Here is a 288,358-nt window from a genome sequence, read left to right on the forward strand (position 1 = left end):
TCCAGTGAAGACTGAGGGTCTTGCATGCTGCAACTAAGACTTGAAACAGCAAAATAAGTAAATAAATATTAAAAAAAAAAAAAAAACAGTTTCTCTTGATATCCCTCTTCTAGTTACTACCCCATTTCTCTGCTCCTTCTTATGGCAAAACATGTGGAAATAAACTGTGTTGTATTTGTTTTTAACATTTATTGTTTTTAACATTTATAGTCTCCAAATGCCTTTCTTCTCATTCTCTTTTGAAGAGACTCCAATAGGATTTTTTTTTTTTTTCCACCTTACACCATTTAAACTGCTCAAGTCAAGGCCTCCGTAGAGTTAAATCCAAAGGTCAGTCATTTTCACTTGACCTCCCTTCATTTGACAGAGTGATCTCTTTCTCCTTGAAGCATTGGATTCCCTTTGCTTCCAGGATTTCTCATTCTCTTCAGCCCTTATCAAGATTGGCTGCTGCTTCTCAGCCTCCAGTCTCCTTGGCTAATTTCTTATCATTACCCTAATGTCTAAACACTGAAGTACCTCGCTCTTGGAACTGTTGATCTTCCACACTCTCCTTCAGTGGTCTTATCCAGTGTTATGGTATTAAATACCACCTACAGGAACTTGCCTGGTAGCCCAGTGGTTAAGAACCCGCTTTGCAATGCAGGGGACACAGATTTGATCCCTAGTCAGGGAATTAAGGTCCCACATGCTATGGAGCGACTAAGCCCGCACTGCAACAAAAGATCCCGTGGGACGCTACTAAGATCTAATGCCGCCAAGTAAATACATATTTGAGCTTCCCTGGTGGCTCAGCTGGTAAAGAATCTGCCTGCAATGCAGGAGAGGTTCGATCCCTGGGGTGCGAAGATCCCCTGGAGAAGGGAATGGCTACCCACTCCAGTATTCTTGCCTGGAGAATCCCATGGACAGAGGAGCCTCGTGGGCCACAGTCCATGGGGTTGCAAAGAATCGGACATAACTGCCTGGAGAATCCCATGGACAGAGGAGCCTGGTGGGCCACAGTCCATGGGGTTGCAAAGAATCGGACACAACTGAGTGACGAATAGGACAGGGACCACCTATATACTAATAACTCTGTAGCCAGGGACTCTCACTCGAATCCCATGCTCATACATTCTACTGCCTGTCAACACCTCCAGTTTGAATCCTGAAAGTGCCTCACATTTAATATGTCTTCAGTGGAACTCCTGTTCCCCGAGACCTGTTGCTTCCACAGTTTTCTGCATCTCAGTTAATGACAACTCCAGGCTTCCAATCACCCTGCTCAAAAATCTCAGTTATCCTTGATACTTTCCCTCACTTCCCTCCCACCCCGCCCCAAATCCACTGCCTTGAAAATATTCCCAGCATCTGACCTCGTTTAACCAGGTCCACTGCTATCATCTTGGTCTAAACCATTAGTATCTCTAATCTGGATTATTACACTAATCTCTTACCTCATCTCCTGCTTTCTCCCTTTGATCTACATTTTAAAATGTCAACTAGAGCATGTCACCAACCTGCTCAAGCACTCCAGTAGCTTCTCAACTCAGAGTAAAATCAGAATCAGTAGCCTACGAGACATTTTACAGTCTTTGACCTCATCTGCTCTCCCCTGGCTCACTCACACACGCACTGCTCTTTTCTTTCCCTTTCACCCAGATATTCAGAGAGTTCATTGTCTTGTCTGCTGTGGCTCACATGTCCCCTTCTCAGTGATAACCCTGCATAAACTTGCAGCACCCTTCTTGCCAGCAATCCCCGTTCCCCTTTACATGTACTGTGCTATTTTTCTTCGCAGCACACATAATCACCTGGACTGTGGCGTGGTTTTTTGTTTAAACACTTATTTATTTGGTTGTGCTGGGTCTTGGTTGTGCCGGGTCTTCGTTGCGGCACGTGGAACCTTCTAACTGTGGCGTGTGAACTCCCAGCTGCAGCATGCGTGACCCAGTCCCCTGACCAGGGTTCAACCCAGACCCTTTGCACTGGGGGCTCAGAGTCTTAGGCACTGGACCACCACCAAGTCCCGCAACATAGTTTAATAATGCAGCTGTTTGTTGTTTCTCTCCCTCACCCCAACTGGAATGTAATGTCCTATAGAGCAGGAACTTCTTCTATATTATGCACTGTTATATATACCTGAATATAAAATAGGCATACGTACATTCAGTCCAGTTCAGTTGCTCAGTCATCTCCGACTCTTTGCGACCCCATGGATTGCAGCATGCCAGGCCTCCCTGTCCATCACCAACTCCCGGAGTAGGCACTCAGTAAATATTTTTGTTGAATGAATGAATGAATGAATCCCTAACACCTTCGATTCTTAGCGGGGACCCTTACTTTTCCTTCATGGAACCATTCCTTTGCAGTTGATTTGTGCCAACTTTACCTCCTCAGCTTCAGACCTAACACATTCCTAGGATGTACCTATTCCCAGCCCCCATTCAGGTCACATAATTGATGTAGGGATGGGCCCAGAGCACAAGCTTTTCCAGTGACGCTCAAATTCAAGACTTCTTGGAAACTACTGGGGAAAAGATGTTCTTTTCTAATGAGGTTGATTGCCTCATAGGACATAAGCTCAGAGTTATTAGAGATCATCTTGCCACTGCGAGAGGTGACCCTGTCTTGAGAATGAAGTCAGAACCCAGGAAAACAAATAACACCAACAGGGAAATACTGATTCCTGGTGACTTCATTTGAAAACCTGGATCCAACTGTGCCTGAGCCAATTGGAATTGGATTCCCACCACTTACAACTAAAAACTTACAACTCAAACTCCACTCCCAGTGTCCAGCTCTGATATGATATGACCTCTTGATATTTTTTCTTGATATTCTTATAGCTTTTACATACCAGTTTTTCCTTATTAGTAAAAGTCATATCTAGAATATCTAGTCCCACTAATTGCTACCTCTGTCTTCTAAGGAATGAAATTATCATGGAGATAAGCAAAGAATTTTTCAAATTCTCTGCTTTTAATAAAATGGAACCTTGGAATAGTTTCAGGTCCTCCTCTATTGCTAGTCTCTGTGCCAGTGTGATAGCTAGAACTCAAAAAGCAGGTTCTAGAACATTTATCTGGTTAGATGGCATGCAGCATACTCCTATAAAAATACTGTTTTCAGTTTCCGCTTTTCATACTGAACAAAATTAATTTCATTATCTCTAGCCTTGGGTTTCTTGATCTCCTAGGTGAACTTTATTTATTAAGTCAGGAGATATTTCTTAAAATCCAGACTCCATACCAGGTACTTTTCTAGGTCCTAGAATGTAAAAATAAATTTTTATGCCTAACATTATCTTGTACACATGGTAGGTATTCAGCAAACATTTGTTAAGTTAGTAAATAAGTGGATGCATTCATGTGTAGACCTTCTTGAGTATTCATTGCATCTTTTTCCTTTGAACAAGGTTTGCCGTTCTGTTGATATATGTTAATTCACTCTAACAAGTCTTGGCAGGGATGATAATAACTTAACATTTATGAAGTAGAATACATATAATGTTTTATTTGTTGATATATTATCATTATTCTAGTTGGTAATCTTCAAGTGGATAGGAACAAAAACTGATTGAAGTTAACTGACATAAAAGGGTGAACAATAAAATTGTTATTGTATATAACAATAAAAGTGTTGTCATGTCAATTCAAGAATACCCATAAGGAATTGCTATAATAGGAAGCGCCAGGGAGGAGTCCTGGATTTAAGACATTTCTGAGGACATCAACAGCAGGAATTCATGAACTCGACTCACTGGTGTTCCACGTGACTGCTTCCTTCACTTGTACTCTGGTCGGCTGGCCACTCTTGGTTTAAGCAGCCCATGGCCAGAGTCACAGAAGCATGACATTAAGAGGCAATTGGCACACAACTGTGGGGAAAACCACAGGCAGTGGTGAAGACCAGGGTTAATTTAAGCCTTATTTAAAGGGGAGTATCAATCATTGCCATGTGGGCCTATGGATCTATTGTTACCACATATCTGATTTTTCACAAGAAGTTGGAAATCCTGGGTAAAACTTCTTAAGTTCTGAAGGATGGCAATGAAGGGAAGGAAGGAAGGAAAGAGGAAAGAAGGAAGGGAGGGAAGAAGGACGAGAGAGAAATAGAGAAAGAAACAGTACTACATGGGCAAACACTGCTCAGGCTTGTGTGAAAAAAATGAGTTAACGTATCAGGCCTGACTGCTTTTTCTTAGAAAGGCCTCCTACCTACATAGCTGACCCTTGGCTGGCATCTAGGAACTTGAATTTTGCTCCCAGCTTTCCCAGAACCGGTAATGATGACTCACTGGGCTAAACTGTTTTTGCAAACAATATGGCTTGTGCCCAGCACCTGCCTTCCTTCTGGGAGTATGGGATTTTCGTATGTGCCTGGCAAAGCCTGCCCACATGACTAGCCGCCGGTAAAACCTTGGGCGCTAAATCTCGGAGAATCTTCTTGGCTGGCAGCATTTCTCATGTGTTGTCACCATTTACTGCTGGGGCAGTTGAGCATGTCCTGTGTGACTCCGTGGAGAGGACCCTTCAAAACTTGCTGATCTGGCTTTGTATCCTTTGCCGTGAGAAGTCATAGCCATGAGTATGACTATATGCTGAATCATTGAACTTGGGGGTAGTCTCGGAGACTCCCGATACAAAGTTAAACGAAACATCTCTAAGCCAAATCCAGCCCACAGGGCTTAGTTTTCAACTTCTAATCTAGGAATTACCATTGGCAGTAGAGCAATGACCCCAAAACAGAGCATTTTTGCATGGCTTATCTCATTTAATCTTCACAACACTACACAATAAACTTTTTATGACCCCAATTAATGCATGAGGAAACTGAGACTCGAGAGCCTGCACAAAGTCACTTAAACTGTAGGTGGAAGAGGCAGGACTAAAGCACAGCTAAATCCCATTTTATTTCCATACTGCCTCTATGAAATTACGTTTTCCCCCTCAGGTTAAAATTTCAAGATTATTTTGTTTATTTCCCATTTCCTACTTGTAGCATTAACATCTCAGAGCTGAAAGTATTCTTATTCCTCCTCTTCTTTATCATATCTGCTTCTCTCTTACCCCATGCCAACCTTCTCTTCCTGTCCGCATTGAATAATGCTTTCTGAGCCGAGAGGGAAGGAAGATGAAAATGGGCAAGGAAAGGGAGGGCTAACCTGGCAGCTTGGCCAGATTTTGCTGGCCTGTCAGTAGTCCCAATAACAGGGTCTGAAGTGGTGTGGGGAATGCAGGGTTAACCCGTGCTGGGGTCCACATCAAAGAATGGATGTTACTATTGTTACCACCTTTCTGACTATTGGAGAAGGAAATGGCAACCCACTCCAGTATTCTTGCCTAGAGAATCCCATGGACAGAGGAGCCTGGTAGGCTATAGGCCATGGGGTCGTAAAGAGTTGGACACGACTGAGCAACTTCACTTTAACTTTCACTTTCTGACTATGGCGGTATTTGTCAGAGGGGCAGCGGGAGTTTTTCCAGAGGGATCTATAGTTGTTCCAGGGGTTCGAAGCAGAATCTCATTCACATCTGAGGAGCAGTGGCATAGTTTGGGTATCAAGATAAGAGGGGAGAAATGTATAGGCAGATTGTTAAGGTAATAGCTGGGGTCCGTGACTGAGTTATATTCTTAGGAAAAATTGTTATAAAAGTCAGGAAGCCAGGAAGAAGCCCTCTCCTAAGATCTGAACTCATAGAGTCAAAGTTAAGAAGGGGAACTGCAACTCAATGGTTGAGCAAGTACTCCAGAGTTCTCCTTTGGTCCCCTGAATATCTAGCTTAAAACAGCAAGACTAATTCCAGCTCCTTTCTCTAAGTGGCATTGTGGGTGAGGCTAGAATTGTGTTCATAGAGCCACACACCTGTGTGTGGGCAGAACTGAACATGGTAGGGACTGCACAATTCTTATCTGAGGAATAAATCCAGATAAGTTTGTCTGGGTTTGTAATACTTACATACCTCTCTGGAAAGACTCAGCGACGTACATATAAGCTCTAATGATACCCAGAGAGATGCCATTTCAATGAACTCCCGAGGCTACGCACTTGTAGAGTTCCATTACTAGTATACATGGTTATTCCCTTACCAAACGGCACTATGGGTATTTTGGCACTCGTCTCTGAGTTAGGAGTATCCGGCCTGTGAGCACCCTGTCCGATTGTGTATCCACTAATACTTGCTGATATTACACGTGCCTCATGGTGACTGCGGAGAAGGCAATGGCACCCCACTCCGGTGTTCTTGCCTGGAGAATCCCAGGGACGGGGGAGCCTGGTGGGCTGCCGTCTATGGGGTCGCACAGAGTCGGACACGACTGGAGCGACTTAGCGGCGGCAGCAGCAGCACGGTGGCTGTGCAGTCCCAGTGACTGACATCTATGGAGCATTTACTCTGTCGTCTGCATGGTTATGTTTACACGATCAACTCGTCTCTGCTCACAACAATGCTATGGAGTAGGCATCACTTTTTCAAAAGTAATTTTATTTATTTTGGCTATGCTGGGTCTTTGCTTCAGCAAGCGGTCTTCTCACTGTGGTGGCTTCTCTTGTGGAGCAAAGACGCTAGGAAGTGAGAGCTTCGGTGGCTGAGGCTCCGCAGCTCTAGAGCACAGGCTCAGGAGTTGTGGGGCATGCGCTCAGTTGCTCTGCAGCATGTGGGATCTTCCCAAACCAGGGATGGAACCCACATCTCCCGCGCTGGCAGGCAGATTCTTTACCACTGTGCCACCAGGGAAGCTGATACCACTTTTATATCCACTTTACAGGGAGGAAACCAACTTTTAGTTGTACCTGGAAATGTTCTTCGCTTCAACCAATGAACAGTTTAGAGTTAAGACGTTTTCAAATATAAACCACCAGTCACACTGTCTCCCCACACATTCACCCAAAGCCTGCCTTTATCCTGAGTATCGATTTCCACCCTTTGTTTCAGTTGGCATCCAAGCTACTCTGCTGCCACCTGTTGACCAGAGCAGAGAACTGCCTGACTCAGAATCATTTCTCCTTCTGGGAGTGGTTCTGGGAGTCAGTGAAAGTCTGTCTTACATTCCACTTATTCCTAGTTTTAAAATGCCCATTTTATTCCATACAACACTTAATGCATATCATTTACATCTAAAGAAGAGATGGTCATGAGATTGATCCATGTAAGTAAAATACTTACTCTAAGAAGTGTAGTCCATACATCGTAAAATTTCAGTAGTTCCATATACTGAATGGGTTTCTTTGCTGTAGAGAATCCAAGTGGAATGAGCAATGGAGATGTGTAACAAGTTTTCTTGAAGGAAAAAAAGATGACACTGTATCCATTTAGCTTTCTGTCCCCTCTGCACTTCACATTCTTCTCCTGCATTGTCTGAGGTCCATAGTGTTAGATTGTCTCTAAGCTGTTGTGTGATGAGGGTGTTTTTGTCTGAGTCTTCATTCAGTACGTCAGATTCCATCATGGCTTCACCAAAAGTGGTTTCAGCCAGTATGCAGGCGAACTCTGGGTTACTCAGGATTTCACAGTAAACTACAGAAGAGCTAAGAGCCAGCCCAAGGTCGATTGAGTGAGTAGGTTGCATTTCTGCTTTATTGACTATGCCAAAGCCTTTGACTGTGTGGATCACAATAAACTGTGGAAAATTCTGAAAGAGATGGGAATACCAGACCACCTGATCTGCCTCTTGAGAAATTTGTACGCAGGTCAGGAAGCAACAGTTAGAACTGGACGTGGAACAACAGACCAGTTCCAAGTAGGAAAAGGCATACGTCAAGGCTGTATATTGTCACACTGCTTATTTAACTTATATGCAGAGTACATCATGAGAAACGCTGGACTGGAAGAAACACAAGCTGGAATCAAGATTGCCGGGAGAAATATCAATAACCTCAGATATGCAGATGACACCACGCTTATGGCAGAAAGTGAAGAGGAACTAAAAAGCCTCTTGATGAAAGTGAAAGTAGAGAGTGAAAAAGTTGGCTTAAAGCTCAACATTCAGAAAACAAAGATCATGGCATCCGGTCCCATCACTTCATGGGAAATAGATGGGGAAACAGTGGAAACAGTGTCAGACTTTCTTTTTGTGGGCTCCAAAATCACTGCAGATGGTGACTGCAGCCATGAAATTAAAAGATGCTTACTCCTTGGAAGGAAAGTTATGACAAACCTAGATAGCATGTTCAAAAGCAGAGACATTACTTTGCCAACAAAGGTTCATCTAGTCAAGGCTATGGTTTTTCCTGTGGTCATGTATGGATGTGAGAGTTGGACTGTGAAAAAGGCTGAGCGCCGAAGAATTGATGCTTTTGAACTGTGGTGTTGGAGAAGACTCTTGAGAGTCCCTTGGACTGCAAGGATATCCAACCAGTCCATTCTGTAGGAGATCAGCCCTGGGATTTCTTTGGAGGGAATGATGCTAAAGCTGAAACTCCAGTACTTTGGCCACCTCATGCGAAGAGTTGACTCATTGGAAAAGACTCTGATGCTGGGAGGGACTGGGGGCAGGAGGAGAAGGGGACAACAAAGGATGGGATGACTGGATGGCATCACTGACTCGATGGACGTGAGTGTGAGTGAACTCTGGGAGTTGGTGATGGACAGGGAGGCCTGGTGTGCTGCAGTTCATGGGGTTGCAAAGAGTCGGACACGACTGAGCGACTGATCTGATCTGATCTGATCTGATTCCATGTTCATATCTAATGCCTTCTGGGAAGCCCCTTGGGAATCGTCTATAGTTTGTTTTTGATAATCACCTTATGGAAGTAGTCTCCATTTTCAGATGAAAGATCACTCTCTGGATTAGCCGCATTGGCTATGGCATTAGTTATCCAACAATCTCAGGGTGGTGGTATAGGTGGTTCTCAGTTCAGACTCTGCTTTTCCCCAGTAGTTCTTAATCAGCTGCAATTCTTGTCAGAAGGATTTGTTTTTTGCTCACAGCTCAATATAACTCTCCAGGTAGACCTGTGTCCCCGAGGGTGTCCTTGTACCCCCCTTTCCCAGAGTAGGTTGTGTTCTCATTGGATAGCTCCAGTGGGTTTTCATCTTGGTTTTCAGCCAGAGCTGTGGTTTTGTCAGAATCACCGAAGTTTCAGCTAGCTGTCAGAGGTCTCACAAGAAACAAGTTAAACCTATTTCCATCCACTGTTCAGCCACAGAAAGAGAATAGTATCTGGGCAGTTGCTCACACCAGTTGCCAAAGGGGTAACCCTGACAGGGCCGGAACTCTGGCCTCACTGTATTAGTAAGAATTATGTTACTGGGCCCTGCCAAAACATGCAAAACTCTCCGTCCAGCCACTAGACGGGAATTAACCATGATGTACATTAACTTTGAGGCTTCCGTGGTCCCAATTCCCTACTCCAGGCACTCGAGGGACACCAAGTGAGACAGGAAGGATGGCATAGCTGTCAGCTGCTCTGAGCTTGAGTCTTCAGCACTTTCCCTATACTATTCTCCAAGTAGTTTCTAAGAAGAAAAAAAAAGAAATGTCTCCTTTATTCAAGCGTTCCTCCTTCTATCCCATTATTTTCAGCAATGGCAGAGCTGAAGGTTACCTGGGGAATTGCTCACCGCATAATTTCATCAGTGTCCTCATCCCCAATTCTTTAATGGTGACCTTTGACATTTCCTCAGTCTGATTGATATACTGTGCTTTATAAAATCCGGAGAAGGCAATGGCACCCCACTCCAGTACTCTTGCCTGGAAAATCCCATGGACGGAGGAGCCTGGTAGGCTGCAGTCCATGGGGTCGCTAAGAGTCGGACACGACTGAGCGACTTCACTTTCACTTTTCACTTTCGTGCATTGGAGAAGGAAATTGCAACCCGCTCCAGTGTTCTTGCCTGGAGAATCGCAGGGATGGGGGAGCCTGGTGGGCTGCTGTCTCTGGGGTCAGACAGAGTCAGACACGACTGAAGCAACTTAGCAGCAGCAGCAGCTTTATAAAATCAGCTTTAAGGCTTATCTTCTAACCAGTATGCAGCCTCTAACCCATCCTAAATAGAATTTCTGGACATGCCATTACTTCCTGGAGACCTTTAGTAAGGAAATGACTCAAAGCAAGAGGTTTGCTCTCTTTCCTGAAACCCACCTCATCCTCTGAAGCTCTCATTTCTGTAAACTGGGTAAAATTAAGTGAGAGTGAAGTCGCTCCATCGTGTCCGACTCTTTGCGACCCCATAGACTGTGGCCTACCAGGTTCCTCCATCCATGGGATTCTCCGGGCAAGAATACTGGAGTGGATTGCCATTTCCTTCTCCAGGAGACCTTCCCAACCCAGGGATTGAACCCGGGTCTCCTGCATTGTAGGCAGACGCTTTACCATCTGAGCAACCAGGGAAGTCGGGTAGAATTAGAGGTGCCTCCATTTTATCTCCATAGGTTGCATGTTTGCAGGAACATCAGAACCCGGCTTCTCTGCTAATTGACTTCTAGTGAGGCTGTTTGTGGATAATGTTCTTCAGAGACTTGTGTATGAGGTTAGAGCCTTTCATAGCCACAGTGTAGTAGAGTTTCCTTCTCTAATTAGCTTCCTTCAGTTCCTTCAAGTGGGTATAGGAATGGGAAGGACACTGTTTAAAGTATGCTTTTTACTGTAACCTCTTTCACTCTTTAATTTTACAAATGAAGAAATTGAAGGCTGGAGGGGTAAAATGACCTGGTTAAATTCACACAGCCAGACCGCAAAGAGCAGAAGACTGAACCCATGGCTCCTGACCCACAGACTAATGCCTATTTTTCCTGTTTCATTGGGGAAAAAAAAAATTGCCACAGTTTTTTAAAACATTGTCTTTTCATTTAAAAATCCTTGCTCTTTCCACTCCATTATGAATTCAGTTAGTGGCCTCCCCTCAGAAGTGAATTACTATTTAAATCCATTTTTCTGTGGGAAAATGCATTTCTAAATCTACTCAATTTTCTTATTGTCTCAGTCTATTTAGGAGTTAAAATACCATAGGTGAGATGGCTTAAATAACAGACATTTATTTCTCACAGTTGTAGAGACTGGGAAGTTCAAGTTCAAGGTGCTTGTGGATTTGGTGTCTGGATAGGCCCCCCTTCCTGGTTTTCAGCTGGTTGGCTTCTTGCTGTGCCCTCATATGCAGAGGCTAGTAGCCTGCTCTCTGGCCCCTTCTTATAAGGACACTCATTCAGTCGTGAGAACCCCATTTTGTGACCTCATCTAACCTAATGACTTCCTAGAGGCCCATCTCCAGCTCCATCACTCTGAGGATCAGGGCTTCAACATATGGATTTTGTGCACATGCTCACGGGTGTGTTTCCCAGCTTGGGAGAGGGATACCAACCTGCATGCCCTACTTCGGGAACTTTGGAAAAATATGTTACCCAAAAATTCCATTTTCATGAGGACCCAAAGGTGTACAAAAATAAAGTTTGAAGATTTAACTATGGTATAAATTGATGTGACTATGGTACTGTAATAGGGAAGAATATGTTGTATTCTATTACAAGTTAATCACTAGAGAGATGTTGCCTATAAGCTTAAGTTATACATAATGGCCAATCTCTGGGAACTCTGCCTCCCAGGTAATGAGCATTAAGCTAAAATACCTTTGTTTAGCTCACAGGAAACATCTTTAACAGGCCCACTCGTGAATGACTGTAGGGAGGAAGAAATTAACACATCCCCTCTGGAGGCTGATGGGAACCAGGAAGTGTTTGACTTTACTTCCTCCCCTTTTAGTATAAAAGGAGTCTGAATTCTGATGCTGGCAAGATGGTTCTTTGGGGCATGAGCCCACCATCTTCTTGGTTAGCTGGGCTTTTGGAATGAAGTCGGTATTCCTTGCCCCAAGAACTCATATCTCAGTTATTGGCCTGTCCTGCAGTGAGCAGTATAGTTTAGACTCGGTGGGAACAGTACCCCGCCTGCTCCATGAGGAGCCCTGGACTGGTGTTGAGAACAAGCGCACTGGAGCCTCTGCCCTGTCTGCAGTGTTTTGCCTCATGCTCATTCCCTGTCTACTCTTCTATAAAAACGCTATACTGACTGAGGTTCCAGGCCAAGAAAGAGAATGCCTGGTTTGAACTTTGGCTTTCTCATCTACTAGCAATGTAGCCTTGAGAATCCAATAATTGGAAAACATTTTTTTAAAAGGAGAAAAAAAAAAAACCCCCAAGGGAATTGTCCAGAGACTTCATGCCTAAATGAGGGACTGGTTAAGAGAAGCTTCAATAAATGGGTACCTAACTGCTGATGGCATATAAATATATAGGAAGCTACAAGCTGTCATTTGGCCTTGGAATACTAATTTGACCTTGGAATACAAAATGAAACAGGTCAAAGGCTAACAGAGTCTTGCCAAGAGAACGCATTGGTCATAGCAAACATTGTCTTCCACCAACACAAGAGAAGACTCTACACATGGACATGACCAGATGGTCAGTACTGAAATCAGATTGATTATAATCTTTGCAGCCAAAGATGGAGAAGCTCTATACAGTCAGCAAAAACAAGACCAGGAGCTGCCTGTGGCTCATATCATGAACTCCTAATTGCCAAATTCAGACTTAAATTGAAGAAAGTAGGGAAAACCACTAGACCATTCAGGTATGATCTAAAGCAAATCACTTATGATTATACAGTGGGAGTGACAAATAGATTCAAGGGATTAAATCTGATAGATAGAGTGCCTGAAGAACTATGGATGGACGTTCGTGACACTGTACATGAGGCAGTGATCAAGACCATCCCCAAGAGAAAGAAATGCAAAAAACCAAAATGGCTGTCTGAGGAAGGCTTACAAATAGCTGAGAAAAGACAAGATGTGAAAGGCAAAGGAGAAAAGGAAAGATATATGCATTTGAACACAGAGTTCCAAAGAATAGCAAGAAGAGATAAGATAGACTTCCTCAGTGATCAATGCAAAGAAATAGAGGAAAACAATAGAATGAAAAAGACTAGAGATCTCTTCAAGAAAAAGAGATACCAAGAAAACATTTCATGCAAACATGAGCTCAATAAAGGACAGAAATGGTATGAACATAACAGAAGCAGAAGATATTAAGTAGAGGTGGCAAGAATACACAGAAGAGCTATAAAAAAGATCTTCAGGACCCAGATAATCACAATGGTGTGATCACTCACCTAGAGCCAGACATCCTGGAATGTGAAGTCAAGTGGGCCTTAGGAAGCATCACTACAAACTACATAGTGGAGGTGATGGAATTCCAGTTGAGCTATTTCAGATCCCAAAAGATGATGCTCTGAAAATGTTGCACTCAATGTGCCAGCAAATTTGGAAAACTCAGTAGTGGCCACAGGACTGAAAAAGGTCAGTTTGCAATCCCAAAGAAAGGCAATGCCAAAGAATGTTCAAACTACCACACAATTGCACTCATCTCACAAACTAGCAAAATAATGCTCAAAATTCTCCAAGCCAGGCTTCAACAATACATAAGCTGTGAACTTCCAGATGTTCCAGCTGGATTTAGAAAAGGCAGAGGAACCAGAGATAAATTGCCAACATCTGTTGGATCATTGAAAAACCAGGAGAGTTCCAGAAAAACATCTACTTCTGCTTTATTGACTATGCCAAAGCCTTTGACTGTGTGGATCACAACAAACTGTGAAAAATTCTTCACGAGATGAGAATACCAGACCACCTGACCTGCCTCCTGAGAAATCTGTATGCAGATCAAGAAGCAACAGTTAGAACTGGACATGGAACAGCAGACTGGTTCCAAATCAGGCAAGGAGTATGTCAAGGCTGTATACTGTCACCCTGCTTATTTAACTTATATGGAGAGTACGTCATGAGAAATGCCGGACCAGAAGAAGCACAAGCTGGACTCAAGATTGCTGGGAGAAATAATAACCTCAGATATGCAGATGACACCAACCTTATGGCAGAAAGCAAAGAAGAACTAAAGAGCCTCTTGATGAAAGTGAAAGAGGAGAGTGAAAAAGTTGGCTTAAAACTCAACATTCAGAAAACTAAGAAAATGGCATCCATTCGCATCACCTCATGGCAAATAGATGGGGAAACAGTGGAAGCAGAGACAGACTTTATTTTGGGGGGCTCCAAAATCACTGCAGATGGTGACTGCACCCATGAAATTAAAAGACGCTTGCTCCTTGGAAGAAAAGCTATGACAAACCTAGGCAGCATATTAAAAAGCAGAGACATTACTTTGCTGACAAAATTCCATCTAGTCAAAGCTATGGTTTTTCCAGTAGTCACGTATGGATGTGAAAGTTGGACTATAAAGAAAGCTGAGCATCGAAGAACCGATGTTTTTGAACTGTGGTGTTGGAGAAGACTCTTGAGAGTCCCTTGGACATCAAAGAGATCCAACCAGACCATCCTAAAGGAAATCAGCCCTGAATATTAACTGGAAGGACTGATGCTGAAGCTGAAACTCCAATATTTTGGCCACCTAATATGAAGAACTGACTCATTTGAAAAGACCCTGATACTGGGAAAGATTGAAGGCAGAAGGAGAAGGGGACAGCAGAGGATGAAATGGTTGGATGGCATCACCGACATGACGGACATGAGTTTGAGTAAGCTCTGGGAGTTGGTGATACACAGGGAGGCCTGGGATGCTGCAGTCCATGGGGTCACAAAGAGTCAGACACAACTGAGCAACTGAACTGAACTGAACTACAAGCTGTTATTAAATAAACTGCATTCAGAACCCAAAAGTTAATTTAGAAAAGCAATTAAGGAAAGAAATATCACTTCTTAGCAAATTGGGAAAAGTGAAGAGAGTGCTCTGTAAGGATTAGAAGCAAATGAAGAAATCAGAGCCTGTGAATCAGATTACCTTTGTGATATAATATATATCCCAATATTTCCCCATATGTATATAACATATGTAATATGTTACATATTACAGTGTTTTTATATATAGTATATATATTACATATTACAATGTTTATATGTATATTATATATAATATATATCAATGTTTTGTGCCTTAATTACCTGGCATAATGTGATTAGGTAGGTGAATCAGTATTGACCAAGAGCATAAAAAACAGAGATTATAAAACTCCTTTTTTTTTTTTTGCACAAACATGGCAAAAAACCCCACACATTTGAGAAATCCTAGGCATCTTTGCCTGGAGAATCCCAGGGACAGGGGAGCCTGGTGGGCTGCCGTCTATGGGGTTGCACAGAGTTGGACACGACTGAAGTGACTTAGCAGCAGCAGCAGCAGCAGGCATCTTTAGTTTAAGGGAGACCCTGGCCCAATTTCATCAAAGATGCAAGGTTGCAATTCACCAGCAACGTGTTAGTCTCCTTCCTCGCTTTTTGGTGCCCAGGCCTGTACAAACAACCTAGAACCAAGCAGATGTTTAAAACCCAGGAGACACCATTCAAGCACACCAGGTAAGATATTTGGATGTGCAACCAAAAGTGAGTTTGCTTTCCCCACAAACGGATTCTACAGAGTGTTTCCTGCTTCCCAAAGAGACCTCAAAAATCAAATTATTTTTTTCTTTAAGTAGCAGTCATGCTCGACCCCTAGGATCCTGATAAGAAGTAATTTTATACTCCAGGAATGAAAACACTCATCTTTTAATATTGTTTGGGAAATAAAGACCCACGGGATTCAAATATTTTTCCCAACATTAAAATAAACTGGATGTTAGTGATAAGAATGAGTTTGAAACTGGAAGTAGTTGAAGCCCTGACTAGTCCCAGATAATGAGACAGAAGCACTCACCTTTTTGTTTGAGTGAGAAAAGAGTCACAGATGTGCTGTTCATTTGTGCACAAAGGGAGGAAAAAGGACGTTCTAAAACTCTTCTCCTGGCTTGACAGAGAAACCTCATAAATATCTCATTGCCTTTTAAAAAGTAGAGATATCAGTTTTAAAATAATTACTAGGGAAGCAAATTATTAAGATAACCAATTAGAACTGCAGACTGTTGGAGGTTGCAGGGAAACTTTTCAGAGGACACAAAAGCAATCTTTCTGCAAGTCTGTCTGTCTTTAAAAGATTCCTTTGAAAAAGAATGCATTTGAATCAGTCCTAATGAGGTGGATGAAACTGGAGCCTATTATACATAGTGAAGTAAGCCAGAAAGAAAAACACCAATACAGTTTACTAATGCATATATATGGAATTTAGAAAGATGGTAACGATGACCTTATATGCAAGACAGCAAAAGAGACACAGATGTAAAGAAGTCTTTTGGAATCTGTGGGAGAAGGCAAGGGTGGGATGATTTGAGAGAATAGCATTGAAACATGTATATTATCATATGTGAAATAGATTGCCAGTCCAGGTTCAATGCATGAGACAGGGCGCTCAGGGCTGGTGCACTGGGATGATCCAGAAGGATGGGATGGGGAGGGAGGTGGGAGGGGGGTTCAGGATGGGGAACACATGTACATCCATCGCTGATTCATGTCAGTGTATGGCAAAACCACTACAGTATTGTAATTAGCCTCCAATTAAAATAAATTTTAAAAAGATTCCTTTGTATAAATATCTTGCAGAGACAGTTTTATAGTAGCAGAACACAACACAAGATTATATGTTTTTACAGGTATCTCCAAACTGAAAAGAAAGTAAGGCTGGTACTTTTGTGAACATCCTAGATTCAAGCCTTTATCAGAAATACCTTGGGAATTCTCTGGTGGCCCAGGAGTTAGAATGCCACATTTGCATTGCTGAGGGCACGGGTTCAATCCCAGTTTGGGAACTAAGATCCTGCATGCCCTCGTGGAGTGGCAGAGACCAAGCCAACACAAACAAAACCCTAACCCTGACCTTCATGTTACTGAAGTGCTTATCAATAACATGCGCCTAATTCTTTATAAGAGAAGAAAGAACATCTCTTTCTCTTTGCTTTTCTGAAAAATGTCAGGGGCAGTTTGAGAGAAAAAGGCAAAGCTAAAACGTACTTTCTCAAAGTCTGTTTGTTAGAATCTTTGGTGGCAGTTGATACAGACCCAGCTGAAACAGAGGAGGAAGAACGGAATGTGTTATGAGGAACGAGACTGTCTCACAGAACCCAAGGGCAACGACGTGGCAGGACCTTGACAGCTGACTGGAACCAGGTTCCCCAGCAGCAGGCGGAAAGCAGAAGAGGCTCTCCATCCTGGGTCTCCACTTCCCCTTCAAGTCTCCAATTTCATCTGTTCTGCAAACCATGGGGCAGAAGATATTCACCATCTATAACTCCCTCTCTAGAATTTAAGACAGTTGAAATCTTTGATCAACAAATATCTTTCAATCAACAAATATCTGTTAAGTTGTTGCTAGTGCGTGGTTCTCAGTAGACAGTAATAAAAAAAAAAAATAGACCAATTTGTTCCCCTTCTAGAACTAGATTCTCATGAGACAGATAGTCAATAAACAAGTAAATACAGAAAATTGTGTCTGGTGGTTGCAAGCAACATGATGAAAATAAAAGCAGTATAGAGGGAGAGAGTTATGGAGGTGCTAGTTTAAATAGAATTAATGGTCAAGGAAGCCTCTTTGAAAGGTGATATTTGGCAAAAACCTAAAAGAAAAAGAGAGAGTAAGCCATGCTAATACTTGGGAGATAATGGGTTTTGATGCTCTGAGTTTTGGTAGATTCCCAGTCTCCAAGAAGTTTCTTTTACAATTATTTTTTTTAATTTTTTTTATTTTATACTTTTTTTATTGCTTGAAATGAAACATTTTGTTCTGAGATAACCGTTGACATGTAGCTCTAAGAAATAATACAGGGATCCCATGTACCCAGTATCCCCAAATGGTAACATCCTATAGGATTATAGTATAATATTGCAACTAGGATATTGATATCACTACATCAAGATACAGAACATTTTCATCATCACAAGGACTTTTATAATGACAACTACTCCCCTTGCACCACCAGCTTCACCTTATCCCCTGGAAACCACTAATCTAGTCTTCCTTTCCATAATTTTTGTCTTTTTTGGTCTATTATATAAGTAGAATCATATTAGTACATATGTCTGTAACTTCTAGCATTTTGAAGAGTGGTGATAGTGAATATGCTTTAATTGCTTCTGATCTTAGGGGGAAGCAGTCAAACTTCCATCATTAACTGAATTGTTGGCTACAGACTTTTGGTATGTTTTCTTTATCAAGTTGAGGAAATTCCCCTCTATTCCTGTTTTTTTCCTATGTTTCACTCTTTAGTCCACAGGTCCCTTCAAATTGTCATTCCAAAAGTGCTCCCTCTCTTGGCTCTGTTTTGTTTTTTTTTTTTTAATTTTATTTTATTTTTAAACTTTACATAATTGTATTAGTTTTGCCAAACATCAAAATGAATCCGCCACAGGTATACATGTGTTCCCCATCCTGAACCCTCCTCCCTCCTCCCTCCCCATACCATCCCTCTGGGTCATCCCAGTGCACTAGCCCCAAGCATCCAGTATCGTGCATCGAACCTGGACTGGCATCTCATTTCATACATGATATTTCACATGTTTCAATGCCATTCTCCCAAATCTTCCCACCCTCTCCCTCTCCCATTAATTTTTATAGGACTATAGTTGCTTTACAATGTTCTGTTAGTTGTGCAGCAAAGTGATCAGTTATACATATACATTTGTATATATACAGGCTTCCCTAGGGGCTCAGATGGTAAAGAATCTGCCTGCAATGTGGGAAACCTGGGTTGGATCCCTGGGTTGGGAAGATCCCCTGGAGGCGGGCATGGCAACCCACTCCAGTATTCTTGCCTGGAGAATGCCTGGCAGGCTACAGTCCGTGGGGTCACAAAGAGCTGACTGAGAGACGAAGCGCAGCACATGTATACACGCATATGTATCTCCATATGTGCACCACGGAGCGCTGAGTGGAGCTCCCTGTGCTGTACGATAGTTTCTCACTAGTTACCTAGCAGGGTGTTTGTGTCAGTCCCAATCTCCCAATTAATCTTGCCCCACCTTCCCCCCTTGGTAAGCCTGAGTTTGTCTTCCACATCTGTGACTCTATTTCTGCTTTGCAAAACGTTCTAGGTCCACCCCTGTCTCTGCAAATGTCATATTTCACTCCTTTTAATGGCTAAGTAATATGCCATCACCGTGTTCACTATTCATTCCTCTGTAGACGGATATTTATGTTGCTTCCATGTCCTGGCTATTGTAAATCATGCTGCGATGAACGTCGGGGTGCATGTATCCTTTAGAATTACGATTTTCTCCAGATATATGCCCAAGAATGGGATTGCAGGATCATATGGTAGCTCTATTTTTAGTTTTTTAAGGTATTCCCAAGCTGTTCTCCATAGTGGCTACACCAATGTACATTCCCACCAACAGTGTAGGAGGGTTCCCTTTCTCCCAAACCCTCTCCAGCATTTTGTTTGTAGAACAACAAACTTCTTAAAGTGATCAAGTGAATCCTTCTACTGGACGATGCTAGTCCAGGCAGGGAATGCAGTGATTCCTGTGCCTCTAGCAGGCCCTAGATCTGCCCCATGATGAGTCTCTTGTTCATCTCTGGCCACAGAACACCAGCACCAATGCCAAGGGCCGCAGTTCTTCACAAGACTTTCGGGAGAATGTCTCAACTCTTTCAGCCAACCTCGGATGGCAATCCTAAGAGGAGCTGAGGTGAGGGGATGTCTAAGTGCATGCAGGGAACTTTCTTCTCATCCCCACACCTCCATCAGCTCCCAGATAAACCCTAAAGATAAATATACAATCTTAAGTCGTAGTACACTTGTATATAAGCAACTTCAAAATAAGTCCCCAAAGTGAATTCGTTTCTTCCACCCCTCCCCATGTAAACACATATACACACACAGAAGAGAACACTGCTCACAAGGCACCCAGTTGAAAGTTCTGGCACCAACACTGGCTGTGCTCATTGGTTACAGCTCATTTAGCTCTCTCTAGCTAGACTTCCCTCCTGAGTTTACGGCCCCATGTTGTTGCAAGCTGGGTTCCCCAGGAACTGACTCAAACTGAGGACATGTGCATGACATTTATTAAGGAGTGCCTGTGTATTAACACCCGTGGAAGGGAAGAGAAGGGGAAGTAAGGAAGCTGGAGTGGATGAAGGAGAAGTCAAATTGTGATTCAGCCTCAATGACAGCCTTGGTCAATGCCCCAGGGAGCTCTGGAGCTAGGATGACTCTCCATAGCTGCCCCGTGTGTGTGCAGACTAAGTCGCTTCAGTCGTGTCTGACTCTGTGTCAGCCTATAGACTACAGCCCACCAGGCTCCTCTGTCCATGGAATTCTCCAGGCAAGAATCCTGGAGTGGGTTGTCATGCCCCGTTCCAACGGATCTTCCTGACCCAGGGATCAAACCCGCGTCTCTTCTGTCTCCTGCATTGGCAGGCAGGTTCTTTACCACCAGCACCACCTAGGAAGCCGTAGCTGTCCAAGTCGGTTGGGCCAAAGTGGCAGGACTTTTGTGTTCTCGCATCAGTGGTTTTGAGGAAGCCCAGGCCACATAGAGAGGCCATGTGTACGTGTTCCAGGCAAAAGCCCCGCTAAGGTCCCCGCCAACAGCCCACATCCTCCCACACACACGTGGATGAGGAAGCCTCAGAATGACCCCAGCCACAGCTGTCTGACTTCAACCCCGCCGAGAGACTAGGGGGTTGAAGTCCCGTCAGCCCCAACACTGTAAGAGATAATAATTAGGTACAGACCACTGCTCCACGCTATGCAGCTGAGGCGGTGTGTTACACAGCTGCAGATAGCCAAAACATTGAAGAACCCTCCCCGCGGGGCTGAAGCAGGTCTATCTCAACCTCTTCTAGTCAGAAGCACTTAATATTCTTGTCTTCAGATCTAACCATCATATCAAAGTTCCTATCACAATTTCTTTCAAGAGATTTTACGTCCTTCAAATTAAGATCTTAAGATCTGCCTTTCATTTTCCTGAGGTAGACAAGCAGATAATTTTCCTGTAATGCGTGGCATGTGGATGGTGAGTCCAAGGACAGTGAAGCAACAGTTTATTTTCTGTGGAGATCACTTGCAGTACGCCCCAAACCAAGTAGCTGTATCCAGGGGGACATTGTAATTCATTATTGTGACTTTTACCTGCTCACATTTACTGGTCCATTCTGAGACTTTACTACAGTAAGTAAAAAAATAAATCACTTTAAAGGAAAAAAGTCAATAGCGAAAGAAAAAAATTTTAAGTTGACAGAAGCCATTGAAGGATTTAAAAAGGAGGATAACAAGTTCTCAGATTTACATATTTAAAACAATGCTGCTTCTGTTGTGTGGAGGATATAAGAAGGAAGATGAATTAGGAGGCTGTGGCAGTCATCTCCAGGAAAGATGATAGATGAGAATCAAGAGGATTTGATGCCAGAGGCTTCTGTGGTGGCTCAGACCGTAAAGAACCTGCCTGCAATGCAGGAGACCTGGGTTCGATCCATGAGTTGGGAAGATCCCCTGGAGAAGGGAATGGCAACTCACTGCAGTATTCTTGCCTGGAGAATCCCATGGCCAGAGGAACCTGTGGGGCTACAGTCCATGGGGTCTCAAAGAGTCAGACACAACTGAGCAACTAACACTTAGATGTGGAAGGTAACAAGAGTGAAATTATCAAGGATAATTTCTAGGTTTCTGGGATGAGCAGCTGGAAGAAAAGGCTGACAGAAAAGCAGAATTGGAAGAGAGGAAAAGATCAAAAAGTTCAGGGTTTTTCTAATGTTAATGAAATAATTTATCAGCAGTGCTGAGTCTCAGTTGTGGCATGCACAGTCTTTACTGGCCGCGTGTGAACTCAGCTGAGGCATGTGGGGTCTAGTTCCCTGACCACGGGTGGAACCCGGACCCCCTGCATTGGCAGCGTGGAGTCTTAGCCAGCGGCCCACCAGGGACCAATCGGAAGTCTCCCAAAAGTTCAGTTTAGCCATGTTCAAATTCACATACTTCCATGAATGAAAATGTCAGGAACAATTGGTTGGATAATACCCTCTGGAACCCCAGAGAGAGGTGTGGACTGGAAGGGGAAAAATAAGAGAACAATCCAAATTTCAAATGTGCTCCTGCATGTGTTGTTGCTTAATCAAATGTGCTCGTTATTTCCTTTAACATCTTCAAAAAGTATAGTTTGGCCTTGCAGAAATGCAAATATGCCTTTTTTGCAAAGTGGCTGCAAAATGTCTGCCATCTGGTGGACAGTCACGGAGAGAGCTATAAATTTACTTCAACCGAAGGAATAGAAACGTTTTTACTGACAAGTAGCACAAATCTTTTTAATGTCATTGTCTTACTAATAAACATTCACATCTTTATATTTCTCATTATGGAAAATTGGTTGCCATATTTAAACCTAAATCACATCAAAGTGTGAAGCACTGAAAAGATTTATAAAAGGAATGTTTAGTTTCATAAAGTATTAAAACCAACATTAAGAATAATTCTCCAAATTGGATATTCTAGGAACTACACCAGAAACGATGTAGTCTTTGGGCTCTTTGACAGAAAGTAAATTAATATTTGGGACTTTCCTGATTGCTCAGATGGTAAAGAATCTGCCTGCAATGCAAGAGACCCAGGTTTAATCCCTGGGGCATGAAGATCCCCTGGTGGAGGGAACGGCAACCCACTCCAGTATTCTTGTCTGGGATTCCCATGGACAGAGGATCCTGGTGGGCTCCAGTCCACGGGGTCGCAAAGAGTCAGACATGAATATTTATTTTTTCCCTCAGGTGACAGCCGTTGATTTCTGGAGCTGGCTTATCCAGGCTCTTGAGAGCTGACTGGGCACGCTGACTGGGCACATCTTTCCCCAACTGTATGTTCTGTGATTTCAGACTGGTAGCTTAAAATTGGCCGTGGTGGGAGTGTTTATACTAAAGAAGTCAACAAAGACTTCAAATCAGAATTTCCTCTTTGTTTTTGCTTTCAGAAAGCCAGTTTATAGGCACATCATGCGTGGATCACTTTTCTCTCTTGATTCCACCAATTTTTAACAAAAGCAATCCATGGAACATTTGTTTAAAAAAATTTTATTTTATTTAAACACACATTTCTAAATTTGGGTGTCCATGGAATCTTTTAGGAAATAATATTTGAATTTTATACTTTTAGTTGGAGGAGACCGGAGTGAATTTTTTAGGTTATTTATGACCAAAATGACATAAAAACAATGTATCTCAAATTTTTGCTGTCTCATTACCAATACTGGCAGTTGGATTTCCTGATGTGATGATTGTCAGCTAATTGGTACAATTAATCATTATATAGCTCCAAAATTGGGAGCAGAAATCGAAAAGTTCTTAGTACACATCAGTGGAGGAACATGTGCTTTGAGAATGTCCTGATCTATTTCTAGAGGGGTGGACTTGAGAGGGATAGTTCAGTTCAGTCGCTCAGTCGTGTCTGACTCTTTGCAACCGCATGGACTGCAGCACTCCAGGCCTCGCTGTCCATCACCAACTCCCAGAGTTTACTCAAACCCATGTCCATTGAGTCAGTGAGGCCATCCAACCATCTCATCCTCTGTCATCCCCTTCTTCTCCTGCCTTCAATCTTTCCCAGCATCAGGGTCTTTTCCAGTGAGTCAGCTCTTTCCATCAAGTGACCAAAATAATGGAGTTTCAGCTTCAGCATCAGTCCTTTCGATGAATATTCAAGGCTGATTTCCTTTAGGATAGACTGGTTGGATCTCCTTGCAGTCCAAGGGACTCTCAAGAGTCTTCTCCAACACCACAGTTCAAAAGCATCAGTTCTTTGGCACTCAGCTTTCTTTATAGTCCAACTCTCACATGACTACTGGAAAAACCATAGCTTTGATTAGACAGACCTTTGTTGGCTAAGTAATGTCTCTGCTTTTTAATATGCTGTCAAGGTTGGTCATAACTTTTCTTCCAAGGAACAAGCATCTTTTAATTGCATGGCTGCAGTCACCATCTGCAGTGATTTTGGAGCCCCAAAAAATAGTCTGTCATTGTTTCCACTGTTTCCCCATTTATTTGCCACGAAGTGATGGGACCAGATGCTATGATCTTAGTTATCTGATAGTCTTTTGTGTTTGTCTGATGACTAAGCAGCAGTCCCTCTGATGTTTCCTGAGGGCAGGGTGATCAGCTTACCTTTGTCTCTACATTGCCTTAAAGAAGCTTAAACCATAAGGGGGCTCATTTTTAAAAATAAATCTCTTCTTAACACATAAAGACAAGTCCTAGACAGAGAGTTATTGGATCAGGTACTTTATGTTCAGTTCTTCACCATGCCATATTCTAAAATAGGATTTTCAGATCTTATGGGTTCTATAAACTCGCAGATAAAAGAGAAGGCAGCTCTCTGCTTTCTGAAACAGAAATGACGAGGCCTGTTTCATGTCAGCGGAGGTTCGATAAGGCAGAGAAATTTCGCTCAGTGGGAGAAGTCACAGGTTCCTCCGTTAGTGTTCAATGGTAAGTGTCTGTACTTTGTAATTGGTGCAGGTGGATTGAGATGATGATTTGATCTCCAACTCAAAGGGCAAAGGAGACAGCAGTATTGGATATTAAGGGTGACAACTGGGAAAGTTTTACTAATGTAATATGGTCACAGCCAGGTAGATTTACCTTTCACTTCCTTGTGGATGTCAATCTTTGTATCTCCAACACCCAGCAAAAAAATCTCAAGTTATCTGTTTAGTTTTTACAAAGTTATAAAGGTAAAAATAAATGCAATCATGTTTTTAATGCCTGCAAGTTCCATGAGGTTAGAGGTCATATCTGTCTTGTAAATACTGTATCCTCAGTGTCTGGCATATGGTAGGGAATTCATAAATGTTTATTGAATGAACATTTCTAATATAGATATTAGGAATGATATTAAATACTGGATCTATTTAAATTTGTGTTGCAGGTATTCTGGCTTACCCAGAATGCCATTCTATTTTGGGTTCATTTGTTTTGTTCTTTAAAAATATTTATTTTTGCTTTCCTCCCCTTTTCACAAAATGAAGGAACCTGAAGTAAAGGCACATAAACATGTCTTAGGCAAAGTTATATTAGTTTTACTTGTCAATAGTTTCTTTCCTTCTTAAGAAACAAATGTTTCTTGAATAGTTTGTAGTTAAAATTTATCATCTTTCTGGTCAGCATCCTCTGTCATCTGAACTTTGAAGATCTAATTAACCCTATTTCCTTTCACTTTCTCAACATGCTGTTTGTTGGAGACCTATCTCCTTTGTGTGACATGGTTACGTCATGCTTTTGCTTTCTTCATGTCCCTTCTAACCACTTTTCGCTTACACAAAGAGGTCGGTTCTCGAAACCACACCTCATAGCTGAGACTTTCCATGAGACTTTCTTTGAAATTCTCTCAAATTCAGCACTGGAATAGATATTTTGGGGCTTCCTGTGGCTCAGCTGGTAAAGAATCTGCCTGCAATGTTGGAGACCTGGGTTCGATCCCTGGGTTACGAAGATCCCCTGGAGGAGGGCAAGGCAACCCACTTCAGTACTTTTACCTGGAGAATCCCACACACAGGGGAGCCTGGCAAACAAAGTCCTTGGGGTCACAAAGATCTGGACATAACTGAAACAACTTAGCATGCACACACACATGTGTCTTTGTAGTACAAAATGTCACCACTGAGCCCTGGGGACACAGGGATCAACAGTCAGTAGTGTCAGTCCAATGACATTACACAGACAGTGTCATGGCGCACTTCCCTGGCAGTCCTGTGGTTAGGACTCGGCACTTCCATACAGGGGCATGGGTTCAATCCTTGATCAGGGAACTAAGATCCCATAAGCTATTTGGCATGGCCAAAACCAACCAACAAACAAAAAGTGTCATGGGTCTTTGTTTATGCCAGACGCATGCTCAGTTTGGACTCCAGGCAGGAAAATCTTTCCTATCACAGCTCAATGGCCAGAGGAATACGTGATCAATTTCCACAGAGAGAGTGCAAACTCAGAATATTCAGGATGCAGAGACCAAGCTACAGAATCATCTAGTCAGGTTCAGTGAGTAAAGATTCTTATGTAGCAGTACAATAACAGTTTATTCCTTGGGATTTTCTTTTCAATATATAGGGTGAAAAAATGAGACGTGGAAATACTTTGCAGAAAGGGACCTACCTTCATTGAGTACTGACCAAGTGCCACAATTTTCAGTGTAACAGATGAAGCATAGGTGTGCCTTTCTCGGTTCTCTGCTCATCACACTCTGGGAGAAAATCCAACCATAATGTTAATTTCCAAGACTCATCATCCTCTATTTTTCCTATGTAGAGGAAGACCTGCATACATGAATGCTCTGATTTGCTATTAAGGTCATTCTCTATTATTTGTCTAAATTTAAAGTGGTTTCACATAATTCAAAAAGATACATGCACCCCAGTGTTCATTGCATCACTATTTACAATAGCCAATACATGGAAGCAACCTACATGTCCACTGACAGAGGAACAGATAAAAAGATGTGGCATATATAGAAAATGGAATGTTACTCGGTCATAAAAAATGAAATAATACGATTTGCAGCTACATGGATGGACCTATGGATTGTCATAATGATTGAAGTAAGTCAGACAGACAAATATCATATGAAGTTGTTTATATGTTCAGTTAAGTTCAGTTGCTTGGTCATGTCTGACTCTTTGCGACCCATGAATCGCAGCACTCCAGGCCTCCCGGTCCATCATCAACTCCTGGAGTTCACCCAAACCCATGTCCATTGAGTCAGTGATGCCATCCAACCATCTCATCCCCTGTCGTCCCCTTCTCCTCCTGCCCTCAATCTTTCCCAGCATCAGGGTCCTTTCCAATGAGTCAACTCTGCGCATCAGGTGGCCAAAATATTGGAGTTTCAGCTTTAGCATCAGTCCTTCCAATGAACACCCAGGACTGATCTCCTTTAGGATGAACTGGTTTGATCTTCTTGCAGTCCAAGGGACTCTCAAGAGTCTTCTCCAGCACCACAGTTCAAAAGCATCAATTCTTCGGCGCTCAGCTTTCTTTATAGTCCAACTTTCACATCCATACATGACCACTGGAAAAACCATAGCCTTGACTAGACGGACCTTTGTTGACAAAGTAATGTCTCTGCTTTTTAATATGCTGTCTAGGTTGGTCATAACTTTCCTTCCAAAGAGTAAGTGTCTTTTAATTTCATGGCTGCAATCATCATCTGCAGTGACTTTGGAGCCCAGAAAAATAAAGTCAGCTGCTGTTTCCACTGTTTCCCCATCTATTTCCCATGAAGTGATGGGACTGGATGCCATGATCTTAGTTTTCTGAATGTTGAGCTTTAAGCCAACTTTTTCACTCCCCTCTTTCACTTTTATCAAGAGGCTCTTTAGTTCTTCTTCACTTTCTGCCATAAGGGTGGTGTCATCTGCATATCTGAGGTTATTGATATTTCTCCTGGCAATCTCAATTCCAGCTTGTGCTTCCTCCAGCCCAGCATTTCGAATGATGTACTCTGCATATAAGTTAAAGAAGCAGGGCGACAATATACAGCCTTGACGTACTCCTTTTCCTATTTGGAACCAGTCTGTTGTTCCATGTTCAGTTCTAATTGTTGCTTCCTGATGGGCATACAGGTTTCTCAAGAGGCAGGTCAGGTGGTCTGGTATTTCCATCTCTTTCAGAATGTTCCACAGTTTATTGTGATCCACACAGTCAAAGGCTTTGGCATAGTCAATAAGGCAGAAATAGATGTTTTTCTGGAACTCTCTTACTTTTTCGATGATCCAGCAGATGTTGGTCATTTGATCTCTGGTTCCTCTGCCTTTTCTAAAACCATCTTGAATATCTGGAAGTTCACAGTTCACGTATTGCTGAAGCCTGGCTTAGAGAATTTTAAGCATTACTTTACTAGCGTGTGAGATGAGTGCAATTGTGTGGTAGTTTGAGCATTCTTTGGCATTGCCTTTCTTTGGGATTGGAATGAAAACTGACCTTTTCCAGTCCTCATATATATATATATATATATATATACATATGCTTATATGTGGAATCTTAAAAAAAGGTACAATTGAACTTATTTACAGAACAGAAATAGAGTCACAGATGTAAAAAACAAACTTATAGCAACTGGGGGGAAAGTGGGGGAATGGAAAAGTTGGGATATCAATACTGAATATGCATCTGTGCTATATTGCTTCAGCTGTGTCCAACTCTTTGTGACTCTATGGACTGTAGCCTGCCACGTTACTCTGTCCATGGGATTCTCCAGACAAGAATACTGAAGTGGGTTGCCATGCCGTCCTCCAGGGGACCTTCCCAACCCAGGGATCAAACCCATGTTCTCTTGAGTCTCCTGCACTGGCTGTCAGGTTCTTTACCACTAGAGCCACTGGGGAAGCCCGGCATACACACACTACTATGTATAAGATGGGCTTCCCCAGTGGCTCTAGTCGTGAAGAACTCACAGGCCAATGCAGGAGACTTAAAAGATACAAGTTTGATCCCTGAGTTGGAAAGATCCCCTGGAGGGGGGCATGGCAACCCACTCCAGTATTCTTGCCTGGAGAATCCCATGGACAGAGGAGCCTGGTGGACTACAGTCCATAGGGTCACAAAGAGTCAGACACGACTGAAGAGACTTAGCACACATGCATATATAAAATAATTAATAGGGACCTACTGTATGGCACAGGGAACTCTAGTCAATACTCTGAAATAACCCATATGGGAAAAGAATCTTAAAGCAAGTGGATATATATATATATATATATGTAACTGATTTACTTTGCTGCACACTTGAGACCAACACATTATAAATCAACTATATCCCAATAAAAATTTTTTTAAATAATAGTGGTTTCAGAGGAACTTACCTAGCTCTTTATCATTTTTTAATGACAGTATTTACCATAGCTACATTTTAAATTGTTATATCTGTTCTTATATTGTGGTTTTTTAAATTAAATTAATTTTGTTACTTAATAGCTGTCTCAGTCTTAAGTAAGGACAGGAATTATCATTGCAATGGGGAAAGTAGTTGCCCATTAAAGTAGTCAAAAGTAGTTGGAGCGGAAATTAGTTGCCATTGAAAGAGAGCCACTCAATGGAGAAAAAGCAGTCTCTTTGATAAATAGTGCTGGGAAAGTTGGATATTCACATATAAAATAGTGAAAATAGGCTCCTGTCTTACACCACTCACAGAAATTAACTCAAAATGAATTAATGACTTAAATGTAAGACCTGAACCATAGAACTCCTAGAAGAAAACAGAGGAAAAAAATTCCTTGACATGGGTTTTGGCAATGATTTTTTGATATGTCACCTAAGCAAAAATAAACAAGTTGGGCTACATAAAACTAAAAAACTTATTCAGAGCAAAAGAAATAATCAGCAAAGTAAAAAGACAACCATGGAATGGGAAAAAAATATTTGTGAACAGATATCTGATAAGGGGTTATTACCCAAAATATATGAAGAACTTACACAACTCAATAGCCAAAAAATTCCCCCAAAACAAAAAAACCTAAATGAAAAGACCCAAGTAATCCAGTTACAAGATGGGCAAAAGACTCGAATAGACATTTTTCAAGAAAAGATATATGAAAGGCCAACAGGTACATGAAAAGAGGCTCAACATCCCATCATTAGGGAAATGCAAATTAAAGCTACAGTGTGATATCACCTATGCCTGTTAAAGTAGCCTCATCCAAAGGATAAGAGGAAAAATTCTGGTGAGGATGTGGAGAAAGGGGAGCCCTTGGGTACTATTGGTGAGAATGTAAACCGTACAGCCACAGGGAAGACAATATAGAGGATCCTCAAAACTTAAAAATAGAACTACTATATGATCCAGCCAATCCACTTCAGGAATATATCCAAAGGAAGCAAAAATACTAACTTGAAGAGAGTATCTGCATCCCCATGTTCATAGCAGCATTATTTATAATAGCCAAGACATGGGAAAAACCTAAATGTCTGTCCACAAATGCATGGATAAAGAAATTCAGTATATACATAGAATAGAATATCATTCAGCCATAAAAATGAAGGAAGCCTGCCATCTATAACAACATGGATCCACCTTGAGGGCATTATTCTAAGTGAAATAACTCAGGCAGAGAGAGACAAATACTATATGATCTCACTCAAATGCAGAATCTTGAAAAACAAAACACTAAATTCGAAGAAAAAGAGATCAGATTTGTGGTTATCAGAAGTGGGAGGGTGTCAGGGAAGGCAGAATTGGAGGAAGATGGTCAAAAGATACAAATTTCTACAACCTAAATGTCCATCTACTGATGAATGGATAAAGAAGAGATGGTGTATATGTATACAGTGGAATACTTCTCAGCCACTAAAAGAATGAAATGATGCCATGTGCAGCAACATGGATGGACCTAGGGATTGTCATAAGTGAAGTAAGTCAGGCAAATACAGATACCATATGATGTTACTTATATGTGGAATCTAAAAAAAAACTGGTGACAAATTAACCTCATTTATAAAACAGAGACTCAGAGACATAGGAAAGGAACTTATGGTAACCAAAGGGGAAAGATGGAAGGGAAGGATAAATTAGGAATATAGAAGTAACATATCAGTTCAATTCAGTTCAGTCGCTCAGTCGAGTCCAATTCTTTGTGACCCCATGGACTGTAGCATGCCAGGCTTCCCTCTCCATCACCAGCTCCCTAAGTTTGCTCAAACTCATGTCCATCGAGTCAGTGACACCATCCAACCATCTTATCCTCTGTCATCCACTTCTCCTCCTGCCTTCAATCCTTCCCAGCATCAGGGTCTTTTCCAATGAGTCAGTTCTTCACATCAGGTAGCCAAAGTAATGGAATTTCAGCTTCAGCATCAGTCCTTCCAATGAATATTCAGGACTGATTTCCTTTAGGATTGATTGGTTGGATCTCCTTGCAGTCCATGGGACTCTCAAGAGTCTTCTCCAACACCACAGTTCAAAAGCATCAATTCTTCTGCACTCAGCTTTCTTTGTAGTCCAGTTCTCACATCGGTACACGACTACTGGAAAAACCATAGCTTTGACTAGATGGTCCTTTGTTTGCAAAGTAATGTCTCTGCTTTTTAATATGCTGTCTAGGTTGGTCATAACTTTCCTTCCAAGGAGCAAGCGTCTTAATTTCATGGGTGCAGTCACCATCTGCAGTGATTTTGAAGCCCCCCCCAAAAATAAAGTCTGTCACTGTTTCCATTGTTTCCCCATCTATTTGCCATGAAGTGATGGGACCAGATGCCATGATCTTAGTTTTTTTAATGTTGAGTTTTAAGCCAATTTTTTTCACTCTCCCCTTTCACTTTCATCAAGAGGCTCTTCAGTTCTTCTTCACTTTCTGCCGTAAGAGTGGTGTCTTCCACTTACAAGATAAATAAGTACTAGGGATGTAAGGTACAGCATCATAGCTATAGTTAACACTGCTGTGTGACGTATAGGAAAGTTGTTGAGAGTAAATTTTAAACGTTATTACAAGGAAAAATATTTTTTGTTTTTTTTTTCTTTTATCTGTATGAGATAATGGATTCTAGCTAAACATTACCATAATACGTATAATATATTGTACCACAATATATGTACCATTTGCTGTATACCTTAAACTTATTCAGTGATGTATGTCAATCATATCTCAATAAAGCTGGAAATAAAATAAAAAGGGAGAGCCCCCTGAGCAGGATATTTTCCTAAGACAGGTCTTGTGAGTGTGCGTGTGTGTTTGCACGCGCACACTCAGTCGTGTCTGATTCTGCGATCCTATGGACTGTAGCCTGCCAGACTCCTCTGTCCATGGGATTCTCCAGGCAAGGTTACTGGAGTGGGTTGCTTTGCCCTCCTCCAGAGGATCTTCCTGACCCAAGGATTCAACCCACGTCTCTTGTGTCTCCTGTATTGGCAGGCGGATTCTTTACCACAGATCTCCTAAGGTGGCGTTAAGGAATCTCTGGATACAATCATATCATAGCAACCAATGGTCCATGTTAAAAGGCACAATTCCCTTTTTATTCTGTGAAAAGGAAAATGGAGGAAAGGCACATAAAAACTTTAGCTATACAGAGGAGAAGAAACAAGGACTTGAAAACTGCACAGAACCTGGTTTCAAGTTCATTCCATCACTTCCTGTTTGAACTTGGAGAAGTTGTTTAATCTCTTTGTACCTTTTCTTATGAAAATCCAGATAGTAATGTCTAAGAGCTGTTGCAAGGATTAATTGACATTCGATTTAGCATAATAAATAACATTTGCAAATCATTTAATAAATATATATAATTTTATGAGCGATATCTTTGTGATATATGGACCACAGAAAAGCTATAGATTCCTGCTATATTTGTCTAATGAGAAACTACAGATAACTAAAGTACTGACTGCATTTTTCATTTTCCCCTTTACATTTATATTGCAAACAGACGATTACAAAGCCAGTCTAGCATAACCATAATCTTCTAATATTTGTCAGGTTCCAGTTCTTGTAAGTGCTATAAAATTAAGTTCCTCACAGGTAAAGAACTGAATTTATCATCTTGCCTGACACAAACCCTTTCTTTTTTTGACTTCCTGATTTCTTTGAAGAGCATCACCTTCTCCCATGCTTGAAATGCAAGTCATTTTTGAAAACCATTTCTCCCTCCCCACCACCTACTGAACTTACTTCCTCATTCTTCTCAAAATCCATCTCCACTCATCTCCATTTCTAGGGCCACCACCCTAGCTCAGGCCTCCAACCTGTTTTTCTTGTCTCAAGTCTCTTTTCTCCACTAAATTCATCTATAGCTGCCAAACAATCTTAGGCAAATAATGACTGATCCTGTTTCACCCATTACCTCTGCCTCTATTGAAACACCCCTGGTAGCTCGCCATTGCTTACCAGATGAACTCCAGGCATCCAATACCTTCACAAGATGGCCATATACTAACTTTCTGGCCTTGTCTTAATAACTCTACTTTCTGCATCCTCCTCCTTGCCTTTCCCCAAACAAGGAGGAGGGTTTTGTTTTTTTTTTTAACCTCCATAAATCTATTATTATTTCTTATACATACTTTGAGAAACCTAAACTTTCATTTCTTCAAATCATCTCTCCCTTTAAAGACAAAACCAAACGCCATCTCTCTAACAAATGAAATAGTAGGTTTGCAGAAAATTCATTTTAAAGTGAATGAACTTACTTGATTCATTGATTAAATAAATTAATCAATAAATGTATAAGTGAAATAAATGAATGAATAAAATTCTACCCTGAAGGGCTAGGTTGATTACTGGAACAAGATCAAAATAATTGAAATGGAAATCATTAGAATATTAGTGTGGGATTTGATTAGGTAGATAAAAACGGAGGCAAGAAATCTTTACTTTGGCAAGAAGAATGGAGGGTTAGAAATGGGGAACTGAGTTGGAACCAAGAACAGAATATGATGGGTCATACTTATTAGCAAGCAGAAAAGATCAATGAGAGAACAGTTAGGCCAGGATTGTTTATAACAGCACAGACTTGACTCAGAGGGGCAAAATTTGCAAAAAAATGAATTGCTACCACTTAGAATTTAGATTTGTTTTTGACTGGTGGCTCTCAAAACATGACCTGCAGACCCCATGGAGTCCCTAGGAGACTATGCAACGTCAAAACTATTTTCACAATAGTACTAAGACGTTATTTGCCCCCCTTACTATGTTGATATTTGTACCATGTTACAAAGGCAGTGCTGGCTAAAAGGCTTAGTGCCTTAACAGAAATCAAAGCAGCGATACCAAGCTGTTAGTAGTCACTGTGTTATTCATTGCTGTATACAGTCATCAGCCGCTCTGTATTCCCACAGATTCAATCAACCATGGACTGAAATTTTTAAAGGTTTTTCTTTTGAAAAGTTCCAAAAAGCAAAGCTTGAATTTGCTGCTCCAACAACCATTTACATAGTATTTACACTGTGTTAGATGTTATAAGTAATCCAGAGATGATTTAAAATATACAGGAAGATATTCCATCGGTTATATGCAAATACTATGCCATTTAATATAAGAGACTCGAGCACCCTCAAATTTTAGCAGCTGCAGGGCGTCCTGGAACCACCCCCACAGATACCAAGGAATGACTGTACTCACAGGAGAAAAAAAGAATTTAAGAATATGCTTGATAAAATAGTAAAAATTAACTTTGTTAAATCTGAATCCTTGATTGCATGTCTTTCAAAAGTTATGTGAGGCAGAATGCATAAAGCATTCCTGCTCCATACCAAAGAACAATGGTTGTCTCAAGGAAAAGGATTTATGTAATCAAGTTGTGAGCTGAACAAGCCACTTTTAATATGGAACATCATTTTTACTTGAAAGAATGAGACAGACAAACTATAGTATTCAGACGGGTATTTGGCAGACATTGTCTCAAAATTTAACAAAGTAAGTCTATAACTTCAATGAAAACAACTTTCAGCATTTTTTGTTATGAATAAAATTTGAGCTTTCAAGAAAAATTCAGAGTTTTGGAAAACTTATATCCATCCCTGTGAATCTCATTGTCCTGATGAGTGTTTATATCATTAATGAATGTGAGTTTTCGATATTTCAAAATGAAATGTGTCAACATTTGGAAGATATGCATAACTCAATGAACAACTATTTTCCAAACGACCAATGCATGACATTACAAAATAATGTAGGACTAAAAGATCCATTCAAAGTTCAAGACACACCATAATACACAAATATATATTAATGTTACAATATACAAACATTCATTCATACAATTTCAGATTCTACATTGCTGGTAACCTAGGCAACTATCACTGTTAAGGTTTTGGTGGTGTGAAAGCAAACAATTATATTCACAATTAGCTTTTTAAAAAGCTATTCAAATGCCTCTTCCTTTTTTGATTACATATGTGTGCGAGGCTCATTTATTGCAACCAAAACACCATTATCAGAACATACAGAATACAGAAGTGGATATATAAGAATTGAACTGTCTTCTACTAAGCCAGACATTAAAGAGATTTACAAGTATGTAAAACTTGTACTTCTTTTCTCACTAAATTATTTTGGAAAATACAGTTAATTTTCATGAAATATATGTTATTTATCTTAAAACATAATGGGCTTATTGTTAATTTTTAAAGGAATCAATAACCTTTTAAAAATCACTAGTTTTAATTTTTAATATGGCAAATATCCACAGACATCATCCATATAAACAAAAGTTCTTTGGAATTCTCCATACTTTTTAAAAGCGTAAATGGGCTTTGAGACTAAACACGTAAGAACTGCAGTCCTCAACAGCCCCACGCAGGCCAACCTTCTTCGGTCTACTGGGAAGCAGAATGAAAGTTTCTCCTCTACGAAAGTGGCTATATTTCCTCGATCCAGAAATTGTTCAAATCTATCTTGAGTTGAAGTAGCAGAAAATTTGAGAGTCAAAGTTAGGATTAATTAATTGCATCCTCTGGTTTATTGATGTCTGATCTAAACTTTAGCTTTATGTGGTTAGAATTCTGATGCCCCCATCCCAAGATAACCTCTAGAAGACAGACTAGAGCACGGGCTTAACAGCACTAGAATCCTCAGTCTAGTTGCGGTGTGTGGATTTGAGTGCTGAGGTCGTATGTTTGTTTTTCTTAACAATATCCTTTCCAGTTAACAAAACCATGAGTATAGTCATGACCATAGTCATAACCATGACTATGTTCACTATAGTTAGGTGATCAGGTGATCTAAACTCATAATCTATATCATTCACTAGATTAGGACTGGAGAGTGTAGGATGCAAGGAACTGGTGTGCTTATTTTGATTTAGAAGAGCAGAAACTGGTAAAATATGGGATAGATATAGAAAATGGAGAGGAACTGTAGTTTTAAGATCTTGGTGGTAGGGAAGGTGCCCAGGAAGAGATCAAATAATGTTTAGAAGATTTTAGAAATGAGAGCTCATAAATAGCCCCAAATTTAGTCTCCTGACTGTAAGAGTTTCCCTGACATAAGCTGGATTAGATTTTAGGGACTGCTTCAACTTGATGAATGAAAATCTGTGCATTGATTCAATGGTTTTTAGTTCCGTAAACGAGTTGTGCATGACTAAAGTATAGTGAGAGAGTTGAAGGACAAGGAAAATGGAAAACATAAATGGAAGAGACGGTTTGACATTAAAAAGTAGAGGGCTATATTACTGTTATAGGTAAATTCTGTAATGAAAAAGAAAAATGGTCTAATTATTTGTCTTGAGGGTAGACAATGGTCCTCTCAATCAGACAAGTTAACAAAGGAAAAGCAAATGACCTAAGAGGTAAAAAGATACTGACAAAACAGGATAGAAATGAAAAGGAGAGAGCAGAGACATTAATTTGCTAACAAAGGTCCGTCTAGTCAAGGCTATGGTTTTTCCAGTGGTCATGTATGGATGTGAGAGTTGGACTGTGAAGAAAGCTGAGCACTGAAGAATTGATGCTTTTGAACTGTGGTGTTGGAGAAGACTCTTGAGAGTCCCTTGGACTGCAAGGAGATCCAACCAGTCCATTCTGAAGGAGATCAGCCCTGGGATTTCTTTGGAAGGAAGGATGCTGAAGCTGAAACTCCAGTACTTTGGCCACCTCATATGAAGAGTTGACTCATTGGAAAAGACTCTGATGCTGGGAGGGATTGGGGGCAGGAGGAGAAGGGGATGACAGAGGATGAGATGGCTGCGTGGCATCACTGACTCAATGGACATGAGTCTGAGTGAATGTGAATTCCGGGAGTTGGTGACAGGGAGGCCTGGCGTGCTGCAATTCATGGGGTCACAAAGAGTCAGACATGACTGAGCAACTAAAGTGAATTGAACTGAACCTTTGATGAGAAACCAAATTAGGGCTGAATTGTAGCAAATTTCTAGGTGTTTAGATTCTTTAATGGTCATTAGCCTATTTGCTCTCAGATCTATCACTCCCAGCCCTTCCCCAGCTCTACTCTGAATCACAGGACACACCCAGGTTAAATGGTATTTCCCAGAATTCCTTAGCAATTGGTTTCTGATTAGGTTCAGCCAATGGAACACTGGAGGGGAGAAGGAGAAGAAAAGCATTTTATCACTAAGAAAAAGGTGCCATGAGCCATCATATGTGATACTTGGGGTGGCTTGGAAGGCTGCCAGTTTTGAGTAGACTCAGAAAAAGTGATAGTTCCTGAGTACAATTCCTCTTCTTCTGTGCACTTTAGAATGAAACTAAAGAAATCAGTTATCTGCTTCCAACAAGCCCAACATTCAATGCTGGGACAGATGTATTAATAATATTACTGACAGGCATTCTAGTTTATAAAGGGGAAAAAATGAAAGGCTAAAAAGAGTCCCTGGTCCATTGGAATTTTGAAATACAGCTAGGTGAATGTTGGGAGTTTCCTTGATTAGGTTCTTTGGCTTGAAAATAGTCTTTCATGGTTCTTGGCGGAACCCCCTGGGGTCTTGGTTCAGCCCTCGAAGTCATCCTCTCTTCTTCCTGGAAGGGAGCGTGTGTTCATGGATGAGGATGAGCAGATTCATCAGTCTACGTCCTGTCAGTAAAATTTAGAGGATCCGACAGCGTCCTTTTGTTTTTTATCTCCTTGTCCTTCTCATTCCAAGTTGGTGTGGAGTGCACTCTTTGAGACAGAAACCACACAATGCATAGACTGCTTCAGAATAACTCAGTCTCTACCTGTGGCTACTGCTGAGAGCCTAATGCTGAGGAACAGTACCTTTGAACTTCTTAGAGGCTCTTCGAGTGAGAGGATCTGTGTGCATGCTAAGCTGCTTCAGTTCAGTTCAGTCGCTCAGTCGTGTCCGACTCTTTGCGACCCCATGAATCGCAGCACGCCAGGCCTCCCTGTCCATCACCAACTCCCGGAGTTCACTCAGACTCACATCCAAGGAGTCAGTGATGCCATCCAGCCATCTCATCCCCTGTCGTCCCCTTCTCCTCCTGCCCCCAATCCCTCCCAGCATCAGAGTCTTTTCCAATGAGTCAACTCTTCACATGAGGTGGCCAAAGTACTGGAGTTTCAGCTTTAGCATCATTCCTTCCAAAGAAATCCCAGGGATGATCTCCTTCAGAATGGACTGGTTGGATCTCCTTGCAGTCCAAGGGACTCTCAAGAGTCTTCTCCAACACCACAGTTCAAAAGCATCAATTCTTTGGTGCTCAGCTTTCTTCACAGTCCAACTCTCACATCCATACATGACCGCTGGAAAAACCATAGCCTTGACTAGATGGACCTTTGTTGGTAAAGTAATGTCTCTGCTTTTCAATATGCTATCTAGGTTGGTCATAACTTTTCTTCCAAGGAGTAAGCGTCTTTTAATTTCATGGCTGCAGTCACCATCTGCAGTGATCTTGGAGCTCAAAAAAATAAAGTCTGACACCGTTTCCACTGTTTTCCCATCTATTTTCCATGAAGTGATGGGACCAGATGCCATGATCTTCGTTTTCTGAATGTTGAGCTTTAAGCCCACTTTTTCACTCTCCACTTTCACTTTCATCAAGAGGCTTTTTAGTTCCTCTTCACTTTCTGCCATAAGGGTGGTGTCATCTGCATATCTGAGGTGATTGATATTTCTCCCGGCAATCTTGATGCCAGCTTGTGCTTCTTCCAGCCCAGCGTTTCTTATGATGTACTCTCCATATAAGTTACTCTCCATATAAGTTAAATAAGCATGGTGACAATATACAGCCTTGACGTACTCCTTTTCCTATTTGGAACCAGTCTGTTGTTCCATGTCCAGTTCAAACTGTTGCTTCCTGACCTGCATATAAGTTTCTCAAAAGGCAGGTCAGGTGGTCTGGTATGCCCATCTCTTTCAGAATGTTCCACAGTTTATTGTGATCCACACAGTCAAAGGCTTTGGCATAGTCAGTAAAGCAGAAATAGATGTTTTTCTGGAACTCTCTTGCTTTTTCGATGATCCAGTGGATGTTGGCAATTTGGTCTCTGGTTCCTCTGCCTTTTCGAAAACCAGCTTGAACATCAGGAAGTTCATGGTTCACGTATTGCTGAAGCCTGGCTTGGAGAATTTTGAGCATTACTTTACTAGCATGTGAGATGAGTGCAATTGTGTGGTAGTTTGAGCATTCTTTGGCATTGCCTTTCTTTGGGATTGGAATGAAAACTGACCTTTTCCAGTCCTGTGGCCACTGCTGAGTTTTCCAAATGTGCTGGCATATTGAGTGCAGCACTTTCACAGCATCATCTTTTAGGATTTGAAATAGCTCAACTGGAATTCCATCACCTCCACTAGCTTTGTTCATAGCGATGCTTTCTAAGGCCCACTTGACTTCACATTCCAGGATGTCTGGCTCTAGGTGAGTGATCACACCATCGTGATTATCTTGGTCATGAAGATCTCTTTTTGTACAGTTCTTCTGTGTATTCTTGCCACCTCTTCTTAATATCTTCTGCTTCTGTTAGGTCCATACCATTTCTGTCCTTTATTGAGCCCATCTTTGCATGAAATGTTCTCTTGGTATCTCTAATTTTCTTGATGAGATCTCTAGTCTTTCCCATTCTGATGTTTTCCTCTATTTCTTTGCATTGATTGCTGAGGAAGGCTTTCTTATCTCTTCTTGCTATTCTTTGGAACTCTGCGTTCAGATGCTTATATCTTTCCTTTTCTCCTTTGCTTTTCCCTTCTCTTCTTTTCACAGCTATTTATAAGGCCTCCCCAGACAGCCATTTTGCTTTTTTGCATTTCTTTTCCATGGGGATGGTCTTGATCCCTGTCTCCTGTACAATGTCACGAACCTCCGTCCATAGTTCATCAGGCACTCTATCTATCAGATCTAGGCCCTTAAATCTATTTCTCACTTCCACTGTATAATCATAAGGGATTTGATTTAGGTCATACCTGAATGGTCTGGTGGTTTTCCCTACTTTCTTCAATTTAAGTCTGAATTTGGCAGTAAGGAGTTCATGATCTGAGCCACAGTCAGCTCCCAGTCTTGTTTTTGTTGACTGTATAGAGCTTCTCCATCTTTGGCTGCAAAGAATATAATCAATCTGATTTCGGTGTCATATTCAACTCTTTGTGGCCCTGTGGACTGTAGCCTGTCAGGCTCCTGTGTCCATGGAATTCTCCAGGCAAGAATACTGGAATGGGTTGCCATTACCTGCTCCAGGGGATATTCCCGACCCAGGGATCGAACCCACGTCTCTTGCATCTCCTGCATTGGCAGGTGGGTTCTTTACCAGTAGCGCCATCTGGGAAGAGAGGATCTGAGACACCCTTTGTGTCTTAAAATGGTCTTTGGTGTGACTGAAAACCAGTGACCTTTTGGTCTCTTTGAAGTTTTAACAAAAGGTTGCAGAGTTACTTCCTGGGTATCTTTCTCTAGAGCAGGATTTCCTGACAACGTTCAGAAGCCACTTCCTAGGATTAATATTTTTTAACCACCTGGGGTAGATGAAGATTTTCAGAATCATCAAGTCCTGATCCTTTTTTATTTAATAATATTTCTGCTACATTCTCTCTTTCTGACATTTTGCATTTTGCTGTATGCACCAAAAACAGTGTCGCGTCTAGGACTTTGCTTTGAAATCACCTTAACTATATATAACAAAATTCACCACTTACAAGTTTCGCTTTCAACATAACTGCAGGAGAAAGTCTCACTAAGTGTTCTGTCGCTACAGTGCAAGCGTTCTCCTTCCTCTGGTTTCCAATCCCAGGCTCCTCACTTGCCTCGGAGATCTTCACAGTACCCTCAGTGTCCCTATTTCTCCTGATAGTCACGGTGACCCCAGTCATGGTGATTAAATTTCTCTATCATGCTCTTCAACATCCTTCCGGTTTCCACTCATCACTTAGTTGCAAAACCACAGACACATTTTTAGGTGTTTGTTACATTAGCATCCCACTACTAGGTACTAAAATCTGTATTCGCTTTCTGTTTCTATGTAACGAACCCCATAAACTTATCAGTTTAAAACAACACATATCATCTCTTGTTTCTGTGGGTCAAGAGTTCAGGCACAGCTTGCTTGGAGTCTCCACTTTGGGGTCTCACGTTGAACATTTGATTAGGTTGTGTTTCCATGTGGAAGCCCAAGTGAAGAAGAACCCATTTCCACACTCTAGGTTGTTGGCAGAATTCATTTCCTTGCCGTTGCTGGACTGTGCGTTTCAGAGGTTTTGCTGGCTGTCAGCCGGAGGCTGTCAACCACTTACAGAGGCCACCTGGGTTCCTTGCCATGCGGTTCTCTCCATACGCAGTTCAAAACATAGCAACTTGTGTCTTCAAAGTGGCAGCAATGTGAGAAAGAGCAATTCTGCCCATGAGATCAATTCTTTCCTAATGTAACACAATAATGGGAGTGATGTATCCCATCGCATCTGTCACGTAATGTAATTGTGGGAGGAAGAAGGCAATGGCACCCCACTTCAGTACTCTTGCCTGGAAAATCCCATGGATGGAGGAGCCTGGTAGGCTGCAGTCCATGGGGTCGCTAAGAGTCAGACACGACTGAGCGACTTCACTTTCACTTTTTACTTTCATGCATTGGAGAAGGAAATGGCAACCCACTCTAGTGTTCTTGCCTGGAGAATCCCAGGGATGGGGGAGTCTGGTGGGCTGCCGTCTATGGGTCGTACAGAGTCGGACACGACTGAAGTGAAGTGACTTAATACCCTATAACCAAACAGGGAGATCAAACCAGTCAATCTTAAAGGAAATCAAACCTGAGTACTCTTTGGAAGAACTGTGCTGAAGCTGAAGTTCCAGTACTTTGGCCACTTGATGTGAAGAGCTGACTCATTGGAAAAGCCCTGATGCTGGGAAAGATTTAAGGCAGAAGGAGAAGAGGGTGAAAGGGGATGAGATGGCTGGGTGACATCACCAATTCAGTGGACATGAACTTGGGCAAACTCCAGGAGATGGTGAGGGACAGGGAAGCCTGGTTTGCTGCAGTCCATGGGGTCACAAATGAATTGGTCAGGACTTGGTGACTGAACAATGACAAAAATTGGCTGGAAGCAATTCACAGGCTCCACCTACATACAGGGATAGGAGCTTAAAGAAGGGCACTAATACCAGAAGGCAGGGATCAATAGACCTTAGGGTCTCTCTGCCACACTGGACAGTGCAAGCTGGAAACTAGTAGATAAATGCTGCCCTCCCCTTCACTCAGGCAGACAGTTCTACATGAATTCTAGAGTACTATTTGGAGATCTAGAAAACTGAACCCTGATTGCCTGCAGAAATGTCTCGATTGGTCATCTAGTTTTGAACTGGTTTTCCCTCCTTCCATGATTTAGTTTTCCAGTTTTTTCACTCTTATTCATTGAGGTCTCTGCCCAAAATCAACTACCTGCACATAAGTTATAGTCATAGACTCTAATTCTTGGAAGGAAGCCAGGTTAAGGAAGAAGGAATGAATAAACTTATATAGGTAAAAATAAATGAAATGAAGTTGCTCAGTCATATCCGACTCTGCGACCCCATGGACTGTAGCCTACCAGGCTCCTCTGTCCATGGGATTTTCCAGGCAACAGTACTGGAGTGAATTGCCATTTCCTTCTCCAGTGGATCTTTCCAACCCAGGGATCAAACCTGGGTCTCCCACATTGTAGACAGATGCTTTACCATCTGAGCCACCGGGTAGTACATTGCAAAATAGGAAGAACTGTAAGCAGGAGACACGTCCCTCCACCCCATATAATTTCTCCAGACTATCTTTAATAAAGCAATGCTAAGACTTCATGACACTGTTTCATGAAGTTGGCTTAAAGTTCAACATTCAGAAAACTAAAATCATGGCATCTGGTCCCATCACTTCATGGGAGATAGATGGGGAAACAGTGTCAGACTTTATTTTGGGGGGCTCCAAAATCACTGCAGACAGTGATCGCAGCCATGAAATTAAAAAGACACTCCTTGGAAGGAAAGTTATGACCAACCTAGACAGCATATTGAAAAGCAGAGACATTATTTTGCCAACAAAGGTCTGTCTAGTCAAGGCTATGGTTTTTTCAGTGGTCATGTAATGGATGTGAGAGTTGGACTGTGAAGAAAGCTGAGCTTGGAAGAATTGATGCTATTGAACTGTGGTGTTAGAGAAGACTCTTGAGACTCCCTTGGACTGCAAGGAGATCCAACCAGTCCCTCCTAAAGGAGATCAGTCCTGGGTGTTCATTGGAAGGACTGATGCTGAAGCTGAAACTCCAGTACTTTGGCCACCTCATGCAACGAATTGACTCATTGGAAAAGACTCTGATGCTGGGAGGGATTGGGGGCAGGAGGAGAAGGGGACAACAGAGGATGAGGTGGCTGAATGGCATCACCAACTCAATGGACATGAGTTTGAGTGAACTCCAGGAGTTGGTGATGGACAGTGAGGCCTGGTGTGCTGTGATTCATGGGGTTGCAAAGAGTCAGACACAACTGAGTGACTGAACTGAACTGAAGACTTCATGAAAGAAAGTATGGGACGGGCTTCCCTGGTGGCTCAGTGGTAAAGAATCCACCTGCCAATGCAGCAGACACAGGTTCAATCCCTGGTCCGAGATCCCACATACCTCAGAGCAACTAAGTCCATGCACCACGACTACACTGAGCCTGTGCTCTAGAGCCTGGGAGCCACAACTACGGAGCCCACATGCTGCCCTAGAGCCTGTCAGGCTCCCCAACCAGAGGAGCCCCTGCAATGACAAGCCTGCACACTGCAGCTAGAGGGGAGCCCCCACTCAGCAATGAAGATCCAGCACAGCCAAAAATAAATACATTTTTAAAATGGAAAAAAAAAAAAAGAAACCATGGAAGAGTTTTGTAAGATACTTCCTCCATAAAGCCAGAACTTACCCTGGGCTGGGCTAGCAAGTAGAACTATAGTTTCTGTTGTAGAGAGAGAGAGCTTTATCAAGTAAGCCTGGTAAAGTGTAATGGCTCAAGAAGAATGAGAGAAGTATTTAAAAATAGAGAAGAAAGCTATTAAAGAACATTTGTCACCAAAAAATAACTTATTTTCTTCAGTTATCTCTGTTTTCAGCGCCTGTCATCTGACACGACAACCATTCACTCTACTCCGGCCAAGTCATTTGTCAAATCAGTGATCGTCAGGTCCTATGTTTGGGGATAGAATAATGGTAACAGAAGGACACATGACACTCGGGGAAAGAGTTATGAGGAAGAAAAGCCAGTGCGGTGCTCATCCAAAGGACCTGAGTCAGAGTCATACGGACACCATGTGTAGCACAGTGAATTATCGTAATCTTCACATAAAACTTCTAAAATTGTTGCCTTAAGATTGCCCTGTCTGCATGGTCAGAGTTCTCATTTCCTTTTCCTAAAATGTGAGTTAGGACTCTGAAATGTCTAAAGGTAGGTGACTGTCTTTAGTTGGTTGAGTATATTGTATGAACAGGCCCGGTACTGAGCTAACTGCTGTGCATGCAATTTCACAACATCTTTTTGAGGACAGATGGTATTATTATGCCTTCCTCTAAATGTGGGGAAACTGTGAACGTCAGGATATTGAGTAATTTGCCCAAGGTCATAACAGCTAGTGAATGACAGAGCTGAGACCCAAGCTCATGTCTGCTTGCTCTGAAGTTAAGGGCCCTAGCCCCTGTATCACACTTCTCTCTAAGGGTTCAAACAGGAAGTCTCAAGTTTAAAAGAATTTAAGTGTTTACACATTTCCCTTCAGTCACTTAAACGATTGAGCCTAACATTTCTGTTTTCCTCGGAAACAATGCAGTCATTAGACTATAGTGACGGAAAACACATCAGTCCTTGAGGACAGGAGAAGGATGGGAGGGGCGGAAGGAAGGAGGAAGGAAAGAGGCGTGAAAACACTTTGGGGAGCAACAGATATGCCCTCTATCGTGATCAAGATGATGCTGTCATGGCTGTACACATAGGTCAAAACTTACCGAATTATACTTTAAATATATGTTGTTTACGACATGTCAGTTATACTTCAAATTGCAGATGAAGAAGTAAGAATCAAGAAATTAAAGTATCTTGTCTAAGATTAGCCAGAGAGACAGTAGCAGAGATAGAATAAAAACACAGCTTGTAAGATTCTGAAACAAGTGCTTTTTAATCCCTCTCAATTTGATGTTATTCCCATTTGGTTCCAAAAAGGATTTAAAGAGACATGAAATATGACATGAAAGAAAGAAGAGGATCATGCTTAAGAGAACTAAGGGTTAACTTATCTCAATTGAGCACTGGAAACCTGTGGTGAATTCATTAGATGAAAAGTTCAATGTATCTCTTTAGAAGTTTGTCATCATATGCAATTTACTGAGAAATACATATTTTTAGGAAATCTAAAATTTGTGTGACCAGCAGGGGGCAACTAAATTCTTCAGAAACAATATCTTGTACAGAGAACAAATTATAATTGTAGACTGTTAGCATCTCAGCAATGTAGAAGTGAATTTATTCTAAAGTGATAGTTAACACCTAGCCACACATTCTCACAACACTGAATTTGTGAAGATAATTAGAACATTCCCCTAAGAAGACAGACTATAAAACCACATTCTAAGGCCTATATGTGGCAGATTGTTTTGGCTGTTTTTTCAGTCTGGTAAGATTTTTGCAAAAATCTGTGTATTTTATAATAGAGGTGGTTTTTTTTTTTTAATTTCTTGTATTACAGAAAATATAGGAAATTCCCTGGTTGTCTAATGGTTAGGACTTGACATTTTCACTACCAGGGTCCAGGTTCAATCCCTAGTCAGGGAACTAAGATCCCAAAAGCCATGCAGCATGGCCAAAAAAAGAAAAAGAAAAGGTAACATATAAAAAAAGAAAATATAATAAATATTGACTTATTTCTGTATGTTATTCTAGGATTCTGCTTTTTTATCTGAAATCAAAATAGAGCTTGCATAGGATCTTGTTTTATATATATATATATATATATATATACAGAGAGAGAGATTTATTTTAAGGAATTGGTTCAAGCAATTGTGAAGACTCAGAGAGAAATTGCAGTTCAAATCTAAAAGTAGTCTACTGGCAGAATTCCTTGTCACTTGGAGGAGGTTGGTTTTTGCTCTATTAAGGCTCTCAACTGATCAAATGAGGCCCACCCACATTATGGAGGGAAATCTGCTTTCCTTAAAGCCCACCAGTTTAAATGTGAATCTCATTCAGAAATATCTTCACAGAAACATCCAGAGTTAAGTTTGATAAAATATCTGGGCACTGTGGCCCAGTCAAGTTGACATATAAAATTAACCATCACAGTTGTTCTATTTGTTTATACCTATAGGAATAGATCTATATGGTCAAATAATCTAAACCTTCTCCATATGGAACTGCAATGCCTGACACAAAGATAGCATTCAGTAAATGCATGCTGATTCGAATTGAACTGCATTTAAGTGAATTGAATGAAATATACTCCAGTGCTGGCTAGGTTCTGCCAGGCTTCCTGTGTGATATCGGGAGGTTATATAGGATAGAGTTTAGGCACAAGCTCTAGAATCAGAGTATCCTCTATTAATACCATCAATGCTATTAAACCTATTAATAATAGCTCTTAATGGGCTCTCCTTGTAGCTCAGTTGGTAAAGAAATCTGCCTGCAATGCAGGAGACCAGGGTTCGATTCCTGGGTCGGGAAGATCCCTTGGAGAAGGAAATGGAAACCCACTCCAGTATTCTTGCCTGGAGAATCCCACAGACAGAAGGGTTGCAAGACTACAACCCCAGACTACAGGCCATGGGGTTGCAAGAGTTGGACCCGACTTAGTGACTAAACCACCACCACCATTAATGGTATTCATTGCTAGTGTTAGTTAGTATTCCGTTCTCTTTCCCTCTGGGTACTCAGTGGATTGACTGTGTATCCTACAATTGGATGGGGCCATGTGACTCAGTCTGGCCAATGAAATATTGTGGAACTGATGTGTGTCTATTTTAGAATGAGGGCATGAAAGGCCTGTATGAAAGCCCCAGTCTTTCTTCCCCTACTGGGGCAATCACAGAAGGAGATTCATGTTAAGATGGTGATCCCACAAGGTTGAAAGAGCCTGAATTATTATGTCACCATGTGGAGAACAGTTGTCTGCAGCCAAAGCCAATTTTTTGGAACAAGAAATAAATCTGTGTTCAGTTAAACCACTGACTTGTTTTTCAACTGAAGTGTAACCTAGACTATTCTGTTCTGTCTCACAGATTTGTTTTGATGATTCAATTGGATATTTTATGGGAATCTCTTGATTGATAAGTAATTAGCACCCAAATGTTATGATTGTTATGTTGAGTGAATCACATTGTCTTTGAATAAAAAACATTGCTTGGCTGGTGATCATTATCACAATTCAAAACTCAGAACAGTCAGAGTACCAGGGAACTTGTGTTTAAAGTATTCTAACTCTTTAAACTTCCACTTAGAACATTGCTTAACACACAGTAGGAATTCACGAATAAAGAACAAATTCCTATTTTACTGATCCTCTGATAATTGCTATTGTTCTTTCCTGGGATCCTTTATTCCCTTATTGTCAGGCTGGTAAGATTTTATTTTCCAAGACCAAAGTTCTTATTAAACAGCCATTTTTGGATAGACTTGTCCTGTCAATAATGGGGATTAGGCAGTGATAGGTGCTTACATGTCTTAACTTTCTTCTGAATTCAGAACCAGTTGATAGGGAGCCAGAGAGAGGGAAAAACAAAACAAAACAAAAGAATACACCTTCTACTGATAAAGCTGCTTGGACAATATGAGTTCAGTGTACAGTCATGACCAAGATTTTCCATACTCCTCCTTAAGTCCAAATGGGAGATGACATACCAACGGAAATTTTCAGTTTGCAGGACAGATTAACAGGCAGAGTCACCACTTCACACTCAGTGTGGTCAACAGTGGAAAGAAGAAAGTGTAGGCCTCAGAAAGTGTTAATCACTCAGTCATGTCTGATTCTTTGAGATCCCATGTAGCCCACTAGGCTCCTCTGTCCATGAAATTCTCCAGGCAAGAATCCTGGAGTGTGTTACCAATTCCTTCTCAGGGGGTCCTCCTGACCCAGGGATCAAACCCAGGTCTCTGGCATTGCAGGCAGATTCTTTACCATCTGAGACACCAGACCTCCATCTAGAAAGTAAGCATGGGCTTGATTCACACGAGTTTGAGAATGAGAAGCTGATCCAAACATAATCTGTTGTGGAAAGGTAGATTTGAAAAATATGGCAAGAATGCAGTGGATTTTATTTTCATCTCCCCAAATCACTAATTAAATAAAATGCTCTTTCAACTTACATACAGAAGGTGGCAGAAATAAAAATGGAAGTTACTCTTCACTAAAGTTCAAAAAGAACCGTATTACTATTTTAAGAGCCAGGTAAGGGAGCACCTAAACAAATGAAACAAACATTAACAAATCTAAAGGGAGAAATAGAATTTCTGCCCAAAGGCAAACAAGAGACAAAGAAGTTGTTAATTAGTGATGACTGCTAAGGTGAAATGTCTGTGCTGGCCTGGTGCTAATGTCGCCCTTCTGAGCCACAGGTAAGAGGCACAGGCTGAGGAAATCCGCAGGCAAGGAGAGGCTCTGAAGAAATAACCAGCTGGGCTGGTGCCCTGGCAACCTCCCAAGCTGGAAAGCACAGACTTGTGTTGATGATTGTCCAAAAGCTGTATGTGGGCCCAATAGGAAATAGTGATTTTTTTTTTTAAATAAGCTTTTGTCATTATAAAGGTAGTACCTGCAAAGTAGAATGTTGGATCTATTGGGCTGTCTAAAAAGTTCCTTCATTTTTTTTAATTAAAAATAATGTAAATTTAAATTTTTATTTAAAAATAAAAGACACATTTGTCACTTTTACCAGGAACTTTATTGAACAGCATATTCACGGTTTTGTTTCACTGTGCTGTGCTGTGCCTAGTTGCTCAGTCATGTCTGACTCTTTGAGACCCCATGGATTGTAGCCCACCAGGCTCCTCTGTCCATGGGCACTCTCCAGGCATGAATACTGGAGTGGGTTGCCATCCCCTCCTCCAGGGGATCTTCCCAACCCAGGGATCAAACCCAGGTCTCCTGCATTGCAGACAGATTCTTTACCATCTGAGCCACCAGGGAAGCCCAAGAATACTGCAGTGGGTAGCCTATCCCTTCTCCAGGAGATCCTCCTAACCCAGGGATTGAGCTGGGGTCTTCTGCGTTGCAGGTGGATTCTTTACCAGTTGAGCTAACAGGGAAGCCCTTTGTCCCACTGCCTTCTGCCATTTTTCAGGCAACTTCAACTTTCATCTTCCCAAAACTGTTTATCTTTTCAAGCAAAGAACTGTTCCAGGTGCCTTTGACAATCTTCCAGGGAATTGAAATTTTTTCCATTAAGAGAATTTTATAAAGAAATAAATGGACATCTGAAGGTGCAATGTCTGGTGCACACAGCCAATGAATCAGAACTTCCCAGTCAAGCTATAACGGTTTTTGCCTGGTCATCAAAGAAACATGTCATCTTGAGCTATCCTGAAGGAAAATCATGCATTCCCTTTTGACTAATTCCAGATGCTTCCTGCTAAGTGCTGCTTTCTGTGGTTCTAATTGGGAGCAGTACTTGTTGGAAGTAATCATTTGATTTTCCAGAAGGAGCTTATAACAGAGCTCCAGTCCCACCATATATACAACATCCCCTTTTCCAGATGAAGACTGGACTTCAGTGTGCTTGGTGGTGGTTCATTTTGCTTGCCCCAGGATTGCTTCCATTCCACATTACTGTACAGTATTTACTCACTTTCATTGCTCATCACAATTTGTTTTGAAAACAGAACATTTTTGTTACATTTAAGTAGAGAATAGCACGCAGAAATAGTCAAGAAAGTTTTTTTCACTTGACCTATGTGGAACCCAAACATCAAAGTGATGAACACAATCAAACTAGTGCAAATGATTTTCAGCACTTGATTTGGATATTTTGAGCATGTCAGCTCTCTCTCATGTGGTGTAATGCTGATTGTTCTCAATTAATGTCTTGATTTGACAACTATTAACTTCAACTGGTCTACCTGACTATGGAGCATCATCCAGTGAGAAGACTCCAGCATGAAACTTTACTAACCACTTTTAAAAAATATTTTGTTTGCTTATTTATGGCTCTGCTGGGTCCTTTCTCTAGGTGCACCAAGTAGGGGCCACTCTCTAGTTGTGGTGTGCAGGCTTCTCTCTTGTGGAACACAGGCTCCAGGGCGCGCAGTCTTCAGTAGTTGTGGCTCCCGAGCTGCAGGACACAGCCTCAGTAACAGTGGCACACAGGCTCAATTGTTGTACAGCATGTGGGATCCTCCCAGATCAGGGATCGAACCCGCGTCTCCTGCATTAGTAGGCAGACTCTTTACCACCAAGCCATCACAGAAGCCCTGCAAATCACTTGTGAGACATTCAATCAGTCATAGTACCATCTGCATACCTCACACAAATCTTTTTTTGTGTTTTACCTTTCTTGAAATAATAAAGCATCAGTTCAGTTCAGTCACTCAGTCGTGTCTGACTCTTTACGACCCCATGAATCACAGCACGCCAGGCCTCCCTGTCCATCACCAACTCCCGGAGTTCACTCAAACTCATGTCCATCGAGTCGGTGATGCCATCCAGCCATCTTCTGCCGTCCCCTTGTTCTCCTGCCCCCAATCTCTCCCAGCATCAGGGTCTTTTCCAATGAGTCAATTCGTCACATGAGTTGGCCGAAGTATTGGAGTTTCAGCTTTAGCATCAGTTCTTCCAATGAACACCCAGGACTGATCTCCTTTAGGATGGACTGGTTGGATCTCCTTGCAGTCCAAGGGACTCCCAAGAGTCTTCTCCAACACCACAGTTCAAAAGCATCAATTCTTTGGCACTCAGCTTTCTTTATAGTCCAACTCTCACATCCATACACGCCCACAGGAAAAACCATAGCCTTGACTAGACGGACCTTTGTTGGCAAAGTAATGTCTCTGTTTTTCAATATGCTATCTAGGCTGGTCATAACTTTCCTTCCAAGGAGTAAGCATCTTTTAATTTCATGGCTGCAATCACCATCTACAGCGATTTTGGAGCCCCCAAAAATAAAGTCTGATACTGTTTCCACTGTTTCCCCATGCTGAAAATGTTGCTTTTTTTATTTCATCTTTCATATTAAAACGGCTACACAAAAAGTCATTGAGTTGGACGGCATCACCAATTCAATGGACATGAGTTTGAGCAAGCTCTGGGAGATAGTGAAAGACAGGGAAGCCTGGCATGCTGCAGTCCATGGGGTCACAAAGAGTTGGACACAACTGAGTGAAGAACAATGACAACACTTTTGTGTAGTTTTGTGCTTTTTAGCCACCAATTTTGATGTTTTTTAAAAAATGCCTGCTGATATGACAGCTGTCACAATACAAGCTAACAAAATTGTTTTGAATGAAGTTAAAAACGACTGAGTGCTACTAGAGCCATCTTATGGATAAAAACTAACAAAACTTCTGGCCAACCCAGGAAAATGAAAACAACCATATTCCCTACCCAGATGTTTACCACTGTTAACAGTTTATTGTATATCTTTATTTATCCCTATACATGCATAGACATATTATATAAATATGTATTTTTAATTGAAGTGGTTTTATCATACTTAATGTACAGTTTTGTAACTTAGCCACTTTTTTAAAATTAAAAATCTCCACCTTTCCAGATCAATACATTTTCATCTTATCTAAAACCCCAATTCAGTTTTGCTCATTAGTCCCCAAAATATCCTTACTTTGAAAATAGTAACTGAAAGCAAAGAATTATTATTTATTTTTCCTTTCCTATAGGAACCATATTTCAGGATAACCAAAGTGTTCCAAGTAATGAAGTTTACTGAGGAATGTCAGAATAAGGCAGAAATAATTAAATTAGAATTATTTTACAGTTATTGAAATTATTGGCTCACATGAGGGTTTTAAATGAGTGTTAAAGGATAAGCTTCATGTTTGAAGAGGAAATAGACATCTCTGTAGTATCAAAGTAATGTCATACAAATTGCTTCTTAGTCACAAGTTCATAAAGTAAGGATAAGCCTGCCATATCATTAATTCAGTTATCAGTTTAAGTGTCAATAATTGTCATCAAATATCATGAAAGATACTATATAAAAATATACTACATCATCTACAAGTATTCCAAAATGTAAACCTTGAACCCATCAAGTCTTTACATTTAATATCTTTTAGAGAAGGAGGTCAAAAAGTCAGTTTTACAACTATGAAAAATCATATTCTGGGTTGGTAAGCAAATGGGAAGGCAAAATTAAAAAAAATAAAGAGATGTATGCATTGTGCTTAGGGATACATTTTGTTTTACTATGACTCACTGTACTTAAGAAATGAGTTTGGCAAGAGGTGACTGGTTTAGAGTGTTGACTCCATGTATGGTAAGAGAGCTGGTGGGAAATCTTACTTGAACGGAGAACACAACTCTGAAATTGAGTCAATCACCTGGTTGCTGAAGAGATGTCTTTCATTATTACGTTACATGTGAGATCCTTATATTTGAAATGAGGATTGTCCAGATTCTGAAATAAACCTGCTGCCATGGCCTGAAGTTATGCTTATCTATGTATCATTTGTAATTCTTAGAATTAGGCCAGTTGATGCAAAAGTTTGGTATCAAAGGAAAGTTGGTGGAGTATTTAGTCTCTGTATTATTTTCCATCAATTGAGTTGAGTGAAAATACAGCTAGTAACATTGTATAGATTGTGGTATTTCCAAAAGATTGTAATGGTAAGAGTTTCTTTTTCTTGAGTTCTATGACTCCTATAACAACACTGTAAAATAGGCTTTTAAAATATCCACTTTACAGATGAGGAAAAGAGCTCTGGTGAGGTCACATAGCTTATAAATGACATGGTTAGGATTAGAATAGAGATCTGTCTGATTTTAGAGTTGGAGCTCAACTCCTTTACACTACACTACTTTGGTGAGTCAAATTTATATTAATAAACTTTGTAACATTGATTGAAGTGATTTTTGGGATTTTTTGGGACCTAATAGTCATACTAACTTAAAACAGTTTCTAAATTATCACTAGTAACCTAATGGGATTTCTATGCATGAAATAAAAGTACTTAGTTCTTGTCAAATATTAGCATTAAAGAAATAAAACATTAACAGAATACTTCTGATTTTCTTTTCAGATGTCAGTGCTATTCAAAGCAAAGCCTAAGCTCTTACTTGACATTTTGGGCTACTTTTTATGAATTTGACAGTTGTGCATTTGGAATCTGTTCAAATTCTATTTGTGGCTAAATCATGTGAGTGCCAAGGAGATCAGTACAACTGCTTGTTAGCATCTCTAGAGTAATCTTTATTTGTAGACTGTCTTATATAAATTTAAAGATGTTAACATGCTCAATCAGATCTATTTGCCACAGGTTATATAATGTTAGGCTTTTCACAGTAGTTTAACAGAGGTTTGGAGCAAATAATAGGTAGTGTGAGTTGCTTTTGATTTGAATACTTTTACTCAGAAAAATTATAGACATGATAAAGAGGAAACAATTATTATATTTTGTTAAGGGTAGAAAATAAGTAATAGTTGTAGAGTACATTCCCATTAGCCTCACCTATAGGTAGATAAAAGAAGCTTACATGTTTTTAAAGGTGTTTTTTTTTTTTTTTTTAAAGCAGGGGGCACAGTTATAGTTGAGAATATGTTTAATAAATGAGACATTTTGGGACTTCCCTGGTGGTCCAGTGGCTAAAACTCCATACTCCCAATGTAGGGGACCAGGTTTGATCCCTGGCTGGGTAAGTAGATCCCACATGCTAATTAGATCCCACATGCTAAGAGTAGATCCCACAACTAAAGATTTTACATGCTGCAACAAAGACCTCATGTGCTCCAGCTAAGACCAAGTACAGCCAAATAAATAAACAAAAAAGAAATGAGATATTTTAAAAATAGATTATCACACTTAAAACCATAATTCTTTAATATCATGTATCATCAAGTCATGACAGAGGATGAGATGGTTGGATGGCATCACCAACTCGATAGACATGAGTTTGAGCAAGCTCCAGGAGTTGCTGATGGACAGGGAAGCCTGGTGTGTGGCAGTCCATGGGGTCACAAAGAGTCAGATACGACTGAGTGACTGAACTGAACTGAAGTGAACATGAAGTCAGTATTAAAATTTCCCTGTTGTTTTTGTTTAGTCGCTAAGTCATGTCCAACTCTTTGTGACCCCATGGACTGTAGCCCGCCAGGCTCCTCTGTCCGTGGAACTTCCCAGGCAAGAATACTGGAGTGGGTTGCCATCTCCTCCTCCAGGGGAATCTTCCCTGGTCTCCTGCTTGGCAGGCAGATTCTTTACCACTGAGCCACCCGGGAATATCCCATTAATGTCTTCTTATGGAAGTGGTTTGTTTGACTCAGAGGTCCATACGTTGCATTTGGTTGGTGTGTCTGATGCATCTCTTTTAACCCGTGACAGTGCCTTTCTTTTCCTTGCCTTCATTTGTGAATAAAAGTCATTATCTCCCAGAATTTTCCCTGTTCTTAGATTAGATCCTTGTGTTTATATAGGGTACTATTTTTGTAACAATATAAGAAAGGAGGGCAGAGTTAGAATGCAAATGATGTCAGGTCCAAGACTATTGGCTGATAGCAAAAAACAGTGGGAAGTAATCAACAATGAAGGCCCGCTAGGGGTGCAGTCTTCAGCCATCTCTGGAAAGGAGCTGACATTCAAAGACAAAGTCTTAAATGGGGCTGTGTCAACTCCAGCTCATTTCTAAGCGGGGGTTACCGAGGCTTGTGGTTAAAGGAAATGACTGGGGGAATGGGACTGGGAGCCTCATTTAGCTGTGCATGTAAGAACACTAGACAAAAGTAAAGTTCCCAAAGGAGCTGACTGAAAACAAGTAGAGAGGAGTATCAAGAAGACCTAGAACAAAGGGATGATCCTGACAGGAATGCACCGGACAGATGTTACTGGAATATAGGATAGGTGCTTTTTTTCTCCATTTTGTCACCTCTGGGTTCCAGTGTTCTAGATGGGTAGGAGAGACACTACCTACCTAGAGAATCTGGTGGAAGTCATCTAGGTCAGTAGGATCTGTCCTTGTTGGGAGGGGTGGGTAGATGGCTGCTACCTGATAATGCTGGAATATGGCACCTTCATTCCAGCGGACAGCAGAAAGGACAGTTTTGAAACACTGTTAGTTTATAGGGTGAGGCGTCTTGCTCTCTTCTCATTCATTTCAGGAAAGAGGTGGAGTAATATAGATTCTTGATAGATATTTTTTTGAAAGAGAATGGGCCTCAGTTCTGGTAAAACTGATAACTTATTGAATCGAAGAATTAAAGTACTCTGGTTTAAACAAACTGAATTACTTGTAACCTCTCAGAAAGTTTGTAGATATGTACATACAAGCTGAACAAAGTTAACTGGAATAATCTATAGTAGTAATATGTAATCTTTTATATGTTAAAAGATACAAAGAAATAAAAGTCATTTCAGCATTCTGCAGTGAAATTACACTTTTATTAAGAAAGTATTATAGAAGAAAGTATATTTTGAATAATATCATGGGGGCTGAGGGAAAGAGAGTAAAGTTTTGGTGAAAAAAATGAAGTATAATTCCTGTACCATCTTTGCATTATAGCTGCCACAATTTTAGGACCTTAACGGATTGTGTGGCCTATGTTTCCCATCTTTACATTATTATACACTCTCCTAAAATTGGAATAAAAAATATATTTAAAACTTGTAATATGTAGTCGGGTAGTCATCAGAAAGAGATGGGTTCGTTTTTTAAAAATTTATTTGGCGCTTAGAGTGCCCTCTGAGCTGAATTAAAACTCAGGAGTCAACCCTAACACCTGAGCATAAATTTTTAACTATTTCCAGAGATGTATTAAAAGTCACATCATGCACCTAACTTTGAATAGGCAATGTGGGTGGAAAGAGTAGGCAGAGCTTTTCAACAAGATTTAATTGTCATTAACCTGTGAATATGTAATTACATAATTCATTATGATGAACTTTCATTTTTAGACTTCTGTGGTGGGAATCACTAATGCTTCAGTTATGTGAAAAACAGTAATAATTCTGTTTTTTATTATTCCAAATCATGATCTCCTAAATATATGCTAATTTCTTAGCCTGATTATTAGTGAATCATCTTCATTGGTACATTATGCAAATTTGAACTAAGAATGTCATTATGAAGAAAAACACTTAAAATGCAGCACCAGTACAGTTATTTAAAATGAGAATGCCAATAAAATATTAATATAATTTTGCCTATATGGGTGAGAAAAGAGCAAAAAATGGAAATGTTTAGTGATTTTGCTTTTTAAGGCATATTCTAGGTGGAAATAATAATACAAATGGGTGACATACTTGGTCCAATGAGGTCTATTGAATAGTAACTGTAAAGTGAGAATTTGATTGGACTTATCCTGCTGTTAGGCATATGGATGATTATTTTTCATTTAAAATATTAAAATAATTTTAACAGTTCTTACTGTTTTGCATAATCAATAGTTTTTATATTTATGCAAATATGTGCCACTTTCAAATGTCTTTCAGTCTCAACTCTCAGACCTCCCATTTGGGATCATTTCATTTTTGTCTGAAGAAAGATATTTCTTCTTTAGACTTTCTGTTGGTGGGAATCTATTATCAGCAAACTCTGCTCTTGCTTGCCTGAAAATGCCTTTATTCTTGTGGCATTCTTGAAAGATCTTTCCACTGGTTATTGAATTGTAGACTGACAGTCATGTTCTTTTAGCCCATGGAGGATATTATTCCACTGCCTTTTGGTCTCTATTGTTACTGATGAAAAGTCAGTTATCAGACACTTTTGAGGATAATCTGTATTTTTTTTCCTCTGCTACTTTTATGGCTTTCTTTTCTGTTTTTGGTGTTCTACAGTGTCACTATAATGTATCTAAACATGGATTTATTATTCTTTAAATCACTTGGGATTTGAGAGACTTTTTTAGGATGTGGGTTGGAGTCTTTCATCAGTTCTGGAAATTCTCATCCATTATCTTGCCAAATATTGCCTCTGCACAATTTTCTCTTTCCTATTCTTCTGGAGCTATAATTCAAATTAGTTTAGATTTTCTCATAATGTCTTCCATATCAATTAACATCTCTTTTATATTTTTCTGTTGCATTTGGGATAACTTCATCATCTCTGTCTCCTAGTTCCCTGATCATACTTCTGCTCTGTCAAATAGACTAGTAAACTTGCCCACTGACAATTAAACTTGTCAATTTTTTTCAAATATCTGCAGTCTTTTTTTATAGTTTCTTATTCTCTGTACATATTTTCAAGCTTGTTTTTATTTTTTATTCATGTTTTATATGTAGAGTACATCATGAGAAATGCTGGGCTGGATGAAGGACAAGCTGGAATCAAGACTGTCAGAAGAAATATCAGTAACCTCAGATATGTAGCTGATACTGCCCTTAAGGCAGAAAGCAAAGAGGAACTAAAGAGCCTCTTGATGAAGGTGAAAGAAGAGAATGAAAAAACTGGCTTAAAACTCAATATTCAAAAAACAAATCATGGCATCCAGTCCCATCACTTCATGGCAAACAGATGGGAAAACAATGGAAATAGGGAGAGACTATTTTTCTGGGCTCCAAAATCACTGAAGATGGTGACTGCAGCCATGAAATTAAAAGATGCTTGCTCCTTGGAACAAAAGCTATGACTAACCTAGACAGTGTATTGAAAAGCAGAGACATTACTTTTCCAACAAAGGTCCATCTAGTCAAAGCTATGGTTTTTCCCAGTGGTCATATATGGATCTGAGAGTTGGACCATAAAGAAAGCTGAGTGCAAAGAATTGATGCTTTTGAACTGTGGTGTTGGGAGAAGACTCTTGAGAGTCCCTTGGATTGCAAGGAGATCCAACCAATCAATCCTAAAGGAAATCGGTCCTGAATATTCACTGGAAAGACTGACGCTGAGGCTGAAACTCCAATACTTTGGTCACCTGATGCAAATAGCTGACTCACTGGAAAAGACCCCAACTCTGGGAAAGACTGAAAGCAGGAGGAGAAGGGGATGACAGAGAATGAGATGACTGGATGGCATCACCAATTCAATGGACATGAACTTGGGCAAGCTGCGGGAGATAGTGAAGGACAGGAAAGCATGGCGTGCTGCAGTCCATGGGGTTGCAGAGTCGGACACGACTGAGCTACTGGACAACAGCAACAATATACTTTATATATTTTATAGTCTGTGTTTGGTAATTTCAGTAGTTGAAGTTGTTTTAAATCTGTTTCTGTTTAAGACAGTAAATTTTCTGTGTAGACTTGGGGATGGGTGTATATGCTATTATGGGGGAAGTTTATTTCTAGTACATCTTTAAACTGAATAAATAATTCTTGGAACACTTCTCTCTCTGTATGTGTGTGCCCATAGGACAGGTCATGGCTTTTGTCTCTTATTAGATAAAGAAAATCTCATGTAAACTGGGCTTGGCAATGTCCAAATGGTAAAAGCATGCTTTAGGATCTGCTCACCTCTCTAAGTTTCTGCCTTCACTTAATTTCTTTGACCTACTAATTTCTTTATTGCCAGTTAATCAATGAGATACCTAGTCCATAATATTGCCAAAAACAAAGCCTATGCTTTATCTTAAAGTTTATTATCCAAACTTTTTTGGAGGGATATTTTCTTAAGATAAATAAGAGTAAGCAGAAATGCTTAAAATCAATATGCAAATATTTTGCAAGGAAATCTGTAGATTTTATAAGTAGACTTTCTTTTTAATATAAATTTTATTTGAATGTCTATCAGATATCTGGCTGACTGTTTTGTAGATCTCTATCATTTCATTTTATTAAACAGAAGTTTACATATTGTTCCAGAGTGCATTTAGTCTTTGAACCACTAACCTGTTGGTTAAAATTCACTTTAGGTGCTCTGTGAGGTTATGTTATATAACAATTTAAAAAATCTCTGTAATTTAGAACAAGAAATATTTACGTTTTACTCTTCTTTCACATTTATAGCTGCAAGTTAGCTGCAGTATTGCTCCAGGGTAAAGGTCAATTTCAGGTCTGCTCTACATTTTTTCTCATTCTGAGACACTACTTGGAACATGCTTTGCTCATGGCAGGCAGTTCAAGACTAATGAAAGAAGATATTAAAGAAAAATTTTAAAAGTTAGCATGTGTCACATCTACTCACAAACAACTGGCTAGAGCAAGTCACATGACCAAGAGTAATAGTACAATCCACTTCACAGACTTCAAGATAATGTCAGAAACTTTATTTATGTCTGAAATTGCTCTCAATCTTCTTTGAAAAATTACGATTTTAACCTAAAAGCCTCATCAGCAGTCTTTGGTAATGTAAGTGTCTAAATGGAAGGCTAATAGAAAAAATCTCAGACAGTGAAGAATCTGCTGCAATGCAGGAGACCTGCACTCAATCCCTTGGTCAGGAAGATCCCTTGGAGAAGGGAATGCCTACACGTTCCAGCATTCTTGCCTGGGAAATGCCACGGACAGAGGAGCCTGGTGGGCTACAGTCCATGGGATCACAAAGAGTTGGACGGTATTGATTGGCTAACATTTTCTTTCAAAGGAAAAACCAAAACCAAAAAAAAAAAAAGCAACACCCCTCAAACCAAATTTCTCACATTCTAGGTCAGAGTTTTCTATGGGAAAGATTATCATGCTTATTAGGGCTTAAACTGATTTGAAAAAAAATAAAACTTTTCATTCTTAGAAATGTATAATTAATTAAACATTAGGCAAAAGACGTGGATTCTCATTGGAGTTTAAATAGCAGAGTTATAATAAAAAGTTTTAGTTTAAAATATTTTCTTTTTTTTTTTAATTTTATTTTTAAACTTTACAATATTGTATTGGTTCTGCCATATATCGAAATGAATCCGCCACAGCCATACACGTGTTCCCCATCCTGAACCCTCCTCCCTCCTCCCTCCCCATACCATCCCTCTGGGTCATCCCAGTGCACCAGGCCCAAGCATCCAGTATCGTGCATTGAACCTGGACTGGCAACTCGTTTCATATATGATATTTTACATATTTCAATGCCATTCTCCCAAATCGTCTCACCGTCTCCCTCTCCCACAGAGTCCAAAATACTGTTCTATACATCAGTGTCTCTTTTACTGTCTCGTATACAGGGTTATTGTTACCATCTTTCTAAATTCCATATATATGCATTAGTATACTGTATTGGTGTTTTTCTTTCTGGCTTACTTCTAAAATACTATCCTTAAAATCATTTTAAGAGTAGCAAGCTGCAGGGCCTCTCAACACAGAAAATGGAAGCTACCTAATACTTTTCAGTTACAGTGCAATATCATGTGTTACAGTTTCTGCTTATGTTATGATTACATTGAAAATGCAAGATTGAATGATTATCTCCTGAAATCCTAGAATATCAGATTTGAAAGGATCTAAAAAACATACATTTTTCAACTGTAATGCATTGAGATGCCATTTTGCTGCAATCAATTGTAATGTATGTTAAAATCATTAGTTATTCATGACAAATAACTATTACTAGCAGTAGTTAATACTGCTAGTAATAGTTAATACTGGAGCAGCCGTGAAGACATACCCCCCGCCCAAGGTAACAGAAACCCAAGTAAGATGGTAGGTGTTGCAAGAGGGCATCAGAGGGCAGACACACTGAAACCATACTCACAGAAAACTAGTCAATCTAATCACACTAGGACCACAGCCTTGCCTAACTCAATGAAACTAAGCCATGCCCGTGGGGCCACCCAAGATGGGCGGGTCATGGTGGAGAGGTCTGACAGAATGTGGTCCACTGGAGAAGGGAATGGCAAGCCACTTCAGTATTCTTGCCTTGAGAACCCCATGAACAGTGTGAAAAGGCAAAAATGATAAAATACTGAAAGAGGAACTCCCCAGGTCAGTAGGTGCCCAATATGCTACTGGAGATCAGTGGAGAAATAATTCCAGAAAGAATGAAGGGATGGAGCCAAAGCAAAAAGAATACCCAGCTGTGGATGTGACTGGTAATAGAAGCAAGGTCCAATGCTGTAAAGAGCAATATTGCATAGGAACCTGGAATGTCAGGTCCATGAATCAAGGCAAATTGGAAGTGGTCAAACAAGAGATGGCAAGAGTGAATGTTGACATTCTAGGAATCAGCAAACTGAAATGGACTGGAATGGGTGAATTTAACTCAGATGACCATTATATCTACTACTGTGGGCAGGAATCCCTCTGAAGAAATGCAGTAGCCATCATGGTCAACAAAAGAGTCCGTAATGCAGTACTCGGATGCAATCTCAAAAATGACAGAATGATCTCTGTTCATTTCCAAGGCAAACCATTCAATATCACAGTAATCCAAGTCTATGCCCCAACCAGTAACGCTGAAGAAGCTGAAGTTGAACGGTTCTATGAAGACCTACAAGACCTTTTAGAACTAACACCCAAAAAAGATGTCCTTTTCATTATAGGGGACTGGAATGCAAAAGTAGGATGTCAAGAAACACCTGGAGTAACAGGCAAATTTGGCCTTGGAATACGGAATGAAGCAGGGCAAAGACTAATAGAGTTTTGCCAAGAAAATGCACTGGTCATAACAAACACCCTCTTCCAACAACACAAGAGAAGACTCTATACAGGGACATCACCAGATGGTCAACACCGAAATCAGATTGATTATATTCTTTGCAGTCAAAGATGGAGAAGCTCTATACAGTCAGCAAAAACAAGACCAGGAGCTGACTGTGGCTCAGATCATGAACTCCATATTGCCAAATTCAGACTTAAAGAAAGTAGGGAAAACCACTAGACCATTCAGGTATGACCTAAATCAAATCCCTTATGATTATACAGTGGAAGTGAGAAATAGATTTAAGGGCCTAGATCTGATAGATAGAGTGCCTGATGAACTATGGACTGAGGTTCGTGACATTGTACAGGAGACAGGGATCAAGACCATCCCCATGGAAAAGAAATGCAAAAAAGCAAAATGGCTGTCTGGGGAGGCCTTACAAATAGCTGTGAAAAGAAGAGAAGCGAAAAGCAAAGGAGCAAAGGAAAGATACAAGCATCTGAATGCAGAGTTCCAAAGAATAGCAAGAAAAGATAAGAAAGCCTTCTTCAGCGATCAATGCAAAGAAATAGAGGAAAACAACAGAATGGGAAAGACTAGAGATCTCTTCAAGAAAATCAGAGATACCAAGGGAACATTTCATGCAAAGATGGGCTCGATAAAGGACAGAAATGGGATGGACCTAACAGAAGCAGAAGATATTAAGAAGAGATGGCATGAATACACAGAAAAACTGTACAAAAAAGATCTTCATGACCCAGATAATCACGATGGTGTGATCACTCACCTAGAGCCAGACATCCTGGAATGTGAAGTCAAGTGGGCCTTAGAAAGCATCACTACGAACAAAGCTAGTGGAGGTGATAGGATTCCAGTTGAGCTATTCTAAATCCTGAAAGATGATGCTATGAAAGTGCTGCACTCAATATGCCAGCACATTTGGAAAACTCAGCAGTGGCCACAGGACTGGAAAAGGTCAGTTTTCATTCCAATCCCAAAGAAAGGCAATGCCAAAGAATGCTCAAACTACCACACAATTGCACTCATCTCACACGCTAATAAAGTAATGCTCAAAATTCTCCAAGCCAGGCTTCAGCAATATGTGAACCATGAACTTCCTGATGTGCAAGCTGGTTTTAGAAAGGGCAGAGGAACCAGAGATGAAATTGCCAACATCCGCTGGATCATGGAAAAAGCAAGAGAGTTCCAGAAAAACATCTATTTCTGCTTTATTGACTATGGCAAAGCCTTTGACTGTGTGGATCACAATAAACTCTGCAAAATTCTGAAAAAGATGGGAATACCAGACCACCTGATCTGCCTCTTGAGAAGTTTGTATGCAGGTCAGGAAGCAACAGTTAGAACTGGACATGGAACAACAGACTGGTTCCAAATAGGAAAAGGAATACGTCAAGGCTGTATATTGTCACCCTGCTTATTTAACTTATATGCAGAGTACATCATGAGAAACGCTGGACTGGAAGAAGCACAAGCTGGCATCAAGATTGCCGGGAGAAATATCAATCACCTCAGATATGCAGATGACACCACCCTTATGGCAGAAAGTGAAGAGGAATTAAAAAGCCTCTTGATGAAAGTGAAAGAGGAGAGTGAAAAAGTTGGCTTAAAGCTCAACATTCAGAAAACGAAGATCATGGCATCCGGTCTTATCACTTCATGGGAAATAGATGGGGAAACAGTGGAAACGGTGTCAGACTTTATTTTTCTGGGCTCCAAAATTACTGCAGATGGTGAGTAGAGCCATGAAATTAAAAGACGCTTGCTCCTTGGCAGGAAAGTTATGACCAACCTAGATAGCAAATTGAAAAGCAGAGACATTACTTTGCCAACAAAGGTTCCTCTAGTCAAGGCTATAGTTTTTCCAGTGGTCATGTATGGATGTGAGAGTTGGACTGTGAAGAAGGCTGAGCGCCAAAGAATTGATGCTTTTGAACTGTGGTGTTGGAGAAGACTCTTGAGAGTCCCTTGGACTGCAAGGAGATCCAACCAGTCCGTTCTGAAGGAGATCAGCTCTGGGATTTCTTTGGAAGGAATGATGCTAAAGCTGCAACTCCAGTACTTTGGCCACCTCATGTGAAGAGCTGACTCACTGGAAAAGACTCTGATGCTGGGAGGGATTGGGGGCAAGAGGAGAAGGGGACGACAGAGGATAAGATGGCTGGATGGCATCACTGACTCGTTGGACGTGAGTCTGAGTGAACTCTGGGAGTTGATGGACAGGGAGGCCTGGCATGCTGCGATTCATGGGGTTGCAAAGAGTCGGACATGACTGAGCAACTCATCTGATCTGATCCGATCAGTAGTTAAAATACAGAAGATTATGAAAGATATACTTGAAATCAAGCAGAACCCTGGAAGACTTTCCAGGGACAGACCCTGGAATCCTCTCTCCCACTCTTATTTATAGAAAAGTTTTAGCTTTCTCCAAATTCCAAAGAGCAGATTTAATCAGAGCAGTGAGAAAATGCAGAAACAAAGGAAACCAGTCAAGCAAAACAAAATAATAGTTTAGCCATAAAACAAAGTCAAGGGCCTTTAGTTCCTCCTCGAGGGCTACAGATAGTATCCCAAGCCATATCCTTGAGCTGTCTTGCCGATACTAAAATTCGCAGCAGGTGGAAGAAGTCAACTGCTGACCCCCAGCACATAGAACCCAGACTGGTTGGACCTGAAAGATTATAATGTTGACTCTCAAATACCACCCTGTTTCCTCACCACCAGTCAATCAGAAAGATGTCCACAAACTGATCAGGCACCCTGAGATCCTCACCTTGCCTTTAAAAACCCGTTCCATCAGGGAGTTTGGGTCTTTTGATCATGAGCTGCTTCTTCTCTTTGCTTGACCCCACACTGGGCACCTTGCAAAAAAACCTGGATGTGAGAGCTGAACTATAAAGAGTTGAGCACTGAAGAATTGATGCTTTTGAACTGTGGTGTTCTAGGAGACTCTTGGAAGTCCCTTGGACTGCAAGAAGATCCAACCTGTCAATCCTAAAGGAAATCAGTCCTGAATAATCATTGAAAGGACTTATGTTGAAGCTGAAACTCCAATACTTCGGCCACCTGATGGGAAGAACTGACTCATCTGAAAAGACCCTGATGCTGGGAAAGATTGAAGGCAGGAGGCAAAGGGGACAGAAGAGGGTGAGATAGTTGAATGGTATCACCGACTCAATGGACATGAGTTTGAGTAAACTTCAGGAATTGGTGATGGATAGGCAAGCCTGGCATGCTGCAGTCTATGGGGTTGCAGAGTTGGACAGGACTGAGCAACTGACTGAACTGAATTTATCTAGTCACATCTAATTAACCTAAGCTTCCTTGATTCCAGTACACTGCTTTCCATTTCAATAAATGACTTTATTTTCAACAGCCAGTGTAAGAAAGTGGGGTTGAGGCAGAAGAGGACTAGACAAGGCAATTCATTGCCTACATCTAATCTTTAGTCTCAGTTCCCAAAGTCAAGGAAAAGCCAAAGAGCCCAGATGGTATATTTTGCATCTTATCTATGCTCTGGGAACATTATTTTTGAAATCCTGTTGCTGTTGTTTTGTCGTTTTGTCCTACACTTTGTGACCCTATGGACTGTAGCCCACCAGGCTCCTCTGTCCTTGGGATTTCCCAGGCAAGAATACTGGAGTGGGTTGCCATTTTCTTCTCCAGGGGATCTTCCTCCGGACCCAGGGATTGAACACATGTCTCCAGCTTGGCAGGCTGATTTCTTACTGCTGAGCTATCAGGAAAGCCCATAGATTTTGAAATCTATCTGACTGAAACTCAGAATAAGAAATACAGTTTAAATCATAACACAGGTCATAGGCACCCTCCTCCACAACTGAAACCAAAGTTTCAGAATCCTTGCCCTTGTTATATATACACTCTGATCTTTTAGATTCCATTCTAGCCTATCATTAAAAAGTAAAATGGACTTTTGAGTCAGTTCAAAAACCCCTGCTCTAGAAAATAGAAGACAGGCTTCAGTCTGCTCACAAACTCCAGAATTACTAGCTTTGCTGAAATTGTGTCATTCACAGAATACTAAACTTCCCTCATATTTATCTGAACCACAACTACAATCTCTCAGACTTCAGAACAGAACCTATAGAACCTTTTCCTCATTGGAACACCACTTCATTACAATATCTCATAGATTCTAAGACTCATTCTTTTTCACATTTTAACATCCCCGAGTTTAAGATGCATCTTTAAAAAATCAGTGGCATGGCACAGTTTAATTGGCAAAGTTTCTTTTCTTTCTTGGGTAACATGAAATAATGGTGAGTCTTAAGTTCCATGATGTTTTTAGAGTTTCTATGAAATATTTTAGTAATAAGGATTATATAGGCCAAACTCTTCTGCTTATTCATTTCAAAGTATTCAGCTGATCAGAATGTTTTTTGACCTCTTAAGAAAACGTAATGAGAATCACGTAAGAAAAGAACTTAGTTCTGGGTTAGAAGGAAAAATGAGTTACAAACTGAGTTTACTTATTAGTGAAAGCTTTTTCATGTGCCTTCATTGTTAACAGAATTTGATTATGATCTTTCTGCTTTTCTACCGCCCTTATTTTTGTATTGTTACCGTCTTTTGGTCACTGACACTTTACTCTTCCTCTCATTACTGGGTTGAGGTGCGAGTTCCTTGGATTCTGGTTAAAAGAGAAGGCAAAAGGTTATGTCCAAAAGTTAATGCACCTGAAAAAAAAATCAAGAATTAGGGTTTATTTTAAAAATGGAACGAATCGTCAAATTCCTGTGTATCTGTTTAAAATAGTCACCAACCTCACACATTGTAAAACTAAATGACTGTTAAACTGGCACGAAGGATCCCGAACAGGACTAGAAACCAAAATAACTTTGCTAAACTATTTTCATCTCAGCATGAAAGAAATGCACCATCCTCTCCTCAAAAATAAAAATCTCTCCTCAAAAATAAAAATCTCTAATGAAGAAAACAGTACATTAAATGCCACAACTGACGTGCTACTAGAAATAGGAAGTAGTTACTGCCTTCCAAGGCAGATACCACGATGCTTTCTGTCTGTCTTTGCTTGGCTAAAACTTAAGGCAAGCCCCAGGCTGGGGAATTGGGGGGACCCTGAGTCCTACCCGGGAGCTCTGCGGGACAGTCTCCTTAGTTTAGGCAGGGCCCTGCAAGACCGGTCCCAAAGGCCTCGCCTCAACAGGCGCGGGGTGGGCGAGTGGGTTCGCTTCCCGAGCCCGCCCCAGGATGTCCAGAGGCGTTTTCTGCCGCGATAAGACTCCGCCCGAACCAGCTGTTGACAGTTACTCCCGCGCGGCCGACGCCCGCTCAGCTGGAGACGCTTCGTCACCGCCTCCGCACGTCGTCACGTGACGGGAAGGGGGCGTGACCGAGCCCGCCAACAGGGGGCGGGGCCGGGGCGGGTCCTCGAATGTGAAGGAGCTTGGCGGCTCCAGAGGCCCAGAGCGGCGGCGGCGCGGCCTATGACAGCATCAGGCTGCGACGTGTTCCCGGGCGGGAGGCGGTGGTAGCGGCAGCCAGCGGCTGCAGCGATAGCTGTCGCCGGCGCGGTAGCCGCTGCGGGTAGCCCGCAGACGGAGGTGGGGGCCCGCCCCTGCCGGCAGACCGTAGGGCCGGCGTTCCCGCCTTCTTCGCGGGCCGAGTGGGTACTGCCTTCTCGGCCGCGAGGCAGCGCCCTTGGGCTGGGCTCGTGCCCCAGCTGCCGCCGGCGACTGCGGCCGAGAGAAGTTGGGGTCCGACTGGACGCGTGCGGGGTCCCACAGGAACCGACCGCCCGCGCCCCGCCTCTCTGGGGGCTGCGCACCGGTGAGTGTAGCGTGGGTCTCTGTGTCCGCACCCTCCGGGCGGCGGCACCCCTGCCTCGCACGTTCTGCGCTCGGGCCGGCGGGGACTGCGGGCACCCCGCGCCGGGGAGGCTTCCTTTGGTCCCTGTGTCCCCTCTTGGAGTGGGACATTCCAAAGGCTGGAGAGGATGGAGTGCTTTGAGGCCCACGGTGAGTGCGTCTGCAACCTCACAAAGCCGCAGCAGGGGTAGGGGGCCGGTACCGTCTTTTGGACGGCCCCGAGAGTCGGCCCCCGCCCGAAGTTTGCTTGGGCGGACGGCGGGGTCTCGCCGGAAGCCCTGGCGCCGGGGAGAGTGGCGCTTTGTCTCTTGATGCAGTTTAGGCGAGGCTCCCGTTTTCCTGTGACAGCCCCGGAGGAGGGCTGTGGCGCGCACCGCAGACCGCGCCCGCCCTTGGGAGAGCCGAGCGCCACGGTGTTGTTCCTCTAAACCTCAGTTCCTGTGGCCTTCTTGTAGCGTAGGAGGAAGGCAAAGCCTTTGCTGTACTTTTAAATTTAGTGTTTGTGTCTGATCCCTTTCTGGAGAATGGAATCGGGTTCCAAGAAGCTTCACAAAGAGCCTGCCTTTGGTTCATTGAGCCATCCACTCAAGACCGGCCCAGCCGAAGCAACAGTATATGCAGATTTTCCATTCACAAAAGTCATTCGACACTCTTTATGAGAGACATCTGCGATTGGGGAACGTACCTAACTTAATTTTGTCTAAATACTTCCTGAAATAATAGGTAACTTGGAAAGGAAAGTGAAGTCGCTCAGTCGTGTCCGACTCTTTGCGACCCCATGGACTGTAGCCTACCAGGCTCCTCTGTCCATAGGATTTTCCAGGCAGTAGTTTTGGAGTGGATTGCCATTTCCTTCTCCAGGGGATCTTCCCGACCCAGGGATCGAACCCGGGTCTCCCGCATTGTAGACAGACGCTTTACCGTATGAGCCACCTACTTAAATAGATGGAGAAATTTACCCGATTGATGTTATATGCATATTTACTTTAAGCAATTTAATGAGGTTTTTGTCTTTCTGATGCTGGAAGATGTAAATGACTTCTAAGTAGTATTACATTGCACTGTGTATGGTAGGGTTATTCGTTTTTAATTAACTTTCTTTGAAACTTAGCTTCAAATTAGAGCCACTGCACCCCACTCCAGTACTCTTGCCTGGAAAATCCCATGGACGGAGGAGCCTCGTAGGCTGCAGTCCATGGGGTCGCGAAGAGTCGGACACGACTGAGCGACTTCACTTTCACTTTTCACTTTCATGCATTGGAGAAGGAAATGGCAACCCACTCCAGTGTTCTTCCCTGGAGAATCCCAGGCACGGGAGAGCCTGATGGGCTGCCGTCTATGGGGTCGCACAGAGTCGGACACGACTGAAGCGACTTAGCAGCAGCAGCAGCAGCATAGGTCTTTTCAAAAATAATTATTTAAAAGTTTTGTTTTGTTTTGTTTTTTGGCCTCCCTTGAGATTCCAAGGATTGTGAATTCTTGGTTAGTTTCCGTCTTCTATCTCATCCAATGTTATCTAAACTTGATCAAGCGGAAAGAATAGGGTGAATTTCTGTGCTTGCTCGAACCTGTTTTGCAGTGAAAATTTTAAGATCATGCTGGCTTTATGAAACAGGTTGGAGAAGGAAGAGTGTCCTCTATTACAGCTAATTTAAAATGTTACCCGTTTTTTTTTGTTGTTGTTTTTTTTCATTAGTAACTGTGTGCGGAATGACTGCAACATACCTGTTCAAAGTAATGGAAAAGGGAATAGATGAAACATAAGAACTACTTTTTAGGTCTTTATGGAGCTTAAGTTGTGTTCAAATTCCATGTGAACCGTTTGAGCCACAATACATTGTACACAGGTGCTTAGAAGGGCTGGTTTAATTAAACATGGTCATGGTTTATTTCTCTTTTATTGAATCATAGTATTTGTTGTAATTGTGATCTGTGAAAAGGTTTTTCACAGATTTTTTTTTTTCCCAGTTAGAATATTATGACCTTTTAGAGGCAATCAAATGTTTCTTACAAAGCATTTATGGTACCTATAAATTTGGTAATATCTAGTTTTTAGGTTTCTTTTGAGTTGAAAAAGACATAAAAGATAGTTAAGAAACAAGTAATACAACTCTGTAATGGAATTATGCTTTAGTTTTAAGAAAAAAGTGGTAAAGTTATGAATTTACAAAACTTGCATTATAAAAACATCTCTCTTTTTAAGGAATTAATTGCGTAATTTCTCTAATGAGTGTCCTTAGTACACTTAAACTTGGTTTATAAATAATCCTTCAAGAGCAGATCATTTGAATTGAAGCATGAAATGACAAAATAAAGAAATGATACTTAGAGTTATCTAATATTATTTTGGAAAATCTTTATCCTAATAATACTTGAAGTATTGTATTTTAATATTTACATCATAATATCCAAAGCTGAAAACTTTTATTGCAATGATCTTGGAGCACTGAGGAATTAAAAAGGTCCTATCTTATGAATATGACCTACAAATAATACGTAAGTGCAACTTGAATTAAGTCTCTGAGTACTTCATCAGTGAAGGTGGCTGTGTGCAGGGAAATTGAAGTAGAGTTTCCTTGTGGTTGGAACACAGAAAGAGCTATCTGGACTAATGTGTGACAATTTCATGTCAATATTTTCTTTTGGAAACCTCTGAAAGACTTTAGATCTATCCTTCCTTCCAGCTTGGTCCTCACCCCCTCATATATCCTCTTAAAGGCATGAAATTGAAGGTCTCATCTGGAACACTTGATAGAAGGATTTTTCCTCCCTGAAGAATGTTACCAAGTTTGCAAGGAGAGAGCTTTCTTCAGATACCTTGTAGGAAAGAGTTCTTGTCCTGAAACATCATACTCTTCTACCCTTTGTTAATTTTTGTTGTTAAAGGTGGAAACAATGTAAACTCTCCATGATAGCAAGAACTATTGAAGTTCCAAATGCTTAAGAGTTATTGAATGAAAAAATGTGGTTCCAGATATATGACTGGAAAGCAAAGAGGAGTATGTGATAATGTAATCCAGATTAGGTACAAGGAAGGAGGTGACAAAAATGATGTAGGTGTCGAAGAAGGGAGGCAACTTATTTCATCTGGGGAACTTTCTTGGAAGAGGTGATTTTTCATTTAAGTCTTGACTGAAAGCGGTGTATCTGATGATAAGCAGATGTTTTCTAAGGGGCAGACAGCTTGAACCAAAGCATTAAATTGGACTGGGTAGTCACGCTAGATTAAACACAGTGAGTCTTTTTTGGTAACATGAATTTTTCTTCCCTTCTGTTACCTCTCCTTGATAAAAGTGTTGACACACTTTATAAGAGCTGAAATTTAGAGTATTTGAGTTTTGGAAGTGACAATGGTAGAGTGAAAGCAGGAGCATTGATCTGGAGGTTGGAAAACTTGATGGGATTTCTGACTGCATTTTATACAAGAAATTAGGGGCTTCCTTGATAGCTCAGTTGATAAAGAAACTGCCTGCAGTGCAGGAGACCAGGGTTCAATTCCTGGGTCCGGAAGATCCTCTGGAGAAGGGATAGGCTACCCACTCCAGTATTCTTGGCCTTCTCTTGTGGCTCAGCTGGTTAAGAATCTGCCCACAATGTGGGAGACCTGGGTTCAATCCCTGGGTTGGTAAGATCCCCTGGAGAAGGGAAAGGCTACCCACTCCAGTATTCTGGTTTGGAGAATTCCGTGGACTGTATAGTCCATGGGGTTGCAAAGAATCAGACGCTACTGAGTGACTTTCACTTTATATAAGAAAGCTAGGTAAACCACTGGGCCTTAGCTTTCTCATTTGTAAAAAGAGGAGAATAGTCCTTATTCACATGGTTGTTGGGGAAATGAGATTACAAAATGTATGTCAAAGTGCCTATTTCATTTCCCCCCTCCAGACTTGAAACTTTTGTATTGGGATTTAACTGACGAACAATGTTGTGGTATTTTCAGGTGAACAGCAAAGGGACTCAGCTATGCATATACATGTATCCATTCTCCCTGAACGCCCTCCCACCCCCCGGAAGTGCCTATTTCAGTACTAACAGATAGGAGAAATCAAATGTTAAATTACTTAAAGCATTTGTCATTAGAGCTTTAAAAAATATTTTGATGTATTTATCACAGACTCTGATATCTACTTATCTTTGCATTGACCCATTGTGTTACCTTTAAATTTACCAGTATCTAAATTCTAGATACTTAATTTTCTTTCAGTCAAGCATAATGTTTTCTGATAGAAATGAGGCTTAACTGTATTACTTCTTAATGTTACAAACCACAGGGAATGTTAGATACCTTAAATTTGTAAAGCTTTAAAGGATATGTGTTACTGAAAAATCTGAGCCTTTAGGCTTTCTTTACAGAATTTGTTTTTGAAGAAATTGTGCTTGCCTGTCATGCAATCTGTCTATTCACTGTTGTGAAAAACAAAAAAAAGTACATTTTCCTGCTATTACAGAAAAAAAAAATTACTGAAAATATCATCTGTATGTTTTTAGTGATCTGAGTGACTGTAAACCATGAGGAGTCTCTATCTGCTGTTTTTAGTTTAGAATTCAATATTTTGTGAGCAGTCTTATAGACTTCTGCATCATTGCTTAGCTAAGCTTTTTGCTCTAGTAGCTGTGTATTCTTTCATGAATCTCAAAATTTCATTATATTTTGTGAACTCTTTACAGTGTTTAAATTAATAAAGCAGGCTGTCCTTTGTATAATATTTGAAAGGGAATTATATTATGAAAAGACCAAAAAGAGTCTTGAATCTTCAAACAATAAGCCAGGTACCTACCATCTTCCATATTCACAAAGGACTGGGGGAAAAAAAAAGAGGAAACAGTTTTTGAACTTGAAGACTTTTCAAATAAAAAGGAAACTTTTTAATTCAGGATTGTTAAAAACATGATAGATTCAGAGGGAGATCGAAAGCTCCTGAAGGTGTCTTAGTAGGAGTGGTTAGTCATAATAATAATGGTAACTGATATGTGTTGAGGACTAAGTGTGTATCCAGTACTTGCATATGCACTTGACTGTCATCCCCTCCCCCTGAATCAGGCTATTTTCTTGTCCCTTTTTAAACCTCAAGCACTGAGAGATTAAATGGTAGGCTGGAGAGCCTGGATTTGAACTAACCCTGAGTCACAGGGAGGGTAAGTAGCAGGTGGTGGAACTTGCCAAAAGGCTTTGAGTTCAGGGTTTAACCCGCCTTTTCACATCAGAACCTGACCTTGTAGCCATCACATTACACTGCCTTGTGTCGTTTTCTGGCAGTTGCCCCTTGTGTCGGGTCTTGACCTTTATGATCTTTCTCAGTCTATTTTGACTTCGTGATTTGATGAAAATACAGTTTGTAATAAGATTACCTCGATTTGCTTCATTTCATGTGTATTTGAATGACATCCTTTATTTTATGTGGAGTAAAGCAAATAATTCATTATTGTTCATTCAGTTGCCATTTTCTCACTCGGAAATTTCAGACTAAACTGGAATTGTATTTTAAGGTGATTTGTTACAATTTTTAAAATTAATACTTTTTTTAAAGAGTAAAACGAATGCACAGAATTGGTATGAGTGGGTTATTATGAGTGATATTTAAAGTTTTTATGAGTGACATTTAATCATACAAATCTACATAATTAAAATCCATCCTTTTGAAATGTCCATTGTTAAAATAACTTTTTTGGCTGCCAGATGCCACTGTTCGCAGGAGAAACAATAGAGTGGGAAAGACTAGAGATCTCCAAGAAACTTAGAGATACCAAAGAAACATTTCATGCAAAGATGGGCACAATAAACGACAGAAACAATATGGACCTAACAGAAGCAGAAGATACTAAGAAAAGGTGGCAAGAATACACAGAAGAACTATGCAAAATAGATCTTCATGGCCCAGATGACCACGATGGTGTGATCACTCACCAGAGCCACACATCCTGGAGTCCGAAGTCAAGTGGGCCTTAGGAAGCATCACTACAGACAAAGCTAGTGGAGGTGCTAGAATTCCAGCTGAGATGTTTCAAATCCTAAACAATGATGCTGTGAAAGTGCTGCACTCAATATGCCAGCCAATTTGGAAAACTCAGCAGTGGCCACAGGACTGGAAAAGGTCAGTTTTCATTCCAACCCCAAAGAAAGGCAATGCCAAAGAATGCTTAAACTACTACTCAATTACACTCATCTCACATGCTAGCAAAATAATGCTCAAAATTCTCCAAATCAGCCTTCAATATTATGTGAACTGAGAACTTGCAGATGTTGAAGCTGGATTTAGAAAAGGCAGAGAACCGGAAATCAAATTGCCAACATTTGTTAGATCATCGAAAAAGCAAAGAGAGTTCCAGAAAAACATATGCTTTATTGACTATGCCAAAGCCTTTGACTGTGTGGATCACATCAAACTGTGGAAAATTCTTAAAGATACAGAAATACCAGACCACCTGACCTGCCTTCTGAGAAATCTGTATGCAGGACAAGAAGCAACAGTTAGAACCGGATATGGAATAACAGACTGGTTCCAAATTGGGAAAGGAGTACGTCAAGGTTATATATTGTCACCCTGCTTATTTAACTAATATGCAGAGTACATCATGAGAAATGCTTGGCTGGAGGAAGCACAAGCTGGGATCATGATTCCCAGGAGAAATATCAATAACCTTAGATATGCAGATGACACCACCACCCTTATGGCAGAAAGTGAAGAGGAACTGAAGAACCTCCTATTGAAAGTGAAAGAGGAGAGTGAAAAGCTGGCTTAAAACTCAACGTTCAGAAAACTCAGATCATGGCATCTGGTCCCATCACTTCATGGCAATTAGATGGGAAACAGTGGAAATATAGACAGACTTTATTTTGGGGGGCTCCAAAATCACTGCAGATGGTGACTGCACCCATGAAATTAAAAGATGCTTGCTCCTTGGAAGAAAAGCTATAATCAACCTAGACAGCATATTATAAAGCAGAGACATTACTTTGCTGACAAAGGTTATCTTGTCAAAGCTATGATTTTTCCAGTAGTCATGTATGGATGTGAGAGTTGGACCATAAAGAAAGCTGAGTGCTGAAGAATTGATGCTTTTGAACTGTGTTGTTGTGAGAAGACTCTTGAGAGTCCCTTGGACTGCAAGGAGATCAAACCAGTCAGTCCTAAAGGAAATCCTGAATATTCATTGGAAGGACTGATGCTGAAGCTGAAGCTCCCAATGCTTTGGCCACCTGACGCGAAGAACTGACTTTATTGGGAAAGACCCTGATGTGGGGAAAGATTGAAGGCGGGATGAGAAAGGATGAGATGGTTGGATGGCATCACTGACTCGATGGACATGAATTGGAACTGGCTCCAGGAGTTGGTGATGGACAGGGAGGCCTGGCATGCTGCAGTCCATGGGGTCGCAAAGAGTTGGACATGACTGAGCGACTGAACTGACTAAACTGAACTGAGTTTGTCAGATTACTTAGCTTCTTAAAAGAAGGCTCATACTCCAGTGAAAATTATGAAATATGTGTATGTGCATTTTGATGGGGTGAGGGTATGGTATTTGATTGATACAAAAGTCACTGATTTCTGACCATGAATTTTAAATTATTATTAGGCTCAAACATCTTTTTTAATCAAAATAGGAATGATTACAATCAACACATTTTTGCCAATGAGAAATAAGTTTGCTTATTCCTGTAGCATAAAAATCCATACTTTGGGATTCAACAAACACTTTGAAAGCTTTTTCTGCCTCCTCCTGGTTGTGGGAGCATTTTGCCTGCAAAGAATTGTCATTTGGCGAGAAGTCAGGTGAATATGGTAGAAGAGGCAAAACTTGGTAGCCCAATTCATTCAACTTTTGAAGCGTTGATTGTGCAACGTGCAATCGGGATTTGTCTTAGAGAAGAATTGGGCCCATTCTGTTGACCAATACAGGCTTCAGGCATTGCGGTTTTCGATTCATCTCATTGATTTGCTGAGCATGCTTCTCAGATGTAGTGGTGTCACTGGGATTCAGAAAGCCGTATCAGATGGGCAGCAGACCAGCCAGCAGTGAACCATGACCTTTTTTTTGGTGCAAGTTTGACTTTGGGAAGTGTTTTGGAGCTTCTCAGTCCAACCACTCAGCTGGTCATTGCCGGTTTTATGCAATCCACTTTTCTTCACATGTCACAATCCAGTCGAGAAATGGTGTGTTGTTGTTGCATAGAATAAGAGAAGACGACACTTAGAAGTGATTTTTTTTGATTTTTGGTCAGCTCACGAGGTACCCACTTTTCAAGCTCTCTCACCTTTCCAGTTTGCTTCAAATGCCAAATGACCGTAGAATGGTCGATGTTGAGTTCTTTGGCGATTTCTAGTGTAGTTGTTATGGAGAAGGAAGTAGCAACCCACTCCAGTGTTCTTGCCTGGAGAATCTCAGGGAGAGGGGAGCCTGGTGGGCTGCCATCTGTGGGGTCGCACAGAGTTGGACATGACTGAAGCGACTTAGAGGAACCAGAGACCAAATTGCCAACATCCGCTGGATCATCAAAAAAGCAAGAGAGTTCCAGAAAAACATCTATTTCTGCTTTCTTGACTATGCCAAAGCCTTCGACTGTGTGGATCACAATAAACTGTGGAACATTCTGAAAGAGATGGGAATACCAGACCACCTGACCTGCCTCTTGAGAAATCTGTATGCAGATCAGGAAGCAACAGTTAGAACTGGACATGGAACAACAGACTGGTTCCAAATAGGAAAAGGAGTACATCAAGGCTGTATATTGTCACCCTGCTTACTTAACTTCTATGCAGAGTACATCATGAGAAACACTGGGCTGGAAGAAGCACAAGCTGGAATTAAGATTGCCGGGAGAAATATCAGTAACCTCAGATATGCAGATGACACCATCCTTATGGCAGAAAGTGAAGAGGAACTAAAAAGCCTCTTGATGAAAGTAAAAGAGGAGAGTGAAAAAGTTGGCTTAAAGGTCAACATTCAGAAAATGAAGATCATGGCATCTGGTTCCATCACTTCATGGGAAATAGATGGGGACACAGTGGAAACAGTGTCAGACTTTATTTTGGGGGGCTCCAAAATCACTGCAGATGGTGACTGCAGCCATGAAATTAAAAGACGCTTACTCCTTGGAAGAAAAGTTATGACCAACCTAGATAGCATATTCAAAAGCAGAGACATTACTTTGCCAACAAAGGTCCGTCTAGTCAAGCCTCTGGTTTTTCCAGTGGTCATGTATGGATGTGAGAGTTGGACTGTGAAGAAAGCTGAGTGGTGAAGAATTGATGCTTTTGAATTTTGGTGTTGGAGAAGACTCTTGAGAGTCCCTTGGACTGCAAGGAGATCCAACCAGTCCATTCAAAAGGAGATCAGCCCTGGGATTTCTTTGGAAGGAATGATGCTAAAGCTGAAACTCCAGTACTTTGGCCACCTCATGCAAAGAGTTGACTCATTGGAAAAGACTCTGATGCTGGGAGGGATTGGGGGCAAGAGGAGAAGGGGATGACAGAGGATGAGATGGCTGGTTGGCATCACTGACTCGTTGGAAGTGAGTCTCAGTGAACTCCAGGAGTTGGTGATGGACAGGGAGGCCTGGCGTGCTGCGATTCATGGGTTTGCAAACAGTTGGACACGATTGAGCGACTGAACTGAACTGAACTGAAGCGACGTAGCAGCAGTAGCAGTGTAGTTGTGGGAGGGTCAGTTTTGATGATGACTCTCAACTGGTTGTTGTCAACTTCTGATGATTAGCCACTATGCTCATCTTCAAGCCTCTCTTCTCTTTTGCAAAACTTCTTGAACAACCACTGCACTGTATGTTAGCAGTTCCTGGGCCAAATACGTTGTTGATGTTGCGAGTTGTGTCTGCTGCTTTATGACCCATTTTGACCTCAAATAAAAAATTGATTGAATTTGCTTTTTGTCTAACATCATTTCTATAGTCTAAAATAAACATAAACAGCAAGTCATAAGTCATCAGCCAGAAAACATAAAGTGAGAAATTTGCATTAAAACAATGTATAATATAGCCACATTTACTTGAGAACATATTCCAGTGTCAAACAGCAGAGTTCAACAATGCAAAACTGCAGTTACTTTTGCACCGACCTAATCCTCGGATTTCTTTGGAAGGAATGATGCTAAAGCTGAAACTCCAGTACTTTGGCCACCTCATGCGAAGAGTTGACTCATTGGAAAAGACTCTAATGCTGGGAGGGATTGGGGGCAGGAGGAGAAGGGGACGACAGAGGATGAGATGGCTGGATGGCATCACTGACTCAATGGACGTGAGTCTCAGTGAACTCCGGGAGTTGGTGATGGACAGGGAGGCCTGGCGTGCTGCGATTCATGGGTTCGCAAACAGACACGACTGAGCGACTGAAATGAACTGAATAGGTTTGGGGAGACATAGTCCCGTTGAAGTAACACTTTCGTATGTTATTCATTCATAGTACAAAATATGTTATTATTTTGTATGAGTAATGAGGTGACTTCCCTGGTGGTCTAGTGCCTGGGACTCCTCGCTTCCAGTGCAGGGGGCCCGGGTTCAATCCCTGATCGGGGAACTGGATCCCACATACCCCAGCTGGGAGTTCTCATGTGCAGCTCAAGATCCTACATGTCACAACTGAGACCTGGAGCAGCCAAATAAATATTTATTTTTTAAAAAAAGAATAAGGAGTTGGGATTCCTTGGACGTGAAGACACAGGTACACTGTAAAGTGGAGAGTAGGGTGAGGCACTTCTGAGAACGAGTTTTGCTTACTGTATAATTTTGCCTATTGTTTTGACTATAATAAGTTAAGATCAACAATCCAGAAGCAGAGAAAAACAGTGCTGTGCATCATAGTGGGGGGATTGTAATAGTCCCCTGGGCTGTTTTGCAAGGTGTGAATGCTTTATAAATATTCATTAATGATCATGAAAGGAGTTTCTTCCTACCTAATATTTAGAAAGCTAGAGAGGCAGACTAGAACAGGCTCTGGAGCCAGACTGCTTCACTCAGAACCCCCACAGCCATGTAACTAGCTCATTGCCTTGTCCTGACCCTCTGTGACATGAGAGTGCTGCAGGCGAAGACAATGGTGTCTTCAGGCACAGCAAGACCAGGAGATGCACCCTGTGAGTTTCCTGTTTTTCTTACGTGGTATGAAAGAGATCTGGAAGTTCTCACATAATCCAAGTGCAGGAAATAGAAGTTAGAAGAGTGAGAGCCAGCCCGCCTGTCCTGCGGGGACTGGTGTGAGTGAAAGAACCACCTAGATCCTAGAGGTTGTGGGGAGGGCGGCTGCTTGGGAGAGGTAGCTGAGGCCCTAAGAATATCCATACCAGCAGGAGCTGAGGTGGGGCCAAGTCAGGAGGCCCACTGGATGCTGTTGCAGCATCCTCATCAGTGTATGCCATTGTGACCCTGCTGCTGCTGCTAAGTCGCTTCAGTTGTGTCCGACTCTGTGTGACCCTATAGACGGCAGCCCACATGGCTCCTCCGTCCCTGGGATTCTCCAGGCAAGAACACTGGAGTGGGTTGCCATTTCCTTCTCCAATGCATGAAAGTGAAAAGTGAAAGGGAAGCCGCTCAGTCGTGTCCGACTCTCAGCGACCCCATGGACTACAGCCCACCAGGCTCCTCCGTCCATGGGGTTTTCCAGGCAAGAGTACTGGAGTGGGGTGCCATCGCCTTCTATCAAACCTCAAAGGCTGATGAGGACCCAGAGGGCAGTCCATGGGTCCACATTCAGACCAATCATGACATTCCCTGTGCCCACAGAAGCTTTCCTCTACATCCAAATACCATCATAAGAATAAGGAACACAGAAACTGTAAACGTTTTTCTATAGAAGTCTGAAGAGTTCCTGTGAAACAGGGTTTCTCTGGCTTGGCTTCGTGGACATACTGGGCTGGATAACTCTCTGTGTGATGATGGTTTCCTGTACATTGCAGACTGTAGAACAGCATCCATATCGTCTGCCTGTTAGATGCCAGTGGAACCTCCATCAGTGTACCGCCAGAGTGTCTCTAGATATTGCCAGATGTCCCCTGGGGACAAATCCCCAGTGGAGAACCACTACCTCAGAAACTGGAGTTAACCTGAAAGAAATTATTTTAAATTGAAACAAGCTTACCTTTAATTAAAGGTATTTTTCTCCCCTTCGGAGATGGGTGGAGTTCATGGGGGAGGTTTGTTTATGGATATGCAACAGAGGAAGCTATGCTGTTTTTATAAAATAGTTTCTATTGAATTTACACTTAACACTAATTTATCAGCTTAGACATTGTCTGGATTTTCCACTTTTTCTTTCTTCCTCTTTCTTCTTTCTAGACTGGTAGCTATGGTTGTTATTGCCTAGCTAAACACATTTCCCTTATCCCCCCAACCCCAGCTGTGATGTCCCTATGTCCCTCTCTAAATAACAAAAACCAGTATATAGTTTTGATGCTGCTGCTAAGTCGCGTCATTCATGTCTGACTCTGTGCGACCCCACAGACGGCAGCCCAACAGGGTTCTCTGTCCCTGGGATTCTCCAAGCAAGAATACAGGAGTGGGTTGCCATTTCCTTCTCCAATGCATGAAAGTGAAAACTGAAAGGGAAGTCGCTCAGTCGTGTCCGACTCCTTGCGACCCCATGGACTGCAGCCCACCAGGCTCCTCCGTCCATGGGATCCTCCAGGCAAGAGTGCTGGAGTGGGGTGCCATTACCTTCTAAACTTACTTGATCTTTTTTCTGGAGTACATCCTCAACTAACTTCCAAAAAAGTGTGTTTGAGAGGCAAATTTTCTGAATTTCTATATATAAAATGTCTTCATTCTGTTTCCATATTTAACTAATAGTTCAAGTACAATCCTAAAGGAAGTCAGTCCTGAATGTTCATTGGAAGGACTGATGCTGAAGCTGAAGCTCCAATACTTTGGCCACCTGATGTGAAGAACTGACTCATTTGAAAAGACCCTGATGCTGGGAAAGATTGAAGGTAGGAGGAGAAGAGGGCAACAGAGGATGAGATGGTTGGATGCCATCACTGACTCGATGGACATGAGTTTGAGCAAGTTCTGGGAGTTGGTGATGGGCAGGGAGGCCTGGCATGCTGCAGTCCATGGGGTCGCAAAGAGTCAGACACGACTGAACTACTGAACTGACTGACTCTGGTACAATATTGTAGGTTGCAAATGACTTTCCTTTGAAACTTTGGAAAGCAGTGCTTGGTTGTCTTCCAGCACTTGGTTCGAAGTCAGATGCCATCTAATTCCCTATCCTTTGAAGGTGATTTGTTCTTTATTCTGACTGAAAACTTTGAGGATATTCTCTATTTCATCTTTTTGCTGGAAACTCAACGAGGAGTGCATGTTTTTGTTTTGTTTTGGTTGTATTTGTTATAGGCATTCAATTCCACATATTTGAGTCAGATTGTTCAACTCTAAGAAATCCTCTTCTGCCTTTGATCTTTTCTTCTCTTTGTTTCCTTGTTTGTTCTACCGTAGGCAGATTTTTCTTGCTTGGACTGATCCTCATCTTATTTTTGCTTTCGTACTTTGTGCTTTTCTTAGCTCTATGTTCAGGTGACTTTTTTCCCCCTAGTTTATTGGGCTGATTTTTTGAGGAGAGGGTAATCTATGGATTTTCTTGTTCTCTTTTTCTGCCATTCTTTTCTTGTTTTATGTTTTAGTGCTCTCTTTAGTCTCAGAATATGCAAAGTAACATTTTTAAAAGGCATTTTGTGTTTCCTCAAATATTTCCTTCTCCTGTCAGCTTTTATGTTTGTTTTTGTAATCTCTTTTTTCTTACTTAGTTTTCCTTATATGCCTGGTGATGCTTAGTTGACTCTCATTAATGTTTCAGAAAGAAGGACCAGCTTCCTGGTCTGGATATCCCCCTCCCACTCCGTTCCTTGGACTGCTTTCAGTATTAGGTTTTTTCCTTTGAATAGGAATTCTAGGCACGGCACTTCGTGGACAGGACATTATTGAGTGGGGCCTATCTGTTGGCAAGTGTTGTGTTGAGGGGGAGGGGAGCCAGGCCATGGGCCCTCAAAATTCCAGGCTGTTGTCCAGTTGTTCAGTCGTGTCTGACTCTTTGCGACCCCATGGACTGCAGCACCCCAGGCTTCCCTGTCCACCATCTCCCGGCGCTTGCTCAAACTTATGTCCATTGAGTCAGTGGTGCCGTCCAGCCATCTCGTCCTCTGTCGTCCCCTTCTCCTTCTGCCGACAGTCTTTCCCAGCATCAGGGTCTTTTCTAGTGAGTTCGCTCTTAGCATCAGATGGCCAAAATATTGGAGCTTCAATCTCAGTATCAGTCCCTCCAATGAATACTCAGGATTGATTTCCTTTAGGATTGACTAGTTTGATATCTTTGCAGTCCAAGGGACTCTCAAGAGTCTTCTCCAACACCACAGTTCCAAAGCATTAATTCTTTGGTCCTCAGCCTTCCTTATGGTCCAACTCTCACATCCATACATGACTACTGGAAAAACCATAGCTTTGGCTGGATGGACCTTTGTCAGCAGGGTGATGTGTCTGCTTTTCAGTACACTGTCTGGGTTTGTCATATCTTTTCTTCCAAGGAGCAAGTGTCTTTTAATTTCATGGTTGCAGTCATCATCTGCAGTGATTTTGGAGCCCAAGAAAATAAAGTCTCTCACTGTTTCCATTGTTTCTTCATCTGTTTGCCATGAAGTGATGGGACCAGATTCCGTAATCTTAGTATTTTAAATGTTGTATTTTAAGCCAGAGTTTTCACTCTTCTCTTTGACCTTCATCAAGAGGCTCTTCAGTTCCTCTTTGCTTTCTGCCATAAAGTTGGTGTCTTCCACATATCTGAGGTAATTGATATTTCTCCCAGCAATCTTGATTCCAGCTTGTGCTTCATCCAGCCCACCATTTCTCTGCATATAAGTTATGATGTACTCTGCATATAGGTTAAAGAAGCAGAATGACAATATACAGGTTAGAAGCATTTATTACTCTGGGCCAGCACCCCACTCCAGTACTCTTGCCTGGAAAATCCCATGGATGGAGGAGCCTGGAAGGCTGCAGTCCATGGGGTCGCTGAGGGTCAGACACGACTGAGTGACTTCCCTTTCACTTTCCACTTTCATGCACTGGAGAAGGAAATGGCAGCCCACTCCAGTGTTCTTGCCTGGAGAATCCCAGGGATGGGGAAGCCTGGTGGGCTGCCGTCTATGGGGTCACACAGAGTTGGACACGACTGAAGTGACTTAGCAATAGCAATAGCAATAGCATCCCCTAGACGGGTATTCACTTTCTTCAGAGAAAGGCCGACTGTCATTTTGCCAGGGAGTAAATGCCGGTCGTTTAGGTGCTGCTTGGAGGTGGGTGTTGGGAAATGGAGCTGTCCCTTAAACAATCAGTCAGGTAATATATAATTCTCCTATTTTTAGCCCCACTATTTATTCCCACCCTTTGTTGAACTATTTACTTTGCAATAATGCTTCTCTGGGATTCTGTCAGATATATTGGTTCCCACCCTTTTATATAGAACAGATATATTCTATATAAATTTATATAAATAGATATTCTATAGGATAGAATGAGGCCGTGGCTTTCTCTGCTTGTTGTATCAAGCAATTTCATATCTATTTTCATCTTTCATAAGCTTGTTGACTTTTCTCTCTGTACCACTCATCTCCACTTCCGGTGTGTGTCTTATTTTTAATTTTGTTAGAATTTAAAGGTTACTCTCAATTTACAGTTATTACAAAATATTGGCTCTATTCCCTGTGTTGCACAGTACATCCTTGAGCCCATCCTACACGTAGTAGCATGGACTCCCATTTCCTGACCCCTGTTTTGCCCATCTCTGCTGTTAATTTCTTTGCTCTTATTATTCTTTTTCTGTATGAACTGTTTTTATGTCAATGGGATATCTGGAATAACTGGAGGGAAAATTTGTATTTAGTCCATCATCTTTTGTTGGAGACCTTTCCTATCTTTTTATGTTGTTGTTAATGCAGGTTTATTCATAAAAACTGTGATCATGATACTATGTTGATGTACATTGGTATTTCTTCACTGTTGATTTGTAGAGGTGTTTGTGTCTTTCTGCCAGTTGGTCCTGAAATTTGGGTGCTTTTTGAATTCTTGTTTGCTGCTTCGTTTCTCTGTTTCCTCTCCTGTTGTCATCTGCCCCAGCCTGGACATGTCATTACGATTCTCTTGCCACTTCCACTTTGTCCCTCGAAAACTGAATGAGACCATTTAGAACTGTGTGTAAAATAGTATCTTTTCTCTAGAGAATGGTGTGTCACCTGTAAGCCCATGATTCCTGTCACATTGTGATTATTCATTATATGCTTTCTGTTTCTCAGCTGTGTCAAGGCAGATGAGGTGTTACTCTTTTTCATTTACTTCTCCGCCTTAATTGTGATATCTACTTTGGTTCCTTAGTTACTGATATTTTTCTCTATTACCTTTCTTTCTCTTCCTAATCATTTTTGGTACCTTAAATGTTGAGCTTAGATTGCCTGGGTGATTCACTAATGCCATAATTTTCATCTCCTTTTATTTTATACTCAGAAAAACTTCCCATCGTTGTTTGAATTCTGTATACTTTATTCTGGTTTTTATTTTCCAGTCTCCTTTCTCAAAGCTTTAGAGAAATTGATTGACTATGATGTATGGGGAGCAAACGGGTTTAGGCGTCTGTTTCCCCGTCTTCCGTGGTACTGCTGCACCTCTCTGTTAGTGTGCTCAGTCCTCTCATGAGGCTTTGTCATGCCTTCTTTTCCAGCGATGGTTTTGACTGCTGAGATGTCTTTTATGATTAGAGTTCTAATGCGCTTGCAATCAGAAGTTTATTTAATCCAGATTTTTAAAATGCTGACTACTTTGAAATTGAAATCCTGTCAGAAGGGTTGTGATTTGGAAGGCTTAAACGCCTAGATTTGGCCTGATTATGTAAGATCCTGTGGAACCTACACAGTACATGCTTATTTGAAATTTAAAGTAGCTTAGAAAAGAAATCGGCTCTTGTGTAGTTTCTTTATTTGCCTGCCCTAGGGGATATCAAAGCTGTAAATATTTCCTAATGCAGTTGATATTTATTCACTGATTATTTTGTGAACTTTCTCCATATTCTGTGCAACTCTTGGTTTTAGAATCCAGACGTTTGATTAGATCATGGTTGTATGTCTCCTGGTCTACCTTTTTCAGGTATTCTAAACATTTTCCTTTTTAGATACTTGTTATAATCACTGTCCTTCTTGTCTGGCTCATTATGGTATACTTTATTGCTTCTATTATGTGTATAGTTTTGGTACTTCTTCTCACTGTTCCTGAATTTTTAAAATAGAATCTTTAGCATTGTTTTTCAGTTTGGGAAATTATAGGTTTATTATCATTGTTTTGTCAAGAATTTCTGATTAGGGTGTAAAAATTTAAAAATAATACTCTGTCAGTATTGAGGAAGAATTCCTGTGTGCAAACAGACTCATTTAAGAGGTTGATTGCTTAACATAATTAGTGTTTTAACTAGCAGAATCTTACTTGGTTTTCTTTGGTGGCTTCTACTTAATTTACAGTAGTAGTAATTAACCTCTTCAAGTTTGTAAATTCCAGTTAATCAGTGATACATTTTTGTGGCTATGACACAAATTGATTTTAATTAAATTCAGAAAATTATGCCTTTTGGTATTCTCTAAGAATTTTTTTCATAGTCACCATATTGATCAGTTTTCTTTTAGGAAGTCTTTCAGTATGAGTTATTTACATGCTTTGTCTTTTTTGATAGTCATTTTTCATTGAAGTATTAAAAATTATGTTAATTTTCATAGATCCTTTTTGAATTGGCATGTGGAAGTGTAATTATGTATCTTGGTTACCTTACATGATAAATTAAAGATGATGAGTACTTTGGTTGTGGTAATTTATACCTTGAATTAAAACCCAGAAACATCTAGGCCAGAGTTAGGCACTCAGACACTCATTTTTCTTTCATGCCCAAGGTAGAAAACCATTCTTAGCTGCATCAAATTATGAAGAGATTGTTTTGGGGACTGAATAATAAAATCAGTAATAAAATTCCTTGAGGTTGTTCTGGATTAACTTTAGTCTTGCATTTCAAACTTTGATCCTTAGTGAAAAACCCCCACCTTTAAATATGGATATGAATTTACTTGTAGGAAACTGGTGCAAGTCCTTTGGTTTATTATAGCCAGTTACCATAATTAATGAGAAACACATTCACTTTTTTCTAGTATCATGATTTAAAACAAGGTTCATATTTTCCTTAGAAAAGAACCTTTTAGAAAACAGCAAATTCACATAGAATGAGGTAGTTGTAGCTGTATTTTTAAATATCTCAGTTTAAAAATAAAGACTTAAAATCCAAGGGAGACATTTAATATATTGGGCTAAAGTATTAATAGATGGCCAGTGACATATTTCCAAATACTGTCCTTAAGAGGCCTCGGTTTATTATTGTATCAGAAACCCTCTTTGAGACCCTGTGTCACAGCCTTCTGCAACCCAGCATTACAAACACCAACTGATTTAGTAAACAGATGCACTGGGAAAAAATAAAAACCTGCCAGAAGTATTGTCTTTCCTGCTAAGTAACTTTGTGACCTTGGCAAAGCACTTAGACTCTGTGGGTCTTAGGAAAATGGAGAGTTGGAATAGATAGCCTCTTAGGTTCTTTTGAGAATTCCTTGATGATGCTAGGGGGCATCATGTAATATAGTCATTACAATAGCTCTGAAATAGATTATTTTATTCCCATTTTACAGATAGAATTTTTGATGTTGTACCGACTCTGTGTTCAGTCAAGTAACATGATGAATCATGTAGCTGCCAAGAGGCCAAGCAAAAAGTTGAACTTAGCCTATCTCATTCTATAGCTGTGTTTTTTTCAGAATACAGTACTGCCTTTCCAAGCCATGTTGTTAGAGTAGACCACTAGACTTTATTCCTAAAATTTATTGCATTTCTTAATCTGTACTTTATAGTAAATGTGCTTCTGCATGATATCATGTGTTACTCAGGGAAACCAGAAGTCAGGGATCAGGCGTGTCTGATTTGTGCCTGGAGTAGAAATGTGTGACCAGCTTTTAGATAAGCATATTAAAACTTATATGTCTAAGAGATGATTGATGTGTTCTGAGTTATTTTGAATTGATTTGAGTAACGTCAGTGTTTTTCAAAAACACTTTTGAAACTATCCTTTTGATATTTCTTTAGTGACTTCAACCTCATTCTTTTACGTATATTCTTTGATGGCAAATGACATTTGTTGAGAATGAATTTGATATTTGGAAAAAGTGGGAAGTCATTCTGAACTGAGTCTCATACACAAAATTAGGGAACAAAATGAGAAATGCTATTTTCAGCTAAAAATAATCAGTAACCAAAAGGATGACACCTATTATTCTTGTGTCATTTGTATGGTAGCTAAGAAAGTGATGAGAAGAGAGGAGTTCTAGAGTTGTTTTGTATGGTGGCAAGTTGAAATAGTCTAAAAATGACTACTCTAATGGAGATAACCTTTATTTGGATGTAAATTCTTCTAAATTAGTTAAAGTTACACCTTTAAATGGTTATACTTGTTCTCTGTGACTTAGGCCAGTGCTGTGCTGATGTAGCCTGTGTTTCAGAGTTGGTGAATGAATTATACATGGCAGGCAGGTGGTAGTCTTTCCATTTGAAAGGAGATCAGAATCTATATAACATTTGTTTGCATAATAATATAATTCTCAGTTATATTCATATTTATTATATAATTTGTGGTTATCTGTATCTAGGTTTAATTCCAGTCAGCTACCTTGTCCCATTTCCTAGTATGAACTAAAAGCGGTTCTGCTGCTAAGCCTGAGTATACTCTTTGATGTAGGTCTACACATAAAATAACTTTTCTGCAAAAATTATACTGGGGGACATTATGAACGTATATTACTGAATGGCTTTTGGATATCAGTGCTGTACTCTCTTGGTACAGATATAAGCAATACTATACCTATATATCTTGTTGCAGAAGAACTTGTGACAGGAAGATTTCATTTTATCTTTTCAAGCATTATTTTTTAAAATTTAAAATCCCAAAGGATAGAGTTTAATGAAGCTTCCTCATTTGTGATTATTAAGGGATACTAAAAAATGCCTCTAGTCCCTTTTTCGTAATACTTTTCCTTTTGAGGGTTCAGAATAATTGAATGTTACAAGACCTTTAATTCAACAGATACTTGAGTGTAAGTCATTCCGTGGTGGCTCAGGCGGTAAAGAATCTGCTTGCAATGCTGGAGACCCGTGTTCACTCCCTGCATGGGGAATGAAAGAATGGCAGTCCATTCCAGTATTCTTGGCTGGAGAATCCCATGGACAGAGGAGCCTAGCGGGCTACAGTCCATGGGGTCTCAGAGAGTTAGACATAGCTGAGTGACTAACACTTTGACTTTCATTATGCAAGGGACGGAAAATTTAGTGGGAACTGGATAGACATGTGTGGAGAAGGCAATGGCACCCCACTCCAGTACTCTTCCCTGGAAAATCCCTTGGATGGAGGAGCCTGGTGGGCTACAGTCCATGGGGTCTCTAAGAGTCGGACACGACTGAGCGACTTCACTTTCACTTTTCACTTTCATGCATTGGAGAAGGAAATGGCAACCCACTCCAGTGTTCTTGCCTGGAGAATCCCAGGGACGGGGGAGCTTGGTGTGCTGCCGTCTATGGGGTCGCACAGAGTCGGACACGACTGAAGCGACTTAGCAGCAGAAGCAGATAGACATGTGACCTCTGTGTGTGTGTGGGGGAAGGATGGGAAACAGATTGTAAACTACTAATTGTGCAATTCACTGTGTAGTCACCACTGTGGACAGTGCTAAGAGGAGGAAATAAGAGGGTGATAGAAGATTTTGCTGACCTAGTTGGGGAGGGGAGCCAAGGAAGGAGACCCAAGGAAGGTGACTTAAGCTGAGAGGGAAAAGAAGAATATTTCTGGCAGAACATCTTGTTTAAATATCCTGGAACAGCAAGGAACTTGACTTTTGCTAGAACTAAGAGTCCACTGTGTGTAAAAAAAAATAATAATAATAATGAGTGACAGTAATGTGGCTCAGTAGGCAAGGGCCAGATCATACAAGACTTGAGAGGTCTTGTTAAGGACTTTGATTTATGTCTCACGGTCCATTAGAATACTTTAAACAAAGGGATCGTGAAATGATCAAGTTTAGCATAATCACTCTGGGTGCTGTGTAAGATGGTTTGAAGCGACCAGGGTAGATGCTGGGAGACTCGTTAGGTTGTGTTGAAGTTAAGGTCCCTATGGCTTATCCAAGGGAGAATCCTGTAGGCCAATGGGTCTCAAGGTGTGTCACCTGAGAGCTTATCAGAAGTGCAGGTTCTCGGGTTCTTACTAAAACCTGTTGAATCAGAAGCTTTGGGAGTGGAGCTTAGAAATCTGATTTTGAACAAGCCTTGCCGGTGATTCTGATGCTTCCTAAAGTTTTTGAACCTCTGCCGCAGGTCACTATACATGATTTTGGTATAGGGTAAAGCTCTAAGTTGGTGATGTGAATATGGAGTAGCTGCATGAAGAGGGTATTTGAAAACAAGAGAAGAGGTTCTAATAGAATGAAACCCTGAGATTCTTTAGTTTACAAGACCTGTAGCAGAGTGAAGAGAGCTAGGGAAAGAATTAGAAGAGGGTCGGTTGGAGGGACTAGACGGCCAGGAGCATCTTTGGAGGGGCATGGCAAAGGGAGCGTTACACTTGGCGATGCAGGATCCTCGTGTGAGTAACTGTAGTGGGATTACAGAGGCAGGCACCAGGTCTCAGTGGGTTCAGAGGGAAAGGGAGGAAGGAGTGAAGAAAATACAATTTACTTACTCTTTATTCTTTGGCGAGATATTTAAAATTCCAAAATATGGGAAAAGTAGATAACCTTGATGGGCAACTAACCGGCATATGGTTCTATTGAGAACTATATGATATTAATGAAATCTCAGTGTTTTGACCTATTAATTTTGAAATTCATAATTTACATAGAGGGCTGAGCTCAAGTCTTTACCATTTTGCAAGGAATGCCATAGTGTAATAGTAAACTTACGGGAGGGAAGTTGCGGGGTGCATGTTTAACCTACCAAGATGGTTTTTTTAACATGATTAAAACCATTTTAGTGTGTATTTATATGAAAGTAATTTTTAAGTTACAAATACTCTTATTCATTACAAATGTATTAATTCATCTTCTACTACTATTAGGTATCTAAAGAAAAATTAAAATTAAAAAATTAAATAAATTGAAGTACAGTTGATTTAGTGTTGTGTTAGTTCCAGGTATAAAGGAAAATTCTTTAAGTGTAATTCTTTTATAATTTAGACTTTTAATTTCTTTAATGACCCTGGCTTGTTAGAATTATTCTAACATGTTAATGTTATACTATTCTTAAGGAAGACCACATTTAATGTGAAGCCAAATTAAGATAATTTCAAGGTCAACCCCAGTTACAAAGTCCTGTCTTTCAAGTCTCGTGCGCGTGCATGTGTGCATACACATGAGGGAGCGGGCGGGGGCTGAAGACAGACTTAAGCCATTTGGAGATGCATTTTCTTGGTGACATATTTTTGTCTAATGTTTTTTAAACCAAAAACATATCAACATATGCTGTCTGTAAAATTCAACAGCTATAGAAGCTCATCCAGTTAGTTTCTGTTGCCACTAGACCCCACTTTATGTCCTGAAGAATCTGCTTATTATCAGTTTGGGATTATTCTTCCAGGTATTCTTCCCCTTGTCCCTCCTTCCCCTAATCCCCCACCCCTACCCCGTATATGTACATGTGTGTATAGTTAAAAAAAAACCACAATTGGGATTATAATGCTGTTTTGCAGTTTTTTTCCACCAGTCAATACATATTAAATCTAAAAGGCTGACTCTTAATAATTCTTCCCATTGAATTTATATTTTGTTCTCTGAACATCAAACTGAGTCTTGAGACTGGGGTTCTGGTCTCTTTTGCTCCATGATCTTGGGCAAGTCACTTAATCCCTCTATGATTAGTTTCTACATCTGTAAAATTTAGAGATGGTCAGTGATTGATTTGAAGATTTCTAATATCTCTAAGGGCTTCGCAGATGGTTCAGTGATAAAGAATCCTCCTGTCGTGCAGGAGTCAGAGGTTCAATCCCTGGGTCGGGAAGATCCCCTGGATAAGAAAATGGCAACCCACTCCAGTATTCCGCCTGGGATCCCGTGAACAGAGGAGCGTGGCGGGCTATAGTCCACGGGGTCACAAGGAGTAGGACGCGACTGAGGGACTAACCAACAACAGAGGAAAGGAGATGTGGCTCTGAGGCAGGAGCTGTGCTTTCTGCTCTCCGGCTTTCCACTTTGCAATTACCTGCTAAGTAAAATTTTTACAAAACGCTTGAGAAGGCAGAGCAGTCTCAGTTTGAAGAATCTCTGAGTGAGGTGGTTTGGCTTTGGAATTAGCATTGCTCTGTTCTTACTGTGAATATTACATTTATTTCCTGCTTTCAGTGTCTCAGGTTGCTTATTTTATTTCCTTTTCATTTTTCTCTGTTTTTAATTATTTTCACCTTTTTTTTAATCCATAGTGTTCTTTGTCCTTTAAACTTGTAGGGACTCTTTGTATTCCTAATCTTAAGCTTGTGTTTTTCTAATATTTTCTCGTCACTTTTATATATTTTGAATTTCTCTGGCTTTCATATTTGAATTTTTGTGCTTAAACTCTTTTTAAACAATTAGCTATTTTTTTCAAGTAGCATTTTATTAAGGCAGAGACACAAGAATAAAGAATAATTGAGAAAACGAATGACTCCAGCAGTGGCTTGCCCAGGGAGAGCTTTAGTTTGTTTTTGCTGATACATGTGTTCTTTTTTCTATAAACCTGGCTGCTGGGCTGCATAGTTCTTTTATGATTGGCTTCCAATATATTGGGTTGGCCAAAAAGTTAGTTCAGTTCGTCCATAATCTTATGGGAAGACAGAACACATGTTTTGGTCAGCCTAATGCTTCACACTCTAAGTAAGAGATTCAGGGTGACTTGTCCTCTCCACTTACCCAGTAGTAGCTCTCAGGGCTTCCCGCAACAGACTTTCTTATTCCTTTAAATTTTGAACCTCTTCCTCCTAGCTTTAACCTGAGTATGTACCATGGGCAAATTTCCCACCTCTAAATAAATAAGTCTATTTACAGTGATAAAGCCTTTGAACTATACATAAAAGGACTGCTCTCATGTTTCTTATCATCTTATCTTTAATTATTTTGGAGGTGTTTGATTTTAGAAGTTTCACAATCCTCATTTTAAAAACAATAAACAATCTTTAGCAGTATTAGCCTCCCCAGATCTGCTTTCAATAAAAAGTGAAAACAGAAAATAGGGGTGGGTCTTGCCTAATAGTTTACCACTAATCTTATTATTAAAATTTTTTTCTAATTTATTTTTCTTTAGTAGCTTCCTTTTCTGGTATACATAGAGGAAATTCTTTGAAAAGTATTTTATGATATAATACCCTATTGTCATGAAAAATGAATGTTAACGAGACAAGCATTTGTGACTGATATATCAGTAATTTTTTATGTCTTCATAGAGACCTCCGTTATTACTTTGATGTATAACATACAGGCCCAAGAAAGCAAACGTAGATAAGGTCATTCTTTAGTCTCTGGGCCACGGTCTCTGACTGGTTACAGCTCTGAGGTGGGTGAAGCAGATAAAGCCTTGTTTTTCAGCTGACTGTCACTATATAAGGTGCTTTCTCCATAAGAGACTAGAGTGGATTCAGTCCTGTAGCTGTGCTGTCCTCACTGGAGCTACATTGCTGCTACTTGGGTTAAAGGTCAGCATTATTGTCCTTTAATATTATGTCTCTCTTTGTGCCATCTCATTCTGCATTTCTGACTGTTCCTCATTCTAGCAACTAAATTAGCTCAGATTATTAATATTTTGGCCACGTCTTTAGACAGAAGGCTTCCCAGGTGGGGCTAGTGGTAAAGAACTGCCTACCAATGCAGGAGATGTAAGAGATGTAGGTTTGATCCCTGGGTCTCTAGAAGATCCCTGGATGATCCCCTGGAGGAGGGCATGGCAACCCGCCCCAGTGTTCTTACCTGGAGAATCCTGTGGACACAGGAGCTTAGCCGGCTACAGTCCATAGGGTCACAGAGTCAGACACAACTGAAGCGACTCAGCTTGCACGTCCCAGATACAAAGCATTGAAAAAACACTTTTCTGTGTATAAAATATACAAAGGAATTATTCTGCCATATATGTAAAATCTTAATAAATACTTAAGTTAGTTTAAATGTCATAAAAATGCACACCCTGCACTCTTTTATTAAACATTTTTACGTGTATACATGTAAAAATATTTCAAAATTATGAATACCTAAGAATCCTAATCTTGGTCACTTTAGGTCTCTTGAAATATAATTATAGCATTCTTGTACCTTCTCAAGTAATGAGCCTTGATACATAATTCTTGTTCAGTTCAGTTCAGTCGCTCAGTCGTGTCCGACTCTTTACGACCCCATGAATTGCAGCACGCCAGGCCTCCCTGTCCATCACCAACTCCTGGAGTTCACTCAAACTCACCTCCATCGAGTCAGTGATGCCATCCAGCCATCTCATCCTCTGTTGTCCCCTTCTCCTCCTGCCCCCAATCCCTCCCAGCATCAGAGTCTTTTCCAGTGAGTCAACTCTTCGCATGAGGTGGCCAAAGTATTGGAGTTTCAGCTTCAGCATCATTCCTTCCAATGAACACCCAGGACTGATCTCCTTCAGAATGGACTGGTTGGATCTCCTTGCAGTCCAAGGGACTCTCAAGAGTCTTCTCCAACACCACAGTTTTCAAAAGCATCAATTCTTTGGTGCTCAGCTTTCTTCACAGTCCAACTCTCACATCCATACATGACCACAGGAAAAACCATAGCCTTGACTAGACAGACCTTTGTTGGCAAAGTAACATCTCTGCTTTTGAATATGCTATCTAGGTTGGTCATAACTTTTCTTCCAAGGAGTAAGCGTCTTTTAATTTCATAGCTGCAATCACCATCTGCAGTGATTTTGGAGCCCACAAAAAGAAAGTCTGACACTGTTTCCACTGTTTCCCCATCTGTTTCCCATGAAGTGATGGGACCAGATGCCATGATCTTCGTTTTCTGAATGTTGAGCTTTAAGCCAACTTTTTCACTCTCCTCTTTCACTTTCATCAAGAGGCTTTTGAGTTCCTCTTCACTTTCTGCCGTAAGGGTGGTGTCGTCTGCATATCTGAGGTTATTGATATTTCTCCCGGCAATCTTGATTCCAGCTTGTGTTTCTTCCAGTCCAGCGTTTCTCATGATGTACTCTGCATATAAGTTAAATAAGCAGGATAACAATATACAGCCTTGACGTACTCCTTTTCCTATTTGGAACCAGTCTGTTGTTCCATGTCCAGTTCAAACTGTTGCTTCCTGACCTGCATATAGGTTTCTCAAGAGCCAGGTCAGGTGCTCTAGTATTCCCATCTCTTTCATAATTTTGCAGTTTATTGTGACCCACACAGTCAAAGGCTTTGGCATAGTCAATAAAGCAGAAGTAGATGTTTTTCTGGAACTCTCTTGCTTTTTCCATGATCCAGCAGATGTTGGCAATTTGATCTCTGGTTCCTCTGTAGCTGATAGTTTTGGGGGGAGACTTTTTGGTATTGTTTTCCAAAATAACAATCACTTACAGAATTCAGATTCTGGAAAATGTAAAAGGCTTTCATAATTTCAAGAGCACACTGACAGCTACACAGCAAGTCCTTATGTTGCTTAGCTATAATTACATTTTAATAATTATTTCTCTTTGGAGGAAAGAACTATGGCTAACCTCCAAGAGACTGATGAATGTTAAGTGTTCATATTTTCTCAGGAGAAGTATCATTGTATCATTTCTATCCTGGAACCTACTGTAAATTTTAAATGAATATTTGAGTCAGATGGGGCAATTGCCCTGGTTTTTTGGTCACTCCTGTATATGAACTTGCTGCCACAGACGCGCTAATTTTGCCATCTCCTACACACAATTCGCTCCTTCCACTGCCATTCTTCTGCCCATTGCTATTCCCTCTGCCTGCATCCTTCCATTCATTTTCTTTTCTCTTTTTAATACTGGTATCTAAAATTATTTCCCCTCAAGCTACTTATTCTATGTAATTATTACTTATTTTCCTAGTTTCACCTTAACACTTAACTTGGGTAAATATGTGCTCAGTCATTCAGTCGTGTCCAACTCTTTACAACCCCATCGACTGTAGCCCTCCAGGCTCCTCTGTCCATAGAGTTCCCAGGCAAGAATGCTGGAGTGAGTTGCCGTTTCCTATTCCAATAGATAGGTACAGATTTAACTATTCTGAGCTAGCTTCCCTGGTGGCTCAGACAGTAAAGAATGTGCCTGCAATGCAAAAGACCCAGGTTCAATCCCTAGGTTGGGAAGATCCTCTGAAGAAGGGAATGGCAACCCACTCGAGTATTCTGGCCTGGAGCATTCCATGAACAGGGAAGCCTGGCAGGCTACAGTCCATGGGGTCGCAGAGAAGTCGGACATAGCTGAGCGACTAACACTGACACTGATTGATTCAGGTATAGTGTTAGATCTATCTCGTTTAATTTTCATAGTGATCCTGTGAGTTATTCCCAGTTTACCAGTCAGTTCAGTCACTCAGTGGTGTCTGACTTTGCAACCCCATGGACTGCAGCACCCCAGGCTTCCTTGTCCATCACCAACTCCCAGAGCCTACTCAAACTGATGTCCATCTTGTCCGTGATGCCATCCAACCATCTCATCCTCTGTTGTCCCCTTCTCCTCCCACCTTCAATCTTTCCCAGCATCAGGGTCTTTTTCATCAGGGTCTTTTCCAATGAGTCGGTTCTTCGAATCAGGTGGCCAAGGTATTGGAGTTTCAGCTTCAGCATCAGTCCTTCCAGTGAATATTCAGGACTGATCTCCTTTAGGATGGACTGGTTGGATCTCCTTGTTGTCCAAGGGACTCTCAAGAGTCTTCTCCAACACCACAGTTCAAAAGCATCAATTCTTCAGTGCTAAGTTTTCTTTATAGTTCAACTCTCACATCCATACATGACTACTGGAAAAACCATAGCTTTGACTAGATGGACCTTTGTTGGTAATGTCTCTGCTTTTAAATGTGCTGTCTAGGTTTGTCATAGCTTTTCTTTCAAGGAGCAAGCGTCTTTTAATTTCATGGGTGCAGTCACCATCTGCAGTGATTTTGGAGCCCCCCAAAATAAAGTCTGTCACAGTTTCCATTGTTTCCCTATCTATTTGCCATGAAGTGATGGGACCAGATACCATGATCTTAGTTTTCTGAATGTTAAGTTTTAAGCCAACTTTTTCACTCTCCTCTTTCATTTTCATCAAGAGGCTCTTTAGTTCTTCTTTGCTTTTTGCCATAAGGGTGGTGTCGTCTGCATATCTGAGGTTTTTGATATTTCTCCCGGGAATCTTGATTCCAGCTTGTGCTTCCTCCAGCCCAGCGTTTCTCATGATGTAGTCTGCATATTAGTTAAATAAGCAGAGTGACAATATACAGCCTTGAGTATTCCTTTTCCTATTTGGAACCAGTCTGTTGTTCCATGTCCAGTTCTAACTGTTGCTGCCTGACCTGCATACAGGTTGCTCAAGAGGCAGGTCAGGTGGTCTGGTATTCCCATCTCCTGATGAATTTTCCACAGTTTATTGTGATCCACACAGTGAAAGGCTTTGGCATAGTCAATAAAGCAGATGTTTTTCTGGAACTCTCTTGCTTCTCCTGTAATCCAGCGGATGTTGGCAATTTGATCTCTGAATCCTCTGCCTTTTCTAAATCCAGCTTGAACATCTGGAAGTTCACGGTTCACATACTGTTGAAGCCTGGCTTGGAGAATTTTGAGCATTACTTTGCTAGCGTGTGAGATGAGTGCAGTTGTGCGGTAGTTTGAACGTTCTTTGGAATTGCCTTTCTTTAAAATTAAATAAATTCCCTGTTACAGTCCTAGTTTTAGCTGTGCTGAATTTTAACTTTGTGATCTTTAAAAACATAGCTTTAATGTCATTCTGCCTTTCTTTCTGTAATCTTTCCTTTCATCCTCTCTACCACTTAAATCATCATCAACAGTTTTTTGAAATTCAGGTATGATTTACATAGAATAAAATGTACCAGCTTAAAGAATATAGTTTGCCTTTTGACAAATGTAACCACCACCACAGTCAAGATGTAGAACATTTTCTGCAGTCTCCCAAGTCCCTTGTGCCCTCTCCCACTTCACATCTCTTACTCCCCACTCTCTTCCCCAGGCAATAACTGATCTGGGTTCTGTCCACTATAGATTGTCTTTGTTTTAGAATTTCACATATATAGAATCATAGACTATTCTCTTGTCTGGCTTCTTGTGCTCAGTGTGTGTTTGAAGTTGTTTCTTTTTATTGTTAGATACTGTTCAATTGTATAGAATGGAATATACCATAATTTGTTTAACCATTCACCTGTTGATAGACAATTTGATTTGTTTTTAGATTTTGGCTGTAAACAATTAAGCTGCTATGAAAAGTCCATGCGCAGGTCTTTGGATATATTTCCATTTTTCCTATGTAATTGTCTAAGAGTGGCTGTACCATTTTGCATTCCCATCAACAGTGTATGAGAGTTCTGTTTGCGTCTCATCCTCATCAAAACTTACATTGTCAGTTGAAATGTTTTAGCCATTCTAGTGATTATGCAGTCATGTCTCATGATTTTCCGTTTGTATTTCACTGGTGACCAGTGGTATCAAACACGTTTTCATGGGTTTATTGGTTATTTGTATCTTTTTCTGGTAAATTTAAAAAATCTTTGTCTATTTAAAAATTGGTGTTTTCTTCTTATTATTATTAACTTTAAACTTTTTTTTCTTAAATATAGTCAAGATCTTAGTTATCTGTCATACATATATATAGTGCCTGTCTTCTCCCAGTCTGTGGCTTGCCTTTTTGTTTTCTTAACTGTTCTTGAAGAGGAGAAGCTTTTAAGTTTTATGAAGTTCAGCATACTAGTTTTTTCTTTCATGATTTATGCTTTTGGTCCCTTAAGAAATTTTTGCCTACTGCAGAGTTGTGAAGATTTTGTCTCCTGTTTTGTTCTAGAAGTTTTACAGTGTTTCTATATTGAGGTCTATAATTCATTTTGAGGTATTTTTGTGTTTAGTATAAGAGCCAAGTTTTTTTCCTTTTACCTAATAGCTAGTTTTAATTGAAAGTATTTTTTTTGTTTTTCAAATTAGATTTCCTTGGCACCTTTGTTGAAAAATAATTGACCATGTGTGTATGATCCATTTCTGGACTTGTGCTTCTGTTCCATTGATACATATACATGGTATTGCAATGCCATACTCTTTATTTTTCTATTTTTTTAGAGATAGTGTAAATCTCCCGACCAGACATTATTTTGAAAATAGAAGAAAGACTCTGCATACTTCACTCCCTTGCCCTCACTGCTTGTGTTTGCCTCGTTGCTTTTTGGTTTTCATTTGTCTTTGTTAGTTTCTGCTTTCAAAGACGTTGCCATCTGCAGGAGCTCTGTGTTTGGTATCTGACAGGGCACATACTGTTTATATTATGGAAGATGTTAACTACTTTCACCTGGCTGGAAGAAATTAGCCTTTGGGGTTTTTCCTTTGTGTCACTGTTTTTGACAATAAGCAGTCCTACATTTCTTTGGTACCTATATATTATTTTTGAGAAGGTCAGCAAATTGGAGCTGCAGTAGCAGAACTGTGTACCAGAAGCCAAGTATTTAAATATCAAATCTGAAACTTGACAGGAAATGAAATTGTAACGCTTTTTAATTACCTCACATACTCCTTTTCCTCCTTCTGTCTCTTTACCAGAAACATCCCAGCCTTGCCTAAAGCAGTCTGCAGCATAAATGTTGACGAACTCTGATGGCAGTTGCCAAAACTATAGCGTGTGCTTCATGGGAACATGTTGAAGAAAAATATTAGATACAGATTGCATTTAATCTAGTTTCTGGCCACATGTAAAAAGTCCTGGGTTCTTGGTTTTGGGACAGTGCCCAGATGCTTTTATTTTTCTTGTTAAACCTCCTTGCCTTGTGTAAGAGTAAACATATTAGGAGAAAAGGTAAATGTAACGTGTATTCAATCATGTACAAACTTCTGTTTATCAAATCAGTAATACACATATTGCATGTGTATATTTGGTTCTTCCAATTATATTGTATACTTTACCAGACAGAGATTTTTATGTTCTGCCTATTTTGTATTCATTTTCTTCACCTTTCACATACTGGAACTGTTGATGATGGATCTCAGTTATGCATTTTTTTCTTTGTTTTTTCTTTCCTTTCCTTTTCTCTGGCCTCAGACATGCGGCCTGGCAGATCTTAGTTCCCCAGGGACCGAATCCAGCCCTCTGCAGTGAAAGCGCCGAATCCTAACCGCTGAACCAAAAGGGAATTCCCTGGATTATGCATTTTAATTAACTTATAGTGTAAAATAAAGTCTGAGGCCACAGTAGAAATATATGTGTATTTTTTTCTTCCTACTAAAATCACGTTTCTCCTCTGAAAGACATTTCTTAGCTTAGCACTAGACACAGCTTAGGATTTTAGAAACCAGGTAGGTGTCGAGGTAGAGGTAGGTGAATAGCTTTCCCTTTTTAGGTTGTTGCAGATTGACTGTGCTCCAGGGCATGAGAGGAGTTTATCAGCACTTTGTGTGCATTCCTGTGTTTGCTTCATGAAGACTGCAGTCAGACAAGTGGAAATGTCAGTCAGCTGCTTGAATAGATATTTTTAGATGTTTCTCCTCTTAGCACTAGTCATGCCGTTGACCACAGATCTTGCATTTGATAGTGGATGAGAAGATATGAAACGGGAGCTCCAGAGGAAGCACCTTGGGTAGTAAGATCCAAACCAAAATTGAGGTAGAGATCACATTTCTGATTAAACACAATCTTTTCTTCTTATGACTCTGATAAAAACCTGATCTTGCATGATGTTCATATAATGGATCTTATTTAATGAAGTAAGGGCACCTAGCCAGAAACAAATGGGTGAATATAATGCTATTGTATTTTTTTCTTAAGATAGCATATATAGTGTTTTATAGTCTAGGTCTGACATTGATTTCACCTTTGTAAATGCATTTTAAAATATTTTGAAGTTAACTTTCATTTTGGTTTCATTATTCAGAGGTCGCCTGTTTTGCTTATAAGTGACTGAAATAGTACCTATGTCTACCATTTTAGGGTTCTTTGACTACTTTAAGTAAATCACTAGAATGACCAGCTCATACTCTGAAAGTAAATGCTGAGAAACTGAGTTTAAAAAGAACAGACCCTTGAGCAGCTCCAGAGATCTAGAGAGCAGGAAGCAGTGGGTAGTCTTTATAGAGCTTCCGTTCCAACAGATAGTTCTTCTTTGTTTTTCCAGTCATGTGATCACTCTGCTCATGATTCAGATTTTTCAGAGATTGAGACAGATAGGGACTTAGTGGCCTGGCTTGGGTTTATTGCTTACTGTTTGTTAGGAGAGGGCAGGGCACCAATTGTTTACTTTGGAGGAGGAGGGACCTTTTCCTCAAAGGAAGAGCTCAGTGTGCTATCACAGGAAGAGGAAGTAAATATGGACAGGTTAAAGAAAAAAAAAAACAATATTATTACAGTTTCTTAGTTGGTTTGGTTTGGTTTAGTTGCTAAGTCGTGTCCAACTCTTGGGACCCCATGGACTGTAGCCCGCCAGGCTCCTCTGTCCTTGGGATTCTCCAGGCAAGAATACTGGAGTGGGTAGCCATTTCCTTCTCCAGGGGATCTTCCCACCCCAGGAATCAAACCCGGATCTCCTGCATTGCAGGCAGGCTCTTTACTGACTGAGCCACCAGGGAAGCCCTTGGTTCGTGTAGCCTTGCAGTTTTAACTATTTCTTGGCTGAGCTTGGGTTTGGACCTTTCAGCCTTTATAGATTTGCCATGATCATAAAATAGCACTTATTAAGACTGGTCTGTTGTGTACTTTAGTTGCTTTTCCCCTGTCTTTAGTTCATACCCTTATTTGAATATGTGATTTAAACTATGGAGTCAATTTGAAAAAAGTTATTACGTGGCTGCGCTGGGTCTTCCTTTTGGCATGTGGGATCTTTTTGTAGGTGCAGCATGAGAACTCTTAGTTGAGGCATGTGAGGTCTTGTTGCCTGACCAGGGATTGAACCCAGGACCACTGTATTGGGAGCATGGGTTCTTAGCCACTGGACTGCCAGAGAAGTCTCTCAAGTCAATTACTTTTAAGAAATTTTTTTGTTTCCTTTGTTTTTTTTTTTTGTTGTTGTTGTTGTTTGTTTCCTTTATTCATTAAATGAATTTTTTTAAGTGTTAGCTGTGTGCCAGGTACTATCCATGCTGCCAAGGTTTCAATAATATTATTTATTTTTGAGTTAATAAAAGTTAACATGCTCCCCTCCACCCCCAAGCTTTTTTGAGCTATAACTGACATATAACAAATGCTGTATAAGTTTAAGGTGTACAATGTGATCATTTGATACATGTGTATATTATGAAGTATTTATCACAGAAAGGTCAGTTAACACATCCCTTACCTCACATAATTGCCCTTTTGTTTTTGGTGTTATGGTAAGAACATTAAAACTCTACTATCATGGCCACTTGCAAGTATACAGTATAGTGTTGTTAACTATAGTCACCATGCTTGTATATCTGAAGTTTATACCCTCTCATCAACATCTTCCCATTTCTCCCCTGGCTACCTTCAACCTCTGGCTACCACCATTCTACTCTCTGTTCCTATGACTTTGTTGTTTTTAGGTTCCACATATAAGTGGGATCATACAGGATTTGTGTTTTCTCATCTGACTTACTTTACTTGGCTCTCAGGGTCCATCCATGTTGTTACAAATGGCAGGATTTCCTTCTTTTTTTTTTTTAATGGACAAAATAATATTCCATTGTACATATATATTGGGTTGGCCAAAAGTTTCCTTCTGGTATTTTCATAAGATATTACGGAAAAACCTGAGCAAACCTTTTGGCCAACCCAATACCCTTTTTTTTGCCTGTGTGTGGGGTTTCTCTCTAGTTGTGGCACAGGGGCTTCTCACTGTGGCGTGGAGGTTTCTCTTATTTCGGAGCGAAAGCTTTAGAGCACACACACTCAGGAGTTGTGGCACGTAGCTTAGTTTCCCCTTGTACATGCATTTCCTGACCTGGGACCAAACCGGTGTCCCTGCACTGGAACGCATGTTCCTAGCCACTGGGCCGGGAGGTCCCCACACCTCCTTCAGCCATTCTTCTGTTCTGAACTTTAAGGTTGTTAACATATTTTATCTATTGTGAATTATGCCACAAACGAAAATGGGAGTGCAGATATCTCTGTAAATGGCACTATTTTGTTCTTTTTTATGGTTGAGGAAGGCAATGGCACCCCACTCCAGTACTCTTGCCTGGAAAATCCCATGGACGGAGGAGCCTGGTAGGCTGCAGTCCATGAGGTCGCTAAGAGTCGGACACAACTGAGCGACTTCACTTTGACTTTTCACTTTCATGCATTGGAGAAGGAAATGGCAACCCACTCCAGTGTTCTTGCCTGGAGAATCCCAGGGACGGGGGAGCCTGGTGGGCTGCCGTCTATGGGGTCGCACAGAGTCGGACACGACTGAAGCGACTTAGCAGCAGCAGCAGTAATATTTCAGTGTGTGTTGGGGGGGCACTCTTTGATTCCTTTTTATGGTTGAGTAATATTGCATTGTGTATACATATTCCACATTTTCTTTATCCATCTCTCTATTGATGGACATTTAGGTTTCTTCCATGTCCTGGCTATTGTAAATAGTGCTGCAGTGAACACTGGGGTACATGTATCTTTCTGAATTAAGGTTTTCTCTGGGTATGTGCCCAGGAGTGGGATTGCTGGGTCATATGGTAGCTCTATTTTTAGTTTTTGAGGAACCTCCTTACTGTTCATGACGACTGTACCCGGTTTGCATTCCCACCCGCAGTGTAGGAGGGTTCCCTTTTTGGAAAAGATAATTTTGGTTTGAAATTTTGGGGTGACCTATTAGTTTAATGAACTTGATGTTCAAATCTTTTCCCCAGGTTTGGGAATTTTCTCAGCCATTGTTTCTGTAAATAAACTCTCTACCCTTTTCTCTTTTCCTTCTGAGACTTCAGTGATACATAGTTTCTTTTGAAGGAATCTCATAAGACCTGTAGGCTTTCTTCATTAGTGGTTTTTTTTTTCCCCCCTCTCCACTAGCTGACTAATTATCAGTGACCTGCCTGTGAGCTCATAGATTCTTCTGACTCTCAGCTGCTGTTGAAGCTCTGTTGAATTCTTCAGTTTAGGGATTATATTCACCTTCCAAATTCCTGTGTTTCTCTTTTATGTTTTCTCTGGTGAATTCACATCTTGGGTTTTTCCCCTCCTAAGTTACTATATTTTATTTTTATCTATTTATTTTTGTTGAGGTATAGTTGATGTATAATATTCTATTTGTTTCAGATACACAACATACTGATTCGGTATTTCCATAGATTTTACTCCATTTCAAGCTATTACAAACGATGGCTATATTTCCCTGTGCTCTACAATATATCCTTGTTGCCTATATGTTTTATTTATAGCAGGTTGTGTCTCTTACTCCCATACCTGTATTTTGTCCCTCTTCTCGCTGGTAGCCATTACTTTGTTCTGTCTATATCTGAGGCTGTTTCTGTTATGTAATTTGCATTCATTTGTGTTCTTTTGTAGATTTCACATATAAAGTGATAAGATAGAGTATTTGTCTGATTTCTTTCACTAAGCATAGTACCCTCCAGGTCAATCCATGTTGTTGCAAATGGCACAGTTTCATTCTTTTGGTGGTTGAATAAATATTGCATTGTGTATGTATACCACATCTTCTTTATTCATCTGTTGATGGACACTTAGGTTGCTTCCGTATTTTGGCTATTGTAAATAATGCTTCAGTGAATATGGGGCGGGGGCGGTGCGTGTATGTTTTCAAATTAGTCTTTGTTTTCTTTGGATAGTACCCAGGAGCGGAATTGCTGAGTCGTATGGTAGTTCTATTTTTAGGTTTCTGAGGACCCTCCATACTGTTTTCCGTAGTGGCTGCACCAATTTACAATCCTGTCACCAGTGTACTAGCGTTCCCTTTTCTCCACATCCTTGCCAGCATTTATTATTGGTAGACTTTAGATCATAGCCATTTGACAGGTGAGAGGTGATACCACATTGTGGTTTTGATTCTCATTGCTCTGTGTGAGGATATTTTCAGGTGTCTGTTGGCTATTCATATGTCTTCTTTGGAAAAACGTCTAATTAGATCTCCTGCCCATTTTTTAAATTGGGTGGTTTGGGTTTTTTGTTTTGTTTTTGTTTTGGTATTGAATCTTCTCATCGTGTTCTTATATTGTGTTCATGACATTGTTAAATTTTTATTTGTGCTGTCCTGTAACACTCTGAGTATTTTTAGAACAATTATGTTGTATTCTTTGTCAGACAATTCCTGCATCTCCATTTCTTTGGGGCCAGTTATTGTTGCTTAGCTGCTAAGTCGTGTCCGACTCTTTGGGACCTCACGGACTGTAGCCCACCAGGCTCCTCTGTCCCTGAGATTTTTCAGGCAAGAGTATTGAAGTAGATTGCCATTTCCTTCTCCAGGGGATCTTCCTGACCTAGGGGTCGAACCCATGTCTCTGGCATTGCAGGCAGATTCTTTACCACTGAGCCACCAGGGTTATTAGAGGTTTTCTGTATTGCTTTGGTGGATTCACGTTTCCCTTTTTCCTTATGATCCCTGTAGCTTGCATAAGTAAGTATCTGTGTATTTGAAGAATTGGTTGCCCCTTCATGACTTGGTGGACTGACTTCAGCAAGGGAAGACTTTCACCTGTGGTTAGGGGCTTGCTGAAGCGTGGTGTGAACCCCGAGTCTAGTGGTCTGCGGCACCAAGTATGGGGGCGCTGGGTGGCACTGGGTCCAGAGGAGACATGGTGGCTCATGGGCTCAGGCTGTCGGGATCCGCAGCCTTAACAACTGTGTGGTCCTTGGCTAGCACTGCAAAGATCTATCGAGGCTTCAGGCTTTGAGGTCCTCAGAAGTGCCTTCGGACCCAGGTCTAGGGTCTAGGGCACACAGTGGTAGTGGCTCTAACTGGTGTGCACAGGCTCAGGTGCCGGATCAGCTAGCTGCAGGTACCTTTGTAGTGGCAGGTCAGGTTCCAGACACACGTGTAGGGCGGATGCCAGGGTAGGCAGAAGGGTTGGGGTCATCTGTGGGCGCACGGACACCCGGGGAGGTCGTGGCTGTCAGCAAACACTACCATGACTAGCGTCTTGCTTCAGGTTGGTAGCGGTCCAGGCCCGTGATGGGGCTGGGCCAGGATGTGCAGGTGCATGGCTGGCGGGGCCGGCTGCAGGTGAGCACGGTGGTGCAGGCCAGCTGCGGGGGCCCAGGTGTGGACATGACTTTCCGTGGCCACATGGTCTCCAGGCCTGCGTGTGACGGTAGCAGCTGGTGACTGATGCCAGTGGCATGCAAGTGCACAACTGGAGGTTCTTGCTGGAGCAGGCATGTGGTGGCCGAAGTCAGCCACGGAAGTCTAGACAGCGTCTTGCAGTTGTGCAGCCAGAGGCTTGGACTGGTTGCTGGGGTGGGTTCTGGGCTCTTGTGGGGGGCAGGGGAGGGAAAGGAGCAGGGAGGGACTCAGGCCGCTGTGAGCTGCTGAACACAGACACCTTGGGACCAAAGCTGGTGAAATCTGCGGGTGATCCATGGCAGCTGTGCTGGCAGTTGGTTTTTTTCAGTTGAAAAGCTTTAAAATTCAGGTCCTTTGAAGGGCAGCTGACACTGTGGTGATCTTGGTAACCCCGGCTGTTCTTCCTTGTTCCTAGCCATCTCTGCCTCAGCTTTGCTGGTCTTTAGGTGGGGTGAAATCGAAGTGGGAACTTCGTGCATTGCCCAGAAAACCTGAGGAAGATGGTTGCTCACTCTGATGCCCCTTTCCTGGCACGGGGAACTCTTTCTCGCTGGGGAAATTCCCCTTCGTGCTAAGCAGTGCTGGCTAGGGGATGGATGCTAAAAGCAGAATGAAGCTTTCTTCCCTCCCTTTCAACAGGGTTGTTCTCTCCCCTTACCCCTCATCCCCGCTTTTTTGTTCCACTACATTGCTGAAGTTTTCTACATGGACTTCACATCCTTCCCAGAGCTGTTTTTGCTCATGGATAGCTGCCTAATTGTTGTTCCCTGTGGGAGGATAGAGGCTGGGGGCTTCTGTGTCACCATTTTGATCCCTGAGTCTTTTGGGGTGATGGTTGACTTCAAAGCAATAGACATGCAATAATTAAAGACTGAACTTGATGAGGTGTGATTTATATATAAAAAGATTCTTCAGATTGTTTACAGTCAGAAGAAATCCTGCTCATCACTACTCTCAGTGGACATTTGCAAAAGTGCTCTTTGGACTGGCTTGTGAATCACTAATGATTGGATCTATCACGAATAATAATACTTTTGTAGTACAAGGTGAAATGTTACAGGGCATTGTACTGGAGAAGAGAGGGATGAAAAGAATGTTGGGATACAATTCCTTCTTGGTGTCTTGCATTTCTGCATCTCTTTCAAGTAAAGAACTGCCTGCCTTTTGTTCTGGACTACCTTTTCAAAGATTATTGTGTAATGAATAGCCTAGGAAGACAGAGGTTTTCTTCCTCTGGAGCAAAGGATAGGCATGCTTACCACCCATTATGCAGCCCATAAGATAAACGGGTTTCCTAAGCTCAGAGTTCTGTGTTGTAACCCACTGCTTCTAAGGGCATCCATCTGGGCCCATCCACATTGCTCCTTTGGGACTTGGTGTGGATAACTAGAAAACATAGGGAAACTAATTGTAAACACAGTAGGATTCTCTAAACTTATGAGTTTGCAAGTGTTTTAAAGTCTTGTTTCATTTTAGAGAACTGACACTAGAAATCTCAGACAATGTGTTACAGCTGTGGTTTAAGCACGGAAGCTAGTGCTCAGTTCTGATCTGTAGATCCACTCAGTGAAAATGCCTTTCCATTAAAGGATGGGGGGTGGGCACGGAGTAAGAGAAGAAGAGAGAGAAGGAGGGAATGTATGTATTTCAGTTGTAATAAAATATTTAAGATAGATAAATATTGCTTTGATTACTTATTTGAACTGATATTTTCCCTCTCTAGGAGCTATTTGTACTGACCCTGCAGAGTAAAAGATTTCAGGTGAATGTGAAAAAACTTAGAAAACGGTAATGTGCTTTATTGATTTGTTATGGTTATTGTAAGTTACCTCATGTTCTTTTTCCGCCTTAGTATAGTATTCTGAAGGAAGGTCCTAGTATGGCCCCTAAAGCTGAGGTGCTGCCTTACAACTTGTGTCCTTTTATATCGGAGTGATTATGTCAGCGGTAGTTAGACAAGCGGTACAGCTACTGCCTTTTAGGTGGTAGGTATGTTAGAGTTTAAAGACATCTCAGTAATGGCCATTTTAACTTCATAATCTTATTTACAAGGAAACTGAGGTACAGAGATACAGACTAGTTTGTCTAAAGGTCCACAACTGTTAGAGGTGTGGACCTGAAATAGGGTTTACTAATATTCTGCATATCTCATCGTGCTGCGTCCAGATAGGGAAAGTGCATGCCTTGATACTGGACATAGGGATGAAATAGTTTGTGGCGATCTCTACCAGTATTTGGTATGGTGGTGTGAGATGTTAATGAACAGTTTTAAATTTTAGGGAAGTATTAGTGTTTTTTAAAAAGTAAAACCTGTGACTTAAACCGGTAAATGTGTGGATTTTATTAGGTAAGGTGAGTTAAAATTAAAATAAAGGCAAGTAAAAAATTTGACTATATACTAGTAGCACTTGGCAAAATTGTGGTGTTGGTACACCAGTGACTGTTGAGAAACACTGATGCAGAGAAAAATAGTTGTGTTCGTACCTGCTAGCATAATTACGTAGTTGATGGAGAAATATATGAAAACTCAGTTAGTACTTTTGTGCTGTATGTTGGTGAATAGAACCCAGTGATTTGAGTGTTTAGCTATTAAAGGTATAGGCTGTTCAAAGTATGCATCTGTCTTCTCCTCTTGAATTACTTAGAGCGTCTGTCATCACATCACATAGCCTCCACTTTCTGGTTGTCCCAGAGATCATCCAAGTGGTGTACAAGGACAGTTAGCAACAATGGGAGGCAGTACGAAGGCGCTTTCACAAAAAAAGTGATGTACAGCCTAGCCTACATGTGCTGAAGTGTACAGATTATAAGTGTACAGCTCAATGAATGTTTATATGTGTATATACCGTAACTTAGGGACTTCCCTGGTGGCTTCGATGGTAAAGCGTCTGTCTACAATGCGGGAGACCCGGGTTCAATCCTTGGGTTGGGAAGATCCCCTGGAGAAGGAAATGGCAATCCACTCCAGTACTACTGCCTGGAAAATCCCATGGACAGAGGAGCGTGGTAGGCTACAGTCCATGGGGTCGCAAAGAGTCGGACACGACTGAGCGGCTTCACTTCACTCACCATAACTGAAGTCAAGATGCAGAGCATTTCCAGCCCCCAGTAGGCTCTTTGATGCCCTCTACTGGTTAGAACTCTCCTCCAAGAAAAGGCACTTCTTAAGCTTCTAAAGCAAGCAGTGGCACACACTCAGTGCTCAAAACTATTGATGGAATGAGTGAGGTCTGAAGATCTTACATGCTTGAAGGGATACTTTGTACATTAAAGTCACTAACTTTTTAGTTCGTTTTGCCTTTATAATTTGTATTTTTAAACATGTATAAAATGTTATTACATTTGACCATTTTTCTTATTTCTTATGCTCCCTCAAAGATAAATGATTTCTTCATGCATTAGGTAAATATTCACCTTTAATTCCCGTCATAATTTGATCTAAAGTATTTAATTCTTACTTGATTCACAATTTTATTGTGGTTTAAAATTTTTTTTCCCAATTTTAAAGTAGACATTTTGAAGTTAAATCAGTTTCCAGTTGTTTAGAGCATATTTTTTTTAAGTGTTGCTGTTTATATAGAACGATTATTGCTTTCCGAATCAAATTATTTATACTGTGTGATACGTACACCAGTCAGATCAGATCAGATCAGATCAGTCGCTCAGTCGTGTCCGACTCTTTGCGACCCCATGCGTGTCTGACTCTGCGACCCCATGAATCGTAGCACGCCAGGCCTCCCTGTCCATCACCAACTCCCAGAGTTCACTCAGACTCACGTCCATCGAGTCAGTGATGCCATCCAGCCATCTCATCCTCTGTCGTCCCCTTCTCCTCCTGCCCCCAATCCGTCCCAGCATCAGAGTCTTTTCCAATGAGTCAGCTCTTCGCATGAGGTGGCCAAAGTACTGGAGTTTCAGCTTTAGCATCATTCCTTCCAAAGAAATCCCAGGGCTGATCTCCTTCAGAATGAACTGGTTGGATCTCCTTGCAGTCCAAGGGACTCTCAAGAGTCTTCTCCAACACCACAGTTCAAAAGCATCAATTCTTCAGCGCTCAGCCTTCTTCACAGTCCAACTCTCACATCTATACATGACCACAGGAAAAACCATAGCCTTGACTAGACGAACCTTTGTTGGCAAAGAAATGTCTCTGCTTTTGAATATGCTATCTAGGTTGGTCATAACTTTCCTTCCAAGGAGTAAGCGTTTTTTAATTTCAGGGCTGCAATCACCATCTGCAGTGATTTTGGAGCCCACAAAAAGAAAGTCTGACACTGTTTCCACTGTTTCCCCATCTATTTCCCATGAAGTGATGGGACCGGATGCCATGATCTTCGTTTTCTGAATGTTGAGCTTTAAGCCATCTTTTTCACTCTCCACTTTCACCTTCATCAAGAGGCTTTTTAGTTCCTCTTCACTTTCTGCCATAAGGGTGCTGTCATCTGCATATCTGAGGTGATTGATATTTCCCCCAGCAATCTTGATTCCAGCTTGTGTTTCTTCCAGTCCAGCGTTTCTCATGATGTACTCTGCATATAAGTTAAATAAACAGGGTGACAATATACAGCCTTGACGTATGCCTTTTCCTATTTGGAACCAGTCTGTTGTTCGATGTCCAGTTCTAACTGTTGCTTCCTGACCTGAATACAGGTTTCTCAAGAGGCAGATCCGGTGGTCTGGTATTCCCATCTCTTTCAGAATTTTCCACAGTTGATTGTGATCCACACAATCAAAGGCTTTGGCATAGTCAAGAAAGCAGAAATAGATGTTTTTCTGGAACTCTCTTGCTTTTTCCATGATCCAGCGGATGTTGGCAATTTGATCTCTGGTTCCTCTGGCTTTTCTAAAACCGGCTTGAACATCAGAAAGTTCACAGTTCACGTATTGCTGAAGCCTGGCTTGGAGAATTTTGAGCATTACTTTACTAGCGTGTGAGATGAGTGCAATTGTGCGGTAGTTTGAGCATTCTTTGGCATTGCCTTTCTTTGGGATTGGAATGAACACTGACCTTTTCCAGTCCTGTGGCCACTGCTGAGTTTTCCAAATTTGCTGGCATATTGAGTGCAGCACTTTCACAGCATCATCTTTCGGGATTTGGAATAGCTCAACTGGAATTCTATCACCTCCACTAGCTTTGTTTGTAGTGATGCTTTCTAAGGCCCACTTGACTTCACATTCCAGGATGTCTGGCTCTAGGTGAGTGATCACACCATCGTGATTCTCTGGGTTGTGAAGATCTTTTTTGTACAGTTCTTCTGTGGATTCTTGCCATCTCTTCTTAATATCTTCTGTTTCTGTTAGGTCCATACCATTTCTGTCCTTTATCGAGCTCATCTTTGCATGAAATGTTCCTTTGGTATCTCTGATTTTCTTGAAGAGATCTCTAGTCTTTCCCATTCTGTTGTTTTCCTCTATTTCTTTGCATTGATTGCTGAAGAAGGCTTTCTTATCTCTTCTTGCTATTCTTTGGAACACTGTATTCAATGCTTATATCTTTCCTTTTCTCCTTTGCTTTTTGCTTCTCTTCTTTTCACAGCTATTTGTAAGGCCTCCCCAGACAGCCATTTTGCTTTTTTGCATTTCTTTTCCATGGGGATGGTCTTGATCCCTGTCTCCTGTACAATGTCACGAACCTCAGTCCATAGTTCATCAGGCACTCTATCTATCAGATCTAGGCCCTTAAATCTATTTCTCACTTCCACTGTATAATCATAAGGGATTTGATTTAGGTCATACCTGAATGGTCTAGTGGTTTTCCCTACTTTCTTCAATTTAAGTCTGAATTTGGCAATAAGGAGTTCATGGTCTGAACCACAGTCAGCTCCTGGTCTTGTTTTTGCTGACTGTATAGAGCTTCTCCATCTTTGATTGCAAAGAATATAATCAATCTGATTTCGGTGTTGACCATCTGGTGATGTCCATGTATAGAGTCTTCTCTTGTGTTGTTGGAAGAGGGTGTTTGTTATGACCAGTGCATTTTCTTGGCAAAACTCTATTAGTCTTTCCTCTGCTTCATTCCATATTCCAAGGCCAAATTTGCCTGTTACTCCAGGTGTTTCTTGACTTCCTACTTTTGCATTCCAGTCCCCTGTAATGAAAAGGACATCTTTTTTGGGTGTTCTAAAAGGTCTTGTAGGACAGAATGTGGTCCACTGGAGAAGGGAATGGCAAACCACTTCAGTATTCTTGCCTTGAGAACCCCATGAACAGTATGAAAAGGCAAAATGATAGGATACTGAAAGAGAAACTCCCCAGGTCAGTAGGTGCCCAATATGCTACTGGAGATCAGTGGAGAAATAACTCCAGAAAGAATGAAGGGACGGAGCCAAAGCAAAAAGAATACCCAGCTGTGGATGTAACTGGTGATAGAAGCAAGGTCCGATGCTGTAAAGAGCAATATTGCATAGGAAGCTGGAATGTCAGGTCCGTGAATCAAGGCAAATTGGAAGTGGTCAAACAAGAGATGGCAAGAGTGAATGTCGACATTCTAGGAATCAGCAAACTGAAATGGACTGGAATGGGTGAATTTAACTCAGATGACCATTATATCTACTACTGCGGGCAGGAATCCCTCAGCACAAATGGAGTGGCCATCATGGTCAACAAAAGAGTCCGAAATGCAGTACTTGGATGCAATCTCAAAAACGACAGAATGATCTCTGTCCGTTTCCAAGGCAAACCATTCAGTATCACAGTAATCCAAGTCTATGCCCCAACCAGTAACGCTGAAGAAGCTGAAGTTGAACAGTTCTATGAAGACCTACAAGACCTTTTAGAACTAACACATACACCAGTAAATAACCTTAAATTTAGATTTTGAACTTGGACTATTATTTAAGTAATAAATAATTCATTACTTAAGTAATGATTAAAAAGTGGATAAGTGTTGATTAAAAAGTGCATTTTCTTTTTCTTCACTTTTCTAAATATCCAGAGATTGTATTATTTTATATGTATTTTCTCTTTTCTCGTTGTTTTTAGAAACATTTTTCAAAATCATGTTTTCACACCTGTAAAATACTAAAAAAAATTTCTTGATAATATCAAATGTCCAGCCAGTATTCAATTACATTCTTATTTATAAATTTTTAATAATTTATTTATATCTATTCAAATAAGGTTCATACACTGCAATGGTTTATATGCCTGTTTCCATCTTCTTTTGGGGGGCAGGATAGGGTGGGGTGCAGCACACAGCTGTGAGGTCTTAGATCATCCAGACCCAGAACCTGGGTCCTGGCAGTGAACGTCCCAAACCTCAGTAAGCACTGGCCCGTAGGGAACTCCCTGCAATGGCTTATATACTTCTGGAGTATCTATTAATCTGTAGGTCTTTCCTACATTTTTTCCCCCTTGGCAGTTTATTGAAAAAGCCTGGTTGTTCTCTCATTTTTCACAATCTGGAGTTTGCATATTGAATCTCCATGGTATCATTTAATGTGTTCTTCTGTTAGCCTTAGTTTTTATAAATTGCAGTTAGGTCCAGAAACTTATGAATGAGGTTTGATTCCCGCCCCCCTTCTTTGGTCAAGAGTTCTTCACAGCAGTATATACTTGTGTTGGGAGGCATTAGTCCCTGATTGTCCTTTCTGTTTTTAAAACGAAAATGACTTTATACCCATTTTTCAGGATTTGTTTGAATATTAGTAATGATAGATGGAAGCATGCAAATCCCTGACATTTTTTTTGTATTTAATAACTGGTTGTTCTTAAAACTCTTGTTTAGTTTTCCAGGTTAAATTTGTAGTTGTACAATCAACAGTTAATAGGATGGTAAAAGAGCTGACTCTGTCAATTCCTAACAAATATTTACAGTCCTTTACAGATTGTTTAAATTATTCGGTGCATAGTTTATCCATTGAAATTTGTATGCCTTCTATTATATTGTTTTCATAGTCATTTTAAAATTTTGGTTCATGGTTTGGTGTTTGTGGGGCTTCCCTGGTGGCTCAGAGGGTAAAGCGTCTGCCTGCCATTGCAGGAGCCGTGGGTTCGATCCCTGGGTCGGGAAGATCCCTAGAGAAGGCAGTGGCAACCCACTCTGGTACTCTTGCCTGGAGAATCCCATGGATGGAGGAGCCTGGTAGGCTACAGCCCATGGGGTCGCAAAGGGTCCAACATGACTGAGCGACTTCACTTCCACTTTCTTTCACTTTGGTGCTTATAGACGCTTTCATTCTTCCACAACTTACTGAATCTCCAGTTTTCTTTATCTTAAGAACAGTCTGCTAACAAAGTTAAAAGATTCATTCACCTCAGAGGCTATTTTGTATTCTTTCCTCTCAGTCCTTTAATATTTACATATATACTTTGAATGATTGTAACTCACTATAGTCCCTAAATATTGTATTTTGTGTTCTAAAAGAAGTTAGCATATTATAGTCTATTTCCTATTACTTTGTAGTCATAAATTTTTTTTAAAGTGAAATCCTCATGCTTTTCCATTGAAAAATTTTGCCATATTCATAACTGTTCTTCTGTTTTTGAGTTGGTATACTATATTGTATACTATATACAATGTAGTATATGGTATAGTATACCATGTACAAGTATACTATACTTGAAAAACTTCTGTTTTTGAAGAGGTATACTATATTGACGTTTAAAGTATGCTACTTTGAATTTTCTTTGGCTTGGAGATGAGTGGGTGGGGAATCAGCTTTCTATAAAATACATGTTGTTTAAATGCCCTAAATATTCCTCTTGACTTTGGATAGCTGTGACATTCTCTATGAACTCTGGCCTTATTCTTTCAGCTTCTTTGGTTTAGGGAAGGAGGAGATACGATAGAAATTTGAAAGGAAGAACAAAACAGTAAACTGTCTCCTGCTTCTTAAATTTTTTTTCCTGTAGAGAAATAGAAAATAAGTTTATGGTTAATTTTTGAGCAGATAATACATATTGACACAGTGGGAATGATGAAATTTCTTCCTGGAAACTCAAGGTAGGAACCTGCTGTATGTCAGTACTGTAACTATTACTGGCTTAGGACTTTGTTCATGTGTTTTAACCCCTAATCACATTTTTTCAGGTGTTACAGTTTGTTTTTATTTAGGACTTTTTTTTCTTTTAAAACTTTGAGTTGTAGAACTACTTAGTTGATGGGCAGTCCTTAAGAAGCAGCATACTGATAGCCCAGTTTACTTGAAAGATTTAAGACAGCCTATTAACAGGAAAGGCATGGTCATGCACGTGTGCCAAGTCGCTTCAGCTGTGTCCAACTCTTTGCGACCCCATGGACTGTAGTCCCTCAGGCTCCTCTGTCCGTGGGATTCTCCAGGCAAGAACACTGAAGGGGGTTGTCATGCCCTTCTCCAAGGGATCTTCCCCACCCAAGGATCAAACCTGCATCTCTTATGTCTCCTCTATTGGCAGGAGTTCTTTACCACTAGCACCACCTGGGAAGCCCCAGGACATGGTCATTTACTCACAAATGAGATGAGATCTTCAGGTTTAAGTGATTCAGTGTGAATCACTAGTGCATGATGGAAAGGGATCACAATGCCGTCGGGACTGATTTCTTTCTCAACAGAACTAGACATACTCATCTTTGAGGAAAGTTGATAATGTCTTAAACCTGATATCTAATTATGGTATTTCTAAATAGGAAAATTGCACACCACTTTTTTGCCCTAAATTTTAAAAATTGTGGTAAAATACGCATAACATGAAATTTAGCCATTTTTAAGGGTACAGTTAAGTACATTCATATTGTTGTGCAACCATTACCACCATCTGTCTCCAGGACTCTCTTCGTTCTTGCAAAATTGAAATTCTATACTCACTGGACAATAACCCCCTATTTCCCCTTCCTCCAGCTCCTGGAAACCACCATTCTACTTTGTCTCTGTAATTTTGACTACTCTAGGTAACTCATGTAAGTGAGATCATACAATTTTTGTTAGTTTGTTTTTGTGACTGACTTATTTCACTTAGCATAAAGTCCTCAGAGTTCATATATGCTGTAGTATGTGTCAGAAATTTCTCCTATAAGACTGATTTCTTAAATTCCATTGTATGTCATTCATATATCAGTGGACACTTCTGTGTTTTAACTGTTGTGAATAATGCTGCTGTGAACATGAGTGTACAGATATCTATTTAGGATCCTGCTTTCAGTTGTTTTGGGCATATAACCAGAAGTGGAATTGGCTAGATCAGATGGTAATTCTATTTTTAATTTTTTTGATGATCCACCATGCTGTTTTCTATAGTGTTTGTGCCATTTTACATTCCTACCAACAGTTCACGAAGGCTCCCGTTCCTCCACATTTGCCACACACCATTTGATGCTCTTCCTTTAGTAGGCAGAAACATTAGTCTTGTTATTTACACTCCTTTACAGTCATACATGGCATAATTAGGAATTGAGTTTCGGCTACAGTGAAAACCCAAGATGTGTGTTATGAACAATTACAGATATTATCATTCACACTGTTAAGTGCTGATTTTAGTGGGTATAAGAAAGATTTGAACCTTGTTGCATTCTTAGACTGCAAGAAAAAATTTTCAGAAGAATGGCAGTTCAGTAAGGTGATGGAAGGAAATGTTTTGCTCTATCTAGCTCATTACACTTTTGAGAGCTTTCTTCTGGAGCAGAGTAACATCGAAACGTTAGCTGCTCTATTGCTTCTTTCACGTTATCTTATAATGATGAGGAAAAGCAGCTACTGAACGGACCCTGGCTCACCAATAGTTTAATTTCTTAAAAAGGCCTACTAGCATGTGTAAATGTGTACAAATGAGAATAAAATAAGGCTGTTCTTATATACGACTGGTCTCCTGCCGTAAGGCTTATGTGTATTCTCAGAATGTGTTTCTTGCCCTTCTCTGTGTAGGAGGAAAAACTGCGCTAGAGGATAAATGGAGTCTATTTGCTGGTGTTTGTTTCTTTTAGAACTAGTGTGATATTAGAATGTATTTTTCAAGTTCATTCATTCATTTAAAGATATTCATCATGTCTCTTTATGCCCGGAGGTTCATAACAAAACTTTTCAAGACAAATGTCCTGTAGTTTGGGCCTTACAGCTTTTTGTTTAAAGTTGTTATCTCTGAGTTGTTTTATAGAAGAGTGTGTAGGGGATTCCCTAGTGGCTCAGATGGTAAATAATCTGCTGCAATGTGGGAGACCCAGGTTTGATCCCTGGGTTGGGAAGATCCCCTGGAGAAGGAAATGGCAACCCACTCCAGTGTTCTTGCCTGGGACATCCCATGGACAGAGGAGCCTGGCAGGTATAGTCCATGGGATCGCAAAGAGTTGGACACGACTGAGCACACACACATGTTCATGTGTAGAGGATAGAAGAGAGCAGAAACTGTCATTTTTGTTTTGGGTGGTTTAATAGACTAATAAGTTCCTTTTATGTTATTTTAATTTTTTAGGTTCTTGAAGCCAAATACCTGAAATTTACCATTGTCATCTCAGCAAATATAACCTGCTTGTATGGTGCATACAGTTACAGTAGTATGTCATTGTAATTACCGATAGTAATTACCATTCTTTGTGCAAAGTACTAGATACAGAAAAATACAAATGAATGCATTAATAATAGATAATGTTTCTTTGTTGCAAAGTTTTTTTTAAATTATGGTTTCACTAGGACTATTTTGATTTTCTGTTTCTTTTTGTAGAAGTTTCACTAAGCTGAATTTTTCTAGGAATTTTTTTATTGTAAATTTTCAAGTTTATTGGTATAAAAGTATTTACATTTTGCTTTTAAAATGTTTTTGATGTTTGGAGGATTTGCTGTTTTGTCTTTATCAATCATAATTTTGGTTATTTTTGTTCTTTTTCACGTTGTTTAGTCTTGCCTAGCATTCATTAATTTTACTCTTTTAAAAGAACTAATTTTTAACTTTGTTGATTTCCTTTCTTGTATTTTAGTTTCTGTGTCATTCGTTTCTGCTCTTTTTTGTTTCCATCCTTTACTTTCATAGGTTTGATTTGCTCCCCTTTCACATTTTTTGAAATAGATGACTAGTTATTTGATTTTCAAACTGCCTTTTATAGCTGTAAATTTTCTCTGCTCACCTCAAGTTTGGTAAATAATGTTTTTTATCATTTAGTTAAAAATTTAATTTTCCTTATTGCTCCCTAAATTGCCACTGTGATTACTTCTTCAATCCATAGCTTATTTAGAGATTTATTTCTCAATTTCAAAATGTGTGGAGATTTTCTAGTTGCCTTTTGTTAGTAATTTCTAGCTTAATTGCTTTATGGTCAGAAATCAGTCTGTATGTGTTCAGCCTTTTGCAAATTATTTGAGACTTACATTTTGGCTTAGTATGTAGTAAAGTTTGGAAATATATGTATATATTTGAAAAGAATATATTATGGTGGTTGGTGCAATGAAATTTATAGATCAGTTCATCAAGTTTTTAAATCTACTTTTCAAAGCTTCTATATCCCTTTATTATTTTTTTTTTCCCAGTACTTAACTTGTCCCTTGTTTGGCCGATGGTAGCCCCTTCAACTTGGCTCCTGAGTCTTCACTCTATGACTCTAACAGTGTTTTTGATAGCTTTCATGCTCTCTGAAATACAAGGTGCTCTAGGCTCATTTTGTGGATTTGTTGTCTTAGATCTGGAATATGCCATTTCTTCAAGAAGTCCTGGTTTCTTTTAATGAGAAATGTTGTTTAGAGACCACAGACTGGGTGCTGGCGTCTGGTTGCTACTGACTTGATTATTTCTTCTCTGGGCTATCTTGCTATTTCTTGTAATTGATTTATAATGAGTTAGTTTCAAGTGTACAGCAAAGTGGTTCAGTCACACACACACACACACTCAATACATATGTATATTCTTTTTCAGATTCTTTTCCTTTATAGGTTATTACAAGATATTGAATATAGTTCCCTGTGCTATACAGTAGGTCCTTGTTTACTTATTTTATGTATCGCAGTGTGCAGATGGTAATCCTAAGTCCTCATCTCCTCCTTCCCACTGTCCCCTTTAGAAACCATAAGTTTGTTTTCAGTTTCTGTGAGCTTGTTTTGTAAATAAGTTCATTTGTATTTTGCTATTTCTGTTCTTTTCCAAGGCAAACCTTTCAATAACACAGTATCATTTCCAAGGCAAACCATTCAATATCATGGTAATCCAAGTTGCTGCCCCAACCAGTAATGCTGAAGAAGCTGCAGTTGAATGGTTCTATGAAGACCTACAAGACCTTCTAGAACTAACACCCAAAAGATATGTCCTTTTCATGGTAGGGGACTGGAATGCAAAAGTAGGAAATCAAGAAACACCTGCAGTAACAGGCAAATTTGGTCTTGGAGTATAGAATGAAGTGGGGCAAAGGCTAATAGAGTTTTGCCAAGTGAACACACTGGTCATAGCAAACACCCTCTTCCAACAATACCAGAGAAGACTCTACACTTGGACATCACCAGATGATCAACACCGAAATCAGATTGATTATATTCTTTGCAGCCAAAGATGGAGAAGCTCTATTCAGTCAGCAAAAACAAGACTGGGAGCTGACTGTGGCTCAGAACATGAACTCCTTATTGCCAAATTCAGACTTAAATTTGAAGAAAGTAGGGAAAACCACTAGATCATTCAGGTATGACATAAATAAATCCCTTACAACTATACAGTGGAAGAGACAAATACATTCAAGGGATTAGATCTGATAGACAGAGTGCCTGAAGAACATATGGCTGGAGATTCATGACATTGTACAGGAGGCAGTGATCAAGACCATCCCTAAGAAAAAGAAATGCAAAAGGCAAAATGCTTGTCTGAGAAGGCCTTACAAACAGTTATGAAAAGAAGAGAAGGGAAAGGCAAAGGAGAAAAGGAAAGATACACCCATTTGAATGCAGAGTTCCAAAGAATAGCAAGGAGAGATAAGAAAACCTTCCTCAGGGATCAGTGCAAAAAATAAAGGAATACAATAGAATGGGAAAGACTAGAGATTTCTTCAAGAAAATTAGAGCTACCAAGGGAACTTTTCATGCAAAGATGAGCACAATAAAGGACAGAAATGGTATAGACCTAACAGAAGCAAAGGTATAAAGAAGACGTGGCAAGAATACAAAGAACTATACAAAAAAGATCTTCATGACCCAGATAACCACAATGGTGTGATCACTCACCTAGAGCCAGACATCCTGGAATGTGAAGTCGGGAAGCATCACTATGAACAGAGCTAATGGAGGTGATGGAATTCCGGTTGAGCTATTTCAATCCTGAAAGATGATGCTGTGAAAGTGCTGCACTCAATATGCCAGCAAATTTGAAAGCTCAGCAGTAGTCACAGGACTGGAAAAGGTCAGTTTTCATTCTAATCCCAAAGAAAGGCAATGCCAAAGAATGCTCAAACTACCGCACAATTGCACTCATCTCACATGATAGCAAAATAATGCTCAAAATTCTCCAAACCAGGCTTCAACAGTACGTGAACAATGAGCTTCCAGATGTTCAAGCTGGATTTAGAAAAGGCAGAGGAACAAGAGATCAAATTGCCAACGTCCATTGGATCATCAAAAAAGCAAGAGAGTTCCAGGAAAACAACTATTTCTGCTTTGTTGACTATGCCAAAGCCTTAGACTGTGTGAATCACAACAAACTGTGAAAAATTCTTAAAGAGATGGGACTACCAGACCACCTGACCTGCCTCCTGAGAAATCTGTATGCAGGTCAGGAAGCAACAGTTAGAACTGGACATGGAACAACAGACTGGTTCCAAATCAGAAAAGGAGTATGTCAAGGCTGTATATTGTCACCCTGCTTATTTAACTTCTATGCAGAGTACATCATGAGAAATACTGGACTGGATGAAGCACAAGCTGGAATCAAGATTGGTAGGAAAAATATCAATTACTTCAGATATGCAGATGACACTACACTTATGGCAGAAAGCAAAGAAAAACTAAAGAGCCTCTGATGAAAGTGAAAGAGGAGAGTGAAAAAGCTGACTTAAAATTCAACATTCAGAAAACTAAGATCATGGCATCTGGTCCCATCATTTCAGGCAAATAGATGGGGAAACAGTGGAAGCAGTGAGAGACTTTGTTTTTTTAAACTCCAAAATCACTGCAGATGGTGATTGCAGCCATGAAATTAAAAGACGTTTGCTCCTTGGAAGAAAAGTTATGACCAACCTAGACAGCATGTTAAAAAGCAGAGACATTACTTTGCCAAGAAAGTTCCGTCTTGTCAAGGCTATGGTTTTTCCAATAATCATGTGTGGATGTGAGAGTTGGACTGTGAAGAAAGCTGAGCGTCGAAGAATTGATGCTTTTGAACTGTGGTGCTGGAGAAGACTCTTGAGAGTCTCTTGGACTGCAAGGAGATCCAACCGGTCCATCCTAAAGGAAATCAGTCCTGGATATTCATTGGAAGGACTGATGCTGAAGCTGAAACTCCAATACTTTGGCCACCTAATGCGAAGAACCGACTCATTTGAAAAGATCCTGATGCTGGGAAAGATTGAAGGTGGGAGGAGACAGGGATGACAGAGGATGAAATGGTTTGATGACTTCACCGACTAAATGGACATGAGTTTGAGTAAACTCCCGGAGTTGGTGATGGACAGGGAGGCCTGGCATGCTGCAATCTATGGGTCGCAAAGAGTCGGACACCACTGAGAGTCGGGCACCACTGAGCAACTGAACTAAAGTGAACTGATTTCTTTTAAAACACATAGAGCTACATAGTTTACTTTGGAATGATTTTTTCTTGCCTTCAAGTTTTAAAGGGGAAATAGCAATGTATAGTAATAAAGGGGAAATAGGAATGTACAGTAAGGGAGGTCTTAGTGCAGCTTTCTGCAGGTTGGCTTTATATCTCTAGGGAAGCTTAAATGACTTTGAATTATGTTCTGTCATTCATAAATAATTTCTTCTCTGTATCCAACTCTGCAAAATGTCCAGAGTTTTATATATATGATAGAATCTTACTGTAACCAGTTTATCTTCAAACTAGAAAATTAATTTTCTAATCTATTCCTCTTCCATACCCATTTTTAAGAAAAATCATAAGCTGTACAATAATTTAATATTACTTCAGTTGTTCCTTTTTGCTTTATTCTTTTGTAGAATTCTATATCAATTTGAAAGATAATTGAACTAGTTTTGTTTGTGACTAAATCTAAAAGCAAATAAATGAACCTAAAAAACAGTATAAACCTGAGTTCAAAATAGACTGTTTAAGAAGCCCCTTAGATTGTAAATGTTTACAAAAGACTCTTTGTTACTCTTTGCTCATACTAATTGGGTTTATTTCTGTGTTTTCCTTCTGGTAGTTACTTTTTTTTTCAATATAAAGGGGCATAGCAAGGACTTTTGGGGAAGAGTAGGGGGCACTCTTGCTCCACCATCTGCAGAAATCTGGGTTTGATATCTGCATGTGCTGCTGCAGGTACATCCCGCACATTCCTTCGTCATAAGGCTCATTACACAGTAGTATGCTAGTCAGTATTTAATCATAGTAGTATTTTGCTGTCTTTTAGCTAGGACAGGATGTTTATTCTTTATATGTCCAGAATCTAGAACAGTGTCTCTTATGTGACAAGAAGTAAATAAATATTTAATGAATGTGTTTTGAGTCCTACAAAGGACATATAAAATGATGGTGAAGCAACAATAGATATTAAGGGTTTATAAACCATATATTTTATGAATTATGTATATTAGTGGTTGGTCCAGACATAATGGGAGATGGAATTTGTTTTGTTGTTGTTCAATCGCTAAGTTGTGTCCAACTCTTTGTGACCCTGTGGACTGCAGCACACCAGAATTCCCTGCCCTTCACTATCTCCAGAGTTTGCTCAAACTCATATCCATTGAGTCAGTGATGCCATCCAACCATCTCATCCTCTGCTGCTCCCTTCTCCTCCTGCCTTCAATCTTTCCCAGCATCAGGGTGTTTTCCAATGAGTCAGTTCTTTGCATCAGGTGGCTAAAGTATTGGAGCTTCGGCATCAGTCCTTCCAATGAATATTCAGGGCTGATTCCTTTAGGATTGACTGGTTTGATCTCCTTGCAGTCCAAGGGACTCTCAAGAACCTTCTCCGGCACCACAGTTCAAAAGCATCAATTCCTCGGCAGTCAGCCTTCTTTATGGTCCAACTCTTACATCTGTACATGACTACTGGAAAAACCATAGCTTTGAGTATATGGAGCTTTGTTTTGTCTCCTGTCAGAAATTTGGTAGTAGTGGTTTCCTGGTTTTCCTCTGGGCGAAGTGCTTACAGTATCATTTTGTCTGTACTTCACATCAACAGTATGTATTTTGTAAAGCAACAAATCAAGAAAATCTTTACTATCTTTTTCTTTGTGCTTTTTATTAGTAATACCGTTGTCACTTGTATGGACTGAAAAGGTCTCCCAGACCTGATGCCATCATGTATGTGTGTAGGCTCCCCCAATCCAACAAGCAATTAACTCTTCGACAGCACCAGTACGTCAGAATTCTCCTGATTTCTAATTCTGCGTACCTGGAAATAGAGTCGGATTCCGAGGGAAAGGGCTCGGTCCCACAGGCCCATTCTCCACTTCAGATGCAGTTGCACATCCAAGTCGTTATCTGAACTTCTGGCTGTAGTCAGAGGTTCCCACGCCCCATTGTTGGGTTTGACTGGTTTGCTAGAATGGCTCACAGAACTCGAAAATATGTTGACTTACTAGATTACTGATGTGCTGTAAATGAATATCTAAGGATATGAATCAGCAGCCAGATGAACATGTACACAGCACAGGGTCCTGAACGAAGGAGTTTCTGTTCTTGTGAAGCTTGGGGCTCAGCATGGTAGCATGGCAGAGTCTGTTTCCCAGAGGTGGAAGCTCTCTGGAAAACAAGGGGTCCAAAAAGCTGTTCTTTGGAGTGTTTATGGAGGCATTATTACATAGTAATGATTGACTAAATCACTGGCCAATGGTAGTTGATTCAACCTCAAGCCCTTCTCTCCTCCCTGAAGATCAAGGGGTGGGACTGAAAGTTCCAACCCTCTGTTCACATGGTCGCTTCTCCTGGCAAACAGCCCCTACCCTTGGGTGAGATCCAAAAGTCACCTTCCCGGAAGAGTTTTCAGGGACTGAGGACAAGAGATCAAGTATTATCTGCCACCGCCCCCCTTTTTTGTGCTCAGAAAGTTCCAAAGGTTTTGGGAGCCCTGAACAAGGAACGGTGGATGAAGACCAAATATATCTGAAATACACACATGTATACATCTGTCTAAAAGAGTGCATCTAGTTGAACTGTTTAATGAATTTGCCAAATCAGAGATATAAAAAGTATTTGGACGCCTTTCTAGTTCAGAATTTAACTAATTGATTGGGCTTTAATGTGTTGTTAGGCAGTCATTAGATAAATGCAAACTAGATTATAGTGACTTTATGAAATAGACACACATGTGAAAGCGGCTCAGTCACTGCCGACTCTTTGCAACCCCATGGACTGTAGCCTGCCAGACTCCTCTGTCAGTGGAATTTTCCAGACAAGAATACGTGAGTGGATTGCCATTCCCTTCTCCAGGGGATCTTTCCAACCCAGGGATCACCCGGGTCTCCTGCATTGCATTCATATTCTTTACTGTCTGAGCCACCAGGGAAGCCTCATGTTTGTGAAATGAGGTACTTTTAATGAGGGTATTCTAGGAGGGGCAGTGCTTGAAAATGCCTATATACCTCATACTCCAGAGAAGTCCAGATAAGAGGAATCATCTAGATTTTTTCTCTCCTTTCAACTTTATATCTTTAGGTAATTTACCATGCCTTTCTCTTTTCCAAGACATGGTCTGACAGCTCAGACTATTTCTTCTCTCTGTGTGTCTCCCTGACACATCTTTCTCATCTCTCTCCCTAGGGTTGTACAGCCACAGTAGGGTAATTTGCCTTTTACACTCTAACCATGCTTCCCTCTTGCCCTTTCCAGCTTTTTGCTTGCCTCTCAGTCTTCCATTAGAACCATCACTATCATTCTTGTTGTTATATTTAGAATGGAAAACATCTTAACATAATTCATAGGTGCCAAAGTGTGAATACATTTCATGAAAAATATGTACTACACTGTTTTGAAAGCCATTTGGATAAGCTGCTCTAATAAAGCAATCGTGTGTGTGTGTGTGCAAGTGTGCACACGTACATATATATATTTCAAGCTGCTTATGAATTACATGTTGGTGCTAGCTTTTTGGGATGTCACATTTGTATCATTAATTTCTCATTATATTAGACTTTCCTTTAGGATTTAATCTACTATAAATACTCTACGTTAGTTCAGACTAACTAGATCAAATTACTCTTATTTGCAGTCTTTTTTTAAAAATCAAATTGGCAATGAATGAGGTTAAGATTATTGAATTTAATCCTAGTTTCCAGTGATAAGAAGGCAGTGCTAATCTTTAGATGTATGGTGTGTTCATTGATAGGCATTGTTGCTTTTTATAACTTAAGCATTTAACAAAACAAAATAGCGTCCTGTGAAATAGGAGCCACAATCTAATCTATACAACTTGTAACTGCCTTCGGAGACAGCCATCATTCAACAGTGCCAAGAAGCTGTTATGGTTAAATGACATATGTTAAAGTCATTAGTCTTGCTTAGTAGATGCTCCTTCATTTTTTCTGTGACTGGAATAACAGTTCAAGCCCAAAATAGAGAAGATTTTTATACATTTTTTTTCCTCTAGGAACTCTGTTAGTTTAAGGGTAGACAGTGAGGCACCAGTGCCCCCAAACGATATCTAGAGTACTGATAACAAAGGAACAAGAGAGGGAGCAGAGTCTTTAAACTTTGAATCCAGCTATCATGTTTAAATTAGGATGCAGGCCTAGCTTTAGCTTGGCAGTTTGGAGAAAGAAGTCTTCAGGATTGTGATGCACCGTACCTTTTTACAAAAAACTTAGACATTCTTTTTGGTTATAGAAGCAACACGCACTGTTTAGAAAGAGTTAAAATAGGAGACTGCCTTTCTTCTCTTCAAGGCTGTTCCCTAGAGCCTACTGCCACTAGGTCTGCGTTTAATCACTGTTTTAACTTTTAAAAATGTACTTTTTATTCTCAGATTAGCTTTAAACTCTTAAAAGAGGGGGAAACGGGGGAAACAAGTCTGCTTATACTTTAAGCTTCCAGTCAATCACCCTCTGGGGATTTTTCATTATACATTTTCAGTTATAGTCTTTGATTTCAAAGAAAATACTAAGAACTTGTTTCTTGACATGTTAGTAGCATCTCACCTCCCTAGTTTCATCTGTGAGGAATTTAGGGCAATTATTTTTCTTTTCCTGCTCCCTTTCTAATTTATTTTTTCTTAAAGTATAATTGATTTACAATATTATATTAGGTTCAGGTATTGTTGTTCACTTGCTAAGTTGTGTCTGACTCTTTTGTGACCCTATGGACTGTGGCTTTCCAGGCTTCTCTGTCCATGGGATTTCTCAGGGAAGAATACTAGAGTGGGTTTCCATTTTCTTCTCCAGGGGCTATTCCCAACCAAGGGATCAAACCTGTATCTCCTGCATTGGCAGGCAGATTCTTTACCACTGAGCCACAGGGGAAGCGCCCAGATTCAGGATACAGCATAGTGATTCAGTATTTTACAGATTCTATTCCATCCTAGGTTATTATAGACAATGGCTATAATCCTCTATGCTATACAGTATATCCTTGTTGTGTAGTTTGTATCTGTTAAACCCAAACCACTAACTTGGTTTTTCTCCCTTACCTCTCCCCTTTGAAAACCGCAGATTTGTTTTCTGTATCTGTGAGTCTGTTTCTGTTTTACATGAAGATTTATTTGTATTATTTTTCAGATTCCACACATAAGTGATGTTACACAGTGTTTGTCTTTCTCTGACATTTCAATAAGCAAGATATTCTCTAGGTTCATCCATTTTACTGCAGATGGCAGAATTTCATCCTTTTTATGGCTAAGTAACATTTCAATGTGTGTGTGTATATGTGTGTATATATATGTGTATATATAGAGAGAGAAAGATTAAGATACAGATATGTATATATATCATATATATAGATAGATATATAATCTCATATAAACATCCATTTGTCTGTTGATGGGCACTTAAGTTGCTTCCATATCTTGACTGTTATAAGTAATGCCGCAATGAACATGGGAGTGCGTGTATCTTTTCAAATTAGTATTTTTATTTTCTTTGGATATATATTCAGGAATGGGATTGCTGAATCATATAGTTGTTCCATTTTTAGTTTTTTGAGGAACCTCCATACTATTTTTCGTAGTGACTACACCAGTTTACATTCTCACGAGCCGTGGGAATAAAAGAGTTCCCTTTTCTCCACATCCTCATCTGCATTTGTAATTTGTGGGGGTTTTTGGTAATAGCCATTCTGACAGATTCTGAGATGATATTTTGTTGTGGTTTTGATTTGCAGCCATTCCTCTGATGATTTGCAGTGTTCAGCATGTTTTCATGTGCCAGTTGGCCATCTGTATGTCTTTTTTGGAAAAATGTCTATTCAGGTCTTCTGCTCAGTTTTTAATTGGATGGTATTATTTTTTGTGGTATTGAGTTGTATGAGCTTTTTAACCCTTTATTGATCATATCATTTACAAAGAATCTCTCCCATTCTGTAGGCTGTCTTTTCCTTTTGTCAGTGGTTTCCTTTTCTGTGCATAAGCTTTTTAAATTTAATTAGGTCCCATTTGTTTATTTTTGCTTCTATTTCCTTTGCCTTGAGAGACACATCCAAAAAATACTGCTATGATTTATGTCAAAGAGTGTTCTGCCTATGTTTTCTTCTTGGAGTTTTATGGGTTTTGGTCTAACATCAGGATCTTTAATCCACTTTGAGTTTTTTTTTTTTTTTTTTGTATATGGTGTAAGGAAATATTCTGATTTTATTCTTTTACATGTAGCTGTCTAGTTTTTCTATTTATTGAATAGATTGTCTTCTCCCTATTGTATATTCTTGCCTCCTTTGTTGTGTTAATTGACTGCAGCTGACTGGGTTTATTTATGGGCTCCCTATTCTGTTCTGTTGATTTATGTGTTTGTTTTGGTGGCAATACCATACTGTTTTGATTACTGTAGCTTTTTAGTATAGTCTGAAGTCAGGGAGCATGATACCTTCAGCTTTGGTCTTCTTTCTCAAAATTGTTTTAGCTTTTTATATAGAGTGATTTTGTTTTTACATAAAATAATTATATTGAGTAGATCTGAAAATTGAAAAGCAAAAATTGGGATTTATTCATTCTCTAAATATTGATTCTTTAATATTGAATACCCCAGAGCTCTGTACTCTGTCCTCTTTTCTGCCTACACTGATTCCCAAGGAGATCTCACTAGTCTCATAGTTTTAAATTCCATCTGTATGCTGACTCTCAGTTTACATTTCTACCCTGACTTCTTAACCTCACAGTCATAGGTCTAACTATATCCAATTGATATCTCTATTCAGATGTCTAACTAGTGTCTCACAGTAAATATATCCAAAAGGAGCTGTGATATTCAGCCCTTTCTTCGTCAAGTCTTCCTATAATGTACTCAACATATGTTAGTGGTAGTTTCATTCTTCTTGTTGCTCAGGACACAGACCATCTAGGTCTTACTCCCCCACACATACTTCTGTCTGTCTCTCTCATTAAATTCACATCCTATATCTGTTCATTAACAGATCCTTTTGATTCCATATTCAAAATACTTAAATAATTTAACACTGTTTGCCACATTGCTTGCTGCTGTTCTGGCACACGCCTGCATTATATAGCAGTGGTCTTCCCGTTGCTAATGTTTTCTCAGCCAGTAGCCAGAGTAATCCTGCATAAGTCAGATTCTATTACTTCTCTGCTCTCTTTTCAACAGATAACTTCCCATCTCGTTCAGAGTGTAAGTAAGCCGGAGTCCTTCTGTCTTATGAGGCTGTTGGCGATTTGGAACATAGTTATCTTTCTGTTCTTATTACCCATTGCTCTTTTCCTTATTCCACTCACCATATTAGTCTTCTTGATGTTCTTTATCTTATTTTTTTAATATTTTATCTTTATTCTGTACTCTCACCTTTTGCATTATAAAGTACCATTTGTATTGTTTTGGGTGTGTGCCTATAAACTACATAATGTGAATTTTGCTTTGTTAACCAATTCAAAAACCTTTTTCTGTTTTTTTTAATCTTCTGGCCATGCTGCTCAGCATGTGGGATCTTATTCCCCAACCAGGTGTCAAACTCACATCCACTACGTTGGAAGCACCAAGAAAGGCTCTCTTTGCTGCTCTTTAAGCATGCCTCATGCTCCTGCCTTAGGGTCTTTGTGTTTGCTGTCTCCTCTTCTGCCTGGAAGGGTCTTCTAGATACTTGAGCAGCTCACCCCCTCAGTTACTGAGATCTTGACTCAGATTCGTTCTTATCTAAAATTCTCCCTATTACTGTACATGTCATATAATTGCTCCCTTCCTAATTTTTCTTCTCCACACTGATTACTATCTAATAAACAATATATTTTCATTATTAGTTTTAAAAAACTCTCGTCAGGCCAGGTTCATTGAGGAGAACAAATCACTATAGATACTTAAAGCAAAAGGAAAACTAGTAAGGGGATTTAGATTCTTAAAACTTATTGGGAAAGCTGTAGGTGTGGAGCTTGAAAGACTGTTCTCAGCTTTCACTGCTGCTGCTGCTATGGCTTGCGGGTAGTGCCAGCATAGGGAGCTGGCAGGGGAGCATTCGGTGATTACTGTAAAACCTCATATCTGTCACAGTCCAGGTGTCTCCTGCATTCAGAAGAATGGCTTTGTTTCTGTCTCTCTTCTGCCTTCCAAATGCTGTGTAAATGCACTGCATTTGCAGAATGTGAACACATACAGAATTCTGGGATTAAAGATTTGTAAAATGGAGTTCTCATCCTTTTAGCTTTTGTGGAAGAGGAGATACAGAGGAGCATATGGAAGGTGGTGAGAATGAACAATGAGATAAATATATCTATGTCTATATGGATAAGATATGAATACACGCATACTTATTTTATCAGTCAGTGTTCTCCAGAGAAACAGAACGAATTAGATAAACGTATATACAGAAAGAAAGAGGGGAAGAAAGACATGGATTTATTTTAAGGAACTGGCTCACGTGCTTGTGGGGGCTGGCAAGCCTGAAATTGCAGGGCAGGTTGCAAAGTCCCTGGGTGACCTTCACTGTCCTTGATATCCTGTAAGTTAAATATTGATATAAAGTTAAGAGTAATTAACTACTATGATGTAAAGTCAGTGTATCTTATGTTATATGATAAGAAGAGAGAAGAAACCAGTGATTTGATAAGTATACACAGCATATATAACATACCATATACAACCTTCATAATAAAATAAGGAAAAAATACTCAAAACAATTATAATTCTCACTTCTGTAACTGGTAATGTAGTGGGATCTGAGATTTATAGATTCCTTCTTCCACTACCCTTTTTGTATTCCTTTGCCCTCAGCATGCACCTCAGATAGCCATAGTTCTTTATGGTAGAGTGACCCAGACTTTTGTTTCTGAAGGGTTTGAGTCAGTAGTAGTCCTGCCTAGGTTGGGCTATTGAAGTTTTCTGTTGAATTTAATCAGAAGACATGGCAGTACTAAGAGATGCCCTTAGGGATTTCCAGTAACCAGACATACTCTTCTTAGCACCATTGTGGCATTGTAGTCCATTTCCCCTTATAATTAGTCAGTTACCCAGGCCAGCAGAGTAAGTTCCTTCTTTGCCCACTGATTCAGAAGCACGGGAAGCTTAAAGTGGCCAGGTGGCTGGCTTAACTTCCAGTTCAGTGGAAGCATTCCTTCCTTTGGGACTGAGACCTCCAGACCAGCAGAGCAAAGGTCATGGGAAGAGGAGACAGAAGCATTTTACTAGTGAGTGGTGCTGGGAAAGCGTGACAGCCGCATGTAAATCAGTGAAGTTAGAGCACATCCTCACACCATACACTAAAGTAAACTCAAAATGGCTTGAAGACTTCAATGTAAGACATGACACCATTAAACTCCTAGAAGAGAATACAGGCAAAACATCCTCTGACATAAATGTTACCAATGTTTTCTTAGGTCAGTCTCCCAAGACTATAGAAATAAAAGCAAAAATAAACAACTGGAACCTAATCAAACTTGTAAGCTCTTGCACAGCAAAGGAAACCATAAATAAAGTGAAAAGACAACATAGGGACTAGGGAAAATACTTGTGAACAATTTGACCAAAAAGGGCCTAGTTTCTAAAGTATACAAACAGCTGATAACAACTCAGTAACAAAAAACCGACCCGAACAAAAATGAGAAGAAGACCTAAATAGACATTTCTCCAAAGAAGGCATACAGATGGCCAATAGGCACTGAAAAAATGCTCATCATCACTAAGTATGAGAAATGCAAATCAAAACTACAATGAGGTACCATCTCATGCTGGTCAGATTGACCATTATTTTAAAAAAGTCTACAAATAAGAAACGCTGGAGAGGATGTGGAGAAAAGGGAACCCACCTACACTGTTGGTGAGAATGTAAGTTGCTGTAGCCACTATGGAAAACAGTATGGAGGTTCCTCAGAAAACTGAAAATAGAATTACCATGTGATCCAGGGATCCTACTCCTGGATATATGTCTGGAGAAAACTCTAATTACATTTTACAATAGCCAAGACATGGAAGCAACCTAAATGTCCATCTACTGATGAACGGGTAAAGAAGATGTGGTATATATACACGATAGAACACTGCTTAGCTGTAAAAAAGAATGAAATAATGCCATTTGCAGCATCATGGATGGGCCTAAAGATTATCATGCTAAGTGAAGTAAGTCAGAAAGAGAAAGGAATATGATGCCACCTATATGTGAAATCTAAAATAGGGCATGAACTTACGAAACAGAAACAGCCTCAGATACAGAAAACAAACTTAGGTTACTAAAGGGGGAGAGGGAGTGGGGGACAGATAAATGAGGAGTCTGAGCTTAGCAGATACAAACTACTTTATATAAAATAGATAAACAGCAAGGTCCTGCTGGATAGCAGAAGGAGTATAGTCAGCGTCCTCTAATAAGCCATAACAGAAAAGAATGTGTGTGTGTGTGTGTGTGTGTATTTATATCTGAATCACTTTGCTGTACACCAGAAACTAACACAACATTGTGATAATAATAAAATCACAATTTTTGCTTGTGGGCCATTAAGTGATGTCACTTGTTTCCTCCTTTGATTCTTGGACCTGTGAATCTTGGGTATGCAAGAAGCAGCACCATATATTGGACGTTCATAGCACATGGAACTTTTGGGGGGTCTTTGCCCAGGCGTGCAAGGTATTGCCACCTGGCTGGTGTTCTGGCTGAGTCTTCAAAAGGTCATGCTACTGTTCTATCAAACCAGCTGTTTTAGGATGATAGAGATTATAGTAAGACCAGTGATTTCCCTAGGCCATTGCCACACTTTTTTTTTTTTTTTCGCTGTGAAATGAGTTCCTTGATCAGCAGCGCTTTATAGAATAGAAGGAAGTAGATAAGGCATTCTGTAAGTCTGTGGATAGTAGTTTTGGCAGAAGCATTTTGTGCAGGAAAGGCAAATCTGTATACAGAGTAAGTATCTGTTTCATCTAGAATAAAGCACTGCCCCTCCCATGATAGTGTGTTAATTGCCAAGTCTTGTCTGACTCTTTGTGACCACATGGACTGTAGCCCTCCAGGCTCCGGCTCCTCTGTCCGTAGAATTCTCCAGGCAAGAATACTGGAGTGTGTTGCCATTCCCTTCTCCAGGGGATCTTCCTGACCCAGGGATCGAACCTGGGTCTCCCCCACTGCAGCCAGATTGTTTACCATCTGAGCCACCAGGGGAGACAGAAGTCCAGTGTAACCAACTTGTCACAGGTAGCTGGCTGATCACCCCAGGGAACAGTGCCATATTGGGGACCCAGTGTAGGTCTCTGTTGCAGGCAGATTTGGCACTCAGCAGTGGCAGTAGCCAAATTTGTCTTGGTAAGTGGAGGGTCATACTGCTGAGCCCGTGTATAACCTTCATCCCTTCTACCATGGCAACTTTGTGAACCCATTGGACAATGACAGCGTTGGCTGGAGAAAGATGCTGACTCGTATCCACAGGATGGTCGTCCTGTATTTATATTTCACTGCAGCTTTTTATACTTGCAAAAACAAGAAAATGATTTGGAACTCCAAGAAATGACTAGAAATCTACATATTTCTCAGTTTTAATTTTGTTAATTGCTTTAAGAAAGAATTATTATTAGAGACTTCTGGATATATATAATTACTATAGGAGTTCATCTTGGAGGCTTTGTTAGTTAAAAAGCTCAAAGGAAAAGACTTGTGAAGGCATAATTCTAACACTATTAAAAATAAAAATAAGTATAAAAATAATAGATGTTCATTGTAAAAATGAAACATTCAGAAGCACAAAGTTTTTTTCTATATTATGTTCTCTCATTAAATTGTCCTCTCCTAAATTGTTTCCATTTATATTCTATTCACAAAAGTGTTTGAGAACATCTGTTTTCCTACATTTGTGCCAACATCAGATGGTAGCATACTTTTTAGTATTTGCCAATGTAATAATGAGAAAGAATCTAATTTTATTTTCTCAATTATAAGTAGGTTTAGGCGTCTTTTCAAATTTTGAACAGTCTCATATATTTAACCTGGCTCTCGCTTTTCCTCTTCACTTGGAATAGTGTCGTTCATTTTTTTCTGAACTTCTAACACTCTTCAAGGCCCACGTCAAAATCTGTTTCTCCATTATTGATGTTTCCTGATAAGCTCAGCCTAAAATGATATCTGCATCCTTATATACTTGATGTTTTATTTTTCACTTATCACAGTTTTATACCAGAACTAACGTGTATGGTTTTCTTCTTCTAGGATTTCCAAGTTTACAGGATGGCTAAACATTAATGGGAAGAGAAGTGTAAGCCTATCTTCTTTCACTATGGAGGCAAGTTTGGCAGATGGAGAACCTGACCGAATTTTGGTGAGTGATTCAAATACAGCATAATAAGGTACTACCATCTATCTTGGGAAGTGTTTGATTTAAGCCATCGTTTTATTTTTAAAATGTATTTAAAATGAACTTCCAAAAAAGTTGATATAAAAATTATAGGTAGTTTAAAGCTTGTTGAAGCATAACCCAGTGTCCTGCCACTTCCACCCTATCTCCTACCTCTTTTTCCTTGTTTTCCTGGCCATATAGTAAGATATATTGATAGAATAGTTGGTGTTCATGTTTTCCTCAAGAAACTTTGTCTTATTGAAATCAAGAGGTTATTCACAATTGAAAAAATTAAATGCCCAGAAATCTTAAATTGTGCAGCTGGGGACAGAATGAAAGAATTAAGATTTAATTCTTAATATATGTTGCCATACATACTCTTTCTATAGAAGTGTGAAGATTTAATAAGTATTGCTGCCTGTGATTGAATTGTATTCTGAAATTAAGTGTACCTTCTCCAATAAGTAAAAAAATAAAAATAAAAATTAACCAGTGGGGTAAATTAAATGATGCTTTGTCACACATAGAGACATTTTGCTCAAGGATCATTTCATTTTCATTTTTTCTGTTGCAGTTTTAAAGATGCCATTAAATACTGATTTATAGACTCTTTATTAGAAATGTTTGTACTACCTAAAGTCAAGGTGCCAGTGGGTAAAATGTAGCCAGCTGATAGCTCTGTGGCTTGTTAGGTGGTAGATTCTTTGACAGAGTTACACTATTGGAATGATGCAGAGGCCAGCTTTTCTTTCATACTGCTGTGAAGTTGAAAGTCACTACTAAATTGAGATGTTTGTGAATTTTAATTTAGTGCATGTTCTTTGTTCAGGCTCCAATGTAGGATCAGTAATGATTGACAGCAAAATGCAGTTTTGCTTACTTGCATTAACTTGGTCCCACCCTTTCCTGAATTTCTGGTCCAAACTTGTTTCTTTAATGGTCAAAAAAAGTTAAACTTTAAAATGATAGCTTCTTAATAGAGAATAAAATGGACATGGACAGAACTTGGTTTATGAAGAAGGTTATCGTAACGATTTTAAATGGAAAACTGATGGTAGGTTATTTTGTTTTTACTGTCTTCAAAAAAAAAAGATGAAAGCCTTTCTTGGAACATACTATTTACTTTATCATAAATATTTTCTTATTTAAAGCTAATGGACTTCCTGAAGGTTTATTTTTGGCTAAAATATTTTAAATCTTTTGGTTATGATATATAAATATCAGTAATAGCAATTGCTGTTTTCTGAGTATACACTTTTTCAGACTGTCTTCACAACAGTCATTAAAGGTAGATATTTGCTTATCCTCACTTTTAAAGACAAGGAAATAGGCTCAGGGAGGTTGATTATGTTCTCTAAAAGCTACATCTTAAATGATGCAACTGAGATCTATCTCTAAACATTTTCCTTTGCCACTAACATGTTGATTACATCATACCTGTCTTTCTGGATAGAATTGCTTAAAATTTATTGTTATCTTTTTAAACTTAGTATCTAAGTAGATAGTATTAAATTCTATACCAGAATGTCTGCACTGTACTGTTAAAGTTTTATTCATTTTTTATTCTTATTTCTATTGATATTGAGAGGTTAGAGCAAGTTACTTAAAACGCAGTGAGATCAATTTTCTTCTTATTCTTCATTGTTTCTTCGGTGAAATATTGTAGCTTATTTTAGAAACAGTAATACCACTGATTTCAGTATGAACTGCTGAAATTTTCTCTATTCGAAACTAATCTTGAGGTCCACTTTGAGTTATCTATTAATGAAATATCACCTTTGAACTGCATGGCCTAAGCTAGTTAGTTTAGATTTAAGAGAGGTGGATAAGAACATGGGCTTTGTAGATACTTGGTTGTGTGTTAAAATCTGAGCTCTGTCACTTAGCTACATTCTCAGGGTTTCCAATTCTCCTCAGGTTTGAAATAAAGATTAGTAGTACTATCTACTTAATATTTACTTGGATTTTAATTGAGATAATGTATCTATAAAATGCCTTTTTCCACATCTGTGCACATTATAAATACCCCGTAAATAAAAGCTACTATGGTTATTGTTAATATAACTATTAATATTCAGCCTTTTCTCCAAAAAGATAAATATTTAGAGGCAGAAGACGCAACAAAACACATTTTTAAAAGTCCTGCACTGTTGAGTAATTTTGGATTTGCAGTTTCTCTAAATCTCATTTTTACTGTTTAAAATATTGAGGCAAATATTCTACTTCAATGAAAAATACATAAACAAGAATGCTCATCCTGCCTACTTGACAGGGACAATATGATCTAGTGAAACCAGAAAGTTCTTTGAAAATATAAAGCAACATATCAGTATGTGGTGGCAGTGTTGTATAAAACCTTATTGTGTGTACTAATTTTTAAGATAGTATTAGTTAGCTTCTTTTGAGTGCAGTCTTTGTGCAAAGTGCTGTGGCCAGTGAAGGGGATGTTAAGAGAGATAAAATGTAGTCTGTCTGAATTATGTTTATTTTGAGAAGACTAGATAGAGGGATGGATAGATAAGGCAGTAATAAGCATTTACTAAGTGTCAAATGAGGGACATAAGGCATAGTTACACAAGTTGTGAAAATTGGGTGGTTGCTGTACACTGGGGTAGTTAGAAAGGTTTCTTAAGAGAACACAAACTGTGAATAGGGTATAGGGGTCGTGGGATTGAAAATGAGCAAGGAGAGCATTCTAGGAAGGGAGGATGGCAAGAGGCAAGGCTAAAAGCGAAATTAATTGCACAGGGTTTATTCAGGGGAAACGCATAGAGAAATTGGAAGGTAATATTGTTTATTCCTTGGAAGGAAAGTTATGACCAACCTAGACAGCATATTAAAAGCAGAGACATTACTTTGTCAAGAAAGGTCCGTCTAGTCAAGGCTATGGTTTTTCCACTAGTCATGTATGGATGTGAGAGTTGGACTATAAAGAAAGATTGATGCTTTTTTCTATAAAGAAGAATTGATGCTTTTGAACTGTGGATTGGAGAAGACTCTTGAGAGTCCCTTGGACTGCAAGGAGATCAACCAGTCCATCCTAAAGAAGATCAGTCCTGGGTGTTCACTGGAAGGAATGATGTTGAAGCTGAAACTCCAATATTTTGCTCACCTGATGTGAAGAGCTGACTCATTTGAAAAGACCCTGATGCTGAGAAAGATTGAGGGCAGGAGGAGATGGGGACGACAGAGGATGAGATGTTTGGATGGCATTACCGACTCAATGGACGTGGGTTTGAGTAAACTCCAGCAGTTGGTAATGGACAGAGAGACCTGATATGCTGCAGTCCATGGGGCCACAAAGAGTCAGACACGACTGAGCGACTGAAATGAACTGAATGTTGTTTTAAGAATAATGATCAATGTGGCAGATAGAAACCAAACTTATGGAAGTCTTGAGTGCCAGACCAGGGATTTTGAACTTGATTCTGTAGACAGTGGTATGTCACTGAATAGTTTTATGAAAGTGGACAGGATGAATCTGGAGCCGCAGGATATGAGATGATTTAGAAGAGAGAGAGATACAGGTACTGATTGAGACTACTTGTAGTCTTAGTGAAGGTGGTGAAAGCTGGGACTCAGTTGACTTTAGTGTCCACTTATTCGGTTTTCTTCTCCTACATGAGATTATGCTTCCTATTTTAAAAAAATTCATTTGCTTATTTATTGTTTATAGTTCTGTTTTTGTGGTAGTGTTTTATGTCTTAGGTAGTAAATACTAAAAAATATGAATTCAATCTTTATACTAAATATACTTTGGAACACGTTTACATTTAATATATGTATTAAAATATTTTGTAAAAGGGCAGAACTCATAACACTTTGGAAATTAACCACTGAGAAATCCTTTAAATGCAGGGGTCAAATATTTATTAATAGATTGAGGTAAACCAAATAAGTGAAGTAGATTAAAAAAATTCCTTACATTAAGTAAAGTCCTGTCTTTTGACTATCTTGTATACTATGCTATTATCAGAGGAAAATAAGTTATAAAGTCTATTAAAGGTCAAGATCTTTTGTTGTATTAAAAATTGATTATATAAATGACTTTTTAGAAGAGAATAAAAATTTAAAAACATGTAGAAATCTTTGTAGTATTATTAGGAATTCTCAGTTGAGAAACTCTTAAGATTCTACTTTAAATTGGACACTTTGAGTCACATGTTTTCTGAAGTGGAAAGAATGGTGAAGATGATTTAGCTCAGTAATTCTTAGAATGTAGTAAATGAGTAAGTATCTTCTTGAGGGGCCTACAGATGACCCAGCTTCCTGAAACTTAGAGTTTTATATTTACTAGATGAATTTTTACTGATTACTATGATTTAGTGCTCATAAAGTAAAATTGATATTTTATTAGCATTTACTGAGCACTTTAAATCATATTCCAAGAAGTATGGCTACTATATATATGTAACATTTGACGACAACATACAGCTTGTGTATATGGCATGTAAATTAATGAAATTGCCTATTTTTGGTAACATTAAGTATTATTTTTGATCAGGTCATAGGTTTTAAAGGTTATTATTTTTTTCTCTTGTTTAAATGTAGTTGACTCTTGAATGTTTGGAGATGGGTTGGGGTGGAGCGTCTGACACTTGATACAGAGCCATGGTTCTTTGGTATCTGCGATTCAACAGACCACTGATCTGTAGCACTGCAGTATTTAGTGTTGAACTGCCTGCAAGTGGAGCTGTGTAGTTCACACCCTCGTGTTCAAGGGTCAGCCGTACCATTAATTTAGTTTCTTCATTGCCATTATTGATTTAGTATATTGTATGTTTTCGTTTGGGGGCTTCCCTGGTATCTCAGATGGTAAACAATCTGCAATGAGGGAGACCTGGGTTTCGTCCCTGGATTGGAAAGATCTCCTGGATTTATAAGGACAGTATTTTTGGTGCACAGTTTCTCAATAACTGACCTTTAAGACATTTATGCATTCAAGTCTAATGATAAATTATCCACATGTCAATTAATCCTCACAAAGTATTCTTGTACAATGGCACTTGGTTGTTATTAGATCCCCCTTCTCAGCCCTAAGTGGAAATGAGGGAGAAAGGCTGTGAAGTTTCTTATCTATAATAAATGGGTCACCAAATTTGGTACATATGCTCATCTAATATTTGAATACCCTTTGAGACCTGCCTGCTAAGTGTTTCCTAATGCTTATATACCTCAGGATTGCCTCGTAGAGGCCTTTTCTTTTCAACTTTAACAAAGATTGTGCTATCAGCAGAGCCTTTTGCAAACCTCTGAGTCCTGTGGCTACTTCTCCCCCTTAGTCTTTGTGGGAGACTGTTAGAGATCGTTTAGTCCAATAGTCTGTCTAACGTAATGATTCTGTCCACAGTACCCCCTGACTGAGGTCATCCAGCCTCGGCATGAAGTCACGTAGTTATAGGAAGCTCCGCTTCTCAGAAGGCACCTCAAGTCATTGTGCTGGTTCCCTTGCTGCTCCAGCTTACCACAAATGTAGTCTTAAAGTAGCAGTAACCGATTATCTTAGAGCTCTGGATATTAGAAGTCCAAAAGCAAGATGTTGTGTTCATTCTGGAGGCTCTGAGGGGACTGTCCGTTTCTTTTTGTTGAGACCTGGAGGTAGCAGTCTTTCACTGACTCGTGGCTTCCTCCTCCCGTTCAGCCTCTGGCCTTTGTTGTCACACCTCCTGCTACACTCACCTTCTTCTCTCCTTCTTGTCAGGACCCTTGGAATTACTTTGGGTCCACTCAGGTAATCCAGAGTAATTGCTCTATCTCAAGATTTTTAACTTAATCACATCTGCAGAGTCCTTTGCCTCATGTAAAGTAACATTCACAGATCCTAAGGCTTCTAAACAGTCACAGATTCTAATATCTTTTTTTTTCTGGAAGCTGAGCTTGTAGGATTTTAGTTTCCTGACCAGGGATTGAGCCCTTGGCAGTGTGAGTACACAGTCCTAACCACTGGATTGCCAGGGAATTCCTGGGATGTGGACATTTTGGGGAGGCCATTATTCTACCCACCATCGTCATAGTGCTAACCTCTGGTGCATCCCAGCCTAGTGAAGTGGGCCCTATTGCCAAATAATCCAAAATCAGGTAGTCTGGTGGGGCATCTCACCTAAGGAATTGCCAGTTAGATTAAGCTCCTAAATTAGGTAAATTCTTAGGTGGCAGAGATCTTCTTATGTAAAATAATAAAATAACTAGACATTTTAGTCACCAATGTATTACCTACATACTCATTGTCTTTTATATTAAAATAGCTTCACCTTCCTAATAACCATTTGCTAACTATAACAGTTTAATTACACGTGCAAGAATGATAATAGAGACCTTCCTTGCAGTCTCTATTATGTGAAGTTTTGAATGCATGTGTGCATATTTGGCTGTGCTGGGTCTCCCTTGCCGCATGAGGGCTTTCCCTAGGTGTGGAGATGGGGGCTGCTCTCTGGCTGCAGTGTGAGCTGCTCATTGCGGTGGCTTCTCTTGTTGCAGAGGATGGGCTCGAGGGCGCCTGGGCTTCAGTAACTGAGGTCCGTGGGCTTAGCTGCCCCATGGCGTGTGGGATCTTCTCGGACCAGGGACGGAGCCCATGTGCCCTGCACCGGCAGGCAGAGTCCTCACCGCTGGGCCAGTAGGGAGCGCCCTCAAACGTGTTTAAAAAATAAGATAAACTAGTATCATGAACCCTCATGTACCCGTCACTCATCTTCAGCATTGTTAGTTCAGGTCAGTCTTGTTCATGTATAGTCCTGCCTTCCCACCTGATATTTTTTTTTTGAGAAAATCCCATATGCATCATTTTATTCATAAGTATTTCAGTATAATCTCTAAAATATAAAGACTTTTCTTTAAAACTTTAACCATAAATACCATTCTTACTCTAAAAAAAGAGTAATTCTTTGATATGAAATATTTAGTTATTACTTAAATTTAGTTTTATTGTCTTTGTATTGGGCTTGGTTGATAAGTCACTTTGTCTTTTTAAAATCTTTTCAGTTTCTCCTGCATCTGTTTTTGATTTTTCCTTTTCAGTTTTAATTTTTATTTTCAATTTACTGAAGAAATAAGGTAGCTGTCCTGTAGGTTTCCCACAATCTGGATTCTCTGCCATGATCATTATTTAATGTGTTCCTCAGTTACTTATATTTCTTGCAAATTGGTCAGTAGACAGTTTTAACCTGAGGCTTGCTCAGATTCAGGTTCAGTTTTTTTTTAACAAGATTAATTCATCGATGGTGTTGTGTATTACCATCAGGAGGCATATAATCCATTTTCATTTGCCTAATATGTAAATGGCACCCCACTCCAGTACTCCTGCCTGGAAAATCCCATGGACGGAGGAGCCTGGAAGGCTGCAGTCCATGGGGTCGCTAAGAGTCGGACACGACTGAGCGACTTCACTTTCACTTTTCACTTTCCTGCATTGGAGAAGGAAATGGCAACCCACTCCAGTGTTCTTGCCTGGAGAATCCCAGGGACGGGGGAGCCTGGTGGGCTGCCGTCTATGGAGTCGCACAGAGTCGGACACAACTGAAGTGACTTAGCAGCAATATGTAAATACATTTAATCTTTTTTGACTATAAAAATAATACATGCCAGTGTGGCATATTTAAGCAATAAAGAAAAATATAATAAAATTAATTTTCTAGAGGTAACCACTGTTATTATTTTGGAGGCCTCTTTCCTAAATGTGTTAATGAGTATATCTTATGCATGAGATTTTATAAGTGGGGTCATAGCATACAAACTTATGTATCAGTAATTTAAAAAAATTTTATGGCCATTGATGATCATCACTTAGATCTGTTAATTCAATAGGAGCATAAATTAATAGCAGTACTTAAATACACTTAAATATTTGTAATGTTTGAACTGCCCAAGTGGGAAAATATTACTCAGTATTTTCTATTGTTTGAGTGCTTAGATTCTTAGTATGTCTTCCTTTTTTTTTTTTTTTTGACTTTTAAACGTTATCCTTGATTCTCTTATAAGTTGAATAATGTAAACATTTTCCAGGTATATGGTGGGACTCTAATAAGTTTGGGGAGCTAAATTGGAGAAAGGGTTAACTTTGAAAAAGTAGAAGAAATTCCAAGTCAGAAATCTTTTGTTTTTCCATTATGTTTGGAGATTTTCTCAGCGCGTTCCCAGGACTGTGGAACTCAAGATCTTTTCAGAGGTCTGTGAGGTCTGGATTATTTGTGTAGTAATGCCATGGTGCTTGATGTTGTTTGCTTTGTTTCTCTTTCTCGTGAACGTCTAGTGCACTTTTTACCTAAGACCGCATAAAGTGTAATGTCATTGCTCTGCCGGCTAATGGAGTGTATGCTTGTGTATTCTTGTGTTTTCAAATTTTCTTAGTTTAATTTTTTTCCTAAGCAGTGGTTTTTTAATTTAAATAAGCTTCATTTTCTTATAAGAGTTTTAGGCTTACAGAAAACTTGTGAACCTAAAGAATTCCATATAGCTTGTACTCAGTTTCCTTCCTCTATTAGTAACATACTAGAATGGGACATTTGATACAATTAATGAATCCATCCTGATACATTATTACCTGAGGTCCATACTTTGCTCTTTGTTTCAGATTTCCTTAGTTTTTACCTAATATTCTTTTTCTGTGTGTGAATCCCATCAGGTAGCACTTTACGTTTAGTCATCACATCTCCATAAGGTCCTCTTAGCAGTTAAAATTTCTTAGACTTGTTTGTGATAATCTTGACATTTTTGAGGAGTACTAGTCAGATATTTTGCAGTGTCACTCAACTGGGATTTGTCTGATACTTTTCTCATGATTAGACTGGGTTTTGGGGAGGAGACTACAGAGGTAAAATGGCATTTCACCACACGATTATGGAAAAGTATGTATACTATCAACTTGGCTTATCACTGTGACTTGCCCGTGATGAGCTAGCAAAGATAGTGAATTTCTCACCTTTAATTTCTAATTCAGCAAATATGAATAGGTATAATCCATATAAACAGCAACTCTTTGGAGTCTTTGGCAATTTCTAGGAGCATAGAGGGATCTGGAGATACTAAAGTTTGTTAACAGAATTTTAGAACCAGAAGTTAATTTGCAATAATGTCTGAACGTACAGGTAAGCAATGTTTTAGGATAAGGTTTTGGAAATAGGCTAGGTCTGAAGAAGAAACTTGGAAGTTGTCTGAGTAAAGGTAGCAAATGAGCCTTGAATATGACTGGAACCTGCAGTAAGAGAGCATATAGAAAAGAACAGATAGTTGAGGACTGAGCACTGGTGAAGCCCACATGTTTTATTGAGTGGAAGGACAGAATGGAGGTGGGAAATTAGGAGAAAGGAAGCCAGAACAGTGGAGTGTTTTAGAAACTAAAGGAAGAGAGGGCTTGTGTGGTGGAAAGGCTGATATAATTAAATATATGCAAGGAGTTTAAGAATTGTGAAAAAGCCCCAAAACATGCCAGAGAAGACTTGACAGATTGGTAGGTTGACTGTAATTTCCTGGGAATCCACCAGGGGATTCCCTGGTGGCTCAGACGGTAAAAGCCTGCCATGCGGGAGACCCGGGTTCGATCCCCGGGTTGGGAAGATCCCCTGGGGAAGGAAATGGCAACCCACTCCAGTACTCTTGCCTAGAAAATTCCATGGATGGAGGAGCCTGGTGGGCTACAGTCCATGGGGTCGCAAAGAGCTGGACAATGACTGAGCGACTTCACTTTCTTTCTGTAATTTCCTGACGTCTTGGACATTTTTTTCAAAGGTTTAGTTTCAGTGTAAACATACTATTGATCTTTTTTTTTTTTTTTTTTTTTTTTGCCACTTTTTAAATGACTAATGAAGCACTTAATTCCTTCTATAAACTGTGAGTGCTCTCCAGATTCAGATTCAGGTATACAAAGTTAAATCACTCCTGAGAAAATTTGTCTTTTTTTTTAGATCTTGCCATGTTCAAAAGTTGCTGAAGTTCAAGAGACAGTGAGTAATACATGGTGCCATGTTCAAAATGTTAACATTTTTGGTTTTTTTTTTTAGGGTTTCAAGTTAATTCTTAAAATGTATTTTCTTCTATGTTTAATCTTAGATGATTCTGTTAGTACAAAAAGTAGCTAATGTAAATTGAAAAGCTTACTTTAAAAATTGCATTTTCATTTGCCCAATATGTTAATACATTTCATCTTTTTTTATTATAAAAATAATATATAACAATGTGGCATAATTAAACAATAAAGAAAAATATAGTAAATAAAATTTATTTTCTAGAGATAACCACTGTTATTATTTTGGTGGCCTCTTTCTTAAGTGCTCAGCTATCAGGGCTTCTCCAATAGCTCAGTTGGTAAATAATCCACCTGCAGTGCAGGAGACCCTGGTTTGATCCCTGCATTGGTAAGATCCACTGGAGAAAGTATAGACTGCACACTCCAGTATTCTTGGGCTTCCCTTGTGACTTAGCTGGTAAAGAATCTGGCTGCAATGCGGGAGACCTAGGTTTGATCCCTGAATTGGGAAGATGCCCTGGAGAAGGGAAAGGATACCCACTCCAGTATCCTGGCCTGGAGAATTCCATGGACTGTATAGGCCATGGGGTTGCAAAGAGTCAGACACGACTGAGCGACTTTCACTTTTAAGTGTATTCACGTGTATATCTTACACATAAAATTTTATAAAAGTGGGGTCATAGCATACAAATTCTATATCAGTACTTTAAGAAAAATTTATTTTAACTAAAGTATAGTTCATTTACAGTGTTGTGTTAATTTCTGCCATACAACAAAGTGATTCAATATAACCTACTTTTAAAAGCCAATATGTAATGGATGTTTTTCAGTCCCTGAAAAAATAAAACCAAACTATAATGACTACATAGTATTTTATTATGTGAATATATTATCATTTATTTAATTCCATGTTTTAAGTATATCATTTACTATAAATGATGTGATAAATATCTTTGAACACATCTTTTTAAACATTTTGAATGATCATCTTAGTATACATTCCTAGTAGTGGAATTGCCGTATCAAAAATGCAACTAACTGCCTGGCAGATTGGATCATATTCTCTAACAGTGATAAACTCTAGTCCCAGAAAAATACTCCTTTAAAATCTCTCCTGCAAAACTCAGGAATGAAATGTGAACATGTGTGTTTTGCAGATGATTGTAGGAATATGAAAAAGTTCATTTTAAGTGTAATGAGTCCTGTTTATAGGACAAAAAGATTTCAGCTGCATAGTATATTCCTCACTAAAGTTGCTTACTCTAAGAGCTGAAGATAATGCCAAGGAGAGCAGTCTTAAGATGCTTTATATAACCCTTCTTTAGATTTGTGGCTTCTGGGAGCCCAGAATCCCAGAATCTGGGAGCAGGATCGCTTCTGCAATCTTCAAGAGTACAGCTTGATCAGCAGTATTGGGGAAAGAGGTGCCATCTGCCTGCGAGTTTATTTTGAACTCTGCTCATATCAGTGGTTGATAAGCTATTTGGACTTTCTCTTAAGCTCAACAGATTTTTATGTTGTTTGTTGTTTAGTCGCTAAGTCATGTTTGATTCTTTTGCGACCCATGGACTGTTGCCTGCCAGGTTCCTCTGTCCATGGGATTTTCCAGGCAAACTTAAGTCAAATCGATAAAAGGGGGGTTTGCTGTGCTAAAGGCAATGGAATCAAGGCATAGATCCCCTGGTATTGTTTCTGTATTATATACACAGACAGTGGCCATCTGTCCTAGATAGTTTAGGACTGAGGGGTTTCTCAGAATGAAGGGCACCATTAGGAGTTTCTACTTCTCCCTTTATCTTTCTTAAAGATCCTAAGTTTTATGCTAATTGTGGATGACATGGCAAATACTTAGAAATATTTTAAAATAAAATCACATTTTTTGCATTATGCTCTTTTCCTGAAATTTTTAAGCTAAAATCAGTAAAGATTTAGATAATGGCTATATTTCATTCTTTAAAGTACTGTTAGTATATACTATGTATACAATATACTAATGAATTCTAAGTTAAAAAATTCTAGGCATTTTACACTTTTATTATTTGTCAGCTCATGCTTTCTGCTGAAGTAGAGATTTATTTAAATGATAAAAAAAATTGAGATGATGACTGTGGACATTGTTCAGAGGATGATGGTAAACATGCTGAGCTGCTCAGAGAGAGGACATTGTTCTATCATACCTTAGTGGTCTTTTTCTGAACAAGCTGAGAAGTTCCTGGATTTTTTGAAATTTTAGTAGTATTTTGGTTCTCTTAACAAAAGCCAAGAAGAGTGGCTAGTTTTTTATTTTATTTTATTTTTTAATATAAATTTATTTTAATTGAGGGCTAATTACTTTACAATATTGTATTGGTTTTGACATACATCAACATGAATCCGCCACGGGTGTACACGTGTTCCCCATCCTGAACCCCTCTCCCTCCTCCCTCCCCATACCATCCCTCTGGGTCATCCCAGTGCACCAGCCCCGAGCATCCTGTATCATGCATCGAACCTGGACTGGTGATTCTTTTCTTATATGATATTATACATGTTTCAATGCCATTCTCCCAAATCATCCCACCCTCACCCTCTCCCACAGAGTCCAAAAGACTGTTCTATACATCTGTGTCTCTTTTGCTGTCTCGCATACAGGGTTATCGTTACCATCTTTCTAAATTCCGTATATATGTGTTAGTGTACTGTATTGGTGTTTTTCTTTCTGGCTTACTTCACTCTGTATAATAAGCTCCAGTTTCATCCACGTCATTAGAACTGATTCAAATGTATTCTTTATAATGGCTGAGTAATACTCCATTGTGTATATGTACCATAGCTTTCTTATCCATTCATCTACTGATGGACATCTAGGTTGCTTTCATGCCCTGGCTATTATAAACAGTGCTGCGATGAACATTGGGGTACACGTGTCTCTTTCAATTCTGGTTTCGTCGGTGTGTATGCCCAGTAGTGGGATTGCTGGGTCATTATGCAGTTCTATTTCCAGTTTTTTAAGGAATCTCCACACTGTTCTCCATAGTAGCTGTGTTAGTTTGCATTCCCACCAACAGTGTAAGGGGGTTCCCTTTTCTCCACACCCTCTCCAGCATTTATTGCTTGTAGACTTTTGGATCGCAGCCATTCTAACTGGCGTGAAATGGTACCTCATAGTGGTTTTGATTTGCATTTCTCTGATAATGAGTGATGTTGGGCATCTTTTCATGTATTTGTTAGCCATCTGTAAAAGGTACTTGTACAGAGCATTTCAACATCAGTATCTTCATATTGTCTTTATTTGTGTGTTACACAACATGGAACTGCACAAAGTAAGCCCAAGTCCTAAAAGCAGTAAGAATAAGAAGTGTAGTGCGTAGGCCAGTGGTGTGTAGAAGTCTTCAGTTATGTCAGTTACTTGGTAAAATTAATATGTAATCTTTAATAAGATCTCGTTTCCCAATTAGCGTCACTTGCAAACAATTCTGAGAGATGATTTCACTTGCGTCTCAATTTAGTGCCTTTTTATCTACATCACATCCTTCTGGGAAGTGATGAAGTGATTAAGTGTCTTCTTGTGTCTTCTGCTTCTGTTTGTAATATTTCAGAGTAACTCTTGGCTCTATTGTTGTTCCATTAAAATATATGTTTTCTGGTGCCTGTTTCTGGAGTATTTTTTAATCTCCTGTGATGAAGCCATTCTGATCATATACCCTAACTCTCACACATACCATAATTTATACTATTTCCTTACCAGCCTAAAGCATTCCCTGTACACGTACATGTTCATGCAGGTCTGCATGTCCAGCTGCCTACTTGATATTTTGACTTGGATGTCTGACAGACATTTTAAACTTAACCTGTTCCAAACTGAGAGACAGTTGGCCCTCCATATAAAACTGAGGGTTCTGCATCCATGGATCCAGCCATCTGCAGATGGAAAACATTTGGGGAAAAAAATTCCAGAAAGTCCCAGAATTAAAACTTGAAGTTGCCACATGCTGCTGCTGCTGCTAAGTTGCTTCAGTCATGTCCGACTCTGTGCGACCCCATAGACGGCAGCCCAGCAGGCTCCCCCATCCCTGGGATTCTCCAGGCAAGAACACTGGAGTGGGTTGCCATTTCCTTCTCCAATGCATGAAAGTGAAAAGTCAAAGTGAAGTCGCTCAGTCGTGTCCGACTCCTAGCGACCCCATGGACTGCAGCCTACCAGGCTCCTCCGTCTGTGGGATTTGTAGTGTTTTCATTGTATTTACTACTATTTACTTAGTATTAACTTTGTATTGGATATTATAAGTAACCTAGAGGTGATATAAAGTATATAGGAGCATGTACATGGGTTATATGCAAATATTGCACCATTTTAAATAAGGGACTTGAGCATCCACAGATTTTGGTATTGCCCTGGGGTGGGGGTGGGGGATATCTTGGAACCAGTTGTCTCTGGATACCAAGGGATGATTGTAGTTACATTTTTCCCTGTAAATGAGCTTGTCTTACTGTCTTTTCCATCTCAGATGACGGCAGTTCCATCCTTCCAGGTGCTCAAAGTCCAACGCTTGACTTCATTTTGATTCCTTTTTTCTTTTACCTCATACTTCGCCTATTTGGAAATTCTGTTGACTTCATCTTCAAAATATATTTAGAATTTAACTACTTCTCGTCCCTCTCACTTTTCCCATCTTGGTCCAAGTTTCCATCATCTCTCCCCTATAATATTGCTGTAACTTCTGAACTGTAATACCCTCATCCCTCTGATCTGTTCTCAACCCAGCAGCTGGAGCAGTCCTGTTATAACGTTCTCATATATGTTACTGCTTTTCTCAGAACCATCCAGTGGCTTCCCAGCTCATCCAGAATAAAACAAAAGTCTTGACTAGGTGCCATAAAGTCCTGCAACTCTTTACTTCTTTTGGCTTCATCCACCGCTCTCCTGCTTGCATTGTATTCCAGTCCTCTGACCTTTTCGCTGTTCTCCAGACTTGCTCCCATCCAAGTCCTCTGCTCTAATCTTGATCTTCCTGCTCCCTGGAGTACTCTGCTCCTTTATGTCTTTATGGGACGTTTCCTTATTTTATTCAGTTAACTTCGTAGTGAAGCCTCCTTAGGCCACCCTATCTAAAACTTTAACGCCCTCTCTCTAACATTTTATATGTCTTCATTTTCTGCTTATTTTTCCTTAGTGTTTATACTATATAATATACAACAAAATTTTACTTGTTTATTATGTTACTGTTTTATCTTTCCCACTAGACGTAACTGCCACAAGGGCAGAATTTTTGTTGTCCACTGCTCTATTCCTCAGTGCCTAAAATGATACCTGTCTGTATAGTAGGTACTGAATGAATATTTGGGTGGGTGGATCCATGGATAGATGATAGATCAATGATAAGAGTAGAGAGTGTTTACTTTGATTTGCCTCAGTCTGCAAAAAATACTGAGTTAATCCAGTAGAATCAGGTTTATATGACACAGATATGCCTGAGCAAATACTGTAGAAAACATACTTTGAAATAAGTTGTTTAGAAGTTGCTTATATGCTAAGGGTTTTTTTCTGCTAGTAAAAATGCAAGGTGTACAGCTGCACAGATGACATAGTGCTTTTAATCAACATAATTTAAGAATTATATACAGCTCTGCAATGAAATTGAACTTAATCATTTATCCTAAGTAGAAGACCAGCTTGAGAACGTCAAATGTGACTGGCCCTGTGAAATTAAATACTCTTGACTAAGTATATATGGTTAGAACCATTGCTTTCCTTTAGGAAGTTACCTTTAGGAAACCATTGCTTTCCTTTAGGAAGTTACCTAAAGTTTCCTTTAGGTCAGTCTAAGGAAGCTGATAATTATTTGTATCAATACAGGAGGATTTTTCCAAAGATGCCTGTGAAGCATTTGTAAAGTATGCCATAGTTGTCTCTGTGAGTTTCCTAACCTCCTTCAATTTTCCAAAGTATTGTCTTAGTTATTTATTGGTATGTAACAAATCATCCCTAGGTTAAGTGGTAGAAAACAGGCATTTAATACCTTACAGTTTCTGTGAGTAAGGAATCTGAGAGAATCTGGCTGTCTCTAGTTCAAAACCTTTCATATGGTCAGTGGACTGGGGAAGGAGCTGCTGCTGAGGGTGTCAGGGGAGATGGAAGAGCCACCTTCAGGCTCACTGAAGGCTGGTCGGCAGACCTCAGTTCCTTTCCTTTTTGGGCTTTTCTGCACGATTGCCTCATGACTCAGTGGCTGGTTTTCCCCAAGATGATCTGTCTTGGGGAGAGTGAGAGGAGAGAAAGAGACCCCAAACAAAAGGGAAGTTATAGTCTTGTTACAGTCTAATTTTGGAAATGACATTATCACTTCTGCCGTATTCTCTTTATTAGAAGCAATTCAGCACATCCAGTGTATGCTCAAAGAGAAGGAATTATACACCAAAAAGTGGGGATCACTAGGGTCATTTTAGAAGTTGCCTGCCACAAATGTTTTAATCTCTTTCCACATGCTTGCTAGCTATAATAACATGGCCATTTCAGTAATAAGGATTTGAGCACAATTACTTCATTGTCCCTAAAACTGTATTTTTTTTTTTTTTTTTTAGTTTTATCAGTGAAACTGAAATGCTTTTGTAGAAGAATGAGCTTAAAGGGGCAGCTACCGAAAAATAAATAAAGCAAATGCTTTTAGAGGAATTAGAACATAATTTTACGTATTGTGAAATAAGCTTCACTTAGGAAGTAACAGGGCCAAGCTTATTTTCCCTCTGGGAAACACAAACCCAAAGCAAACAACTGCAACTTTTTTGAAGGGTGAATGCAAAACCAGTTAAGTAAGACTCCCCATTTCCTTTAAATAAGACCAAACAATAATGTCATCAGTGGGAATTATCTGTTTTTGTTGTTGCTTTAGTTCTGATACAGATCCATGAAGGGAAGAGAACTAAGGACTCTTTTCCTGCCAAGGGAGACCAAAACACTTGTCTGTGGGTGATGTGTAGTGTCATATTGTTTATTAAAATAGTTACTAGATAAACAGTCAGCAATTTTTCCTGTTTCTTTTGGTTGATTGCAAGTTAATCGTTCAAGAATTTGATCTTCTATCTGCTGGGAGACTAGTAGCTCTAGATGCTATACTTGATAATAGTGGGTCCTAGGAAAGTTTTGTCTAACTTAACTTGATTGTTCTTCTCTTTGGTTTTTGCTGCTTTGTTGATGTCTCTATAAAAGCTCTTTGCACAATGCTTGACTTAAGTGCTCAGTAAACTCCTTCTTTCTTTTTGTAGAACAAACAGACTGAATTTCTACATAGTGTTAAGTGTTTTCATGACATGCAGAACTAATATTTAATAGTGCATGAGTGTTATATATTTTTATACCATTTGAATTTAAAGGATGAATAGCTTTTGGCTATCCTTTGCATTTCTAAATAATTTTTTAATCACTCCTAACCCATACCTTGAATCGTAATTGGAAGTAATTTTTCACTTGAGTAATTTTCAAAACAAAATACTTGAGTGATTTCATTTTTCTCTTTCTACTTTCATTTTCCAAAATTAGAACAGACATTAGATAATGCCTAAGACAGGGTCTTTTTATGTGTGAAAAAGAAAATTCCTTGCAAATTATGATTATTAGCATGTGCTTTCCACTTATAAACTAATGCTATTTTCCTTGTCCTTTTGTTTCACTGCTGCTTCAATCCTGATACACTTTGCTTCTTCCTGGTTTGGATTCTATTTGTTTGCTGCTCAATTATCCTGCATTAAAAGCTTCTTGGTGATAGCAAAGATGTCCTTGGGCCATCAAGTAAGTAGTTAAAGTTTGAATGGCATATTTGCAGACGTGATAATATTTTGATGTGTACTTATAAAAGGTATATGGTATTTCCGTTTGATTATTGAGTCTTCTACTTTGTTTCCAGGCATTGAAATAGAAAGACTATAAATGGTCAGTCAGTACCCATCTGTTGTCAGTGTCCCTCTGAGATTAATGGTGTTTGTGTACTTACATCTTAATTATCTAAAGATGGATTATTTACTTAGTTATCTAATTGACCATTTATAAATTCATAATTCCTAAATCATGAATTAATGTTTTTTTATAGTATCCTTTCTACAATCATCACAAAGCACAGATCAGACTACTTTGAGGCTGGACAAGGTGTAACAAAGTCACTGCCATATGAAGTGAGAAATACGGTTTTATTTTTGTCAGAACTTTTATGTAATAGATAATCTGGTTATGAAAAAAATTATTTTTACTTTGGTAATTTCATAAGTGAAGCCTGTTTTATCTAGGGATTTAGAAACTACATCCTTTAAATTTATGTTTTAAAAAAATCTGTTTTTGACTAGATATGGTGCTAGCTTTGAGGAATACACAATGAATAAAACATGTGCCTTGGCTTTAAGGATCATTGTATACTAGTAGGAGAGTTAGACCTGTGAATACGTAATTTTCAAAGCTTTGTGACATATTAAACGTACTGATGTGAATGAAACTTCAGAGATCATTTAAATAAAGCATTAATTTTTGTAGATGAAGAGTCTGAAGCTAAGATCTTAAGTATACCCAAGGAGTTAGAATTGGTTACTAGTTTAGTAGCCATCTTCTGATTTTCAAAAATCAGAATAAAGCTATCATTTCACTGAATTAAGTATAACCAAACAATTAAAACATTGCTGCATTATAAATCAAAGGTTTTAACTTTGTTCAAAACCCACATGGAAATTATATTGATTCAGGAAGTTTTCGTATTTATTCCTAAATAATTGTGTGACTGCTGCAAGTCAGTTGACTGCTTTGGGGCTCGTTTTCCTCACTGGTTGAAGAAGGGGACCCAGCGAGATAATGGCAAAGCGCTTCGGTCTAGATCAGTCCCTGTTTGTCTCTGATAATGGATATAGTACGTTTATAATTCTGTTTTCTAAAGAGAGAGGTAATTTAAAGTAATATGCTAAAATTCCATTTTTATTCTAATTGTAACAATTCATAGTATTGAGTAGTTCATGGCATTATTAGAGTAGTAAAATTTTAAAGTAGACCCTTCGCTGTTCACCTAAAACTACCACAGCATTAATTGGCTATCCCCCAATACATAACAAAAAATTAAAACAAGTTTTTTGAAGTAGAAAAAGTATACGCATCCCAAAACGTTTTCGTTTTCTTGTTCAGCCTTACTTATGATACCTGGTAGATATTTTTAATGCATTTTTCAGTTACTTTAATTACCTCATGTATTTAGATGTTGACTCAGGTGAACTTATTGTCACTGCTGAACTTTAGAAATAGAATTGCATTTTTAATATCAGTTGAAGTGGTTCTTCTTAGGACCTGGGTTTTATAAATGGGGGTCTTTAATTTATACTTGAAATAGAAGACATTCATTATAGTTATATATTTTAAGCACATATGAATTAAAATATATAACATATATTAGAGGTGAGTTTATATTGTAATTTATATATTAGAGTTTGTATTGTACTCTGCCAACTATTAGAAGACTGTGGCTGTGTTATTTACTATAGACCATATATCATTTTGAGTGAAATGTAATTCTATTTAGTTCTTCATTAGGATCTATGCTATTCAGTGAAAAAACTATAAAGATACATAGCAACATATTTAAATTACTAATGTATTTGAGAAAAGGTATACCATCTTCTCTGTAAGGGCATATTTAGGATTTCTTCTAAGGGATCATTTATGACTTTAAAAGACTTAACTTCTTTTTAGTAGTTTTTACTTAGATTAAGGGCAAGAACCAGACTTTGAAGCTTGTAAAATTCTCCTGACTTTGTACTGATGAGTTAAATTCAGAAAGTAAAAGAATGGTTGTTACAGAATCATATCCTCCTTAAAAGTTGCAGCTGATTTGTTAATTATATTACTATGGATGATTCCAGTGTGATTAATTTCTATCTTAATATGACATTCAGCAAAGTAGGCTGCTTTGCTTTACTTTCATTACGAAGCGGAACCAGAAGAAGGCACTGTAATGCTGTCTTTAGACAGGGAGGCTGGTGGTTACATCACCAGAGACTGTTTTGGAATCCTGTAGTGATTCATTGGTCAAATATTGATCCAGGCATTTAGCAAGTATTTATTGTCAGTTTTATGCCAAAGAATACAAATGAAAAAAAAAGTCACTGTCTTTCCTGAGTTTATACACAAATATTCTACTAGTGTGCGAATGATGCAGGGCATCAAAATGATTTTTATATTATGCAAATTTTCTGTATAGTTAATGTTTGTGAATGATGTAAGAAAAAACAAATAGAAAAATAGGCTTCCTGGTTTTTATAAGGAAATATACTCCATATGTTGCTATTTCTACAACTCCTCTCATTTCAACGTTATCAAAATTATAAACAGTAATACCTTAGTAAGGAGTTAGCAAGAGGTGAATAGAACTAAATTTGCACTTGTATTTCTTTTTTTATATAGTCAAGTTATTTAAGACTTATTTACGTGTGTCTTTCTGATGAAATACTAAAGCACGCTCTAATTCTGTTAGCTGTTCTGATAATGTATTTTATATATATTTATCTACTTACCTGCACTGAGTCTTAGCTGAGGCATGCAAGCTCTTAGTTGCTTGCATGTGGGATCCAGTTTTCTGACCAAGGATTGACCCTGGGCCCCTGCTTTGGGAGTGTGGAGTCCTAGCCCCTGGACCAGCAGGGAAGTCCCTTTATAATGTATTTGAAGCAGCCTTAAATGTACTAAGACTACAAAAGATTATATGAAGCATAGGAAAATTATGAAGTACATTCATACAGTGAGTACATAGTGAACCCACCACTGACTTAAGAACTTGAATCTCTCACGGCTGTGCCTGTCCTCCCAGGGGTGATGGTTAATTCATTTTTGTTGTTTTTGTTTATTCGTTGCTTTTTCAAAAATATATTTTTTGGTTATTTTTAGGTCACATATGTATCACTAAATTTTACTAGGGTTTTAATTTTACAAGAATGGCGTCACGCTCTATGTCATCTTCTAGGACTTGTTTTTTGTAGTTAACGTTGTGTTTCTAAGTTTGAGCCATGTTACTGGGTATAGATAAGACCATCTGCTTTTACTGCTACATACTATTCCATTATATTCGTATACCTCAATATATGAATCCATATTGTTTTCAGTTTATGAATATTTATTTTGATTTTTGCTATTATGAACAGTGTTGCTATGAACATTTTTATCCTTGTCTTTTGGTATACACATTCCAGGTATAAAGCTAAAAGTGGAATTTTGGGACCCATAGACTATGCTAAACTTCAATGTTATAAGACCTAAGTGGTTTTCCAAAGTGCTTGTGTCAGTTCATACTCTATCATCAGCAATGCGTATGTTGGCTCGCTGACCATATCCTTACCATCATTGGATAGTATCAGACTTACTAATTTTTTTCAGTTTTACTGAGTATAAAATATTTATTTCATTGTGATCTTGATTTGTTTTTTTCCCTTATTACTAAGGAGGATCAAAATCTTTTTGTACATTTATGGGCCGTTTGCATTTCTTCTTCCATGAACTAATTGTTCATGTTTTCCTACCATTTTTCTTCAATTAAAAACATTAATAGATGTTTAATTGACATGCAACATTGTATTAGTTTCCAGTGTGTGACATAATGATTCCATATTTGTATATACTATGAAGTGATAATCACAGTAAATTTACTTAGCATCCATCGCCATAGATTGTTACAGAGTTTTTTAGTCTTATAATGACAGCTTTTAAAACGTACTCTCGTAATAGCCTATAATGGAGAAGAATCTGAAAAAGAATATAGGTAGATATATAACTGAGTCACTTTGCTGTACACCTGAAACATTATAAGCTATGGTTCAGTTACCAGCTGAGCCACAAGGGAAGCTTCTCTGGTAGCTCAGCTGGTAAAGAATCCACCTACAATGCAGGAGACCCCAGTTCAGTTCCTGGGTTAGGAAGATCTGCTGTAGAAGGGATAGACTACCCACTCTAGGGATATGCTACCCAGGCCAGGATTCTTGGGCTTCCCTGGTGGCTCAGCTGGTAAAGAATCCGCCTGCAATGTGGGAGACCTGGCTTTGCTCTGTGGATTGGGATGGTCCCCCAGAGAAGGGAAAGGTTGCCTACCCACTCCAGTATTCTGGCCTGGAGGATTCCCAGGACTGTATAGTCGAACACAAACTGAGTGATTTGCACTCTCACACTTCAATTAAAAAAAAAGATTTACTATCTGAGCACATTTCAGATATGCAGTACAGTATGAACTCTAGTTGCCATGCGGTACATTACATCCACATGACTTCTTTATTTCATAACTGGGAGTTTGTACTTTTTGACCCATTTTGCACAACCACAACCCCATCCCCCTCTCTGGCAAACCACCAGTTTGTTCTCTGTATCTGTGAGCTCAGTTTTATGTCTGAGTTGCATTCCATTGACTATATATACACCACATTGTCTTCACCCGTTCTTCCATTGATGGATAGTTAGGTTGTCTCCATATCTTGGCAGTTGTAAATAATGCTGCAATGAACATGGACTGCATGTATCTTTTTCAAATTAGGGTTCTCATTTCATTTGGATAAATACCCAGAAGTAGAACTGGTGGATCATATGGTAGTTTTAGGTTTCCTTTTTGAGGAACCTCCATCCTATTTCCCATGAACCTCCATGCAGTTTTCCATAATGACTGTACCAGTTTACATTCCCACCAACAGTGCTCAAGGGCTGCCTTATCGCTGCATCCTCATCAATACTTATTATTTCTTATCTTTTTAATAATAGCAATTTTACCAGGTGGGAAGTGATACTTCACTGTGCTTTTGATTTGCATTTCTCTGATGAATCATAATGTTGATCATCCTTTCATGTATACTTTGACTATTGAGCTATAAGAGTTCTTTATGTGTTTTGGATATTAACCCCTTATCAGATATACTATTTGCAAGCATTTTATGCCATTCATTGTATTGATGGTTTCCTTTGCTGTGCAGAAATGTTTTAGTCTGATGTAGTTTCAGTTCTTTATTTTTGCCTTTATTGTCTTTTGGTGTCAAATCTAAAAGAATCATTGCCAAGACTGATGTCAAGGAGCTTACCTCTAGTTTTCTTCTAGGAATTTTATATTTTCAGGTCTTAAGCCATTTTGAGTTAATTTTTTTGTAACAGTAAGATAGAGGTCCAGTTTGTTTCTCTTGTGTGTGGCTGTCCAGGCTTCCCAACAGTATTTATGAAAGAGACTGGCCTTTTCCCTGTTGTATGTTTTCGGCTCCTTTGTCAGAAATTAATTGACCATATACATATAGGTTTATTTCTGGGCTCTCAGTTCTGTGCCATTGATCTATGTGCCTTTTTATGCAAGTGCCACGGAGTTCTGATTACCATAACTTTGTAATATAATTTGAGATCAGGAAGTATGATGCCTCTAGTTCTGTTCTTCAAGATTGCTTTGGCTATTTGGGGTCTTTTGTGATTCCATGCAAGTGTTAGAATTGTTTTTTCTGTTTTTGTTAAAAAAAAAATTGCCACTGGAATCTTGAGAGGGATTGCACTGTCTGTAGATGGCTTCGGGAGGTGTAGACATTTCAGTGTTGCTCCTCCGGTCCATCGTGTAGTGCACCTCTCCATCTGTATCTGTGCTCTTCAGTGTCTTTCCTCGGGGTCTTACAGTTTTCAGTGTACAGGTCTTTCACCTCCTTGGTTAAATTTATTCTTAGGCATTCTTTTTGATGCATTCCTTTACCCTTGTGTTTCTTTTACCTTTTTGATCTTTCTCTAATTGATTTGCAGGAATTTTTTTCAACGTATTTTGAATTCCCACTCTTCGTTAATTATATGTGTTACAAATCTCTTGGTTTCCCCTCCCCCAATTTCTTTTTATCTTTTGATTAGGTTAATTCTTAATCCCCACCCCCACCTTGCGCTTTCTTTATTGGTGAGTGTTTCGTGTGTCTTTTTAAGGGAATCATTGCCTACCCCAAATTTATATTCTCTTAAAAGTTTTCAAGTTTTACTTCTTTGCATTCACGGTTTCAAAGATTGCTCAGGCTTCTGTACAGACAATGAACTCTACACAAGCAAGGAGCAAGATGATACAGGTAGAAACTAGGTAGAAGTATGCTGCTGTGATCCGTGGAAAGGTAATGGTGTCTTGGAACAGGGTAGTAGTTGTGGAACTGCAGAGAAGTAGGAGGATCCCAGATAAATTTTGAAGATAAAGATATCACAGATTGACGGAGTATGAAATGTGAGAGAAAGAGAAAAATCAAAGAATACATCTAAAGTTTTTGGCCTGAGAAACTGGAAGAGGAGAATAGTGATTCCATTAACAGATGCTACTGCTGCTACTGCTAAGTCACTTCAGTCGTGTCCGACTCTGTGCGACCCCATAGACGGCAGCCCACCAGGCTCTCCCGTCCCTGGGATTCTCCAGGCAAGAACACTGGAGGGGGTTGCTATTTCCTTCTCCAATGCATGAAAGTGAAAAGTGAAAGCGAAGTTGCTCAGTTGTGTCCGACCCTCAGCAACCCCACTAACTGCAGCCCACCAGGCTCCTCCGTCCATAGGATTTTCCAGGCAGGAGTACTGGAGTGGGGTGCCATTGCCTTCTCCAAACAGATGGGAGAGAGGCAAATCTGGAGGATAAACAAAATAAAGACTGTTGTGGATAAATTTGAGATGTCTGTTAAGTAATACAGGCAGGCAACTGATGTGTGAGTTTTTGAGTTTAGGAGGAGATAAAAATTTAGTAGTCATCAGTGTAGGATGCTTTTTTATTGATTTGATGGGAAAATAAATTCTTTGTAACTTTACTTGGATGATAAGTGAGTATTTTTGAATTTTTACTTTAAAATTTAAGGAGCTAAAATATAATTTTGAAAACTTTAGCACCATCAAACGTACATTAATGATTATGTTAAAGGTAATTTCTGTTTAAAATGTTAAAGAAGCAATTTTCCTTGAAAGATATGGTGATTAAAAATATCAGCCTAAGTTCTGCTTAAGTTTGAAATTACATCTAGATTGAAGACAGAATCATTCTCTCTCAAGATAAAGCTTAAGGTTTCTGTAGACTGAAAGCACAGTTACATAAAAATCGAAGAATGGAGATCCTGGGGCACTGTGGACTTGCTCACAATTTGTCCTGCTCCTTCAATCAGTATTTTTTTCTTTTCTGTCCTCTCTGGAACTGGGCATTGCTTTCCTCTATCAGTAGCTTGGTCAGACGGGTGACTAGAAGCCCTAAACACTATTTAGATTTATCATTGAGGCAGCAGGCTCTTAAGAAACCAGACTTTGAACCAAATGGTCCTTTGTTAGAATATTACCAGTATTAGTTTTAGGCAAGGCAATCTCTGAACCTCCAAGTTTCCCCAACTTTAAAATAAGAATCACACCTACTTTCCATGAAAGTTGGAAATTAGAAATTCTAGCACATATGAAATACTATTTTGTGGCTCAGCTGGTAAAGAATTCACCTGCAATGCAGGAGACTGCCTGCAGCACAGGAGACCTGGGTTCGGTCCCTGGGTCAGGAGATCCCCTGGCGTAGGGAATGGCACCCGCTCCAGTATTCCTGCCTGGGAAATCCCGTCAACGGAGGAGCCTGGCGGGCCACAGTCCACGTGGTCAGAGTTCATGCAGTCCAGGCCAGTCACAGAGAGCTCAACACAACTTAGTGACTAACCCACCACCACCACGCCATTTTATGCTGCTGTAAACTGGAATGTTTCCTCATTACCAGTGAGGTCCACTGTCTTTTCATATGTTTGTTGACCATTTGTATGTCTTCTGCATTGTCTTTTGCTTATTGCTTTGTTGGCAAATATATAGAGTCAATAACACAATGAAAGGTTGATAGTAAACCTTGGAGGACCTTTCATTATCAGAATATGTGTTTTCATTTTTATGAGGTGTGTAATTTGACGCATGACTATAAACTCCTCTTGAATTGATAGCAAACTAAAAACAAAACATTTATTAATTATTTGTTAAAGTAATTTAATTTATTAAAGTATTATTAGAGTATTGAGTTGATGAAATGAATATAACCATTGAGGCCATGTCAATCACAGTTCTGCTGCTGCTGCTAAGTCACTTCAGTCGTGTCTGACTCTGTGTGACCCCATAGACGGCAGCCCACTAGGCTTCCCTGTCCCTGGGATTCTCCAGGCAAGAACATTGGAGTGGGTTGCCATTTCCTTCTCCAATGCAGGAAAGTGAAAAGTGAAAGTGAAGTTGCTTAGTCATGTCCGACTCTAGCGACCCCATGGACTGCAGCCTACCAGGCTCCTCCGTCCATGGGATTTTCTAGGCAAAAGTACTGGAGTGGGGTGCCATTGCCTTCTCCGAATCACAGTTCTAGTCCATGTTATTAACTATGCTGTTATGTAAATCTGTGACTTAAGTACTAATTTCTTTTTCCCTTCTTTCCTTGAGCTGTGGTAGCAAACAGTGACGATACTCAACACCTGACACCAGGAAGGATGAGTCAGCGCCAAGGGAAAGAGGCTTTTCCAACGCCAACCAAAGATTTGTATCAGCCATCTTTCAGTCCAGCAAGTCCTCATACCCTGGGTACGGAGTTGTACTTTTAATGTTTTTTGTTGTTACTGATGGTGGGCTCTGTGTGTATGGATTGTTTTGTTTTTTTAGGCAGGTCTGTCCTTTGCTGGTGTATCATGATTTTTCTTTTTGACTATTTGGTTTTATAGAGGTTTATGTTTGTTTTGTTTTGGTCATCCATAATACACTTCGAATGAGTGCATTTTCCTTTGGAGTACTTTTTAATTCTCTTTACATTCTCTAAAATATTTGGTTAGTTATACCATTCTTTTAATTCAGTGATTTTCAAACTTTTGGTCTCAGGACTCCTTTAATACTGTCAAAAATTACTGAAGACCCCAAAGAATTTTTATGTGGATTAATTAACCTGTTGATACATACTGTACTGCATATTAAAACTGAAACTTTAAAAAAATGTTTACTTTGTTTTTTGAATTGATGTATAGTTGATGTACTTATCACCTATATGCATGTGGACTTCCCTGGTGGCTTAGTGGGTAAATAGTCTGCCTGCAGTATGGGAGAGCCGTGTTCAGTCCCTGGCTTGGGAAGATCCCTGGAGAAAGCAATGGCAACTCCCTCCAGTATTTTTGCCTGGAGAATCCCATTGACAGAGGAGCCTGGTTGGCTACAGTCCATGGGGTCGCAAAGAATCAGACACGACTGAGTGACTGACACTTTCTACACTTGATATACATATGTATGTTACAGGTGTAAGTATCAGCTCAGTTCAGTTCAGTCACTCAGTCGTGTCTGACTCTTTGCGACCCCATGAATCGCAGCACGCCAGGCCTCCCTGTCCATCACCAACTCCCGGAGTTTACCCAAACTCATGTGCATCAAGTTGGTGATGCCATCCAGCCATCATATCTTCTGTTGTCCCCTTCTCCTGCTGCCCCCAATCTCTCCCAGCATCAGGGTCTTTTCCAATGAGTCAGCTCTTCGCATGAGGTGACCAGAGTATTGGAGTTTCAGCCTCAGCATCAGTCCTTCCAATGAATACCCAGGACTGATCTCCTTTAGGATGGACTGGTTGGATCTCCTTGCAGTCCAAGGGACGCTCAAGAGTCTTCTCCAACAACACAGTTAAAAACCATCAATTCTTCGGTGCTCAGCTTTCTTCACAGTCCAACTCTCACATCCGTACATGACCACTGGAAAAACCATAGCCTTGACTAGACGGATCTTTGTTGGCAAAATAATGTCTCTGCTTTTTAATATGCTATATCTAGGTTGGTCATAACTTTCCTTCCAAGGAGTAAGCATCTTTTAATTTCATGGCTGCAATCACCATCTACAGTGATTTTGGAGCCCAGAAAAATAAAGTCAGCCACTGTTTCCACTGTGTCCCCATCTGTTTGCCATGAAGTGATGGGACCGGATGCCCTGATCTTAGTTTTCTGAATGTTGAGCTTTAAGCCAACTTTTCCACTCTCCTCTTTCACTTTCATCAAGAGGCTTTTTAGTTCCTCTTCACTTTCTGCCATAAGGGTGGTGTCATCTGCATATCTGAGGTGATTGAGATTTCTCCCGGCAATCTTGATTCTAGCTTGTGCTTCTTCGAGCCCAGCGTTTCTCATGATGTACTCTGCATAGAAGTTAAATAAGCAGGATGTCAGTATACAGCTTTGACGTACTCCTTTTCCTATTTGGAACCAGTCTGTTTTTCCATGTCCAGTTCTAACTGTTGCTTCCTGACCTGCATATAAATTTCTCAAGAGGCAGATCAGGTGGTCTGGTATTCCCATCTCTTTCAGAATTTTCCACAGTTTGTTGTGATCCACACAGTCAAAGGCTTTGGCATAGTCGATAAAGCAGAAATAGATGTTTTTCTGGAACTCTCTTGCCTTTTCCATGATCCAGCGGATCTTGGCAATTTGATCTCTGGTTCCTCTGCCTTTTCTAAAACCAGCTTAAACATCTGGAAGTTCACAGTTCACGCATTGCTGAAGCCTGGCTTGGAGAATTTTGAGCATTACTTTACTAGCATGTGAGATGAGTGCAATTGTGTGATAGTTTAGTGATTCACAATTTTTAAGGATTATACTCCTTTTATGTGCTGTGCTGTGCTTAGTCACTCAGTCACACTCTTTGTGACCCCATGGATTGTAGCCTGCCAGACTTCTCTGTCCATGGAGATTCTCCAGGCAAGAATACTGGAGTGGGTTGCCATGCCCCCCTCCAGGGGATCTTCCCAACCCAGGGATCGAACTTCCACATTGCAGGTGAATTGTTTACCATTTGAGCCACCAGAGAAGCCCAGGAATACTGGAGTAGGTAGCCTGTCCCACTTGAGGAATCTTCCTGACTCAGGAATTGAACTGGGGTCTCCTGCATTGCAGGTGGATTCTTTACCAGCTGATCTGCCAGTGAAGCCCATACTCCACTTATAGTTATTATAAAATGTCAGTTACATTCTCTGTGTTGTATAATATAGCCTTGTAGCTTATTTTATACATAATAATTTATTTAAAATGTTTACCCTTAATTCATTTCAAATTATAATAATAAACCTATTATAGGCTAATATGAATCACATATTTTTATGAACAATAACTGACTCCCCTCCCCACCAAAGAAGAGCTGAGTGAGAATGAGAAGAGTGGTATTCTTTTCCTCCAAGGTCCCACAGCCTTGCCCCTATTGTCATTTTGGGCTGGATAATTCTTTGTTGAGGGGAGCTATCCTGTGCATTGCAGGGTATTTAGCAGCATCCTTGACCTCAATGCGCTAGATGCCAATAGAGTTTTCCTGGATGTGACAACTAGAATTAGCCCTGAAGTGAAGTGAAGTCGCTCAGTCGTGTCTGACTCTTTGCGACCTCATGGACTGTAGCCTACTAGGCTCCTCCATCCATGGGATTTTCCAGGCAAGAGTGCTGGAGTGGGTTGCCATCTTGACAAATATCCCTTGTGGGACAAAATTGTCTCTGGCTGAGAACTACTGTTTTACATTTTTTGCAAATCTTTCTAATTTATGTCTAGCTTTATCAAGGATATTTGTCAGTGAAACCGACCTTCTTTCACTGCAAGTGCATGGCAGTGAAGAAGTCAGTGACTACTACTACGGTCGGATGCCTCTGCTCTGATACGGGCCAAGGTGCCAGTGGTCTCATCTAGCATTGCTTTTGCACGACTAGTGAAAACGTCAGCACAATAAAAGAGTATTAGGAAACTAGTTTTGACCTTGCAGACCTTTTGAAAGTGTCTTGGAAACTACAGTGATTATGATCATTTTTAATTCATAATTGATACATTTTTTAAATTGGATTCTGTTTCTTAGCTGAAGTTTATTTGATCATATACTTTGAACTCTCCTTATCAGTTATTGGTACTACTGATAATTACTGATCCCCAATCAGTTATCAGTACTACTGATTATCAAACTTTTTAAAATTAATTATTTTAACTGGAGGATACTGTACAATATTGTGATGGTTTTGCCATACATCAACATGAATCAGCCACTAGCGAGTCTTAGGTGTTATGTTATACTGTCTACATAATTAGTTGGGTTTTGGTGTTGTTACTGTGTGAATTATCCCTTGGGGTAGGCTTTAGTTACTTCTTTTTAAATGAGTATTAACTGGTTGATCGTAAGTTACATGACCATTTTCTAATTTACTCCAGTAGAAAATTTTTTCTAGTCAAGTATTAGATGGAAACATTTTTACATAACATTGAAAAAAAATTGTAACATAAAGTTCTGGAAGGATGCAACTTATGTGATTTTTTTTTTTTTTTGGTTCTGTGCACCAGAATTTTGACTGTAATGAATATGGTTCATCTGTTTCATATATCTGTGTACTAGAATATTTAGAGAAATCCTTTAACTTGATATTTAATGAAACAACAAAGGGGTTAGTTACTAAAGCTTCTTGTATTTATATGTATCATGAACATTTTCAGACAAGCAGGGAGTTTGTAAGAATAATGCAGTTAACACTAATAAACCCATCAGGTAGATGTAAGAAATTATTAACCTTTTGTGTATTTTATTTATTTGGGGGTGGGGCTGGAATATTTGGAGTAAATCATAGACCTCATGATTTACATCAGCCATAGTATTAGATATATCTTGATTTACACCTAAATGTTCTTGGGTAAGTTATGGGTAAATTAATATTTATAGTGTGAATTACATATTGAATGTACTTCTTTGTTAAAGTCAGCTTATTGGGTTTTTGTAATGCACAATATCTCCCTCTGGTTTACCATGATTCCATATGATAGTTTTCAGAAGTGAGAGATGTGTTTAAAATAAGCTAAACCCATTAACTCTTGCTTATTGTGAAGATAAATAGTTGGAAATTAACATGTATAGAAAATATCTTTGATAGGTCTGCCGTAACTCAAGTATTATACTCCAGATCAGTATTTCAATTTCTGAATGGAAAGAATTAGAATTCCAAAAGCTTATTAATAGTAATAATGATTAAAATTCCTCATGTCTTTTATGTGCTTTTTACATGCATTAGCTCCTGGAATTCTTATAAGAACCTTATGGTATATAAATCATTGTCTCTGTTTCACAAATGAGGAAACTGGGCAGTTGGTAAGGGAAATTTCCTTGCCTGGTTTACATATTTAGTATGTAGTAGAGCTAAAACTTGAACCTAGGTATAATTACAGAGTTTTATATTTTTAAGGTTTCAGTCAATTTAGTCATTAGATTTTTTGAGGCTAAACTTTTCCAAACCTTAAACTTGGCTTCTGTGTCTTTTGATATAACCCCATTATGTGTACAATGTTTTCAGTTCAGTTCAGTCGCTCAGTCGTGTTCGACTCTTTGTGACCCCATGAATCGCAGCACGCCAGGCCTCTCTGTCCATCACCAACTCCCGGAATTTACCCAAACCCATGTTCATTGAGTCGGTGATGCCATACAACCATCTCATCCTGTGTCGTCCCCTTCTCCTCCTGCCCTCAATCTTTCCCAGCATCAGAGTCTTTTCAAATGAGTCAACTCTTCACATCAGGTGTCCAAAGTATTGGAGCTTCAGCTTCAGCATCGGTCCTTCCAATGAACACTCAGGACTGATCTCCTTTAGGATGGACTGGTTGGATCTCCTTGCAGTCCAAGGGACGCTCAAGAGTCTTCTCCAACATCACAGTTCAAAAGCATCAATTCTTCGGCACTCAGCTTTCTTTACAGTCCAACTCTCACATCCATACATGACCACAGGAAAAACCATAGCCTTGACTAGATGGACCTTGGCAAAGAAATGTCGCTGCTTTTTAATATGCTGTCTAGGTTGGTCGTAACTTTCCTTCCAAGGAGTAAGCGTCTTTTAATTCCATGGCTGCAGTCACCATTTGCAGTGATTTTGGAGCCCCCAAAAATAAAGTCAGCCACTGTTTCCACTGTGTCCCCATCTATTTACCAAGAAGTGATGGGACCAGATGCTATGATCTTAGTTTTCTGAATATTGAGCTTTAAGCCAACTTTTCCACTCTCCTCTTTCACTTTCATCAAGAGGCTCTTTAGTTCTTCTTCACTTTCTGCCATAAGGGTGGTGTCATCTGCATATCTGAGGTTATTGATATTTCTCCCAGTAATCTTGATTCCAGCTTGTGCTTCCTCCAGCCCAGCATTTCTCATGATGTACTCTGCATATAAGTTAAATAAGCAGGGTGAGAATATACAGCCTTGACGTACTCCTTTTCCTATTTGGAACCAGTCTGTTGTTCCATGCCCAGTTCTAACTGTTACTTCCTGACCTGCATATAGGTTTCTCAAGAGGCAGGTCAGGTGGTCTGGTATTTCCATCTCTTTCAGAATCTCCCACAGTTTATTGTGATCTACATAAAGTCTTTGGCATAGTCAATAAAGTAGAAATAGATGTTTTTCTGGAACTCTCTTGCTTTTTCGGTGATCCAACGGACGGTGGCAATTTGATCTCTGGTTCCTCCGCCTTTTCTAAGACCAGCTTGAACATCTGGAAGTTCACAGTTCACGTATATTACTTTACTAGCATGTGAGATGAGTGCAATTGTGCGGTAGTTTGAGCATTCTTTGGCATTGCCTTTCTTTGGGATTAGAATGAAAACTGACCTTTTCCAGTCCTGTGGCCACTGCTGAGTTTTCCAAATTTGCTGGCATATTGAGTGCAGCACTTTCACAGCATCATCTTTCAGGATTTGAAATAGCTCAACTGGAATTCCATCACCTCCACTAGCTTTTTTCGTAGTGATGCTTCCTAAGGCCCACTTGACTTCACATTCTAGGTGAGTGATCACACCATCGTGATTATCTGGGTCGTAAATGCTTTATGTGAAGTTTATTTTTTTTTCCTTTCTTTTGAGTAATATGTAGGAGTACAGTTATGAAATCATATAAGTGTGTTTTACTTTATAGAAGTGGCCTGTTTTCCAAAGTAGTTATATCATTTTACATTTCTCTCAGCAGTGTATGAGGATTTCTGTTGCTTTATATCCTTGATATTTTTTATTTTAGCCGTTCTAGTGGGTGTATAGTAATATCACATTGTGATTTTAATTTGCATTTCCCTGTTGACTAAGCGTGGAACATCTTTTCATATGCTCGTTGGCCACTTGTATATCTGAAGTGTCAGATTAGAATTTATGCCCATTTAAAAATTTGGCTTGCTTGCTTGTCTTACTGAATTTTAAGAGTTTTAAAAATATATTTCAGCATCCTCCTTTGCTAACTGTATACATTATATTTTCTTCTAGCCTTGGCATGCCTTTTCATTGTCTAAATGACTTCTTACAAAGAACAGATGTTTTTAATTTTGATGAAATTCAATTTATCAGGTTTTCCCCCATGACTCAAGCTCCCTGCCACATCCCAACTAAAGAAATCTTTGTCTATCCTAAAGTTTCAAAGAACATTTTTTGTAATTCTTCTAGAAGTGTTAGACTGTCCCTGCTTTGGTCTTTATCTTCATTGTCCTTCTTAAGTATCATCATCTTAGGTCAGGTCCTTATTACTCCACACCTACATTACATAGTACCACAGTATTCTAACTTCTCTTAGGGCTTTGCCTTCCAATAACAAGGCTCATCTTTCTTAACAAGACAACCAAACAGAAAATTATTGTTACTTTGTAAGGTGAGACTGTGGTAAGATTAGGGTTTTATGGATGTATGTGGGCAGAGAACACGTGGATCCCGTGAAGTAGGTCTCTTAGGGAAATGATATGAATAAATGGAAATAGAAAATTATAAATGAAAATACAGATCTTTATTCAAGCTTGTAACTGAATACCTCATAAGGTATCTGCATTTATGACACTCCCATTCTCAAAAAGTCAGTGGTTGACTGTCGCCTAGAGCAGTGGCTCCTAGGTGTGGCTGTGTCTGAGAATCACCTGGAGCTTTCTTTGATTAGATGCAGATTCTACTCCAGCCTTTCAAAGTCTCTAGGGTGAGGCTGTGCATTTATAAAGTTTTCCAGGTGTATCTGGTACAGCAACATTTGGATCAGTAAGCAGAAACCAGCAATAGAGAGCATAAATTACAGATTTTGTAATGTTGTAGTCAGCGCTCTTAGTGTTTCTGATCTTATTCTTCCCTTCCAATTTAATTTTGTATTTTTCCCATCACGAACTCAGCTAGATGACTTTCTTCCCTGTTCCACAGAAGACTGTGCTTTTATTTATTCTGCTTCTCTGTTGTGGAATATCCTCTCCCCAGTGCTTATCTCCGGTGGTCCAGTGGTTGGGAATCCACCTGCCAGTACAGGGAACATGGGTTTGATCCTTGCTTGGGGAAGGTTCCATATTCCACGGGGCAACTAAGCCCACATCCTAGAGACTGTGCTCCCCAACAAGAGAAGTCACTGCAGTGAGAAGCCTACACACCGCAGCTTGAGAAAGCCCAAACCTAGCAAAGACCCAGTGCGGGCCAAAATAAATAAAATTTTAAATTCTTCTCAGTTCCCAGGGTGTAGGAAAAATGGCCTCAACATAAAGATCAGATCAAGAGTGCTTCTGTAAGATTTTTTTGGTTTGAGACCTCAGAAAGATTTACAGTGCCTCTCAGCAAGACAGAAGCACTTCAAGAAAAAGAACAGAGGACAGAAAGATTTGTTGTAAGATGAGACATTTGAGCATATTCAGACATTGAAAGGATAAAGTCAGTAAGAGAAATATTATAGGAGGAAGCTGCTGCTGCTACTGCTGCTAAGTCACTTCAGTCGTGTCCGACTCTGTGCGACCCCATAGACGGCAGGCCATCAGGCTACCCCATCCCTGGGATTCTCCAGGCAAGAACACTGGAGTGGGTTGCCATTTCCTTCTCCAGTGCATGAAAGTGAAAAGTGAAAGTGAAGTCATTCAGTCGTGTCCGACTCTTAGCGACCCCATGGACTGCAGCCCACCAGGCTCCTCCGTCCATGGGACTTTCCAGGCAAGAGTACTGGAGTGGGGTGCCATCGCCTTCTCCGATAGGAGGAAGTTAGGAGAATCAATAAGGCAGGTTTTCAGAGAAGGCGGCAGGGATGGAGTCAGGTGTGAAGATTTAGGGATTGACTGGACTAGGAATCCAGCTACAAAGTGGAGGAACCACAGAAGTGGGTGTGCCAACTAATGCTGAAGTTGGTATCAGCCTGACCTAGTATGGGATTTTCTCCTGTAATGGTAGGCTTTGCTAGGTGTGTGCAACGAAAGAATGGTGGCAGAGTCCGTATGGGACACTGGTAAGGGAGGCGAGGCTTAACGGATGAGTTGGGCGAACTGCTTTGGTGGAGCGGGCAGGATCTGTTGGAGGAAATGCTGGAGTCAGTGGACAGCTGAGGAGCACTGTGCAGGAGTGGAGAGCTGTGGGAGCAAGGGCTCTCTTACAGATGAACACAGAACTGATAAAACTAACAGGGTTGGTGTACAAGGAAGAGAATTGTTGGTAGTAAATAAATGCTTGTGGATGTGCTTATGTATAGTCCCCCATGCCTAGCATAGTACCTGGAACATAAGCACTTGTGTGTTTATAAATGAATAAGTATCTTTATTGAGCACCTCTTACGTGCTGCTCCCTGCCATTGTGAAGGTTACAGGCTCACATTTTAATGAGTATGAAATTTTGGAGATGATCTTCATGTGTTGGAAGCCCTTCTCTGACATGAACCCTGCATGTATTACTCCTGTTTCCTGACGAGAGAGAATGGATGACCAGGCAAGTAGATAGGTAGATAGATTTATTTTTTTATTTCAAATGGCATTTATTTTGGTGGTATTTCCTGGACTCATACTAATACCTGCCATTTATCAAGCACTTACTGAGTTTGACTATTGAAAGTTTTATATGCCAACTTATATTTAACTTTTGAAACAACCCCACAAGATACAAACACAATTACTGTGTCTGCTTTATCAGTGAGACAGCTGAAAATGAGGATGTTAAGAAATTGTTCAAATTCACGAAACTAGTAAATGTCAGAGGCAGGTTTCAAATTCAGGACCGTCCAAGCCCATGGTGTTTTTTCTACTGTACTGGAGTGAATTACAGATGAGCTGTTTTCTTTTTGTTTTATGCATGGTATGATGCTAGAAATTTGTGAGAACAATGGCAAAGATTCTCATTGTTTTCTGGCTGAGTCTCCTTTATACATGTTGATTCATACCAATTTAATATGGGTCACTTTCCCTTAAAAATAGCTTGTTTGGTTTTTTGCAATGTGGTTTCCTTCCATCATTTTAAGTTTTCCTTTGGTTGGTTTTTTGGAGAAACTAGGGAGACTCTGGCTGTCCTCACTAAAGCCCAAGATAATCTTTTTATTTGTCTTATGTTTAGATTATGATGCTGAATCAGGTTATTCTAAAAATTGTGCATTTGCCAGATTTTTTCCCTTGTTTGAAGACTAAGTACTAGTTTATTTCAAGTAGTTTTAACTTAAGTATTATTACAGTCCCTTGAGTAGGATGACATTTGTTTCATGCTGATTTGAGTATAATGTATTTTGATTGTTTACCAAGAAAGACAGACTTGTAGTTAGTTAGGCTTGTCGTCTCCCTTTTCCCCTGTACTTGTGAGTAAGGACGATGCTACAGCACCCTGGAGAGTAAATCATAGCTTATCTTACAGCTGCATGTTCTGTTCCCTCTAGATCACGTTTGAGATTATCATCAAAACTGGATGAATTCCTGACTTTTATCTTGTAGCCACCCTTGGTTCTTTGGTCATAAAAAGCTCTTTTCATGCTTTTATTTTTAAAAAACCATCTTTCAATTATAGTGCTCTGTGACAGAATATAAAATGTTGCCATGCCAAAATTTATATGAATCCATTTCAAGCTAATTTTGTGTTTAACGTTTTAAAACTAGAAGTTTTACCTGCTTAATCAGTTTTATCAAAGTTAATTTAAGCCATGTTTGGTTCATCTAGGCTTGAGTTAAAATGTCTACACTGAGTACTGTGTTTCTCTTATCCTCTAGGAAATCTTAAACCTGTGAAGTCCCTTCACCTTGAGTGCTCTGGCAGCATTGAATGTGACATGATGGGTCTATATCTAATATTTCTAACTTTAACTGAGAGTTTACTATTGTGAAGATGTCGTACAGATTTCCCCAGGTGACAGTCTGAAACACTGCTGGGATAACCTCAGGTGACTAACACAGAGTAGCTTCATTAGAGTGGCTCAGACAAAAGGAGACCTAGATCAGTTTCCTCCATGAACCGAAGCAGTTCCTCTGTCCTTGGTAAGACGTTTCTAGGATCAGTTCTGAAACTATATGAGACCAGACACACATAACAAGTGTGTTCCTGAATATATGTCTTATATTTCATGAAAATTGTTTTGCCTGAAAGAAGACTTGAATTTTTTCCCCACCCCCACTTTCTTTTTTTCCCCTAGATGCTGTGCTTTGGTCAGTTGTTTTCTTTAGAAAGAGTATAAATTAGAGGCTATATTGATTTTCTCCTCTGCGTTTCTGAGCCCTAAATAAGTTAGATTTCCAAAGTTATATCTTAAGACATGCTTGTTTTCTGCTTTGAAATTCCTTGTGTTTGGATAATTGCTTCATAGAGCTATGAAAGTACCTATTATGTAATGAAAGAGGAATATTTGGCATGTTAAGAAAATAAGAATAAAATATTTTTATAAATCTCTCTTGTTAAATGTTGCAGTATCTGTGTTCTTCAACTATTCCCATAGGGAAATATGAAATACTTTGAAATCGTTTGTTGAAAATTCAGTGAGAATGAATAATTCAGCTTTGTTTTAAGCATCTTTACAAAGATAAGAGAGTCTGTCTTATCCTTGCCGGGCCTTATTAATTGCTTCTTTAAGAAAGCAGTAAGATGAACATTAAGAACAACAAAGGATGCTTTTCTCCACATAAACATATACGTTCATATATTCCTTCCTCCCTACTTTATTAAGATAATAGTTGTTAAGATAACAGTTTATTTATTAAGATAACAGTAAAGGGTTATCAGATAATACGTGCGCTTGTTTCTGGGCTCTTTTCTGATGGGATGCCCCGCCCTCCGCCTGCTCTTTGTTCCCACAGTCTGAGAGGCTGAGCCTGTTTCTGTGTATAGACTGTGGGCCGGTGCCACTGCGTGTGCTGATCTCCTTGTGCACAAGCGAAAAATACATACACTGGTAGGGGTGTTCACTAAGGGAACTTCCTTCAGTTTACAGAACTGCCCTTTATTATGAGACGATAGTCTTCCTGCTGTATCATATTTAACATCCCTTTCTGAATTGAAGGCTGTGAATTTAGATTTTAAAAATACTGTGTCTTACCAAGTTGAGAACTGTAATATCAGTGCTACAGTTTGGGGAGGGGGAATTTTTTTGGTCCACAGATTCAAAATCTAGGAACCGTAGTTTTACCTGTGGTTTACCTACCTCACATAGTCATTTACCTGTGTGAGGAGATTGTGGATATCGGGGTAAAAGATAAGGAAATCCTTGTGCTTTGGATGGAGTCATGGGCCGTGAAGTTAGTTAGATATGTGGTTACAACTGTGGAATCAAAATAGCTTCTTCAGGACCTTATTAGGCTCATCATTAGGAAATATCTGGAGTGTGGCAGCCAATAATTTAAATTGTATCCAACTCCAAAGCCTCCATAGAGTTGGATTGAGTCTCTAGTGGGTAAGTAAAATGATGTGAGCATTGGCACCAATATTTGAATATCAGTCAGGAGAGAGAAGGAAGAGAGATCCATATTCATTCTTTCCATCCTAGAACAATGTGTAAGCAGTGTTGTCTTATAACATGGTTCCCATGCTTGAAGAGAAGGCTGGAAAGGAGTGGAATTTTTTTTATCTGTTATGTTTTGAGAACTCAGTTATAGGTTTTTTTAGCATGATATTTGCTATCATGTGTAGTAAAAAGTGAAGGAAAAAGTATAGTAGTTTTTTTCTAGCATGATATTTGCACAGCTTTCTAGTGGAAAATTTTTTGAGAAGTAGATGTTTAAAGTTTTGAGTTGTGTCCTTCATTTACGAAGTGTCCCTATATGTGAAAGCCGATCCAGTTGAGTGGTCTCTGTCCTATAGGCTCTCCTTTCTTCTTCACCATCATTAAGATATTTCTCGCTTTATCCCTTCCTACCACAGACCCTGGGATGGTGGTTTTTTATCCCCACTCTTTGAGTCTCAGCTTACCACAAAATTGCCTGATGCTGGTATTTGTGTTGGTGGGCGTAGGGAAAGCAGAATGAGGAGATGGGGGAAAGTAAACACTGCTTCCGTGGCTGGATTCTCACTGGCGTATCGCTCATTTACTGTGTGGCTCTGAGCCTGTACTCCTCAGAGTTTGTGTACGGGTTAAGTCACTTCAGTCACGTCCGCCTCTTTGTGACTCCATGGACTATACCCTGCCAGGCTTTTCTGTCCATGGGGTTCTCCAGGCTGGCGTACTGGATGAGTTGTCATGCCCTCCTCCACAGGATCTTCTCCATCCAGGGACTGAACCCATATCTCTTACGTATCCTGTATTGGAAGGTAGATTCTTCACTGCACAGCCTGGGAAGCCCATGCCTCCAAGTTTGAAAGTGAAAGTGAAGTCGCTCAGTCGTGTCTGACTCTGCCACCCCATGGACGGTAGCCTACCAGGCTCTGGGTCCTTGGGATTTTCCAGGCAAGAATACTGGAGTGGGCTGCCATTTCCTTCTCCAGGGGATCTTCCCAACCCAGGGATTGAACCCGGGTCTCCTGCATTGCAGACAGACACTTTACCGTCTGAGCCATACCTGTAAAACCAAGATACTGTTGTTCTTTCAATCTATTGAGAACATATGTGAAAACACTTTTGAAAACTTATTACTGTATAATTCTTAGATAGTATTAATAAAGGTTACATTCATAGATGCTCTTAGTACATTTTCAGTTAAATAGATTCTTGTGAACAGTCTTAGAAAGAAACCTAAGCACTTCATTTAACATTTCTTTTGTGGGAATAGACCCTGAGTTTCAGTCAACTTTTAATGACCGTGTACTCACACATGTTGAAAGCTCAATAAGAGCAGAAATTAGGGGGTATTATATCATAACTGTCTGTGCTTAACATAATTTCTAACCCAAAGTATATGCTCATCACATTTTTTATTAAATGAATGATTATTTGATATACAAATATAATTACAAAGAACTTTCCACCCAGAGGAAAGTACTGTCTTATGCTTGCGGATGTGAGTGTGGATATATAGACAAGAATGCTCTTCCGTCTAAAATTATCTTAAGCCAGCCTTTTAATTTTGTATGTGCATTTGCATGTGCTGTTGAGAACATATTTAGTACTGAGAATCTACAAGAATAATTTTCTCATTATAAATGTGGGATAAATAAAATTGCTTTGTGTGCCATATACTCATCAGTGAAATTTTACTAATTACAGTTAAGAACTTACTTTGTCTCTTTGGAGGATGGAAATTGAGAGCTTTATTGTTGTGCTTTCTTTTTTAAAGCAAAGATCATTGTCAGCCATCTCAAATTGTATGTCCTTTGAAAGGTTATTAGTAGTCTTGTTTGCTAAGACTGAGCTGCTTAATTAATAGTAAACAACTATATTATTTTTAAAATTTTGTGCTCTGTAGGGAAACACTGCTGAGTTTGTATAGTACCACTGTCAGACATTTAGTTCATTTTCTAAGGTGGTGGTTCTGTTCATGTTTGGGTGTAATACTTTCTTAAATTCTTGTTGACTGATGTTTGTTTTTAGTATTTTGATCTTTTTCCAATTCTTCGTGCTGCTTTAAGAATTTTAAATCTCTTAAAACCTCGCTAATTATCTTGAGATTCAAGATTAAACTATATAGTTCTTATAATATAATAACTTAAGCCAATATATTTTATCCTGAATGTGCATATGGAACTTTATAGGGCTTAAGTGGATTTTCCAGCTACCGAATTAGATTATTTCAAAATATCAGCTATGTTTGCCAGTCATCTGTTTTTTAAATAAAGCTGATCTGGAATTTGTCCAGGGAACTCATTAGAGTTCTAATATGAGCAGTGAGCTGCCTTCTCCGGTCCTAATCTTTTGGCTCTACAGAAAGAAAAACTGAAGCTGGGCATTTTCTTTGGGCACAGCAGGAGAATCTAGGGGTTCTTTCTGTTATGGCCTTTGGTGGGTTTTGTTGTTGTTGTTGTTCGGTCACTAAGTTGCATTTGACTCTTTGAGGCCCCACGGACTGTTGCACTCCAGGCTCCTCTGTCCTCTGCTGTCTCCTAGAGTTTGCTCAAACTCATGTCCGTTGAGTCAGTGATGCTGTCTAACCGTTTCATCCTCTGCTGCCCCCTTCTACTTTTGCTTTCAATCTTTCCCAGCATCAGAGTCTTTTCCAAGGAGTTGGCTCTTCACATCAGGCGGCCAAAATATTGGAACTTCATCTTCAGCATCAGTCCTCCCAGTGAATATTCAGGGTTGATTTTTTTTTTTTTTAGGAGTGACTGGTTTGATCTCCTGGCAGGCCAAGGGATTCTTAAGAGTCTTCTGCAACATCACAATTGGAAAGCATCACTTCTTAGGCACTCAGCCTTCTTTAGGGCTTCCCTGGTGGCTCAGACAGTAAAGAATCCGCCTGCAATGCAGGAGACCTGGGTTTGATCCCTGGGTTGGGAAGAATCCCTGGAGGAGGACATGGCCACCCACTCCAGTATTCTTGCCTGGAGAATCCCCATGAACAGAGGAACCTGGTGGACTACGGTCCATGGGATTGCAAAGAGTCGGACACAGTTGAGTGACTAAGCACAGCAGCCTTCTTTATGGCCCAACTGGTGAAGAATTGATGCTTTTGAACTGTGGTGTAGGAGAAGACTCTTGAGAGTCCCTTGGACTGCAAGGAGATCAAACCAGTCAGTCTTAAAGGAAATCAAGACTGATGCTGAAGCTGAAGCTCCAATATTTTGGCTACCTGATGCGAAGAACTGACTTATTGGAAAAGACCCTGAGCTAGGAAAGATTGAAGGCAGGAGGAGAAGGGGATGACAGAGGATGAGATGGTTGGATGGTATCACCAACTCTATGGAGATGAGTTTGAGCAAGCTCCAGGAGTTGGTGATAGAAAGGGAAGCCTAGTGTGCTGTAGTCCTTGGGATTGCAAAGAGTCAGAAATGACTGAGCAACTGAACTGAACTGAACTCACATCTGTACATGACAGCTGAAACAACCATAGCTTTGACTATATGGACCTTTGTCCACAACGTGGTGTATCTGCTTTCTAATATGCTGCCTAGGGAGTTGGTGATGGACAGGGAGGCCTGCCATGCTGCGATTCATGGGATCGCAAAGATTCGGACACGACTAAGCTACTGAACTAACTAACTAACTAGGTTTGTCACAGCTTTCCTTCCAAGGAGCAAGCATTTTTTAATTTCCTGGCTGCAGTCACCATCTGCAGTGATTTTGAAGCCCAAGAAAATAAAATCTGTCACTGCTTCCACTTTTTCCACTTTTGTTTGCTGTGAAGTAATGGGACTAGATGCCATGATCTTAGTTTTTTGAATGTTGAGTTTCAACTTGGCCTTTTCACTGTCCTCTTTCCTCCCTCATCAAGAGGCTCTTTAGTTCCTCTTTACTTTCTGCTATTAGAGTGGTATCATCTGCATTTCTGAGGTTATTAATATTTCTCCCAGCAGTCTTGATTCCAGCTTGTGATTCACCCAGCCCAGCATTTCACTTGATGTACTCTGCATATGAGTTAAATAAACAAGGTGACAATATACAGCTTTGTCATACTCCTATTCCAATTTTGAACCGGTTAGTTATTCCATGATGGTTCTGTTGCTTCTTGACCCGCATACAGGTGTCTCACGAGACAAGTAAGGTGGTCTGGTACTCTCATCTTTTGAAGAATTTTCCACAGTTCATTGTGGTCCACACAGTCAAAGGCTTTAGCTTAGTCAATGAAGCAGTAGTAGGTGTTTTTCTGGAATTCCCTTGCTTTCTCCATGATTCAGGATATCTGCTTCCTCTGCCTTTCTAAACCTAGCTTGTACTGCTGAAGCCTAGCTTAAAGGATTTTGAGCATACCTTGCTAGCATGTGAAATAAGCACAGCTGTAAGGTAGTTTGAACATTCTTTGGAATTGCTCGTCTTTAGGATTGAAATGAGAACTGGCCTTTTCCAGTCCTGTGGCCACTGCTGAGTTTTCCAAATACGCTGACGTGTTGAGTGCAGTACTTCAACAGCATCATCTTTTAGGATTTTAAAAAGCTCATTTGGAATTTCATTGCCTCCATTAGCTCTGTTTGTTGTAATGCTTCCTAAGGCCCGCCTGACTTCATGATCCAGTATGTTCAGCTCTAGGTGAGTGACCACACCATCGTGGGTGACCACACCATCGTGGTTATCCAGGTCATTAAGACCTTCCTTGTAGTTCCTCTGTGTATTCTTGCCACCTCTTCTTAATCTCTTCTGCCTTTGTTAGGTCCTTACAGGTTCTGTCTTTTATTGTAGCCATCCTTGCATGAAATTGTCCCTTGACATCTCTAATTTTTTTGAAGAGATCTCTCGTCTTTATCATTCTGTTGTTTTCCTCTGTTTCTTTGCATTCTTCATTGAAGAATGCCTTCTTATCTCTCCATGCTGTTCTCTGCAACTCTGCATTCAGTTGGGTATATCTTTCACTTTCTCCCGTGCCTTTCACTTTTCTTCTTTCCTCAGCTATTGGTAAAGCCTCCTCAGACCACTGCTTTGCCTTCTTGCATTTTTTCTTCTTTGAGATGGTTTTGGTCACTGTATCCTGTACATGCTGTGGTTTTTGCCTCTGCCCAAATACCTGCCATTTTAATATGGAAAGAACCCCTAGACCAAAGATAATATATTCAGAGGTATTAGTTCTTTTTAGTGTTAGGGAATTTCAAAATACATTAACTGGTACAGGAAATACCTGTACTTTCCTCTCAATTTTGCTATGAACCTAAAACTGCTCTAAAAAAGTTTAAAAAAAAAAACAACAGACATTTCCATGTATTTGAAGTCTCCTCAGTTTATCTATACATCAGGAGATGAGGAAAAGAGAATAAACCTCACCAGCATACTGTCAGGACATGTCAACATCAGGAAAGAATGTTGGTAAATCTCATAGAATTTGTCTTTGGTCAAAAAGAGATAGTGCAGTGATAGGAGGAGACATTTTGATGATGACAGCTCTTTATATTGAGTAACCTGTTTCCCGTATTCTCAGTGCAGTTCAGTCACTTAGTCATGTCTGACTCTTTGTGACCCCATGGACTGCAGCATGCCAGGCTTCCCTGTCCATCACCAACTCCTGGAGCTCGTTCAAACCCATGTTCATCGTGTCGGTGATACCATCCAACCATCTCATCCTCTGTTGTCCCCTTCTCCTGCCTTCAGTCTTTTCCAGCATCAGGGTCTTTTCCAATGAGTCAGTTCTTCGCATCAGGTGGCCAAAGTACTGGAACTTCAGCTTCCACATCAGTCCTTCCAGTGAACACTCAGGACTGATTTCCTGTAGGATTGACTGGTTTGATCTTGGAGTCGAAGGGATTCTCAAGAGTCTTCTCCAACACCACAGTTCCAAAGCATCAATTCTTTGGCGCTCAGCTTTCTTTATTGTCCAACTCTCACATCCATACATGACTACTAGAGAAATGATAGCTCTGACTAGATTGGCCTTTGTTGGCAGAGTAATGTCTCTGCTTTTTAATATGCTGTCTAGGTCTGTCATAGCTTTTCTTCCAACAAGCAAGCATCTTTTAATTTCCTGTATTCTATGTATCCTTGATTTGCTATCACTTTTTGGTAGAGTATATATTCTTTTATATTCTTTCTCAAGGGAATTCCTGAGAGGGAAATGAGGAAGACATATAACATAAAATATAGGTGAATATTTCTCAATTCTCCCAAGAATATGGTGCATGGCAACAGCTATAATAGATACATAGGAGAAAAGAGTTAATTCATTTTAAAGAGTGGATGTTTTAGTTCATTAAGCTCAATTCTATTGTAGAACCCTAGGTAAGAATGATTATTCTAGTAAATTCTTTAAAAACATGCATGGAAAGTAAATTTTTAAGACCCTGCATATCTAAAAATGTTTTATTTTACCCTAATATGTAATTGATAATTAGACTGGATATGTACTTCTGAATTGGAAGTCATTTTCCTTCTAGTTTTGAAGACATTGCCTATTTTTTTGTCCTGGTTTCAGTGTTGCTGATATCAGTAGCTTGTCTGATTCCTAATCGTGGTGCTGTTAATTATCTGTAGAAGGATTTTTTGCTGCCATAGGGTTGGTTCTCAGTTTTTACCGCTCATGTGTGGTTCAGCTTTCTTGAACCTGCAGGACAAGTGACAGCAAGTTCATCTCGTGCTTTCCAGGGCAAGTTATGTGTTGCTGTGTCCTCTCTTGGGTGCATACTTGTGGAATACACACCCACGCTTGTATATGCTTTTTTAAAAAAATACTCCACTCCTAGAAATTTTGTGGTGTTTTAGGAGAGAATACATTATTATGTCACTATCTTCATTCTACCATTTTAACCTGGAACCTTTCTTGATTTTCCATCTATTATCCTATTTGATGCTTATAACAGTCCTGTAATATAGATAATGTTATTAAAATTTTATAGATGAGGAAACAGAGACACAGAGAAGTTAAGTCAATGGCTCTAATGTATCCAACTAGGTTAGAACTAGGATTTGAACCCATGCAACTTTAATTTCAAATCCTGTTTAACCATTGCACTATAAATGCCTTTTGTGATGTTATATTCTTTATGCTTTAAGAGGTAGGCAACACTGTGAATTATTTATAAGTATTTCCCTGATGCCTATATTAAATGGCAGTTTATATTTCATGACAAGGGAGAAAAGTGGGGGGAAAACTCCCAAACCCAAAACCTGTTATGGTTGTGGGTATCAACCATAAACCATTTTTATCACTAACTGATTTTAAAATGCCTTTGCCAAAGAAATAGTACGTACAGGAAATTAAGTTTGTTTAAATGTCCTTTCTTTTGAAGAGAAATAGTCTTAGATTTTGCGGGATGCTGTTGTGTATGAATGGAGAGCCAGCCTTGAAGTGTATGCATAATGAGGAAGGAGACGGAGATCTTACAGTAAGGCGCCTGTAAAAATGAACCACCAAGTCAGTTATAATTGAGCTGTTGTTGTCTAAGAAGGTGTGTTTCCAGGTTGAAAGAACTGTGGTTAGAAAAACCAGTCTAGGGTATAGAAAGAAAATAACTGACTTAAAGCTTTTTAACTTTAGTTAAGGTGTAAAGTAAATGGATTTTAATATAACTAGGAAAGTCTTCTTGGAATTTTAAAGATTAGATATAAAGAGATGACATACTGTATCATTTTGGCTAGAGGTACTTTCCTGTTAGATTTAATGATATGGGATCATCCTAGTTACTTAGTTTTAACCCAGAAAAAAAAAAGATATTTATTTTTGTTACTGTGATAATAAAATTGTATTTTTTTAATAAGATTTTTAAGTGGAAAATATTCATTGGTTGATTATATGTTTTGAAAAGTTTAAATGTAATGAGGAACTATAGCATCTCTTTTCAGAGAAACATATTGGAGATACAGCATTATTAGTGGTATCCTTTTAATCTTTTGTGTTAATGGTTTGCATTAGCAGTGTCTTAATGACACGTGTATCTCTACTAGAGGTAAAATTTAAATGTTTATTCTCTGCGTTACCCATTGGAATCCATCAAAAATGTACTTGAAAGAATATCTTCCCTTATGAATTCTTAATCATAGCTAAAGCAAGCAGTAGATTAGATATAAATCTAGAAGCTTCAGGAAAGATAAACAAGTGTTATATCCATTTTTAAAGTAAGCAAAAACTGGAAAGCATCGGAAGACGTGGGAAGTGTGGCAGATACTATAAAAGCATAATGAGTATGAGAAGAGGATTGCGTTATTTTGAGAAGAGAGAAGCTGAGTTTATTATTTCATCTGAATCTCTAAGTATTGATCTTGCTTTTGTTTTACTAAGGCAGTAATTCGGTGCAGGGCATTACTTGTTTGATAAAAAGGTAAAACAGTGGAATAGCCTTCCTTATTTTTCAGCTCATTTCTTTTAAAACACCCAGCAGCATGGCTTAATGCCTTTTCTGTCAGCCTCTATCTGTTTATTGCTGATTTGACGGTCTCTGGTCCTTCTCCTTTGCTGTTAAATGTGTGTGTCCTTTGTTTGTGCTGGTGGGTTCGCTGTATTTGGATGTGAAGAAAAGCCTGTTATTGCCATACTGGTCTAATTAGCCTTCTGGGTGAGGGTATACATTACATAGGCCTTTTAAGCCATGAAAGAAGACAGCTCACAACAACGTAGGTTTTCTTCCTGTACTGTGGTTTCGCCTGTTTTATTTCCTCCACGAATTGATGGCCGAAAGCTTGTCCGGAACGCTTCATTTGGAGGATACAATGAACTTTCTCCTTCTTTGCCAGGTTGGTTTGTTTAATCTTGCATTCTTTTCTTAATTTCTTATAGACTTTTCATTAAAATAAACTGGACATCTTAATGTCTTAAAGCTGCTTTCTTTTAAACAAAACAATTCTATAATGAAAGGTTAGATTTTAGTAACTGCTACTATATGGCTTGGCTTTCCATATTTTCTTTTACAGTGTCCTTATGCTTAAACTTGAAAGCTAATGATTCAGTGAAGTATGAATCTTGAGTGCTTATAGCATGAGTTTTTACTTTAATTATTGAAATTAATATTATAACCCTTTGATAAAAATAAAGCCCTTTGTAGATTTGAAATAAAATTCTATAAATAAACCAGTTGTTCTGAGGTTTCTGCAAATGAAACCCACATATTTAATATTAATATTTGTCTGACTATTCTCAAGCAAAATAGTAACTGTGAAAATTGACGTTTAGTTTATGCTTTAATAGATTAAGTCCTGACTAACATGAAGTTATCTGTGTAATTTAATTTTTGAAATGCCTTACTTCATGTTGTTAAATGTGTTTATGTATGATCAGTTTTTGCTTAGAAAATGTTATTTTTAGGGCAAAATTTATTAAATGAAATTAGATATTTGACACCTATGACTTAGACGTTAAACAGTTGGTCAATGAGATGTAGCTGTTAACTGATCTTTTATTGTTTGAAAAAGATTTATTGTAGAAAATATTTGGATGTAGATGTTAAGATATAAGCAATCTTTGTTTTCTTTTCAGAATATTAAACTGCTACATAATCATATCTACTCTTTTAAAGTTATATTTTTCTTTTAAAATAAAAATGTTCTTTTAATCCTCATGACAAATATTGATTGAACTGGTGCTTGTTTTAATTGTTTATGTATTTTCTGACACTCATTTTGTGAAATTTGAGTTATATTTTCATTTTTCACACTAGCCTTTCTTCTTAGCTTTTTGTGAATACTCATGCTGATAGGTAGGACATACATTCTCTTGAGATACAGTGTTACTTGGACAATTAAATAAATTATTATAAATTCACTGACTTCATTTTCTTTTCTAACAATGTTTTGAAAAGTATTGGAAACCATAGTCCTGAACTGTTGCCTGAGTAACATAAGCTTTAAACAGCATTCATAATCCGTATTTAGTCTTCTTAGTGTAGCGTGGTTGCTATCATGTTTCTTTCTTAACGTTCTCACAGTGCTGTAAATTTTACTATTTGTCTTTGTTTAGAAGTGACTGAAAATACAACAAACAAGTTTTTAATGTGGTTGAATACTTACTTGCTTTTTCAATGTTGACTTAGCTCCATTTCTGGATTTGACTCCTTGTTTTTCTTTTTTTAAGCCAGCAAGCTTGCTGGCACGAGTTTGCTGACCTTCATGCTATGAGTCTACTTAATGTAGAGAATAATCAGGTGACCTTACTTAACAATAGAAAACGTTTTAGAAGTTTGGTTTTTACTTCATTTAATTTAAGACAGAGTTGTGAGTTTCTCTTGTCAAAGAGAATATTGAAGGTCATCCAGATAGATTTCTTTTAGTGGAAAAGTAGATGTTTGGCTTTGTTTTCTGATTCTTGAAATAGATAAGGTCGTATTCATAAGGATGCTTCCATAGTCCTCTTAATGCAACTAACAATAATATTAAAACAAAAGCGCTTTCTAATATGTTTTATCAGCTAGGTAGAATAGTTGAATACAATTAGGTACTTCAAAGAAGTGGCTTTTTTAAGTTAAAAGTAAAAAATATAATTTTTTCTGGGACATTTTGTTTTTATCTGACATCATTAGAGAAAGAGAGGTTATACATTAGTGATATTTAAAGATAGCTTTGTTTGTTTTACTGGTTTGACCACAACCCTTTTTCGTTTTCATTTTCCTTAGGAAAATCCACCCGCCCTTTTTTTTTTTTTTTTTTTGGTCACTTCTACCTTAAGGAACAAATTGGTATGACCTTTTTCTGTATGATAGAGTTATAAAATAGAATGGTACCCTTTGTCCATGTACCTAGAAATTGAAATAAACTTTGAACAAAGAAATTTACAGACACTCTGTAGAAGCTTTAGTATATAGTTAGATCTTTTTAGTATATTTTGACTTCTCTGAATTTTTTTTCTTGTACAATTTCTTAATTCTTGGCTGTGTTCAATTTAGTTAATGCAGTAATTCTATATTTGTAAATATTTACTGAATCTACATTTTTAGATACTGTGTATGTAATCTGATTTTAACAAGGCTGAAGCAGTATAAAACTTGCTTTATTATATCTAAACGTTATTGAACCAATTTTTAATGAGGTATATAAAAAGTTATATCTTATCAGTGATGATAGCATTTTTCATCTGTTAATAAGAATTTAGGGACAGTGTACTAATTTATTCAGGAATCACATTCCATTGAATTAGTAGGAAAAAATTTTACTACTATATTACTGGAAAATATCTTCTGCTATTTTCCCACAGATTTAGGGAAGACTTTCTTAAGACCCAAAAGCACTAACTGTTAAAAGAATGAGGTTGCTACATTTGGCAGTGTTCAAATTAAGAGACATTCATCTAAAGAGACCATGCAGAGAATTAAAAGACAAGCCATAGAGTGGGGAGATATTTGTAATAAATATAACTGGCAAAGAACCAATATTTGGGAAACATTATGAATTCCTATATAAATCAAGAAAAAGTACAGAGTTTTTTTTTTTTTTAATGTACTGAAGAGTTTCTTCACAAAGAGAAAATTAAAATGGTAATATATGAGATAGTACTCAATATCATTAGTGATCAGGAACACACTAACTAAAGCCTCACTGATTTACCATTGACACACCCAACAGATTGGCAAAAATAATAAAAAATTTGTCAATATTGATGTTACCATGGATGTGGGAAAAGGAGAACTATCATACAGTGTTGGGGGAAAATAAACAGATGGTAAACAATTTGGTGTTCTTAAAGACGCACGTACACTCAGGCCTAGGAGTTCTGCTTCTGGTTTAACCCTTAGAGATACTCATGGATATACTGGGATGCGTTGCCAACAATATTTGTATCACCTATATTTGTAAGAGGAACAAACTAGAAACAACACAAGCAGATGGATAAATAGTGATATAGTCATGCAATAGGATTCTAATCAGCAGTGAAAATGCATGAAATACCAGTTGTGGCATGCTGGTACATAATCGTAAAAGTCAAAGTAGTTATTTCTGAGGGAAAGAAGAGTAGATAGGGTCAAGAATGGCATGGAGCGGCGTAGGGGGTGGTTCTCACAGGATGGTGACAATTCTGTAATTCTTGATTTGGGTGGTGGTTATGCAGATAGTTTTTGTATACATTAAATTATGCTTTATGTATGTTTCTGAAGTATGCGTTTTTCACATATTTTAAAAAGCCACTGCATGTAAAAGTAGAGTCCATTTTTATTCATCTTTGGATCAGTTTATCAAAATTTGAATGGATGAATAAGAAGTGAGACCCTTCTTTTCAGGAACTCCCAGTCAAGTATGGGACGTGAACGTGAGAACAGGCAATTGAAATATTTTGTGATAAATAGAGTAGTGCAAGTGTACCAAGTGCTGCGTCTCAGAGGAGACAGCTAGCTGTGTTTATGCAGTCTAAACACGGCCTCCCGGAAGACGCTGGCCTTGAGTCTCAAGAAGCACTCTGACATTCTAGAAACACCATGAATTTTAAAGTTAGATCTAAGTTTAAATTAGCGCTGATACTGTCACCTATTGACATTTGTCACGTTACTTAATTTCTGTAAGCCTCAGTTTTTTCAGTTATATAGACTATACCTGATATGTGAGGGGGGCTGGATTTTAAAGATTAGGAGTAAATTATCAAAGTATCTTAAAATTGCAAGTGTTCCTACAAATGGATATTGGTTGCTTTATTGTTTTCATTAATATTATGTTAATTATCTTCTTAATTATCATGGTTATGGATGAATCAGAATCAGCCCAGAGCAGGATATGTTAAAGGGGTATAGAGTAAGAAAGGATGCCATAGCAAGAGCGGTCTAATAAATTAGAAGATTAAGGAAAGAGTGTGGTGCCAGTAGTAAAAAACTCATCTGCAGGAGACACAAGAGGCACTGGTTCAGTCCCTGCATCAGGAAGATCCCCTGGAAGAGGAAATGGCAACCCACTCCGGTATTCTTCCCTGGAGAATCCCGTGGACAGAGGAGCCTGGTGGGCTACAGTTCATCGGGCTACAAAGAATCAGACATGACCAAAGTGACCTAGTAGAGCACATATGAATTTTTTAAAAAATTATCAAGGCGTAACCTACACATAGTTCATTCACAACTTTTTGAATTTTTAGTTATGTATCTACTCCAGTATTCTTGCCTGGAGAACCCCCAGAGGACTCTGGCAGGCTGTAGTTCGTGGGGTCACAAAGAGTCGGATGTGACTGAGCAACCAAGCAGAGCGCAGCACTCAGCCACGTGTGTGACCACGCCCCAGGTCCCCAGAAAACTTTCTCAGGCCCAGCCCAAGTCAGTTCCCTCCTGCAACAAAGTCAACCACTGTTCCAGCCTCTACCACCATAGGTTAGGTTTGCTCGTTGTTGTTTATCCTGCTGAGGCGTGTCCGACTCCTGTGACCCCGTGGACTGTAGCCTGTCAGGCTCCTCTGCCCGTGGTATTTTCCAGGTAAGAGTCCTGGAGTGGGTTGCCATTTCCTTCTCCTGCTAGTTCCTGACCTTTATATAAATGGAATCATATGGTATGTGCTTTTTTTTTTGGTGGCGAGAGGTGGCTCTTTTCACTCGGTGTTCTGTTTGTTGTTTTGGGTAGTGGTGATTGGTTCTTCTTCACTGATGTTTATCTTTCCATTGTGTGACTGTAGCATAAGGGATTCATTTATTCTACTATTAATAGTCATTTGAGTTGGCTCCAGATTTTGCTATTATGAATAGAACTGTTGTGAACATTTTGTACCTGTCTTTTAATGACCATGTAACGCATTCATCTCTGTTTAGTACATCTAGGATCAGAATTGCTCTGTTCTAGAATATGAGTACTTTTAACTTTAGCAGATATTGTAAAATAGCTTTCCAAAGTGATTATGCCATTCTCATCAGTAGTGAATAGAGTTCCAGTTGTGCCATAGTCTTACCTGTATTTGGATGCTCCTAGTCCTTTTAATCTTAGCCATTTGGGTGGGGATGTAGGTTTCTATCTTGTGGTAGCAGTGAGGAGGATAGTAGGAAGAGAATTTACTGCCTGATATCACTAATGAGCAAACTTGGTAAAAGTCATGAACTGAAACTGTTCTGCATTTTACTGATAATGGTCAGTAATGTGCTGTGTGCCATGCTCAGTCGCTTCAGTCATGTCTGACTCTTTGTGACCCTGTGGAATCTAGCCCACCAGCCCCCTCTATCTGTGGGATTCTCCAGGCAAGAATGCTGGAGTGGATTGCCATGCCTTCCTCCAGGGGATCTTCCTGACCCAGGGATCGAACCTGGATCTCTTATGTCTCCTGCATTGCAGGTGGACTTTTTACTGCTGAGCCAGGGGGGAAACCCATGCATTTTATTGATAACGGTCAATAATGTATTATAGGCTTCAGGATTTTATTTATAAATGTCACAATAAAAAAATACAGTTAAATAATATGGAAGTCATCAGGGCCACCTTTTAAAATAATGATTTGCAAGTTTGAGGTATAGAAAATCTTTTAAAATGGTATTCATTTATTGGTCTGACATAACCTAGGTTTATGAGGGACCTATTCTTTTTGTATTTTGGGGGATTTTTATTTAGTCTTGTTTTTGTGTGTCCTTTTCCAATATTTGAAACTTTCTGCAAGACATATTTGCATGTTCAAAAAAAGTCTATTCAGATTTATAACTTTGTTTTAATTTCCTGTTCTGTTGTTAAAATAATATGTGAATATAGATACAGTGAAGTAGCCATTTTATTAGTCTAATAAATGCATTGATATACATTTATCTGAAGCCAAAACCACACTGGAGAAATTGAATAGTCTTGTTCTTATGAAAATAAAGGAAGATATTATCTTTTTTCCATTCATAATTATATTTTTAGAAAATCTTTGTTCTTTTATACATATATTTAGATCTTTGAAATAATTAATGTTAATTCATTAATATTAAGAATTGCCTATGTTTATTACTCTGAATAAATATTTTTAGAATTTTTAAGCTGAATTATGTAACTTCGATTTGCTTTACACTAAAGTTTCAAATTCTGGAAAGTTTCATTTAAAATTCCATGTTAGATTTAATAAGATTTTTTTTCCCCTCTTCAATTTTAAAATTGCCTGATCTTGCTCTGTACCAAAGATGGAGAAGGAAACAAAAAGATTTCTTTTTCATATTACCAAAAAAAAAAAAAATTTGGCAAAATCATTGAATTAAGAAAATAGAATGGATTTGTTTTAGCTAATATAAATCAAATAAATGGTCTCACTGATATGTTAGAAAGTGATTTTTAAATGCTTCAGGCACTGATACTGCTGGTAACTTTTTAAGCACTGTTCTATGAATGATTATTTGTACATTTTTATATAGGCTTTATTGGACTCAGGACAAATGGTTGTAGAGAACAGTTAATGCTACTTGTCCACAAAAATAGACAGAGCTTCAATAAAATGGGCACTGCTCCACTTATGGCAGCCACACGAATCTCAGCATCAGCATTTCTCTGATTATACCCGTACAACACTAACTTGCTAACTGCTTTTGGCATAGTGCTATATTGGCCTCCCTGGTGGCTAGGATGGTAAGGAATCTGCCTGCGATATAGGAGATCTGGGTTCGATACCTGGGTCCGGAAGGTCCCCTGGAGAAGGGAATGGCAGCCCACTCCAGTATTCTTGCCTGGAGAATCCCATGAGGAGCCTGGCAGGCTATAGTCCATGGGCTCTCAACAAGTTGGACACCACTGAGTGACTAACACAAATACATAGTGCTGTATTAATGTTACATGATTGGGAAGACGTGAGCATATATCCCAATGCACTCATATTTATCCTTTTAGAATTTCTATAACAGTAGTCAGTGCCAATGATAATATTAAGGATCAATGTTAATTGAATATATACTGTGCACAAATGCTATGCTAATTGCTTTCTAGGCATCCTTATTTAATTCTCACAGTAAGCACATTATTAGATTTTTTTTTAAAAGTCTGTCCTTCAATTCAGATTCATTTCCCTAGTCTTCTTTTATCACCAATTCTGGAGTTGTTTTCCAGTTTGACAAGGGGCATGAAAAGTATGTTGGGTTGGTTCTTTGTTAGAAAACAACTAACTGAAATAAACATTCTGTGAGCACTGAATTCATTCCAAGTGAATGAGCAGAGAAAAGAGGTATTTATCTTAAGTTGATGGGTTCAGGGAAAGACACCAGTACCTCTGTAAGCCTTGATTTATTCTAAAGAATTACTAGAGATGACCCCTTAGTAGTCTTTAAACTATAATAGTTTAAAACTGTATGTTGAATCTAGGTTTCTTGCACTGATATATATCAAATATTGTATAATGTATATTTGAAATTGAATAACTTATGTGTATTTGCTTTTTATTGCCTGTATATGTTCAAATGTGGTAATACTGAAATAATGACTATGTTTTTAAAGGTTTTGAAAGAGGAAAGGAAGACATTTCTCAAAATAAGGATGAATCTTCACTTTCTATGTCAAAGAGCAAGGTAAGCATATTGTCCTCAAGTGTATGATCATAATATTTTTCTAATATTTAAGATGAGTGGACTAACACCAAAATCTTACCAGATTTTTACAGGATGTGTTCATGTTGGTATATCTAAACCAGGTAGTATTTATGAGAAAAGGAACATTCCCCTGGGGCTGGTTTAGGAACGTTGGTTATTCGGAAATACAGCCGATTGGTAATCAGGCTTCTCTCCTAAGTGATACTGTTGTGGTATGTCTGCCACAGCACACATCTCAGACTTAAGTCTGAGGCTTCCATCTGGAGAAACAGTCAGGTTTCTTTTTTTTTTTTAAGTTTTAAGTGTTTTGGGTTCATTCAAATGACTATCAAAAACATGTACATTTTAACAGTTAAAGACCAAATATCTTTTACTATAGCAGCATGCAACTGAAAGACAGTTTCTTAGAATAAGACAGAGTTCCCTAAATTAGTAGTTTTCAAATTGGGTACTTGTATATATTCTTGGGCTTCCCTAGTAGCTCAAATGGTAAAGCATCTGACTGCAGTGCAGGAGACCCGGGTTCGATCCCTGGGTCGGGAAGATCCCCTGGAGAGGGAAATGGCAACTCACTCCAGTATCCTTGCCTGGAAAATCCCATGGACAGAAGAGCCTGGCAGGCTGTACAGTCCATGGGGTCACAAAGAGTCGGACACGACTGAGCAACTAACACATATATTCTTAGGTCTGTTGAGAATTTTTTCTCTATGAGTACTATTCAAATTTGAGAAGTACTGGATGATGCATAGGCTTTCCTATGGGTTTGTAATTCACTAGATTTTCTATAATTTGTCAGTGGATTTGACTTTTGACTTATTTCTGGTCAGGTTTAGTAGCAGAAGAAGCTTTTTTGTTTATGGACTCAAACTTCAATAACTGTAAGAAAATCTGTTTCTTAAGCTAGTGAATTCTCTGCTGTTCTTAGAATAGGCTTTGCTTGTAAAACCAGACATTTTTTGTTCTATTCTTGAGAGTGGTTGAGTCAGAGGATTCCATGATGTTTTATACAAATTTTATTCACATTTAACTTTTCATTACATAAAAGTCCATCCTATATTTAATATGGGTAAAAGTATATAAGGAGAGTTTAGTGTCATACTTTGATGTATAAAATACAAAGAGAAACACATGAGAAATGCCTTAATCATTTTATATAAGATGCGTAATTAACAAGGCTTCCCTGGTGGCTCAGAGGTTAAAGCATCTGCCTGCAATGCAGGAGACCTGGGTTCGATCCCTGGGTCGGGAAGATTCCCCTGGAGAAGGAAATGGCAACCCACTCCAGTATTCTTGCCTGGAGAATCCCATGGATGGAGGAGCCTGGCGGGCTACACAGTCCACAGGGTCACAAAGAGTCGGACACGACTGAGTGACTTCACTTTCACTTTCACTTAACAAGGAGGTAGTTTGTCTTGGTTCTGCCATGGTTCGAAATGCAGTGAAATTTATGGAATTTTAAAAACCTATTTTCAAGCAGTTAATACGAGCATTGGTGAATGTATGTTTAATTGGTATTCCTACTCAGAAGCCTAAACTCCGGCCCTACCTGCCACAGCCTCCTAGTCTCTAAACAGGAGAATGAGGGAGGAGCGGAAGGGGTCGGAAGGAGAGGGAGCATGGAAAGGGAAGCAGTGCGGATTAATGAGAAACAAGGAAAGTAGACTGCACCTTGAGTGTGATAGCACCGAATTGTATATGAACTTTAAGTAAAATTAGAAATTTGGTTCCTCAGTTGCACAAGCCACATCTCAATAACTCACTGGCCATATGTGGCTAGTGGCTACCATATTTAACCACTCAGATATAGAATATTGCTGTTATTCAGAAAGGTCTACTGGACACCAAGCACCGACTACCTTAAGGTTAAAAAAGTGACTTTGAATCTTGATTGTCATACGTTGCCTATGATTTCTTAGATGCTAATTACAATGATATTAATAACTAGTTTGTATTAAGAGCTTGCTAAGTGTCATTTTAACTCTTAACAATACTAGAAGACAGGTATTATTGGCCCCATTTTATAAATGAAGCTTAGAGAAGTTAGATAGCTCTCCAAGGGTCAAAGTGTTAGAGCTAGAATTCACAGTGGCTTCAGTTTTCTTCTCTGTACAAGGGAGATAAAATCTAACTCACAGATTGTGATACTGTAAGTGCCTGACAAAGTACCTGGTTAATAATAGGTATTTGAGAACTAACTTTTCTTCCTTTGAATAGAGAGCTACAGTGAATGAATGGGCTTCTTGGTGTGGTAACTATTTAGTGTAAGTAAAATTGTACTCTTCTGTTTTCCAAGAGCTGAATCTTATTGATTCTTAATCTCAGTTTATTCTGTTACCTTAAGAGATACAGTCACTAGCTTGTCTTTGAATAGTTTAACATATATCCTACTGTATTACTTTTTGGAAGAATCCTAAAATGTATGCATTTATATCAAGCCTTATTTTCATGGAATTATGAAGATTTTGTTCTTACCCAAGTAACTTTGGAAAACAAAATCTTGTTATTCCTTCTATGATTGATCTGTATAACTGAGGCCATTAAATAATTTTAACTTTATACTTTTATGAATTTGATGCAAAAAGTATCAATACTGTCATTTAGGTCATTGATTTTGCAGTTAAGTGTTATTTCTTAAAAATACATAATTGAGACCAATAGGCACAACCCTTCTTCACCTCAGCCCCCACCATTTTAGAAATAAAAGCAGTTCCTGTTTCTTATGCATCCTGTAAATGAGTGAATTGAAGAAGGCAGTTAATCAGATCATCTCTTCTTCCTTTTAGCATTTTTAAATAAATTTTTAATTGTCTATCTCAATGTAAGGAATTACGAGCATGAATAATATTTCTAGTGGGATAAAAGGAATCCTGTTACAAGGATAAGGAGTTTCTGAGCTGAGATCTTTTGACTTGATTCTCCAGTCATCAGTCTCCTTGCCTGTAGGTTTGCTAAGTCATCTATCACTTGCTGTAAAAAATATGTTTACCTGGATATTAAAAAAAATACCTTTCCAAATCAAAATATCTGATAGAATCATAGTAACATCATAATTGCTATTATTCTTATGTCTACAGTATTTTAGTTTTCAAAGCAAGTTGAAAGTATTCCAGTTATGTTAATGTTCCATTTATCTGAAGATTATATTTCTGTCAACACTTGCAGTCTAGGAGATAGTCACAAATCTGAAACACAATACATATCAAGTACTGTGTTAAACACGTGCACACTGCCTCATTACCAAAGCAGCGCTAGGAGTTAGTAGGAATATCCTTATTTTATAAATAAGGCAATTAGGACTGGAAGAGAATATCTTCCCATAGTCACACAGCCCATAACGTGTCGTCATTAAGACAGTGGTCAGTAAGGTTATCAAAGAAGGAAACTTAGTTTAATAAAATATTTCCAATAAAAACAGTTTATGATTCTTGATATTTAAAAGGTAACTTGTTGGTTCATGAGACTTAGTATTACGTTGAAAAGAATATAGAACTTGGTCACTGGATTTCTTTTCTTTCCCCCAAACTAGCTACACTGTTTGGCAGGATTTTTTGAAGTATGTGTGCTGTCATTTAGCAAGCTCTTGGTGTAGCCATTTGGCCTACTGGTCCCTTAGATACCAGAATCATTTAGGAACCTCCAAGCCAGTCTTGTCATGTCTAGGGAAATAGATTTCCTGTTGTTCATAAAGACAAGTCTTAAATTTGAGTGAGATTCTATATGAATAGTTGTAAAAAGATGAGCAATAAATGTGGTGAGAGGGCTAAGAGCATGAGACTGAGAATTAGGCACACCAGAGTCCAAATCCCAGATCATCTGTTTATGGCTCTGTGACTTTGGAAAGTTATTTAATCTGTTAGTCTTAGTTTCCTGATTAGCAGAAGAAGAAACGACTACTGTCTCATAAGGTGGCTTTTAGGATTAAAAGAGGCAGAACACATAAAGTATTTATTACAGTACTTGGTAAAGAGTCAAACAACCGTTCATTTTCACTAACTTTTAAGTTAACCTTATGGAAATTCTTTACTTAATAATATCTAAAAAGTACATTATAATATACATTTTCCTATTAAGCTGTGGGACATAGAAACCATTATATTCCTCTGACAGTAGCTGTGTCATGTTTGAGTTTCCAGCAGCAAGGAGAGGACAGAGACCTATTTGGCTTGATGACTTTTGTGAAATGGTTTTGATATCACAGTATATCTTGTCATCATGAAAGTAAGCCGTGTAATGTTTCAAGTGCAGTTCTCAAAGGAGTAACTTTAACAAAAATTTAATTAGGTTAATCCCCACCTTCTACATTGAGTGTAGTTTACAGTTCCCTTCCAGTTCAGCCACTTATTTTACCATCAGCATAATAGTTCGTATTTTGTACTAAATAGCAGAGGCATTTTTAAGAGAGATGAACTGCAAATGCTAGTTTCATTTTGATAATTCCGAAGGTATTCATTGAGCCCTTGCTTTACTAAGTTACTTCCAGGCAAGAGTACTGGAGTGGGGTGCCATTGCCTTCTCCCCTAAGTTACTTCAGTTGTGTCCAACTCTTCACGACCTTATGGCCCATAGCCTGCCAGGCTCCTCTGTCCATAGGATCCTCCAGACAAGAATACTGGAGTGGGTTGCCATGCCCTTCTCCAGGGGTTCTTCCTGACCCAGGGATCAAACCCAGGTCTCTTAAGTCTCCTGTATTAGCAAGTGGGTTCTTACCACTCACGCCACCTGCAAAGCCCAAATTACCCCAGGTGCTATCTGGCTGCAATGGTTGAATAAGCATGGTCCTTGTGTTCATGGATCTTAAAATTGAGTGAGGGAGTTTATTTCCCAATGTTCTTCCTCCTTGATCACATCTAGTGATATTATACAGATCTGGCCATTTAAACACTTGAAAGCTACCATTTAAATCAAGTCCCATATACTTTCTTGGCCCTAGGAGTAATGCTGTGAACTTGAAGTACCTTCTACCTTGTCTAACAATAGATAAAAATGAAATTCATAGGACAGTGAAGGATTATGTTCAATTTTATTGTTCCAGTATTTATAGAAGCAGCTTTTAGTTTTATATTCTTCTACTCTGGTAGAAGAAAGTAGTCTCCTTGAAAGAGGACTGGATTAACAGCACTAGGTTCTGATCCCTGCTATTGATTGATTATTTAGAAAATCAATGTCCATGAGCCTCCCTTTCATGATTTGTAAAATGGAGATAAAACCACTTGTTATGCCTGTTTTTCAAGATTCTTACAAGGATCAAACTGAAATATCAAGTATAAGCAAAATCAGAAAACAAGTTTGAGGCGTTAATATTTATTTTTCGAGGCACTGGATAGTTAGAAAGAAGTGCTGGGAATTCTGTTTTTTAAACACTATACAAATGAGGGTACTTCAGTTCTAGTTCCTGAAGATGTTTGTATTTACTCCCTTTGAAGAAGGAGTAGTAACAGGGCAGTGTTTGCAGCAATTTGCTAGTTTTTTGGGTTTTAGAATATTTCAGTCTAAAAAATTACACTGCTTTGGATATGCTTGTCCTGAGAATTATTTTGTATAAAATAACTATATTCTTTAGAAGTATTCTGAAAAACAGAACGCTGCTGCTGCTGCTAAGTCACATCAGTCGTGTCCGACTCTGTGCGACTCCATAGACGGCAGCCCACCAGGCTCCCCCGTCCCTGGGATTCTCCAGGCAAGAACACTGGAGTGGATTGCCATTTCCTTCTCCAATGCATGAAAGTAAAAAGTGAAAGTGAAGTCGCTCAGTCCTGTCGGACTCTTAGCGACCCCATGGACCACAGCCCACCAGGCTCCTCCATCCATGGGATTTTCCAGGCAAGAGTACTGGAGTGGGGTGCCATTGCCTTCTCCGAAAACAGAATGCAGAGAATTTCAAATGATCTTGTTTAACCTTACGTTGTACGCTGATTTACTAACAAGTTTTTATTTTTGTGTTTCTGTGGCTTTAATGTGGATTAGTTTTCAAACCCAAATATTGTATAAGAAAAATCAGTATTTGAAAATTGATATTTGCCTAAAATCACAGTAATGAATGGGAAGAAGGTCACAAACATAATTTGAATATCAGTTTTATGTGCCATGTGTATGTGGAGAATAAGTGGCAATTTTAATTATTATTTCTCTTTTCTTCCTGTCTGTGTGGTTTCAGTCTGAATCTAAACTTTATAATGGCTCAGAGAAAGACAGTTCAGCTTCAAGCAAGCTTACAAAAAAGGAATCTCTCAAGGTTAGTTTCCACAGTTATTTTATAACTAATGTTATGCTTTACCTGTGCTTTTGAAAGTAGGCTAATAAAGAAAGAAGTATTTGTATTCCTAAAGGAAAAAAAAAAAAAAACTGTTAATGTTTGTGTTTGCGTGGCATGCTGGAGTCAGCTGAAAAGGCTTTCTGATGACGTCCCAGCGCTGCTCTGCCCTCCGTGGGATGGGGGCTGAGGATGGGATGTCTGCAGTGGGTCTGAGTCCAGCACATCGCTGTGCTGTGGAACTCCTGATGGGAAGCTCTCTGCCCTTTGAACTTAGAGTTTCCTGACTGCTAGGTCATGGGCTGAATTTGGTCCACAGGTAGATACATTTTGTTTGACCTACACAATGTTTTAAAAATTTGAGCCAACAATTACAGGTCCAGGCTTCTAGCTTCCCTTAAGAAATAGGTAATACCGGACTTGCCTTCCAGACGGACTTGCCTTCCAGAATGGCCACAGACCCTGGAGCTTAAGGAGCATGTGCTCTCTGATTGATTCTTGATTCCCATACAGTCTGTTTTGCCACCCCCCCCTCTTTCCCATATCTGATCCCATATGTATTTACATTTATAATCATATATTAAATCTGTTAATTCACTTATGCACATTAATAAAGACCAAAGTCTAAATTTTTTTTGACTGTATAATTATTAAAATTTTGTTGTGTGTATGTAGTCTCTTTACCATTAAGTGCAACTAGGAAAATTTTGTGTTTTACTTTAAGAAAAATCACTGATAGGTTATCTTCTATTCATAAGCAATGCAAAGTAATAACTAATAAGTCTGCTCCACTGCTGCTTTCCCAGATTATCTCAGAAGTGACTTAGGAAGGGTAAAACTTTGATAATTTGAATGTATTAATTTCACTGTTGTGGTTTCTTAATTATTTATATCTTATGTATTAGTGTCAGGAAAGAGAGCAAGATTGTCCATCCTAAGTAGTTATAGCATTGTTTGTGGTATGAAAAACTGACAACAGAGTAGATTACCATCAGCCAGAGAGTATATTAAGAAACATTACAGAAGCAGTATAGCATGGTGGTTCAGACGTGTCTTTTAGAGCCGGTCTGCTTCTGTTTGCATTCTGCTTCCACGACTTACTTAGCGATGTGACACTGAGCAGTTTACTCTCTGGGTATCAAGTTTTCTCATCTAGGGAATAAGGATAATTATAGTCTTACTCCCCAAGGTTATTGTAAGTATTAAATGTGGTAGTACATGTAAAGTGCTAACAGTAGGGACAGGTACACAGAAGGTGTCCAGTAAATGTTACCTCTTATTGTTTTATTCATAGGAAGAATCTCTGTAGCAGTTTAAAGAATGAGGTAGGCAAGGAATGGAAATAGAGTTGAAATACTCCAAGAAATATTGGAGAACCTTTTTTTATGTGTTAGAAAAAGCAAAAGCAAACACAAAAGCTATGTATTTGAAAAGACCTGAGTGTATAGTGTTTCCTCAACGTTATAGTGTTTTCCTGAAGGTTAACAGTGATCAATTCTGGGGATCAGAATAGGAGAGGGTATATTAAAAATGGTTTTTAGCTTTTGTTGTTTGAAATTTTTACCATGAGTTCATATTCATGTATTGTGAAACTTTAAAAGGGTTAAAATTCTTTTAAAAAAAAAAAAAAAAGGCTCTTCTGTCCTAAGATGCTGGAATTCTAAAAGAGGTTTAAATTTTTATTTTACAGTGTAAAATTTTTACTTTCCATAAAGTTAAAAAATTGAAAAGAAATTGCCTGTGTCTAATGAGGTTTTTTATTTTTCTATTATTTCTGTAAAATAGGTACAAAAGAAAAATTACCGAGAAGAAAAGAAAAGAGCCACAAAGGAGTTACTCAGTACAATCACAGATCCTTCTGTTATTGTTATGGCTGATTGGCTGAAGGTCGGTTTGTATTGTCTTGAATTCAAATTGCTGGATATTTACCAACTGGCATAGGAAAGCCCAGAGTGCACCTGCCTAAAAGCTTGCGAGACAAAAACAACTCTAGGATGATTTTTTTCACTGACGAAGAAGCCATTAATTGTATCCCAGAAGGTCTGTGTTCCAATCTTAACGGAGAGCAGGAACCTTAATGTTGGCTCTCTTGACAGCAACATCAAATATGGATAGCAGTGCTTTTAAAAAGCTTTGTGATATATATGACAGGACATAGTCCAATCAATGTGAAGTGAAGAAATGTTCTGTTTGCTGTTCAAATTCTCATTTAGTATGGTTGTAGACTTGGTGTATATGCATTTTGATGAAGATATGAGACAAAGTTAGTGTAAAAGTTGTCATTTGAAAAGCTTTAATTTTCAAAAAAACATACATATTGCTATTTCCATATCTTATTTTTTTCCATATCTTATTCTTTTAGCCTCTGGATATTCCTACTTATTTTTATTTCCGTTTCTATCATCCTAGTCACTCTATTCTCTGTATCACTGTTATTTGTAGGATATTTGGTAGGAATTTTTTAGACTAATGCTAACTGTGAGAATGATTTTGTAAGACCCTGACTCCCAGAACGTTTCAGTACCTGGCTTTCACCTAAAAATCACCCCAGCCCTGAAAAGCTTTTCTCTTTCCCCAAGGGTAGGTACAGCCTTCAAACTAAAATCTTTGTGAGATCTGTCAGGAAAGTTCTCTTACCAAAATGGGAGTCTAGTGATAATTTCCTTGATAGTTGAAGTAATACTGAGGTCTTCTTGCATGTTATTCTGAAAACACCTTTGGACTTATATTGGCTCTACTTACTAAGTGTTTAAGCTCCAGATCTTGGTACTAAGAAAGTATATTTTAATGGCCCCTGACCTGGCCAGGAAGGTTAGGATTATTTTGAAACTGTTGATGTGATGCAGTCTCCCACTAGAATTTAAGTTCCTTAGAAGTAGCAGCCGGACAAGGCAATGGCACCCCACTCCAGTACTCTTGCCTGGCAAATCCCATGGATGGAGGAGCCTCATAGGCTGCAGTCCATGGGGTCGCAAAGAGTCAGACACGACTGAGCAACTTCACTTTCACTTTTTACTTTCACACATTGGAGAAGTAAATGGCAGCCCACTCCAGTGTTCTTGCCTGGAGAATCCCAGGGACAGGGGAGCCTGGTGGGCTGCCGTCTCTGGGGTCACACAGAGTTGGACACGACTGAAGTGACTTAGCAGCAGCAGCAGCAGAAGTAGCAGCCATGCTGTTTTCACATTTATTTGTAGTGCTGGCTAATTAGTAGCTTAACAAATATACATCTAGTGAATTTTAAATGTACATTTTTTGAAAATTTTAGATTAAAACACCCTGTTTGCCTCTATTCATTTAGTATCTTGTGAAGCAGAAAAACAGACCTTTATTTCTGAAAATAAACTTATCTTTTTGTAGATTCGTGGCACCCTAAAGAGCTGGACCAAACTGTGGTGTGTGTTGAAACCTGGTGTGCTACTGATCTATAAAACCCAGAAAAACGGTCAGTGGGTAGGAACAGTCCTTCTGAATGCCTGTGAGATCATTGAACGTCCATCAAAAAAGGATGGCTTTTGTTTTAAACTTTTCCATCCTTTGGAGCAGTCTATTTGGGCAGTGAAGGTAAGTAAGCACTTGTTACCCAGGCAAAAATAAGGATGACAATCTGTAAGTAGAACTCAGCTAAATCAGTGAGTGACCGCCTAGCGGTTGCTGTCCTCTGCTAGGGCTTTGTTTCTGTCTGCAGTCACATTGTTCCTCCTTCCGTCTCTGCCCACAATGAAATGTGCACCAAAGTGCTTAGTTTATTTTACCTTTAAGATCAGACTTAAAAATTTCTCCGGAAAATGTTTCCCAGATTTATGTTGGACCCTTTTCTCTCTTGCCTGTGTGGATTGTTTGCACTGTTTTTTAGTTTGCAGTTACGAGCTTTGCCTTGTAATATTGTATCTGGTTTACTGTGACTGTTTTTCTCTTGATCGATTTGTCAGACTCCCTAGAACAGAAGCTGCCTTTTCTTTTGGTGGTCTTTCCTGCAGGGATGTAAACTTGGGACTGGAAGCCTGTAAACAGGAGTGGTCTTATTTACTCTTAAGAGGCAGCTTTCTTGGAAGATGGAGCTCTAACGCTTTTATAACTGAAAAGCATGAATGTGGTCACTCCAGAATAATGTTTGTAAATTTCTACTTTGTGTTAGGGACTCTTCAGCATACTATATGGAATCTTTTTTTTTAATTCTTCTACCTGTAAGGAGGATGCAAATTTCTCTTATTACCCAGATAAAGAGATTGAGGCCTAAAGAAGTTACTTAAGTAATTTTTCTTGGAGTCATACTAGATTGAAACCAGGCAATTTGACTAATGGCCCTACTCTATAGTGGTTCTAGGACCTGGACCATAAATTATAAAGCCATTTGAAAACACCCAGGGGATACTGTAGGATTTGTTGAAATCATATTGATTTGTTTCTACTTTTTTCATTTTAAATGTTCCTCCTTACTTCCTGATGTATATGCTTCTTAAAATCCATTTATTCTTTGATCTGACAACTTAAAAAATTATTTTTCCCCAGACCTAGTAAAAGTTCATTTCTCTCTTTCTTATATTTCCAGCTGTTTATTTAGGCTTCCAGAAATTTAGTATTTCTTAGCTAGTAGTTTTTGTAGTGTGGAAATTCTCCATTAAATTAAAATTTGGTCTAGTATGTTAAATTTTAGGCTTTTTTAAAATATGTAAACCATCTGCAGAGATAATATTAAGTGTTAACTATAAATTCAGTTTTCTGGTAAGGAAGTTAAGTTTGGTGGAAGAGGAAAGCTTTCCTGACTACTTGACATTTGCTCTCAAGAAGCATGAAATTAACGCTTGCTTGCTTTTAAAAATTATACTCCATGCCTTACTTAGTTTATTACAGGTAATAATGAATAATATAAACTTGAGATCTCATAATACTATACACCATTTATTTTGTTATTTTGCTTTTTAAGGGTCCAAAAGGTGAAGCAGTTGGATCCATAACTCAGCCCTTACCTAGCAGTTATTTGATCATCCGAGCCACTTCAGAGTCAGACGGTAAATAGAAATAATGGGTTGGATTTCGATCCTCATTTTTTTTTCTTTTTTTCCGATCCTCATTTTTAAGGGTTTATTTCGTATATGACTGTGTTTTCCTTTGGGAAATTTGTCTTTGGTATGGAATTTCAATAAAGGTATTATAATCATAAATTATTTAGAACACTGAATATTTATATCATCAACTTGGTTGACAAACAGGGCAATCTGATAGAAAGGAAGCATTGTATAATTGAGTGATACATTAGCAGCCTGGAGTTTCCGCCTCATCTTTCATGACATATCTGTTCTCTGTGGTAATTCATTGTTTTGTCATTTTAGAAGCACATTTAATCATATTTATACTTTATCATTCAATATTAACATGAGACACCATGTGCATTATTTTTCTTTACGTAGACATTCAAATGCGAGCTCCTCTTATGTACTTTATTACTTAATATTTCCTTCCTGAGACAAACATAGGGAGGCTTTAACTTATATGAGAGCAAGGTATCTTTAAAACCTTAATAACTGATAATGGATTTTTCCCCCCAACTTTTATGTTTTATAGTTTAGACCATCTTAGCTTAGGGAGTCATGTAACCTTCTAAAGTTTCCTTTCACTAGATGATTATTTTTTAAATTAAAATATCATATGCATGCATTTTCATTATGAAAATGATTTATTTGGCCGCTTTTTTAGTATATCTTGAAACAAATATATATGACTTCTTAGAGCAATTAGCATTTTTTTCTGCTAATACTGTTCTGAATTTTAGTTTCAAAAATAGTGGGAGAGGAGGACTAAATTGGGAGTTTGGGACCGACATGTACACACTCCTATATTTAAAAAGGATAACAAACAAGGACCTACTGAATAGCACAGGGAACTCTGCTCAACGATCTATAACAACCTAAATGGGAAAAGGTTTTGAAAAAGAAGAGATATTTGTATATGTCTAACTAAATCACTTTGTTGTACACTGGAAACACAACACTGTAAACCAACTATATAGTCCAATATAAAATAAAATTTTAAAAAATATAGTCAACCACACATTAAAAAATTAAGTTGTTAATGTTTCTCCTGACTAATATGACAATAACATTATTTGTACAGGCATTTTTCTGACTTAAAATTGAGGTGCTAAACCTGGGATAGATGTCTTATCAACAACAAAATATTTTAGTTTGTTTCCTAGTAGAAACGTAATTCTTAGGTATATTTTATGTACCTTTTTGGTACCTTCAAATTATACTATTAGAAACTTTTAAAAATTAAGTACACTTATTTTAGATTAAGTGTATATCCTAATGTGCATTAATGCTATTTATTTACCAGTGGTTTCTAGATATTTAGAATGCAAAAAGCATTTATTATGCTGAAGAATTGCATTAAGAAATCCTGGAAGGATTTTATGTTCTAATTAGCTTTTACAGTGCATGTTTCTGAGAGAAGTAATATGTTCAGAAGTTAACTGTGATAAATTATGTTGGTGCTAGTTTTTCTAGTTCCTTGAGTTACACTGCTTGTGAATCTGCATTCTTCTAGGACGGTGCTGGATGGATGCTTTGGAGTTGGCTTTGAAATGTTCTAGTCTTCTTAAACGTACAATGATCAGGGAAGGAAAAGAACATGACCTGAGCATCTCATCAGAGAGCACGCATGTGACTTTGTATGGCTTATTACGTGCTAACAATCTCCACAGTGGTGACAATTTCCAGTAAGTAGATATTGCCACTAATATGGTGATTATTTTCAAGACTGTGTTACTCACTAGGTCAGTCGGCAGGCGGAGAATTTTTGTATTGTATTTAGGACTGAAACTCATCTGCTTTAGACCCCTTTGTGTGCTTGCTCAGTCACTCAGTCGTGTCTGACCCTTTGCAACCCCGTGGACCGCAACCCACCAGGCTCCTCTGCCATGGGCTCCTTCAGGCAAGAATGCTGGAGTGGGTTACCATTCCCTACTCCATTAAACCCCTGTGGCCTGGTTTAAAATTTGTTTAGTTGCTATGATGAAGTGTAGAAAGTTCTTTGATTCCAACTAATGTGACTTACTTGTTCTTTCCTAAATACAACCATACTAGCAATCTTGTCTTTGTGTACGGTGTTCCCTCCATTAAGAACAATTTCTAGTCCTCCTTGCTTTTTTTCTATCATACTCCTGTGTTTTCTTCAAGGCCAATCTCAATTTCAAATATTATATGTGAAGCCTTTCTTGCTTCATAAAAATGAGATGTAATTCATCCTTCTATTGCTGTTCTATAACAGTATTTTTTTTGTTTTGTTTTAAATGGGACTTGGCTTATTGTACCTGGTGTTTGTGGAATTCTTCTGTTACATGGTATTTCAAGTTTGAACTGTATATTTTTGTTTTTTTTTTTCCCCTGAAGCATTTGTTGTAGTTAATAGTAAAAAAAATTTTCTCCAAGGAAAGAAGAGGTTCAGAGGTTTGTTGTGGTTCAGATCTCTTCTGTTGCTTTGCAAGAGAAATAGACCTCCCCGTTTCCTCCCTGGCCCCAACCCTTGGCTTCTCTGTAGTCACTTACTGATACCAGCTTTGAGGTTATTCTCAAAGTGAAGCTGCTGCTCTCCTCTCCTCCCTGTAATCGGAACTGAACTTTTTTCTTCATTTTCTTTTAACTATTTTTCTTTACTCTGTTTTAAAACTACCGTTACCTGATCTTTTACAAGCTTTCTTTGTAGATCTATTAATGTAACCTATAGCTTTATTTTTGGAAAAGGAAATGGTAACCCACTCCAATGTTCTTGCCTGTAAAATCCCATGGATAGAGGAGCCTGGCGGGCTACAGTCCATAGGGTCACAAAGAGTCAGACACACCTGAAGTGACTGAGCAGCGTAGCTTTATTTTATCCTCGTATAGGAGCCTGAATGAGATAGGATGTCGGGGAGGGAGGTGCAACTTATACAGGAATGGATTTTTGAGGGGGCCTCTTCCCCTGGTGTTATTGAATACCAGGTAATCCTTAAATACTCTTATGTGGGGATCTTAAAAATTCATCTGCTCCACATATATATTCATTAAAAAAATTTGAGTCTCTTTTCCTTGTATGTAATTGGATAATATAAATATTGGACATGTTGAAGAAGCAGTGGTTTCTGGACATGTAGATGGTCAGCCGAGCATTTAAAAGCAAGCACGGGAAATCATCAAATAGAAGTGATGAAGTCTTGAAACTGGATAGCTTGCCAAAGGGGAAGAGAGGATAAAACAAAAAAGAAAATAAAAACCACACTGTGAGGGGTAAAGGAGAGACTAAATGGTAAGAAAGCAAAGACAGAAATTTTAGACTTAATGTTTTTTAAAAACATGTGATTGTAAAGGATAAGAAAGGAAATAGCAAGTATTCTTAAAAAGTGAATTTGTATTAGGAGTTCTCTGATTAAAATCTAAACATAGGAAGATTTTTAAAAATAGACACAAAAGTAAGAATCAAACGGCGCTTCTAGGGCCTGTTTTTACCTCAGCATTATTCAAGTATCAGTCATATATAATGGCACCATGTAGTCATTTGTAAAGAGCTTTATAAAATTTTTATACAAATGAAACACATAGGTACTTTCTCAAATAAGAAATTTCTAAAAAATTTTGATTCTGGAAATGATTTGTTTCATTATTTCATTTTTACACAGACTAGCAACCCTAATCATGTAAGTAAGAATAAGGTTGGGTATTAGCAGCTTAACAATTTTAGGCTGAAAGTTCATTTCCTTAAGCTGAAATTTCCATTTCTAATTCTTCCTGGATTTTTTTCCAGGGTTAAACTTATCAATCAAGTATTAAATCAACATAATTGCCTCATATGTTTTCTCCTTTATTTTTGGAATTACTATGAGTGAATTTGGAGACCTTTACAGGTAGAAAATCATAATTCATTTGTGTTCACTTGAAAATCTGGTGGTTTTGACCCGAAGTTTTTCTCTAGACCAGAAGTGATAGGTTGATTCAAACATTCAAGTGATGTTTATAAAACTAAGAAAAAAGTCTAGCAAGAAATAGTCTAAAATTTTTGATTTGAAAAATTTAGACCTAAAGGATAGAGAAGCAAAGAGCTCAGAGTGTCATCTTTTAATATTTTCCAAGTTTTAGTTTCTCTACGCCCCCAATTATCTGTGAAGTGAGAATAATCATTTTACTTATCTCATAGGGCATTTTTACAATTAAGTAAGTTAAACTATATATAAAACACTTAGAATGGTGTCCAGCACATAGTAAATTCTCAGTAAGTGTTACATATCATTCTTACTTAAAAATTAAATATTCTTAACCTCCTTTATCCTTCCTGCTAATAATTCTTTCCCTTAAGGTTAAATGATAGTGAAATTGAACGACAGCATTTTAAGGACCAAGATATGTATTCTGATAAATCTGATAAAGAAAATGATCAAGAGCATGATGAGTCTGACAATGAGGTGTTGGGGAAAAGTGAAGAAAGTGACACAGACACATCAGAAAGGCAGGATGACTCATACATTGAACCTGAGCCTGTTGAGCCTTTAAAGGAGACTACCTACACTGAGCAGAGCCATGAAGAACTCGGAGAGGTAACAGCTTGTGATTTTCAAGGATTTTTATTTTCTATGAATTTATAGATGTAATTGAAGATATTTGTATAACCTATTGCTTATTTTCCTAAAAGAGAATAGTATTCATATAATACTTACTTTAAACCACTAAATATATATACTCATACAAATGCCAATGTAGTATATTGAATTTAAAGTTTATATTTTCTTCAGGTTTTCTTTTGAAATAAGATACTCCTTGATATTATTGCCAGATACAAAGTAAACTGCAGGGAAGTGTGAATTTATAACTTTCTTGTTGCTAATGCATAGAAGTAAACATAGTCTAAATAGAGTATGATATTTTTTGTAATGGATTCTTTGAAAATATCATTCACTTTAGTGTTTCTTGCAACTACCCTTTTACTGAATTTTATAGCTATTGACTAATTGCCTAATGGATTGTTTTCACATTTTGAGAATGCTTGGAATAATCCTATAGTGAATTATTTTTTTCTGCACTAGCTGTCTTATCTACATACATATCTATGCTTCTGAAATAAATACGATATTTCAGTATTATTTGTTAATTGCAAAAGGCAGGGGAAGCATCGCAAACAGAAACTGTGTCTGAAGAAAATAAAAGCCTTATCTGGACTTTGCTGAAACAAGTTCGTCCTGGCATGGATCTATCCAGGGTGGTCCTGCCTACATTTATTTTGGAACCCCGTTCTTTCCTGGATAAACTTTCAGATTACTACTATCATGCAGATTTCCTGTCTGAGTAAGTAAATTCTCATTTCTTAAAAGATGCTTCGTGGTTTTAGAGATTTTTCAGAGTGCTGTTTTCAGTTGTTGGCTTCCCCGGTGGCTTAGACAGTAACGTGTCTGCCTGCAATGCGGGAAACCTGGGTTCGATCCCTGGGTCGGGAAGATCCCCTGAAGAAGGAAATGGCAGCCCACTCCAGTACTCTTGCCTGGAGAATCCCATGGACAGAGGAGCCTGGTGGGCTGTCCATGGGGTCGCAGAGTGTCAGACATGTTATGCTGTACCAAAATCCAGCTCTGATGAGATCCTGTTCTCTCTTCTCCACCACTAGTATAGTTGACCTTAATAAGAAGTAAGTTTAATGCTTTGCTGTGATGTTTCTATTTATGAGGTCAAATGTGGTGATCGCAGGCTTGAGGAAGACAGGAATTCCGCCTCTGCCTTGACAGCACTGCCATCACAGGCTCCCTGACCTGTGTGCTAACCCAGCACAGGGAGAGCTGGTTGGCGTTCTGTGTTCTCCTCACCTGAGTCCTCGTGCAGGTCCTGTGCTGGGGCTTCTGCTTGTGTCTGTGCTATCCTCTCTGTACGCAATAAGGCGTGTGCAGCTTATTGCATCTGGAACACCCTGCCAATTGCTGGCTCATGGCATAAATCCCCACTCTCTTTGTTTTTCTTCCTGCCAGCTGATCCTGGGTGTAATTCTGAAAAAGGCAGGCCTGAAGGAGGTAGAGGAGGATCTGCCTGCCTCCTTCCCAGCAGTTTCTTGAAGAACCATACTTTTCAAGGTTCCACCTGCTGCCCCCATTCCAGCAGCAGTTTCAAGGCGCTGTGTTTTCTGAGATACAAGGTTCTGGCCTTGTGACCGGATTTTTAGATTCTTCATCAGTATCTTTATTCAGTTTATTAGTGAATTAGTTTATTAATGAATATTGCAAGGAAAAAAAGCATAAGCTGATTCAAAGGATAATTGATAAAACTGTGGGAGATTTTTGCAAATTAAATCATACATGAAGTGTTAAGCTCCCTAAAATAAAAAGAGTTCTTAACTAGTGAATGAAAATGATCAATAACTTAATAGAAAAAAGAATGGAAGAAATGACCAGGAAGTTTAAAAATGAAGTATAGGAACAAGGAATTCTGCAGGCAAGAATACTGGAGTGGGTAGCCATTCCCTTCTCCAGGGGATCTTTCCAACCCAGGGATCGATCCCAGGTCTCTTGCACTGCAGGCAGATTCTTAAGGCTTCCCTGGTGGCTCAGGTGGTAAAGAATCTGCCTTCAATGCATAAGACCCAGGTTCACTCCCTGGGTTAGGAAGATCCCCTGGAGAAGGGAATGGCTACCCACTCCAGTACTCTTGCTGTCTGAGAATCCCACAGGCAGAGGAGCCTGGTGGGCTACCGTCTATGGGGTCACACAGAGTTGGACACGACTGAGTGATAACACACACAATAGAGACACGTCCTTAAACATGTAAACTTAACTTTAAATAAGAAAAGTGCAAATTCAAACCATAGTAAGATCTATTTTTTCATCCATCTCATTGACCAAAAATCTAAATTTTCTTGTACCTCAGTTCTTCTTTTTTATCTACCTAGAAACTTATCTCTCTCAAAATATGAGGCAGGTTCCGATGAATCGCAATAAGATCTTCAGAGATGCCCATTTCCCCAAATTGAGAGATTGCACTTCAGGCAACACAAAGTATTGGGGAGGCTGTGAGGGGCAGCAGGCGCTCATAGACTGCTGCTGGCTCATCCAGACTTGCACGGTGCCTTTGAAAGAAACCTGGCAGTATTTACCAAAATTATGTCAGTGCATTCAGTCCTTTGTCCAGTAATCCTACATCTGAGAATAACTCCTACAGATACAAGTCTACATATACAAAATGATACACATACAAAATTGTGGCAGCAGGGCTTGAAATAGCAAAAGATTACATAACTCAAGTGTCCAGCCACAGTTGACTGGTTAAGTAATGTATGGTATATCCACACTAAGGAAGAGCTTATCACACTAAGACTGATTTAGAGGGATCATCAGGATTTTATGTGTGTGTGTATGTTAAAAAAAAATAAAAGCAAAGTACGAAAGTACAAAAGAAGGCATTGTTTCCTCTCCCTTTTAAAGAAAAAGGCTATATATTATATTTACTTCTTTATGCTCTAAGAAAACTGTGCATAAAAAGAAACATTTTTAAAAGAAAGTTGCCTATGGCAGGTTAAGTAGGAAGAACATGGAGCCATGGGGCAATGGCAAGACTATATACTTTTTCATATTGCTTTGGAGTTTGAACTGTGTATTCTACATGCATGTAAAGTTTTAAATAAATTTCATAATAAGAGAATTTAAAGCAAGAAAAGAAGAGCACAATCAGAGGGAAAACTCCCGAAAAGTTCAATGACTTTAAGTTGCACAGTTGTCAGCAAGCCTAGGCCTAGCCTCCTCCATCTCATACTTTATCTCAAAAATCACCATATTGGACCTTTAGACATGCTTAAAGGGAGTAGTATAAATAGTTAAATTGCTATGTTTGTGTGTGTGTGTGTATGTATATGTATGAAACTTCTCAGATTGACTTCTGAAAAACAACACAATCAGTGTTTTACTATTTCCAGCAATAGCAGAAGGGCAAGGGGACAGGTGAGTCATAGCTTCTACAACTGTCTCTTTTAAAATGAAAATTGTTCTTTATCTATTAAATTGGTAGTTATTAAATAACTCTGGAAAATCAGTTGGTAGCAAATAGGGGAGATTCAAGTCTAAAGATGGGATTAAAACCTTTTTGATTGATATAAGTTATTTTGTCTTCCATATTGGTGATTTGAAACTTCTGCATTTTATACTAGGGACTAAAAGGGACATAGTCATGTGCTTCAGAGAGGCAATTTCATGGAAGAGGCTGATGTACTATAGCGCTCACCAGCTACTATTGATTGCTTCTAATTAACATCACCAGCTGAAAATAGGCTAGATCAAGTGCACGTGGTCCTTTTCTGACAAAAGGACCAAAGACTTCTAATGAAATCATTAGCAAGACTGCTTGGCCATTGCTTCATCATTGCAAATGCTAGGGATCATGCAGTGTGTGAATCTCAGAATCTATTTTTATTTTTTTCAATCACAATTTCAAATAGAACTCTAGCAATATCTAGGGTTCTATAGAACCCGAGTTGAGAAACCTTGGTTTAGAGACTTTTCAAAAACTACTTAAGCAGAGGCTGGGGCAATATATCAAATAATAAGAAAAATGGGGAGAGAAATAACTAGATTATGCAAAATGACTCTTGCATACTGATTGACATGGTTACTTTTACCATCTGTTTTAAATATGAATTGTGTACTTTCCTATCATTTCATATTCAGTTGTTGGCTTCATTAATATTAGGGAGACTTAGTGATATGTTCTATAAAATTTTTGCATGTTGTCATTTTGTTTTTTAGGGCTGCTCTTGAAGAAAATCCTTATTTCCGTTTGAAGAAAGTAGTGAAATGGTATTTGTCAGGATTCTATAAAAAGCCAAAGGTAGTGTTTATGTTTTACTTTCTTTAGCCTTATATATTTTGGGGGGGTTATCTTAGATTATTTATGAATAATTACTATGCAAGCCCTCTTTCAGTTAGCAAAATTTCAAAATACTTGTTTAGACCTATATTCTGATTGAAGTCATTTAGTTTTATTTCATGTCATTATAATTTTATAAGGATAATTCTCAGATGATACAGTTAAGCCCATCTTGACTGGTTTAAGTTAGTACTTTGAATCTTCCATGTTTATAATTTGAAACTTGTATGTTTTTTACTAGGGACTGAAGAAACCTTATAATCCTATACTTGGTGAGACTTTCCGTTGTTTGTGGATTCATCCCAGAACAAACAGCAAAACTTTTTATATTGCTGAACAGGTATTAGAAATGCTTGTTATAGAAGGAAAACTGATTTGGAAATTAAGATTTTTTTTAGAGAAAATATTAACTCAGTAAACTCACTGTTGATTAACCTTTCTTATTAGTGAACATTTGATAAGCATTTAACCTCTTAATACTGACAACTACTAAATACCATACTCTTACACTCATAGAATCCTGTAATCAAAATGAGTCTTTATTTTTCTTGCTTTGCTGTTTGTTTGTTTGTTTGTTTTTGTGGCTGGATACTTCAGTGGTTCTCCAATTCCTGAGTCAAATTTAAAGCCATTTCTCTAACATTCAGGGTCTTCTGTATCTTTCTAAATTTATCTTACATTGCTGGCCTTTTGGGGCTTCCCTGGTGGCTGAGCTGGTAAAGAATCTGCCTGCAATGTGGGAGACCTGAGTTCGATCCCTGGTTTGGGAAGATCCCCTGGAGAAGGGAACAGCTACCCACTCCAGTATTCTGGCCTGGAGAATTCCATGGACCATTTAGTCCATGGGGTCACTGAGTCAGATACCACTGAACGACTTGCACTCACCTGCCTTTGTAAGCACTCCACAGTAGTCTGATCTGTGCATTCACAATTAGATAACCTGATATTGCACTTTTTTGCCTCATTATTTTTAAATTTAATTCTCCAACCCTATTTCTTCCCAGATATTCATGTAAATAAATTCTGGCCTGCTTACCTTTAATATAGGGAATGTAAGGAGGATGAGAATACAATGTGTTATTTGAGAAACCTTCATCTTCCCAATAAATTTTGATGTACTCCTCAGATTGAAAGCACTTTATCTGTATTAGTTTTTTAAATGATTGCATTTTAGTTTGCTGTAATTCTTCACTAAGTTGAAAAGCTTGAGAAGGGATTAATTTTACCTTTGGCTCATTTTAGAAACCTTAAGATGTATATGTATCAAAATATTAATTATTAAAATGACACATTTGTTAACGCTTTTGTTAGCTTCTTAGGTCTATTCAGTAATCTACATGAAGAGTAGGCACTGTATTAGTTATTCATTGTTGTGTAACAAATTCAAAACTCAGCGGCGTAAGACAACAAGCACTTACTACTTCGTATAATAAGGTTAGGGATCTGAGAGCTGTTTAGCTGGGTGGTTCTGGCTCAGGATCTCTCCTGAGGTTGAGGTCAGGATGTCAGCCAGCTTTGCAATCTTCTGAAGGCTTCTGCTTCCAAGGTCATCGCATGGCTTTTGCAAGGAGGTCAGTACCTTATCACATGGGCCTCTCCATAGTTGTTCACAACATGGAAGCTGGCTGTTCAGAGCTAATGATTTGAGAGAGACGTGCACACACCAAGATACACGCTGCCTTATAGCCCAGTTTCAGAGGTAACATACTATGACTTCCACACAAACTGACCCGGGAGTTCGTCTACTGCTGTGGACACCAGGAGGTGGGTTTCCTTGAGACACATCTTGGAGATTGGTTCCTACACTCATCAGTATTTAATTTTACTGTTAAATACTTACCAAATATTTCTTTTAATTCATTATTAGAATATACTTCTAAGACTTGAGCTTTGTATAATATCACAGTAATATGCTTAGAATTATTATATTTTCATGTATGTTTCCTGTATCCAATAGGTGTCTCATCATCCACCAATATCTGCCTTTTATGTCAGTAACCGAAAAGATGGATTTTGCCTTAGTGGTAGTATCCTGGCCAAGTCCAAGTTCTACGGTGAGTCTACCCATTGCTCAACCTATACACTTTTCTGGGATGTAGTATTTTCTGGTGAGCTTTAATTTAGACAATGTCTTGTACTGTTTTCAGCAAGGGATTGTATGTCATTTTAAGTAACAGTTTTACTTGGATAATGCCTTTTCGTTTTTGTTGTTTTTCTTTGCTCATTCATAAATAGAGGTTTCATCTATGTGTAAATTTACTGCAAACACCACTTATCAAAAGACAGAATAATGACTGTCTGCTGTAGCTTGCCATTTTAGCCCACAATATATTTCTTTTGCCTTTAGCTCTACTAAGATTTTTGGTTTCATCTCAGTGTACCTGAGGGGTTGATCTTTTGATTTAGTCTTTGACTAGAGAGAGAGAGAATCTAAATATAGTTAGAATACTTGTCCAGAGTCCAATATTGAAAGTAATGATATTTTTACCTTGAGTCAAGTAACATACTACTAAAAACTTTTGTAAAAGAAAAAAAAAGGAAAATAAAGAAATATGTACAGTAGGAAATCTTAATCTAAGACCTGTGACAATTCAAACAAGCAGAGCATCACTTGATGCTTTTTGTTTGGCTTTTGAGTTTGATTTTTTTTGCCTAGTTTTATATTCCGCTTGTTTCAGAGTGTGATCATTTTCTTCTGAAAGTGCATGTATTTGAGTTTTTCCCCACTGTACCCTTCATCTCTTCATGTCCCTTCCCTGGCTATAGTGTAGATAGCTTTTGTGAATGTGTGTTCTACCCTTGTAGAATTTTTATTGAGTACCAGCTACACTTTCCAGGATTACTTGCAGCTAGCCTTCTTTTTTTCAGTGTTATAGTGAATATAGTTGTGTATATCAGAGCTATCTGTTCCTTTGTAATTTGAAAGAATTTACTAAGTTCAGACTTTGTAGGGGCAATTTTTTTTGTAACTTCTTCATTTCTTCTTTGGTTATTGACATCCTCGTATAAAAACTTCTTGCTTGGAGAGTTTGATAATTTATTTTGTTTTAGGAATTGGTGCATTTTCTTGAATCTAAATTAAGCTAAATTTAATGACATCTGGGCAGAGTGTATTCCTCTTAACAAGTAGTCTCTTGACATTTTGATGTACTAAATTATCAGTTTTTCCTTTGATGGTTTTTGCTTTTGATGTCACAGAAAAATCCTTTCTCACTTCAGCTTATGTAATAATTCACTTATATATTCTTATACTTTTATGCTTTCATTGATCTTTAATTTGCCTGGAATTTACTTTGATGTATATATTGTGAATGGAGTGAAGCAAGAACACAACTTTCTTTTCCTAAAAGCCAGTTAATTTTTTCAGTGTCTATTTATAAATGATTTTTAGTGTCATTATTTTCTATTTCAGGTTCTGTCTTCTCAGGTCTGTTGGTCTGTTTTTTTCTTGTACCACTAGTCTTTGCCCTAAGAACCATTTATTTTTAAATGGGTTTCTTATATTTTGTGGAGCAGGTGAAATATAGGTACTTAGCTATGGGTTAAATAATTTATCATCATTTGGGACAGCTGCTCTTGTTTTTCAAATAGTATGCATGAACCGTCAATTTCATAATCAGAATACAAGTTAAGATTTTGGAATTCTGAACCCCAGTCTTGACTTACCAAATCAAAATCACTGGGCTCAAGAATATAATTTTTACAATTTCCAGTAATTCTAATGTACACTATAATCTGAAATAGCTTATGATACAATGTTAAATGAAAAGCAGAATACATCTATGCTCTGAGTCACCTCTACTTTAAAAGTATTCATGTTTTTAAAGTAAAAGTAAACATGCATTCATGTTTAGGAAAAAAAATCAAGATTTCATGATTAACCTGCATTATAGAATTATGGATAATTATCTTTTGATTTTTCAACTTGCTCATGAAGAACACATATTTCCTCTAAAATAAGGAAACAGTTATTTTAAGATATAATATGGCTATGAATACTATATCATAAAAGATAAATGATTTAATGATAAGCCAGTACATGTATACAGTTGAATACAAAAGATCTGTGTGGTTTTACTGTGTTAAAAATGTATATGGACAACAATGCCTGAATAAAGCCCTCCTGGACCATCCTTCTCTGTACCTCTGGCCCTAATACCAAAGGCAGCTGCCTGAAGGTATTAAAGAGAGAGCAGATGCAGGCAAATTCAGTGGGAATCCACAGTCATAGGTCAGAAATCACCCAGAATGAACCCTTGCTTCTCAGCTTCAGGTTACGTACTGTCAACAGGGTAAGCTGGTAGAAACATTGCAGCCTTTCCAGCCTGGAGCACCAAACGCTGAATTCGAAGAAACCATGGCCACTGGACAGAGAATGGGAATCTGAAAAGGAAAAGGGCCAGAGAGGGGGATCTCAAATTTACTGTCGTAAAATCATCCACAGTATTCTCTTACCCTCTTTTCAGTGTCTGTAGGCTCTGTCGCGATTCTGCTCATTTTGTTCCTGATTTGTGTTCTTTATTTTGATCTGTCTGTATCAATTCTTGGCTTCCCTAATTTTCTGAATTATCTGTCCACTTTATACACTGATGTCTGCTCATCCTTATTTCCTTTCTTCTACCTACTTGGAATTTAATTAGTTCTTTTTCTAATTTCATAGGGTCAAAAGTCGGATCACTGATTTGAATTTTTCTTGTGTTCTAATTTAAGTTGTAAATTTCCCTCTACTGTAGATATCTGATAGATGTCCTCAATATGTTTAGTTTGTTTTGGAATGGTTAAATTATTTTCTGTTAAATTTAATAAGCAATATTTATTTCAGGAAACTCATTATCTGCAATATTAGAAGGAGAGGCACGGTTAACTTTCTTGAATAGAGGTGAAGATTATGTAATGACAATGCCATATGCTCATTGTAAAGGTAAATATTTTCTATACTTGTTAGATTTCCCCTAAATCTTTTTTTTAAGTAAATGTATTTGACTGTAATTTGTTATGTTTTGAGATTGATGGAGTTACTTGGCCTTTTGTTTGAAAGTGTCCTTGATTTACAGACACGCAAGATCATTGTTATCATCTGCTGAATACTTCTATGGTGAATTAATTCACCACAATAGACTTTCTGTGACATGTATATTAGTTTGGTAGAGACTAATTTATAATAATGGAATTTCATTTGCCTTATCTGCAAGTTGCAAAATTTGATGAGACTATTATTTCAGAATCTTTGAAAGTGATTTTCATTTTTTTGTACCATTACCCATTCCTTAAATGTTAATTTACTGCTTTTCACTATAACAGGCTCCTTAAAATTTTTTCTCATCCTTATTTGGCAATTTCTTAAAAATTAATGTATTATGCTTTTCTCTCATTATTCAGTGTACAGATAAAGATATTAAATAATAACTATCAGGACAGGACAGGCATTCAACTATTCTGTGCACTCTACATTTATAAACACATCTAATCATGCCAGTAGCCCTATAAATGAGGTAATATTATCTTTGTTTGATGGACAAGCAAACAAGGCAGAAAGCGGTTAGCACAAGCTCTGCAGTCTGTACTGTGGTTCTGTATGGCATCATCTTAAACACTGCGCTCCATCATTACCTATACCATCCTTTCCAACCCATTTCTTAAAAATAGCTTTTTAGGGTAATTATCCTCTATTTTAGGAACTGATTCATGACAACATAGAAATTACTTAATATGGCCTCATTTCACAGATGAAAAAACTTGTAAGGGTTAGGAATCTTACCTAAAACCAGACCAGCTAGTTAGTAAGAATGCTGAGACTAAGCTCTGGGCTGTTTGAGCCCATCCATTGTACCATGAATCTCCCTGGTACTAAGCACAAGAGTGCCAGCTTGTGGCCTGAGGCTGGATGATTCTTGGAGCTTCACATGTGGTTCTTGAAATAAGCAGGAAGTGAAACACTTGAAATCATGATTTGATAAATATATTTTTTAAATTTTGGAATAAGTAAAATGATATTTTATGTAGATAAATACCTGATGCCAGACCTAAATAGCAACAGGGAAAACTTTTCATAGCACTGCTTATATTGTAGGGAAAAAAGGAAATTATAGCCTCTTGTGAATGAGGAAGTTATTATTTTCTACCTTTGTATATATTTTCTAAGATGTGTTCCCTAAATCAGTAGTCTCCAATTATTTTATAAAGCAAGAATTCCATAGTCAAATAACTTGGAAACATTGCATAGTCTGTTCCTCTCTTGAAAATTAGCATTGTGTATTTACATATTAAAGACTGCCATGGGAGTTCAGTCCAACTTGGAAGGCATTATGCTAAGAAGTAAAGTCAGATAGAGAAGGACAAATACAGTGTATCACTTATACATGGAATCTAAAAAATACAACAAACTAGTGAATACAACAAAAAAAAGAAGCAGATTGGCAGATATAGACAACAAACTAGTGGTTACCAGTTGGAGTGGATTTTAGTGGTCGGGAAGTAGAGGGCACAGCTATTGGGTGTAAGATAGGCTCAAGGATGTGTATACAACATGGGGAAAATAACCAAGATTTTGTAATAACTGTAAATGGAAAATAATCTTTTAAAAATTGTATGAAATTTTTTAAATTTTTAAAAATTCAATCTGAAATGTTGTTTAAAAAATCAAATTGAAGAAAGACCTGTTATAGTATGATTTATGCAAAATGAGCTTATATAGTTTCTGTGCATACATGGTAAAAATATACAAACTATGGAAATTAGTCCAAGAACATACACATACACACAGGCTGTTTAACTCATCAAACTCAGAATTTCCCCAGCTTTTAGTCAAGTGCCAAAATGGGGAGATTTTTAAATTTATCTTACACAGTTGATTATTGTTGTTTGCAGTACTTTTTATAATGTCACCATAATGCTTATTGTTATGCTTATTGTTACACTCCAATGTGAAATTAATGAATGCCAAACTATTGCTCCTAGAGGAAACACATGGTGAGGTTCTCGTGAGCCTTCTGTCACTGTATTTTCATTACCCAGTCAAAACATAACTTTGTTTTTATTTGTGTGCTTAGTCGCTCAGTCAATGTGTGACCCCCCATGCCCTGTAGCCCGCCAGGCTCCTCTGTCCATGGGGATTCTCCAGGCAAGAATACTGGAATGGAGCTATGCCCTCCTCCAGGAGATCTTCCAACCCAGGGATCAAACCCAGGTTTCCCACATTGCAGGCAGATTCTTTCGAGACAAGGATTGCTTTCTTTATCGTGGCATATGTTTTTGATTCATTAACATGGAATTAATAGCCAGCAGCACTATAACACATGCCTAAACCAAGCATTAACGCACATATTTGCTCTGTAAGGCACATCACAGTCTTCTGTGCTTAGGAACACCAAAGAGCACTTTAGCACTACGTTTGGGGGATTGTAAATAGTAAAATCACCAACAAGAAGTACAAAAATGTGGCACTGAATACACTGCATAAAAGACTCTGCATGAGCAGTGAAACCAGAAGTCAGCATCTCGCCTTGTTTGACTTCAACTCCAGTGTGCGCATTGGACAATTCAAATATTTCACCCACTCTGCACACATCCATGAATGACTGCAAAAATAAAAAAATGCTCTGGGTAGGGACTACTAACTTATTTTGGTGAGAATAGGGAATTCCCTGGTGGGAATAGGGAATTCCATGGTTAGGACTTTGACTTTCACTACAGGGGGCATGGGTTTGATGCTTAGTGGGGGAACTGGAAACTAAGATCCTACATGCTGTGTGGTACAGCTTTAAAAAAAAAAAAAAAGGTATTTTAGTGAGAGTATTAATTTGCAAATGTAGAATCTGCAGATAATGTGGATCAACTATTATCTTTTTAAATCTTTCAGAACCAACTTTGTGTTTATATTATAGATTGTTATTGGATAGGATAGAATCCTCTTGGATTATTAGTTTCTACTAGAAGGAGATTAAATTGTAAAGTTCTGCTTATGATAAGCCAGTGTCTCTCTCTTCAAACTTTTGTCAAAAATTTTTTTTTGTTGTTTAGGAATTCTTTATGGCACAATGACACTGGAGCTTGGTGGAACAGTCAATATTACATGTCAAAAAACTGGATACAGTGCAATACTTGAATTCAAACTAAAGGTTAGTAGAGAATGATAGGAGGTATCACCTAGTTAAAGAGGAGCTATGCTATAAATATTGAACAAAGAGCGCAATTTTGTTCCTATTTGAAAACTAAATATAAGAACACAGAATTAATGAAAAGGCAGCCTTGGAAGATTCAAATCAATAGAAAGCTGGATTTTCTTAGTTAATAAAACTGTTGGCGAGTGAGTGAGTGAGTGAAAGTCTCTCAGTCGTGTCTGACTCTTTGCAACTCCGTGAACTATACTGTCCATGGAATTCTCCAGGCCAGAATACTGGAGTGGGTAGCCTATCCCTTCTCCAGGGGATCTTCCCAACCCAGGAATCGACTGGGGTCTCCTGCATTGCAGGCAGATTCTTTACCAACTGAGCTCTCAGGTAAGTCCATAGGAAATTTAAGAAGAGAATGAATGGAAATTTCTTAGTAAATTGAAGCACTGCTTTACAGAATACCAAAAAATATATATCTGAAAAGAAGTATGTATCAGCTTGAGCTATAGCTGTGTACATTGAAGGATTTGTATTACTTATTATTTCTGACTTAACATATTCTGAAATTTGCAAGCGTAGAAACAACTGTGTTCTGTTTCTTAATGGTTCTGTGGGCCAGGAATTTGGACAGGGCATATTGGGGATGGCTTGTCTCTGCTGCATGATGCCTGGGGCAACAGTTACGCAGGCTGTGAGAGACTTAACAGTTGGGGGCTCGATACATCTGAAAGCTCATCACTTACATGACTGATGACATGTAAGTAATGTTGGAGTGACTGAAAGACTGGGACTGCAGATCTGAGCATGTGATCTTGTCTTCCTCACATCAAGGGAACTTTTATATAGTTAGACTTCTGCTGGGCTCAGGATTCCAAGTACAAGTGTCCTTGTGAGCAAGACAGAAGATACATTGCTGTCCATGACCTAGCCTCAGAAATCAAATTACATCATTTCCACCATTCTCTACTAGTAGAAGAGTTACAAACCCACCTAAATGCAAGGGGAAGGGATATAGACCACCATTTCTCAGCGAGAGGATGGATGCCAGGCTCTCACTGAGGAAGAGTGTGTGGGCTGAGGAGGGAGGAGAGATATAGTTGAGGTCATCTTTGGAAAATTCTGTCTGCCTCAGCCTGGAAGGGAAATTTAAGATCCTTTCACAGTATCATTTGTTGATGTAGCACAGCATTATTTTTAGATAAAAATATTTCTATGAATTATTTAATGCTTACAACCAAATATTAGTTGTAAGTATCAGCTATCTTGATATCCAGCAGATCAGCAGCTTTGCTCTAATAAGAAGGATCTCTTTAAGTATTATCTGATGCAGTGCCCTTTGATTTTTTTCCTTCTTGGCAAATGATACTGAAAATCATGACTGAAAAGGTCTTTTCTTCTAATTGAATTTCAGAAGTATTTGGATTGAGTGTTGTTTTATTGGTTTGTTTTAAAGGAGGAGTTCCTATTAAATATATGAGTTAGTCTCTTATGTTTACTGAGTTGTTATTGTGTAAAATCCTGCAGCATGGATAGAGTGCAGTCTTGCGTCGAGAGAGCCCAAGACACGAGCCAGTTATTTCAGTGTTAGCTCTCTTAGCGTGTTTACTTGGACCTGTATAGTCTGCTTTTATCTGTTTACACACAGCAATAAATTTAAAATTTTTACTGAATATATCTGACTAAAATTTGAGTCAGTATTTCACCATTTGTGCCTCAACAGCACTGAATAGTTATACAGTCACTTTTTCGGTTGGTTTTTTGTTTTTGTTTTTTTGTCTACATTGTATGTAAATATATTAAAAGTAAAATGTTTCTTCAACATTTTTTCTTTTAAAAGCCATTTCTAGGTAGTAGTGACTGTGTTAATCAAATATCAGGTAAACTAAAATTGGGAAAAGAAGTACTAGCTACTTTGGAAGGACATTGGGTAAGTATTTTTATATTTTAGCTTTACAAAAAGAATTTTATTCAGTGGGAAAAAATTAAACATCAGATTTTATAAGTTCACTTATTCCATTTCTAAAAGCATGACTATTCAACGTAAGCTTCAACTTAAATATTTTGGTGTTGCTCTGTTATCAGTAATATTTAGTTTAATATTTGAGCTTTCTAAAACCTTAAATCAATAAAAATAGCTGACATTTTTATATCACTTATTATGGAGTGCATTGTTTAAAAATGTTACTTATATTAACTCATTTAGTATAGTGATCTTATGAGGTGAGTGTTATTATTTTGTCCCCATTTTACAGAGGAGGACACTGAGGCACAGAGAATTTAAATAATTGGTTCAGAGTGGTGAAGTAAGATTCCCAGCCTAGACACTCTGGTTCCAAGGCTGTGCTTACACATCACAGTATACTGCCTCTCACCAGAAGAGGCATTTCCAGTAAGAGTTCTAGTTCCTTCTGAGGAACTGGGAAAAGATACAATGTTTTTTGAGACCAGTGGCTTTTATTTACTTCTCTGATGACCTAAATTCACATTTATGTAATTTTTCTAAGAGGAGCTTATTAAATTAATAAAAAAAAAAGGATCATATCATGCTAGTGCCAAATGCATTCTAACTGTTAACTCTAGTATATGCTTTTTTCTGCATTATAATCAGAAATGATGGGAAATATGATGTTAAAATGAAGGTAGACCTAGAAACTCAACTTAGAGGTCACAATGCTCTGTTATTTTTAGAATTTACTTTTATCTGAATATCATTTGGAAAAAAGATAGAACTCTTTTTAAAAAAATGAAATTTATGAGATTGTGCTCAGATTTTTAATGCAAGAAATGCTCTTAGCTTTTTCCACGTATATTGAATACGCAGGTGGTCTGCAGCACCTCATACTGGTCTACAGTACCTATAGCAAACACTATGCTACTTTGACGATTCAGATATTAAGTGAAACTTGTGAAAACTCACAAACTTTTTGTCTATTCAACCAGACTTTTAAGGACAAGTATTATATATTTAATCTTAATGTTTTCTTTTTTTTATTATTTTATTTTATTTTTAAACTTTACATAATTGTATTAGTTTTGCCAAATATCAAAATGAATCCGCCACAGGTATACATGTGTTCCCCATTCTGAACCCTCCTCCCTCCTCCCTCCCCATACCATTCCTCTGGGTCATCCCAATGCACTAGCCCCAAGCATCCAGTATCGTGCATTGAACCTGGACTGGCATCTTGTCTCATACATGATATTTTACATGTTTCAATGCCATTCTCCCAAATCTTCCCACCCTCTCCCTCTCCCACAGAGTCCATAAGACTGTTCTATACATCAGTGTCTCTTTTGCTGTCTCGTACACAGGGTTATTGTTATCATCTTTCTAAATTCCATATATATGCGTTAGTATACTGTATTGGTGTTTTTCCTTCTGGCTTACTTCACTCTGTATAATAGGCTCCAGTTTCATCCACCTCATTAGAACTGATTCAAATGAATTCTTTTTAATGGCTGAGTAATACTCCATTGTGTATATGTACCACAGCTTTCTTAATGTTTTCATAACAAGAGATTTGGGGCTTTTAGAAAAGTACTTATTGTATTTGTTTTAGAAATGTGTTTTACTGGGATTAAGTGTCAAGAAGAAATGGTTATTACTGAACTACATAATTCCCTTTTAAATAAAGATAATTCTTTACATTAATTTTTAATATCTTTAAATACAGGATAGTGAAGTTTTTATTACTGACAAAAAGACTGATAATTCAGAGGTTTTCTGGAATCCAACACCAGACATTAAGCAGTGGAGATTAATAAGGCACACTGTAAAATTTGAAGAGCAGGGAGATTTTGAATCAGAGAAGTAAGTATACCATTTTTCAGTTAACTTCATGAAAATCCAGAGTTTTTTTTCTTTTAATCCCTCAACAGTGTGATCACTTTTTTCTGTTTGAATTCAGCAAAGTAGTTTACTGTTTGTGAGATGTGACAGGATTTTGCTTTGGTGTATGTGAATATCAAGTAATTACAATACAAGTCCTGTTGCTCTTCTGCTCTAAATTAAGGATTCCTATTTTTTTCCTTTCTCTTCTTATCTGCTCCAGGGCCTATTTAAAAAAAAAAACAAAACTTTTTTTGCTTGCATAAAATTACGGGACTAGGTCTTCTCTAGCAGTCCAGTGGTTAACACTCCTCACTCCCGGTGCAAGGGACACAGGTTCAATCCCTGATCAGGGAACTAAAAAGACAGAAAAATACGGGACTAATGATTCTTGGTTTTTATCCAGCCATTTTCTAACCCGGGTTGAGCATGTGAAACTCTAGGTGGAGGGAGCAGAACAAAATCTACTTTTGTTTTATTTTCTAAAATACAAAAATTACAGCACTGGATGTGCAGCTTCTAGAGGACTTATTGGTTGGAGAATAATTAAGGCCATAATTTCTTTTCTTAAATCATAAAATTCTTGCTCAATCTGGTATACTTTACTGGAATGGGTTGCCATTCCCTTCTTCAGGGTATCTTCCTAACCCAGGGATTGAACCCAGGTCTCCTACATTGCAGGAAGATTCTTTACTGTCTGAAACACTAGGGAAGTACCTCAAAAATATGGTATACATACTGCTCAGTTGTATTCTTCTATTCCTTTCTTTGTGTTAGGAGAAGGGGGCTGCTGTGTCAAAGACAGTCTACTAGGTACTTTATATACATTATGCAGCTGACTTCTCAGTATGAGTTTCTGCACACATATCATTCTCTTCTCATGAGGATTCAAGTCTACATCCACTTTCCTTCTATACTCAAAAACTGAGTTTGCCATGTTCTAAAAATTCTGTTTCAGGGGACTTCCCTGGCAGTCCAGTGGTTAAGATTTGACCTTCCAGTGCAGAGGGTGAGGGTTTGATCCCTGGCCAGGGGACTAAGGTCCCACATGCTTCATGGCCAAAAAAATAAACAGAAATAAAACAGAAGCAATATTGTAACAAATTCAATAACAACTTTAAAAAAATGTTCACATTAAAAGAAAAAATTCTGTTTTACTATAACCACATGATGCTCTCCATCAAGAGTGAAACATTGCCACGGCATACAACTATTTTTAAAACATGGATATAATTTAACATATGTTTACGATGAAGAAAGTGAGTTTTGGACAAGGTAAGTAACTGTAAGTTCCCCAGCCACGAGGAGGCACATCTAGGATTATCTGATTCTATAGCCTTTATTTTTTCAGCCCCAACATACTGTCTTGCCAGAAGGGTAGAATATAGATATATTTTTATGTATCTAATATAAAACTAAACTTTAGTAGGGGAAAAGATTTTACTTCTAATAGAAAAGTAGTCTTTTTTGTTAAATCAGTGATTCTCAACACTGGCTGCACATTAAAATCACTTGGGAAACATTACAAAAATAATACGTGGGCCCACTCCCATAGATTCCGATTTTTTAAATTCCCTGACAAATGCTGCATCCAAGATTGAAAAACATGACATTACACTTTTGTATCTTTGAGGCCAGTGGATCTTAATCAGCATGTACAAGAATCATCTGGGGAGCTTGTTAAAAATGTAGATTATTGAGCCTTCACTAGAGTTGTATCATCATGGGTCAGCACCATTTATTTCCATATATTTAAGAACTCATGTAATAAATTTCTCTTGCCAAGAAAAAAGATTAGTCTCCACTGTCTTGCTGTATTTAAGGCATTACTTTTTATATCTTGACTTGTTTCTAAGCATCTGAGCTTTAGCTTTGTCAAAGCCAAAAACCCACATGGGCATCATTTCCTCTCAGGGGGACTCAAACCTACTCCATGTAGATTTGATTTTCTGTTGTTTTCTCAATGTTATTTTTGCACATGAATTAGACTCTGGCAGCGGGTAACTCGAGCCATAAATGCCAAAGACCAAACAGAAGCTACTCAAGAAAAGTATGTTTTAGAAGAAGCTCAAAGACAAGCTGCCAGAGAGCGGAAAACAAAAAATGAAGAGTGGACTTGCAAGTTATTTGAACTTGACTCACTTACAGGAGAATGGCATTACAAGTTTGCAGAGTAAGTAATTAAAAAGTATGTTACAAATAATATCTCATAGTTTTTTGCCTTTATTTCTAGATTTTTTATTGTTAGTATGAATAGTTTTTAAATTAAGTGATACATACACACACGCACACACAAAGTATGAGATTTTGCCCTTGATGTTCATTATAAATCTGACTCTGTGATAAGAGTTAGCCTATAAAATAAGCTGAGGATCAGAAGATTAGATATAACAGATCTTAGTTTTATGGCTAAGTTTATAATTACCGTTGAAAATCTAATTGTAGAACAGAAAGTTTCTAAAGAAGTTTTTGAGTGCTTTGCTTAGTCATTAAACAAGTGGTGTTTTTTTCATTTATGTAGTACTCGACCATGGGACCCACTTAATGATATGATACAATACGAAAAAGATGGTGTTATCCAGACCAAAGTGAAACATCGCACTCCAATGGTACGTACTCAAAAAGTAATTAGACTGCCAGTCCTAGAGGAACATCCTCCCTTTAGTTCTCCTGCACTTCCTTTGCTTCTTTGTCTTCAATAAATAGTTCTGAATTTCCACATGTAAAAGAATGAAGTTGGATCCCCTACCTCAAACCATACACAAAAACTAACTCCAAATGGATTCACAACCTAAAATAAGAGCTAAAACTATAAAACTCTGAGAAGAAAAAAGGAGTAAATCTTCATAATCTTTTATTTGGCCCTGTATTCTTTTTTATTGTTAGTATGAATAGTTTTTAAATTAAGCGATACATAAACACACACACACACAATGACATTAAAGGCAGGAGGAACAACAAGAAGAAACAGATACATTGAACTTCATCAAAATCAATACTTTTGTGCATCTAAGGAGGCACATCAAAGTGAAAGACAAGAGAGAATATTTGCAATAATTGATCTCGTAGGAGTTTAATACCTAGGGTATATATAGGACTCATTACTTAACCAAAAACAAACATTCCAAGTGAAAGATGAACAAAGGACTTGAATAGACATTTCTCCAAAGAAGACAGACACATGTCCAACAAACATGAAGCGGCGCTCGGCATCATTCGTCATAAGGGAAATGCGAATCAAAACTGCAAGGAGGCGAGGTGCCACTACACACCTACTAGCATGGTAATAATTTAAAAATAGAAAATACGTGTTGAGAGGATGTGGAGAAATTGAAGCCCTCGTGCATTGCCCGTGGGCATGTGAAGTGGTGCGCCTGCTTGCAGCACGAGTTGGTGGTTCCTCAAAAAGCTTAACATTGCATAAGCCAGCAATTCTACTACAAAAGAATTGAGAACAGAGTCAAACATATACTTGCACATCAGTGTTCATTGCAGCATTATTCTCAATAGCCAAAAGGCAGAAACAATTCAAGTGTCCATCAACAGATGGATAAACAAAATGTGGTATATGTTTACAACAGGCTATTTTTTTTTATTCAGCCATTTTTAAAAGGAATGAAGTTCTGTTACATGCTGCATCATGAATTAACTTTGAAAATAACATGCTAAGTGAAATAAATGAAACACAAAAGGATTGATGCTGTTTGATTGTACTTATATAAAATATCTAATAAGCAATTCATAGAAAGATTAGAGGTTACTAGGGACTGAAGGGAGGAGAGAATAGGGGTTACTGCTTAATTGTTACAGAGTTTCTCTTTGGAATAATGAATATGTTTTGGAAGTAGTGGTGGTGGTTGCAAAATATTATGAATGCACTTAATACAACTGAATTGTACACCTAAAATGGTTAAAATGGCAAAAAAAAATTTTTATGTGTGTGTGTGTGTATAGGTGTGTGTATACATATATACATGTTATCACAATTTAGAATGTTTTTTAAATTTTAAATTTTGTTTCTTCCTTTAACAACACTATCATGATAGCGACATATAGGGCATCTATATTTCCTATCAGTAGAGTTTACTGATCACATTAAATCTTTGTCTACTGAGAGTTAGATTACTGACTCCCTGTCTCATTTTAAATAACTTCTCACCAGGCCTTATCAATCTCCTTATCTTTGCATCAGGCCATGTCAATCTCTTGAACTACTATTTGACCTACTTCTCTAAGAATGTGGATTTGGATTCTAAATGTTATAAAATTTTAGGTTTCCATGATTTAAAATATGAGGGCACAGTGTAGGCTCAATCTAGAACCTGCCTTGTTTTTTATTTTCTGTAATTATACAAATTTCAATTTGAAGCCAATGAGTAAGATTTGCAAAATTATTTCAAGGCATAGTTAACTGGGGATAATTCCTATTTAGAACAGTAAACAGATGAGAATAAAGACTTAAGACCACTGATTCTATGTTTTTATAAGCATATAAATTGCCTTGCCCTTCTATTTCTAGTTTCTTCTCACATATTTTATTCTAAGGAAAATTTAGTCCTAATTGATGGTTAAATACACTTTTGAATTTTGTACATTTACTCAGATATTTACAGTAAGTTTAAATTATGCTCTGCATGACAATAATATCATTTCCATTTATTGTAAGATGCTTTCTACATTATCCAGGTATTATTAAAACTTTTAGGTAAATAATTTTGTTGGAAACCCAGCATCATTCGGTGAGAATGTTTGTAATGTTGGAAACAGGCATGATCTTAAAGTAGCACTGTTAAATTAGCATTCAACTAGAGGTGCTAACTTGGGCTTCCCGGTGGCGCTAGTGGTAAGGAGGCTGCCTGCCAATGCAGGAGACGCAGGAGACGTGGGTTGAGTCCCTGGGTTAGGAAGGTCCCTGGAGTAGGAAATGGCAATGCACTTTTCTGATGATACCAAATGTACTAACTGTGCAGTTAGAAAAGTAGGGTATCTGTATTCATATTTGTGTGTGCATAAAAATATTTCTTGAAAGATACACAGACTAATAGCATTGAGTATCTTTTTAGTGGGGGAGAGACTGGGTATATATGGATCAACAGTGGGGAGGAAACCACTTCACTATAAATTTTCTTATACTCTTCAATGTTTGTGCCAAATTAATATTTCCTATTAACATGAAATACTTTGTATAAGTGTATCACATCCTGTTAAGTTTTAATTAAGTTAAGTTAAATTTAATTAAGTTAAGTGTATCACATCCTGTTAAGTTTCATATTTGTTTTTATTTCTAAGTATTGTGCCCATGAACAGTTTTGACAGTTGTACAACATTGATCTTTAGTTACAAAATTCAGCACAAATTCACATAAGAACATGATCTTTTGCTTTCAGGTTAGTGTCCCAAAAATGAAGCATAAGCCTACCAGGCAACAGAAGAAAGTGGCAAAAGGCTATTCCTCCCCAGAACCTGACATCCAGGACTCGTCTGGAAGTGAAGGTAAAAATATTTATTACAGACTATTGATTATAAAGAGTCTAAATTTTTAAAAGGATATTACTATACTGTGATATATTAAAATGGTTTTCATATTAACTCAAGAAGATTTGTAAGTTTTGGTAGGGGATAGGGGTGATGTGCAAGAAAAGCTTTTTTAGATTATAGATAAATTTCAAAACCAGGCCACAAGGTAAAGTCGTAGAAATGAAAAAAGGGGAAGCATGCAAATCAAGAACCACAGCAGTAGTAGCTCCTATGCCTTGTTAGCTTCTGGAAAATTGTTGTTGGTTTCCTAGATTCAGCACAGGCACCATTTCTCGAGTTTTGGGTTCAGTTCCATGCTTCAGAAGGTTTTCATTCTCATAGTAAGTTACTGTGGTGTTTAGAAATCACAGACAAGTAAAAATATAACTGTATCAAAATTATGAACTAAATTAACAAGTGTGCCATTTCCAAGTCACATAATTTATAAGCTGTCTTGGACTACACCGAGATGTAATCAAAGATTAAGGTAATGTCTGAGATGTTATGAGAAAATAAAGGTTTTTTGTTAAAGCCGTAGTCTTTACTAAGCTTACACTAAAGCTGGGGAACTCAGTTTTACAGAGATAATACTAGAGACGAAGAAATGGTAAGTGCTAAGAAATCAGTAGATAACAAATAGTAAAGAGTTTAAAGGAAAGGGAGCTGAATTCAGTTTGAGGGAAGGTTCTTGAGGGGAAAGGAACTCTGATGAATTATTAGGATTTTTAATGGATGATAGCAATCTGGGCTTGAGGGATGCAGGTGAGTAGACAAGATAAAAGAGGAGTAAAATGAATAAAGTTTTTCTAAAAGCAGGAGTCACGTGGTACCATTGTGCTCAAAAGGAGAATATTATTTATGCTGTTGTTCCCATTTCACAGTAAAGGAAACTGAGGCACAGGTTAACCTGCCCAAGGTCATATACGCTGTAATGCAGTATATATATGTTATATATGCAGATATTCTGGCTCCTTAATTCATTGTCTTATCCACTCCACTATATTACCTATAATGTATCAGCTAACATTTATTCAGTACCTAACATGACTGTTTAAACACACATTACTACAACCGTGTAAGTTTTGAGTATTATTATTATCCTAAGTTTACAAATGAAATAGCTGAGACCTGGCAAGAGATTAAGATCTAAACAAAAATGGAAAGGAAGGAATGGATACTTGAAGGGATTAAAAAAATACCATACACTTTGTTGGTTGACAATAAAAATTTGTAGAAGAGATACTAAAACCAACAGAAAAGTTTTAAAATGTAGGTGACTAAGGAAATAAAGATGACATTAACACTTAATTTTAAAAAACTGAAAAGGGTGTTCAAAAAGCTGACTTCTTCATATGTTTACAAGTAGGCAAGAGATGGAAGAGTAATACCTCCCCCAGATTAATATATGTATTTTTAAAGAAATATTTTTGTCTATTTTAATTGGCTAAAAAATAAAACTGATTCAACGCAAAATTTAACTAGTTTATGGTTACTTGTCATATATCTATAGTGTTCTAGTTTTGAACTATGATTGAAACTTCAAAAATCCCAAGTATTAGGAGTAGTATGTTAGTCTCTAAACCATAAAAATAATGTCTAGGAAAATTTTTATTACATGAGAATCATTAATCTGAAATGTAAATTGTTTATAATTAAATATGTCCACTATTTTCACTGTGTTTATTCTCAATGTCTTTTTAGCTCAATCAGTAAAACCAAGTGCAAGAAGAAAGAAAGGGATAGAACTGGGAGACATTCAAACTTCAATTGAATCTATTAAACAAACACAGGAAGAAATTAAAAGGTAATCTATACTGACAGTGACTATTCATTTGAGTCCAGAGGAGTTAAAAATCCTGTTACGTAGGAAGTCATATGCAAACTTTACATTTTTATAACATTTCTAAGCTAAACCAGAACCCTGGCTTCTAACACCGGATTACTGAAACATAGGAAATTCCTTTGGCCCTGAAGTACTGGGGGAGAGAGGGAGGTTGTTTTGTCTCATCTGGAGGCTAGAATTGGAATCTCATCTGACTGCTGTAGCATACTATAGGAATGTAGCTGAGTTAAATGTGGAAGTGGGATGGTTTTTGAGAACGTCAAGGCTTCCACAGTCCTTTGTACATGGCTAATTTTAATTGGAATGTACCAGTTGTTGAAATACCAAAATATGTTCATAACAGTGGGTGAGACCTTCGAGTGTTGCCTTTGCATTTCCCCCACACTCACCCCCCGATGATCCAGCACTGAAAGGTTGTAACACCTAGGGAAGTTCCTTGTAAGGGAAGGTTCCTATCTATCACTAAGGCCAGCACAAGTTCAGATTAGTTGTATCCCATTGCTATAACAGATGTTAAAATTTTTTATATTGGCCAACCTGCTTTTGTGTATTCAGCACTCAGTGCTAACTGTTCTGGAGGATTTTTTTAAAGATATTTATTCTATTCTTGGTGATTTTATAGCTTATATTTAGTTGCTGTTTTCAACCTCATCTCTTGCCATTCCTCTACACTGACCCTGTGCTCTAGTCCTATGAAACTTCCCACATCTCCAGAATATAGTGTGCCCTTTCATATAGGGGTTTCCCTAGTGGTTCAGATGGTAAAGAATCTTCCTGCAATGCAGGAGACCTGGCTTTGATCCCCGAGTTGGAAACATCCCCTGGAGAAGGGAATGGCAACCCACTCTAGTATTCTTGCCTGGAGAATTCCACTGACAGAGGAACCTTGTGGGCTACAGTCCATCGGGTTGCAAAGAGTTGGACATGATTAAGTGACTTAACACTTTTTTCTTGGGATCTTTACCCACAGTGAATCCACTTTTTAAACTGCCCTTCCTCCCACCTTGCCCTTCAAGAAAATCCCTGTTTATCCTTCAGAATATAATTCAAATGCTACCCTTTTTGTAACATTTCTGATCACTCATCCTCTCCGCACAGAGTTTCTAACTCTTCCACTTGGCTTGTATGGTTCCCATTAGTCTTTTACTATACTACTGCTGCTGCTAAGTCACTTCAGTGTGTCCGACTCTGTGCGACCCCATAGACGGCAGCCCACCAGGCTCCCCCGTCCCTGGGATTCTCCAGGCAAGAACACTGGAGTGGGTTGCCATTTCCTTCTCCAATGCATGAAAGTGAAAAGTGAAAGTGAAGTCGCTCAGTCGTGTCAGACTCTTAGCGACCCCATGGACTGCAGCCCACCAGGCTCCTCCGTCCATGGGGTTTTCCAGGCAGGAGCACTGGAGTGGGCGCCATCGCCTTCTCCGCACTGTACTACAGAGTTGCTGATTGTGGGTCTGTTTACCTGCTCCCACTCCACCCAGTCAGACTGTGAGCTCTCTGAGAGCAGGGAGCATGTCTTCTGCATCTTGGCATCATCAGTCCTTATATAAAGTGATCACATTTCCTAATTTCATTATATTTATAAATTAATGAGCCTACTTGTTCATTTTGCCTCCTTTCTTCTTCTATACTGGGAAAACACTTTAAAAGAAGGCATAAAAACAAAACATCTTCACTAATCAGCTTGTTTTAGGCAAAGTATTTAGAGTTGCACGAGGATAATGTAAGCTTGTATTGCGACTAAATTAACATTTTATTTTTGTTAGCATATGAAATGCCTACCGAGCTTTCTTCAAGTAAGAAATATCATAAAATTTGTTTTTTTCCTGATAAATAAAGGATTTTTATCCATCTCTACCTTTGTCTCCCTAAAAAAAGATAAAAGAATCTTAGTGGACCAACTGAGAAGCAAAATTTTTGTTTTAAAACCACTGTGATAACAAAGAAGGTGATATATTTTAAAGTCTGCAAACTTTAAGAATTATGTTTGACATGCTTATTCACTCAGTCATGTCCAACTCTTTATAATCCTTTGCACTGTAGCCCACCTGGCTCCTCTGTCCATGGGATTTCCCAGGCAAGAATACTGGAGGGTTGCCATATCCTTCTCCAGGACATCTTCCCAACCCAGGGATCAAACCTGCATCTCCTGTGTCTCCTGCATTGCAGACAGATGTTTTACCCACAGTCATCAGGGAAACCATGCTTAACACACATCATGAAGTCATACATTTGGTACAGTGTGCAGTACAGATTCAGGCAAAACCTACTAGTGCTTCCACATAGCATGATCAGTTCCCTGTTCAGGGGGTGGTAACTGTTGGAACTGGATACAATTGAATTTTATACAGTTGAATTATGTGGCCATATATCAAATTGTGATTTCTCTGCTATCATTTTTTATAAGTAATTATTACATTTATTGTTCCTTATTTTTGTAGAAATATTATGGCTCTTCGAAATCATTTAATTTCAAGCACACCTGCCACGGATTATTTTCTTCAACAAAAAGACTACATCATCATTTTTCTCCTGATTTTGCTTCAAGTCATAATAAACTTCATGTTTAAGTAGAAGTCCTTTACAATTGAGTTAATGAACTGGAATGATCAGATTTGGCCTGGGACCAATGTTGAAGTTGGTTTGGTCTTTATTAAAACATCACAATATTTATAAAACTGAAAACCTTAGAAATAAATGTAGAAGTGTTGATTTTTCATACCTTTTATCCTTAACCTGAAACAAGAGCTATTCTATTTGATTATTAAAGTGAACTATGTGTTAAGTGCCAGAATGTTTCTAGCTTTTGTCAGAATGTGTCTACATGTGAGTATAATAAATCCACATGTATACACAATTGTGTCTTATATATACCTTAACAGTAATCTTTGTAGTCTATGGTATGTTCATGTAATGAAATATATAGCATTAATGTCAGTCATAACAAAAATACTATCGATCTTATATATGTAACAATCTATTTTCTTCATAAAACAGGCACAAAACTTTTATCAGTAAGGAGTTACAGAATGGGAAATAATGGGATACTAGGCATAAATAGTTCAACACACTGTACTGTTAAAAAAAAGATCATTTCCAAAGCATTCAGCTCAACTGTCTTCTTACAGAAAACAAACAAAATGTGTGGTCAAATTGAGACAAAGTGGCAAATTGCTTTTTTCAAAAGTTTACACAAGATTTTTTTAATCCCTAGAATTTAATATTTATAGATACAAGTATAAATATGTGTATATCAACAGCAGAAAACTGGTATGCAGCTACTTGGATCTATTGATTCTATCTTTCTTATCGTACGTATATAATACCCACTTAAGCACTTGCTGGAAAAAAGTGTGGTCAAACTTGATTGCTGTCCTTTTTTATTTTTTTAAACTCAGTTGGTCCAATAACATAGGCTAAATTCTAGAGATGTTTGTAGGGCATATAAAATGCTGATAATCGTGATTTTTCATTATGAAAACCTTTCTTTAGCTTTCATTTAGATTCTGGTGTGTTCAGTGAAACAGTAGAATAGAAAATATATATACATATATCTCCCATATTTTACTTCAAAAGCCAAATAAGAGAAGAGTGATAAGAAAAGACACTTAGTGTGGTGGTAATTATGCATTTTAAAATTGGTTTCTTTAAAATGTGCAATATGTTGAGCATCTAAGAAGAGCATCAAGTTCCGAAGTTTAATTCTCTGTTCTCTGCTTTCAGTAACTGCAGTCTGTGGCAAAACCACAGTTCCTCAAGGTTCCTTTTGTTCAGGCTCAGGCAAACATTTTCCCTAAATTTTTTATCAGTTTAATATTTTTACTTTATGTATCTTAGAATTCCAAAAGTAGATTTTGAAATGAAAATGAAGGTCAGAGAGGAAATAATTGCTCTGGCTACATTTGCCCTTGACTAAGAAGAGACTGTGAGATACTAGTAAAGTTATAGTCAATGTTTATGCCATGCTAAGCATACAATAAAGGAAAGATTACTAAATTATTAAAAACTGAAAATGATAAGAAGAGCCTGCCTTGTTCCTCCTAATCAATACAGTGATCTTTAGTCTCCTTAGGTTTTATGAGGAGCCATTTCTCATGTATTTTTGGCAAAACAATAATTGTGAAAATGTTTTTTAAATAGATTATACATAAATAAGATATACCTATACCCAATATAAGCATAGGTATGACTACACTAAACAGGTGGGTTTTTTGTTTGTACTTCATACTTGTTGATATCATTTTTGTACTCACTCTCTGTTACCAATATTATGCTCAACTGCCTATTCATTAATATATATTTTGTAAATATTGTACAACTCGATCCTTTTTTATGGCTTAAATTAGAATTAATTTATATAAGTTGATTGGCTGATCACAATAATAATTTCATCTTTAAACCCTGAAAACTTAATGTTTCTTTGTTGGTAAACTCCCTTTTGGGGCTTTAGGCTTATCTACTTGTATGCTACTTTCATTTGGTCTTAGTGTTTTATTTGTATGGTTATCCTCTAAGACTAGAGAGGGAGTTGTTTTCTTTATTTTTAAAACTTTTCTTGTTAGGGCAAATGTTATGGGTTCTTATTATCCCAGGAGTCAAAAACTATTTCATGAGAAAGAGCAGGGTTACTCATGCTGTTTCTTATACACTAAAAGCATATGTCTAATCTAATAGTCTTACGCTTTTAGTTATATGAGTTCCTTTCTGTGAACTGAATACAAAACTCAGGAATTGGTGGCTTAGTTTTAGACCAGTTCTTATACTAGGCTTAGTATGTGAATCCTTTAAAATACATAATGAACTTTGTATTTAGCCATGTATGTAATTGACTTTGAATGTTCTCTACCTGAGATTAATCTTCCTTCACACATGGACTCATAAAAATTATGATTTACAGTTCCCAGTTATCTGAGAGTCTCATGATGGTTTCTAGGATTTAAGACCTATAACCAGTTTTTTTTTCTTTTTTTCATTTAATCAAAAATTTTATTTTTTCACTGAAAAATTTAAATAAGTAATAGTTATTGACATGTGCATTTTTGTTTTAGTTATTAAATATACTATGCCTTCAGTTATCCACCATTTAGTGAGAGGTAGCTGGCCCAAGAAAAGACAATAAATTAGGGTGTGTGATATAAGTAAGTTTCAGCAGTAGATATTTCATTTGTATTTCATATCACTACTTTTTTTGTATTACTTATAAAGGTACAGTGTAATTTTTGTTACCATTCCATTGAAAAAGTTGGCCTTGTAAAATACAACTCTCATTTAGTATTCATGCTTTTGTGCCTTTAAGAAAATAATTTTTTTGTCATTTTTGTGTTACAGAACTGTAATATGATTCAAAGTGTTTATAGGCTTAATTGTCATAAAAGGGTCATTTCTCTGCGTCACTTTATTTCCTTTTATATAGCTATAGTATGTTTAAACAGTAATGCCATACTTTTATAAGAGTTTGTCCATTTACCTATCTCAAATATATTCTTCACTTTCAGACATCACTGAACTAGACTTGTCCAATTATTCTGAGTATTGTTAAACAGTGCCTTTTCGATGGAATTCACACTGTTTTAGGATGTCAACTTGTGCCATATGTATACAAAATTATGTGGAGAAGGCAGTTTTAACTTTTTGAAGAATATCTTGGTCAAATATTTAAGAAAACAAATGTGTAAAATTCCATTTTTTCCAGTGTTTCACATTTCCAGTGAACAGTGAATATATTTGGGGGTTTTTGTTTGACATACAGTGATAATGACATTTGATGAGCCATGCATGATGCTGCAGATGATTTTGAATTATGTTAAATGCACAGAAATATTAAAATCAGCATTTATACCAAATTTTCCAATTTGAACCATAGCTGAGAGGGGAGGAATCCCACACAGATCACTAAGTTTACATTTGAACTTCTATCTTATTTGACTACGTGGAAAAAGATTCTTTAACCTGTACCCTGCCACTATTATGTAATTTGGTTTTATTTTGTGTACCTATAGTGTGAATTTAGTATATTAAATTTACTTTTTGTCACTCTTAACATGCTGTTTGTTTTGTTACAGTTTTAATTGAAGATGGACTGTTAAAATTGAATAGGACCAGTGTCTCCTTAATATGATTAACATATTTAGAAGAGCCACAAGAAACCCATGACAAAATGAATGTGAATATACTTTATAAAATATTTAGAAAATTTTCTTTCTGAATTTATCATGAAAAATTATTTGAGAATTACAATATTAAATTTAAAGAAAAAATGCCATGAAACATTTGAACTGATGAGCCACACAACTTCAGTTGAAATTTTTTACTTTTTAGCACGTTAACTATACATCTAAGTTAAATATCCTGTTTAATGATCATTTATAAATTCAAACACTGGTCAGTTTTGTAAAACAGAATAAAAGTATGTTATTTGCAGTGTAAGTACAGCACACTGTCAAGTTATTTTCCTTAAGGTGCATAGTAAATGTACAGATAGTCATAGGCAACTGTTTTGTAATGTATTACATTTCTAATCTGTTACTCCTAACCTACTATAAATGTTTGCAGAGACAAAAGAATTGAATTTTTCTAATGATCTGTAAAATGATGCTAACTTCAACTAGGCATTCTAAATAAAGTTTTTAAAAAGAGCAAACTGATCAAATGATTTTGAATATAACATGGTGACTAAAAACTAGTAATGAGTTTTTAGTTAAAAGTCATTTGGGGAGTAGTTGTGAATGATGGTGAAGGGATTTAACAGCTAGAGTCCCTAATGTATGCTTTACATGATGTTTTACATTCACTCTTCTTGAATACCCATAATAACCTCCAGATAAATGGAAGTTAGATTTTAGAGATGAAGAATCTGAGGCTCATAGAAGTTACATCATTCTGAAAGCTACATAATAAGAGTGATAGCAAGCCCAAGTTTGAATCCAGGTCTGACTTCAGTGTCCATTCTCTTTCCACTGTACACTTAAACAGAACTCTGATCAAAGCACTTTACTTTTAAATGTTTGTAATAGTCCGTTGCTCGAATCAAGTAACCCCTTTGTGATGGATAAGGAAAAAAAACCTTGCTATCATTCAGTTCCGTTCAATTGCTCATTCATGTCCGATTCTTTGTGACCCCCCGGATCACAGAACGCCAGGCCTGATGCCATCCAACCATCTCATTCTCTGTCATCCCCTTCTCCTCCTGCCGTCAATCTTTCCCAGCATCAGGGTCTTTTCAGATGAGTCAGCTCTTCGCATCAGGTGGCCAAAGTATTGGAGTTTCAGCTTCAGCATCAATCCTTCCAATGAACATTCAGAACTGATCTCCTTTAGGATGGACTGGTTGGATCTCGTTGCAGTCCAAGGGACTCTCAAGAGTCTTCAACAACACAGTTCGAAAGCATCAATTCTTCAGCGCTCAGCTTTCTTTATAGTCCAACTCTCACATCCATACATGACCACTGGAAAAGCCATAACCTTCACTAGACAGACCTTTGTTGGCAAAGTAATGTCTCTGCTTTTCAGTATGCTCTCTAGGTTGGTCATAACTTTCTTTCCAAGGAGGAAAGTTTCTGCCATAAAGGTGGTGTCATCTGCATATCTGAGGTTGTTATTTCTTCCAGCAATCCTGATTCCAGCTTGTGCATCCAGCCCAGCATTTCATGATGTACTCTGCATAGAAGTTAAATAAGCAGGGTGACAATATAGTCTTGGTTCACTCCTTTTCCTATTTGGAACCAGTCTGTTGTTCCATGTCCAGTTCTAACTGTTGCTTCCTGACCCGCATACAGATTTCTCAAGAGGCAGGTCAGGTGGTCTGGTATTCCCATCTCTTTCAGAATGTTCCATAGATTATTGTGATCCACACAGTCAAAGGCTTTGGCATAGTCAGTAAAGCAGAAATAGATGTTTTTCTGGAACTCTTTTTCAATGATCCAGCGGATGTTGACAATTTGATCTCTGGTTCCTCTGCCTTTTCTAAATCCAGTTTGAACATCTGGAAGCTCACGGTTCACATATTGCTGAAGCCTGGCTTGGAAAATTTTCAGCATTACTTTACTAGCGTGTGAGATGAGTGCAATTGTATGGTAGTTTGAGCGTTCTTTGGCATTGCCTTTCTTTGGGATTGGAATGAAAACTGACCTATTCCAGTCCTGTGACCACTGCTGAGTTCTCCAAATTTGCTGACATATTGAGTGCAACACTTTCACAGCATCATCTTTTAGGATTTGAAATAGCTCCACTGGAATTCCATCACCTCCACTAGCTTTGTTCATAGTGATGCTTCCTAAGGCCCACTTGACTTCACATTCCAGCTTGTCTGGCTCTTAATGATCACTCCATCTTGATTATCTGGGTCGTGAAGATCTTTTTTGTACAGTTCTTCTGTGTATTCTTGCCACCTCTTCTGAATATCTTCTGCTTCTGTTAGGTCTATACCATTTCTGTCCCTTATAGAGCCCATGTTTGCATGAAATGTTCCCTTGGTATCTCTAATTTTCTTGAAGAGATCTCTAGTCTTTCCCATTCTATTGTTTTCCTCTAGTTCTTTGCACTGATCACTGAGCAAGGCTTTCTTATCTCTCTTTGCTATTCTTTGGAACTCTGCATTCAGATGCTTATATCTTTCCTTTTCTCCTTTGCTTTTTGCTTCTTTTTTCACAGCTATTTTAAGGCCTCAGACAGTCATTTTGGCTTCTTGCATTTCTTTTTCTTGGGGATGGCCTTGATCCCTGTCCCCTGTACAGTCATGAATCTCCATCTGCAGTTTATCAAGCACTCTATCAGATCTAGTCCCTTAAATCTATTTCTCACCCCCACTGTATAATCATAAGGGATTTGATTCAGGTCATACCTGAATAGTCTAGTGGTTTTCCCTACCTTCTTCAATTTAAGTCTGAATTTGGCAATAAGGAGTTCATGATGTGCCACAGTCAGCTCCCAGTCTTGTTTTTGCTGACTGTATAGAGCTTTCTCCATCTTTGACTGCAAAGAATATAATCAATCTGATTTCGGTGTTGGCCATCTGGTGATGTCCATGTGTGGAGTTTTCTCTTATGTTGTTGGAAGAGGGGTTTGTTAGGACCAGTGCATTCTCTTGGAAAACTCTATTAGCCTTTGCCCTGCTTCATTCTGTACTCCAAAGCCAAATCTGCCTGTTACTCAGGTGTTTCTTGACTTCCTACTTTTGCATTCCAGTCCCCTATAATGAAAAGGACATCTTTTTTGGGTGTTAGTTCTAAAAGGTCTTGTAGGTCTTCATAGAACCGTTCAAGTTCAGCTTCTTCCACATTATTGGTCAGGGCATAGACTTGGATTACTATGATATTGAATGGTTTGCTTACATAAACATAGATAACAAAACTCACATGAAAACGTTTTTCCCCCACAAATTATCTATTAGTCCCAACTGAGTCAACATCAACATCACATATGTTACAAGATATCATTCCTCTAGTTTTCCTCCTTCATCCTCCAACCCAGTATTTGCTCCCCTCAGTTGCTTGTGGCTAAGAGCGAGTTAGTTTTGTCTTACTGCCGGGAATGGGAGGGCTTACAGGTGTCTCCTGTCCTATACATAGGAGTAAAGGATAGGGAAAATAGCCCCTCACTGTTCAACCTCAATGAAACATCTAAAAGGTCATTTTCCTGATGTTGACCAAACTCCTATATAGTTGTATTGGGTTGATAATTCTTTTGAACCTTACAAAATATCCCTTTCTTGTGGAAATAGTGGGTCCCTACACTGGTGACACATGACGGTAATTTGTTGAGTATGTTGTATTTGTTGAGTGCCTAGTACTTATGACACACCATGCCAAAAAAATACCCCCCAAATCCCACAGCTTTGTAAACTGTCCACTGCCACCATTACATATCACCATTTTTTCTTTTAAGATGAGAGAAGTGGAGACAAAGAATGTCACAGATGTAAATGGCACAACAAACACAGGTAAATCTTAAGCCCATGCTCTTTACCATTTCATCCTTAAAAGAGAGGGGCGTGTCTTAACGTACGAAACAGTATGTTCTTTCTGCTTAACAGTATTTTTTTTTTCCTGCCGTCGGATTGTGTGCAATAATCCTGGGTCACTGTTTTTAAAGCATACTATTGATTACCAGTAAGTCCTCACATTTATCACCTCTGCTAAAGAAAAAGAAAATTGCGGTGGCGAGGATTTCATGTTGTTGATACTCAAGCCCAGGAAATGCAGCAAAGCCACCTGCAGAAAGCATGAAGCCTGCAGCTGGTGACCGTGGCCAGGCCCTCCTCATCTGGCCCACACCGCGAAAGAAAACCGCTGGTGCAGAATGTGGACAGGATATGCACAAGCTCATGGCAGAGGTTTGGGAACTAATTTTTGACGGCAGTTGGAAACGAACCGAATTCTAGCCGCAGGGCCCAGTCCCTCCACTATCGTGCCGAGCTCCTGGGAAAGGAGAGATCTGGTGGCAGCTGAAGCCTCCAGGAAAGGAATGAATTCACCTAGGGAGCTGGGGAAGGGCTTTCAGCTTCCTCTCCAGAGACAGCTTCAGAAAAGCCCCGACCTTTTTTCTACCTTAGCGGGCTTTTGGACCGCTAGTTCTACTGGCCGAACTGCGGGGCAATTTCCGGTGGACGGGCGGAACGGCAGACCCTCGCCCAACCAAGAAGCCTAGTTGCCCCGGCTTCCGGTCTTCTACCCGCCCCTTCCGCTTCCGGCGGTACCCGCGTTCTATTCCTTCCAGGCAATCCTGGTTTTCTGCAAGCGGCGTGCGTAGGCCGCTGGAACCTGAGGGGCTATGGCCGCTGCGGGGTCTGTGACGGTGGCGTTGCATGTGGCGGAAGTGCTAGAAACCATCGTGAGCGGTTGCCTGGGGCCGGAAGGGCGGCAAGTTCTGTGTACCAAGCCCACTGGCGAGGTGCTGCTCAGCCGGGATGGAGGCTGCCTGTTGAAGGCGCTACATTTAGAGCATCCCGTAGCCAGGTACCCGCGACGCAGGCTGCAGCCCTTTAGAGCATCCTCTACTTAGGTACTCACGTCCCGCACTCCAGATGGACACCTCACTTCATCTCCCTGGACTTCTTGTCCGTAAGGTTTTGCTCTTTGGGAAAACTGACCTTCTCCCTCTCGCCCAGCAGAAAAAACCCAGCCATTCTGCCAGTGGAAGCTAGAGGTCCAATAACCCGGAAGATGGTAAAGAGGTCAGGGCTTCTCGGGAGCTATTTCTGGAGAAAACTGACCTTGGATAAGACCAGTGTACGCTCAGAGTTAGAGCACTGTCCTAGGGAACATTCCACAACTGAAAAGAGCGTTTCTCCTTTCCTTCCAGCTCGACCCAACCCTAGAATCTTTAAATAGCACAATGGTGGTTCTATTGTTTTTCCCTTTTAAGTAACAGAAACCATTCAGCCAATATTTAAGTAAATTTTAAAAGGGAAAAAACAAACTAAGTACATCAAGGCGATAGTATTCTCATTTTATAGATGTAAAAGCATGCTTTCAACTTGATTCAGATGTGGAAAGGCAGCCCTCTGAAAATCTGAGTTGCTTTCTTTCTTTCTTGTGCAGGGTGATGGTGGCCTGTGTTTCCAGTCATCTAAGAAAAACAGGAGATGGTGCTAAAACATTTATTATCTTTCTTTGCCATTTACTCAGAGGACTTCGTGAGATCACAGACAAGGAAAAGGATTCTTTCCTTTTTGAAAATATTCAAACCTGTGGAAGGCATTGGAAAAATTGCTGTCGGTGGAAATTTATTTCCCAAGCTTTTCTAACATTTCAGACACAAATATTAGACTATGTTATGGACCATTACTTAAGTAGACACTTCTTGTCCATCTTTTCTTCATGCACTAAAGAAAGAACATTGTGTAGGAGCTCTTTAGAGATGCTCTTAGGAGCATACTTTTGTGGAAGAGTGGGAAGAAATAATCAGAACTTGATATCTCAGTTGATGTGTGACTATGTTTTCAAGTGTACAGCTTGTGAAAGTAGGTTTGAAGAAGTACTGGAGCTAGTGGATGACTGTTTTGTTGAGTTGAAAGTTGGTGTCACTGGCCTTCCCGTTTCCGATTCCAGGATCATAGCTGGGCTTGTGCTTCAGAGAGACTTTTCTGTGTACTGTCCAGCAGATGGTGACATAAGAATAGTGATAGTAACAGAAACCATTCAGCCTCTTTTTTCAATTTCTGGATCAGAGTTTCCTCTAAATTCAGAAGCACAGTTTCAGACATCTCAGTTTTGGATTACAGAAAGAACAAAAGCAATAGTGAAACATTTACAGAATCAGAATGTAAAATTACTCCTATCTACTGTGAAACAACCAGACTTAGTAATTTATTGTGCGGGACTGAATGGCATATCTGTGGTGGAGTGTTTATCATCTGAAGAACTTTCTCTGATCCAGAGGGTCATTGGTCTTGCTCCCTTTGTACTACCAGAGGCCTCTTCTCAGTATGAACTCTCTCACACTGCTCTGGCGAAATTCTGTAAACCCCTCATCCTTAGATCCAAAAGGTTTGTTCATCTTGGCTTGATGAGCACCTGTTCATTCGCACCACATTGTATAGTTCTCTGTGCACCGGTGCAGGGGCTTGTGGAACAACATGAGAATGCTTTACATGGAGCGTTTAAAATGCTTCGGCAAGCATTTAAAGACCTTGATCTAAATTGTGTGACACAAACCAGTGACCAAAGTTGTACCTCAGGTCCCTGTATATATAAGAATAGTAGAGAAAGTAATGAGTTACCAAAAATAGTTAACAGCTCAATACAAAGGTCGTATCAGGACACTGTTGTAAAGAAGAAAGGTGAACTGGCAAAAACTCAAACGAATTTAAAAGTATGTTCAAATTTGATAGTTCCAAGCGTCAAATTAGAGCAAAATGTATTGTGTTCAACACCAAAAGTGGCAGTAACAGATTCATACCAGACAGATGAAACGTTGAGATGTTCATCCCCAAACAAAGGGAGGATAATGGATGACCATGAACCCTTTATTGAGAGTAATTCTGCTAACTCAAAACCAGAAAATACCAGAAGGGGAATTTCATATGAAAATTTACAGGTTACAAAACTTGCTAGAAAGGACAGCATTTTACCACTGAGGTATAAGTCACTAGAGACGTGTACTTCCCAAAGTTACTATTCCTCATCTATACCAGCTGGTTGTGTTTTGCCTGTGGGTGGTAATTTTGAGATCTTATTGCATTACTATCTTCTCAACTATGCCAAAAAATGCCAGCAATCAGAACAAACCATGGTTAGTAGGATAATAGCCAATGCAATTTTAGGCGTTCCCAAAATCTTGTATAAGTCTAAGAAAGGAAATTACAGCTTTCCACAAGTATATGTAAGAGCTCTCCAGGCACTGCAAACCAATCAACCCATGATAAGCAACCAAACAGGTTTGGAATCAGTTGCTGGTAAATACCAGTTACTAACTTCAGTTCTTCAGTGCTTGACAAACATTTTGACTGTTGACTTAGTAGTCAATATTAAGAGACAGCCTCAGGAAGTTTATGATCAAGATTCAGAAGAGGAACTATAAAATGGAAAGCTTTTTATTAACCAGAGTTTTAATCCAACTCAAGCCATAAAACAAGGCAGGCATGTGACCACTGATTTTCAAGTTAATTCAACCTAGTTAGGAAAACAGCAGAACTTTAAAGTCTTAGAAGTACATGAGGCCACCAGACGTTCAGATATGAATATTGTAGACTGCATTCATTATGGAACAGTTCTGAGGAGGAAGTCTGGCTGAGTGAAGCCAGGATCTGAGTAAGTGGATCTTTTTTCCCCCAGTGTCCCTGTGTCTCGGCTCTTGAGTTAGTCTGTGGTTTGGAGGGAAAGTGTTTTTTCATAGCTCCCTTTTACTTTTCTGTATCTTTTTTCACTCCTCTTCCCTTCTGCCTTGCCTTTCTATAGTTAGTTAATAGAATAATTTCACATTTGGATGAAGTCTCCAAATGCCATCCTACTTTAGTTCATAAAATATTATTTGCTTATTGAAAATGATTCATTTTCCCTACTCATAATTTCTATAGCAAAAGTCTCATTCTTTTTTCTCAAACAGTATATAAGTAAAATTATTTTTTACTTTAATTGTCCCCTTATTTAGAGCCTGGATAGATTTTTTTCACCATTCATGCACCATTGAATATGTTACCATAAATAGGATTTTGTGGATTGTATTTATTTTCATTTCTTTAGTTGAAATAATTCCAAAAAGAATATGAAAATCATACTATCATTTTCTCCTGTTCTCTAAGAGCTTGCAAGATAGTTCATGTATCTGTTGGGCTTTCTTGTATTGTATGCATAGCCATAGTTCAGTAGTAATAGATAATTTGAGGGTTACAGTTGGCTCTCTGATCTGTGGGTTGGACATCAATGGGTTCAACCAACTGTGGATTGAAAATATTCAGGGAAAAAATTTACAGAAAGTTCCCAAAAGCATAACTTTAATTTGCCAGGTGCACTGGCAACTATTTACATAGTATTTACATTGTATTAGGGATTATAAGTAATCTATAATCTATGATTATATATATATCTATATCTATCTATATATATATCTAAATCTATGATTTAAAGTACAAAGACTATGTGCATTGCTTATATGCAAATGCTGTGCCATTTTTTATAAGAGACTTGAACATCCACAGATTTTAGTGTCTGCTGGGAGGCGGGGCTGGGTGTGTATTCTGGAACCAATCCCCCTTGGATACCGAGAGACTGCTATATTTATGTCTAATATGAATTTTTTAATGTTTATATTTTAAAGGTTTATAAATGCAAAAAAATATTGTGATTCTAGCTGTGAATAAGGGCAATATCTTCTACTTTTGGTAGTTCTCTGTAACACCCCAGGCAGTATTAAGTTCATACCGAGTATTCAGAAGCACTTGTTGAATAAAACTGTTTTCTTTAATCTGTTCTAATTATGTGTTTCCTGTTTACTAATTCAACAAATTCTTTTTGAGTGCTTGCTGTGTGCCAGATGCTGAATATGCTGTGGTAAACAAATAGATATGGTTCCTACCTTCAGGCGCTTTTCCTTAAAGGTTAATGTGTAGTGGGTAGTGACACCAGTTGGACTGAAATTAAATGGAGGAAAACCAATTTTTAAAATTTCATTACAGTTAAACTTGAAAAAGCAATGACTGACAATATATTAAAAGACAGTAACGTCCCATGCTCAGTTGGGCGGCACACATACTAAAATGTGATCCATAAGATCAGCATGAGCCTGGCACAGGGTGACACCCAAAAATCTAACGTTCCATCCCTGCAAATCTTTTATATTAAGTAAAATTTTATTTTTGTAAGGTTTATGTTATATGCAAGCGAAAGTGTTAGTTGCTCAGTTGTGTCTGACTCTTTGAGACCCCATGGATTGATTGTAGCCTGCCAGGCTCCTTTGCCCATGGAATTCTCCAGGCAAGAATAATGGAATGAGTAGCTGTTCCCTTCTCCAGGGGATCTTCCTGACCCAGGGATCGAACCAGGTCTGCATTGCAGGAAGATTCTTTACCATCTTAGCCTACCATCTGAGCCAAGCCACTCTGGACATATTATGTTATATGTGATAACACTGTTTCACTTCTGTGATTATAGAGAGAATGTATTATTTCTCTTTCTTATACTAAATCCATAGATACATAGATGTACTGTAAAATTATTGTATCATTTTTTTCATTCACTTTTTTAAATTGCCTGTCAGGTCTCTTGATAACTTTGCTTTATTTTGCTGCTGTTGTTTTAAATACTTCTCCATCAGTGAAGGCATTCAAAAACATGCATGCCCATGCCTTGCGTTTGGTAGGCATTTATAGCTATAAATAGTCACTGGTCCAGGAGCCCCTTTGTAAGCTGGGAATGTTTGTGTTTGGTACCTAATCTAATATCTGCCACATAGTAGTAGCCAATAAATGTCTGTTAGGGAGCTCTGGTCCTCATAGATGAGGCCCTAATTATTTCTATCAAACTTTCATGGAAAAGAATCTGTTTGCAGGGGAAAGAAGCAGAAAATGTAGAACAGGTCTATACAAAGCGATCTTTTTTATTTTCATTAAAAACATCCTCAAAAATGGTGATAAAGCTTTCATGGGTCATCCTTGTCCTTTGCAGAATAACACTAGAGAGTTCACATTACTGAGTTAGATAAAAGAGCATTTCAAAAAATGTGGTTATGTTATACTTAAACCCACTTCCACAAAGGGTTTGAGGTGACCTGCAACAAAAATAGATAAAACTAAAGTAAAATCTGAATAAAAATTAAAGAAGACCAAAGAAAATGTAGAAGATGATTAAAATCAAGACCGTGTTCTGTTTTTATTGCTGCATGATGAATATTTTTATTCATTCAAAAATTTTATTCAAATTGTACTTGATTTGAATCACTGAATCATTGCCTCTCATGGTTCTGAGAGCTGCCTGGATTTAGCTGGACAAGTTTCACTGTATTCTGTCGGTTCAGGCAGCCATAAGGGTCAGCTGAAATTCAAGGGGAGGGAACACAGGTCCCACCACTCAATGGGAAATGTCGATGTCACCTTATAGGAACAGCATGTCGGATGAGATATGCTGAGGCAGCTATCTTTGGAAAACAGAATCTGCTATACCATGGGAGAGAAAAGCTTCTCAACTGAGGTTTTTATTATTGTTTTCTGTAGTTATATGTCAGTCTACCGTCCACAAACACATTCTCCCCAATAACTTTTACGAACCCCTTATTTTTTCTCATTGGGCCAGCACAATCCATTTTTATTTCCAAAACAATAGGCATTAAATAGTTGAACATCCTTCAATGGCTTTAGCCAAAGAGTTGTTTAACCATGTTACACTGGAAATGTTACGATATCCATGTTTTAGACTAAAACGGACAGGGAAGAGTTCAATTTGAGCCTGAACTTTTATCAGAAATTACTCATTCCCTTCCAAAAGGAATAGAATATGTTTTTCCCATCATCACAGCACTGGGGGGAGTGAGGCTAGGATGGAGCTTTGTAAATAGCAAGAGATTAGTACCAACCCTCCTGGCTCAGACGGTAAAGAATCTGCCTGCAATACAGGAGACCCAGGTTTGATATCTGGGTCGGGAAAATACCCTGAAGAAAGGAATGGCTACCCACTCCAGTATTCTTGCCTGTAGAATTCCATGGGCAAAGGAGCCAGGCAGGCTACAGTCTATGGGGTCGCAAAGAGTTGGACACAACTGAGTGACTAAGATCAGATCAGATCAGATCAGTCGCTCAGTCGTGTGCAACTCTTTGCGACCCCATGAATCGCAGCACGCCAGGCCTCCCTGTCCATCACCAACTCCCCAAGTTCACTCAGACTCACGTCCATCGAGTCAGTGATGCCATCCAGCCATCTCATCCTCTCTCGTCCCCTTCTCCTCTCACCCCCAATCCCTCCCAGCATCACAGTCTTTTCCAATGAGTCAACTCTTCGCATGAGGTGGCCAAAGTACTGGAGTTTCAGCTTTAGCATCATTCCTTCCAAAGAAATCCCAGGGCTGATCTCCTTCAGAATGGACTGGTTGGGTCTCCTTGCAGTCCAAGGGACTCTCAAGAGTCTTCTCCAACACCACAGTTCAAAAGCATCAATTCTTCGGCACTCAGCCTTCTTCACAGTCCAACTCTCACATCCATACATGACCACTGGAAAAACCATAGCCTTGACTAGACGAACCTTTGTTGGCAAAGTAATGTCTCTGCTTTTGAATATGCTATCTAGGTTGGTCATAACTTTTCTTCCAAGGAGTAAGCATCTTTTAATTTCATGGCTGCAGTCACCATCTGTAGTGATTTTGGAGCCCAGAAAAATAAAGTCTGACACTGTTTCCACTGTTTCCCCATCTATTTCCCATGAAGTGATGGGACCAGATGCCATGATCTTTGTTTTCTGAATGTTGAGCTTTAAGCCAACTTTTTCACTCTCCACTTTCACTTTCATCAAGAGGCTTTTGAGTTCTTCTTCACTTTCTGCCATAAGGGTGGTGTCATCTGCATATCTGAGGTTATTGCTATTTCTCCCAGCAATCTTGATTCCAGCTTGTGTTTCTTCCAGTCCAGCGTTTCTCATGATGTACTCTGCATGTAAGTTAAATAAACAGGGTGACAATATACAGCCTTGACGAACTCCTTTTTCTATTTGGAACCAGTCTGTTGTTCCATGTCCAGTTCTAACTGTTGCTTCCTGACCTGCATACAGATTTCTCAGGAGGCAGATCAGGTGGTCTGGTATTCCCATCTCTTTCAGAATTTTCCGCAGTTTATTGTGATCAACACAGTCAAAGACTTTGGCATAGTCAATAAAGCAGAAATAGATGCTTTCTGGAACTCTCTCGCTTTTTCCATGATCCAGCGGATGTTGGCAATTTGATCTCTGGTTCCTCTGCCTTTTCTAAAACCAGCTTGGACATCAGGAAGTTCACGGTTCACATATTGCTGAAGCCTGGCTTGGAGAATTTTCAGCATTACTTTACTAGCATGTGAGATGGGTGCAATTGTGTGGTAGTTTGAGCATTCTTTGGCATTGCCTTTCTTTGGGATTGGAATGAAAACTGACCTTTTCCACTCCTGTGGCCACTGCTGAGTTTTCCAAATTTGCTGGCATATTGAGTGCAGCACTTTCACAGCAGCATCTTTCAGGATTTGGAATAGCTCAATTGGAATTCCATCACCTCCACTAGCTTTGTTCGTAGTGATGCTTTCTAAGGCCCACCTGACTTCACATTCCAGGATGTCTGGCTCTAGGTCAGTAATCACACCATCGTGATTCTCTGGGTCGTGAAGATCTTTTTTGTACAGTTCTTCTGTGTATTCTTGCCATCTCTTCTTAATATCTTCTGCTTCTGTTAGGTCCATCCCATTTCTGTCCTTTATTGAGCCCATCTTTGCATGAAATGTTCCTTTGGTATCTCTGATTTTCTTGAAGAGATCCCTGGTCTTTCCCATTCTGTTGTTTTCCTCTATTTCTTTGCATTGATCGCTGAAGAAGGCTTTCTTATCTCTTCTTGCTATTCTTTGGAACTCTGCATCAGATGTTTATATCTTTCCTTTTCTTCTTTGCTTTTCGCTTCTCTTCACAGCTATTTGTAAGGCCTCCCCAGACAGCCATTTTGCTTTTTTGTATTTCTTTTCCATGGGGATGGTCTTGATCCCTGTCTCCTGTACAATGTCACGAACCTCAGTCCATAGTTCATCAGGCACTCTATCTATCAGATCTAGGCCCTTAAATCTATTTCTCACTTCCACTGTATAATCATAAGGGATTTGATTTAGGTCATACCTGAGTGACTAAGCACACATACAAATCTAGATGGATCCACAAACTAAATGGATTAGGGACAGTGACAGACATGCATAGGGAAGAGGTGGTTTCTCAGTATATACCTTATGGCATTTTGATTTTTGAGCCATTTGAATGCTACTTATTGACATGAAATAAAATTTAAAAAAATAAATTTAGAGCACACACATATAGAATGCCCCTTAAATAGCTAAAATAAGGATCCTGGCCTAAGGAAATGCAAGATCATGACAGAAGAAGAATGATGTGAGATACACACTAATGGATTAGTGCTTTTACAGCAAAAAAAAAAAAAAAAGATACAGTCAAAAAGGGAATATTCTCTTAGCCATAACTGGGTAGCGGTTTTCGCAATAATTCTGGAAACAGTCTTTCTCAGGAGGTTACTCTGAGCCAAAGAAGTACCAGCAAGCAGTGTGGCATTCATCTCCTCAGAGAATTTCCAGTGCTGTCTGGCTTCTTATGTAGACTCACCATCAGATTTTGTCAGGCTGCCGAGAATGGCTCTGTCTTAGGGACTGAATCTAACCACACTTGTGAGTGTGACCAATTTATTTACAATAAGAACTGTCCCAGGAACGAGATCATTCCAAGTCCATCTGACCAGTCGGACCTATATGTGGGAAGTCAAGTAATAATCAGGTGGTTGCTCAGCAAGCGTGGAATGAGAACAAGAGAAATCAAATTAACTGCATGAGCCCCCTCCCAGCCAGTTATGCTCCAGTTCCCCAGTGCTCAGTCGTGGTCTTCTTCACCTACACTTGCTTTCTGTGGGTTTCTATTTAGTTCTATAACTTGGGTGCCACCACGTGCTGATGATTCCAAATTTTGCATTTCCAGCCAACCTCTTCTCTCACCTACCAACTCATTTATCCACCTCCCAACCCAGTCTCCACATGGATGCTTACCCTTAACATGTCCAAAACAGGATGACTGTTTCACGTTCTCTAAACCTGGTTCTTGCTCTGCTGCCCCATCCCAGTTAGTGGCATCACCAATCTCCCACTCAGTCAGAACAAAAACCTGGAGCCGTTTGGACTCCAGTCTTAGCTTCACATCCTGCAGCCAACCAGCAGATCCCACTGCCCCACAAATGAAGTAGATTTCAAATCCGCCCGTTTCTCAGGATTGCCTTTCCAGCCGCCAGTCACTTCATCTCACCCGCCATAGCTTCCTAAGGGTCTTGCTTCTAGACCTTGCATTTTATCCTAGACTGATTTCCCTACCCCCAACTTTTTATGTAAAAAAATTTTAACTCCACAAAAAAAGTTGAGAAAAGAGCACAAACCCTACATCAGAATTCACCAATTACCATTTAACCCTTTGTTCATGTATGAGTGTGTGCATACACACACACTTTACTGAACCATCTGAAAGCAAGTTGTATCTCTAAATACCTCAGTATGTATTTCTCATGAACAAGGGCTTCCCTACATGACTAAATGATTCTTTTGAAGATGCAAATCCTGTCGTGTCATCCCTCTGCTCAGTCTTCCAAAGGTTTTTCCTTCACACGGAGTGAAATCCAGATTTTTCATAGTCTACGAGGCTGTCCATGTTCTGTCTCCTGCTTATCCTTAAATCTTACCCCCTACCACTCTCCCTCCAGCTTTCTCCCCACCAGTTACATTGTCAGTCAGGACAAGTTATGCCATACTGAGGTAACAGAGAACTCCAGGTCTCAAGAGGCCTGACACAGTGCATAGTAATGTCCTCACATAGCTGTTCAAGGTCAGCTAGGAGCTCTGACCCCACATGATTTTCTTCCTCACTCCTAGATCAGTTTCTGTCATTAACTTTACCAGTCATCATGCCACAGAGAGAAAAGAGATCTAAAGGGTCTTTCATTGGCTGTGTTCAGAAGTGGCACATGGCATTTCTACTCATGACTCACTGGCCAGAATTAGTCGCACGGTGCTAACCCATGCGCAGAAGAACCAGGTGGCTCCGTCCCACCTTGTTCCTGGAAGAGGAGAGAATTCTTGGCAGGCAGCACTAATGAGCACCCAAACCGGTGTTCCTTCTATCCCTTGAACACACAAGCCGTCTCAGCCTCCAGGTTTTCCATTTGCTGTTCTGATGCACAAAACTCTCGCTCTGAGCTCACTTTGGCAGCACATATACTAAAATTAAAACGATACAGAGAAGATTAGCATGGCCCCTGTGCAAGGATGACGTGAAGAGTTCCATATTTAAAAAACAACAACACCTCTTTCCCTCTGATCTTCATATGGCTCACTTCCTCACTTTATTCAGGTATCTCTGCTTTCTTGTCACCTCCTTAGAGATACCTTTCTTGACTTTTCAGTCTAAACATATTCCTTCTCCATGACCTTCCTACTTTGGTAAGCTCTTTTTGAAGCACACATCTAATGTTATTAGTGTGTGTGTTTATTTTTCCACAATGACTGCTTTCCGCACTAGAATAAACTTCGTGAGAATGTGGACTTTTTCACTTCCCTATTTCCAGCACATAGGATACTGCTTAGCCAAGTAGGCACTCTACTAAGTTCACTGAATGAATGCATGAGTGAATGAATGAAGACAAATGGACCAATGGAAAGACTGACTAAGTCTCCCTCCTCCTGGGCAGTGATCCCAGAGATCCAACCAACATTTGGATTTGCCTCCATGACTCCATTTTTGTGTCTAACACTACCTAAACTGACGCACCCAGTTTTTTCTTAAAATACTAAATCACTGCAACGTTCTACCATCCTGGAAGCCATTCTTTTTCCTCCAGGTGACTTAGCATGTCTCTGTTCTAAACAGTCATTTGTTCATTTTAAAGAGCAGCTCTCAGTAGGAAATTTTATTCGAAGTCTGTGCAGAAAGCCTCCCTGTAGCCTATGGATTGATGACATGATGTGGTTGAATCACATTTATGCTTAGGTTAACAGTATAGTAAGGGCTTCCATGGTGGCTAAGACAATAAAGAATCTGCCTGCAATGCAGGAGACCTGGGTTCAACCCCTGAGTCAGGAAGATCCCCTAGAGAAGGGCATGGCAATCCTCTTGCCTGGAGAATTCCATGGACAGAGGAACCTGGTGGGCTACAGTCCATGGAGTTGCAAAGAGTCAGACACAACTGAGTGACTTAACACTCTCACTTTAACAGTGTAGTAAAAACACATAATTTTTTAGTCTCTATCACTTACAGCTACTCCTTTGGATGTTTGTATTTAGAGCCAGGTAAAATCACCAGGCAGCAATGCCTGACCTTATTATAGACAAATGTCTGGGTGAAAGCCTCACAAATGATTATAGCAATCAAGGTTCTTATGCCCAGATTAAATATATCTAGTTAGTAATTGGGTGTACTCTGTGAATTCAGAGTGGTTTCCGTTCTGTCCCCCGCTATTGGGAAATCCTTACTGCAGCAACAGAAATGTCTGTTTTCTCTAAAAAGGGGACCCCATAGTATATACAATCTTAATACATATTCCAGAAGTACATTTATGTAAAACTTCTTGGGACTTTACCTGTGTTTCTGTCACAATTTACATACCATTTTGTACTTAACTAAACTCCTGTATTGGATTCTAATTTGTATTATATGTCTTAAAATTTACATTAACTTGCAGTATACCTAGTCTTAATAATCAGGGTTTCTTACACAATCCTCCAGGATAGTAATGCCTACAAGAACATTAGCAAATGATAACCTGTGCATAACTTGATAAGGGCGTTATCTGAGTTGCTCCTTGAGAAGACTTTGTTGGTTATTTAGAGGGGAAAAGCCTTCCCTGATAGCTCAATTGGTAAAGAATCTGCCTGCAATGCAGAAGACCCCGGTTTGATTCCTGGGTCAAGAAGATCCTCTGGAGAAAGGATAGGCTACCCACTCTGGTATTCTTGGGCTTTCCTGGTGGTTCAACTGGTAAAGAATCTGCCTGCAATGCAGGAGACCTGGGTTCAATCCCTAGGTTGGGAAGATTCCCTGGAGAAGGGAAAGGCTACCCACTCCAGTATTCTGGCCTGAAGAATTCCATGGACTGTATAGTCCATGGGGTCACAAAGAGTTGGATACAACGGAGCAACTTTCACTTTCACTTTAGGGGGGAAAAGGTCAATTTATATATTTGTGTTATTTGCAATATTTTATTCTAACCCTTTTGAGAAGTGAAATAAGAGATCATATATATATATATATACACACATATATATGTATATATCTGAAGAAACAAAATGAACTGTGTAGTGAAGACAAAATTGGGGCCATTTGAATATTGTGTTCTGTGAACCTCAGGCGCTCGGTAGTGAAAGTGCTGTCTCAGCCACTGGCCACCAGTGTCGCAGTTTAGATTTCACATATAAGTGATATCATATGATATTTGTCTTTCTCTCTCTTACTTTACTTAGTGTGATAATCTCTGGGTTCATCCATGTTTCTGCAAAGAGAATTATTTCATTCTTTTTTATAGCCGAGTAGCAGGTAAGCTACCGTCTACGGGGCCGCAGAGTCGGACACGACTGAAGCGACTTAGCAGCAGTAGCAGCAGCAGCGTTCCATTGTGTGTATGTTTCGTGTCTTTATCCACTCATCTGTTGCTGGACATTTAGGTGCTTTTCATGTCTTGGCTATTGTGAACAGTGGTTCTGTGAACATAGGTGTGTGTGTATCTTTTTAAATTTTTGTCCAGGAAAAATTTCTGGACAAAATAGCTGAGGGGTGGGATTGCTGGATCATATAGAAACTCTGGTTTTTTGTTTTCTGAAGACCCTCCATGCTACTTTCCATAGTGGCTGCGCCAACTTACATTCCCACGAGCAGTGTAGGAGGCTTCCTTTTTCTCCACATCCTCTGCAGCATTTGTTATTTGTAGACGTTTTAATGATGGCCATTCTGACCAGTGTGAGGTGATAGTTTAGACTGTAGTTTTGACTTGCATTTCTCTGGTAATTAGCAATATTGAGCCAATTTTCACATGCCTGTTGTGATTTGTTTTCTTTTCCTCTTGCGTTCGTGGCCCATTCTCTTCCCACTTTCCTTCACGTTGTCCTTTAGATGATTCTGCCTAAACCAGCTAATCCTATGAATCACTTACCAGGCATATTTTTCATTGTGCTGCTTATAAAATCAAATACAAATGCATTCATATTCATTTATGAATATATGAGTTATTTTTTACCTTGGCTGAGATTTCTCTTAGCTTCTTGTCTCACTCACTGCCCCTCCAGGGAGGCGAACGGACTTGCCAGATTGGTGAACTTGGGTGGAGGAAGTACGGGTGGGTGTCTGAGCACTCCCTTTCTTTCCCTTGGTTAAGAGAAAGGAAGCAGGGTCAGCTTCACCCGCAGAGGCCCTGCTGGGACCATGTGTCTGACTCAGAGGCGGAGCATTCACCCGCCTGCTCCATGTAGCATGTTAGGCCCTCGGGTCCAGTATACGCATCAGAGGGAGTTACTCTGCGGTTTCTGTCTCCTTCAACCTGACCCCCATGTGTGCATCCCAGTGGGGGGAGTGATGTATTCAGTCTCCTAAAACCCCTTTCCTGCCACAGACATCGCCAGTGTTTTGTTGCCAGCGTCAGATGAAGTAGCAGCGAAGACCGATTGAAATTACTTGGTATCCTTACCATGACCTCCTGTGTGCCAGGGCTTGTATGCTCACTGGCTGAACTCTCTCCCCGATTGAAATTACTTGGTATCCTTACCATGACCTCCCATGTGCCAGGGCTTGTACGCTCACTGGCTGAACTCTCTCCCCAGGCTCTACTCATCCCACCAGTCACGAAGTAGGCCCACAAAGAGAAATGGAAAGGCCAGTGGCTCCACATCACAAACAGCTAAGCTGTCCTTGGGAAGAAGGTGTGTGAACTTGTCAGGAGACTGAGGTTTTGGTAATCAGGTCTAAAAGCAATCACCAGAGTCAGTTAATTTATCCAAAGAGACCCAAGTTGCTGTTACTTGACGTTATTAGATTTTTTTCTATTTCCAGGGTTAACTAAGATTCTGAAAAAGCAAAATTATTTGGAGAACCAAAGTGTTGCATGTTCTTTGCCACTGAATAGAGATTCTTCCATTAAACCTACTCACAGACATGAAGTTGGAATCATAGACAAGAGGTGGAGAGAGAGAGTTCACAAGTCCGTAGCTTGCTGGGACCCAGCACTATTCCTGTTTTGGGTGCCAGGAGACGCCTCTGCTTTTAAGTGCGAAGAGTCTAATACTCCTGATGAGGGAACTAATGATAATACTGAGTGGACTGACTGGATGAAAGGACCAGAGTTTGACTACAAAAATGGAAGGAACAGTAGGAAAAGGGAAATTGCGTCGTTCCAGAGTGCTAGGAATGATGCTGAAGCTGAAACTGCAGTACTTTGGCCACCTCATGCGAAGAGCTGACTCATTGGAAAAGACTCTGATGCTGGGAGGGATTGGGGGCAGGAGGAGAAGGGGACGACAGAGGATGAGATGGCTGGATGGCATCACTGACTCGATGGACGTGAGTCTGAGTGAACTCGGGGAGTTGGTGATGGACAGGAAGGCCTGGCATGCTGTGATTCATGGGGTCGCGACACGACATAGAGTCGGACATGACTGAGTGACTGATCTGATCTGATCTGAGAGTGCTAGGATGAAGGTATGAAGTTTTATCAGCTTAGCCTGAACACCATGCATGGCGATAGCTTACAATGGCTAATCAAGGTTGTGTTGTTAGGACTGGTGCCTTTTGTGTCCTGTTGAAGAAATCTTTGCCGACTCCAAGATTCTGGCCTTTGGAATGGTAACTAAGAAACCTCTGAGAAATACTGCCTTTCAGTAATTCCCTCATAAATACGAAATATAAACATTTGAATATATACAAATATATTAAAGATATATATAAATAATATTGACCATATAAATATATTGAATGTATTTTAAAATTGAACAATCTATTCACACTCTGAAAACTATTTTATCTTATTTTTGTTTGATATATTTATTTAGTCTGGGCTGAGTCTTCCTTGCTGTGCTGGCTTTCTCCAGTTACTGCGAGTGGGGGCTGCTCTCTAGCTGAAGTTTATGGGCTTCTCACTGCTGGGGCTTCTCTTGCTGTGAAGCACAGGCTCTAGGCTTTAGTGGTGCTTTAGTGGTTGTGGCTTAAAGGTGTAGTTGCCCTGTGTCAAGTGGAATCTTCCCAGACCAGGGATCAGACCCATGTCCCCTGCCCTGGCAGGTCGATTCTTAACCACTGGACCACCAGGGAAGTCCTGAAAACTATTTTATTATACCATAAGAACGAGCCAAAGAGAAAAGCTACTTTCAAGTTACCTCTTTTCTGATTTATGACAAACTTGCTTCAACCTACCCCAATGAAATGTCTTCACAAAAAGTCTTTAAATGGAACAGTACACGTCTTCTGTTTTACCACCACTCTTTCAGAAATTTTTCAAGTCAGCAGCTTCTTTGGAAACCCAGAAAGCAACCTCCTAAAACTGTAACATGAACCAATCTGCAAAGATTTTATACTCTCACAGTCAAACGATTTTGTATTCGCCACAGTGAGCATCTTTAGGAGGCAGCATGGCATGGTAGAGGGATGAGGGGCCTTAGAGCCCCACCACCTGTGTTTGGATCTGCCACTTACTAGTTACATGACCTTAAACAAACCACTTAAACTTGCTGTGCTTTACTTCCACCTTCGGTTCTTTCAGTTATCTATTGTTGTGTAACAACAATATTATCCTCAAACGTAGTAACTCAAAACAGCAAACATTTATTCTCTCACACAGCTTCTTTGGGTCAGGCATCTGGAAGTGGGTTAGCTGCAGGGTTCTGGCTCGGGGTCTTTCGTGAGGTTGCCAAGAAGATGTTGGCCAGGGCTACAGTCATCTGAAGACTGGCTCCATCACTGACGTGGCTCTTGGCAGGGGTCTCAGTTCCTCACTGTGTGGACCTCTCCGCAGGGCTGCTAATGTGTCTGAATGACATGGCAGCTGACTTCCCCCAGAGGGAGTGACCCCAGAGAGAACAGGGCAGAAGTGCAGTGCCTTGCATGATATGGTCACATCTGCTGCATTCTATCCATTTTAAGTAAGCCACTGAGTCAGCTTATATTTGGTGGGAAGGGATTTAGGCTCCATCCTTTGAAGGGAGGAAAGTCAAAGAATTTTTGACTTAAGATCATCACATAGTAAAACAAAAGTACTACTACTGATCTTAATGCACCCTTGAATGAATCAAAACTGAACATCTAGAACAGTGCTGGTTTCAAACTGTATATTCATTTACTCAGGCTTTATTGAGTGTTTACTACTAACCTGTATCCTCAGCATATGATCATGAGCAAAACCCAGTCCCTGCCCTCATGAACTCACAGTTTAATGTGACAATAAATGTTAATCAAATAAAACATAGATATGAAATCACTGCTTCACATGTGCACAGTGCAGTGTAGAGGGCTTGGAACTAGATAGGAAAGACTTCTCCGAAGAAATAATGTTGAAGCTGAGATCAAAGGATGAGTAGGAGTTGACCAGGTACAGAACGAGAAGAGGGCTCTAGGTAAAGGAGTGATGTGGTAAGATTAGCAGGTGGAAGCGTGGAGAGGGCAGGCACTGGAGGAGACAGTGTGGCTGGTGTGGGGGAAGTGCAGTGTGCCAAGCAGCCAGCCTCTAATCTGCTTATCTGTGTCTGAAAAAAGAGGGGAGAAAAACACTTTATATACTTTTATGAGATTGGTATACATTTTAGATCAGAAAGACTAGCGATCTCTTCAAGAAAATTAGAGATACCAAGGGAACATTTCATGCAAAGATGGGCACAAGAAAGGACAGAAATGGTATGGACCTAACAGAAGCAGAAGATATCAAGAAGAGGTGGCAAGAATACACAGAAGAACTATACAAAAAAGATCTTGTTTAGTTAACCCAGATAACCATGATGGTGGGATCACTGACCTAGAGCCAGACATCCTAGAATGTGAAGTCAAGTGGGCCTTAGGAAGCATCACTATGAACAAAGGAGGTGATGGAATTCCATTGAGCTATTTCAAATCCTAAGAGATGCTGCTGTGAAAGTGCTGTACTCGGCATGCCAGCAAATTTGGAAAACTCAACAATGGCCACAGGACTGGAAAAGGTCAGTTTTCATTCCAATCCCAAAGAATGGCAATGCCAAAGAATGTTCAGACTGCCACACAATTGCTGTCATCTCACATGCTAGTAAAGTAATACTAAAAATTCTCCAAGCCAGGCTTCAACAGCATGGGAACCGTGAACTTCCAGATGTTCAAGCTGGATTTAGAAAAGGCAGAGGAACTAGAGATCAAATTGCCAACATCCATTGGATTATCAAAAAAGCAAGAGAGTTCCAGAAAAATATCTACTTCTGCTTTATTGGCTACACCAAAGCCTTTGACTATGTGGATTACAACAAACTGTGGAAAATTCTGAAAGAGATGAGAATACCAGACCACCTTTTCTGCCTACTGAGAAAGTGTATGCAGGTCAAGAAGCAACAGTTAGAAATGGACATTGAACAACAGACTGGTTCCAAATTGGGATAGGAGTACGTCAAGGCTGTATATTGTCACCTTGTTTATTTAACTTACATCAGTGCACATCATGCAAAATGCCGGGCTGGATGAAGCACAAGCTGGAATCATGATTTCTGGGAGAAATATCAGTAACCTCAGATATGCAGATGACACCACCCTTATGGCAGAAAGAGAAGAGGAACTAAAGAGCTTCTTGATGAAAGTAAAAGAGGAGAGTAAAAAGGCTGGTTTAAAATTCAACATTCAAAAAACTAAGATCATCGCATCTGGTCCCATAAGTTCATGGCAAATAGATGGGGAAACAGTGGAAAAAGTGCCAGACTTTATTTTCTTGGGCTCCAAATCACTGCAGATGGTGACTGCAGCCATGAAATTAAAAGACACTTGCTCCTTGGAAGACAAGTGTTGACCAACCTAGACAGTACATTAAAAAGCAGAGACATTACTTTGCCAACAAAGGTCCGTCTAGTCAAAGCTATGGTTTTTCCAGTAGTCATGTGTGGATGTGAAAGCTAGACCATAAAGAAAGCTGAGCACCGAAGAATTGATGCTTTTGAACTGTGGTTTTGAAGAAGACTCTTCAGAGTCCCTTGACTGCAAGGAGATCCAACCAGTCAATCCTAAAGGAAATCAGTCCTGAATATTCATTGGAAGGACTGATGCTGAAGCTGAAGCTCCAATACTTTATCCACCTGATGCAAAGAGCTGACTCACATGAAAAGACCTGATGCTGGGAAAGATTGAAGGCAGGAGGAGTAGGGGATGACAGTGGATGAGATGGTTAGATGGCATCACCAACGCAATGGACATGAGTTTGAGCAAGCTCTGGGAGTTGGTGATGGACCGGGAAGCCTGGCATGCTGCAGTCCATAGGGTCACAAAGAGTCGGACACGACTGAGCGACTGAACTGAATTGATATATTTTATATACTCTTATGAGACACTTGCTCCTTGGAAGAAAAGTAATGATAAACCGAGAAAGTAAAGTGAGTCTCTCAATTGTGTCCAACTCTCTGTGACCCCATGGACTGTATAGTCATGGAATTCTCCAGGCTAGAATCCTGGAGTGTGTAGCCTTTCCCTTCTCTAGTGGATCTTCCCAACCCAGGGATTGAACCTAGGTCTCCCACATTGCAGGTGGATTCTTTACCAGCTGAGCCACAAGGGAAGCACAAGAATACAGGAATGGGTAGCCTATCCCTTCTCTAGAGGATCTTCCTGACCCAGGAATTGAACTGGGGTCTCCTGCATTGCAGGTGGATTCTTTTCCAACTGAGCTATCAGGGAAGCCCATAAACCAAGACAGCAAAAAAAGCACTGACATTATTTTGCCAACAAAGGTAAGATTAATCAAAACTATGGTTTTTCCAGTAGTCATGTACGGATATGAGAGCTAGACAGTGCAAAAGACTGAGTGTCGAAGAACTGATGCCTTCAAACTGAGGACACTAGAGAGTCCCCTGGACTTCAAGGACATCAAACCAGTCAATCCTAAAGGAAATCAATCCGGAATATTCACTGGAAGGATGGATGCTAAAGCTGAAGCTCTAGTATTTGGCCACCTGATGTGAAGAGCCGACTCAGTGGAAAAGACCCTGATGATGGAAAAGATTGAAGGCAAGAGGAGAAGGGGATGACAAAGGATGAGTTGGTTGGATGGCATCACGGACTCAATGGACATGAGTTTGAGCTGGCTCCAGGAGATGGTGACCAGGAGGTAGAGTTAGGAGTAGGAGCTGAGTACGAAGAGGCACGGAGGGACTTTGGGGATGATGGGAGGTTCTGTATCTTGATTGTGGTGCTGGTTACACAGTTATACACGTTTGTTGGACCTCAGAACTGTAGACTAAAGAGCGTAAACTTTATGTGAATGTACATATGGTTTATTGTAAATAAAATAATATTATAGTAAATTTATGGTTTACTGTATGTAAACTATATTGTACCTTCATAACCTGAGTTTTAAAAAATATGTTTTTCTGCAAGCACTTTTATTGAAGAGTACCATGACACTCTGAATTTTCCTATAATATAGGTTTTGGATTTCTTCCAAGCAGTAGTAATTCCTGCAATATCAAGAGAAGACTGTCATAATGAAGTGTATCCTACTGAGCGGTGCTGTAGCTAAAATCTTGCAGTCAGTGAAGAGTGAGGGGGGTGGCTGTGTGTGTATGTGTGTTGGTGGAAGGAGACTTGAACACATATCAAAGTAAACGAAATATAGTGCACTTACACTTTTGCCATTAAAAGTAACATGTTTTCATAAGTGTGTGAAGTGTGAAGGTAAGAAGAATTTCAGAGATAATAAATCAAGTTACTTGAATATAAATGCTGATATTTTTGTTTGCTCTAATTTTATTCTGAAAAAATGTTGCTGTATGAGTAGAGTTCTAAGCAAAGCAGGCTCAGATATGGCTCAGAAGCTGAGAGAGTACCCATAGCATTTTACTTAATGGAAGACACTGAGGCCGTTATGAAATTTAAGTTTTGAGAATAACACTATGTTTATTGCAGCACTGGACTTCACTTTCAACAGCTAAGCCCTTGAGATTTCCAATGTCAGATATTTTTAATGAAAATGAAATGGGTAGTACTCCACTGTATAAATATATCACAATTGATTTATTCATTGAAACGCAGTGGAAGGAACAGCCTACAACATGCACACAGCACTGGGAGTGAATCACAAACAAAAGAAGCCAGCTGCCAAAATGCACCTGGTGTGATTCCCTCTGTATAAAGTGCAGAACCTGGCAGAGTCAGTCAAGGCTGTCACAAGTCACCACAGCGGTCCCCTTGGAGAGGAGTTGTGGGAACAGCTGAGAGAGAGCATGATGTGCATTTCTTGGGATGGATTACATTCTTTTCTTCCTGTCTTTTTTAAATGAAGTATAGTTGATTTACAGTGTTGTGTTACTTAATCACTACTGTACAACAGTGATTCAGTTATATATATATATATTCTATTTTCATATTCTTTTCCATTATGGTTTATCACAGGATATTGAATATAGTTCTGTGTGCTATAAGTAGGACCCCGTTTGTCCATTCTATATATAAAAGATTGTGTCTGCTAACCCAGCCTCCCGCTCCATCCGTCTCCAACCCCACCCTTGGCAACTGCCAGTCTGTCCTCTGTGGCCGTGGTCTGTCTCTGTTTTGTAGGTGGGTTAATTTTTGTCATATTTTAGATTCCACACTTAAGTGATCTGGAGCGTAGATGTAAATGAATAGTTGAACCTGCTAATTTTTTAGGGTAGGGTATTGATTGTCCCAACAAAACTTTTTAAAATCATGTAATAATCGTCTGTGGTAGTTACTCGTAAGCTGCTGCTTGTTTTGAAAATGTTAGGTAGTTATGGGCCTCCAAGGTGGCCCAGAGTTAAAGTATCCACCTGCATGAGTTTGACCCCTGAATCACGAAGATCCCCTGGAGAAAGAAATGCAACCCACTCCAGTATTCTTGCCTGGAGAATCCCATGGGCAGAGGAGCCTGGCGGGCTACAGTCAATGGGGTCATAGAGTTGGGCATGACTTAGCAACTAAACAACAACAAATATTCTGTTTCTTGATCTGGGAGCTGATTGTACAGGTTTTCAACGTGATAGTCACTGAGCAATACATTTATTATATGTGCATTTTTATACATATGTTTTCAATAAAAATGTTTTTAAATGAAAAATATACAGAACAGCTATAAGAGAATGTGTGTGTACTCAGACACTTCAGTCATGTCTGACCTTCGTGACCCCATGGACGGTAGCCCGCCAAACTCCTCTGTGCTTGGGATTCTCCAAGCAAAAATACTGGGGTGGGTTGCCATTTCCACCTCCAGGGTATTTTCCTGACCCAGGAATCGAACCCATGTCTCCTGTGTCTCCTGCATTGCAGGTGGGTTCTTTACCCTCTGAGCCATTGGGGAAGCCCAGCTATAGGAAATGTGTGTCCTAAAATAGAAAACTAGAACAGCAGACCAGGCTACCACACACGTGGGGCTTCCCTCATAGCTCAGTTGGCAAAGAATCTGCCTGCAGTGCAGGAGACCTGGGTTCAATTCCTGGGTCAGGAAGATTCCCTGGAGAAGGAAATGGCAACTCACTCCAGTGTTCTTGCCTGGAAAATCCCATGGACAGAGGAGCCTGGTGGGCTACAGTCCATGGGGTCGCAAGAGTCAGACACGACTAAGCGACTAAAGCACCACCACCACACGTGACCACAGGGCCATCCTCCTCTCTGAGAAGACCACCCCCACCCCCACCGCCACCGTCTTTGAGCAGGTGGCTTCAAGAGGCAGTGTTTAGATAGGAGTTAAGGAGCACAGGAACACCAACTCAAGCGTAAGAATCAGTGAGGTGTCCCTCATGGCCCAGTCACTCTTGTGTTGTCATTACAGACTGGGGATTTCACATAATGAATCCAGTTAAAACTTTTAAATGATCCAGACAATAAGGTGTTAAAATATTTGCTCATAGCATTCCTGTAGGACTGGGAAGTTGGAAAATCTGTTTCATGATTTCACTATTTATAATACACTTATCAACAATTTTATTCAAGTCCCTTTTCCAGAACTTGTAAGGAATAAGAAGATACATGAGACAGTCCTTGACTTCAGTAAGCTATTGATTTAATATGGAGATTACCCAGCCATGAAAAGATCAGCCAGAAATACACAGGGGTACACTGTATAAGGGCTGAGTTGGGAAGCATTGAGTAAACGCAGCTACTGGCTGTGAGGTGAGGGACAGAGAAAGCTTATGAAAGGAGGCAGAGGTTGAGTAGAAATCTGAAGGAAGGAATTTAAACGAATAAAGTAGACCTGGAAAGGTGAGGAGAAATTTCAAGAGAGAGATTAACACTGTAAATAAAGATTCTGGAGTCAGTACACAAAGTCATTTTAATGGGGACTGTCTCGTGGCTCACCAGTGTTAAAGGCCATTCAGAGTTCTGCTGGAATCTTTCAAAGACTGTCCACAGAGAGTCATCCAATTGGTTATCCTTAGCATCCCTTTTTAAAATATCCCTTTCTTCATTCCTTGAGGTCTAAAACCTGTCATATATTGCAGGTGTAGCTAGACTAGGAGTTGGCAGACTTTTTCTATAAAGAGCCAGATAGTCTTTGTCACAACTACTCAGCTCTTCAGTTGTTGCATAAAAGCAGCCATGGCCAATGTGTAAATGATGGATATGGCTGTGTTCTAATAAAATTGTGTTGTAATAACAGACGGGTTTGGCCCACAGGTCTACCTTGGACACACTTGAACAAGACATCTAATGTTAACGTTAAGTCGCTTGCTCAGTTGTGTCTGACTCTTTGCGACCCTGTGGACTGTAGCCTACCAGGCTCCTCTGTCCATGGGATTCTCCAGGCAAGAATACTGGAGTGGGGTGCCATTTCCTTCTCCAGGGGATCTTCCCGACCCAGGGATCGAACCCAGGTCTCCCACATTGCAGGCAGACGCTTTAACCTCTGAGCTACCAGGGAAGCCCGAACAAGACATCTGATGCCCCACAAAGATGACTCCTCACAACCTGTGAACTTTTCGTTTTCTCCCTCCCTCTATCCTTTTTCTCTTTTCTCCACAGTTGTATTTTATTCCCTATGACACCAATTCCTACTCTGTAATGATAGCCCTAGAACAATGGGTAGAAAGATCAGGAATCCTGGGGAACTGTGGATAGTTTCTAACCCGGGAGACTGAGTCAATCCAAGTGATATTTTAAGGAAATTAATCTGGCAGCACTGTGTAGGATGGATTGTCATAAATATAACATAGAGACCAACTAGGAGATTATTGCAAAGATTGTATACAGTAGATGTGGAGCCGAAACTAGAACATCAGCTAGGAATGGAAAAAAATAGATGGGTGTGGGACAAAATGGGATTCAAAGATTAATTGGAGGCACTTTCCTGGCTATTCGGTGGTTAAGGCTCTGCACTTCCAATGTGAGGGGCTTGGCTTTGATCCCTGGTTGGGGAACTAAGATATCCTTTGCTGAGTGGTATGGACACACACACAAAAAAAGCTCCTGGGATTGGGGCTTCCCTGGCAGTCCACTGGTTAAGGCCCTGCACTTCTACTGCAGGGGGCTCAGTTTCCGTTCCTGGTTGGGAAACTAAAACCCCACATGCCCTGCAGTATGGTAAAAACAAACAAACAAACACTGCTTAACTGAAATTGACAACAGGTTAGATGCAGAAGTTTGCAAAGAAAGGTAAGAATTACTAAGATACAGAGGCTGGTTAAGTAGGGAAATATTTGCCTGATTTTTGTCTACGTTTTTAAATTGTCCTTCTCCTTGTCCCATAAATATCAGCGTTCCTCAAGTTTGCTTTCCTTCTCTTCTTGTCCCTTCCTCTCCTACCTCATAAAATTTTCCTGAGTGACATGATTTACATTTGTAGTGTTAATCAAGACGTCTCAGTTGATTATTTCCAAATCTGTTATCTGTAGCCAGATGTCTTTGGTGAGATACAGACCACCCCCCAAGTGGTGTTTCCAGGAGGACTCACGGATCAACTCAGGTTCCAGTTGAGATTGGTTTTACCCTACTTTCTAGCCAGTAAATTAGCTTTATTGCTGTTTCATGGATGCAGGCAAAAGAAGTAAGGGTCTTGGATCAGACAGAAATTCTTACTCTTCACAGCACAGCAAGCAGCATCAGCATCAGCATGTGGATGTCAGTTACTCTTGACACTCCGAGTCCCACAGGGTGAAACGGAGGGCCAGATATCCATGCAGTGGATTGCACTTTAGGAAGGGGACACTGAGCCTGAGGAACCTGCTGTTTTATTGCCAGTGGTGGGCAAGCCTCCTCTTCGTCCTGGAAACAGTCCCTCAAAGTTACTCAGAGCAAAAACACGCCTGAAAAATGACCCAGGTGAAGAGCAATCAGGGCCTTGCATTTTTAACATACTTTGCAAAATGTGTAGGAGTGGACGAGACCCCTTGGAAGATTGGTCCAGTAGTCTGAATGACCAGAACTGAATTTACCAACTTCCTTAAGACCTGCTCTCTGTTCCCAGTCTAGGTGAAGGACGCCATCTTCCATGCCGGTCACCCGAAGTGAAAACTGATGGTTGTCTCAGGCTTCACCCTGTTGCTTAGTCTCCTCGTCTCAATTAACCACTGAATTAGTTTCCTGTGGCTGCTGTAACAAATTAACATAGACAACAGAAATTTATTCTCTCAGTGTTCTGGAGATCAGAAGCGTGAAATCAAGGTATTGGCAGGCCTGTGCTCCCTCTGAAAACTCTAGGGGAGAATCTGTCCTTAGCCTCTTCCAGCTTCTGGTGGCTCCAGGAATTCCCTGGTTTGTGGCCACATTAATCTCTGAATGGCTTTGCCTCTGACCCATATTGCCTCCTCTTCCTCCTCATCTATCTGTCAAATATCCTTCTGTCTCACTCATTTGAGAAAACCTGTCATTGGATTTAAAACCCATCTGGATAACCCACTGTATAATCATAAGGGATTTGATTGCAGTCATACCAGAATGGCCTAGTGGTTTTCCCTACTTTCTTCAATTTAAGCAGAGTTTTGCAATAATGAGCTCATGACCTGAGCCACAGTCAGATCCAGGTCTCATTTTTGCTGACTATATAGAGCTTCTCCATTTTCAGCTGCAAAGAATATAATCAAACTGATTTCAATACTGACCGTTTGGTGATGTCCATGTATAGAGATGTCTCTTCCATTGTTGGAAAAGGGTGTTTGCTATGACCATGGCATTCTCTTGACAAAACTCTGTTATCCTTTGCCCTGCTTCATTCTGTACTCCAAGGCCAAACTTGCCTTTTACTCCAGGTATCTTTTTTTTTAATTTATTTACTTTTAGTTGAAGAATAATTGCTTTACAATACTGTGTTGGTCTGCCAAATATCAGCATGAATCAGCCATAGGTATACCTATGTCCCCTCCTCTTGAACCTCCCTTCTACCTCCCTCCCCATCCCACTCCTGTAGGTTGTTACAGAGCCCTGGTTTGAGTTTCCTGAGTCAGACAGCAAATTCCCATTGGCTGTCTGTTTTACATATGGTAATGTATGTTTCCACGTTGCTCTCTCCATACGTCCCACCCTCTTCTCCCCCCATGTTCTCTATGTCTGTGTGTCCATCGCTGCCCTGCAAATAGGTTCACCAGTACTATCTTTCTAGATTCCATTTATATGCATTAACATATGATATTAGTTTTTCTCTTTCTGACTTACTTCACTCTGTTTAATAGGATCTAAGTTCATCCACCTCACTAGAACTAACTCAAAGGTGTTCCTTTTTATGGCTGAGTAATATTCCATTGTATGTATATACCACAGGTTCTTTATCCATTCATCTGTCAATGGACATCTAGGTTGTTTCCAAGTCCTAGCTATTGTAAATAGTGCTGCACTGAACATTGGGGTACATGCGTCTTTTTCAATTTTGGTTTCTTCAGGGTATATGCCTAGTCATGGGATTGCAGGTGATTTTATTCCTAGTTTTTTAAGAAATCTCTGAACTGTCTTCCATAGAGGCTGTATCAATTTATATTCCGACCAACAGTGCAAGAGGGATCTCATTTTCCTATACCCTCTCCAGCATTTATTGTTTGTAGATTTTTTGATGATGGCCATCCTTACCATCCTACCAGTGTGAGGTGGTATCTTGTTGTAGTTGATTTGCATTTCTCTAATAATGAGCAATCTTGAGCATCTTTTCATGTGCTTATTAGACTTCTGTATGTCTTCTTTGGAGAAATGTCTGTTTAGGTCTTTGGCCCACTCTTTGATTATGTTGTTTGTTTTTCTGGTATTGAGTTGTATGAGCTGCTTGTATATTTTAGAAATTAATCCTTTGTCAGTTGTTTCATTTGCTATTTTTTCTTCCATTCTGAGGATTGTCTTTTCACTTTGTTTGTAGTTGCCTTTGCTGTGCAAAAGCTTTTAAGTTTAATTTGGTCCCACTTGTTTATTTTTGTTTTTATTTCCACTACTGTAGGAGGTAGGTCATAGAGGATCTTGCTGTAATTCATGTCACTGAGTGTTCTGCCTAGGTTTTCCTCTAAGAGTTTTATAGTTTCTGATCTTAACATTTAGATCTTTAATACATTTTGAGTTTATCTTTGTATATGGTGTTAGAAGTGTTCTAATTTCATTCTTTTTCATGTAGCTGTCCAGTTTTCCTAGCAACACTTATTGAAGAGACTATCTATCTTTGCCCCATGGTATATTCTTGCCTCCTTTGTCAAAAACAAGGTACCCATAGGTGCATGAGTTTATCTCTGGGCTTTCTATCTTGTTTCATTGATCTGTACTTCTGTTTTTGTGCCAGTACCATACTGTCTTGACAACTGTAGCTTTGTAGTATAGTCTGAAGTCAGAAAGGTTGATTCCTCCATTCTTCTTTCTCAAGATGGCTTTGGTTATTCAGGATATTTTTTGTTTCCATATGAATTGTGAAGTTTTTTGTTCTAGTTCTGTGAAAAATGTCATTGGTAATTGGGTAGGGTTTGCACTGAATCTAATTGCATTTGGTAGTATAGTCATTTTCACAGTATTAATTCTTCCTACCCAGGAACATGGAATATCTCTCCGTCTGTTTATGTCATCTTTGATTTCTTTCATCAATGTCTTATAGTTTTCTGTCATGTATTTCTTAACTTCCTACTTATGCCTTCCAATCCCCTCTAATGAAAAGGACATCTATTTTTTTTGATGTTAGTTCTAGAAGGTCTTCTAGGTCTTCACAGAACCAGTCAACTTCAGCTTCTTTGGCATCAGTGGTTGGGGCATAGACTTGGATTACTGTGTTGTTGAATGATTTGCCCTGGAGACGAACCAAGATCATTCTGTCATTTTTGAGATTGTACCCAAGTACTGCATTTAAGACTCTTTTGTTGACTATAAAAGCTACTCCATTTCTTCTAAGGAATTCTTGCCCACAGCAGTAGATAGTGGTCATCTGAATTAAATTCTCCCATTCCCATCCATTTTAGTTCACTGATTCCTCATATGTTGATGTTCACTTTTGCCATCTCCTACTTGACCATATCCAATTACCTTGATTTATGCACCTAACATTCAGGTTCCTATGCAATAGTGTTCTTTACAGCATCAGACTTTACTTTCACCACCAGACATATCCACAACTGAGCATTGTTTCTACTTTGGCCAAACTGCTTCATTCTTTCTGGAGCTATTAGTTATTGCCCTTTGCTCTTCCCCAGTACCATATTGGACACCTCCTGACCAGGGGGCTCATCTTCTAATGTCATATCTTTTTGCCTTTTCATACTGCACATGGGGTTCTCGAGGCAAGAATACTGGAGTAGGTTGCCATTCCCTCCTCCAGTGGACTACGCTTTGTTAGAATGCTTTACTATGACCCGTCTGTCTTGGGTGGCCCTGAATGGCATGGCTTATAGCTTCACTGAATTACATAAGCCCCTTTGCATGACAAGACTATGATCCATGAAGGGGATTTGACCTAAATTTGACCCTTATGATTATACAATGGAGGTGAGGAATAGATTCAAGGGATTAGACCTGGTAGACAGAGTGCCTGAGAACTATGAACAGAGGTTTGTAACACTGTACAGGAGTCAGTGACCAAACCATCTCAAAGGGGAAGAGATACAAGAAGGCAAGTGGTTGTCTAAGAAAGCTTTACAAATAGCTGAGGAAAGAAGAGAAGTGAAAGGCAAAGGAAAAAGGAAGATATACCCAGCTGAATGCAGAGTTCCAGAGAATAGCAAGGAGAAATAAGAAGGCCTTCTTCAATGAACAGTGCAAAGAAATGGAGAAAAACAATAGAGTGGGAAAGACTAGAAATCTCTTCAAGAAAATTGGAGATATCAAGGGAATGTTTCATGCAAGGACAGGCCTGATAAAGGACAGAAATGGTGAGAACCTAACAGAAGCAGGAGAGATTAAGAAGAGGTGACAAGAATACACAAGAACTAAACAAAAAATATCTTCATGACCCAGATAACCATGATGGTGGGATCACTCACCTAGAGCCAGACATCCTGGAGTGTGAAGTCAAGTGGGCAGCGTTACTACAAACAACGCTAGTGGAGGTGATGGAATTCCAGCTGAGCTATTTCAGATCCTAAAAGATACTGCTGCTGAAGTGCGACACTCAGTGTATCACTGAATTGGGGAAACTCAGCTGTGGTCACAGGACTGGAAAAGGTCAGTTTTCATTCCAGTCCCAAAGAAAGGCAATGCCAAAGGATGTTCAAACTACCACACAGTTGCACTCATCTCACACCCTAGCAAGGTAATGCCAAAATCCTTCAAGCTAGGCTTCAGCAGTACATGCACTGAGAACTTTAGATGTGCAAACTGGGTTTAGAAAAGGCAGAGGAAGCAGATGCCAGATTGCCAGTGTTCGTTGGATCACGGAGAAAGCAAGGGAGTTTCAGAAAAACATCTACTTCTGCTTCAGTGAAGTAGAAAAGTAAAGTAGTAAAGCCTTTGACTGTGTGGATCACAACAAACTGTGGATCATTCTTAAAGAGATGGGAATACCAGACTACCTTACCTGTCTCCTGAGAAATCTGTATGCAGGACAAGAAGCAACAGTTATAACTGGACATAGAAAAATGTACTGGTTCAAAATTGGGAAAAGCATACGACAAGGCTGTATATTGTCATCCTGAATATTTAACTTCTAGGCAGAGTACATCATGAGAAATGCCAGGTTAAATGAAGCACAAGCTGAAATCAAGATTGCCGTGAGAAATATCAACAACCTCAGATATGCATATGATACCACTGTAATGGAAAAATATGAAGAGGAACTAAAGAGCCTCTTGATGAGGGTGAAAGAGGAGAGTGAAAAAGCTGATTTGAAATTCAACATTCAAAAAACTAAGATCATGGATCCGGTACCATCACTTTATGGCAAATAGAAGGGGAAAAGGGGGGAAACATTGACAGATTCTATGTGCTTGGGCTCCAAAATGACTGCAGTTGATGACTGCAGTGCAGTTCAGTTCAGTCCCTCAGGCGCGTCCAACACTGTGCGACCCTGTGGACTGCAGCACGCCAGGCCTCCCTGTCCATCACCAGCTCCCGGAGTTCACTCAAACTCATTTCCACTGAGTCAGTGATGCCATCCAACCATCTCATCCTCTGTCGTTCCCTTCTCCTGCCGCCTTCAATCTTTCCCAGCATCAGGGTCTTTTCAAATGAGTCAGTTCTTTGCATCAGGTGGCCAAAATATTGGAGTTTCAGCTTCAGCATCAATCCTCCCAATGAATATTCAGGACTGAATTTTTTGAGGATGGACTGGTTGGATCTGCTTGCAGTCCAAGGACTCTCAAGAGTCTTCTCCAACACCACAGTTCAAAAGCATCAATTCTTTGGCACTCAGCTTTCTTTATAGTCCGACTTTCACATCCATACATGACTACTGGAAAAACCATAGCTTTGACTAGACGGAGCTTTGTTGGCAAAGTAATGTCTCTGCTTTTTAATATGCTGTCTGCTGCTGCTGCTGCTGCTGCTGCTGCTAAGTCACTTCAGTTGTGTCCGACTCTGTGCGACCCCATAGACAGCAGCCCACCAGGCTCCCCCGTCCCTGGGATTCTTCAGGCAAGAACACTGGAGTGGGTTGCCATTTCCTTCTTCAATGCATGAAAGTGAAAAGTGAAAGTGAAGTCGCTCAGTCATGTCTGACTCTTAGCAATCCCATGGACTGTAGCCCACCAGGCTCCTCCATCCATGGGATTTTCCAGGCAAGAGTACTGGAGTGGGGTGCCATTGCCTTCTCCAAATACGCTGTCTAGGTTGGTCAAAACTTGTCTTCCAAGGAGTAAGTGTCTTTTAATTTCACGGCCACAGTCACCATCTGCAATGATTTTGGAGCCCAAAAAAATAAAGTCTGGCACTTTTTCCACTGTTTCCCCATCTATTTCCCATGAAGTGATGGGACCAGATGCCATGATCTTAGTTTTCTCAGTGTTGAGCTCTAAGCCAACTTTTTCACTCTCCTCTTTCACTTTCATCAGGAGGCTCTTTAGTTCTTCTTCACTTTCTGCCATAAGAGTGGTGTCATCTGCATATCTGAGGTTATTGATATTTCTCCTGGAAGTCTTGATTCCAGCTTGTGCTTCATCCAGCCCAGCATTTCCCATGATGTACTCTGTATATAAGTTAAATAAGCAGGGTGACAGTATACAGCCTTGACGTACTCCTTTTCCTATTTGGAACCAGTCTGTTGTTCCATGTCCAGTTCTAACTGTTGCTTCCTGACCTGCATACAGATTTCTCAGGAGGCAGGTCAGGTGTTCTGGTATTCCCATCTCTTTCAGAATTTTCCACAGTTTATTGTGATCCAAACATCAAAGGCTTTGGCATAGTCAATAAAGCAGAAATAGATGTTTTTCTGGAACTCTCTTGCTTTTTCCATGATCCAGCGGATGTTGGCAATTTGATCTCTGGTTCCTCTGCCTTTTCCTACAACAGAGTAAACAGGAAGCCGAGTTCTCTTTCTTGCCAGTTCCCTTTGATTTGCCCTTCAGTGCTCAGAGTTTCAGTCTGAGATATAAAAATGACCCTGATAATCATCTGCCTGTCCAAAAAATTCTCTGATGGGGGTTGGTGCAATTTAGTGAGAATCAGCCCTTATGAGGGCCATTCATAATCAGCTTCTCATTTTGCGGACTTTCTGCCCTACAGGCCTGGTGAGAAGCATGAGCACATCAATCCTGAAGACTTATGAAGCACTTTATATTTCATAAGCACTTAGCTAAAATTAATTATCCAATTAATCTCCAAGGATGATAACCAAATGATTTCTTTTTTAAAAATATCATTACTTATTAACAAATTAGAAAGCTGAAAGCTGATAGATTTTGCATGAGTTTCCACTGGGGAAATTGGAGTCACTGAGGGACCAAATTCCAGTCCCTTCAATGTCTTTTGACAAAAATGCAACAGAACCCAAACACGGGGAGGTGGAACACTGGAATCTGCTCTGTCCACCAAGTGGAAATCATGGAGCCACTGAACCCCCAGAGGCGTCGTTTGTCTGTTAACCACAAGACTAGAATTCTGCCCCCGCTTCTCTGACTGAACTGAAAAAGTGAAGTCTTCATGGAAATGAAAACGTTTTATTCTGGGAATGTTGACTGACTTGTATATTAAGCTAATTTAAAATAAATTTTAATTAAACAAGAATGTTTTTAAGTCCAGGATCCCTTCACTATGAGTTATTATGTAACTGGCTTTGATGGTGTTATGTTGTGCTTGAGAACTTAGGATCTGGGGCCAGATGGGAGGATTTGAATCTCACTCACTACCTGGGTGACTGTGGGCAAGTCACGTGCCAGCTTCCTTTCCCATAATATGGCATCACGACAGTATTATTTTGAGGACTGAATGAGTCAATCCAGGTAGAGGCTCTTGGCTCTGTTCCACTTCTGTGGCAGGAAGCCAGTTACTGCTTGCATCTACATAGCTAATTAAGGACTTGGGAGTTTTATCACAAAGGAAAGAGGACATGAACGTGTCCCCTAGGTTTCCTTGACCAGATGGGCACTGACTGAGCGTCCAGCAGACTCCCAGCCCCTCATAGCTTCTGCCTTCCCTCCACTCCCCTGCCTTTCCCCATCTCTCTGTTACTTTACCTCCCTCTCTTCTCCCTGCCTGCCCTTTGCTTTTCATCTCCCTCTTCCGGTTTCTTCACCATCCAGGTCAAGGAAGGATCCCAAAATTGGCTGGATCGGCTCGTGGGAACAATTTTTTTCTCGTGGAGTATCAGAGAAAAACAGCCTGCTTTGTGAGGGTCTCTGAATCCACTCTCCTCGCTGGACAGACTGTGTTTGTGCCTGGGCCCCACGTTCTGTGTCTGCCTCTCTCTGACTCTCTTCCTGTCTGTCTGTCTCTGTATCTGTCATTGTCTCCTGTCATGTGTGCGTCTCCCTCAGTTGTGTGGGTCCCCTCAGCTGTAGGGGGGGAGCTCCCTGGGCCCTTTGAAGAATTGCTGGTGGGGAAGCAGAGAGAAAAAGATCTTGTGCCTCCTCCTGCACTGGGATGTGATTGAGAGAACCGCTTTCTCCAACGAGAATTAGTATCCATATGACCTGGCAGGTGGTTCTGAAACTCCAGGGAGTCAGGTCCCACTCGATAGACTCTGAAGTAGCAAGACTGGAAACAGTATATTTCTGAACAGGTGTCTGAGTGAAGCAGAGATGATGATTCTAATCAAGACAACTTACACACAAGTTCACTGGGCACATATTTAATGATACATGTAATTACGATTGTGCTGCATGGTAATTAGCATAAATGGTAAGGGGCTCATGAAAATGACTGTAAAAAAAAAAAAACTACAGTAGCATTACTTTCTCACAGCTAAGCCAAATTTTATCTCCCCTTCCTACACTGCTAATTCACCAGCATCTGTAATCAGTGTCAATGCTGATAATTTCTTGATGTCACATACTGTTTACTCATCACATCCTGTGAACACACTTGGATCCAGACACATAAATGCACATGAGTATACACACGCTCACACTCTCTCTCACTCACAAAAAGACACAGAGTGAGCCTGGACTCAACTGTAAAATGAGGATTCCCTTATCCATATTCACCTGCCCTCTCCTGTAGGGCAGAGGTTAGCCCCCATGAATCCCCACCCCATTCCCCTCCTTCCTGGATCCCTGTGGTCTCTTTGGAGAGGCTTGACCACTGGCTGAAGTGATGTGTGAGTTTCCTTATAATATTCTATTTTAAAAACAATAATGAGGGGGTGGTTTAAAAGTATAAATGAGTAGGTTTTGGTGCCTTCATAATATCACCATCATCTTCATCATCACAAAAAATTAAAACAGTTGAACATATTCCAGATGCAATGATGTATCTTTGTATACACAATCCATTTAAATTTTGAAGTAGATATTCTTCACTTCCTAAATGAGAAAACTGGACTTTATTGAAGTTAACTATTTGCCCAAGGTCATGGAAAAAATCAGTAGGAAGTCAGGATTCAAATTCTGGGGATTTTGACTGAAGCTCACGGTGTGAAACCACCTTGTTCTTCTAGCAAAATACAAGTGATAAGAATAGATATTTCCTCCCCCTAAATCTTTATTTTTTCCATTGGTAACTATGTTCATAGGGCATGTCTATCTTTCATGAGGAAGAAAGGGCACTGGAGCAGTTCCCACATGGCTCCTTCTGTGGCCCTCAATGTCCTTGTCAATTGCAGCTTGTCCCCCTGCTTGCACGTGACCTCAGCCCTGCCCCCTTCCTCCCACTCCTCTTGGTAAAATCCAGATTGTCCAAACAATGGCACTTAATTAATCAGAATAATTCCTTCTTTTCCCCAGAACCTCTTGGAACAAATACTCTTGAAACTAGCTGAACTTCAGCTGACCCTGCCTACTGAAGCCCTGTAAAAAAATTCCACCCTCCTTCCCAAGTTAGAAAGCTCCTTCTCCTGCCGACAGCTTTGAAAAAAGACTTATGCTAATGGCACTCTTGTTTTTTTCCACAAAGGATTTGCGTAAGAGATGCTGAGATGCTAATAGCTGTCCACAACTTGGAGAATATGGAGAAACCGTTTTAGGAAGAGTGAGATTAACACAGGAAGAGGTAAAGACTTAAGTGCTGGAAGAAGAGACCGAGATATCCAGTGGTATTCATGTTCCCATCCTATTTCTCTAAGCCCAGCACAACATCTGTTATTACCATTTTATTCTTATGTAAGTGAACTAGTTAAACATGTAGGGTCAAGAAAAAAAATAAAAAGGAGGACAATCACAGCAATCCTCAAATTTGGCTGTGCAAGCATGATTTTTATAACAAATTCTGCAATAAACTCAAATCTAGAGCCTCTGTGTCCAGGAATGAGAGTAGACATTATTTTCCCCTTTTTATTAGCTCACTCAACTAGACTCTTCTGGGTAAATGCTCAGTCGGAAACTCAGGGATCTCCCCCCACCCCTTGCCAACCCCACTTTTGGGAATGAGCTCAGTTGCTAGAGAATCAGGGTGCTGAAACATAATTTTTAAAAATTGTGGTCTCTCATACAAATATAAAATATGTGTCGAAGATTTTATTTCACTCATTATTTAATGAGGAAACCAGTGAGCACTCAAAACTGGTTCAAAGGAAAATCCAAAGGAAAAGCACATATATGGGCAGTTAGGAATACAGAATTGAATTTGCTGATAGAGACAAAACTGGCATCTTCCATAGAGTGGAAATTGATGCACCTTCACTGGATAAACTTCATTTGTATTTCTGAAAATGGAATTGTTTGCATCATCATCAGCCTTTCACAAGTTAACTTCAGTTTCTGCAGACTTCCACACTAGGGGTGATATAAGACACAGATCCCTATAAAATCAGGTAATCCTGAAAGGGTCTTTTCTCCAGAGACTTTTGCCGAGAATTCTGTCTGTATAGTCTGATCTGCTACACGGGATCAGACTAGTTTAAATAGAAGTGAGATTTTAATAACTGAGCTTAAAAAACTTCCTGCCACATATGACTTATAAATTGCTGCCAAACTAAAACTATTCTATTTTTCATAGTCCCCCACCCATTTCATGGGTTGTGACAGAACCGGGAACTGTCCAGTCTTCACTGCACAGTCAAAGCTGGTTGCAGACAAGGCTGGGTTACCATTCACAGATAAGACAGAGTAGAAACGCAGGCCAGTCACATTCTTTCTAAGTCGGTGATCAAGAGCTGCATGTGTTGCTTTACCGTCATTGCGTAGCCAGAGCCGCACACCTAGTGACAAGGGTCACTAGGGAACAGAGCCTTAGCTCCGCAGCCGCCTGCGTGGCTGAACTCTGTTCCTCTGGAAGAGGGGGACGCCTAGCTGGCTCCCCAGCACCATCTGCTCCTGCAGGATCCCTGGCCTCCCACCATGGGATGGAGTTCTCTGTGCTCCCTCATCCGTCTCTCCCAGTTTTCCAACCTCTGTATTCTACTTATTTGTTGTGGCTGAAGTACTTACTCTGAGTAATCGATATGTGTAAAAACACTGTGCATATTTAATGTATATAATTAGATGGGTTTGAGCATGGGCAAACACGCTTGAAACCATCCCCGCAGTCCAGGCAATAAACACACTCACCACCCCCAAAGCTCCCTCCGTCGTATCCTGGCATGTGTGTCTGTGGAATGCCTAATCTGAGGCCTGCCCTCTCAGCACATTCTTCAGCAGACCTTACGGTGCTGTTGGCTGTAGGCACTGTGCTGTGCTGCAGGTCCCCAGAACTTACTCATCTCGCGTAACTAAAACTTTATACCCAGTGAGCAACAACTCCTCATTTCCTCCTCCCCCCAGCCTCTGGTATCATTCTACTTCCTGCTTCGATGAGCTTGACTATTTTAGATACTTTTTTATTATTTATGTGGGATCATAATGAGATATCACTTCACACCTATTAGGATGGATATTATCAAAAACAAAAAAGACAACAAGTGTTGGAGAGGATGTGGAGACGTTGCAATCCTTGTACGTTGTTGGTAAAATGTAATATGGTGCTGCTGTTGTGGAAGACAGTATGGAACTTCCTCAGAAAAATTAAAAATAGAACTACCATATGATCCGGCAGAGGAGGGCATGGCAACCTACTCCAGTACTCTTGCCTGGAGTATCCCATGGACAGAGGAGCCTAGTGGGCTACAGTCCACAGGGTTGTAAAGAGTCGGACACGACTGAAGCAACTTAGCACACATGCATGATCCAGCAATCTCACTTCTGAGTATACATATCCAAAAGAACTGGCATCTGGATCTCAAAGAAAAAGCTTTTTTAATTAACTTACTTATTTTCGGCTGTGCTGCGCTGTGCTGCTCTCTGCTGCTGCCAGCAGGCTTTCTTTAGTGTGCAGGTGTGGACCACTCTTCGTTGCGGTGCATGGGCTTCTCGCTGCGGGGGCTTCTCTTACTGTGTCTCACAGGCTGTGGAGCACAGGGGCCTCAGCAGTTGTGGCGCACAGGCTTAGTTCCTCCATGGCGTGTGGGGTCTCCCCGGACCAGGGATCAACCTGTATCTCCCGATTGGCAAGCAGATTCTTAACCACTGGCTCACCAGGGAAGTCAGAGATACCAAAGATATCAAAGAGATATCTGCACACCCATGCGAATTGCAGCATTGTTCACACTTCCAAAATATAGAAACAATCTAAATATCCACTGATGGATAAATAGATGAAGAAAATGTAGTATATACATACAGTGGAGTAATATTCAGCCTTGAAAAAGAAGGAAATCCTGGGAATTCCCTGGTGGTAGAGTCATTAGGACCTCAAGCCTTCACTGCTGAGGGCCCAGGTTTAATCCCTGGTAGCGAAACTAAGATCCCCCTAGTCACATTGCACAGCCAAAATTTTTTGTAAACAAATAATTAAGAAGAATAGACAGCAAATAAATATGGTCCAAATGGATGAAACTAGAGGACCTCGTACAAGTGAAATGAGCCAGTCACAGAAGGAGATAGGGTCTTTAAAGAGGTAATTAAGTTACAATGAGGTCCCTGAAGTGAGCCCTAACCCACTATGATGAGTGTCCTTGTAAGCGGCAGTTAGGAAATAGACACACTCAAAGGAAAGACTGTGTGATGACAGAGGGAGAAAATGGCTACCTACACACCAAAGAAAAGCTTCCGAGGAAACCAGCCCTGCTGACATCTTGATCTTGAACTCCTAGCCTGCGGAACTGTGGGAAATTAATTTGTTGTTTAAGCAACGTGGTCTATTTTACTTTGCTATGGCAACCCCTGGTGGCTCAGATGGTAAAGAACCAGCCTGCATTGCAGGAGACCTGGGTTCGATCCCTGGGTCGGGAAGAACCCCTGGAGGAGGGCATGGCAACCACTCAAATATTCTTGCCTGGAGAATCCCCGTGGACAGAGGAGTCTGACGAGCTTCAGTCCATGGGGTCGCAAAGAGTCGGACATGACTGAGCGATTAAGCACACACAGCACACACGGCAGCCTTAGCCAACACTGCTGCCTTTAATGTAGGACCCGTTCATTCTCCACTTCACTGCTCAGGAGCCATGAAAGCCTCCCTTGGTAAATCCTTAACCTCATTAAGGCTCTCTGCTAAACAGAAGGCCATTCTCCCTGGGTATCTGCCTGTTAGTAGCACAGAATACCCACAGAAACTGAGGAATTAGCCTTTCCTTGAACAAAATCAAACTCTGGCACACCAGTCTCCTTAGGTTGGAAGGGGACGGTATAAAAGTCTGTTCTTCCCTCATAAGAAATATGCTACCGCATAAGAAGCTGGAAGCATCTTCAGGCAGATATTCTTTTGCTTTCTTGAAACTCATTCTCCCCTTGCCACTGCAGTCACATGCATTCATTCACCATTCTTTTAAGGACCTCGGTGTGGCCAAGTGAGGCAGACTAGTTCCAGGCCTCACGGAGCTCACTTCCCAGCAGAAAGATAGACATTAAAAGAGTAAACAGAGCAAAAAAATATAAATTGCTAGTTATTGAAGGACTGTAATTTGAGTCTGGAAAAGGCAATGGCACCACACTCCAGTACTCTTGCCTGGAAAATCCCATGGATGGAGAAACCTGGTAGCAGCAGTCCATGGGGTCTCTGAGGGTCAGACATGACTGAGCGACTTCACTTTCACTTTTCACTTTCATGCATTGAAGAAGGAAATGGAAACCCACTCCAGTGTTCTTGCCTGGAGAATCCCAGAAACGGGGGAGCCTTGTGGGCTGCTGTCTATGAGGTCGCACAGAGTTAGACACGACTGAAGCGACTTAGCAGTAGCAGCAGTAATTTGAGTCACTCACTGTGATAGAGAATAAGGGGAAGAGGGTTAAACCACTTTAGAGTTCTCAGAGAAAAAGACACTGAACAGATCCTGCAGGATGGGAAGGAAATGACATACCTCATGGGAAACTAGGGTGAGAGCATTCCTGGAGAGACTTTTCAGGTAGATATATCCAGGTATACTTTTCTTGGTTAAAAGGAAATGGGCAGAAGACCTAGATAGACATTTCTCCAAAGAAGGCATACAGATGACCAATAGGAACATGAAAATATTCTCAACATTGCTAAGAATTAGAGAAATGCAAATCAAAACCTCAATGAAGGAGAACAAGATGGCAGAGGTGTAGGAGGACATGGAGTACATCTCTCTCCATGGATACATCAGGAATAAGCCTTCAGACACGGAAGTGGATGCCGAAGACCAGCTGAGAGCGGACAGGAGTACCTGCAGAGTACCAGCAGAAAAGAATATATAGAACCACACAAAACTCAGTAGGACAAAGAAGCTAGGGGGAAAACTGGAGTGTTAGAAGAACGGGACCTGCCCTTGGTGGGTGGGGGAACTGAGGCAGGGGTCTGATCCCCACATCAGGGCAATTGTCTATGAGTCAGAGGAGAAACATTTAAGGCTGAGAGTGAAACAACTGATCAGTGGGAGCCTAAATGGAATGGGAATCAGACAGTCCTTGCCACAGCCTTACATACCCCGGACAGGGACACAGGTCCCCTGGAAGGCACAGCAGCTGGGAGCTGGAGTTTAGGGAGTGTGGAGCAATCCCAGGGCAAGGGCTGCTGTTGACTGTGGAGAGACAGATTGAGGGGATGTGAAGGAGGAGATTGTGGTGGGAAATGCCTGTGGAGGAAGGCCAGGCAGCCATGGAAGCAAGGCGATACTGCTGAGTCACACATAGAGGGTGGAGCCATCACCATAGCCTCTTGAAAAAAGACTCTGATAGGGCCATAACTCCTGTGGCAGAGGCTGTCTGTGTCCCTGCACACTTGGCACCACCAGGGTCCCCGCAAGCCACACAGCTGCACCACCTTCACGCCCAATCCTCACTGGGACAGAGCTGCTGCAGGCAAAAAACATCTTGCATCTGTGCGTTCAGGGTCTCTCTAGTCACGTCCAACACTTTGTGACCCTGTGGACTGTGGCCTGCCAGTCTCCTCTGTCAGGGAGAGGCGTTCTCCAGGCAAGAATACTGGAGCATATTGGCCAACACTGGTTGCCATACCCTTCTGGAACACTGTATTTCCTGCTGCCCTAGCCGCCAACTCCCCTGAGTACCTGGTGCTGCCAGAACCCCTGTGAGCCAAGCAGGTGCACCACCTCCACGCCTGGCCCTCACAGGGGCAAACCCAAGTTCTCCAGGGCAGCTTCAGGAGCAAACCCCAGTGGACGACCCACATGCAGAGGTGGAAAAAAGACCACAATTGAAACCCAGGGGCAGTGTGGCTAAGGAAGAAGACCCAAAACCTTCCCACCAGCTGTACAAGCTGCAGATTAAATCCACACGGTCAACTAGGCAGACTCTGTGTGTATGGAATACATAAAAGGACATTGAGAGCTCCCACAAAAGAAAATGCACTAGTTCTGATAGCTGTGGACATTGGAGGCAAGAACACACTGGAGTAGGACCAGATTAGAATCTGAGCTGCCCCCACAGCAGATCCAGAGACCAGCACAGGTTGGAGGGCATCCTAGGGAGGCGAGGTGGACTGTGACTCCCAGCGAGGGAAAGAACTGACAGCAGTGACTCAAGAAAAATGTTTATTATTCTTATGTTTTAACTTGTTCTGTAGATTCTTTTGGATTTTTTTCTTTTTTCCTCCCCTCTCTGTTTAGTGGTTGATTTTATTGGCACCATGAAATCTAATTAAGCTTTTGAGCATTTTTTTTTTCTCTCAGTCACATTTTTTTTTGTTGTTATAAACCTCTGCCTCTATGTTGGGCTTTTGCAATTCTATGGAGTTCTTTTTTTTTCCTTTTCTCTTTTTTTTATTTTTAATTTTTTAAACCTATTATTTTTTCTACATTTATTCCTTCGTTTGCTTTTCCTACTGTTGTTTTCTCCTTGCACTTAATCTTTAATGTATATAAATCTTCTTTATCTACCTCTATTTAACTTCACATATCTATTCTTTCTTTCCTTTCCTATCAACATATTTGTTAGTTTTGTTTTCATTGCTTTATTCCCCACTTGGCACCTTGCTTTAGTTTTGTTTTCCAGTTTGTGCTTTGGTTAGTTTTGTTCTTAACTGGTAGATCTAATTTTTGGTTTCCTTGGTTCCTTTGGTAGAGAAATAAAAAGCTTTTCAGACAAGCAAAAGTTAAGAGAATTCAGTACCACCAAACCAGCTTTACAACAAATGTTAAAGGGACTTATATAGTCAAGAAATACAAGGGAAGGAAAAGATCTACAAAATTAACCCCAAACAATTAAGAAAATGGCAACAGGAACATGTATATCAATAATTACTTTAAATGTAAATGGATTAAATGCTCCAATCAAAAGACACAGATGGCTGAATGCATACAAAAACAAGACCCATATATATGCTGTCTATAAGAAACCCACTGCAGACTCTCAAGTGAGAGGATGGAAAAATATATTCCATGCATATGGGAAGTGAAAGAAAGCTGGAGTAGCAATCATCATATCAGACAAAATAGGCCTTAAACATTACAAGCGATAAGGAAGGACACTACATAATGATGAAGGGATCAATCCAAAAGGAAGACATAACAGTTGTAAATATATATGCACTCAACACAGGAGCACCTCAAGGCATAAGACAAACACTAACAGAGATAAAAGGAGAAATTGACAGTAGCACAATAATAGTAAGAGACTTAACACCCCACTCACACCCATGGACAGATCATTAAAACAGAAAATAAGGAAACACAAGTCTTATATGATACGTTAGAGGAGATGGATCTCATTGACATCTTCAGGACATTCCATCCAAATGCAGAAGAATACACCGTCTTCTCAAGTGCACATGGAACATTCTCCAGGATAGTCCACATCTTGGGTCACAAACCAAACCTCAGTAAATTTAAGAAAATTGAAGTCGTTTTAAGCATCTTCTTCAACCACAATGCTATGAGACTAGATATCAAATACAAGAAAAAAACTGTAAGAAACACAAACACATGGAGATTAAACAACACATTTCTAAATAACCAACAGGTTACTGAAGAAATCAAAAGGGAAATCAAAAAATTTCCAGAAGCAAATGACAATGAAAACACAACTCAAAACCTATGGGATGCAGCAAAAGCAGTTCTAAGAGGGAAGTTTATAGCAACACAATCCTACCTCAAGAAACAAAAACATCAAATAGACAACCTAACTTTACACCACCAGGGGCTTCCCTGGTGGCTCAGATGGTAAAGCATCTGCCTGCAATGCAGGAGACCCGGGTTCGATTCCTGGCTCGGGAAGATCCCCTGGAGAAGGAAATGGCAATCCACTCCAACACTCTTGCCTGGAAAATCCAATGGATGGAGGAGCCTGATAGGCTACAGTCCATGGGGTCGCAAAGAGTGGGGTACGACTGAGCGACTTCACTTTCCTTAACTTTACACCTAAAACAACTGGAAAAAGATGAACAGAAAAACCCCAAATTATTAGAAGGAAAGAAATCATAAAGATCTGAGCAGAAATAAATGAAAAAGAAATGAAAGAAACAGTAGTAAAGATTAATAAAACTAAAAGGTAGTTCTTTCAGAAGATAAACAAAATTGACAAACCTTTAGCCAGACTCATCAAGAAAAGAAGAAGAAGAAAAAAATAAAAAAAAAGAAAAGAAGAAGAATCAAATCAACAAAATTAGAAATTAAAAAGAGGTTACAACAGACAATGAAGAAATACAAAGGATTATAAGACACTATGATGAACAAGTACATGGCAACAAAATGGATAACCTGGAAGAAATGGACAGATTCTTAGAAAAGTTCCATCTTCCAAGACTGAACCAGGAAGAAATAGAAATTATGAACAACCCAATTACAAGCACTGAAATTGAAGCTGTGATCAAAAGTCTGCCCAAAACCAAAAGCCCAGGACCAGATGGCTTCACAGGAGAATTCTATCAAACATCTAGAGAAGAGCTAATGTCTAACCTTCTCAAACTCTTTCAAAAAATTTCAGAGGAAGAAGTACTTCCAAACTTATTCTACAAGGCCACCATTACCCTGATACCAAAACCAGACAAAGACAACACAAAAAAAGAAAACTACAGGCCAATATCACTGATGAACATAGATGCAAAAATTCTTAACAAAATTTTAGCAAACAGAATTCAGAAACACATCAGAAAGCTCATATACCATGATCAAGTTGGGTTTATTCCAGGGATGCAAGGATTCTTCAATATATGCAAATCAATCAATGTGATATACCATATTAACAAATTGAAAGATAAAAACCACATAATAATCTCAATAGAGGCAGAAAAAGCCTTTGACAAATTTTAGTATCCATTTATGATTAAAACTCTTCAAAAAATGGGCATAGAAGAAACCTACCTCAGCATAGTAAAGGCCATATATGATAAGTCTACAGCAAACATTATTCTCAATGGTGAAAAATGGAAAGAATTCCCCCTAAGATCAGGAACAAGACAAGGGTGTCCACTTTCACCACTATTATTCAACATAGTTCTGAAAGTCCTAGCTACAGCAATCAGAAGAAGAAGAAATGAATCCAAATTGGAAAAGAAGAAGTAAACCTCTCACTGTTTGCAGATGACATGATATTATACATAGAAAACCCTAAAGATAGTATCAGAAAATTACTAGAGCTAATGAGTGAATTTAGCAAAGTTGCAGGATACAAAATCAATACACAGAAATCACTTGCATTTCTACATACTAACAATGAAAAACCAGAAAGAGAAATTAAGGAATCAATCCCATTCACCATTGCAACAAAAAGAACTAAATATCTAGGAATAAATTTACCTAAGGAGACAAAAGAACTGTACACAGAAAATTGTAAGACACTAATGAAAGAAATCAAAGAGAACAAACAGATGGAGAGATATTCCGTGTTCCTGGGTAGGAAGAATCAATATTGTGAGAATGATTGTACTACCAAACATAATCTACAGATTCAATGAGATCCCTATCAAATTACCAATGGCATTTTTCACAGAACTAACAAAAAATTTCACAATTCATATGGAAACTCAAAAGACCCTGAATAGCCAAAGCAGTCTTGAGAAAGAAGAATGGAGCTGGAGGAATCAATCTTCCTGACTTCAGATTATACTGCAAAGCTACAGTCATCAAGACAGTATGGCACTGGCACAAAAACAGAAATATAGACCACTGGAACAAGACAGAAAGCCCAGAGATAAACCCATGCACCGATGGGTACCTTGTTTTTGACTGAGGAGGCAAGAGTATACAATGGGGCAAAGACAGCCTCTTCAATAAATGATGCTGGGAAAACTGGACAGCTACATGTAAGAGAATGAAATTGGAACACTTCCTAACACCATACACAAAGATAAACTCAAAATGGATTAAAGACCTAAATGTAAGACCAGAAACATAAAACTCTTAGAGGAAAACAGGCAGAACATTCGATGACATAAATCAGAGCAAGATCCTCTATTACTCACCTCCTAGAGTAATGGAAATAAAAATAAACAAGTGGGACCTGATTAAACTTAAAAGCTTTTGCACAGCAAAGGAAACTATAAGCAAAGTGAAAAGACAACCCTCGGAAGGGGAGAAAATAATAGCAAATGAAAACAACTGACAAAGAATTAATTTCCAAAATATACAAGCAGCTCATACAACTCAATACCAGAAAAACCAACAACACAATCAAAAAGTGGGAAAAACACCTAGACAGATATTTCTCCAAAGACATACAGACGGCTAACAAACACATGAAGAGATGCTCAACATCACTCATTATTAGAAAAATGCAAATCAAAACCACAATGAGATATCACCTCACACTGGGCAGAATGGCCCTCATCAAAAAGTCTACAAACAATAAATGCTGGAGGGGGTGTGGAGAAAAGGGAATGCTCCTGCACTGTTGGTGGGAATATAAATTGATACAGCCACTGTGGAAGATAGCATGGAGATTCCTTAAAAAACTAGGAACAAAACCACCATATGACCCAGCAATCCCACTCTAGGCATATACCCTGAGGAAACGAAAATTGAAAAAGACACATCTTCATTGCAGCACTATTTACGATAGCTAGAACATGCAAGCAACCTAGATGTCTACCGACAGATGAATCGATAAAGAAGTTGTGGTACATACACACAATGGAATATTACTCAGTCATAAAAAGGAATGCCTTTGAGTCAGTTCTAATAAGGTGAATGAACCTAGAACCTATTATACAGAATGAAGTAAGTCAGAGAGAGAAAGAGAAATATCGTATTCTAACGAACATATATGGAATCTAGAAAAATGGTACTGAAGAATTTATTTACATGGCAGCAATGGAGAAACAGACATATAGGACAGACTTACGGACATGGGGAGAGGGGAGGAGAGGGTGAGATGTATGGAGAGAGTAACATGGAAACTTACATCACCATATGTAAAATAGATAGCCAATGGGAATTTGCTATATGGCTCAGGAAATTCAAACAGGGGCTCTGTATCAACCTAGAGGGGTGGGGTGGGGAGGGACATGAGAGGGAGGTTCAAAAGGGAGGGGATATATGTATACCTACGGCTGATTCATGTTGAGGTTTGACAGAAAACAAGAAAATTCTGTAAAGCAATCATCCTTAAAAAATTTTTTAAAAGAACCTCAATGAAGTGCCATTTGACATGAGTCAGAATGTCCATCATTAAAAATTCCACAAAGAACAAATGCAGGAGAGGGTGTGGAGAAAGAGAACCCTCTTACACTGTTGGTGGGAATATAAATTGGTGCAGCTTCTGTGGAGAACAGTATGGAGGTTCCTTAAAAAACTAAAAATAGAGCTACCATGTGATCCAGCAATCCCGTCCCTAGGCATATATCTGGAAGGAACTCTCGTTCAAAAAGATACATGGAACACCTCAGTGTTCCTGGAAGCACTGTTTACAGTCCCTGAGACATGAGCACAACCTAAATGTCTGTCGACAGATGAGTGGATAAAGGTGTGGTGTATGTAGACAACAGACTATTAGTCATAAGAAAGAATGGAAGAATTGCATTTGCAACAACATGGGTGGGCCTAGAGACTATTATCCTTAGTGAAGTAAGTCAGAGAAGACAAATACCATGTGATAACACTCGGATGTGGAGTCTGAAATATGACACAGATGAACTTATTTATGAAACAGAAATACAGACGTGGAAAACAAACTCATGGTTACCAAAGCGAAGGGGCAGGAGTGGGATAAATGAGGAGTTTGGGAATAGCAGATACTCACTACTGCAAATAAAATAGATAAACAAGGATGGCACTGCATGGCGCAGGGAACTCTGTTCTGTGTCCTATAACAAACCCTGATGGAGAAGAGTATGAAAAAATACCACTTCTGTACACCAGAAACCAGCAAGATACTGTAAATCAACAGACTGCAATTTTTTAAAAATGAGGTGCCATGTAGGCACCATTCCCAGTCCATCTAGGCACTGGGAATATAGCAGTGGAGAGAAAAAATGAAACTCTTCTCATAGAGTTTATGGATCTGCTGGACAGAGATTAAAAAAACAAATAAGTAAATGTATAATGTGACAGGTAATGGTAAATGCTATGAAGGGAAAAATAAAGCAGGATAATAGGGAAAAGAAAAAGAGTAAAGAGAGTTTGCTCTTTTGTCTAACGAGGAGAGAGAAAGCTTTTTCTAATGAAAAAGATTTGAAGATGTGTTTTCTTTCTTTTAAAAGAAATTGGGAGACATGTTAATTCAGAGAGACTTGAAGAGAGTATGTGAGGAAGAACATTCAAAGGGCAGGGAACAGTAAGTGCCAAGCTTGCCTGCACATTGTAAGGAAGTCAGGGGTGGAGAGTGGTAGGAAATGACACCAGAGAGGAGCCAGAAATGAGTTTATTTGCACCCATTTCAACCAAGGTTGAGAGTCTGGATTTGATCAGTGAGATAACATTACACTGGAAGGTTTGGGGCGTAAGAGAATGTGATTTTACAAGGTTCATCCTAGCTGCTGTGTGAAAAATAGTCTGTGAGGAGCAAGAGTGGAAGTTGGAAGAGCAATTAGGAGGCCAGTGCAGTAATCCAGGGCAGAGAAAGATCGAGGGCAGGTGGAGAAGGGGGTGACAGAGGACGAGATGGTTGGATGGCATCCCCAACTCAATGACAAGAGTTTAAGCAAGCTCCAGGAGATGGTGAAGGACAGGGAAGCCTGACATGCTGCCGCCCAAGGGCTTGCAAAGAGTCGGATGCGACTGAACAATAATAAGGGCAGAGATACTAGTGGATGGATGTGTGGCTATGTGGAGATGATAAAAAGCTATCAGATTCCAGACATATTTTGTTGGTAAAGCCAAAAGGACTTGTCGGAGGTATGCATGCAGGATGTAGAGGGATTCACGATGATTTTAAGACATGGCCTAAGCAGCAGAAGGGTGGAGTCGCCATTTATGGAGCTGACTAGGGCTGTGGGCCTCTGCGTGTTCTGTGTGGCAGGCAGCGCTGCTCTCCACCAGGGGTCTTCATCTCTGCCAGGGGTTGCTAGTGCCAAGGGCAGGGCAGAAGAGAAGGGAACTCACGTTTGTTGAGAGGCTAACATTCACCTGTCCTTCTGCCTAGTGATTTATTACACATTACCTCATTTCTTCTCCACAAAAAACCTACCAGTTTTTTTTTTTTCCACTAAAAAAATTGGAGGCTGGGAGATAATGAAACTGAGACCAAGAGGGATTAAGAAATGCTCCCCAGGTGCTCCCAGTTAAAGGTGGCAGGACCTCTCCAAACTCAGGACGTCTACTGGGCTCTCAGGCATATATTCATTCTGTTTTTGAGAAAAGTTCATGGGACAGAAAGCTTGAGAAGTGCTGGGGAAGACAGAGGGGCCCAGAGTTAAAGAGATCACTGGGGAAAATGGGAGAAGGTCTCAAGTAAACCAAAAAAGTCTTTAAAATCCGTTCTTTTCAGGTTCAGTACGTGGACTGAGCCACGTTCCTGGCCCAACTCTGCCCTTCGGTTCTCTGGGCCTGGGTTGCCACGGCCCAGCCCTCCCCCTCCTCCGCTCCAGGTCATTCAGAGACAAAGGGACAGTCCCAGCTGGGGAGACAGGCAGCTTCGCTACGAAGGCACCACGGAGTCTTCATCTCTGAACTCTTCCCGCACTCCTGACATCTCTACCCAACTGTAAGTTCAGCCATCAGGGTAAGTGTCACGTGCAGACCACGTCGGTTATAAACAAGCTCCTCCCCGACTGTTGACCAGTTCCTCCACAGCACTGTGAGTCTCACATCAGCTGCGCTTGACGCTTAGCAGTCTTTGGTCTCACATCCATGCAGGTCTGGATGGACCTCGTCCACGTCTTTCACAGCCTTTCTATAACTGGAGGTTACGACCATCTGCTCTGCCCTTCCGTGACCTCCTGTTTGGATTTCAGCAGGAACCTATTTCCCATCACATCTTGATCACTTTCTTCTATTCATCCCATCTCTCTCTCCCAGATTGATATTTTCTGTTGCTTATCTCTGATCATGTCACATTACCCCTTAAAAACTATCAGTGTTTCCCTATTGCTGCCAAAATAAATGCAAATCCTCAGATTCCCATTCAAGTGAAAGTGAAGTCGCTCAGTCGTGTCTGACTCTTTTCAACCACATGGACTGTGGCCTACCAGGCTCCTCCATCCATGGGCTTTTCCAGGCAAGAGTACTGGAGTGGGTTGCCATTGCCTTCGCCAAGATTCCCATTCAAGCCCCACCCAATTCTGTTTCTCATCCCTGATCTCCCTATGTAGCATCTTCTAAGGGTAACTGCAGTAAAGCGCTTTTATACGCTATTTCCCTCTGACTTTCCCATCTCCATGTATTTCCCAATACCAGGATGCCTTCGTCCCTCCACCCCTGCTGCCATTTGAATCCTACGTAACATCCGAAGCTTAGCTCAGATGCTCTCTCCTCCGTAGAGTGATTTGCTGGTCACCCTTTCCTGAGGGCTGTCTTCTCAGCCTCTTATCATATATCTCCCCTGTGGCATTTATCTAGATACTTGCTGCTGCTGCTGCTTATTCACTTAAGTCGTGTTCTACTCTTTGTGACCGCGTGGACTCTAGCCCACCAGGCTCCTCTGTCTATGGGATTATGCAGGCAAGAATAGTGGAGTGAGGTGCCATTTCCTGCTCCAGGGGCTCTTTCTGACCCAGGGATTACACTTGCATCTCCTGCATTGGCAGGTGAATTCTTTACTACTAAGCCACCTGGGAAGTCCCAGTTAGGTTTATTTTATTCTTGTCATGTAGTGGATATGAATTTACAACTCCAAATACTTATGGTCAGTAAATGTCAATTCTTAGCCCCCATGGTCCAGTGGCTAAAACTCTGTGCTCCCAATTCAGGGTGTTTGGGTTCAATCCCTGGTCGGGAAACTAGATTCCACGTCCTGCAACTAAGAGCTCGCATGCTGCAACTACAGGTCCTGAGCGCCACAACTAGGACCTAGCAGAGTCAAATACATTATAAAGTTTTTAAACGATCATATTATATCTGACCCCAAGTCCTCACAGCTCCTAATAACTCGTGGAGAGTTTCATCTTCCCCAGGGTCGATGAGAATCTAGGAAGGTTGTATGGTGTCCTACTCCGCTCATCATTCGGTCTTGTTACCCAGGTCTTCACTGTACCTTGAATGGAGCCCGCTGGTTGGGACATACCCTCTCCATGGTCTGCTGTTATCCTCCAAGCTCTGCCCTCTTGTTTGTGGTGCTCTTGGAAGGAGGGGCGGGCTACCTGTGAATCTAGTTGAATTCTATTTTCTTTTCATTTGAGGGAAATTTCTCCCCTCTCTTGACCCTCAGAGAGATATTCCTTTTGTTCTGCATCTGCTAATATCTTCATAAGTCATACAATCTTTTACAAAAAGTAGAAGGAGAGATTGCCTTCCTGAATTTCTGCTTTCTGCCCTGAAAAACAAACCTCCCTGAGGCAAAGGAGCACTCTTCTTAGCCTGGGGTAGGCTGCAGAGTCTCGGAGAACACACACAAGCTCTTATCTCAGTCAGGAATCCAGCCTCACTTGCCTGGTTTCCTGGCGACAGCAGTGGTCTTACTCTCATTTCTGCCCTTCTGTAACTTGCGCATGTTGCAGTGATACCTGGTTCAATAAACAGGCAGGACTCAAGGGAATTCAATCAGGAGATGCTCAGTTTTGTCTTGTTTTTCCTTACTACTATCAAACATCCCATTGGTTCTCTATTTTTCTGTCTTTGGACAGTATCTCAGAGAGATACCTCAGCCTTACCTGTCACTGTCAAGTATTAGAATGCTCTTATTTTCAGCAATCAGGAAATCCAGACAAATCGAATATCCAACTTCTGCTCTCTTCTCTAGTTCAAAGCTGCTCATGCCCACCCTAACATCAGAACGCTGGATTCAGGAAGGGGATGTAGACTGTGCTTACTCCCTGTCCCCCCAGAATGCTCTTGACTCATCCACATTTGGAGCAAAGGGTGGAGGGAAAGAAGGATGATAGGAAAAGGGAAAAAAATAATACTTCATCGGTGCTCTTCAAGTGCCTCTCTTGGCTGCTAAGTGCCTTCTCGCTCATGGAAAAAAGCCCAAATGCCACCTAAGTTTTCCTGTGAAGAATGTTTGTGGGTTCTTTGAAGGATACTCTCCATGTCCACTTCCATAGTTGCGCTGTGCTCTAGTGTCTGCTGCGTGTAA

The 288,358-nt window shown here is 39.4% G+C and overlaps 2 protein-coding genes, 2 non-coding genes and 1 pseudogene across 8 annotated transcripts; all 5 read left to right on the forward strand.

Annotated features, from left to right (window-relative positions):
- Nucleotides 1-24,722: 24,722 nt before the first annotated feature.
- LOC113893834 lies at nucleotides 24,723-24,781 on the forward strand. Its single transcript, XR_003511357.1, has one exon. It is a non-coding gene; the product is annotated as a U7 small nuclear RNA (small nuclear RNA).
- Nucleotides 24,782-66,736: 41,955 nt separating this feature from the next.
- OSBPL8 (oxysterol binding protein like 8) lies at nucleotides 66,737-233,034 on the forward strand. 4 transcript variants are annotated; one of them, XM_027543308.1, is made up of 24 exons: nucleotides 66,737-67,151; nucleotides 132,448-132,556; nucleotides 150,264-150,300; nucleotides 158,926-159,063; nucleotides 187,491-187,561; nucleotides 193,737-193,814; nucleotides 195,618-195,719; nucleotides 197,193-197,396; nucleotides 198,760-198,844; nucleotides 200,379-200,550; nucleotides 203,160-203,397; nucleotides 203,958-204,142; nucleotides 207,574-207,655; nucleotides 207,936-208,034; nucleotides 209,652-209,748; nucleotides 212,517-212,615; nucleotides 215,714-215,811; nucleotides 217,643-217,732; nucleotides 219,480-219,616; nucleotides 221,622-221,807; nucleotides 222,156-222,243; nucleotides 225,022-225,127; nucleotides 226,853-226,955; nucleotides 229,436-233,034. In XM_027543308.1, the coding sequence occupies exons 2-24, from the start codon at nucleotides 132,515-132,517 to the stop codon at nucleotides 229,566-229,568; spliced, it is 2,670 nt and encodes an 889-aa protein (XP_027399109.1). In that variant the 5' UTR covers nucleotides 66,737-67,151; nucleotides 132,448-132,514; the 3' UTR covers nucleotides 229,569-233,034. The 4 variants fall into 4 exon arrangements, with proteins under 4 accessions (XP_027399109.1, XP_027399112.1, XP_027399113.1 ...); XM_027543311.1 differs by lacking the exon at nucleotides 150,264-150,300 and having other exon boundaries at nucleotides 66,746-67,151; XM_027543312.1 differs by lacking the exons at nucleotides 66,737-67,151; nucleotides 132,448-132,556; nucleotides 150,264-150,300 and adding an exon at nucleotides 142,482-142,512.
- A 4,622-nt stretch (nucleotides 233,035-237,656) lies between these two features.
- BBS10 (Bardet-Biedl syndrome 10) lies at nucleotides 237,657-241,905 on the forward strand. Of its 2 annotated transcripts, none has more exons than XM_027543313.1 (2): nucleotides 237,657-237,946; nucleotides 238,532-241,905. In XM_027543313.1, exons 1-2 carry the CDS (start codon nucleotides 237,762-237,764, stop codon nucleotides 240,510-240,512), a joined length of 2,166 nt encoding a protein of 721 aa, XP_027399114.1. In that variant the 5' UTR covers nucleotides 237,657-237,761; the 3' UTR covers nucleotides 240,513-241,905. The 2 variants fall into 2 exon arrangements, with proteins under 2 accessions (XP_027399114.1, XP_027399116.1); XM_027543315.1 differs by having other exon boundaries at nucleotides 237,715-237,992.
- Nucleotides 241,906-248,382: 6,477 nt separating this feature from the next.
- On the forward strand, nucleotides 248,383-248,479 carry LOC113893907 (annotated as a pseudogene).
- A 31,415-nt stretch (nucleotides 248,480-279,894) lies between these two features.
- Nucleotides 279,895-279,966, forward strand: TRNAC-GCA. Its single transcript has one exon. It is a non-coding gene; the product is annotated as a tRNA-Cys (tRNA).
- The last annotated feature ends 8,392 nt before the right edge of the window (nucleotides 279,967-288,358 follow it).

This window comes from Bos indicus x Bos taurus, chromosome 5 (assembly GCF_003369695.1).
Source record: "Bos indicus x Bos taurus breed Angus x Brahman F1 hybrid chromosome 5, Bos_hybrid_MaternalHap_v2.0, whole genome shotgun sequence".
NCBI lineage: Eukaryota > Metazoa > Chordata > Mammalia > Artiodactyla > Bovidae > Bos > Bos indicus x Bos taurus.

What these genes read in the sequence shown, in the direction of transcription:
- BBS10 (XM_027543313.1), top strand. Translation starts at nt 237,762, where the DNA reads ATGGCCGCTGCGGGGTCTGTGACGGTGGCGTTGCATGTGGCGGAAGTG. An exon ending in TTAGAGCATCCCGTAGCCAG is followed by an intron (nt 237,947 to 238,531) that starts GTACCCGCGACG and finishes TTTCTTGTGCAG; the next exon opens with GGTGATGGTGGCCTGTGTTT.
- OSBPL8 (XM_027543308.1), top strand. Translation starts at nt 132,515, where the DNA reads ATGGAGGCAAGTTTGGCAGATGGAGAACCTGACCGAATTTTG. An exon ending in TTATGGCTGATTGGCTGAAG is followed by an intron (nt 195,720 to 197,192) that starts GTCGGTTTGTAT and finishes ATCTTTTTGTAG; the next exon opens with ATTCGTGGCACCCTAAAGAG. An exon ending in CATGCAGATTTCCTGTCTGA is followed by an intron (nt 204,143 to 207,573) that starts GTAAGTAAATTC and finishes TTTGTTTTTTAG; the next exon opens with GGCTGCTCTTGAAGAAAATC.